This window comes from Microcaecilia unicolor, chromosome 12, assembly GCF_901765095.1.
Source record: "Microcaecilia unicolor chromosome 12, aMicUni1.1, whole genome shotgun sequence".
Lineage (NCBI taxonomy): Eukaryota > Metazoa > Chordata > Amphibia > Gymnophiona > Siphonopidae > Microcaecilia > Microcaecilia unicolor.
Window position 1 is genome coordinate 15,072,164 of NC_044042.1, and position 250,763 is coordinate 15,322,926.

Here is a 250,763-nt window from a genome sequence, read left to right on the forward strand (position 1 = left end):
AATATAGCACCAGCAGCTACAAAGAAATGAAAGAGAATAAGATTCTTTGTTTAGTCAAGTGCATGCCTTTTATTGCAAAAGAAAAAAATTGTAAAAAGCACCAAAAAAAAAAAAAAAAACCCAAGAAGAGCAAGAGTAAGAAACTGTCTTTCTACGTTCTCCTTATACGCGCGCTAGACATGTTCCAAAGGTTGTAGTTACACAGCCGAACAAAGATCTTTTGCCACAACAGTAGTGAACATCTTACTCATGGCATTTGCACAAGTAAAATAAAGTCAATTTTTCAATGTTTTTAATTTTTTCTAAATTTAATAGAAATAACCAAAAACAAAAGTGGTTTCTAAACAATGCTTTTTAACATCTCTGGGCAAGTCACTTAACCCTCCATTGCCCCATGTAAGCCTCATTGAGCCTGCCATGAGTGGGAAAGCGCAGGGTACAAATGTAACAAAAATAAAATAGATACTATTGGAGATTCTACATGGAATGTTGCTACTATTGGAGATTCTACATGGAATGTTGCTATTCCACTAGCAACATTCCATGTAGAAGGCTGCGCAGGCTTCTGTTTCTGTGAGTCTGACGTCCTGCACGTATGTGCAGGACGTCAGACTCACAGAAGCAGAAGCCTGCGCGGCCACATTGGTGATCTGCAAGGGCCGACTTCTACATGGAATGCTGCTAGTGGAATAGGTACAAATGTAACAAAAATAAAATAGATACTATTGGAGATTCTACATGGAATGCTTATATCCACTAGCAACATTCCATGTAGAAGGCTGCACAGGCTTCTGTTTCTGTGAGTATAACATACGTGCAGGACGTCAGACTCACAGAAGCAGAAGCCTGCGCGGCCACATTGGTGATCTGCAAGGGCCGACTTCTACATGGAATGTTCCTAGTGGAATAGCAACATTCCATGTAGAATCTCACATAGTAGCAACAGTGGAGGAGTGGCCTAGTGGTTAGGGTGGTGGACTTTGGTCCTGAGGAACTGAGTTTGATTCCCACTTCAGGCACAGGCAGCTCCTTGTGACTCTGGACAAGTCACTTAACCCTCCATTGCCCCATGTAAGCTGCATTGAGCCTGCCATGAGTGGGAAAGTGCGGGTTACAAAAAAAAAAAAAAAACATGTTCCACAGCATTTTAACAAGAATTATTTACAGACAGCCAATGTATTAAATAACCATAAAGGGGGGGGGGACGCCCAAAACAAAAGACCTTGCCTCATTACACATCAGAAAAACAAAACAAGCCACACAGGAGCAGAACCACCACACAAGGGAACCTTGCTTTGAAAAAAAAAAGATGGAATTACAAACAGTGTCACACAACAGAAAGAGCACCTTTGTTTTCAAAGAATTATACTGAAGGATGAGATATGGATAAGAAATCTGCCAGCTCAGATCACTGGAAGTGAAATCAACCTTTAAGTATTTCTACATTGGTGCTGACGTTACAGGCTTTTTACCTGCACACATTTTTATATAGACTTTTTACGTACTTGCCGTAGCTTTGAATTTACAAATGGCTACACTTTTAGGCAATCAGAATATGCAGGTTTTCCTTACAGCTGCTAAGCTATAACATAAGCTACAGATTGCGGCAATATGGCCTACTCCATTATGAATCTTTCTACATACAAATGCCTACTACAAAAAAATAAGTAGAACTCTATCCTGTTTATGTGGAAACTCATTTTCAAAGCACACAGATTTACAAAGTTATATAGATTCATATATAACTTTTATTTAGATTTTGCTCACACCTTTTTCAGTAGTAGCTCAAGGTCAGTTACATTCAGGTACTCTGGATATTTCTCTGTCCCAGGAGGGCTCACAATCTAAGTTTGTACCTGAGGCAATGGAGGGTTAAGTGATTTGCCCAAGATCACAAGGAGCAGCAGTGGGATTTGAACCGGCCACCTCTAGATTGCAAGACCGGTGCTCTAACCACTAGGCCACTCCTCCACTAGCAACATCCCATCTAGAATCTCAAATAGTAGCAACATTCCGGAATCTCAAAAAGTGGCAACATTCCATGTAGAATCTTCAATAGTAGCAACATTCCATATATTTATTTAGATTTTGCTCACACCTTTTTCAGTAGTAGCTCAAGGTGAGTTACATTTAGGCACACAGGGTATTTCCCTGTCCCAGGAGTGCTCACAATTTAAGTTTGTACCTGAGGCAATGGAGGGTTAAGTGACTTGCCCAAGATCACAAGGAGCAGCAGTGGGATTTGAACGAGCCACCTCTGGATTGCAAGACCGGTGCTCTAACCAATAGGCCACTCCTCCACAATAGAAACATTCCAAGTAGAATCTCAAATAGTAGCAACAAAATTTCAAATAGTAGCAACATTCCATATATTTATTTAGATTTTGCTCACACCTTTTTCAGTAGTAGCTCAAGGTGAGTTACATTTAGGCACACAGGGTATTTCCCTGTCCCAGGAGTGCTCACAATCTAAGTTTGTATCTGAGGCAATGGAGGGTTAAGTGACTTGCCCAAGATCACAAGGAGCAGCAGTGGGATTTGAACCGGCCACCTCTAGATTGCAAGACTGGTGCTCTAACCACTAGGCCATTCCTCCTCCACCTTTGTAAATTTATGTGCTTTGAATATCAGAACCTTAATTATTAAATTCAAAATAACACAAAGTAATGACCATGGCCATGCGATGGGGAGCCCTTACTGCCACTCACTGAGGTGGTGATAAGGGCTCCTGCGCTAACCCAGCAGTAACCGGGCAGCGCTTGGTGATGCCTGATTACTGTTGGGTTACCACCGCACAAGCCATTTCCAGGAGTTTTCTTTTTCTCCTGGAAATGGCACATGGTAGAGGCGGGACTACCAATTGCGGAAGAGCGAGCAGTAAGCCCGCGTTGGGCTTACCGCCGCTTTGTAAAAGGATTCCTCAATCCTGTAAATGGGTGCTAAAACAAGCGTGCTACGCGCTAGTCTATAAACAGCCCTCCAGATTCGGTGCAGTTTATAGAACAGCGTTTAGTGCCAGGATTCGCACCCAATTCTGGTCACGAGGATCTACACCAAGTGGACCCTGGTGTAAATCCCCGCACCACCATTAGGCGCGGATCCTCTGAGTTCTATAACTCTGTGCACAAACCCTAGAAATGCTCGACCCACCCATGCTTGTCCCATGACCTACACAGAAAACTTTTCAGATCTGCACAGAAAAATTTATGCACATATCTTTATGCAATAGCAACTATAAAGATGCTTGTGTAAATTTCAATTACAGTACGACTCCGATTATTCGGACTATGTGCTGCAGGGGGTGGTCTGGATAATCGTAAATCCGGATGATTGGACATGCCTACTTTTTAAAAAGAGAACACAATCAGAGCATTGTGTGTTGACCATTAGTTTTATTTTCAACAATAAGAGTGAAAAAATTACAAACTACAGTACAGTACTGTATTTGTAGTACATACAATACTGTATTTCTATTTAAAAAGAGAAATACACTGTAATACGTTGAAACCTTCTGCTCAGTGTGCTGAGGCAGCTAAGCAAGCAAATAGAATGTTAGGTATTATTAGGAAAGGAATGTAAAACAAAAACGAGGACGTTATAATGCCTTTGTATCGGTCCATGGTGCGACCGCACCTCAAATATTGTGTTCAATTTTGGTCACCATATCTCAAGAAAGATTTAGTGGAATTAGAAAACGTGCAGAGAAGGGCTACGAAAATGATAAAGGGGATGGGACGACTTCCCTATGAGGAAAGGCTAAAGTGGCTAGGGCTCTTCAGCTTGGAGAAAAGGCGGCTGAGGGGAGATAAGATAGAGGTCTATAAAATAATGAGTGGAGTTGAACGGGTAGATGTGAAGCATCTGTTCACGCTTTCCAAAAATACTAGGAGTAGGGGGCATGCGATGAAGCTACAAAGTAGTAAATTTAAAATGAATCGGAGAAAATGTTTCTTCACTCAACGTGTAATTAAACTCTGGAATTTGTTGCCAGAGAATGTGATAAAGGCGGTTAGCTTATCAGAGTTTAAAAAGGCTTGGATGGTTTCCTAAAGGAAAAGTCCATAGACCATTATTAAATTGGACCTGGGGATAAGCAGCATAAAATGTTTTGTACTTTTTTGGGATCTTGCCAGGTATTTGTGACCTGGATTGGCCACTGTTGGAAACAGGGTGCTGGGCTTGATGGTCCTTTGGTCTGTCCTAGTATGGCAATACTTATGTACTTATTTTTAAACAGTGCAGTATTTCTTGTATATACTGATCATCATCAGTTTCTGATTCTTCGTGTTCCTTGACCTGTGTTGATTCCACGATTTCATCATCTGTCATGATCTAACACCTTGGATCATGTGCATCACTGTATATCCATCTGCTGACATTCTCAACATCACAAATCAGAGCAACCAGGAACCTACAGAAGATCTTTGGCAATGTTTTTAAGGACATTATCATCTTCTTCTCCCTCTCCATGTCTGATTTGTTTAGAATTATGTTCCATGTATTTTTCAGGGTTTGGTTTTTATCCTGATTCCAAGCATCAGCAACCATGTAGGAACAATCTTTTATGTTCAATTCTTTTATGAATTGGATCGTGCCACATTTGTTTTCTATGTCAGCCAAAATAAGTTTTTGTAGCACTTGTTTCTTGTAAAGTTGTTTCAATGAAACGATAACTCTTTGATCTATTGACTGCATTACAGAGTTAGTGGCAAAAAAGGCACTTTGAATCCCTCTGCTCTAGGCTTTCTGCTGTAGAATGTGAAGGCATATTGTCTAACAATAAAATGACATTTCCATCTTTTCCTCTACGAAGCAAAATCTTTTCACCTCCGATGTGATGCAAGTGTCGTACCAGTCAAGAAAAACCTTGCAACTTATCCAGGCTTTTTTGTTTGGCTTCTGTAAACTGCAGAAGGTTATGTTTTTGAAGGCACAAGGATTTTTAGATTTACCAATCAACAATAACTCCAACTTATGACTACCAGTTCCATTTCCCCCAACCAACGTGTGACACGTTCTTTAGATGACTTGAATCCAGGAACAGATTGCTCCTTGCGACTAACCAGCGATTTAGTGGGGAGCAATTTCCAATTCAAACCCATTTCATCTGCGTTACAATCAGGGTCATAGTTCTTGATAAGGTCATACAATTGAACAAGAAAGTCATTAGCTGCTGGTAAATTCGCAGAAAGGTTTTCACTGTGAATTTCAAATTGACTTATTCCATGGTGGTGCTTGAAATTTCAAATCCATCCAGCGCTGGCTTTGAACTCTGAATCCCCCCCTTAAGCTGCTCATTGAAAAACATCGCCTTTTCAGCTAATAGTAGCCCAGAAACTGGATGACCCAATGATCTTTTTTGCAGGAACAAAGATATAGAGCTTTATCTACCTGTTCAATAGGTGACTTTTTCATGCTTTTTCTCGAACTCCCTTCTTTTTTTTTTTTTTTTTCAAGAACTATAACATAGTTTACAATTTCATTGCTTTGTCTTTTTATGTCAGATATTGTTGATGTACTTACACCATATTCTTCTGCCAAATTTTTCCGACAATCCCTTTCTTAATTTCTCCACGATGTCAATTTTGTCTTATGACAAAACGTGCCTTTTTTGCTTTGACGCCATTTATAACACTTCTGTGTCCCCGTTGTGTGAATCTGAAAGGGCAAGGCTTTTCTCTGTCGCATCCCTGCAAGCTGAAATGGCAAGGCTTTTCTCTGCCATGTCCCTGCAAGCTGAAATGGCAAGGCTTTTCTCTGCTGTGTGTGTCAGGAGGACAAGGAAAGGGCAGGGCTTTTCTCTGCTGCATCCCTGCTCCCGTTTACATCATTTCCTGAAGCAATACTGTGCAAACTGCAAGGATGATTGGCTGGGAAGGAACTGTACTGTTCTACATGGTAGATTTACACGGCAGGTGGATAATGGGCTATAGGCGAGGGAAATGAGACAGGGGGTGATGCAGGTGGACATGTTCCCACTCTGGCCGAATGGGTCAGGATAATTGGATATCCAGATAATACTGTATCACCAATTAACACTAATGATTGTTAGCGTCCAATTATCGTCGCATTAAGTAATTGAATTGTGTGCACAAATTGGGCATGTCCCAAATTTGTGCATGCAATTTTGAGCACTATATATAGAATTAGTGGGGAAATTGTTAAATCTGGAGATCAGAAAGATGTTTTTATGGTGCCTTGCTGAACTATTTATAAAGCACTTCATGCAACTGGCAAATGCCACAACAAAATCTTACATTAATTGCTAATCTTTGAAGACATTTTATAGGTAATTCAACTAATCTATTTACAAGTTGATAAGCAAAGACTTTCTGATAACAATTTTTGCAGTACTTTTGGACAGTATTCAAATTATTTCCAAATGAAAAGCAAGACTCGTTTAATCTTAGGACATTTTGAGTAAGGCTTGAATGTATTCAGCAGGTAAAAGTAGCACCAACCACATAGCAGACTATTCTGCTTCCCCCACCAACAGATTTTACATTTTTAGCTTCTATTTAAAAAAATTAAAAAAAAAGACATCGACAATAAATTAAATCATATGTCTTGATTACCTATTACAAATACCAGGACCATCATAATAAAGGAAATTGGAGTGCATTAAAAAATGCTATTTAAAAGCCAGAAATGCTAAATACCAATATAACCTGTAGATTGTTTCAGGATATTGCCAAAATATGCAGATATGCTATTGACTAAACTACACAGCAACCTAGAATGAGCTCTCCGATTCAACTTGCTCTGGATTTGATATCCTATTCTAACAAAACCAACTCTTAATTACCTACATGTTGGGCTGTACCACATGCTATGGGGGGAGATCTGCATTTGATTCCAAAACCTAGTTTTAGATCCAAGACCAGCTGAGGCAGAACAGGAATGCTAGTTATCACAATTGTGACAGTTAGTGACCAGACTCCAGATGCAAATACACCGGGATCCAGAAGGAACCAACGTCTATGACCCCATGGCCTAAGATGGTCGCTGTAATGATTGGACAAGAGGTGAGGGAAGATAGTTCTGAACAAAATTTTAGCATTACATTCCCTTATAAGCCTGTTCCAACAGAGCTGGAACTCCCAACATTTGGGATATGAAAGGAAAAAAGGGGGGAGGGGAACTCTACATGTTTCTATCATACATGCTCATAGACTATCCTATGTTATTTTAAACTAGACTTAATGGTACAACATCTGTCATATTTCTACTATACTTCTACAATTTAAAAAGATAGTCTTAGTAAAATGAACTTATAACTTTCACAAAGACATAAAAAAATTACAAAAAGAATAAAAATAGTAATTTATTCTTATAAGTATCTTAGGAACTTATATGATCTTAAACCCAAACACACTAATACTGCAAAACATTAATAGGAAAAAGATACCAAATATGGTCTGAAAAGTAGCATGTGTGGTAGAGATCTTCAGTCTTTCTTGGGAACAGATGACAATCACTTGACCCACTTACGTGACAGCAGTGATGGTTTGTCTTAAAAGAAATTAACACACCCCTGAAACAATACAATGCATGCTGAACAATAATTCTATATACCTTCACTTCTGGAGACATTCAGGTTATTAAAATGGAAAATATATACACACCAGTATAATTACTAGAGCCTTTGCCACCATCAAATAGTTTGCGAAATAAGCTTTCTGAAACTGATCATAGTACTGTGAAAAGCAGAGGTGCTTACCTGTTAAGTGGGGTTATCCATGGACAGCAGAGGAATGCAGCCATAGCTTGTCTGTCCGTCACTGGATGACTCCTGCTCTAAGACATACCTTCCCTAGATCAGACAAAGCCTCTAGGCTTCCCTAAGCCCATGTGAGATTTTCCTCCAGAGAATACCCCCTTTTCCCTTCTCCCCATTATGAATATGCATTTCTGCTTTCTTCATGATCAAGCTCAGTATGCAGGCGCACTGAGTGATTTCGAAGCTGTGGGCTGTCCAGATATCCATATCTATAATCTTAATATGTTCATTATTTGACAACCTGAGAACAAGATGCAAGATGGAAGCACTGAAGAAAATCAAGATTTACACAGCTTATTATCTTTAGTATACATAAACATAATTGCTATTGGGATGATTACAACGTGTAGGAGTTAAATGAAGTTGCAACAGATGCACAATGGATGAGCTCAGGCAAAAAGGTTGTGCAGCACCACCTACCTGAAGGCATAGATGATTTGCTGAGATCAAACAGCAATGCTTAAGTTTTGGATGCCAGACCATGTAGTGGATCTGTAGATGTCCATCAATGTTTGCGATGGTACCACCAATTCCTTGAAGTTTGTGTGCTTCTGTGAAGCCTTTATTTGCCACTCAATAGCATAGAACAATGCAGATACCCAGGTACAATTTGTGACTGGTGTACCTGGGTTAAAAGGTGATAATTGTAATCCTTAGTTGTTGATGTTGCTGCTGCTACTGGTAGCCTGAAGTAATATAGGAGGGCTTGCCTACAGTCTAGTATATGAGGCATTTCCTCCACTTTATTCATATGTAGTTTACAGATGAAAACAGGGAGGATGACGGTTTCAAATGAAATTCTGAATCTATTTTTATTCTACCTCTAGATCGAATTTGGAATGTGTTTGTAGAACCATTCTTTAGAAGAGCTGTAGGTATAGAGGATAGCAAACCAGGACCTGTAGAGCTCAACAATTCTTCTTGTAGACATTATGCGACTAGGAAACATGTCTTTCAGGGGAGGAACTTGAGGGACATCTGACTTAATGGTTCGAAAGGAAGGTGAGAATTCAGGTGAGGGCAACATTAATGTTCTACAGAACGGTCAGGTCTCAGATAGGGGGCTTTCTGTTCAGCAAGCCATTGATGAACCTGGAGACTAATGGATGGAGACAGAAATTTACATTCCAGATTTTGACAAATTTGGCAGATAAAAGCATTGAGATGATGTACTGGTGAGGGTTCTGTCACCTTGGCATACACCATAGCTTGAGTAGAGTACATTTAAGACTTTGTAGTAAGATGTTTTCTAAAAGCCATGAGAATGTCTTTAACCCCTTCTGAGACTTGCAAGTTTATTGACTACTTGCCTCAATATCCATACTGATGGTGTCAACCTTCCTCTTAGAGGAGCCCCAAGAAGTGTGGTTGATTTTCTGCTGGCAAAAGAGACAAAGAGGAACCAAATCTGACATGGCCACCAGCCACTACTAAGACCAGATATGTTTTACCTCAAATTACCTCATGCATTTTGGGTTATTCTGCTTGACAAAGGTCTTCTGAAGCAGAAGAGGTTAATATTTGCCTGGGTATCTGCATTGTTCTATGCAAATAACCCCATGTTGAGAAGACTCCAATGGCTGTATAATGAGAAGGCTATCTGGTTCTTTAGGGATCATTTGTGAGTGTCTAGACAGTGACTATTTGCTGACATCTGTTTATTTGACTCCTGGAAGGAATGTTCCCCATGGACATTACTAGGCTCTGTATTCTGTGCTAAGAATCAGAGATTGCAATCTGCTCCCAGAATATTTGAATACTGCAGTAACAGCATGAAGCTTCTTGATAGATGAGGATTAATTACATAGTTGAGCAGAAGGATCCCTCTGGACTATGGCCACAATGTGGCCCAGCACTTTGAGGAATGTGTATACCATTATGGATTTGGTGGTTGGTAGATGGAGGCACAGTTCTAATTTTATGTTTAGTCTGCCTTCTGGGAGAAAAGCTCTATCCCAGTGAATGTCTATTCCGGAGTCTATGAACTGTATGCACGAAGTGGGAGTCAAAGTGGATTTGCTCCTGATGATGATGAGAAATCCTAGGGTCTGCAGTACAAAAATGGTGGTTTGAAGAGCAGTCTGGGCCTTGTGATTTCTACAGTGCAACACTAGCCAATCAACTAAAGAAAGACAAAAACTGTTCCTGCAAAAATTAGTAGCAGACTGCCAGACGTGAATACTCTGAACTTAGCTTTTCTCCTTCAACAGTGGCAGGATGGTGTTTAACAAGTTCATCTTGAATTTTTCTGTTTATGTAAAGGTTGAGCGCTCACAAGTTCAGAATGGATCAAAGGCCTCTCAGGTTTTCTTGGAGGAGTGGCATAAAAGAACCTGGAAAACTCCCAGTCCTCTTCCTAGGTGGGAATGGCTCTCAGCTTCAAGGGCATATTGTTGTTCCAAGTATCCTGAGTGCTTTCTAGGCTTCTGGTGATAGTGACAGGGCAAAATTGATTTTGTATCCCTGATTTATTACATTTGAATACCCACTGGTTCATCATTGCTTGCTATGCCTGTGTGAAGACATGGAGGGGATTTTTTGTTTGTGGTATTAGAATATATAGCCAAAGATATAGTTGTTAGCAGTACGGAGTTTGGTACTGCTTTTTGTAAGAAGTGCTGGCTTTTCCCCTTGGCAGAACATTGGTCAGTTGGTAAAATGGACAACTCACACAGGATTATTTTTACATTATAATTAATGGATGTCAGTATTTTGAGATGGACTCATTATATATATTCTTTTATAGTAGAATTCTGTTTAGTATATCTGATAATTATAAACTGCTTTGACACTGATAAATTCTGGTACACTAAATCAATCAATCCAATCCTTTTACCAAAAAGGTGGTCTCTCACACACAGTACATCTGCAAGGCATGGTGGTCTCTGCAGTAGCCTTAAGAGTAATAGACATCTTAACAGGCACGGTGTATGCCTCATGCTTCAGAGACTGTGGAGCAGAGGTGGGTCCTGACTGTGGGGAAATCATTTGACAGGCTTGGACAACATAAAGGAGCAGTAGTAATACAGCACACAGTTGATATGTTGCATTACATGAGCTCAGCATGGCTCAGGTGGAGGACTAGTCAAAGGGCCTGAAAACTAGGGGAACGGGATTCAATTTAATTAATCAGTGATACAAATTTAATTTCCCCTGAGACTTGGGCAACTAAAGTAACCCTTCACTGCCTCAAGTATGAATTAAGTACCTGTATGTAATATGTAAACTGTTTTTATTGTAACCACAGAAAGGTGGGTTTATTAAATCTCATCCCATTGCAAACCATTTTTCTATTAGCAGAGATATTCTGGTTATTGCTTGGAAGGCCATTGGTGTGGGCTTTAGCACACAGGGGTTCTCTTCAGGGAAGCTTCCGTCACCACCTGGTGCCTATGTTACAAACTGTATGAACTTCACTGCTCTGAATTGGTTTCAGAGAGGAGATCAACAACATCTTGTGCTAAACATCATACTCTGTTCTATAGTGAATTTATGGATAAAAATATGAACCATGCTAGCTTTGAGATGTCCTCATGCACCCAAAATTTAAAAAAAAAACACCCCACTTAAGAAACTTCCACCTCCCACCACCAAAACATGATCAAAAATGTCAGATAATTCTGGATCTGGTATTATGATTATCATAGGCGAGTGGAGATGGCTTTGAGATCCTGCTGAAGACTCTCATTCATTATTTTATTTATTTATTGCATTTATCCCACATTTTCCCACCTTTTTGCGGGTTCAGTGTGGCTTACAATATGAGTTAAATGTTGGAAATACAATTTGTTACAGATTGGTTATGGATTACATTGTGCAGAGTTATGCGAAACAATTGAGGTGTCGTTAGGGAATGGAACATAAACATTGAGACTTTGGAAGGAAACACTGGGAGCTTGGAGGGCGATAAAAGGCATGAGGACATATGGTATATATCTTTCTGTGAGTAAAGGTATGAGAGATGTGATATTACGGGAATGAGAATTCAGAGGTGAATGTATGATGCATTAGTGAACATTAAGTGTGGCCTTTATGTGTTTTGTTTCTTTCCGTAAATTTTTTCGAAAAGATGGGTCTTCAATAATCTGCGGAAGGAAGCTTGCTCGTTGATTGTTCTTAAGTTGCGCAGCAGTGTATTCCAAAACTGCGTGCTCATGTGAGAAAAGGTTGACGTGTGTAGCGCTTTGTATTTCACGCCCTTGCAGTTGGGGAAGTGGAGGTTAAGGAAGGTTCGGGATGATCTTTTGGCATTTCTGGGTGGTAAGTCTATCAACTCGTACATGTAGGCTGGGGCTTCGCCGTGAATGATTTTGTGGACTAATGTGCATATTTTAAAAGTGACGTGTTCCTTGAGTGGGAGCCAGTGCAGTTTCTCTCGTAATGGTTTTGCACTTTCATATTTTGGCTTTCCAAAGATGAGTCTGGCTGCTGTATTCTGGGCTGTTTGAAGTTTCCTCAGTATTTGTTCTTTGCAACCTGCGTATAGTGAGTTGCAGTAATCCAAATGGCTGAGCACAAGGGCTTGCACTAGGCTGCGAAAGACGGATCTTGGGAAGTATGGTCTTATCCTTTTCAGTTTCCACATGCTGTAAAACATCTTTTTTGTTGTGTTGTTAGCGTGAGTTTCAAACGTTAGGTGGTGGTCAATAGTGATTCCAAGGATTTTTAGCATTTCTGAGAGTTGAAGGTTCAGGTTTGGTGTGTTTATGGCTGTGAATTCTTTTGTGTTGTATTGGGAGGTGAGAATCAGGCATTGAGTTTTTTCTACATTTAATTTCAGACAAAATGCATCCGCCCATGTGTTCATGATGTGTAGGCTTTGATTGATTTCGATGAAGATTTCATTAATGTCTTGTTTGAAGGGGATGTATATTATCAGGCTGGGAAAGGCTGTTGATGTACAGACGGCTTTCATGTGCATGCAGGGCATGCTGTAGGAGTTATAGCTACACACCCAGCAGAAGAGCCTTGCAGTTGGCAGTCACAAACAATAGACTGGGGAACCACAGAGCACAGGACAGGTATTAAACCCTGCCCTGCTGATGCTGCACTATGTGACTGATGGTAAGGTTTGCATGAAATTGGGTGGGAGAGGATTCCTGCTGTGGACCTTGCCTATGCAACACTGACAATTGTATTACCTAGGTGGAGCAGCTATAAAGCAGGTGCTGGATTTCCATGTATCATTTTACTGCCCAAGGTCACCCTGGCCTCTAGCTGCCTTCTGAGCAAGAATAGGCATTTTGGTTCAGTTTTCTATTATCAGAAGAGGTAACAGAGTGCAATGGTAATGAGAGGCATTAATCCTATGCTGTAAAATAAATAAAGTTAGGCACTTAATCACATTCAATGTTATAACTTTCCCCCTTTCATTTTCTGCAATCCAGACATTACTGTCACCATGTGCTGTTATGCTACCACAGAACCCTCTCCCATCAATACCAAGACCAGCAATAACACTCTTTCAAGGGGTCTGTGCTTATTACCTAGAACTAAATGAGCATATAAGGCAAGGTTGGATAATTCAAAGCATACACGCATAGGTCCAAGCTTGTCCACATCAAATTGATACTTGCTAGATTATGATGAACAGTTTGGTACAGGCTAGATGGCATTGAATAAAGAATTAAGACACAAGCAAGGTCTAAATAAGAACACTGACTACAAGGCAAAAATTTAAATTTCTTGTTAAAAGTAGAAAGGAAGAATTTATTTACACTGCTGCAAGGAATTCTTTCTGACACTAACAGGAAAGGTACTATCAATACAAACCCCCCCCCCCCCCCCCCCCATTTAAACTCACTTAACACATGGAAAGGAATAAGCACAAACACTTATACGCCAAGAACAACATTAAAAAAAAAAAGTCTGCAAGCCCTGGTGTCTGAGGAAACTTTGGATAGTATTGCTATTACAGAGACATGTTCAATAATTCCCATGCATCCAACCATACCATGCTATAATCTGTTTAGGAGGGATAGAGAGGGCCAAAGAGGTGGAATGGCAGCGGTATATGTGAAAACTAATATCAGAGCAGCTCAAATACAGGGAAGCTGGGGAAATGAAGACGCCATGTGGATCATCCTGGAAAGATAAGATAGAACCTATATCGCTACACCAGTGTTATTTACAGACCTCCAGCAAAAAATGGAGAAGCCAGACAAGGACCTAATCCAAGATACACACAAGCTTCACAGGAAAGGGAAGGTAGTGTTGATGGGAGATTTCAACCTGCCTAGCGTGGATGAGAACATCCCATCAGCAGAATCAAAAAGAAGCAGAGAAACTGTACATGCCTATCAAAGTGAAAGAACCAATAAGGTAAGAGGCAACCGTTAAGCTTTTTTTTTTTTTACCTCATACTTAGGAAATACCCCCCGATTCTGTATAGAGGAACTTAAAAAGCGCACACAAATTTGGCTGTATTCTGGATTTAAGCATGCAATTTAGTTAAAAGAGAATCAGCGCTGATAACTGTCATTTAACAATTATTGTCATTAATTGGCATCAATTAGAATTTACACATACAACTGTCTAAGCACATTCTATAACACGATGCGCCTAAATTCCAAGGGCCCCTTTTACATGGGTACTTCCCAGCCCCAGCGCACCAGGGTAGTGGTAATCGAGCAGCTACCTGGTTCGAAAGGGAGCCCTTACCACTACCTCAATGGGTGGCATAAGGCCCCCTCCCCCAATGGTCACAGGGCTTGCTCTACTTACCACACATCAATTTCTTGCAGAAAAGAAAAACTACCCTTGTACCAGCTGTGGTAAAAGGGGGCCTCGGCACACATCAAAAACATACACCAATGCCAGCACAGGCCCCCCTTTTGCCACAGTTTGGTAAAAGAGGGCCCCAAGTCACAGTTGAAAATGGGGAATGGGCATGGGATTTTCTAAAATCTATGCAGTTATAGAATGCACCTGATACGCACACTTTAAGCAAACTGGCCGCATATGGGCACATTCTATAAACCACACAGAACTTTAGGCATACAGTTGTGTTTTTTGCACAGAATTTTCAGGTGCCATATATAGAATCTAAGCTATAGTACATAAAAATAGTCATATCTATCTAGCCCAATATCCTGTTTCCAACAGTGGCTAATCCAGATCACAAGTACTTGGCAGAACCCAAATAGTAGCAACATTCCATGCTACCAATCCCAGGGTAAGCAGTGGCTTCCCATGTCTGTCTCAATAGCAGACTATGGACCTTTCCTCCAGGAACTTGTCCAAACCTTTTCTTCTAACCCAGATATTGATACCACATCCTCCAGCAACAAGTTCCAGAGCTTAACTATTCACTGAATGAAAAAAATATTTCCTCCTGGATTAAGAGTCTTTCTATGCAACCTCACTGAGTGTCCCCTAGTCCTTGTACATTTTGAAAGAGTAGATGCAGGCCTGCCAAATTCTCAGGTAAAACACATGCAGACATGACAAAATGCAGCTATTAGAAGGTTGGGGGTACACCTAAATATTCATTCACAACTCCCCTGTTTCTAAAGTATCACTGGTTACCCTTTTTTTTAAAGAATTCTTTTTCAAAACTCTAGGTCCAGCACACAGATCATTGTTGGAATAACCCATCTTTGTATTTGAGTAGGTGAACAATATTGTGTACACCAGTTAGGTGTCTTAGATCTTTCCAAGATTAAAGAACACTATTACCATATTTTTCAAGGACAAACTGGGCAGCTACAAGGGCAAGGGTTTTCATTTTGACTCACACCCACTTTAGAGAATGATTTACTCAAACAAAATTCAAGCAGAGGCCAATTATAAGAGACTTATGGTTTTATTAAAATCCCACTTCTTTAAACAAGCTTTCAATGTTCAGCTTACAGTATGAGGGAGATTGCAGGGTCCTCCAGCATCTTAGAACTGTTAATGTAATGCTATGGGATATGTGTTAGGTCTGTCCTTTTGGTTTTATGGCGTTCTTTACTTTGTTATAACAGACTTTACATCATAAACTGCTTTGGTCTGGAAAAGATAAGCAGTATATCAAGTTTTTAAATAAACATCTACTGCTCACATATGGAGCAAGTGTTTCCAATGTCTGGGCAGGTACCCACCTAAGCAACAGTGATCATCACATGATACGGTTTGATATAAACACAAAAGCAGCGTGTAGACGCACAAAACTCAAAGTACTAGATTTCAGACATGCTGATTTTGGTAAAATGGGGGAATACCTGAAGGAGATGACAGAATGAGTAGGCGTAGGAGAGATGAAAGGGCAGTAGGGCAAGTTGTAAGCTGTAAGTTGTAAACAGATCTTTACACAAGGAAAGTAAACCAACAAGAGTAACAGGAAGTCTTATATGGGTCTCCAAACAAGTGGCCAAAAAATAAAGGGCAAAAGAGGCTGTGTTCAAGAAATACAGTAAAATGCAACAAGAGGATCACAGAAAAGATTACCAGATTAACTCAAATAAGCGAAGAGGGAAATACAGCTAGAGAACGCACAAGCAGAATTTTAAAACTGGCTAAAGACATAAACAGAGGGAACAAGACCTTTTTCCAATAGATTAGGGAAAGGAGAAAAGCTAGGAATAGAATTGTAAGACTGAAGATGCTGACAACAGCTAAGTGGAGAGTGAAGAGGATAAAAGCAAACGTGCTAAACAAAACACTTCTCTTCAGTGTTCAATAAAGACGATCCTGAACAACTACCACGGTCAGCTGCCAAGGGTATAATCTGGGAAGGGAGTAGATATTGCACCGATCACGTAAGAACATATAAATAACTTGAAAATCTGAAAGTAGACAAAGCTATAGGCCGTATGGGATACATCCTAGGATACCGAGTGAACTCAAGAGAAATCCTGGCAGGACCTCTTAAGGATTTAATAGATCTTTAGAGACTCCAAGGAACTGGAGACAAGCTGATGTGGTCCCCTTTCACAAAAGCAGGAACACAGAAGTGGGAAACAGGCCGTTAAGCTTCACCACTGTAGTAGGAAAAATAACTATCTTTTCTTTCAGCAGTGATGCATTAACTTTCTAGAAGCCAACAGGCTGCAGGATCCAAGGCAACGTGGCTTTACCAAAAGAATATCCTGCCAAATGAGTCAGATTGATTTCTTTGACTATGTGACCAAAACCCTGAATAAAGGATACACACTAGACATAATCTACTTGATTTCAACAAAGCCTTGGATACAGTTCCTCACAGAAAACTAATGAATAAGCTGTGAGGGTTGAACTTAGGATCCACAGTAGCGAACTGGATTGGAAACTGGTTGATCGACAGGTGAGAGAGGGTAATGGCAAATGGAATTTGTTTGCAGGAAAGGAAGGCGAGTGGTGGAGTGTCTCAAAGGTCAGTATTGGGAAAGAGTCTTTTAAATATATTTGTGAGAGACATTGCTGAAGGGTTAGACGGAAAAGTCTGCCTCTTTGCAGATGACACAGAGACAGTCAATAGGGTGGGAGTAGAAACCATGAGAAGGTATCTCTAAAAATTAGAATGGTCAAAGCTCTGGCACTTAAGATTTAATGCAGACACGCAGCGCTATGCAATTGGGGTGCAGAAATCCAAAGGAGATGTACAATATAGATTGATAAGCACAGCTCAGGAGAGGGACCTTGGTGTGATGGTGTCTGAGGATCTCAAGGTGACAAAACAATGTGAAAAAGAAATGGCCAGAAACACAAGGCTGCTAGGCTGTATAGAGCAGTGTATAACCACAGAAGAAAGAAGGTGTTGATGCTTCTTTACAAATCATTGGTGAGGTCCCGCTTGGAGCATTGTGCTCAGTTTTGGAGGTCTTATCTTGCTAAGGACATAAAGAGAGTTGAGGCTGTTCATAGCCGCTCATAGAAAAGTGACAAAAATGGTACGGCGTTCGGACCACAAGATAAATGAGGAAAGACTGGACCTGAAGATGTACACCCTGAAGGACATGACACACAAGGGTGATATGATACAGACATTCAAATATTTGAAAGGTGTTAATATACAAACCTTCTTAAGAGACAGGAAGGTGGTAGAACTAGAGGACATGAATTTAAATTGCAGGGGGCCGATTCAGGAATAACATCAGAAGTACTTTTTCCACAGAGAGGGAGGTAGATGCCTAGAATGTCCCTCCCACAGGTGGTGGTGAAAATGGTAATGGAATTCATAAATGCATGGGATAAACACAAAGAAATCCTGTATGGAAGGCATGGAACCAAACAAGCTTAGCGGTGATTACATGGCAACACCAGCAATTGAGAAGCAAAGCGAGTGCTGGGCAGACATCTACTGTCTATGCCCCGATCATGGCTGGACAGATTTGGATGGGCTGTAGTGGGGCTTCAATGATAGCTTCAGTAGTTGGAGGACAAGGCCAGTGCTAGGCATACATCTGTGCCCTGAAAATGGCAAAGACAAATCAAGGTTATACAAAAAAAAAAAAAAAAAGAAAAAAAACGCAGGGGGGCTTAGACTACTTTTTTTTCTAAATTATTAAATTAAAAATGTGGATAATAAAAATGTGCCAATAGTGTTGAGAACTGTACAGTGAAACCATGCCATTGGGACTCCTGAAAATATTCAATCATTGCACCTATGGGGTTATCACATCAGAATTCCAAAGTATTGGAATTGGCACATTTTTATTAGAAAAATAATTTGTAATTTAGAACAAAAGTAGCATAAGCCTTTTTTTTTAATATACCATTGAATTGAAATCAAGATATCCCCACTTAATTTAAGGACAAATCAAGATCAAGTATGTATATAGTATCACATCATATCTTAATGCTATGAGTTTATCTTGCTGGACAGATTGGATGGACCATATGGGTCTTTATCTGTATATGCTACGGTACTGCTTTTCCAGTGATCAAAATGGCTATAGTGTGGTAAGCAGTGGCCTCACTTTCAACCCTACTTATTTTTGAATTAGGAGCGTTGGTGCCTCTTCATAAACATGAGCATAAAAGATGTATTTTAAGATAAAAGCTTACTGTGGCTGTACAGACTGAAAAAGCAGTATAGGAACGAGATCACATCTGTACCCTGGCTATCGATCATACAGAATTCACCCAGGGAAAGGGTTACTTCTGGCACCCCCCTTCATGGTTCCCAATGCTTGCAGATTGCATAGCGTCAGGTGCAAACTTTGGGGCCCTTTTACTAAGGGTGGTAGGGCTACCGCCACTTGGGCGCATGGCAAATCTGGCCTACCACAGGAGCCCAGCCTCTGCCATGCACCAACTCCAGCACTAGAACACATCTATTTTCTAGTGCCGGAGGCTTACCCAGCTGTAACTGTAAACAGTTCACTTACCACAGGGGCCATTTCCCTTTAAGAGTCTTTTACCCACTGCAGTAAAGGGGGGGGGGGGGGGGGGCTAAGCGGGCCCGTGGAAAATCCACACGCCAATACTTTTACTGCAGCTTGGTAAAAGGGGCCCTTAGACTGTAAGCCCTCTCAGACCAGGGAAATACACAGCATACCTGAATGTAATACACCTTGAGCTACTCCTGAAAAAAATGTGAATAAAAATAAATGCTCACAAATTGACTCAAGAAAAAGCAGAGGCCCCTCCCCTTGGGTTTGACACCCTCAGCGGATGCCTTGTACACACCCCCATTTGTTATGGCCTGTCTGAACCAAATAATCAGTGCAACAGAAACTGCCAAAAGGTAGTGAAAAGAGCTCTCCACAAAGGGAATTACATACACATTCACCTATGATATGACACGAGTGCAACTTACCAAAATATTATAAGACATGCTTTTGTAAATCAAATACACACTGATCTACAGTAAAACTTCAGTAAGCTGGGAGGCGGGCAATGTTGGCTTTTACAATCAGCCACAAACCACCAGAATGAGACCCCAAAAAAAAAAAACCCAACCCTGTAAAAATCAGCTTAGTTACTACATTTGGGGTAACTAAGGAATATTACCTGCAGTGCACATTGAAAGATGGCCTGCCTGATGGGCTTTATATATACCAAAACATTTGGATAAACTTGTTTTAATCTGGCTGTATAAGGTAATCCCATTTCATTACAATTTGTAAAAAGGTTTGATTACATTAAAGCTGGAATATTTCCGAGCATGTTTCTGAACTCATCCTCAGTTTGTTAACGGTCACCGTCTCCTCTTTAGTTGTTAACATTGTTTTTGGAAGAAATGTTTCTTACAGCTACATATCCACACTTCTTTAAAACAAATCCCTTGGTAATAACATTCTTCAGTTCTTTTTGCTGTCTTCTGGACCTTGGTTCTGTCACAGTTATGTACATCACAGGTTCCTCAAAAGCAAAAGGTCATCTTAATTTAAAGAACTGCGCAATGCCACAATGAGTAGCCCCTTCAAAACACTTACGTAAGAATTCACCTTAAATCATGCAGAGCAGGAAAAAAGAAAGTTGGCCTGATGCTTTGTTTTTCCTGAGTATTGAATTACTTGAGAACTCAATTATATGTATATGAAATAGGTCTGCAGAAATGCTGCTTTAGGGAAACAATTCTCAAATACACAAAGTGCTTATCTAAAGAAAACAAGTCACATTAAATGATTTAATTTGAAATTCCTAGCCTCTAACAGAAGACAGAAAATTCACAACATCATGTCCCTTCTCATCCCAAAAAGGGCTTTTCAAATGTACAGTACATACAGATTACATTGGTCCAATAGTAAACCAAGGGAGATTTTAGTAAGTAGCAAAAAAATAAAATAAAATAAAATAAAAATGTAAAACAAAGTTCAAGTTCTTTCTTAGGTAATTTCTAAACCAGACTCCTGAATTGCTACTGAATGCCTTTGTGAATAATTATAAGCCATACTGAAATCTCAAGTACTCAACAGGGTCATTCACTCACTTAATCCCATCCAAACCCTCTTCTTTCTGATTGGCCGAGCCGGGAGGGGAGGGGTAGGGGATGGATGTATAAACACCACCATGAAGATTATGGGATCAGCATTTGACCTCTTGGCTTCTATGTAATCTTTAAGGTAATATATGCCAAATAATTAACAGCCACTGGTTACAACCACATTCAAATTAGTTACACAAGTACATACATTTTCTCTTGGTGCACACAAAATAGTCTAAAATAGCATTAAGATAACTCCAGAATCTAATTGTCTAGCACTAAAATGAATCAACACAATGTGTGAAAAAGTATCCACGTCTGTCATTTTGTGATTTCCCCTTTCTTTTGATGTTTATGTATTTTTATTTTGTGTTCTGAACTGCTGATGCTGAAAGAGAGACAGAAGGCAAGAAACCAGCCACCAACCTGTGGTGTTCATGAGATACAAAATGGCAAAGCTCATACGCTTTGGTCACCTTTGTTCATGCTAATATGGCCACCCAACTGGACAGTCCTCCGTTTCATGGGCTAGCACATACTTTGGGTCCTATACAGGTTACTAGCAAGTCTAGACAATTCACTCATAGGACGCTTCAGAAGAAACTTGAGTCACTTCTATTAAAATAAAACCTCAAAAATATTGAATGCAATGCTAGAAACAGACAAGATGGTATTACAAATCAATCCAACAAAACATTAGTAAGATTACATATTAGCTTAAAAGCAGTCCAGCAAATGTTGCCACTCTGCAGAGGAGCTTGCTATTTACAAATAAGACACAGTGAATATAGTAAATCTTACACATTTGGTAATAGATTGTTTGCCAATAGTGGTCTATCAAAAAAGGATCTTATCAGGGAAGACTGCATTGGAACCAGCTCATCTTCAATTTCAGCAAGTACAAAAGACTAAACAATAAAACAAATATTCTCCCTCCTCTTTCTTAGGGAGGCCAATGAAAAAGCCCACACATCACTGGTAAATTCCTTATGTATTTTGCCCCTCAACCCAGTATGGGTCAGAGGTTGTTTTCCATGGGCATCAGAGAAGAGAAAAACCTGATAAATCAGTTTGTGTATGATGCCAACACCATGCATGAATGGAGATCTGTTCATTAGAAATTTCTGATGTATACAAGACACTGTCTGTAGTTAAAGAATTTACAATGCCTACACTCACTAGAACCAAACATGTCCTTTCAGTGGTTACATGACAAATTCCCTATACAAGGCATTAAATGAAGAAAAAGGCTCAGAACCTGAACAGTGTAACCAACACTAGGGGAAAAAAAACCCCACACCATCCCCATTAGCTGTCAACAAGAAAACAAATAGAATTCAAAACGTTACAATAAATCAGTACATAAAGTCATGCCCGAACAAATTTCCAGCAGTATCCTTTTCTTGCAGATGAAACACACTGCAGTCCACTGTAACAAGATAGTAGACTGCATGCGCTGGTCCAGTCTTGTATGGAAAAAAAAATATATAGAAATTAATGAGCAAGTGGCACATATACCAACGAAGTCCATGCCTTTCATGTGTACTACACAACAGTATCCAATACCCAACCAAAAGCTTTCTTCTTCTAATCAACATTCACACATCTAAACCATGGAGGACGGGGAAAACAGGGAGGGTCAAGGAGGCGAAGAAGCAGACAATGAATCAAGCAAAAGGAACAAAGAACAAAAAATTTCTTTCAAAAAAACAAAATTACAATAAAACTGTCTTCAGAGAATGTGGTTTTCTGTACAATTTTTTTTTTGAAGTTTAATACTGTCTAAAAGCTAATCAGCTTCTTCCAGCAGGTGACCACCAGAGGCATGATAATATTCCAGAAACACTTAAATAAGTCTTTGCTTTTCTTTCTGGCTTTTTTTTTTTTGTTAGTTTTAATTGGTTTAGGTCCATCTTTGTCAGATTACTTTATATGAACCGGTCTTTCATCAGATTTTAGTCGTTTCCTGCGTGGCTGTACAAAATCTTCATCAGAGTCCTCTGTTATTTCCCCATCGTCCTCTTCCTGTTCAAACTCTGGTAAAGGCTGGAAGATCTTGTCTGGGTAGATCTCGGGAAGTTTATCCTCAAAGTACAAAGCCACTGCCTTCCCTGCTTGCGCTACCTCTGAGTCAGCCTGCAAACAAAGCACAGGTATATATTCACCTGCCGGTAATGCACATCCCTTCACCAAGTTTGCATGGACCGAAAAGCTTACCTTCAAATTAATCTCTTGTGTTTCTGCATAAACTTGAACAACTTTCATCATCTAAAAAGGATACCAGAGTCAAAATAGTGAAATAATAATTTTTCTGAAGCCAGGAGATTGCATAGGGTTGTATGACAAGACTCGGCCATAACAGGTAAACAAGTTATGACCAGAGTATTCTTGTTCCAGCTGTAATGAGTTCATTATTCCACTCCTGCAGGTTATATGGCTTTTTGACTCAATTCAGCATATGCACTGATCTTGTTATCCCACCTCTGTCACATATGGAAAATATTTTTGATGTTACAATATAAAGGTGCATTAAAGCACCAGTATTTTTTCCCTTTGTTTGCAAAGCTTCCTGGTTGACACTTCTAAGTGTCATCATAAAAAACATAACTGTGCAACTCCCTGTTAAAGGGGTTCAGAATATCAATCTTATCATAGTGTTAAGTATGTGCCATTGACTAAAGGGTGGTGAGTTATTTAAGATCAGGTCTCGCTATACCCCTTCTCTTTTCAACTTCATGATAGAAACCGCTTTACTTTAATAGAATGGCTGATCAGCCCTAGTGACTGCTATTTAGGAGGATACTCTTCTTGCATGGTAAACAAAATTTACCAAAATTTAAGAAATACATAATCAAATTACAAATTCTTCATTTTATCCTCCCCACCAAGTAGCCTTGGCCTCAATCTTATTGGGAGCCAAGAAATTTGGGAAATTCCATGATGGTGGAAGCCAAACTAAAATAGTTTGTCTTCAAAAAGAACCTGGTAGAAGCCCAAATTTTAGAAAGATTTCAAACTCTTACCTGGACAAGAGATATAGTAGAATCTGTGGTCTATTCAACAAATTAAACAGGTTCCTGATATTAAGGGAACGGTTCTGATTCTGAGCACCACTTACAAATGGTTATGGAACTATAATGCATATGTACAACTATATATACAAACTAATGCTCTGATATTAGGTCTCACTACTACAGACGGACAATGTAGCATAATAAAAGCCATATTTCATAAATGGACAAATCCATAATAGAATGTGCATATTTAAGTATCAAAGTATCACTCAGATCTGTTTTACTTGTGAATTGTATTAAGAAACGAACACATGATCCACAAACTTTAGGAGATGCTATCAAACCTGCATGTTATATATTAGCAGCTGCTAAGAATCCATCCCCCCCCCCCCCCCCCCCCACCCCCAAAAAGAAAAAAATCCACAAATCAATCACAATTTGGTAATTAATACTTTTAATCCAACAAATCACTATATGGTATTATATATCTCAATTTTTGATACAAAAAGTTCTGTTACAACCAATATAAAGAATTTATTGGATTAAAATACTTGCATAAACTAAAATATCCCACAAATTCTAAGTTCTTCCAAATGAAGTTTCTATATTTCACACACAGAAATGGGATATCCCCCACCCCCCAAACACACACCTTTGGTAGTATTAAATCTATTTAACACTGGCTTCAGAAATACACTTTACTTATAGAACTCCTTAATGTTCTCAAGGTGGTGTTTAACCCATCAGGTGCATGGCCTAATTGGATGCACCATGTCTTATACAATTAATGCACGCATATCCATAATATGACTATTACCTGGAATCGAGACACATCCAGAAACAAAATCAATGTTAATTCCAGGTTTATGCAATACCTAGCTGGTAACTAGTCTTTCCATTTACAATAAAGCCAGTCAGTCTTAACCAACTGTAACTACTTGCAATGCACTGGTTGCATGGGCACGATCAAAAGAATCAGGCAATTTTATGGCATTTTGAAGACAAAACTGCTCAGACATTCTTTTAGATATAAAGAGGCATTTTAACCTGACTCAGATCTGGCTCAGATTAAGTCCTACATGACAGCATGCTACCTTAAAAAGGAGCAAGAATTTAACAGTGAATCATAGATCGAGAATCGTCAACATATCCTGGCATAGGAATAAGGTCCATTTCTGTCACAGTATATGAAAATGAACCCATTTGGAGACAATACTATAAGAGAAATCAGGTCACATGACAAGGTTCAGCAAATATAAGAAAAAGATTCTTGTTTTCTGTCATTATGCTCATATTAGCCCTCTCCTCAAGTCACTTCACTGGCTCCCTATCTGTTTCCGCATACAGTTCAAACTCCTCTTATTGACTTATAAGTGCATTCACTCTGCAGCTCTTCAGTACCTCTCCACTCTCATCTCTCCCTACATTCCTCCCCGGGAACTCCGTTCACTGGGTAAATCTCTCTTATCTGCACCCTTCTCCTCCACTGCTAACTCCAGACTCCGTTCCTTTTATCTTGCTGCACCATATGCCTGGAATAGACTTCCTGAGCCAGTAGGTCAAGCTCCATCTCTGGCCGTCTTCAAATCTAAGCTAAAAACCCACCTTTTTGATGCTGCTTTTAACTGCTAACCCTTATTTTATCATCCTCATTTTAATATTCCCTTATCTCTTGTTTGTCCGTCCTAATTAGATTGTAAGCTCTTTCGAGCAGGGACTGTCTCTTCATGTTCAAGTGTACAGCGCTGTGTACGTCTAGTAGCGCTATAGAAATGATAAGTAGTAGTAGTAGAATAGCCCAAGGCCCTGTGAAGCTCTATCGCATCAACTGCAAGAATGGGCAGCCAAATTTAGAACACTTGGCCACAAAACCCAAAGTAAAGCATAAGTTATTTATAAATATCTTTGAATCATTTTTCAATGATACACATTCTTGGGTTGTATTTTAATCTAGTCGAGATTTTCCAAGTACCTTAGGTTGAAATGCCTCTTTAATGAACACAAGAGAATTTGCATATTTTCCGCCTCTCCCCCACAGCTATTTCCTTGAGCAAAGGAAAGAAATGGGGGCAGACCTTGGGTGGAAAAGATCAAACACAGTACTAGAGAATAAACAAAGTAAAGACATACTTCATTGAACCTTTCACAGTTCTTAAAAATAAGTCTGACATCAGCGACAAAGTCCTCTGGAGTTTGATAGTGTTGTGAATGTTTCTTCTGGAGCTTTTCTTCACAGTTGAGAGATCCATTGGCTTCTTTATGATTTTGTAGTAATTTGGTATCTGGAAGGGGATTTAAAAGAAAACACTACTTGTCATTATAAAACTGATATGAAACAGCATTCAGGGGGTTATTTTGATAGCTTTAGAGAACTTAAACATAAAAAGTGCCTACCACAACACCTGATACCTGCAAGGAAAAATGAACAAATGAAAGCAGATATAAGACTGAAACCCCCAAATGATGTGCCTGTAGAGAATTTTCTGCATCTGGTTGGAATGTATTACAGTATCTTGTGCTTTGAAGTTTTTAAATGACAAGATGAGAGTGATCCAGCAAACAATTGTTTTTGAGGGTCTAAGAATGAAGTGATTGGAGGAAAACCACTGACCAGCTTTGTCAAAACAAAGCTGGATCTGAGATACGAGACGTTCTGTAGTCTACAGGTGCAAGCAAAAGAGTATAATCATCGTAAAAGCAAGCAGAGGTTCTCTGGTCTTGTATGACGACGGCAAGAGAGCTTAGGAAAACATTGAAAAGGAGAGGTACGAGGATGGAACACTGGAGTGTGTTGCACTGGAGACAAGCGGGGGAAGAGACAATGGGTTGTGACTGAGAAAGCTTGACCATGAAGGAAGGAAACAAACCATTTTAGCAAAGTCCAAAGTTGACATCTTTGAATGAGATGGTGAAGAGATCAAAAGCAGAAGATAGGTTGAATGAAATCACCAGAACAATCCTACCTTTATCAAGGTTTCCATGCTATGAATGAGACAAAAGTTGGATTGAGGTGGGCAAATGACAGATTACTCAGCATGATGGAGAAGTTGAGAGAAGAGAACGGAAAAATCTGAAATAGGTTAGTTGAAATTATGGGATCAAGGGGTTTTGTTTTTCAGGACTGAGCAGAGAAAAGTGTACTCCAAATAGAAAGCTTGAAGACTGAGGTTTGGAATAGAGGTCAGACTCGAAAAAAGTCCAAGTGAAGGGGTTCTGACCCAAATGGAAGAAGGTAAAGAGGGCAAGTACTGTGTTTGGAAGCAGCCAAAGTGTCCTCCTAGAATAGGTGCTGAAGGCAGGACAGCATCAAGTCCTGTCATGGAAATGATAGGGAGCTGTGAGAAAATTGTATGGGACGAAGAGAGTATTGAGGTGTAAGTGAGAGGAAAGACTTGGTGAATAATGGATTCGAACAGATCTGCGATTTTGATGGTGAAAAAAAGATGCAAGAGAGCCAGTAGAAAGAAGAACAGAGGGAACGGAGGCCTTCAGAGCCCAAGCTGTAAGGTCAAAAATGACAGTTTTAAGGTTGGCTGGCAAGCTGTAAGGATCTTTCTGGAACACTAAGTTCAAGCATCTTGCAGTTTTATTGTAAAGTACTGAGTTGTTTTACAGATAAGCAAGTTATCCTTGGTTTTGTTTCATCTCCATTGCTATGAACGTTTTCACTCTTTGGTCCACTTATGCTCTTTCTGCATGTGGAAAGTATTTGGATGGAAATTTTTAAATCTAGGTTATTTAACACATATGATTTGTCAGGCTTAAATGCTCTATGGATAATATCACTTATGTACATATGTGCTTAGCAATATGTTGCATATCGACTTTGGTGATATTTTTAAAACTATCTGCTTTTCCCTGAAGAGGGTATAGCATCCGCTTCCGCCCCCTACCCAACTTTTGTCTGTAAAATCAGACCTGCCCCAACGCAAAACGCCAGCGTGATAATGGACGCTCTCGACTGCTCACATCACTGTGTACTACCACATGATTCGCTGTGTTATGATAAGTACGGCTGCTCAGTAACATCTTTCCATTTGCGAAGGATGTAAAAAGAATCGAAGCGGTGCAAAGAAAAGCTACGAGAATGGTAAGGGATTTGTGTTACAAGACGTAGGAGGAGAGACTTGATGACCTGAACATGTATACTCTGGAAGAAAGGAGAAACAGGGGTGATATCATACAGACGTTCAAATATTTGAAAAGTATTAATCCGCAAACGAACCTTTTCTGGAGGTGCGAAGGCGGTAGAACGAGAGGACATGAAATGAGATTGAAGGGGGGCAGACTCAAGAAAAATGTCAGGAAGTATTTTTTCACGGAGAGAGTAGTGGATGCTTGGAATGCCCTCCCGCGGGAGATGGTGGAAATGAAAACGGTAACGGAATTCAAACACGCGTGGGATAAACATAAAGGAATCCTGTTCAGAAGGAATGGATCCTAAGGAGCTTAGCCGAGATTGGGTGGCAGAGCCGGTGGCGGGAGGCGGGGATAGTGCGGGGCAGACTTATACGGTCTGTGCCAGAGCCGGTGGTGGGAGGCGGGGCTGGTGGTTAGAAGGCGGGGATAGTGCTGGGCAGACTTATACGGTCTGTGCCCTGAAGAGGACAGGTACAAATCAAAGTAGGGTATACACAAAAAGTAGCACATATGAGTTTATCTTGTTGGGCAGACTGGATGGACATGCAGGTCTTTTTCTGCCATCATTTACTATGTTTACTATGTTTCTATGTTATTTGTGATAGGGCTGACATCGATCTGTGGCTATACTTAATTTTTAGGATTGTCACCTCTATTTTGTAATTTATAGTTCTAATGCTCTGAAGTGTGTGTGTGTGGGGGGGGAACAGACACCCCCGGGAAAAAAAGAAAAAAACAGAAAGGGGGGGGGGGGGGGGGGGGGGGGGGGGAACTTACCGTGGCTGGGACTGGTTCCTGAAACTCAATGCTTAGCTCATGGCAGTAGAGGTAAAGCAGAAGGCGCTCACATTTCTTTAAAGAGAAGAAAGTCAGTCTATGAATAAGTTTAACACATGCATGTCTTTCTACAAACGCTTACTCAAATTAGGTTTTATAGTATTGCCACAAACAAACGGTGTAATAAAATAAAAACATTCTCGACTATCATAGCAGCATAGTAAATGGCAACAGATAAACCAATTGACACACGCAACCTGCCCAGATTGAGACTTTCTTCCTAGTTCTCTAGGTGTGGATGTGCACATAACCCTGCCACTGGCTACAAACCATCTCCCTCCTCTTATGTTCTTCACCCAACAGTAATGGCATCAACTGAACGGCAGGTGTCCCATAGCTAAATGAGCAAATTAAGTTTCAATACAGTTAAATAGCTTTTGATCTTTGTAGAATACAATACAGTCAACCAACGTATCTAGATGTTCAAGAGGACTAAACATAGCAACTACACTGTCTTGTTCTGCTCTGGAATAAAATAAGTAAAATAAGTTGCCATTTTCGGGGGTAAAGGGGTAGGAAGCATTACAATAACCATAATGCCACAACTTAGTTTTGGCTTTTGACCGTCTTTAAAGGAGACAGAAGCACAAGAAAAATGCTTTTAAATCACAAGATCAAACAGCCCTATATAACTAACAAAATTGATCAGTAATACTTTACACACACCCTTTGGTCCACAGGGCTTAAGCCTTGCACAGTTTTCCCTTTCTTGCTGTGCTGGGAGTTATCACAATCATATTCCACTTCAGGCTTGCTTAGATCTCTGCAGAATGTACAGATCCAGTCGCCACTAAACATGAAAAGATACTTTCAGAGCATATTCAGCAAAAAAGCAGCAGAGTTTCTAATCTAGTATTTCTGGTTTTCTCTCTGCTATTCAGAATCATCAAGTTTTCCTCCTTAAGAGGGAGAAAGAAACTTCACGGGCTTTATATCTGAAATAGAGACCTTTTCCTTGAGTGTGAAAGGTTACTCCACAATGATATACATAGAAGTAAGACAAATATACTGAATAAAACTGCTTTAATTTTTTAATGAAAGCTTTTTTACAAAATAGCTGAAGGATCTCAAGAAATTGTCTTATCTTGGATCATTTTCTTGCTTATGGTAACCACCTTTTGCTTCTATTGTAAACCAGTCAGTTGAGTTTTACTACTCTTTTTCACGGAGAGGGTGGTGGATGCTTGGAATGCCCTCCCGCGGGAGGTGGTGGAGATGAAAACGGTAACGGAATTCAAACATGCGTGGGATATGCATAATGGAATCCTGTGCAGTAGGAATGGATCCTCAGAAGCTTAGCCAAAATTGGGTGGCAGAGCAGGTGGGGGAAGAGAGGTTGGTAGTTGGGAGGCGAGGATAGTGGAGGGCAGACTTATACGGTCTGTGCCAGAGCTGGAGATGGGAGGCGGGACTGGTGATTGGGAGGCGGGAAATACTGCTGGGCAGACTTGTACGGTCTGTGCCTGAAAAAGGCAGGTACAAATCAAGGTAAGGTTTACACATATGAGTTTATCTTGTTGGGCAGACTGGTTGGACCGTGCAGGTCTTTTTCTGCCGTCATCTACTATGTTACACTGCACATCGCTTAGTTATTTCACATTGTGCAGTGTATCAAACTAAAGAATGAATGCTCAAAATGAAAACGTAATGCAACTTGTAGACATTGTTTTTCATCAGATCTACACTGCAAAGCACAGTCCTTAGAATACCAAAATGAGAGAAGTGCTTAGTTACAACTGCTCTTACTCACATTTCACATTTAATATACTGCGAATAGAAATCACCTAAGCAGTTTACAGTAATAAAATGGGGAAGAAATATATATGGGGGAGTAGACAGAAGAGGAGACCTAAGTACTTTTTCAAAAATGTGCAGACTTCAGTGGTATGTCAATTTTAAATACCACCTAAGAATCCGCTTTTCAGAACCAATGTCCCTAAACAGTTCTGCATGCCTGTATGCTAAAACTCTGTGCACCAGACCAAAAAAAAAAAAAAAAAAAACAGATCAGTAATAAAAACCCATTTCACCTTGAGTACAAACATTTTTTTTTTTGGTTACATTTGTACCCCACGCTTTCCCACTCATGGCAGGCTCAATGCGGCTGACATGGGGCAATGGAGGGTTAAGTGACTTGCCCAGAGTCACAAGGAGCTGCCTGTGCCTGAAGTGGGAATTAAACTCAGTTCCCCAGGACCAAAGTCCACCACCCTAACCGTTAACCACTAGGCCACTCCTCCACTGTTGCTACTATTTGAGATTCTACATGGAATGCTGCTATTCCACTAGCAACATTCCATGTAGAAGTCGGCCCTTGCAGATCACCAAAGTAGCCGCGCAGGCTTCTGCTTCTGTGAGTCTGACGTCCTGCACGCAGACTCACAGAAACAGAAGCCTGCGCAGCCTTCTACATGGAATGTTGCTAGTGGAATAGCAACATTCCATGTAGAATCTCCAATAGTATCTATTTTATTTTTGTTACATTTGTACCCCGCGCTTTCCCACTCATGGCAGGCTCAATGCGGCTTACATGGGGCAATGGAGGGTTAAGTGACTTGCCCAGAGTCACAAGGAGCTGCCTGTGCCTGAAGTGGGAATCGAACTCAGTTCCTCAGTTCCCAAAGACCAAAGTCCACCACCCTAACCACTAGGCCACTCCTCCACTCTCTTTAAGTTACCAAAATCCTGCTTTGATGTGACGGAATAGTTGTGTAAGGCAGAATACAACATTTTTTTAAAAAATGGTATATGATTTGACATGACGCGTATGGCATTAACATATCATCTGTACTATCTGTTACTGCCCCTAACAGAGATCCATGAAGTACTTGCAGGGTACTTAGTGCTGACTTGCAGTATTGCTGTGGGTGAAGTTTTTGAAAATTCTGCAGTCTATTTTACCTAAATTAAACCAGACAAGTGATTTAGCCTTAACCACATTTGATTTTATAGTACCTTGGAAAGCTGAGAAGGGTGGGTACGTGACAGGTGAGATGAAAGACTTTTGGGCACTTTTCACAACATAGAAGATCCCCTCCATTTTGGCACACGGCACACCAGTCTTCATTAGGGTCATCCTCTTTATTATTGCCTTCCCCTCCAACTCGAGGTGACCGATGCATGGAGGTACGGATGGGGGATTTGCCGTTTACAAGATTGCTGTGGCCAGACTGTTTGCAACTTCCACTTGCATCCACCGGCTCCTTTTTCACATAGTTTTCAAGATTTCCAAAGGTATCTAGCTCCCCTTCCAAGTGTAAGTTTGTGACAAGAGGCGGTGTTAAGCTACTCTCAGGACTGCTCAGCTAAAACAAAGAACACAAACAAACTCACTATACCAACAGTTTTGTTTTGTCCCATTTTCTTCACAAGACAAATCCAAACCAGCATCAACTATATAAACAGAGCACTGGTATTAAAGATTATCTTCATCAATTTGCTACAACAGTCAGAAGGGTTTGTAGGGTTTGTAGTTTACTTCAAGTAACACTTCAGACTGTGGGATATGTTACACAGACATCAGTGAAAAAAAGTTTCCAAAGAGCACATGAACCTCAAGGAATGATACTTATTTCTGTGGCTTAAGTCCCCATTCAGCTCAAAGGTCCTGCCTTCATGGGAAATAGATATAGAGAGAATGAAAACAGCTTCAAACGGTATGAGAAAAATTTGTTCATGTAATGCCATTTGTGGTGACCAAATCAGTGTGGACCAGATGGTAACTTGCAAAACAACAACTTCTCTCAAATGGTCAGGGGAGAGTTGCCTAAAGAATATCAGGAATTCTCAAGTTTGAGTCGGTTTAAAGTGTGTATTACTGTTTATCATGAAAGGCTGTGGTGTGGGGGCACTTCTTTCCAGGACTCTGAACCAGTTTGCTCAGTATAACTGATTTAGAGTCCTGGAAGGACGTGACCCCACACCACAACCTTTTGTCTTCTAAAACAGTAATGGTAAATTAGTTCTTCCTGCTAAATTCTCATTCCTCGAGTCCCTCCAGACCAGTCCAGATACTTGGGTTTGTGCTATCCTTCCAGCAGGTAGAAACTGAGAACTATTGAGCTATGATGTCATTAATTAAAAACCCTGTGCAACCTCCTGGCCAGTCAGTATTTATCATAACAAAACAGAAGAGCAAAGGCAATTAAACAGAAAAAAAATTCCCTTTGAACTAGTGAACCACTCAATTGAGAACCACTAATGAAAGAAAGCCCTCTAGACTAAAGATCCAACAGGTGTAACTAGCTAGCCAAAATCAAAATCCTTATGCTTCAGGAGCTAGAAAACAAACTGAAGCTAATAACCATGTGTGGTTTCTGGACTAGTCTCATGAAAAGAAAATTAGCGAGAATTAATTTATTCTCTCATTGTCCCACCAGACCAGATGACACTTGGGATGTACCAAAGCAGTACATACTGAGGGAGGGACACAAATCCCTGCCACGAACACTTTTGGACTCAAGGTCTTATCACTAAGGTCAAACATCCAATCTATAGTGATGAATAAAAGAAACAGGATTTCCAAATTGCTGCTTTGCAAAATTTCATGAGGAGGAACTAAGGAGCTCTTTGCCCAAGAAAAAGATGGACCTCTTATAAAATTAGCTTTTAAAACTTCTGGAACTAGATAAACTAGATGACCACGGAGAATATACACAGAAGCAATGGCCTCTAAACCATCAAGCAACTGTCACTTTTAATGCTACTTCCCCTTTAAGGGCTCCACAGAAAAGAAGAGAGCTCATCTGTTTTCTCTGTTGCCCCCCCCTACTCTTCAGGTACTTCAACAAACATCTCCCGCATCCAATTTGTGCAAGTCAACAAGTGACCCTCATTTTTAATATCCTGAAGATGGAAGGATGGAACTGGTCCAAGAAACTTTTCCTTGCTAAATCTGTCTTAAGTGTGACATATTTTAAGGGTTAAACTAAGGTAGACAAGATCACATTTAAATCCCAGGGCAGAATCAGACAATGTGGCAGATTGTAAGTTTAACCCTGGGGGGGAAAATGTACCACCTCCAGATGCTAAGCCTAGCTCTTTCCCATCACCAGACCTTTAAATTAGGCTAAAGCAGCTAGCTGTACCTTCAGTGAGGTGAATGTCAGCCCCTTGTTCAAACAATCTTTCAAAAAATCGTAAATATCTAAAACACACACTTATTTTGACATCAATTCTTAAAAACCATCCAAACCCTTATGCCAATGAGGAAGATCTTTTTCTAGAATGTAACATGGTAGCTATCACCTTACTCTAACAGCCTTTCTTCTATAACTTTGCCTTCTCAAGAGCCAAGCTGGAAGACATACAAACATCAGGTATACTGAGTGGGCCTTGAACCAACAGACACTCCCTGCCCACCAGAGAGAGGGGGTCCTCCTTCAGACACTACGTGAAACAAACACTACTAAACCCGATGCTTCTCTATGAGTGGCTACAGCAGAAACACATATAAAAGACCCAGTCCACATCCACCGTTGAATTACGGGATCTATTCCTTTTGACGTCTAATCCTTTTTCTGACTGAAAAAGTCAGGCACATTGCACCACTTACAAAAAAGCATTCACTGCTACATTCTCCTGCATCCATGAAATTCCTGCTGAAGTATTTCATCCAGATATTTCAGGTCCAGGCCACATGTGCCATTGAGAAGTTTTCAAGAGTCTTCTATACTCAATTCATCAACATCGGCACCTTTTCTGCCACTTGCAGACTTCTTATTCCTCCTTGTTTATTGGCATAGGCTACTGCCATCACGCTGTCTGGGAGAATCCTTACTGCTTTGTTTTGAAGTAGTGATGAAACTTCAGGAAAGTTAAGTGGATTGCCTGTGCCTCCACATGGTTGATCAACCACTGAGAGCCACAGACCTTGTGCCCCCCAACCTGTAGAAATTTATGTCTATCGTCATAAGGTTCTAATTTGAGTTTTCAAACTCTTTCTTTTGGATAGATTGTTGCTGCATAGCCACCACTCAAGATTGTACTACCATTAACACCAGAGGTCAGACAAAGTGGAATTTTGACTCTCTGGAGACCATCGAGAGAGAAAAGAGAGTCATTGTAAAGGCCTCATTTGCATTCTGATCCATGGGACTAACCCTAAGGTTGCAACTATCAATCCCAACACTTGAAGATAGTGCCAAACCATTTGTTTCTGATCTGAGATTTTCCTCTCTCACCAAAGGAAGAAAAACGACACTGGAGTGTGTCAAATTTTGTCCCCAAATATTCCAACAGTTGGGATGGGATAAATTTGCTCTGAGAAATTTACAACTCATCCCAGCTCAAGTGCACTACTCGCTATGTAACTTTCGCTTTCTTGGAATGACTTCACTCTTATTAGTCAGTCATCATTAAAAGGTGGACCAAAATTCCTTCTTTGCATAAGGTGGCTGCCACCAGAACTTTTGTAAATGTACAAGGTGCCATGACCAGTCTGAAAAGGTAGGGCACAAAACTGGAAATACTGTCCCAAGACCACAAACCTTAGGTAACATTAATGAGACTTCCTTATGGAGATGTGTAAGCGTCTGTTAAATCTAAAATAAAAAAAATCTCCTTGCTCCACCACCAGAATCACCAATCTTAAAGCTTCCATTCGAAAACTTGGAACCTTAAAAAAAATTTGATCACAGGACGACGAAAGGTACCTTTTTTCTTTGGAACCACAAAATAAACTGATTATCATCTAGTTCTCTCTCCCGGAGGAAGAACTAGCACCACTGCTTCTAACTGAAGTAACCTAAATGAAATCCGTCAAGACTGCTGCTTTTCAGCGAGAATGACAGGGTGATTCCAGAAATGCCTCAGGAAAAGGCTGAGCAAACTCCAGAGCATAACCCCCTAAAATAACTTCTAGTACTCAAAGATCTGTGGTTATCTGGGCCCACCTCTGGTAAATGACTTGCAGTATTACCCAAAGGCACCAGAAAGCAGGTTTGGGGCAATCTTCCAGAAGTCTAAGAACCTTAGACCATTTGTTTCTAAATCCTCACTGAAAAGCAAACCTCTTTTAAACGTTAATTTACTGAGATATTTTAGAAGTTAACATCTGCAGACCAATTCCTGAGCCACAGAAAAACGCTGAGCACCTAACAAGGAGAGCCATATTTTTTGCCAAAAATCTGATTATATTTTTAAAAATCTGCCAAATAAGCCATGCCCAAATCTTCAGAGGTGGAACATGGATCATCCCCGATTGACAACTGCATAGCTTTTGCCACCAATTGTTCTGACCATCTAACATATGCCCCAACTATATAGCTTCCATGGCCACCTGCAAGCCATAGACTTACTTCAAAAAAAGACCTCATCCTATAGAGCCCTAAGGACCTTTGAACACTACATCCCCCTCAACTGGGATAGTCTGTCACAGCCAAAACCACTGCATCCACCTTAGGCAGCTTGAATCTTTCAGACTGCTGAATCACTACTGGGTAAAGCCTAGCCATACACCACTGGCATCTGGAACCTCTCCTTCTGAAGAAATCACCTGAAGGATAGCAAATATGCCTTACCAACAAAAATAGGGCCCTGGAAATCAGAACTAGAACTGTGCTTATCTACCAAAATCTCTGCCCCTACAAAAAGACCAGCGGAGGATGCACAGGAAGCTCATTACCTGCTGAAGACTAAAATACTGGCTGGCCAGGAGGTTGCACAGAGCTCAGTAGTTCAAGTCTCCATCTGCTGACAGGACAGCACAAATTGAAGTGCCTGGAGTCATCTGGTGGGACAAGGAATATGTACTTGATATCAACTCAAATTTTGACAATTCATGAAATTCTTAGGCAGCTCTCCCTTGACCATCTGAGAAAAGTCATGCTTTGCAAGAGCCATAAGTCATCACAGGGTCCAAACCAACTTGGTAATTATCAATGGCATTACAAGAACAAACTGGCTCCCATACCATTTGAGGCTATTTGAAGCACTGTTATGTAATGTCATTTAAGAATGGAACTTCCGTAAATTTCTTAATCTCAAATATACTGATTAGTGTTTTAATGGAAGGCAACTCCTGGATCCTTTTGAACATTTTTAAAGTGAATAGAAGGTACACTTTTCTTTACAGCTCAAAGCAGCATCCCCCATGGATCTAAAGCGTGGCTATTGTAGTGTTTATTTATTTTATTTATTACATTTGTACCCTGCACTTTCCCACTCATAACAGGTTCAATGAAGCTTACACAGTAATAGGATTACAAGCAAAGTATAGAGAAAAACAGCCACCACCCAATGACATCTAGCAACTAGACGCCAGATGCATGCTTAGAAGATCGTCAATGTTCTGGCTAAACAACATTGTCAGCTGCCTGTGAAGGCTGACAACACCACAGTCCCAAAGAGGTCAGTTATGATTTAGATAAAAACCCAATGCAAAGAAAAAGGCCAGGTAAAAATTAGGTGGCAGACAGCAGGGCTTCCCAAATATGTGCTGGCAACACCAGTCTCAATAAAATATCTACAATAAATATGCTTGAAATTAGTCTACACACACTGGATTTTCAGGATATCCATGATGAATATGCAGGACATCAAGCTGCACAGACCTAGTATCCAATTGATTGCGAGGTCCCAAGACTAAGTCCAAATGTGTAACCAAATCCGGCCCCACATTTGCTTATTTATTATTCATACTTGTATCCCTCAATTATCCAAAAACGAGTTTTGGTTCAACGTGCCTTACATTTAACAGTTGTTAGAGATTACATTGATTCAATTACATTTCCAAGGTTGTATAATGCTGTGCTTTTCAGTGGTTGGCAAGATAACTTTTAGTGAGTATGGCATAGTCATTGGGTTTCTTGAAAAGATATGTCTTAGTTCATTTCTTAAACGAAAAAATGCGTTACAGTTAGAGGTTGTGTTGTGTACTGTTGTTCCAGAATGATTAGTGCATATTAATACGTTATATATAGTATAACTAATATATTAAAAAAATAGAAATCAAAGATTAAGTTACAAATTTAAGCAAAAACCCAAAGCTCCTAATGCAATAATAAAGCTTTACCATGCATGCACTTCGTCTGCCATCCTCTGTTTTTTCATGTTTCACAGGTCCAGAGAAGCTACACACATCATCTTCAGTCCCTGGCTCCTGCTTAACCCTCACTTGGTCAGACCTGAAGCTCACATTCCTCTCGGCGGCTCTGCCACTGGAACCACAGCTGAAGATAAAGGTTAGAGTTAAAATGCAATTAAAATCAATTTACTACACCAGTACTGTTATACAGTACTACACTGTATAACAGTACATTTCAATTTACAGGCTGATTTTCTAATTTTAGGCCAAGATTAAAAACTAATGAAAATTTTGTGTTTCTCATTATTTGGCAGAAAAATAGACATCTACCCCCATTTACTAAGCAGCGCTAGTGCTGGTGTTAGCACAGCATAGTAAATGGTGGGGGGGGGGAGTTACTGTTTCAGGGGTATTTAAAAAATATATTCTTTGATAGCACTCAATCATTACTTTGGCATGGCAAATGTAAGTGCAAAGAGCAATTCAGTCTGCAAATCTTACAGCTGCATACACAAAAAGCATACTGCTTGAACATTCCTCTGATTAATCACATCATACAAGATGCAAAAGATTTCTGCTTCAAAATATTTTATATTCAACCAAAAATACAAGAGACTGAGAAATATACAAGCAAGATTAGGCACACTTAAGAATTCATCTCACCACTAACACCTCTATCGGCAATAATATAAGAACTTGAGAGAAGTCAAAACAGCATAACCCTTGTAAATGATTTTGGAATGAACTGTTGCTCACATTGAGGACAACTTTCAGAAAATTTTTACCCGGGAAAAATTGGTGGCTAAAAAGTGCACCCCATCCCCCATAGCTGTGCTGTTTCACATAGCAATCACTGAAGTACACAAGCAAGGCTAGGGGAAGCAAAGCCTACAGATAACTGCAGGGACTAGATTTTGAAATTCCTGGAGACCATTTACAGCAGTGGTTAAGCTCCATATTTCCAAAGCAGATCCACCGAGAGAGAAAGCCAGGCCTGGGGCAAACAATGTGCCCCCCCCCCCCCCCCCAACTCCCCTCACCCAGTTCAATATCTCTCTGGTCTTTCCCTCCTCCCATCAGTGTTCCTGCAGGCTGCCCGCAGCATAAAAAAAGCACTTAAATCTGGCTGGCCTCAGAAGTGTTTCCTCTGCTGTGTCCTGCCTGTGCAGACACAGGAAGTTGTGTCTGAGAAGGCAGGACAAAGCAGAGAAACAATTATGAGGCCAGCTGGAGGCAGGTTGCTTTCTTTTTTTGATGCTGGAGTCTGGAGAAACACTGCCAAAGGGAGGGAGGGGAGAAAATTTAATGGTTTGCATTTGTGCCACCCCATATCAATGCTTATGGCCGGGCCCCTCCTTGGAGGCTGGGCCCAAGGGAATCTCTCCTCCCCCCCCCCCCCCCCCCCCCCCCGGCAGCCCTGTTCCAAAGGGAAACACTGCAGGGAATTTCAGGTTTAAAATTTGCTTCTTTCAAAAATTCCCCCTCAGGGACGAAGACTAGAAAATCTTGGATAGATCCAAGACTGGTCTCTTAAGTATTTCTGTACAGCACTGCACACATCTAGTAACACTAAAAAATAAGCAGTAATAGGTCCCCCACTGGGAAGTGTAAATTAAGCACAGAGGAGGAATAACCCTGTAGTTACAGTAGCAGGCTGAAAACTGGGGAAGCCAGGGTTCAGTCCCCCGGCCACTCCTTGTGACCTTGGGCAAGCCACTTAATCCTTCACTGCTTCAGGTACAGATTGTAAGCCCTCTAAGAACAAGGAAATACCTACTGCATTTGAATGTTCTCACCTTCAGCTACTACTGAAATCCAAAGTAAATGAACACAAATTTGTTACTGCTATTAAAATGCATCATCTTGCCTTAACACCAAAACACTCACCTGCCTCTGCTACCTGTGCTGGACGTACTTGGTGGTCTCACTGGTGTGTGGGAGTTGGACAAACCTGAAATATATGCATCAGTCAACACTTAAAGGGGTATTCTGTGGGTACAAATTTTAAAAAGACACAAATCATGTCATGCATTATTAAAAGGAATTAGGTGTTTTGTATTTAGTTTAGATTTATTTTCCTTTTTTGAAAATAACCCTTACAAGCATAGATTGAACAAGAAATGTTCTGTAGTAAAAAAAAAAAAAAAACCAGCAGATTCAAGAGCTGAAAAAGGCTTAGGAAAAGCAAAAATGCAGCACATAATCTATTTCTACACCAAAAGTCTATTGCATCATAGACCTCTAGGCTTCCTTAACAGCATCAAATCCAAGTGTTGAAATATGAACATAAACATCCAGAATCTCTATCATTAAACTTGGATAGACATCAAGTAGAAGAAATTGTTCACAAAATCATCCACGCAGACACCCCAACCTATATGCTAAACCTCGTGGACTTGCCTCCCAGAAATGCCAAAAGATCATCACGCAAATTCCTGAATCCACACTTCCCCAGCTGCAAAGGACTAAAATACAAGCAGATGCATGCAACCACCTTCTCTTGACCCATGATTGGGTTCTGGAAAAATCTCTGGTATGTGGTACCTGACTGAGCACTAATCAACTGCAAAGGTTGGTTTAGGAGAGTCAGGTGGTAATATAAAACGGAGGGAAGAATCCCTCTGGCAGTTGTGAATGAAAGTTCATGGCACTGGATCTAAAGCCCTGACTAAGCTAAAACACTAAAGGAGGTGGAGGAAACTACCAAACTCCTCCCTCACCCCACAAAAAATTTTGAATCCATGATTACGAGAACTACAATTCAGAAATGCTGCATATGCAAAGCAAGTAAGAGAGATACAGCAACACAAAGCCAAAATTCAAAAGAACAAATGAAGATCACAGACAGAATAAAATGGAGCCAATCATGAGAGGAAGCAAAGTTTACTGAAGGACCAAACAATCTGTGTTTTGGTGAATGCCTGCGTCAGGGGTCTTTCGTATACTATCACAGCAAATGTATCTCCTCATGAAAACCTTCACTCAATAAACAAAGAGACAAGAAATTCCTGTTCCTGTGGCAAAAAGACACTACTTCCTCAACTGTGAAGGAAACATTGTGAGGAACAGTTGAGACGCATAGTCTTTGCCACAAGAACTTCTTGTATCTTCAATTATTTATTAATACAGAGTGAATATTTTCATGAGACACCCCTTTGGCCTTCTTCAGCGTTCTTTTGCACAGAAGTGGAGCAGCTTACAACATCACAATAATAACTTTCCAATTTTAAGAAAATGTGCTTTTATAAATGTATTAGCTTCATACTGCTACAAAATTTAGAGTTACAATGCATTAAACTTGGAACCAGCACAAATCTTGTAAACAAGTGTTGCAAAAGCTGAAAATCAACCTATTAAAAATAAATCTTAAGGTCTATATATCCATCTATGTGAACAGAGGTACCAAAGGGTCATATGTACAGAAGGGTTTCTCCCATTTTGTATAAATGCATATTGTTAAAAATATAGACACCTAACAGCTATCAAAAACTAAATGCTCTTAATGGCCTCACAGGACATTAGCTATTTGGCAAGTTGCACATTTATTTATTTATTGCATTTGTATCCCACATTTTCCCACCTATTTGCAGGTCAATGTGGCTTACATAGTTTGTTATGGTATAGTCATTTCATGATAACAAAAACACTTAGTATTGTACAGAGATTAAGTAAAGGAAGAAAGACGGAAGGTGTTATTCGGATGGTATGGAAGGTGGACTTTAATAATTGGGAATATTGGTGAGGTAATGTTGTAATAATTGGGAATATTGGTGAGGTAATGTTGTGAGGCTGTGGGTTCTCTTAGTAGGCCTTGTTGAAGAGATGAGTCTTCAAAGATTTGCGGAAGCTAGTTATTTCGTCAATTGCTTTCAGGGCTGTAGGCAATGCATTCCACAGCTGCGTACTCATGTAAGAGAAGGTGGTGGCGTGTATCAGCTTGTATTTTAGTCCTTTACAGCTGGGGAAGTGCAGGTTGCGAAATTTGCGGGATGATCTTATGGCGTTCCTGGGAGGCAGGTCCACAAGGTTTAGCATGTAGATTGGGGCGTCTGCGTGAATGATTTTGTGTACAATCGTGCAGATTTTGAACGCAATGCGTTCCTTGAGTGGGAGCCAATGAAGTTTCTCTCTTAAGGGTTTTGCACTTTCGTATTTGGTTTTTCCAAATATGAATCTGGCGGCGGTATTCTGAGCTGTTTGGAGTTTTTAAATATTTTGTTCTTTGCAGCCAGCGTACAGTGCATTGCAGTAGTCCAGATGACTTATTACCATTGACTGTACTAAGGTACGGAATATGTATCTCGGGAAGTAAGGTTTTACTCTTTGAGTTTCCACATGGAGTGGAACATCTTTTTCGTTGTGTTCTTCACGTGGGCATTGAGTGTGAGGTTTCGGTCAATGGTAACGCCGAGAATTTTTAGGTTTTGTGCAATGGGGAGGGAGCAGTATGGTGTGGTTATGGTGGAGTAGTTTTTGTTGTGTTGTGAGGTGAGTACAAGATATTGTGTTTTTTCCGCGTTGAGTTTTAACTGGAATGCATCCGCCCAGGACTGCATGGTTTGTAGGCTTTGGTTGATCTCGTTGGTGATTTCATTTAGATCGTGTTTGAACGAGATGTAAATCGTGACATCGTCTGCGTATATGTAGGGATTAAGGTTCTGGTTGGCCAGTAGTTTAGCTAAAGGTATCATCATTAGGTTGAAGAGAGTTGGTGATAAGGGGGAACCTTGAGGAACTCCACATTCAGGTAGCCATGGGGTTGATATGTCCGCGTTCGTTGTTACTTGGTACGATCTTGTAGTCAGGAATCCTTTGAACCATTTGAGAACTGTACCTCCTACTCCGAAGTATTCTAGTATGTGTAGTAGTATTTCATGGTTAACCATGTCGAAGGCACTGGGCATGTCGAATTGTAGGAGGAGTATGCTATTACCAGTTGCAATTGCTTGTTTGAATGAGTTCATCGCGAAAACTAGTACAGTTTCGGTGCTGTGATTTGACCGAAATCCTGATTGAGATTCATGTAGAATTGAGTGTTTATTTAGGTATTCAGAGAGTTGTTTCGTCACTATGCCCTCCATTAGTTTGGTTATGAGCGGTATAGATGCTACTGGGCGATAATTGGTTAGGTCCATTGTACTTTTCTTAGCATCTTTTCGTATCGGAGTAAGTAAGATGTTTCCTTTCTCCGTGTGAAAGAGACCATTTTGAAGCCTGTGGTTTACATGATTCGTGAGGTCTTTTTTAAATTGTTTGGGGGCGGATCTTATTAGGCTAATGGGGCAAATATCTAATTTGCATTGTGACTTGGCGTATTTTCCAAGCCATCTTGAGAGTTCATCTGGCGTTATCATGTCAAAGTTGGTCCATGATCGATCTGCTGGACTTTCTTCTGGTTTTGGATCTAGACATTCAAGGATACTTGTGCACTCAATTGTGTTGGTGGGTATCATGAGTCGGAGCTTTATAATTTTTTCATTGAAGTAATTCGCAAGATTGGTTGCAGATGGAGTGTCTATATTGTTAGAGGTAACCTGTGTAGTGTTTAGAAGTTTGTTTACGAGTGAGAAGAGTTTGTGTGTGTCCTTGTAGTCCTATTTTGGTTTTGTAGTATGTTCTTTTAGTTTGTCTGATAGTGTATTTGTATTTTCTTTGTTGCTGTTTCCAGTCTTTGAGTGTGTGTTCGTCTTTTTTCTTGTTCCAAGCTCGTTCTAGTCTTCTGTATCGCTCCATGGTGCGACCGCACCTTGAGTATTGTGTTCAATTCTGGTCGCCGCATCTCAAGAAAGATATAGTAGAATTGGAAAAGGTGCAGCGAAGGGCGACTAAAATGATAGCGGGGATGGGACGACTTCCCTATGAAGAAAGACTAAGGAGGCTAGGGCTATACAGCTTGGAGAAGAGACGGCTGAGGGGAGACATGATAGAGGTATATAAAATAATGAGTGGAGTGGAACAGGTGGATGTGAAGCTTCTGTTCACGCTTTCCAAAAATACTAGGACTAGGGGGCATGCAATGAAACTACAGTGTAGTAAATTTAAAACAAATCGGAGAAAATATTTCTTCACCCAACGTGTAATTAAACTCTGGAATTCGTTGCCGGAGAAAGTGGTGAAGGCGGTTAGCTTAGCAGAGTTTAAAAAGGGGTTGGACGGTTTCCTAAAGGACAAGTCCATAAACCGCTACTAAACGGACTTGGAAAGATCCAAGATTCCAGGAATAACATGTGTGGAATGTTTGTACGTTTGGGAAGCTTGCCAGGTGCCCTTGGCCTGGATTGGCCGCTGTCGTGGACAGGATGCTGGGCTCGATGGACCCTTGGTCTTTTCCCAGTGTGGCATTACTTATGTATGACCTGCATTTTTAGTTCTTTCAGTTCTTCATTGAACCATGGTATTGAGTTTTTTCTGTGTGAGGTTCTGGTTTGAAGTGGTGCTATGTTGTCAAGTACATCTTGCATCTGTTGTCCCATTCTTGGAGAAACTGAGGTGAGTCTGTAGGTGTTATCCATTCGTCAGTATAGAATTGCTGCCAGAATGTTGGTAGGTCTATTTTGCCTCTCATAGTATAGGTTTGTTTCTCTTGTTTTTGTTGTGTCTTTTTTGTTCTCCAGCGGAGGGAGAGGTTTGCTTTGTAGTGATCAGACCATGGCGTGGCTGTCCACTTTGTGTTTATAAGTGTAAGATTAGGTTCTGTTGAGAATTTGTGGGTGATATCATGGTACAGCCCTAGGCACATGTACAATCTACTGGTGTTGAAATCCAAAACTGCCTTTCCATACCAGGCACACTTCCTGAAACCACTAGGTTTCCTTTGTTTCTGAGACATTGGAAGAAGGATGACTAATCAAATGGCTCAATGGTAAAATATCAACCACAGAACCAATTGTCTGTGCAAACCTCAGCATGGCAAAAATAAATAAATAAATTAGAAAACAAATTTAAAACTAACTAGGAGTTTCCAGGAGGACAGAAGAACAGAATCAGAGGAAATTCAGCTTGACTGACAGAATTAGAAAAAAAACAAGCAATTGTAACCATGAGAAACAAATATATCTGATGACCTCCATGGACATGAAACTGAGGTGGCCCTGCTCAACGACATTGATGTGGGAACTCTGCACATGCTCAGCAGCAGGTTCAATCAGATGAAATCATCCATGGTTCATGTCTGAAATCCTGTATGTCCTTGGAGAAACCCCAAAAACTAGAAGGGAGGGAAACTCGGATGAATGTAAACTAAATACCCAATGTACCTGAATGTAACTCACCATGAGCTACTACTGAAAAAAGGTGTGAGCAAAATCCAAATAAAGAAATATGTGAGGAAAAAAAAAAAAAGCTACCTGGCTCTGTAATGGTAAACAAAGAACCAGGTGTTTAAATACATCACATTTTTTAGTTTGTTCTCTGTAGTAACATCTTATATTTTTTGCCCAGGACAATCAAAACCTGTAGACAGTAAAGCAATACATTTACCTGTTGATCCTGGAGACATGGAGGAGGGTCCAGGTGACGGATTCATTGTGCTTGAAGGCTGAGGAAGTGGAGGGCCAATGGAAATAAATCTACTTAACAGATTATCTAAGGTGCTTGACCCAGCATCTTCCAACTGGAAAATGAAAAAGGCACGGAGGTTATATATTAGCACTGCAGTAGTTGTATGCTTTCAGTCTGATCGGGAGGATTCCAGTTCAACTTTGAAAGGTTTTAATTGATTTTGTGTTTTTCCCTGCATAGATCTACTTAGCACTGCCCTTGGTAGCTGCAAAAATCACTTTTTAAACACACATTAATATCAGTTTGAAAGTAAAAAAAATAAATATTTAAAAAGGAAGGGAAGACAATCCGTAGCCATGGACTCTTATCCTGTTCCAGCAACACAGCAGTCTGACTTTCACAGGGCATATACAGAGCAAATGTTTTCTACAACAGCAATTTTAAACACTAATAAAAAAAATTTTAATTCCCACTCAAATGACTGGACAAAGGCTAAACTACACTTGTAACATTATCTATTGCTCCCCAGGTTAAAACAGGCAGACTCTTGGGACTCTACAATGGACCTCTATGATAACACTTGCTCAGTGTCTACAATGAAACAAAATTTCACTTGTGTGTATTCTAATTCTAACAGAACACTTATAGACCGTTTTATCCCCCATCAAGGATCCAGAGCGGTTTTCAATTAAATTGTCAAAACACTGCAAGACAACATTAGTATTTAGTTAGAAACTTTTGAACCAAAACATTTACAAAAAAACCCAAAAAAAACAGAATAAGTGGACAATTTATCGGCAATTGAAGGTTATTCTAGATCTGAACTGCTTTATAAAAGATAGTTCTATCATCATCTTGTAACCAACGAATTTGAACAATGGGAAGATCAACAGGTAATCTCCTGACCAGCAAGAATTCCTACCTGAAGGGAAGCCACTAACTGAGATAAATTTACAGGAGCCATGTCATTTAAATGTTTAACAAAGGGCTTCATACAAAGCTTTCAAAATAATACATACAATCTGAAGTATAGTTACAAAATGCTACCAGACCCCTACCCAATCCCCCCACTGCTAAACCCAAACCCCTTTCCCCTTCCTCCCCCCAAGTAATCCCTCAAATCTAAGAATTGCTGTAACACCTCCCCCCCCCCAATGTTGCTCAAAAGGATTCTATTATGTACCATAGCTGTAAGTTTCTGCATTAACAAAATGTGCTTGAATTTGTCACCATCGAACCAGGGAAAGTGGAGTAGATACCACCCACTCCGCTGCAATTACAGATCTAACTGCATAGATACCACATGAAACACCCTTCCAGGTTGGGTGGGCCAGATGATCAGGCCTCATATTTAAAAGACATCAGTCGTAGAGCACAAAGGAACCCCAAACACTGCTGATAAAGTACTATGTATGTCTTGGCAAAAATGTTCTATGATTGAGCACTGTCACCTTAAGTTCAACAAGGTCCCAATAGTTCCACACCCCTTCCAGCAAAATGGGGTGCCATGAGGGAGAAGCTTAGCCAACTGAATGGGAGTAAAATACCATCTCATAAGCAGTTTCACACTGTTTTCTTTCAATTGAGCTGAAATGGAAAACTTATTGGCAGCTTATACGAATTGTCTCCCACTGAGCATCAGTAAAAGAAGTACCCAAATCCTTTTCCCACTGGAGCATATAAAGTAACAAATGAATACTGACTAATAATTTTATATAACTGAGTAATAAGCCCTTTAGCTAAGGACTTCACAATCTATAACTCTTCAGTAGGATGAACCTTAGTTTGTACTAATTTATGATAAACCTCTCCATTTAAACAATGTTTCTATGTTTTACCCAAATTATATTCCCTCTGTAAATCAGAAAAGGATTTTAGTGGCATCCCTTCATAAACCTGATACACTGAACTTAATCCCCCCTTGCCCAAGGATCAAACCTCATGTCAACAGAGGAGTGTTGCTCCCCCTACAACAAAGGTACACCAGCCAAGGGAATATTTTGCAAAGACTGTTCAATCCCAACACATGGTTTAGAAGCCTCACTCCTGTCCCAATCAATCCCATATATGCCTAATCTAAGCAGCTAGATAACAGGCAAAAATATATCAGACAACCCTAGCCCAAAGATCTTAGGTTTAGAGAGGACAGTGTGCTATCCTAGAACGCCGCCCTCGCCAAGTAAACTGATTAACCAATCTCTGCCACTGGACTAGCATTTTCTTGGGGATCAAAATGGGGAGAGCATGAAGAAAAAAAAAAAAAAAGTAACTGAGACAAAATATTCATGTCATTAATGGATATACACCCCTAAGCCACTCCCGCAGATCTCTCTGTAGTTGCATAATCAAGGGAACATAATTTGCCGTTTACAAGTCTATATAACTAGAAGTGATCTTAACACCAAGATATCTAATCTAATTCTTCACACATTTAAAGGGAAAAGATGTTTTGATAGTATCCCATTCTCCTTGATCTAAGGTCAAACTGAGGCCCCCTGTTTTATCAATATTAGCTTTAAAGCCGGAGACCCTCCCCGTATGCCTTCATCTCTTGTAGTACTACTGGGAGCGATGTGCTGGGGTGAGTTAAGGAGAAAGTATCAGCAAATATAGAAATTTTATGAATCACATCTCCTACTAGAATTCCTTGAACATCTGGATTGTCTCAAATTCTCTGGGTGAAGGGCTCCATCACTACTGTGAACAGGAGTGATGAAAGGGGGCACCCTTGCCTCGTACCTCTACCCAACTTAAAGGAGTCTGTATAACTCCCATTAACCTTAATGCAGGCCATTGGAGACCTATACAATGATGCTAACCAAGACGTAAATGCTGCCCCTATCCCAAAATTATCTAAGACAGCAAACATGATCTCTAATTTTCAGAATTTCAGTTTGGGATTTGTCTCTTTTGCAACTTTCAGGCTAATCATTTGTCTGCCTTAACGCCAAACTCAGTACATCATTTTGATGTTGACATAGTATTGCAAATAAAAGCGAAAAAAAGTCAAAGATACTTTCAACGTGTTATGCACATTAAGTTGAACACTGCACTTTTGTAACTAAAACATAGGCGGTTGGGGGATTTTGTCTGTGATTATACAAGTCACGAACGCAAATGCTTGTCCAGATTGAGAGTACCAATTGTGGACATAAGTAGCCTAAGTGACATTATGAGACTTTTCGCCTTACACCCAATGTGCAGTTTACAGTGAACCATGCAACTGTTTGTACATTTGTTTGGTGAAGTTTATCACTTATTTGGTGTTTGAAAGCCAATTCTTTCTTTGAACTGAATAATGTTGGCACATTTAGGCTGACTATGGAGAAAGCTCTTCCCTCATTCTATACCTCTCTGTGAAATAGTAGTAATAAAATAAATAAAATAAATAAACACACAAACAAGTGCATATTTATAATAAGAAAAAAAAGGAGCAAGTTCCCACATACCATCTTTTTCTTTTGATGTACGCACAGGCAAAAGATGTTAAATGCTCCCAGGTTTCAATCTAATTAATGTTTAAAAAAAGCTTTGTACTTATAAACAGTAACTGATTGTTGAGCACCTGATTTCATAACATCTCTGTTTTGATGGCCCTTTACTAGGTGAAAACATCTCTGCATGAATACAGGGAATCCCTATAACCAGCCCCTCCAAATGACGATTATAATTTAGAACTAATTACTAACTGTTGAAACCGATACTTCCTCTGAGGACATCTGTATGCTGCACACGCCAGCATGTTTCAAAATATAAGTGAAATCAAATAAAAATGCTACCAACAATAAAGACAGACGTGGATGCAGTAGCTCATAGGTTTGTTTGTTTTGGGTGAATGGGGATGATGGCTACAAGGGAGGGGGGAAAGGGGGACCAACCTCATTGGCTTCAGCATTTTAACATCATGCTGTCTCCTGTCTCAATCTAACCTCCTTGTATGAAACATAAGAATACCACTTTATTTCTCCTATTGATGCTTCTAAGTAACAAGAGAAATATGTTTCAATATGAGGAACCTTAACATTTTAAAGCCCTTGTTCAATGCCTCACAATAAATTTAAAATAGATTTATACTGTGAAATAGTTTGAAAAGCCTGTCCCTAACAGTATACCAATATTCTCATATAAATCTGCATCTGCTCTGAAGACGTACATGTGCATTCTAAGAGCCTAATTTTATAAGATGTCCCCATGTATCTATAAGCACACATTTATACCTTCTGCCCATAAACTATCTTAATGGGTAGACCGACTAGGACATTTTGGCCTTTATCTGTCTACATCTACTACACTACTTTGTAGAACATACACATACATCACTGTGTTCAAACTATGTCCTTTTGTGTAGTCTATATACTTAGTAAGCAATCTTAAAGTCACACACAATTCCAGAACCTGTGGGATAGTTGTGTTCATCAACTAGCAAGTGGAGATAGAGAGCTGAAAACTGAACTGAGACATCTCTTGGCATCCAGTCCATCTCCTCGGTACTTATGTAGACTCAGAATAAAAACAACCACCTTAAACAACTCACTAACCTGACACTAACCATACAAGCAAACACGTGAACCTCTCATTTCTGGAAAGCTTGTAGAGAACGAGAGATGTGCAGGAAAAGCCATTCAAGGTTACAGTCACTATTTGACCCATTACTTTGCATCGATTAAAAAACCTTGGGCAAGCCTCTGGAATAGTGGGAAGAACTAATCGAAAGAAAAATAGTCAACACTAGAGCGGGTGGGATTCTGGCACTGCCCAAATACTGACTCCCAAGCTTGCCACAACCTTCACCCTGTAGTGTTTGGCAAAGGTGTGCTACGTCAACCATGTCACCGCTTTACACATATCCTCCGGAGACAGTAAGGTAGTCTCTACCTAGTATGTCACTGTATGCCTCATAGAATGAGCCCGCAATCAAATAAGGTGACACAATAGTCTCCTTCAGTCATCTAGCAATTGTAGGCTTGGAAGCCATGTCAGCCCTCTGTTTATCAAAAAGTACAAGCAGTGTCTGATTTGCGAAACTCACTTGTGACTTACAGATATCTACTGAGGACTACACACATCGAGAAGGTTCAAGAACGAATACCGAGACTCTTCATCCTCTCTGTGAATGGATGAAAGCTTCACAGATTGGTTGAGATGAAATGCTGATATCACTTCCGGAAGAAAGGAAGGAACCGTGCGCAGGGAGACCCCTGCTTCTGAAAAGCAAAGTAATTCACCAAGACAAGAAAGAATATGAAGCTCCGAATTCTCACGTGCTGATGTAACCACCTCCAAGAATGCTATCTTTAGTCTAAGATCTTTCAAGGAGATCTTCCAGAGTGGCTCAAAAGGCGGCTTCTGAAGAGCAATACTAAATAAAAGCTACAGCATAAATTATTAGTGTTATGTTGGTATAACAGAGAAAGCCCTCAGAAACCGCTGGCAAAAAATGTCTGCGGTTTAGTGCAAGGTTATATGATACAATTCATAACTCATGCAGCGTTTCTATCATTGGGCAAAAAACTCTGTCACCACTGGGCTATACATTTACAAGCCTCAATTGAAATTGTGCTGTAGCTTTTATTTAGTATAGGGTATGATACATACCTGTAGCAGTTGTTCTCCGAGGACAGCAGGCTGATTGTTCTCACGACTGGGTGACATCCGCGGCAGCCCCCACCAACCGGAAAGAAGCTTCGCGGGACGGTCGGCACGCAGGGCACGCCCACCGCGCATGCGCGGCCGTCTTCCCGCCCGTGCGCGACCGCTCCCGCCAGTTGAATGACTAGCAAAAGATGAAACACACAACTCCAAAGGGGAGGAGGGAGGGTAGGTGAGAACAATCAGCCTGCTGTCCTCGGAGAACAACTGCTACAGGTATGTATCATACCCTTTCTCCGAGGACAAGCAGGCTGCTTGTTCTCACGACTGGGGTATCCCTAGCTCTCAGGCTCACTCAAAACAAGAACCCAGGTCAATTGAACCTCGCAACGGCGAGGGTATAACAGAAAATTGACCTACGAAGAACAACTAACTGAGAGTGCAGCCTGACCAGAATAAATTCGGGTCCTGGAGGGTGGAGTTGGATTTACACCCCAAACAGATTCTGCAGCACCGACTGCCCGAACCGACTGTCGCGTCGGGTATCCTGCTGGAGGCAGTAATGTGATGTGAATGTGTGGACAGATGACCACGTCGCAGCCTTGCAAATCTCTTCAATAGTGGCTGACTTCAAGTGGGCCACTGACGCTGCCATGGCTCTAACACTATGAGCCGTGACATGACCCTCAAGAGTCAGCCCAGCCTGGGCGTAAGTGAAGGAAATGCAATCTGCTAGCCAATTAGAAATGGTGCGTTTCCCGACAGCGACCCCTAGCCTGTTAGGGTCGAAAGAAATAAACAATTGGGCGGACTGTCTGGTGGGCTGTGTCCGCTCCAAGTAGAAGGCCAATGCTCTCTTGCAGTCCAATGTGTGCAACTGACGTTCAGCAGGGCGGGTATGCGGCCTGGGGAAGAATGTTGGCAAGACAATTGACTGGTTAAGATGGAACTCCGACACCACCTTCGGCAGGAACTTTGGGTGGGTGCGGAGCACTACTCTGTTGTGATGAAATTTGGTATATGGAGCATGAGCTACTAGGGCTTGAAGCTCACTGACCCTACGAGCTGAAGTAACTGCCACCAAGAAAATGACCTTCCAGGTCAAGTACTTCAGATGGCAGGTATTCAGTGGCTCAAAAGGAGGTTTCATCAGCTGGGTGAGGACGACGTTGAGATCCCATGACACAGTAGGAGGCTTGGTAGGGGGCTTTGACAAAAGCAAGCCTCTCATGAATCGAACGACTAAAGGCTCTCCAGAGATGGCTTTACCTTCCACACGATAATGGTAAGCACTAATAGCACTAAGGTGATTCCTTACTGAGTTGGTCTTGAGGCCAGACTCTGATAAGTGCAGAAGGTATTCAAGCAGGTTCTGTGCAGGGCAAGAACGAGGTTCTAGGGCCTTGCTCTCACACCAAACGACAAACCTCCTCCACTTGAAAAAGTAACTCTTTTTAGTGGAATCCTTCCTAGAGGCAAGCAAGACCCGGGAGACACCCTCAGACAGACCCAACGCAGCGAAGTCTACGCCCTCAACATCCAGGCCGTGAGAGCCAGGGATTGAAGGTTGGGGTGCAGCAACGCTCCGTCGTTCTGCGAAATGAGAGTCGGAAAACACTCCAATCTCCACGGTTCTTCTGAGGACAACTCCAGAAGAAGAGGGAACCAGATCTGACGGGGCCAAAAGGGCGCTATCAGAATCATGGTGCCGCGGTCTTGCCTGAGCTTCAGTAAGGTCTTCCCCACCAAAGGTATGGGAGGATAAGCATACAGGAGGCCGGTCCCCCAATGAAGGAGAAAGGCGTCCGACGCTAGCCTGCCGTGTGCCTGAAGTCTGGAACAGAACAGAGGCAGCTTGTGGTTGGCCTGAGAGGCGAAAAGGTCCACCGAGGGGGTGCCCCACGCTCGGAAGATCTTGCGTACCACTCTGGCATGGAGCGACCACTCGTGCGGTTGCAATACTCTGCTCAGTCTGTCGGCCAGACTGTTGTTTACGCCTGCCAGGTACGTGGCTTGGAGGAGCATGCCGAACCGACACGCCCAACGCCACATCCCGACGGCCTCCTGGCACAGGGGGCGAGATCCGGTGCCCCCCTGCTTGTTGACGTAATACATTGCAACCTGATTGTCTGTCCGAATTTGGATAATTTGGTAGGACAGCCGATCTCTGAAAGCCTTCAGTGCGTTCCAGATCGCTCGGAGCTCCAGGAGGTTGATCTGCAGATCCTTTTCCTGGAGGGACCACAGACCCTGGGTGTGAAGCCCATCGACATGAGCTCCCCACCCCAGGCGAGATGCATCCGTCAGCACTTTCGTGGGCTGCGGAATTTGGAATGGACGTCCCAGGGTCAAATTGGTCCGGATGGTCCACCAGAGCAGTGAAGTGCGGCAACTGGTGGAGAGGCGGATGACATCTTCTAGATTCCCGGTGGCCTGAAACCACTGGGAAGCTAGGGTCCATTGAGCAGATCTCATGTGAAGACGAGCCATGGGAGTCACATGAACCGTGGAGGCCATATGACCCAGAAGTCTCAACATCTGCCGAGCTGTGATCTGCTGGGACGCTCTGGTCTGCGAAGCCAGGGCCAAGAGGTTGGTGGCCCTCGCTTCGGGAAGGTAGGCCTGAGCCGTCTGGGAATTCAGCAGCGCTCCTATGAATTCCAGAGACTGAGTTGGCTGGAGATGGGACTTTGGGTAATTTATCACAAACCCCAGCAGCTCCAGAAGTTGAATAGTGCACTGCATGGACCGGAGGGCTCCTGCCTCCGAGGTGTTCTTGACCAGCCAATCGTCGAGATATGGGAACACGTGCACTCCCAGCTTGCGTAGGTAGGCCGCTACCACCACGAGGCACTTGGTAAACACTCGTGGGGCAGAGGCGAGCCCAAAGGGCAGCACACAATACTGAAAGTGCCGTGCGCCCAGGCGGAATCTGAGATACTGTCTGTGAGCTGGCAGTATCGGTATGTGAGTATATGCGTCCTTTAAATCCAGGGAACATAGCCAGTCGTTTTTCTGAATCATTGGCAGAAGGGTGCCCAAGGAAAGCATCCTGAACTTTTCTTTGACCAGGAATTTGTTCAGGCCTCTCAGGTCTAGGATGGGACGCATCCCCCCTGTTTTCTTTTCCACAAGGAAGTACCTGGAATAGAATCCCTGCCCTTCCTGCCCGGGTGGTACGGGCTCGACCGCATTGGCGCTGAGAAGGGCGGAGAGTTCCTCTGCAAGTACCTGCTTGTGATGGGAGCTGAAAGACTGAGCTCCCGGAGGACAATTTGGAGGCAGGGAGGCCAAATTCAGGGCGTATCCGCACCGCACTATTTGGAGAACCCACTGGTCGGAGGTTATGAGAGGCCACCTTTGGTGAAAAAATTTTAACCTCCCTCCGACCGGCAGATCGTCCGGTACGGACACTTGTAGGGCGGCTATGTTCCCGTGGATCCAGTCAAAAGCCCGTCCCCGGCTTTTGCTGTGGAGGCGCAGGGGGCTGCTTAGGCGCACGCTGTTGACGAGAACGAGCGCGCTGGGGCTGTCCCTGTGCCTGACGAGGCCTTCGGGCCGGCTGGTTGTACCTACGCTTCGCAAAAGAATAGGGTGCAGCCTGCCGGGCCCGGGAAAAACGTCCACCTGTAGAGGTGGATGCTGAAGGCGCCCGGTGGGAGAGCTTGTCGAGAGCGGTTTCCCGCTGATGCAGTTGGTCCACCATCTGCTCGACCTTCTCACCAAAAATGTTATCCCCCCGGCAAGGGACGTCAGCCAGTCTCTGCTGGGTGCGGTTGTCCAGGTCAGAGGCACGCAGCCATGAGAGCCTGCGCATCACTATACCTTGGGCCGCAGCACGAGATGCCACGTCACAGGTGTCAAAAATACCCCTGGACAGGAACTTTCTGCACGCCTTCAGCTGCCTGACCACCTCCTGATAAGGCCTGGACTGCTCCGGCGGGAGCTTCTCGACCAGGTCCGCCAGCTGTTGCACATAGGTCCGCATGTGGATGCTCATATAGAGCAGGTATGACTGGATGCAGGTCACGAGCATGGAGGATTGGTAGGCCTTCCTCCCAAACGAGTCCAGAGTGCGAGACTCCCGCCCCGGGGGCGCCGAGGCGGTATCCCTCGAACTCCGTGCCCTCTTGAGAGCAGAATCCACGACCGCTGAGTCATGGGGCAATTGGGGCCGCATGAGCTCTGGGTCAGAGTGGATCCTGTACTGGGACTCTGCTTTCTTGGGAATGGTGGGGTTAGTTAATGGTCGCACCCAGTTCCGGAGCAGCGTCTCCTTCAGGACATTGTGCAGCGGCACCGTGGAGGACTCTCTAGGTGGTGATGGATAGTCGAGGACCTCGAGCATCTCGGCCCTCGGCTCTTCCACAGAGACCACGGGGAAGGGAATGCTGATAGACATATCCCGCACAAAGGAGGCAAAGGAGAGACTCTCAGGTGGTGAGAGCTTCCTCTCCGGTGAAGGCGTGGGGTCCGAGGGAAGGCCCGTAGACTCCTCTGAGGAGAAATATCTAGGGTCCTCCTCTTCCCCCCCCCCCGAGTCCTCATCCTCGGTATCGGACATTAGCTCATGTAGCTGAGTCCTGTACCGGGCCCGGCTCAACGTCGAGGCACCGAGGTCTCGGTGGCGTCGAGCGGTGGACTCCCGCGCCGGCGGGGACGGAGCTCCCTCCATCGACGTCGACGGGGACTCCACCTGCGTGGCGGTCGAGACCGGCACCGCAAGCGGCGGCGGTGTCGACAGCCCCGGCGCCGGGCTAGAGCTCGCCGGCGCCACAGTCATGCTGGGGGCCAGGAGACGGCACCGAGGTGCCGGAACCCCGACGCGTCGGTACCTCCACAACCGACGGGGACCTCTCCTCACGACGATGACGCTTCGGCGTCGTCTCCTCTCCGACATCGGGATGCACCGAGGGCGACCGGTGACGACGCTTCTTGTCTTTCTTCCGATGCACGTCACCGGCGCCGGAGGGCATGGAGGAGGAGGAGGTCGATCCCCCTCGGTCTCGAGGCACCGGGTCAGACAGGGTTCGGTCCCGTGGGCCATGGGCTGAGGGAGTGACCGGGGCCGACTGCCCACGCGGCCTCTCACCTCTACCCTCACCGGAGGACCGGCGGGCCGACGGGACCTGTTCTCCTGGGGTCGCTGCCATCGGTGCCGAAGTCTCGGGCATCGATACCGGTACCGAAGGGCCGGGCGTCGATACCGATGCCTTCGAGGTCGACGTCGAGGGGCCGGCGCAAGTTCCAAAAAGACGGTCCCGCAGAACTTGCCTCGCAACCTGAGTCCGTTTCCGGAGACCGAGACACAAAGAACACGACTTGAGATTGTGCTCCGGCCCGAGGCACTGGAGGCACCAAGCGTGGGTGTCTGTCTGCGAGATCGGCCGGCCGCAGCGACCACACTTTTTAAATCCACTCGGGACCTTCGAGGACATCGACGGAAAAATCGCGTCGGCGAAGTCAAAGTCGTCAATGGTGGCTAAAATCACACCACGAAAAACAAACGACCGAGCGGCCACTAGGCCGCAACGTGACGTCCCCGCTGGAAGCGAGGGAAAAAAGGGAGCGCGTGCCCCACACGCGCAGGGTTTCTTTTTTTTTTTTTTTTTTTTTTTTTTAAAGAAAACCGGGCGGTAACTAAAACCGAAAAACAAAAGAGAAAAAAGCACGATCAGCGTAAACGCGATCGAACGATCCGGCGGCTGAACAGAGAGAGCGCAAAACACGACTCTCTCCAGGCGCGGAAAAAAAGGAACTGGCGGGAGCGGTCGCGCACGGGCGGGAAGACGGCCGCGCATGCGCGGTGGGCGTGCCCTGCGTGCCGACCGTCCCGCGAAGCTTCTTTCCGGTTGGTGGGGGCTGCCGCGGACGTCACCCAGTCGTGAGAACAAGCAGCCTGCTTGTCCTCGGAGAACACGACTCTCTCCAGGCGCGGAAAAAAAGGAACTGGCGGGAGCGGTCGCGCACGGGCGGGAAGACGGCCGCGCATGCGCGGTGGGCGTGCCCTGCGTGCCGACCGTCCCGCGAAGCTTCTTTCCGGTTGGTGGGGGCTGCCGCGGACGTCACCCAGTTGTGAGAACAAGCAGCCTGCTTGTCCTCGGAGAATGTTTTATACGTTTTTGCTACAGCACACTGCATTTTGTTCTGGCTATTACTTGGCTTCTGAAGAGCCCAAAGGACTAAATTAAGGTTCCACTCTGGACACAGCATACAAAAATGAGGCCGAAAGTGGTCTGCTCCCCACAAGAATCAAACGATATCCAGGTGAGACGCAAGAAATTTCATCTGTAGACGGCCCCTGAAACAGGCTAAAGCCACAACTTGAACTTTTAGAGAACCCACTGCCAATCATTTCTGAAGACCTGCTTGGAGAAACGCTAGGGATGGGCGAGATCTGAGCAGAGAAGGGAGATAGTCTGCACGCAACACCAGCCCTCAAATATCCTCCACATCCTCACGTATACCATGGATGTAGAGCACTTGAGCCTGAAGCAAGGTAGCTATGACCAAATCAGAATAACTTTTGTCTCAATGGCCAAGCCTTAAGGCCAAAGGGCATGGAACCTTGCTTCAATAGGCCATGTACCTACAGAAGAAAAAGAGGACCCCTGTCCAGCAGTTGAACCAGGTCCGCGTATCATGGCCTCTATGGCTACAAGAATTATTTGACCTCAGTGCAATGTGATCCTTTTAAACACGCAGCATTCCATGGGCCAAGGAGGGAAGACATACAGTAGATGTGTCTCCAGCCAGGCCTGCAGTAGGGCATCAATCCCCACTGAGCCTAGTTCTTTCCAACAGCTGAAGAACTTGGCGATAAAAAGGAATGCCAAAGTGCCACTGCTGATACCCCTGGATTGATAGTTCCCATTCTCCTGGGTCCAAGGAGTGCCTGCTGAGAAAGTCTGCCTTCATATTCAAGGACCTTGAATATGAGCTGCCAACAAGCAGAGATTTTCTCCAACCAACTCATATGGGAGGTCGCATTCACCACCATCGGATGACTGGGTCTCGCCTTCCCTAATAAGCCACCACCGTCGCATTGTCGGAGAAAACGTGGACCAGGGCCCCTGCCAGAAAGAGCAAAGATGTGTAAGGCATTCCACACTGCACTGAGCACCAAATGATTTATTGATCACCAAAACTCCTGTTCCATCCAGGTGCCCTGTGACGGATGGAACTTGTAGAGTTCCCAACACCACTTACTAGCATCCGTTGTCACCACCTCCACTGTATCGGAAAGGAGCTCTGATGGTTAAATTCCTTGGCGACCACTACCACTCCATCTGGCAACCAGAATCCAAGGAAGATGAAGGTTGTACTTCTATGACACCGGAGATCAGCGGCTGAGAAGAGAGATTCCTATAATGGCAGCATATGAGCCTTTGCCCATGGCACCACTTCCATCGCCACTATTATTGACTGCAGAACCTGGACCAAGTCCTAGACCCTGGGCCTGCCCTGACTGAGAAGGCAAATTTGTTGAACCAGGATCAACCTCCTGGGCTCTATGACAAAGATCCTCTCCCGTGCTGTTGGATAGAAAACCCAAATAATCCAGAGTCTGCAATAGAGTTAGTCTGCTCGTCTCAAAATTGATCGCCCAACCCAACAATTGCAGAAGACGGATTTTCTTTGCCACAGTGCTGTCCTATTAAGGATTACGCATGGATTACGCATAAATCAGCCAGTCGAGATAAGGGGAAACTGACTCCCTGGTGCTGAAGGAAGGAAGCCATCACCACCATAACCTTGGTAAACGTTCTTGGAGCTGTGGCAAGACTAAAGGGCAAAGCCCTGAACTGGAAGCAACAGCCCATCATCGCAAATCATTGAAACCTCTGATGCAGCAGTAATATGCAAGTAAGCCTCCTTGAGATCGAGGATGGTGAGAAATTCTCCCCTGATTGGCCTGATTAACTGAACAATAGACCAAAGTGCCAGCAAGGAATGTATCATGGCCTGAACCTTGCCCATCTTGGTTCTCTTTCAACAAGAAGACTACAAGAAGAGCAATTGGGTCGAAGAACTGCAACTTGTAACCTTGTAACTATATCCAGAACACACTGGTCTGAAACAATTTTGGCCCACTCCTCCCAAAACTCCAAAAGACATCCTCCCACCAGAGGAAGAGAAGATTGGAATAGCATTGCATCACTGCGAAGCTCTGGAGGCACTGGGCACACTAGCTGACAGAGAACTCCCTTGTCCACACGAAAGGAAGACTGGCATATCCTGAAAGTGGGTCTTCTGACCATATTGCGGACGACCAGACCGGTACTGTCTGCTGTGTTGAAAACGAGAGCCCCCTGAAGATGGACAACCAGAGACTTTTGGCAACCGCTGTGGCTTAGTTTCTTCTAGTTCAAAGTTATCGAGATCTTCTCCAAATAGCCACTTGCCTCGAAAGGGCAGTTTAACTAGACATGACTGACACTGCATCCTCTTGCCCAATGCCGCAACCAGAATTACCGACATACCATGATAGCCAAAGACATACTGGGGAACCTAACTTGTAACAAATCATAAATAGCATACGCAGGCTGTTATGGCACCCGTCTTCTATTGCTGACTGCTGATACCACTTCAGGCATCCCTGTTGGCATCCTGTTGCCATGAACAAGCTACATACTGTCACATGAAAGCCCAAAGGGACCACTTCAAAGGCTTGTTTCAGTGAGCTTTCTAGATTCCTATCCTGTATGTCTTAAAGCAATATCCCCTTCTACCTGCAAGATGGTCTTCTTAGTCACCGCCATAATCAGGGAGTCCATCCTGGGAAGCTGCAATTTATCTTTCTCCACCATAACTAATGGGTAGAGGCGAGCCATGGCTTTTCGCATACTCAGCCCCACGTCTGGTGACACCCATTCTGCTGTAATCAGGTCATGAATGTCTGAATGCATTGGGAAGGCTTTAGGAGGACCTCTAAGCCCCCCCCCCCCCCCATGGTCAACAAAGATAGAACTGTTGCCACAGCAGAAGGCTCCTCAATGGAAAGCACTACTAGTACCTCAGAAATAAGAGTACCAAGCTCTTCTTTATGAAACAACCTCAGTACTTTCGGATTATCTCCTCCTAATGGCTCCTTCAATTATGATTCCTCTGATTAGACTGAGGTCATATCAGATAGGTAAGGAGGGAGAAGCAGAGAGCTCCATCAACTTCCTACTGGAGGTCTAAATGAGATCTCTTAGGAGCCAGAGGGGTGAGAAACTGAAGCACCCTGCAGCAATTCTACAGTGTCCATGCTTCGGACAAAAGGCCTGGTTTACCAGCAATATAAATCCGGAGAAAACAAAGATCCTGATGCAGACCTGAGGCTGTAAAATGGTGGCTGTGCCCCACATGTGATCAGACAGGCTGCTGTTCACTGCCAATCGGTCTTGACAAAAAGGCACCCGTTCCTGTGCTCTCCTGCATCAAACTGCGTACCGGCCCTGCCAGAGAACCCGAAGACCCCTGCATATTCTGATGCTGCACCAAATCCAAAGATGTGCTGCTGACCATTTCATCTGTGTCCCGCAGGATTCCCAGTTTGCATGCACTGCAATGCTACAATACCAGCCGGCAGGTCCCACAATGGAACACCACTAAATGTCAAAAGCGCTGCACAATGTGTCCCAAGCAGTGAGTCAGAATCCCTCCCCTGCACTAAGTAGAACCTGCAGCTCTGCAAGCAGTTCTGAGTCAAACTTTAGTCGGACTTACCAATGCTGGCTGCTTCCCTCGAGCTCAGTCTCCACAAGTCTTACCACATATGAGAAAGGAAGCAGGCTGCTGGAGAGCGTAGAACTGAGTATCAGTCCTGAGCCTTTTTTTTTTTTTTTTTAAGGTTGCTGTACTGGAAAAGGAGAGCTCCACAAGAAGCAGGGGAGAGGTGAAGGGAGGGAACAAGTAAATACATGGAGCACCACAGACAGGGATCTAAAGACCTCCACATATGATTGCAGAATCAAGCCACCCACAAACCTCAACTGGGGACCAATTGACAAACCAGACAAGGAGCAAAGCATTGAGAACCAAAGGCTCAAAAGTGTGTCCATCCACCTGCTGGAGATAGAAAATACTGAGGAGCTGGACTAGATACCAAGGGAATGTCTCAGGTCATTTTTCAACTATCTCCACCTGCTGGTTGACAGACACAATTATGCCACAGATTATGGGAATGGTGGGAAGCTACATAATGGAAAACTACTTTTTTTTTTTATATTCCATATTTACCTAAACCTCTCCAATGTACTCTGATGATGTATGCCTAAGACTTATATTTTAAGTCCCTTGGGAACTATCTACTGTACCTAAATGTGACCTGCCTTGACCCACTGAAACAGTGCGAGCTAAATCCACATTAATTACCCTGACAACTATTTAACACAAAAAGCCTTGCAATATCAATTTTAAAACTGCTTCCTATTATGTGATAAAATATTAATGTATTTGCACATAAGAGGAAATATGCCTGCTTGATGTGTATGGTTTGGAAAGAAATGCCAAGTTACAGCAGCTCCTGCATATGTTTCAGAATGAATCTATAGCCAACAGAAGAGAAGGGCTAGTTATAAGGGATACCTATTCCAAGTAGTACAAATTTCCAGAGACAGGTGAACAAAAATTAATACTAAACTCCAACGCCATAATGATAGGGTTTTCACGTTTACCTACAAAAGAATTATTTTTAACTATGTAAAATTAGCTCAGTAGGGACCAGATGCACTAATGGATTTTCCCACCATGTACTATAAGGGAAAAGTTGTTAGTATATTTGGCCCTTTGTGACCAGACTGAGAACCTTTTTTTGATTACAAGTTATAGGGGAAGAAATGCAGAAAGCCTAAATTAAATCAGTAGTCTCTGTACAACAGAATTTGTATTCAATTTAGGGAAAATCTTAATGGATGTAAACCTTGCTAATAAGCAGTGCTGCTATACATACCTTCTGTTCCCCAGCCCAGATCGCATATGCAGAATTAAGTACCTCACAGTTTCAGATCTCCTGAAGGAAGCCGCCTCTATAGCCACGCAGTGCAACTGGTTAAATCCAAGTCTTCTGTGGCAAACACTATGGTTGAGCTCCAGAACTACACTTTCAGTTTTTAATAGCGTCAGTATTAGGATTAGTAAAATAGATTTTTTTCTATTCATCATCTCAACATTCCAGGCTACTGACCTGTATAGGAGGTATATCCGGCAAGGAAGGTAAGTTCTCTGGGTTTGTTACTGATGGAATAAGTTCTATAGATGTAACAGATGGGCTGGTTGGACCACGGTTTGCATTTGCCATGCTTGCTGTTGTAGGGCTAGTTGGATTGACTGTGTTGTTGTGAACTGAAACAACTGGAAAAGGGCCCGCATGTCCTGGGTTAGAATGCTGTTGAAAGAGAAACAAGCCATGAGTATTACAGACTAGGAACGCGTACAGAAGCAAGCTATTCCCTTTTCTTCATAAGTCCGCAAACCCTTCCTATTCTATTGGAATTTTTCTTCTGATTATGAAATATTCTAGGTTAACAAAATGGTTATCTTGGGATCTACAAGTATTCTTACAGTGAAAAACTAATATATTTTAGTACATTTAAGAGTAAATTTTAAATCTTGAAACAGAAAAGCAGCAATTTTAGAAAGGAAAAGGTATAAATATACTTTTCCTTATAAAATCCCTGACATTTGTATATTTGTGCTTGAATGAACATGTGTATGGTTGCTGATTTATACCTATTTTTATTTTTCAGTCAGGCATTTGGACCAGATGAGCAATGACCTTGCCTTTTGATAAGTTTATAAACCAGATGCAATGTTGCATTTTAACGTATTGAATTATCCCAAGCATATGGACAGCTTAATTACTGTAAATGTTTTTATATGATGTTCATATTTGGGGTTTTTGCACTCTATATTTATTAAGTAATCTGTTTAGACTTTTTAAGATAATGCAGAATATAAATAAATGTATTAATATAAATTTGTGTGCGTAGTATTTTGTAAACTATACAAGCGAACACCAAATACTTCCCATAGGAACACCTACTTTATACAGGGATATAGCGAACTTACTTATCTGTACCAGGTGTTCTCTGCGACTAGCAGTAAAGTATCCTTATATCAGGGTGACATCATCCCAACGGAGCCCGGTGTGGATGCTGCCCAGCGCTCTATTACTTTACTTTTGGTAGCGGTCCCAGAACGCATACACAAGTGCATTCCCACCCAATAAGACCCTCATAAATTAGCTAGAAAATTCAACTCTATGGGGAGGTGAGGGGATTGTAAGGATACTTGTCCTGTTGTCCTCAGAGATCGCCTGCTACAGGTAAGCAATTTTGCTTTCTCTGAGGACAAGGACAGCTGTATCCTCTTATCTGGGAATTCCCAGCCACCCAGCTCACCACAAACAGTGGTAGAACAAGTCTTGCAATGGCAAGACTATGTTAAACCAATTAAACTGAAATTATATACAAAACTGGTTGTAAAGGTGCAGCCTGGAACTGAATAAAAATGGGCCTAAAAGGGTAGAGTTGGATTCTAGACACCGAGCAAAATCTGCAGGAGTGTCTGGCCAACAGACTAACGTTGGATATTCTGCTTCAGGCATAACTTCCTAAGCATATTCTGTAATGAGATAGGTGTGTGTGTGAACTGAAGACCACATCGCAGCCTTGCATATCTCCACAACAATGGAAGCTGACTTCAAGTGGGCTACTGATGTAGCCATGGCTCTGACATTGTGAGTTGCGACATGACCCTCAAAGAGTCAGCCCAGACTTGGCGTAAGTAAAGGAGATGCAATCTGCTAAAGTGCACTTACCAATGGCTGTCCCCATCCTGCTGGGATCAAAACAAATAAAAAGCTGGGTGGACTGTCTATGGGCTTTAGTCCGCTCCAGATAGAAGGCTAAGGCTTGCTTGCAGTCCAAGTGAAGTAATGCCCTTTCGCCAGGATAAGCATGAGGTTTTGGGAAGAATGATGGCAGAACGATAGACTGGATAAGACAGAACTGCAACACTACCTTAGGAAGGAACTTAGGATGTGTGTGGAAAACTAACCTGTTGAAATCTAGTGTAAGGTGGATTGCTAATAGTTCACTAACTCTGCGAGCTGAAGTGACCGTCACCAAAACAAGACCTTTCAGGTCAGGTACTTCAGATGACAGGAGTCTAGTGGCTCAAAAGCAGCTTTCATCAGCCGGGTGATAACGTTGAGATCCCAAGACACAATGGGAGATTTGAGAGGAGGCTTTGTCAACATCAAACTTTGAATGCAGCAAACAATTAAGAGGCTGTATAGAGATGGGCTTGCCCTCCACCCAATGGCGATAAGCACTAATTGCAGAGAGGTGAACCATTACAGAGTTGGTCTTTAAATCAGACTCGGAAAGGTGGAAGAGGTACTCAAGCAGTTTTTGTGTAGTACAGGTTAGCGGATCTAGAGCCTTGCCTTCACACCAGACATAAAACCTCCTGTATTTGAAAGTGAAACACCTCTTAGTGGAATCTTTCCCGGAAGTCAGCCAAATCCTGGACACACACTCAGGCAGTTGCAAGGAGACAAACCCTATGCCTTCAACATTTTGGCCACAAGTCCAGAGAACATAGCTATATATAGAAGGATGTCCAGGGAAACCATTCTGAACTTTTCCTTGACCAAATAGCTGCTAAGAACATAAGAATAGCCATACTGGGTCAGACCAATGGTCCATCTAACCAAGTACTCTGCTTCCAACAGTGGCCAATCCAGATCACAAGTACCTGGCAGAAACTCAATTAGTACCCTTAGGTCTAAGATTGGGCAGAATCCTGTTTTCTTGGTAATGAAAAATACCTGGAATAGAATCCCTGCCCACTCAATTAGTAGTCCTTAGGTCTAGGATTGGGCAGAACCCCCCTGTTTTCTATTTCATTAAAAATACCTGGAACAGAATCACTGCTCACACTGCCCTGGTGGGATGGGCTTGACTGCATGGGCCTGGAGAAGGGCAGAGTTCCTCTGCCAGTACCTGCTCGTGTTGAGCGCTGAGAAGAGATGCTCATGGTGGACAATTTAGAGGTACTAACTGCTCATTTGAGAGCATATCCTGCTCGGACTATTTGGAGAACCTACTGGTCGGAGACTGTAAGAGGCCATCCGTCTTAGAAAAAATGTAGCCTCCTTTCTAACAGCAAGTCATCCAGAACAAATACTTTGACGGTAGCTATTCTCTCTTAGAGTTAGTCAAAAGCTCAACCTGCTTTTGCCTGAGGAGCAAGTTGTGACTTCTGTGGACATTGCTGGTGGGCCCAAGGATGCTGGGTCTTGGGCTACTGCTGGGAAGAAGTAAACCCATGCCTTTGAGAATAGTAAGAACTTCATAGCCCAAGTTCAAAGCAGTTTACATATTAATTAAACCCTAAATTAAACAGTTTAAATAATTATAAACAAAATGCTTAGTGTCTACTGTGCTGTCATACTACTTTCTTCTCACAGCAGTTACATTTTAGTCATAACAGATACTCATCACCAGTGCCAGACTTTAATAGGCAGGGAACTATACAAATGTTGTGAACTCCGACTTGTAATGCAACAAAATCAAGTGATATTGCAATGACTTCTCCCATTTAGGAGCTCTTCACCTGTATCAGATTTACTCAATCTAATGCAGACCTTGACAACTTTTCACTGAATCTAGGAACCAGCAACTGAAACCTCTTTTGTTTCCCATACCTAAATTTGTTCACAATGAAACTGAAGTGTATTGGGGGGGAGTCGAATCCCCTCTATGATCAGCAGCGGCTCCTTTACAAACTGATTTCACGTATATCCCACGTTATCCCAATAGATCAGGTTCAATTTGGCTAAGAATGTATTATAATTAACAGTACAAAAAGTGATGCAGGATAGTATACATTAAGTAGTAATAAAGTAAATAAGGATTGAGTATTACAATATTACAATTACTAATAGACTAAGGCTCTTTTCCTATTCTATGACTGAAAATTTAGTAAATCAGGGGCCCTTTTACTAAGCCGCATAGGCACCTATGAACACCAATTTGGCACTACTGCCCAGCTTCCACTTGGCCCAGGCAGTAATTTCATTTTGTATGTGCGTCCACCAAGCGCGCCACAAAATATATTTTATTCTCCAGCACGCTGCGCTGACCGGGCGGTAATCGGCATTGTATGCGAGCTGACAATTACCGCCCGGTTAACGCACAAGACCCTACCGCTAAGTGAATAGGTGGCGGTAAGGTCTCAGGCCCAAAATGGACATGCACCAATTTTCATTTTGCTGCATGTCCATTTTCAGCCAAAAAACAAAAGTTTTTCTTGCAGGTGCGCTGAAAAATGGACCTGCGCGTGTCCAATACACGCGTCTACAACAGCGCAGGCCATTTTTTGGCCCACCTTGGTAAAAGGACTCCTCAGTCCCTTAAGGTACCACTGTACATCACAGCCAAATGCCAAGGTTTCCCTTCTGGAAGCATGTTGTCAGCTCTGTGCATTATCCACCTGATGAAGTAATGCCCTCTGTTTCACATATGTCATGGGTCCTGACCTCTCATGTAACTTATCCCCTTCCAGCCTGCATGCAGTCTTTCTCATAACTCGCTCCGCCCTCAGCCTTCATGCAGTCTTTCTTGCATCTTGCCACTGAGCAGCTTGCTACTTACCCACAGCAGTTCAGCTCACTTTTGTAAGCTTGAGCCTTGCAGAAAATTCAGGTACTCACAGTTTCAAGCTTTGAGGAACTTGAAACCATGAGAATACCCAAACGTCCTGCAACACACAACTCAAGCTAACAATAGTGAGCTGGAACGCTGCGGGCAGGTAGGAAATATTTTTGTGTTGCCTCAGAAACAAAAAAGTAATAAAATTTGGGGGCAAGAGATGTCAGGTGCCAGGGTGCAAATTCTAGGCGCCATGGTGACCTGGCACCTGGGATTTGTCAAGCATTCATCTAATGGATTCAGTAACACTAACAATGATTTGCAACATGCAGTAGTAATGGAGCCAATTTAATCAATGCTTACTTGTCGTTGAAGGTGTGGCTGGATCATGGAGTACTGAGGTCCATTGTGACGTGGGATGCCTGGTAGACGAGTTGCATTCTGGGCAATTCTCATCTGATGGGCCTGAAAAGCTCCACAGTTTATATTTCCTCTCTGCATTGTCTGCATACTGATCAGTCTAGGAGGCTGCAACAGGTTTTTGAATTGAAGATTTATTCTGAGGACACAACTATGCCACAGTAACTTAATGCATTCATGCTTTTATACTGCCAACTATTCCTAGCACATAACAAAATAAAATGCTATTAAAAAAGAAATCACAGAATAAACTTCAGAAATAAAGATGTTCCTTCTAAGGAACTAAGTAAACAGTATCAACAACTTGTGCAGAAGCCCATTCCAAATGAGCACAATAACTGAAAGCAATTTTGATAACTTTTTAGGGAGGTACATTTGCCAAAGGCTTTCCCCCTTGAGTGCACAAAGCCTTTTTTTTTTGGGGGGGGGGGGGGGGGGGGGGAGGGGGCATTATGAAATTTAGTGAATATTTAAGTCACCAATAGCAGCAGTCACAGGACAGGTTCTTGGCTGGTTCAAGGATTTTCAGAAGAATAACGATAAGTACGGCATGACCACTAGTCTTCCTTTTGGCATATATACTGTGATGTGCCACAATGATCAACACTTTCACCCATACCATTTAATGTCTATCTTTGCTCGCCAAGTCAAATATTTAGGACGTATGAAATTTCAGACTATTCTTATACTTACACAGTGTTTTTTCACTTTAAGTACACACTGGAATTTACTCATTAGATTATAGACAAGATCTTTGGCCGTATCCTCTTATGGATGAATTATAAAGATCTGAAGTAAAACTTGGAAAAAAGGCTGTGGATAGGGGGACAAAGCACAATGTACCAGTCTTTCCCATTCTTGCAGGTATGAATTTTGCTTTATGCAAAGATATTAAGTTGTTGAGAGTTTATCTGGATTCTCATCCAACTATGAACACTCATTTAACTTTTTAGAGAATCTATGGCAGACATATGTTAAAATTATGCCTTACCTGCTGATAATTTTATTTCCTTCAGTTGCACCAGATGAATCCAGGCAATGGTGGGTTGTGCCTATCTGCCAACAGGTGAAGAGAAACTGAAGGCAGTGATATCAGACAGTCAGCTTCTATCTCATTCAGTATATGTCTCCTCACAAAGCAGGATCACATAGGAAACAAATCACCGAAGTTTTCCTCACCTATCTGACGAAAGGCATTGTCTAACTTTTGCTCTGATGTTCTACTTCTGGTTTTCTTTTTTTTATAAAACAAAGAAATCACACAGAAAAAAAAAAAAACCACGCGGCGAACAGGAGGGATCCTGGAGTCATCTGCTGCAACTAAAGGAAAGAAAATCATCAGCAGGTAAGGCATAATTTTACCTTCCTTAGCCTCTGCAGCAGATGAATCCAGGAACTAGTGAGATGTACCAAAGCAAGAGGATGGGGAGCCACAGCTCCGAGACAGCACTGCCACACCAAAGGAAGCATCCAACCAGGCATCCACATCCACTCTATAATGCTTCGAAAAAGTATGCAGAGGCCCATGTAGCCGCCCAACAGAATCCGTCAAGGTACAGTACTCCCTTCTCCGCCCACGAAGTCGCTTGTGGCCTCATGGAATGAGCCCTCAATGCCTTCAGCAGAACGCGACTTTCCAACATATACTCAGAAGCAATTGCTTCGTTAATCCATAGATACTGCATCCCCCCGCCGGACCCCAGCCAGAAGCACAAAAAGATGATACAAAAGACAGAATTCAGACATCTGCAAATAACTGCGAAGAACCCATAGAACATCCAGGAGCCACAGAGCTACAAAAATCTGAGAACTCCTCCGAGAACGAGACCAGCAACGGAGTGGCCGAGGCGGGCCCAAACAACCCCACCTCAGAAAGGTGCCCAGACGCCGCCTTTTTAGGGCCAAAACCTCAACGGGAGCCTGGACCGCCAAGCCCAAGTCTGGCGAAGCAGCCCCCTAGACAGTTCTCCTCCCAAAAGGAAGAGGCCGATTGAGATGAAAAGCTGAAACCACCTTGGGCAAAAACGAGGAAACCGTGCGCAAGGTGACCCCAGACTCCGAAAATTGCAGGAAAGGATCACAGAATGAAAGGGCCTGAAGTTCCGAGATCCTACACGCCAACAAAACAGCCACCAAAAAGATCCCCTGGATACCTGAGAAAGGCTGCTGGAGCAAGGCTCTCTTTAGCAGATAAGCCGGATGCTAAAGTAAAACGAAGTCTGGAGAAAAACAATTCCCTGGACCAGCAGCGTCAGAAACCCCAGGGGAAGCCCCAAGTGAAGAACAGCCCCCCCCCCCCCGCCCCCCGCCGCCGATGCACCCAAAAACATCGCAGGCCAAGAAATCTCGGGAGCCATCACCAGCTGAGAAAGGAAGACCACATCAGCAGGCACCTGCAAAATGGTGCACACTCCTATCGCATCAGCACGGGAAACAGGTAAATCAGTAAGGAGACAAGCTCCGCTTCCCGCCACAGTTTCCAAACATGCAGCAACAGCTTCCCACTGCACAGCGTCTGCTACCGCATTGGAAACATCTCAACTGCTTCTGCCACCATAACTTCGTGGTACTCACATGCTAAAGGAAAGAAGAAGAAGAAGGAAGCATTCACCGAACAGACGGTGCCTGCTGCTCGAAAGGAAAATAGGCTGAGAATCACCACGACCTGAACATGCACACTTTGGAGGAAAGGAGAAACAGGGATGACATGATACCGACGTTCAAATATTTGAAAGGTATTAATCCACAAACCAACCTTTTCCAGAGACGGGAAGGTGGCAGAGCTAGAGGACATCAATTGAGGTTGAAGGGGGGCAGACTCAGGAGTAATGTCAAGAAGTATTTTTTCACAGAGAGGGTGGTGGATATGTGGAATGCCCTCCCGTGGGAGGTGGAGATGAAAACGGTAATGGCATTTAAACATGCGTGGGATAAACACAAAAGAATCCTGTTTAGAAGAAAGGATCCACGGAATCTTAGCTGAGATTGGGTGGTAACGCCAGTAATTGGGAAGCAAAACTGGTGCTGGGCAGACTTCTACGGTCTACGCCCTGACAATGACTGAATAGATACTGATGGGCTGGAATGTAAATTTTAAGGGGCTTCGACGTTAGCTTCAGAACTTTTAGTACAAGAAGAGTGCTGGGCAGACTTCTACGTTCTGTGCCCTGAGAAAGGCAGGGACAAATCAAACTCGGGAATACATATAAAGTATCACATACCATGTAAAATGAGTTTGTCTTGTTGGGCAGACTGGATGGTCCGTTCAGTTCTTTATCTGTCATCATTTACTATGTAGTCTTCTCAACAATCTCTCCCCGTTGTCTTTATTTTTTTTTTCAATGCTGAGCTAAAGGCAAAGGAGCTCTTGCTCACTCTCTCTCTCTTTTTTTTTGTATGGTGAGGAAGGCTAGAGATCTAAGACACCGGGAGGAAAGGGGCACAGGGTGAAAGAGGGACCCATGGCACCACCAGCCAGACACCCGCACACTCAAATGGCCCACAGGACCCAGGAATAGCCCCAACAAAAGGATCCACAAGCTGTTGAAGAGTGGTAAGCTGCTGGAGAGGTATACTGGATGAAGAAGGAGCTCACACTGCCTGGTATCACTGCCTTCAGTTCATTATCTCTATCTCCACCTGCTGGTAGAAGGACACAACCAGTTCCTAGATTCATCTGCTGCAGAGGCTAAGGAATACTATGCATGTTATGTTACTTGCAAATAGTAGTACAGGTGTAATCCTATCTACTATGGATTATTGCAATAGCATTTTGATAGGACTACCTGACTTTTCAATTTTCTAGACTGCAAGTTCTACAAAATGATGCAGCCAAAATGATTTTTGCAGGTTCCAGATGGAACATATCGACTCCATGTTTACTTATGCTACACTGGTTACCTATTAAGACAAGTAAAATTTAAGCTTTTGTTGTTTGTTTTTAAGATCCTGCATGGGTTAAGCTCCACCTTATCCTGGTATGTTCCCAAAGTTTACATTCTGAGGATCAGTGGAAAGTCACCTGCCCTCCCTCCAGTTAATTTAAGCTCGGGGGGGGGGGGGGGGGGGGAGTATTGACGGTATAGAATTCCATAACCTTTATATTTATGTTCACAACAGATGTATGAAAAAATTGAGATATCAAAGCATGGTGGTTTAATATTATAGATTGCAATAAAACATTATGGTCCTATATAGGCTTGTTAATATAACTTTATTCAGATAATTAGAATGATTTACTCTGTAAGGCAAGGATAATCCTATGTTACTAATATTTTTTAATTGTAACCTTTCAAATATTGTGCCCAGCCTTGAGCTATAATAATGGTTGAAGTGGGTTATAAGTGTGCAATTAAACATCAAAAATTAAATATATATTTAAAATTTTATACATGTCAACCACTACAGATTCTTGCAACCCACCCACAAGACCTTAACCTTTTTTTCAAAATTTTATAGAGAATTTTGGAATTCTAACAACAGAACATTCAAAACAATAAACATTAACAGAGAGCATCCACCATGAAGAATGAAAAATAAGCTGAAAACGTGTGAAGTAATCAGTAAAAAAGCGCAAATGACAAAGTAATCTAAGAACTTAATCTGTTTTCTTAATAGCAAAAGATTTTGTTCCTGCTTAAAAAGGCTGCAACAATGCATTCCACAAACTGGAATTATAAACTGAAAAGTCCTATGCCCTGACTGTACCAGTTTCACCACTAAAGGAGGGTGACCTCTCAACTACTGATAACAGAAGTCCTGGCTGATAGCCTTGAATCAAACCTTCCAAATAAGAAGTATTCTCATGCACATGATCTTAAATTGCATCCTGCTCTCAACTGGTACCCAGTATAATGACATTAGGTGGGGGGAGGGGTAATATGATCAAATGACCACAACCATGAGTTAACTGAGCAGAATCTGAACCACATATTGTGCCCTGGACCTCGACCAGATTTAGGGCCCTGTTTACTAAGCTGCGTTATAGGAGCGTTAGCATTTTCAACATGCGTTAACAATGTATGCACCTACAATATCCCTATAGGCACTTACACGCTTAGCGTGTGCTGATTGTAGACACATTAAAAATACTAAACAGGGCCCTTAGTTTGAAATATCAAAAGCAATATTTTAAAATGTACTCTATGATTAGTAGCTAGTGTAACTCATGGTCAAGAATTTGAGTTGAACAGAGAAAATGGCAGTCTAGAGAATACCTGCTAGTAGTGCATAAGTAACTAAGTATTGCCATACTGAGACAGACCAAAGGTCCATCAGTGGCCAATCCAAGCTCCAGCCCCAGCAATTAAATCCACCTGATATATGAAATACTTCAACTGGGAAAGTGTTTGAATAAATCAGTGCTATTTTCAAAATATGATCACAGAAGCATAGCTTACAACCCAACCATACCCCTAGATCTGGTGTCACATATTTCAAGGGGAGAGAGATAACAGAAGTGGCCCAATCCGGCAGGCTCTAAATCTCTCTCTTTCCCTATTTACAAAAGATCAGTTCGAGATACACCTGAAGCTTATTTACACCAATCCAATACCAACTAAATTGCTAATGGAAGTTTATTTATTTATTTAATTGGCACAAGAAAAGATCACAACACCCAGCAGGATAAGCAACTTAACGTTAAACAAAAAACGCACTCCTGCTGCCTCCATAACGGAATAGGAAACCCAAAAGATATTAAATATGAGACACCACTGGGACCTAGTTGGCCACCCCTTCAAGAAAAATCTTTACCTAGAATTATCAAAGAAACAATATCCTCCAAAAGAAAACCATTTCACTATTCTGCAGAGCTTGTAACAAAAGGTTACATCAACTGAATCAAAATCAGATGGCGCATACAAAAACACACCATAACCACCTCATGTCTTATCCAGCTCTCTCAAATCTAGGACTGAAACCAGTAATATTTTAGTTCTATGATACTATTGGTAGGCAAACTGACTCATTTTCTGTCAAAAAAAAAAAAATTACAGTTGAGATGCCAGAATGTTTTCCACTGGTTTGTCTACAAAAGGAAGACTTGAAATTGGTCTAAAACATCTTTTCAATATTGGCTTGGTAATCATCTTCTCCATCACAAATTCTTTCAGCCAATCTCGCAAGTGGCCTTCAATCCTCTAATTTGGTATAACCAAGAAAAAAAAAAAAAAGGAATATGGCATTTCTACTGAAATACCCTGACTGAGGCAATTAATCTCAGCCTGGGAGTTTCTGCGTACACTACAGGCATAAGAGACCAGACCAAATCAAACCAATGGTTTTGGTTCTGTTCAAAACCAAAGCAGCAGCCAAAATTCAATGCTTGGTTTTGTCCGGAACTGAAGCCGAAAACAACTTGTCCTCTCTGCCCACACCCTTACCGGCAGAAAATATGCACTGCCGCACCCCTACTCCCACCCTGCAGGAAACGATTCACACCACCCTCCTCCCCCTGGGATTGCATGACCACCCTGTAGGCCTTCCTACCTTAACCCTGGTGGTCTCTTCAGGGCAGGAACAGATAAACTTGTGCCTGCCCACTGTCACTGCCGAATCACAATGGCTGCCGGCACCTCCCGTAGCAGTTTCACAAAGCTGCCAAAGGAAGTCTCAGCAGCCACTGTGATTCAGCAGCGGACGGGAATGAGTGGGCTCTGTTCCTGCCTCCAAAGAGGCCACTAGACCACCAGGGTTTGTTAAGACAGGCCTGGCATTTTTGACAGAAACCCAAAACTGGATTTCAGAATGGTTTTTGGTGCCACATCCGAAACCAAACTCCTGTTGGCCTCTAACGGACATACCATTATCTCATAAAGAAAAAAACATCCAAATCTATACAACAGTCTGACAATATAAGGCAGGTAATCCTCTCCTCAAATAGTCAGCAAAAATCTACAGTCAAAACTTCAATTACACAGTTCCACAGTGACCTTCAGCTCCGAAACCAAGAGACTAATGTTTACGTGATTTCAAGACAACTTATAGGACTGCTAAAATGAAAATGTAAAAATTCAGGGAGTAACAGGGTTGTTTTTTTTTTTTTTTTCAATAAAGATTCACATACGTCGTCTGTCTCTTTGAGGGTTTATAAAGCATTTTTATGACTTACTAAAAACATAACTAAGGCTACAGTGCAATATACTATAATGGCTGATGCAGCAACAAGGTATGTAAAGTGATGCAGTGGCACTGGCTCATACTTCTGATCCAGTTCCTTTTATTCAACAGCTGTACCACAATTGTAAACACGTAGCAGGTATTCTCCTCTCATGCCATCAGTTGTGAGGTTAGCCCATTGCAGGCCTAAAGAAAGTGTGTCGAGTATATGAGGGAAGTCCACTGTAAGAAAAAAGTGAACTTAAAACCATAAGCAGTTGCTTACTCTGGCAATAATTAGCACCCTTTAATTGTATCTTTGTTCTCCAGTAAAATGGATTCATGCAGCAAGATGGTGATCTTTAATGCAGCATTTTAATTACGTTGGTTAGGCTTAGAGTATTACTGGGCTGCACATTTCTCAAAGAATATAATTTTTCAAATAAAATTGGCTTTCCTCTGGCATCCCTCTTTTGCTCCTAGTTTGCTTACATGCCCAAGGAAGGCAAATTTATTGATAAAGACCAGGATTAGATTGTAAGTGTTCAAGTGTACAGCGCTGTGTACATCTAGTAGCGCTATAGAAATACTTAGTAGTAGTAGAAAGACACCGCCAATGTGAACTAATAGCAAGTAAAAACAATTTTGTAAGCAATTTTCTCCTTGAAAACCATAATCAAATATACCCAACAAAACAGTTCAACACAGCCAAATCTGCTACTATGGAAAGTGGAAACGCCTTCCCACTGACAATTTGTCCGAGTCTACCATTAACAAAACTGTAAGTTGACATCTGGGCTGGAGGAGGAAGATGAATGCTTTTCCCACTTTTGTTGAAGCTGCCTTCAGATTTTACACTTTGTGACCGAATCAGAGACTTGCCTGCTGCTGCAGCATTTGGGGAACAGCTGGCCTTGGAGGCTGTCCAGCTGGTTGAGCCATCCTCATCTGTTGCAGCTGCTGGTGCTTTTGTGCATACACCTGCTGCTGCATATGCTGGAGCCGAAGTTGTGCAAGATTAATTTGTCCTGGAGTTTTGCTGACATGGTTAGTTCCTGGAGGAACCTGTCCTACCACCACATTAGGCGTGTAACCAGGAGCTGGTTTATTTTCAATAACAAGGTTACCTAAGGGATAAAAAGAAAATAAAACCAAGCTGGTGAATTACAATGGGTCCTCACTGTGCTTGCTTCTTTATTTAACCACACATTTAAGCACAGATCTGAAAGAAAAACAAAACACATTTACTTATCATATTCATTCATGCAGAATACTTCAGCCACAAGCCAAGGACCATAAATCTATCTCACATAATACAGACAGTATTCATACTGAATATTCACTTGCGGAGGTCATTCCTGCACCCTCCCCCCCAAAAAAAATCTGTAAACCCCCAACTCACTCAATCCAGCTGGCTAGTTCAAACTTTACACTGATGTGCATTAAACTTGGTCAAAAAATTATCACGTCGACATTAAGTGAAAATCCTCAAAACACCAACTACCCATCTAGTTTTCTCAGTTATTCCTGTTCATATGGCAAGGATATATCCCAGCTGTCACCCCTAGAAGCTTGACTGCTCCCTAGGACAGCAATCCATATCACTAGCTTTCTACCATCCTGGATAAATGAGCATTAATATTCCTAGTGGTTAGTGCAATGGACTTTGATCCTGGCCACCTGGGTTCAATTCCCACTGTAGCTCCTTGTGACCTTGGGCAAGTCACTTAACACTCCATTGCCCCAGGTACAAAAACAGATTATGAGTCCTCTAGGGACAGAGAAAGTACCTACACACAAAGTGTACATAATTGTGTACATCTAGTAGCGCTACAGAAATGATTAGTAGTAGTACCTTCAATATAATTTCAATTTAATATCAGCTATAGCTGAAACACAAGCTGTAATTATACTGTCCTAGGATAATAACTCACTGGACAGAGGGGAAGTGCAAAAGAAAGAGGACTGGAGGTCAAGCAGGGTCTACATAATACACAGAGCAAAGGGGAAGTCAGTCATTAAGTAGGCACATCCAAAGCCGCTCTGTGATTTAATATTACAAGTGAAAAAACACTTTTACAATTTAGCTTCTGTTGCATTTATAACATATTAGTGTCAGGTGCATTTAAAAATAATGCTTCCTGCTCCATGGTAGGGATTTTACTTGTTGAGATTTTGCTCAGCCTTCATAGTAACCACTGACAATTCCATTTCTGTACTCTGACATTTAAAGAGTCTCAAAATAATCCTGTGGAAAAGCAGCTTTTTAAACGCTTAAAGCACAACCCTCTGCCAGTGCAACATTTTGTTCAGCTGCTGTCCTGTATTTATACACATGATGTACACACACACACAAATTCAAGCCAAGGAAAACTGAAGAGCTCATTTATCAAATTAAATATGTGAAAAAAAATTAGTTTGGAAGTTTCTCTAAGAAAAAGAGATGAAATCAAGGATGCAGAGTGTCAGTTATTTTCCAGAAGTCTCAGCTCAGATTCTCACAGGCTGGGGTAGACAACTCCAATATATTGTAGATTTCTGGAAAATATTTTGTAGTAAACTAGGGGAATATCTGACCTCGGTTTCTCTTATTTTTGATTTTGAAAAGCAGAGGTCTGTGGTACAAACCCTATAGGGAAGGTTCAATCCAGTCCCAGAAGTTGGCTAGGCTGAAATATTCACAGGCCTACCAGGAAATTGCAACAGCAGCACACAGCTGCAGTGAATTAAATGACACATTTTCAGTTGCTAGAGGGACATGCTCGTGATTATAAACGAATAGCATTATTTGATTAATCACATTTATGTCATATAGAGAGGAAAAGCATGGCACCTCTAGCACCTTAAGGGTGCAATTATTTCAGGTCAACCAAATCCTCCAGTGAATTCCTAATGCACCTATTAAAAAAAAAAAAAAAAAAGTTTAGAGAGAAAAAGGCGTGTGTGTGTCTGATAAAGAATGAGAAACTCTCTAGAGTCGATGATGGATTTGGGTGCATATAAATATTTTAAATAAATGCCAAGTGACAAGGTAGCTAAGAAAGTCACAGATCAATTCTTTGGTGTTGGAGTATGCCCTCTTCCAATGTACCTCCAATTTTCTAATGTATCGTACCTTTACATTAATTCACTTAAGTAGTGGCATTGCTAAATGTAGTATACTAGCAATTCAACTCTTCAGCAAAACTTATTTGTTGTTTGATATCTACTCTTGTATTATGTATTCTGTTTATATTTGTATGCTATAAGCAGCAGTCACTTTTGGAAAAGGGCAACGTATAAATTTAAAAACAAAAAAACACCACACACTAATTGTGATGTCATACCTTCCCCTCCAACTTACTGTTTTCCAATTCTAGAAGCTTAAATCCTAACAGCTTTCCAGGGGCTCCAAAACTACATAAGCACATATAAGTACATAAGTATTGCCATACTGGGAAAGACCAACGGTCCATCAAGCCCAGCATCCTGTTTCCAACAGTGGCCAATCCAGGTCACAAGTACCTGGCAAGATCCCAAAAAGTACAAAACATTTTATACTGCTTATCCCAGAAATAGTGGATTTTCCCCAAGTCCATTTAATAATGGTCTATGGACTTTTCCTTTAGGAAGCTGTCCAAACCTTTTTTTAAACTCCGCTAAGCTAACCGCCTTTACCACATTCTCTGGCAACGAATTCCAGAGTTTAATTACACGTTGAGTGAAGAAACATTTTCTCCAATTCGTTTTAAATTTACTACATTGTAGCTTCATCATATGCCCCCTCCTAGTTCTAGTATTTTTGGAAAGCGTAAACAGACGCTTCACATCTACCTGTTCAACTCCACTCATTATTTTATAGACCTCTATATAGGAGTTTTCCCAAACCAAATATTAGGAGGAATCCCTTTGAAAAATGAGACCTCATCTCTGCTCCTAATACTTGTGCACAGCACACCAGCCACACAAACTTTACCCCTACTGCTTTAAACAATTCTGTAGTTGATTTCCAGGCTTCACCATTTTTGTGGTCTTAGTACTATTTATTTTAAAGCATTTGATGTACCACCAATCGCAAAGTAAAAACTGCAGATAAGCTGTGTACAAGAAAAAAGGTCAGGTGTAAGATGTGTTTATGGGGCGAAGGTTTTAGATCTATAGGTTTACTGGAAAAGCTTAGTGTAGGAGGTTTCAAGCCTGAAGGAATGGGTAGACTTTTCCACAGTTGGAAGCCAATGTAACCGAAGGCACAGTCCCAAGATATGTCAAGTCAAAGGTGAAAGGGCAGAGGAGAGGAAAAGCAAGGAGGGTCTGTTGGAATGCAATGCGCGGGATGGGAAATACAGTATCGGGTGGTTCTTGCCAGGAGTGTGTGAATCAAGACCCATGTGGATTAAGGTGAGAAGTTTAAATTTAACACAGAAGAAGATAAACAAAGTGGAGATATGATCAAAGAATGGCTTCCTATCAGTAAATGGTGTATTTTTAAGATGTTAGTGTTAGCTTTTGATGTTTTTCATGATATGGTACCAATTTTTGTCTAAGAAATCACCAATTTATACACCGAACCAATAGTTATGCTCTCAGAGTGAGATGTTTTCTTCTGCCCCCTGCAAGGTTTTTTTTCCAGCTGGAATGTGATCGTTTAAAAGCTCTCACCTGTTCATTAGTTTAGTTATGGAATAGGCTGCCTCTAGCTGCAAGATCTACTAATGATCTAAGTTTCAGTAAGGCTGTAAAAACCTATTTGTTTTAATGGGAATTGATTGACTTATTTGTTCAGTTGGCAGATTGATTTAATTGATCCTATGTATCTGCATATTGTGTTTTTATTATGAATGTAAATTATATAACCCGTTCTGAGCGTAGTCAATAGGACAGGCTATAAAACTGAATGAATAAATAAGCTGTAGATTGAACAAGCTAAAGACACTTTAAAGTGAACAGAGGTGAACCAGCATAAAAGCCATAAAAATAACACATTACTAATGACCAGGGACAGAATGAAAACATAAGGTGCAGACAAATGGCTTAACAGCTCGAATCTTACGTAAAGCAAAGGAGGCGGCGCAAACAGATTCAACTTGTTGCTTAAATGTTAATTTCAAAGTCAACATAAAACCCAGGATCTTAATACTGTATTGAAAGGGAAATGCATGTCCCTCAACAATGTTTAGGGGGGGGTAAAGGTTAGAAAAATTAATGATTTCACATTTCTCTGGGTTATGGAAAAGCAAATAGCCAATTAGAGATCAACAGTAGACAATCATTAAGACCAGTAAGGGAGAAGTGGCAGAGGACAAAGAATATAAGACTGGATGTTGTCGATGCAGAAGACTGGGCTATAGCACAGAGACTGAGGGGAAGGAGGAGCGAGAAAAATATTGGAGGGGGAAGGGCAAAGATACATCCCTGAGGAACTCCACAAGTGAGTGTGTAGGTTGAGGACAATGGTTTTAAGAAATTTAAAAAGAATGGTTGGAAAGAAAGGAAGGATCAACACCATGATAGAACTGAATCCGTAAGACCAAGATCATGAAGATACTGCAACAAAACACTGATCCACTGGATCAAAAGCAGACGCGAGATTCAAGGAGATGACTACAACTGAAGGATTTTGATCAAGTGAAATCCGAATTTCATTGTAAAAAGGTGGTTAGAATAGTTTTGGTGCTATTACCCTTCCTAAACCCAGAATGATGGGGCGTGGAGAGCTTCTCAAGCAGTTTAGACAAAAATGGAGTATTAGAAATTATAAAGAAGCTAGCTGGATCTCAGGTCTAGGTTTGGCTTCAAGATAGGGACAGCAGACACATTTCCAGGCAGAGGGCCTCAAAAGAGGCAGGAGTAAAGGAATCAATGAAAAAGAAAAGTAACAAGATGCCCAGGCCAAGATCAAAAACACAAAGGCCAAAGATCAAAACATGAATAGGTGAGGTTCAAAGAGGCAAGACCCTCAGAAGGAACTCTAGGGTCAACGATTAAAGGCAAGTCACTTGCTTCAATCTGCCCATGGACATTAAAAAACAATCTTCTCAAAATACCTCAAAATCAAAATATGTGCCAGCTCTTTGGAAGCTTGAAAATCCCATTTACAGACCTGCCTCAGATATCACTCTTTCAATCTCTTCTCAGCTGCCACAAATCCAGGAGATTAAAGAGGGACATGGGAGGGTATATTTGAAATTGAGGTTCCATGAGCTGACACTGCACAGTATTATTCTCTCAATGTAATTCTGAGACTTCAGTGTTCTAATAATCAGCTTGTATCAAATGTCAACATTACCTTTTGTAGTGAAATAAAAAAAAACAAAACATACCCTGGTATGTACATTTCCTTGAAAATACAGGCAATAGTTGTATAAATGAAATAAAACAAATATAAAAAGCATATTGAAAACATTTCTTCCCATCCCCATCTCTTCCAGTGGTCCTGGTGGTAAGTACCTTATCTGTTTTTCACAGACAATTGGCAATCATGGCTCACTATGTGACCATGACATTCTTGGCATAATATTGCAATTGTGTGCTGCTGCCTTCTGCAGCCCACACCATCTGGTCTTCCCCAGTGGTTTCTCATTCTGGTTCTTGTTAGGCCCAATCCTGCTTAGCTTCTGAGATTTGACAGGTCAGGTTCACTCAGTCCCTTCCAGTACATTTTTTTGTGACAGCTGCAAGCAGCAACCTTAAGAGAACACACAACAGCTCACCTAAATTAACTACATTCTTTGCCCAGAATGTTGGATCACAATGAAAGCGAATGGCACCATTAGCAGCTGGGACTGGGTCACATCTTGCTTTTAAAATGTGCCGTAACTGGAACGTAATCTAAAAGGGAACAAAATGCAAACGAAAATGTGGAACAAACATTAACTGCTTTAACGAACACAAAATCCTCAAGGTAAATGAAGCTTTAGCTGAAGCGTATTTAAGGAATGGCTGAAATAGGAAGACATCGACTGATGTAATGATCTAGTAATTGAATTTATTCTTGTGGCACCTTTCGTGTATCCTCACACAGAAACAGACTGGTGAAGGATCATAGGGTGGCATTCATACTTCTCAATCAATTAAACATCAATATACTTATCTACAGTTCTGCAAATCCTTGAAATCACATCTCTCTAAAAAAAAAAAGTGTCAACAGAAAGCTAACTTTTCTGCTTAATTTCTATAGGTCACTAACGTCTGTGTCCAACTTAATCGATTACTTCCTGTGCTAATCTTTCAATTCCTTCCTTGCACTAATTATAATTGTATAGTGCTCATAACAATTTTACTGCACCTTTACTACTATAACCCTTCTCATCGTTATGACTGTTCTTTGCTGTAATTGTAGTCATTTTCATCTACATCCTTGCTATAATTCTCCCAATTTTTCAACTTATAATAACTTACAACAGGTACTATGATCCTTTCCACTGCTGTATTGATTATTTTGCTGTAAGCCACATTATCCCAAGGAATCTTGAATTCAATGTGGGATATAAATGTCACAAATAAGCAGACCACCACCACCAACAAAAAACAACCACTCATTGGTTCGTGCAAATACATACCAAATTGGTAACCAAATGCAACTACACAATCTGCATGCATTACTGTATGTTCACCATGCTCTTGTCATAAGGTGAGCAAAAATTATCTATACAGATATGGAGGTCCAAATGTGTATATGAACTATTGATGACATTACACATTTATCTAAATCAGAAACTTGAAATTGGGATATTTGCTCCAATTATTAGATCATTGTTATACACTGGAAGCATTAACGACATCTGATTATTTGTAATATTTGACTTTTTGACTTCTTATTGTATTGAACCAGCTTTAGAGTGTCAGCGGTTCTTTTTAGACTTTGTTTATACACTTGATTAAAAAAAAAAAATTTAATTAACCCTACTGACCTTTTACTGCAGACTTTTCTCTCAGTGAAACTATAATTTTGAGAGTTTTCCTCTGTAGTGTTTTGGCCGGTGGTGGAGCCAATGATGAAGCCATTACAGTTGGGTGTCCTAAATTTTAAAAAGGTACCCTGGGCTAATGAGGCTAATTGATAAAAATTAGATGTCATTAATGCTTCAAGTGTATAACAATGATCTAATAATTGAAGCAAATATCCCAATTTCAAGTTTCTGACTTTGATTTGCTCTTTGCAGTTAAAAAGTTTTTTGGAACATTTATCTAAATACCATTTTGTTCAATGTTAACATGCCCGTGTGACATTTTCCATATAATGAACAGCTTGAGGATAAGCACATATTGCTGAAGTGTTTAATGACGTAATGGCAAAAGGTACTCAAGAGTGGCCAGAAGAGCTGGAATGATCATTTTAAAGGCAAGTTTTGCAACTACTTAATGCTCATAACCAATGCAATTAGATGTTAATTCTTACCAAGCGCTTGCTGTACAGTAATGCCGTGCTGCTGCCACTTGCAATAGCCCAGTTTGTGAAATTCATCACATGCTTCACTTGTCGTGACAGACCAGTGATGTCATTCTGCTGCTGCACCAACTTTGTCTGTCTTTCTTTTGTGACACTCTAAACAAAGAACAGCTCAGATGAATTAAAATTCCACTCCCTTCCACAACCGTACAGAAACAAATTCAAGTCAGATGGGCACCAGAGACTCCAGGATGCCAGCAGTAAGTTCTCACAAATTTTAACTTTAATCCTTCGCAAACAACACCTGTCTTAGCAGAGGCCTTGAGCTACAGAAGTCTGAATAATGCAAAAGTAAAAGGATGTGCATAAGGATTGTTTCATAAAATGTATTACATGGAGTAGAAAAGGATGGAGGGACTGTCAACTTTTTGGCCCTATAGAATAAATAATTTGTCTTCAAATACATCAATGAATAATGACTGTCATGGAAGACCACTTAACTACAGTCATCATCATGCCTTTTGTAACATTATTGCATGACCTTAAATGGAATTCAACTAGCCCACTAGAGCAGGTGTAGGCAATGCCAAGTCCTTGAGAGCCCCAGGCAGGTCAGGTTTTCAGGATACCCACAATGAATATGCAAGAGATCATTTGTATACCAAGGAGGCAGTGATTGCAAATCTCCTTAAAAGCAGACCTGCCTGATTGCCTACATCTGCACTAAAATGAGGACTGAAATTAGCAAAAGCTTTACAAAGCATCCTATACATTGCTAAGCCCTTGGGTAATAAACCCAGTGAATCTATATCTGACAATCCATATCCTATGGATTGTTTCTGAGGGTTTCTGGTGATATTTTAAGTCACAAGACCAAATCTAGGTACAAAATAAGTTACAACATGAGACTAGCCAAAAAAACACACAATAATATAATGGAAGGATTTGACATTCTACATATAGCAATATTAACTGTACTTTATCATATACATGATTCATAAACATAATGGCAATTTATCCAAAATCAATCAGTATTTGAGTGCTATACATAAGAAAAGCATTAGCAAGAAAACTAACAAATCTTGATTTTATCCAAGGAAGTGTTCAGAGGAAGCAATACATGACAGATAGCCTAGCCCTAACAGTATTTACTCCTGGGGGAATTCCAATTCCCCGGCCCAGCAGAATTCTGCTCAGTACCAGCACTGATCTCTCTTCCCCTCCCCTGAAGATCTCGCGCAAAGAGGAGAAAGTGAACCACTGCACACTGGGTCCCTTCCTCCTCTGTCAGCTTAGACCAGACTGTATGTGAACTGCAGGGATGCCATAGTTTACATAAGCAGTCTGGTCTAAGCTGGCAGAGGAGGAAGGGACCCAATGTGCAGCAGTTCACTTCCTTCTCCTCCAGCCATGCAATCACTGCAGGGGAGGGGGAAGAAAGCTCTAGGAGTACAATGAAGGGGGTGGAGGGTAAAGAAATGTGAATGTGCCATGGGGGAGGCTGGAGTTTGAAGGGGAAATAGGAGGAAATTTCAGGCATTAGGATGGGGACATTCTGTGCAAAAACACTACAAACAGCACAGAATTCTGCAGAATTTTCCACAAAGCATAGATTAGGATGGACTGGGGAAAATCCACTGCTTATTTCTGGGATAAGCAGCATAAAATCTGTTTTACTGTTCTGGGAGATCTTGCCAGGTACTTGTAACCTGGATTGGCCACTGTTGGAAACAGGATACTGGGCTTGATGGACCTTTGGTCTATCACAGTATGGCAACATTATGTTCTTATGTACAAATTTTGCAGAGTTCCCCCAAGAGTAAACCTTTCCTTCCTACAGTCACCACAAACTCAAGGCCCTACCTAAGAAAAAGGGAATCATTTCCAACTCCCAGGCTCTCTTATACATCCAGAACACAATGTTTTTTAAATAATGCTAGTATTCTAATTAAATGGCAATTTATAAAAGTGTATTAAGACTGCTGAAATGCATTAGCCGATTACACTTTTAGATGAAGTTTTAAATATGCACTTCCTTCCAATAATTAAATTATTTCAGCAACAGCCCACTGTCCTCAACCTCTGCTAAGCAAAAGTTCTTAAGGATTGGTCTCTAGTACTAGTTTCTATAATGAAAGCCCTGACTGCTCCTCGCAAAAGTTGCCAAGGACTTACAAAAGGGTTGATGTTCCCACGCAGTCATGTGCAAAAAGATATCTGAATCCTCAGAAAATGCCCAGAAAGACACTGATATGAGAAGAAAGGAAGCAGCCACTAAGATGACTCTCTGGATTACTGCAATGCACTATACAATGGTCTGACTACAAAGGGCCTGCACCAGCTCCAGTTGATTCAGAATGCAGCAGCAAGACTCATAGAAGGTTGCAAGTGACGTGACCACATCACACCATTTTTGCAAAACTTCAATGGCTACCAGTACAATACAGGGCTAAATTTAAAACTCTATGGCTGATCTTCAAGGCCCTGAAAGGAAATGGCCCAGAGTATCTAAGTATAGGATGATCCTCCACACACCGCCAACGACACTAAGGTCCTCCCAAGGACTTTCACTAACTACAACCTCTCCAAAAGACATTACACGATGTGATACCCGCAAGCGAGCCTTCTCCGGAGTAGCCCCCACACTCTGGAATGCATTGTCTGAAAGGCTCTGCTTAACACAAGACTACCTCTACTTCAGGAAGCAGGTAAAAGCTTGGCTCTTCAACCAAGCCTTTAATGGAAGAAGTAACTAACTTGTTAGTCTCACTCACACAAGGATTGAATCAGGCTGCACATACCGCAGCGGGACATGTTTATCCACTCCTACCTAGCTGAGATAATATTTAACCATCTCTCTGACCTCATATGCAACTTTCTTCAAATCAATCACCTTACTTTCTAATTCTTCCTATTTTCTTACTCATCTATATGTTACAACTTTGCCTTACCCCTCACTACCAATTATAATGTTCTAGTACATATTGTGTTGTCATTGCAAGTAGTATACCATGCCATACTTTGTATTGTTGTTTGAATATTTTTACTGCTGTAATTGCCAACTGCTCATGTCTGATCTATTCTTACTGTACACCGCCTTGAGTGAATTCCTTCAAAAAGGCGGTAAATAAATCCTAATAAATAAAATAAATAAACTGATTGAAATGTGAGAGAACCCTGGTGCCGGCACTGTGGGACATCCTAGAAAGCTCAGGTTCTGCTTACTGTGTCTGATCAAGTACTATTCTCTCTTCTTCCCCTACCCCACTAATATTAAAACTACCCAACTTATATGAAGCACAGACCTGTAGTCTAAAATTTCAGGCCTCACATTTTGTCTAATATTTCAAAACCTAGTTCCAAAATAATAACTGAAGGGCCCTGCTGCATTGTCCATGTGCAAAGATGACCACAGGACATCAATCTATGTCCTATGGGACTTCTTCCTTCGTCAGCAGCACAAGTGGCCTAATCAATACTTAAGGCTATTGTGGTAACATGCTTCTGCCCAACCTAGAAGCAACATGATATAGGAACTGCACCTGCAAGAGATCAGCGAGAAAATGGTGTGGGAAGGTCTTCAGTAGGAAGCTAGTGCTACTAGCTCTCTTACCTGCCTGTATGTTCTCTCTTTACTTACCCCATGCTGTCCATAAAGATGTTTTAAGGTGTGTTGTGTTGACAATGGAAATAGCATACTATGCCATAGTATGTATTTGAATGTATTTTACTGCTGCAATCACTGCCTCTGTCCAGGTTAGTCTTGCTATATATCACACCTTGGGTAAATGTCTTCAAAATGGCAGTAAATAAATTCTAATAAAACACAGCAGAAGCTACAAGCTAGTATGAAGTTACTGCTTTCAGTTACTCTACCCAAGCAATAAGTATTGCCAGGTTATAACTGCTGGGTGTGTAACAAATCTGGTTACTGCTGGCATATAATGGTATCTAGTATTTTAAGGGGCAAAAAAAAAAAAGGTGGTAAGGGTGCTTTTAGTCCAGTGCTGTAAAAACAAACCTGCCATGTCTAAGAATGGCTTAATTATTGTGTACTAAGGATACATTTTTCAAATCTGAATAAAAAATATTTGCTAATTTGTGCTTGTAATTCATCTGCATACACTGACCTTATTCGGATGAAAATCTGTATGCCATAAATTGGTATGAAGTCTAAATGTTCAAACTCCTGACTGCTGGGAGATAACTAAAGCAGGAAGTTCTAAAACAAAGCTTTCCAACAACTTCCACAAACTTAAGAACTGAAGTCCATGTCAAACGTGCACATATTTCTGATCCATAAAAACCTAAATATTAATACAATTTTTAAAAATTCAAGTATTTCTGAAAAAGCCACGTCTTCAAAAATCTGAAATGCCATATAATCTTTTCTGCTTCTGCTATTTGGGACATCCCTCCAATCACTAGGAAAGCTCTAAAGCTGAAAAAAGTTTTATCACATGTGCCACTGAGTGGAACATGTCAGGTGGAAGGATCACAAATCCTGAACAAGTAGAACTTCCAACATTTTAAGTCATATCTGCTCTGCCAAAATGTAAGCAGCAAAGATTAGAAACTTAAAAAACTATCCTAGCTGTAACAGGTCACCCATGAAAGCATATTATAACCAATCTTTAAAAAAAAAAAAAAAAAAAAAAAACCACCACCACTTACAAGCTTGCAAATTAGTTCTATTTAGGACTGCAGCCGTAAGTGCCCCTCCTTCCACATGCGCCCTGGCAGGGTGCTGCTCTACTGAAATGAGCAAGTACAGAAGTTACATAAAATGAAAAAAAAAAAAGTACAAAAATTAAAACCAAGTTACTTACAGCAATTACTGTATGTGATGTTGTTTAGTAAGGAGGAGGAGAATTCTGATGACCTGTGTTTACACTACATCACTACTACAGCAAAACATATAGTAACATAGTAACATAGTAGATGACGGCAGAAAAAGACCTGCACAGTCCATCCAGTCTGCCTAACAAGATAAACTCATATGTGCTACTTTTTGTGTATACCCTACCTTGATTTGTACCTGTCCTCTTCAGGGCACAGACCATATAAGTCTGGCCAGCACTATCCCCGCCTCCCAACTACCAGTCCCGCCTCCCACCACCAGCTCTGGCACAGACCATATAAGTCTGCCCAGCACTATCTCCGCCTCCCAACCACCGGCTCTGGCACCTAAACTCAGCTAAGCTCCCAAGGATACATTCCTTCTGAACAGGATTCCTTTATGTTTATCCCACGCATGTTTGAATTCTGTTACCATTTTCATCTCCACCACCTCCCGCGGGAGGGCATTCCAAGTATCCACCACTCTCTTCGTGAAAAAGTACTTCCTGACATTTTTCCTGAGTCTGCCCCCCTTCAATCTAATTTCATGTCCTCTCGTTCTACCGCCTTCGCATCTCCGGAAAAGATTTGTTTGCAGATTAATACCTTTCAAATATTTGAACGTCTGTATCATATCACCCCTGTTTCTCCTTTCCTCCAGAGTATACATGTTCAGGTCCACAAGTCTCCCCTCATACGTCATCTCTGAAAGCAGATTTGAGACATGGGACCAATGTGCTCAGCATAAAGAATTTGAAACCCCTGAGCTCATAGCACACAGATGAAGACTGACCGCAACTGATTTTTAAATTATGCAGCCACTTTCAATATCAATGCCAGAAATGCCTTCGGAAAGAACTTAAGCATACAAGTTTAGCAAACTTACTCATCTGTAGCAGATGTTCTCCAAGGACAGCAGGCCAAGTATTCTCACACCTGGGTGACATCCAATGAAACCCGGTGCAGACACTGGCTAACAAGATAAATGTAGAAATTTCTACCAGCATCCCACTGCGCATGAATTGGTGCCTGATGCACAAGCACGAGTCCCTCAGTCATGTAAAATAGCTAAAGAATACAACTTCAAGGGAGGTGGAAGAGTACGTGAGAGTACTTGGCCTGCTGTTCTTGGAGAACACCTGCTACAGGTGAGTAACTGACTTCTCCAAGATCAAGTAGGTCAGTTGTATTATTACATTGGGAATACCTAGCTAACAGGCTCACTGAAAACAATGCTAGGACAACAGGGACTCGAAACTTTGAGACCTTCAAATCAATCAACCTTAAACTATATACAATATAACAATATAGTTGTGAAGATGCAGCCTGGAATGGGCCGGGGGAGTGGGGGGGTTGTAGTTGGATTCTACAAACCGAACAAATTCTGAAGGACTGCCTACAGGTATTGTGCTCAAGCCAGTAATGAGATGAGAATGTGTGGAGAGAAGACCATGTTGCAGCTTTGGAAATCTCCTCTACGGAGGCTGACCTCAAGAGGACTATCAACATAGACATGGCTCTCATATCACGAGCCTTGACATGACCCTCAAGACTCAGCCCAGCCATAAGTGAAGGAGGTGCAATCTGTTAGCTAATTAGAAATTGTGTGTTTCCTGATAGCTACGTACATCCAGTTTGGGTCAGAAGAAACAAAAAGATGGGTAGACTGTCCATGGGCTTTAGTCTGCTCCTTAAAGAAGGCTAAGGGTCACTTGCAATCGTATGCAGTACACTTTTTCCAGGATGGGTGTGTGGTTTGGGGAAAATATGTTGGCAGAACAATTGTATGACTTAGATGGAACTCCAACACTACCTTTGGAAGGAACTTATGGTGCGTGCAAAAAACTATTCTATTGTGCTGAAACAGTGTACGGTGGATCAGCTACTACCTATGGTCCTGTCTACGACTTGCTGTACTCCAACACTACCTTAGGAAGGAACTTATGGTGTGTGCAGAAAACTATTCTATTGTGGTGAAACTTAGTATACAGTGGTTCAGCTACTACCTATGTCCTGTCTGTGACTTGCTTAGTGTTGTATCACAGGTTTCTGCTGTCACTTGTGGAAGAAAAGCCTTAGCCTGCAATGTATCAAACAGGATTCCTATGTACTCCAATCACTGAACTGGTGAGAAGGTGGGGCTTAGGCTTCGTGATAAACTACCCCATTAACTCTAACACCAAATAGTTAGGCGCACTGTCGCTCCCTCCTGCGATGTGCTCTTGACCAGCCAATTGACCAGATAAAAATACATTCTCCCAACTACCGCTAGATAGTTGGTGAATACCCTGGGAGTTGACGCAAGGCCAAAAGGCAGAACATGATACTGGTAGTGGTGTTTTCCTATTTGAAATCTGAAATACTTCCTGTAACTAGGAAGTATCAAAATGTGGGTATAGGCTTCCTTAAGTCAAGAGAGCATAGCCAATCTTTTTCCTGAATCATGGGAGAAGGGTGCCCATGGAAATCATCCTGAACTTTTCTTTGACCAGGAATTTGTTCAGGGCTCTTAGGTCTAGGGTGGGATGAAATCCTCCTGTTTTCTTGGGTACAAGGAAGTACCTAGAATAGAATCCTCTCTCTTCTTTCCCTGGTGGCATGGGTTTGGCCACATTGGCCTGGAGAAGGGAGGAGATTTCTTCTACAAGTACCTGCTTGTGCCGAGAGCTGATGAACGATGTTCTTGGTGGGCAATTTGGTGGTCAGGGCATAACCAAAACAGACTATTTTAAAAAAACCCACCAATTGGAGGTTACAAGGGGCCATCCGTGGTGGGAAAAAAAATTCAACCTCCCTCCTACCGGTAGGCTGTCCAGGACAGTTACATGGAGGACGACTATACTCGCCTGGAGCCAGTCAAAAGCTTGTCACTTGCTTTAACTGGGGAGCCGGATGGGACTTTTGTGGTTGAGACTGGTAAAGCAGAACACGTTAAGCGTGGGTGTCCTAGGCAGAGTGAAAAGGCAATGGAAACCTATTCCTTTCAGAATAGTAGGGTTGCTGCCTAGGCCCACTCGTAAACCTCCTAGAAGAGGCTGCAGCTGGAGGCTGCCGAGACAGGGACAGGATGGTATTAGTATGTTTCTTTGAGGTCAGAGACCTCCTCCACCTTGTCCACATAAAGATAATCTCCTCAGTAAGGTACATCACCCAACCTGTCCTGAACCGCTGATTCTAGGTCAGACACGCAGCCATGAAAGTCTGCGCCATTCCCACACCCATAAAAGATAGTCTGGACCCAATATCAAAAGAATTTTACGTGCCCCTGGCCAGATACTTTCTGCACTCCAGCTGCTTATTGGCCAACTGGCAAAGCTCTGTGGCCTGCTCCTAAGGGAGACAATCTGTAAGACTAAAGTTTACTGCGTAGCAAAGATTTCAAGTAAAGGTTTGTGTAGAGCTGGTAGGACTGGATGTGGGCAATAAGCATCTAGGCCTGAAAAGCCTTCCTCCCAAGCGAGTCATCTCCAAGCCTTTTCTACCTGGGGGAGTAGAAGCATGAGTACTACTACTATTACTACTTAACATTTCTAGAGCGCTACTAGGGTTACGCAGCGCTGTACAATTTAACAAAGAGAGACAGTCCCTGCTCAAAGAGCTTACAATCTAATAGACAAGTGAACGGTCGGTCCGATAGGGGCAGTCAAATTGGGGCAGTCTGGATTCACCGAACGGTAAGGGTTAGGTGCCGAACGCAGCATTGAAGAGGTGGGCTTTAAGCAAAGACTTGAAGACGGGCAGGGAGGGGGCTTGGCGTAAGGGTTCAGGAAGGTTGTTCCAAGCATAGGGTGAGGCGAGGCAGAATGAGCGGAGCCTGGAGTTGGCGGTGGTGGAGAAGGGTACTGAGAGGAGGGATTTATCCTGTGAACGGAGGTTACGGGCGGGAACGTAAGGGGAGATGAGGGTAGAAAGATAGTGAGGGGCAGCAGACTGAGTGCATTTGTAGGTAAGAAGGAGAAGCTTGAATTGAATGCGGTATCTGATCAGAAGCCAGTGAAGTGACCTGAGGAGAGGGGTGATATGAGTATATCGGTTCTGGCGGAATATGAGACTGGAACTCCTAACCTCGTGAGGGCAGATTCGACAACCAGAGTGGTGAGGCACTCTCTTGAATCCAGGAGCCTTCTGGATATGATACTGCATATCCGCCTTCTTAGGTGTGACCTGCACTAAGGGAGGGGGGGATTCTCAGTTCTTCATCAGTGCATCTTTAGGGATAGGGTACAATGGTACTGTGACCCCTTCCTTAGGAGGAGACAGAGTCCAGAACAGATTAACATCTCTGCCCTGGGCTACTCCTCCGTGTCCAACTTAAATGGGATGGCCAAAGCATCTCCTTAACGAAACCAGTAAAAGACCCTCAGGTGGAGATTTACGGCTCTTAAGTTGGGGAGAAATCAGAAGAGTACCACATAAGACTCCTCCCTCAGAGAAGTAATGAGGATCCTCTGAGTGAATGTGCCTGCCCCAGCTCAGTGGAACCAGTCCATGCTCTAAAGAGCTCTGGGGAAGCTTCTTCCCCCGAACTCAAGCGCAGTACTGCATGGGTTGATGTTGACACCCTTTGAGGCGCCGACGAGGATATCTCCACAGGCATGGATGGAGCCTCAGAAAGAATCTGGGCCCGATTCACAGTTGGCACACAAGCACCCTCAATGCCTGAGCAGACTGCAACTGCAGTATCTGCACCAGCTCCTCCCTCAGAATGGCTTGGTACCAAGGCATCGGCAAAGGCAGGGGAGCTGGAATGGAGGCAGCCTGAGATGTTGGTGCTGAACCTGAAGCGGGAACCTGGCTGCTTGAAGACTTTCGCACCGGCACCTCTACCAAAGAAGGGGAGCACTCCTCCCAGTGCCAGCACTGCTCAGGTAATGGAAATGCTGATACCTCAGAGCTCCTGGCACCGAACATCAAAGAGTATCTATTCTTATGCTTCTTGGGCTTCCCCGACACTCAGCATCATGGTCCTTCAGTGTCAACAAGGACAACGTTGAACCCGTACACACCCTCAGTATTGGGTACGATGCTGACTGGTTCCAGGGCCTACTTTAAGTGCCCGATGTCAAGAAAGGTAGAGACCTCCTTGATGCCGCTGCACTCCCAGTGGTAGGCAAAGTTTTAGCAGCCACTGCGGTTGATGCTTCTGGTGCCAATGTCTATGGATTGGCATTTGAGGAACCAAAAAGCCTCTCCTGCTGGACCTGCCGCACCTTCTGTGTCCTCAACTGCCTTTCCAAATAGAAAGAACAAGAGTTGGGCTCATGGTCAAGGCCAAGGCACTCAATGCACCAAGAGCGCAGAGTACGTCACAGAAGTCACCCAATTACATTGGGCGCATCTTTTGAAGCCCCTGGGGGTCGTCTTGGACATCAAGAAAAGAATCATGGCCAAATTAAACTCCTCAATTTTGAACCATAAAAAGGGACAGCATTCAAATTAAGGCCGGTGCTCCAGACTAAGCGGGCCTAGCAACTCATGAAAATAAAGGAAACTTTAAAAGCCAAAAAAAAAAAATTTAAAGAAAAGGTAACAAAATACAATAAAAAGGAAGGATAAAAATAAGGGAAAAAGGACAAAAACCTGCACAGGAAGACACTGGTACAGTAGAGAAAAAAAACACACTGAAAGAACATGACGACGCGTCCTCCTTGCTCTGTGGAAAAACAGAGAGACCTGCGCTCGTGTGTCGGGTGGGAAAGCATCAGAGAGCATGCAAGGTGAGAAGCTACAAGAAATTTCTATATTCATCGCGCAAGTCAGTGTCTGCACTGTGCTCATCGGATGATGTCACCCAGATGTGAGAATACAACTGGCCTGCTTATCCTCGGAGAAGTATAAATACATTATTCACTAATAAGAGGCCTTCAGAAAAGCACTAAATGCATCTGTAAGACTGGAAATGGCAGACTATTTCAGTATGCCACCCTCCTCTCAACATCCTTCAGATTCTAAGACACCAAGTGCCACTGGGTACAGAAGAAAAATAGTAATTAGAGCAACAGATTAAACTGTACCTCTAGTTGATGTAAGAGAGATTTGCCTTTCTTATTGATTTCATTGATAAGGGTAAAAATAGCCACTTTAATTTCCTGTTCTACTCGCTTGTTGGTTTCAGTTACTTCTTTAATCCTGCAGAATAGAAAAAAGGATAAGTTAAATATTAATTTTGTATAGTACTCAAGTTCTGTTACACAGTATCAATCACAAAATTGAGATTTTGAAGGGGAGCAAGAGGAAATAATTACAGTAGCAATCAAATTTATTTTAATTAACAAGATTCTTGTTAACCACTATATTCCTTAAAGGTAGGTCTAAGAAGGTTTACAAATTAATAGCAACACAAACATATATAAAAATAGAATCCTAAAATATTTCTTTTTAAAAATCACAATCTACCAAAAAGGAAAGTTTTTTTAATGTTTTGCTAAATACAATAGTTTGTCTCAGTACTAATATAGGAGGAAAAGAATTCCATAAATGTATTACTAAGGATGTGAACATAGTATTAGCCATCTTGAAAAACATAACTGAAGCTCAATTCAGTCTAGCTCTTATCTCCAAAACTTGGCTACACGCAAGAGATGATCCAGCAAGCCTAGACATATGTCCACCTGGATACTCCATTCTTCATTTCCCCAGAGCCAAAAAGAGAGGAGGTGACTTAGCTATCATTCCTCCAGGTAAAACCTATTACTTAATTTCAATCCTGTAACCTAGAAATTGTTGCCTGCTCTATAAAAGATGATTCCCTATCCAAATCTATCTGCCTCCTATTACTATATCGTCTTCCCAACAGCTGGAACCTGGCCAAGGCCAAACTTACTGAATTTATATCCAACATGTGTGTCAATAATGACTATCATTATAACTAGAAATATCTACTTACATCTTGAAAATGCTAATAATCTGCATACTAAACAATTCCTTGTTTTCCATAATGTCTGGCGATTCTCACTCTTCAATGGAATGCCCTCCTACAAAGGACATCAGCTAGATTTATTAGCAGCCAAATTAACTTTCACATACCTGAACCACAATGGTCCCAGATACCTTGGTCAGATCATAGCAGTCTTTCTTTCAAGCTAAACTGGAAAGAATCCACCCATTCATCTAAGCCTACTAACACATCACGTATCTTCAAAACCAGAGGTAAAATTGACCCCTCAGAATTTTGGTAACTTACTTTCCCTCTAATCCATCTACTAATTTCATCCAACAATGGAACGACACTTGCAAAACTGTTCTAGATGAACTTGCGCCAATTACAAAACAAATCCCGAACAAAAAAAAGAAGTTATCTCCATGGTTTAACGAGGACCTCCTACTAATGAAGGGTAAATGTACTAGAAAAGAAAGAATTTGGATCAAAAATAAATCCAATGAACTGGAAAAAAAACTCCTAAAATCATACAAGAGCATGATTACCAAAGCAAAAACCACTTACTATTCAAAACTTACAGGCAAAAAAAAGTTAACCCACAAAAACTTTACACACTAGTAAATAAGCTACTGAATATTCCAACTACTACAAATGAATCCACTCCAACAGCTGATCAGTTAGTGTCATAGTCTGAGTAACATACATAGTACCATAGTAGATGACGGCAGAAAAAGACCTGCATGGTCCATCCAGTCTGCCCAACAAGATAACTCATATGTGGTAATTTTGTGTATACCCTACTTTGATTTGTACCTATGTTCTTCAGGGCACAGACCGTATAAGTCTGCCCAACACTATCCCCGCCTCCCAACCACCAGCCCTGGCACAGACCGTATAAGTCCGCCCAGCACTATCCCTGCCTCCCACCACCGGCTCTGGCACAGACCGTATAAGTCTGCCCAGCACTATCCCCGCACCCCAACCACCAGCCCCGCCTCCTGATCTTGACTAAGCTCCTGAGGATCCATTCCTTCTGCATAGGATTCCTTTATGCTTATCCCATGCGTGTTTGAATTCCGTTACCGTTTTCATTTCCACCACCTCCCGCGGGAGGGCATTCCAAGCATCCACTACTCTCTCTGTGAAAAAATACTTCCTGACATTTTTCTTGAGTCTGCCCCCCCTTCAATCTCATTTCATGTCCTACCGCCTTCCCATCTCCGGAAAAGGTTCGTTTGCGGATTAATAACTTTCAAATATTTGAACGTCTGAATCATATCACCCCTGTTTCTCCTTTCCTCCAGAGTATACATGTTTAGTTCAGCAAGTAGAAAATAACTAAAATCAGACAAGAATTAAATAACTCCCTATCATCAATAGATCATTTTCTTAATCTATATGATCCTTCACCACTATGCTCCCAAGCAGACAGAACCTGGTCGGCCTTTCACCCACTTACAACTCATCCAGTCAAAAGTACTCTTCACAAATCTACTAAATCACAATATCTACTTGATAACTGCCCTAGTTAGTTTCTCAAATCAGCCTCTAATTTACTTATAAGTTATTTGCACTCAAACATAACTTTAATGCTACCTCAGGGCCTATTCGCCTCTCAAAATAGCAACATTATTTAGACTCCCATACCGAAGAATACCCAAACCAGCCTAAGTGTAGTCTACAGACCAGTGGCTTCAATCCCATTATTGGTAAAGGTAACAGAGTGGTTAGTCACGCTACAACTAATGGACTATGTCCAACTTCACTCCATTTTACATAGCTCACAATCCAGTTTTAGACCCTCTCATAGTACTAAAACGTTTCTCACCACCCTCCTAGCTAAATTTAGACCAGAACGTAATTTTGGTAACAAAATATTAATACTCAAATTTGATATGTCCAGTGCCTTTGACACTGTTGAAACGATGATTATTTTGTTATTCCAAAGTCTATTGAAAACTCACTTCTTTGGTCTAAGGAAATAAGCACCCTTCTCAAATAAACTCATGGCACTAATTTTTACCTCATCACACCTCCTACTACTCCTGTATCCTATTTCATTATCTTTTCCCTCTATATTTCAATTATTTAGCTTAAATTACAGAGGAGTTCATTTACAGAATGCCAGAAAGCCCAACGTAGGCTTACCAATCACTCTTTCAGGACTACCACCGGCAGTAGTCCTGCCCCAAGAGCGCGCCATTTCCGGGGAAACAGAAAACCCACAGAAATGGCTTGCACTGCAGTAACTCAGCAGTAATCAGGCATCGCCATGCGCTGCCCAGATACTGCCGGGTTAGCACGGGAAATTACAAACCGGTAAGCCTGACATTGGTGTGACAGGGAGCCCTTACCGCCACCTATTGAGGTGGTGATAAGGGTTCCCTGTCACACCAGACTGGCTAGTGGTCCCCCAGGACAGGTTGAGAACCGATGCTCAATAATAGAGAACCCCCTGAAAGACACAGCAAAACACAAACCAGAGCCTTTCAATAGGGGGAAAAAAAATCATTTGGAGAGGTGAGCAAAACAAAAATCTGACTTTTAATAGGAAGAGATTCAAACTTCTAAACTATTTTTGATGTAGCTGGCTGTTAGCTAATTAATAAATGGCACCATATGGAAGGCTGTGCATACTGGAAAGAGGGGGGAGATTATACACCGTACAAGCTGCAGCAGCCATTGCTGCTTAATGTTCTGCACTTCCCTAACACAGTCTCAGAAAGATATCAAACGCAAGAGCATGCTTAAAAATTTCTTTTTTTTTTTTTAATTAAAAAAAAATGTTCGTTCTTACCTATTTTGGACCTGAGTAGCAGCAAAATGAACATAATTTTTCTTTTCAAGAAGTTTGGCTAGCAAATTTTCAATAGCGCCCTTTTGATTCTGAAAAGCTTCTTCCAAAAACTGATACCTTTAAACACACAGGATAAACATTAAGTTTTATATTAAAACAAATGTGATTATAAAAATACAATCAAATTAACTTGTTAGCTCTACAGTAGACAATTATTAAATCAAACCTGTTTGTGAGACTAAATAGCCCATGAGGAACACAGGTCAATCATTTTACAGTGCAATCTTTTCACTCCAGTTCTTATTTTCCATGTAAAATAAACCTTCAAAAAGCTCCCTACTTGTATAACACTAAAAACATGCAACATTACCCAAGTATAAAGATGCACGAGTGAAAACATGACAAATTCTCTGCCTCCCCAGGCATCGAATAAAGTACATAAAGCAGATCAGACAATTTTTCACAATTAAGATTTTTATGACCTGAAAACTGACTCAAGGTCAGACAAACCAACTGGTAATTACAAAATAGTTGTATAAACAATATCAAATGATCTGCTGCCTTTTTATGGAGTGGAGGAGTAGCCTAGTGGTTACTGCAGCAGACTTTGTTCCTGGGGAACTGGGTTCGATTCCCACTGCAGCTCCTTGTGACTCTGGACAAGTCACTTAACCCTCCATTGCCCCTGGTACAAAATAAGTACCTGAATATATGTAAACCGCTTTGAATGTAGTTGCAAAAACCACAGAAAGGTGGTATATCAAGTCCCATTTCCCTTCCCCTTTATATATTTAGGTAGACAAGAAAATGGTACCAAAATTAATGGTTAGATTTTAATTTTTCCTCAACTAAAAATGACAAATCAAGTCTTACATTAACCACTCGTACAGCGTGCTCAAAATGACTTGCAGGAACTGTCTTAACGTTAAAGTAGCAGTGCCACACACATTCAACGTGAGGGACATATTTCTTTTTGGTACCTTTCCAGTAAAAAAGAAAAAAAAAATTAAAGCCTTTTTAAAACATTTTTTTTTACACCTTGGGCACAACTAGAGATAATTTTTCCCCGATTTGTAGCTTTAGATCTTACTGCATTGTGGATGAAACAGCAGAGAAGAGGATACAGTATGAAAGGATACGGCAGATGCACCAGGCAGAAAACAAAGATTTTGGCACAGGCAATATGGGTATATGTCCAGAGCACTCAAGCACAAGTGCCTGGAATCCAGCTCTCCAATCTCTGCCTGTAGAAGCCAGAATCTTTTATATCTGATCCCAAGCAAAATTCAAAGCCATGACAACCCTAGACTCATGCTGGAACAGGAAAATCAAAATTAAAAAGAAAAAAAAAAAAAAGACACACCCACACACACTTCTTGGTGGCAAGACATTTTCACCATCAGTTTTAAACAGAAACCAAGTACAATGACCAACAGAGCACAAGGTTCATCTCATCTGCCCATTTTCCACAAATAACCCACATCTGATCTCCAGTTGTATCCTCACCTTTTCACTAACTAGTTTCTGTGCTTGTCCAGAGTTGCTAGGAATATAGGGCTGGAGTCAATATTCTAGCACTGAAGCAAAACAGTCATCTGAAGTACAGCACAACAAAGACCCTTATTGGCAAAGATCCTGAGAAATCCCTGGTGGCCTAAATGAACCCTGAGCACCCTCCGCCCTCCCCATATCCATTTTGGTCGAGAGGCAGAAGCGATGCCTACTTTTTCCCACCTCCTGCACTGTCATCTTGCAAAATGGCAGTGCCGGACTCCCAGCAATATGTTTTTAGCATACTGCTAAACAAGGGAACTGCTTCCAGGGTCCTCTTGGGCCACCAGGGATTCTTCTAGTTGGTTGGCATAATGAACAGTGAATGGGGACTGCCTCAAGCAGCACTGATATGGAGGGAGAAAAATAAAGCCTAATGCAGGAAAACAGTAGATTACTGTCAATGCAACATTCCTTTTTATAACACTGTGGTAAGTTTGCATGCCATCCATTTACTGCATTGGGTGTAAAGGTTTTGTTCAGTGCACACTTCTAGGATCCCTGTTAGGTGTTTACTTGGAAGTCCTCAGTCATAACTTTAAAAAGACCATCAGCCAAAATAATTGCCCAACAGTGACATCAAGTACTGTGAAAACTAAATTTAGCTGGCAGGTTTAAAAAAAAAAAAGTGTAAGATCCTCTTTTTGATTCAGACATTTAATTCTTAATGAACAATATTAAAAAATGTATTTATTTATTTATTTTCATTTGTATCCCACATTTTCCCACCTATTTGCGGGCTCAGTGTGGCTTACAATACATTGTAAATGATGGAAGTGCAATTGGTTGCAGTACAATTATGGGTTACATTGTGAAGAGTTGTATAAGACAGAGTAAATGCAGGATATTATTAGGGGATGGAACAGTGGAATATAACAGTGGTGAGTTGAGAGGGGGACAGAGCAGTATCGAGGGAACAGGGAGGTCTGAATTTTATCTGTGGGTAGGGTTTAGGAGTGGTGAGAGCGCGGGAGAAGAGATTTCAGAGAGTGTATTGGCGCGTGTCTATGAGATTGTATGGGCTTCATGTGCTTTTTTTTGTGTGTGTGATGTTTTAAGAGAGCAATCACACAAGACAGGAAGTCCTTTCTGAGCCCCAAACTGAAGAGAGTAATGAAAGTGGTTTGTACTCTATAACCAACTTATCTTATATTATCCAAATATTAAGGAGACATTAGTACATTAGTCAAAGAGCACCCCATTAAGAGGATGCAACCGGGCTTGGCCCACATATGGTTGATGCAGGAACGTTTATATTTCTCACTGTATTTGTGCATTTGCCATTTTTTTTTAGTCAAAACTTACATTTTTCCAAACAATAATACTTTGAGAGTGCAAACATTATAGAAATAATGGAAGCCTTCAGTGTATTGTGTCCACTCTAACAGAATGAATGGAAACACAATTTAGCATTACTACTACCGGTCTAAAAATCTGGTATTCATGCTCAATTTGTTGCCAGAGAATGTCGTAAAGGCGGTTAGCTTAGCACAGTTTAAAAAAGGTTTGGACGGCTTCCTAAAGGAAAAGTCCATAGACCATTATTAAATGGACTTGGGGAAAATCCACTATTTCTGGGATAAGCAGTATAAAATGTTTTGTACTTTTTGGGGATCTTGACAGGTATTTGTGACCTGGATTGGCCACTGTTGTAAACAGGATGCTGGGCTTGATGGACCTTTGGTCTTTTCCAGTATGGCAATACTTACGTATTTATGTATACAACATAGAGACATCCAAGCGTGTAATAAATCATGCAATAGATACATACAGTGTAGAAAACATTCAAAATACTACCTACAAATACTGAGCAACAATCTAAAAGTTTGAAACACTGCTAGAGTATGAATGATTACATTGAATGGAACATTTTATAGTTTGCATTTTAGTGTCATTATTTCCTCTTGCTGTTAAATCTTGGCGTGTCCCTTCAGTCAGCAACATCTTGAAATTTTTCACATATGAAGAGTGAACCACTCTGGACATCACGGGAATTTGAAGAAGTTGAGGTTCCTGATGAAGGGACTGGTTTCCTGAAACAGGACTCTGTTGACCCAAACATTGGCTAAACTGGCTGGAATTGTAGACGGGTCATGAATTTATGATCCATCTAATGAGAATCCTTTCTATTGCACACATTAGAAAAATATCTGCATTTTTGGCTTCTCATAGCTGCTTCCATCATTACTGAAGAGTGTGATAACAGGACACTATTAAATCCTGAAGATGTTGAAGATGTACTTAATATCCAACCTTCTAGAAAGAGACTGAATGGAAAGTGGATTCTGCCACAAATGCAATTGTGGCATCTTTTCACTTAATATTGTTGAACCGAATGGTTTGAATATGGCTGTGTAGTGGCAAGCTTTCTATTGAACATTACTACCTTAAGAACCGTCTTGTCTTGTGATTGGCTATTCCTGTATTTGGTATAAAAGCTGGTGGCAATTTAGGACAATCTTTAAGCTCTGGTTCCACCTCCTGAAGCAGTGGGTTTGTAGGTTTTGGACAGCTGGAATTTGTTCATGTTCAGTAGCACTTGAAGAGTTCCTTGATGCACTGGAATAGTAGCAAGAGAAATATCCAGTGTACCTGAATGTAACTCACCTTGAGCTACTACTGAAAAAGGTGTGAGCAAAATCTAAATAAACAAACATATGGAATGTTGCTACTACTGAAGTTTCTACATGGAATGTTGCCACTTTTTGAGATTCTGGAATGTTGCTACTATTTGAGATTCTAGATGGAATGTTGCTAGTGGAGGAGTGGCCTAGTGGTTAGAGCACCGGTCTTGTAATCTTAAGGTGGCTGGTTCAAATCCCACTGCTGCTCCTTGTGATCTTGGGCAAGTCACTTAACCCTCCATTGCCTCAGGTACAAACTTAGATTGTGAGCCCTCCTGGGACAGAGAAATATCCAGAGTACCTGAATGTAACTCACCTTGAGCTACTACTGAAAAAGGTGTGAGCAAAATCTAAATAAATAATAATAATAATTTGAGGAGCTATTTGGAAAAGATCTCTTCAGTCAAGCTAAGTATTTGTGGGACTGTATTTTGATACGAGTTATGAACTATTAGTAGTGTGTGCTGGAACTTTGGGGACTTGGATATTTTTGTTTTTTTTGATGACTAAAACAAATTATGTGGTTTTTCTCTGGTTTTTTACTTAGCAACTTTTTCTCCATTTCTGGAGTTTTTTTTCCTGTGGATACAAAATTTAGCAGGGCCAATGATAATATCTAGGAATCCTTTTGGGGACAGGCTGACATGTTTGGTCAGACCATTGCTCTGAGTTTTGAGGCCTCGTTTGTTTAAATTGTGAGATTTTTCATAGCTCCCCACAGTCTGGTTTAGCCATCCTGTTAGCAAACTGCATGTTTCATGCTCTTTTTGGGATATTTTGAAAGTTTGCTACCCCTTATGAATTTTTTTCTGGTTCTTCCATGTACAGGCCCAGCTACTGTTGTCTTCGGGGTTTCTATAATATTTCAAAAGGCCAAAGACAACAATTTCCTGCTCAAGAGAAGAACTTCTGTAGCCATGTTACTGACAAAGTTTGAATGCAAAACATCATCTTATGGAACATCATTCCTCAGTGCTGAAGAAGGGTCAGATGTAATTTCATTAGATCCCTCTTCCTCACATGTAGCTGAACATATAAAGAATTTAGGAGACATTCCACAATAGGTTGAAAAGGCCATGGAAGAAAAGAATGAGCAGCTAAACCTAAAGACCGGGGGGGGGGGGGGGGGGGGGGGGGGGGGGGGGGGGGAGAGAGAACAGGATCCAAGCACAGTGCGACTTAGCCATCTCACTCCTCTGGTTTGACTAACACAGAGCAATGGGGAAAGAACCTCAGATGGATTTTTATAACATTGGACCCATGCACAGTCAACTCTTTGTTCATTTATCTCATTGGGTACACTGAACGGACAAGTACAGGTGCTTATCTGCCGTCTTCTATATTACTACTAGCCGTTGAGCCCGTCCAAGCGGGCTAGTTTTGGAATGGGGGGGGGGGGGTTCCGAGCCCCCCACCCACGGGTCGCCGCCGCCGCCCCTCCACCCAGCCTGAGCACTGTCTTTATTGAACTTACCAGTAGAGACTTCCCGCTCTGTCCCGCCCCCGTCATCACGTATTGATGCGGGGGCGAGGCAGAGAGGGAAGTCTCTACTGCGCTTTTGCGAGTGAGTACGCCACTCGCCTTTTATATGTTTGATGTTATATTCATTTCAAAAAAGTTAACACACAAGTTAAAAAAGGGAAATTGGATAGGAAGACCTAGAGAACTATATCAGCTTAAATTATGGTAAACAATGACAACAAAAGAGAAAAAAAAAAGTGGTGATGTTGCAGTGTAATTTTTTTAATCAACTGATTCACCCATATTTGTATAATTGAAGAAAATGGATCATAATCAGACTTGAAAGCATTCTGCACAATTTCTTACATATTTCCATGTTGCTCTTCTATTGCTTAATTATGGAGAAGTTAGATCTTACCTCTTTCCATTAGTCCTTCCCACTATTCCACAACCTGAGGGAAAGTTGTGTTCATCAACTAGCAGGTGGAGATAAAGAAATGAAAACTGAACTGAAACATCTCCTGGCATCTAGTCAAGCTCCTCAGTATTTATGTAGGCAAGCAGTAAGGAGACACTCAGAACAAACACAACAATCTTAACTCCTCACTAACCTAACACTAACCAGATGACGTTAACATGTGTTGGCGTATCTCTGAACAACTTGTAGAGAACAAGAGATATGCAGGAAGCACAATGCCAAGGTGACAGTCATTATTTGACTCATTATTTCACACCAACCAAACATCTCAGAAACTTAGTCTCTGGAGTAGAGGGAAGGACTAATGGTAAGAAAATAATCAGGTAAGACCTAATTTCTCCTTCTAATACACAAGCTTCCCACTATTCAAGAACCTGTGGGATGTTCAAAATCAATCCTTAGAGGGTGGTATCCTGGTGCCGCTGCCCTGTGAACCAAAGCCCCAAAACTGGCTTCTGCCCGTGCCACAATGTCCACCCTAGTGCTTGGCAAAAGCATGCAGCACTGACCACATCGCTACTTGCAAATATCCGGACACAGTAGGGTAGTCTCTCTACCTAAGATGTCCCTGTATGCCTTGTAGAATGAGTTGGCAAGGCCTAAGAGCCTGCATCCCTGCAAGCAAATAAGGTGACGTGATAGTCGCCTTCAGCCATCTAGTAATCGTGGGCTTGGAAGCCATGAGGCCAAGCCTCTGCTTACTAAAAAGCACAGTCTGTACGATGTGTGAAACTCATCCGTTTCTTATATCTAATGAGGATTCTATGCACATCCGTGACTTCGATATCTAATGAGGCCTCTAAGCACATCGAGTCCCTTCAAGATTACTGATACTTTTCATTCTCTCTGGAAAAAGGACAAAAGCTCCACAGATTGGTTGAGATGAAATGCTGATACCACTTTCAGAAGAAAGGACGGAACCATGCACAAGGATTCCGAGAGAAACTGAAGTTCCAAAACCCTACGTGCCGACTCAACAGCCACCAAGAATGCTGTCTTTAGCCTAACATCTTTCAGGGAGGCCTTCCAGAGTGGCTCAAAAGGAGGCTTCTGAAGAGCCCACTCCCCACAAGTACTGAATATCTGAGTGAACTACAAGAGATGTCTTCTGTAGTTGGCCCCTGAAACAGGGCAAAGCAGCAACCTAAACTTTTAGAGAACCCAACGCCAATCCTTTCTGAAGGCCTGCCTGGAGAAATGCTAGGATGTGCATGATCTGAGCAGAGAAGGAAGAAAGTCCACCCTCAGATCAGCCCTTTAACATTCTCCATACCCTCAAGTTTCTAAGCCTGAAGCATGGTAGCAATGACAGAATGAGAATAACCATTTTATCTCAACCAAGTCGTTAGACCAAAGGGGTACGGATCCCCTATGAGCACCAGACCTTGCTTCAGTAGGCCATGTACCTGTGGAAGACGGAGAGAACCCCATCCAACAGTTGAATCAGGTCTGCATACCATGGCATCCGGGGCTGCAAGAATTATTCTATTCCGGTGCAATACAATGCTTTTCAACACGGCCTACCATGGGCCAAGGAGGGGAGACATACAGTAGATGTGTCTCTGGCCAGGGTTGCAGTAGGGCATCGATGCCTATTTAGCCCGGTTCTTTCTGCCGGCTGAAGGACTTGAGCACTTTGGCATTCTTTTTCATCAACATCAAGTCCAAAAATGCAGAACCCCATCTGTCTACTATCAGCTGAAACCCCTGGCCGGATAGTTCCCATTCTCCTGGGTCCAAGGAACACCCATCTTGTGTTGCTGACTGCTGATGCCACCTACGAGCTGTATAATCGCTTGAAGACCCAAAGAGGCCGCTTCAAAGACTTATTTGAGCAAGCCTTCTAACTTCCTATCCTGTAGGACTTTTAGGGCAATGCCCCCTTCGAAACCAGAAGTCCACACTGGGAAACTGCAATTTATCTTTCTCCTCCGGAACTAACAAGTAGAGACAAGCCATGGCTCTTCCCACTCTCAGCCTCACATCCAGTGAGACCCAATTCTGCTGTAATCAGGTCCTGAATGTCTGGATGCATCAGGAAGGCCCTTAGATGGAACTCAGCCTCCTCATGATCAATGAAGAAAGAACTCCTGGCGTCAAAGCAGAAGGCTCCTCAATAGAACACACCACCAGTGCCTCAGAAATAAGAGTACTGAGCTCCTCTTTATGAAACAACCTCAGTACTTTCAGATCATCACCCTCCTCAGAAGGAAGTTCTCCCTCCTCCAATGGCTCCTCTGAATAGTCTGAGGCCACATCAGATAAGGAGGGAGAAGCAGAGGGCCTCATCTGTCCACTATTGGAGGTCTAAATGAGATTTGTTAGGAGCTGGAGGAGGCAGAGGGCAAGAAACTGAAGCACCTTGCAGAAACTATTGATTGTCCCTGCTTCAGTAAATAGGCAGAGAAAACAAAGATCCTGATGCAGCTGAATGCTCTGTTGGGCCCTGAAACTGTAAAATGGCAGCCATGTTCCGCACATGATCAGACAGAAGTTGCTCCTTATTGACAACCAGCCCCGATGAAATGGTGCCCATTCCTCGCTCTCCTGCATCAACCTGCACACCGGCCCTGTCCAAAGACCCCATCATATTCAGATACTGCACCAAACCAGAAGATGTGCTGCTGCCAAATATTTCCTCCGCGTTATGCAGGATTCCCAGCTTGCATGAACTGCAATACCCTGACATCAGCCAGCAGATACCACAGCAACTATCTCCACGGAATCATCATTCACTTCGACTGTCACAAGTGCACATGTGTCCCAAGTGGTGAATCAGGATCCGTAGCCAAGTAGAGCTTGCAAGCCTCCAAACAGTTGAGTCAAACTTTAGTCGGACTTGCCACTGACAGCTGCTTCCACCGAAGCTCACAGTCTCCACAAGTCTTAGCACAGATGAGACAGGCTCAGGACTGATACTCTGTCCCATGCTCTCCAGTAAACCTATTTCTCGTGTGTGTGTGTGTGTGTGTGTGCACGTGTGTTTTTAAAGGCTGTTGTGCTGGAAAAGGAGAGCTCCACAGGAACAAAGGAAATGGGAGAGGTGATGGAAGTAAATTCATAGGGCACCAGAGACAGGGATCTGAAGACCTACAGATATGACTCTGCAGACTCAAGCCACCCGCAAAACTCAACTATAAATCAGTTGATCAACTGGACCAGAAGCAAAGCACTCAGAACCGGAGGCTGAAAAGCGTGTCCACCCACCCTGCTTGAGACAGAAAATACTGAGGGGGAAGGACAGGATGCCGAGAGATGTCTCAGCTCAGTTTTCAGTTCTCCACCTGCTGGTTGGACATAACTATCCCACAGGTTCTAGAATAGTGGGAAGCTACATAATGGAAAATTATGTTGGCAGGAGACAGTATGAGGCAATTTATAGAAAATGATTAAAAATATAGCTTTTTGTCTGCTTTGGATATTTTTGACTTCTTTTGAAGGTAAAGGCTTCCTTGTTTCTTTGGGAGACACTGAGTCCCACTGCCATCTTCAAAATGATGAAATGGGCATGCCTAAGTCTAGCACAGATTGAAGGAAAGTCAGCTGTATACTCAATCAAGAACTGACCTGAAAGTACAAAGAAAATGTATAAATTAAAGCTATTAAAGCTTATGGTTTACCTCTTGCAGTTAGGTGGTGTATAATGTTCTAAATTTTATAACTTTAAATCTCTGTTGAGGAAAAAAGGACAGAGTTCTTTGATTAACTGTTACAAGAGCAGAAATTTGCCAGCAGACTAAACACAAGTCCACTAAATCTGTGAAAGCATGCTTTCTCCTTTTGGACAGTACTAGTTTAGTCAGCCTGAGAAAAGAAAACATGAGTAAACCAGTTCAGTGCTGCTAATATATTTGCATAACAGTTAACTGGAACCAAAGCACAAATGTTTTACAAATCGGAACTTGACACACCAAAAACCAATGTACATATTAAAAGATAGCTATCAAGCCCCACTCATCTACTAAGCTTTCTATTTTTAAATATGGACATCTGGAAAGGTCTCTAAACAGTTACCTGTTAGCAATAAAAACAGAAACAAGACCTAAAAATAAAATTACAGGTTTTGTTCATATAAATTTTAGACAGACATCACAAACTCATAACTTGTTGCTATTCTGGATGAAGAAATTCAAATAGTTAATTTGCATAAAGAGAGCATCTGAAAAAGAAAACTATAAAATTCTAGTTCCGAAGGGCACTGAAGCATTATGGAACAGGCAGAATATACAATATAGAAATAATTTGAATATTAAAAGGTTGACCAGAGTAACTAAAGGGACTCAATAAGAAGGGTCAGGAAAAAAAAAAGGCAGTCCTCAGAAGTATTTCCTCTCATATTTAGGGGAAAATAACCTTTTTCATGACTTTGTTTGTATAAATAGGCTGTTAGTCTATAGAAGTCCAGGGACTGCCAAAAATTCTTCATTTCAGACTCCTATAGGTAGGTTAACACACACTTATCGGCAGTAGCAGGAGAAAGAAATCAAAAGCTGAAATTATGGACTAGCTTCTCCAGGAGGTTAATATTCTTAGCACCCCCCCCCCCCCCCCCATTGTCCTTAACCTTCCTAGTGATATGAACCACTGTTAAGCTGAAATTTACAACCTACTGCAAAAGCTACAGTGAAATGAAGTGATTATTTTTATGAAATATTGCCCCATTCATAATTTCTCAGGGCCAAGGTGAATATTTTTTTTTTAAACTAAAAATTGAAATTCATCAGAATGTCTCCCTACCGGAAGATGAAATTCCTAAATTAATGTTTTTATTCAAAGAATGTATATATTTAATCAAGAGATGTTGCGAATTTTTGTTTCCACTATTGTCAAATGAATATTCAAGGAAAATGAACTTTTCAATGAGCCTTCATTTTGTCAGCATTACTCGTTTTCAAACTGTTTTAAAACCTGTGTGACACTATCCTCAGGCCAAATGAAAATCTGCAATTCTATGGTTCCCCTTAAATACAATACAATAAATTCTCTCACTCCTTAAAATAAGTGCCTAATTCACATTAAAAACAAATGAAAATATAAACAGTAAAATAAGCTTTTATATAGAGAAATTGCAATTGCAGTGGAGGAGTGGCCTAGTGGTTAGGGTGGTGGACTTTGGTCCTGGGGAACTGAGTTCGATTCCCACTTCAGGCACAGGCAGCTCCTTGTGACTCTGGGCAAGTCACTTAACCCTCCATTGCCCCATGTAAGCCGCATTGAGCCTGCCATGAATGGGAAAGCGCGGGGTACAAATGTAACAAAACAAACAAACAAACAAAAAACTAATGGAAAGTGAACACACACTGCCTTATTTGTAAGCTTACTGGCAATTGTTCTAATGGAAAACATGTTACACAAATATTGCTTTTAAATATTACTCCTACCTGTGCTCCTTGTGTTCGAGTAACTGACAATCTCGGCACGTCAGCCTATCACATGTTTCACAGAAAAGTTTTAACTGTTCCTGTTTGTGGACTGGACAGAAGACTGGACGCTGGCCTGATGTTCCCACAGATTCTTCTACAATACAAATCATGTTCATAATGTCAGAAATACTTTCTAATTGCATAATATGCTACTGCATATCATTCTTTGCAAACCACATGTATTTTTCCTGTGACAACTATGTTAACAGAAAGTGGCAAACACCATACATCCCCCCCCCCCCCCCCCCCCCCAAAAAAAAAAAAACAGCTGGTCTCGTCTGTCCAGTTATTCCTGTCCGCCCTGCCAAGGAAACACCCCACCTGCCAGCCACAGAGCACAAGTGCTTATACTATTCCCTGTCCAGGACATTTTGCTGTCTTCCGCCTTCCTCCATTTTCAGATAGGCATAACAAGGAACCTTATTTAGTACATGCCCAGACTTCCTGCCCTCTCCCCAATCTGATCATAAAGCTGTGTAATGTATTTAGCTATGACTATTAGAACGGTTCTAGCTTCTTAAATACCTGTGGCTTTTCTGGACCGTACTCTGCCATCCAACTCAGTCAACATGTGGAACAAAGAGCCAGAGACCCGATTACACGAGTGCCTGTATTTCTACAATGTCTTCTAATTATTTGCAATTAATGATTCTGTGTTAAACACATAAGCATCAGCGTACTGGGTCCATCAAGCTCAACATTCTGTTTCCAACAGTGGCCACAAGTACCTGGCAGGATCCCAAAAAAGTAAAACAGATTTCATGCTGCTTATCCCAGGAACAAGCAGTGGATTTAAGTCTACCTTAACAATGGTTGAGAGACTTTTTTATGAATTTGTCCAAACCTTTTCTAAACCCTGCTTTGCTGCTTTTACCACATTCTCCAACAATGAATTCCAAAGCTTACACATTGAACGAAGGAATACGTTTTCCAATTTGTTCTACATATGCTTATAGGGCACACACTTTTGGGAAAAAAGGTCTATAAAATCATGAGTGGAGAGTGGATGTGAATCGCTAATTTCCTCTCTCACCTAGGCCGTTTCTTCTCCAAGCTGAAAAGTCCTAGCCTCTTTAACCCTTTCCTCATGCGGATGTCATTCCGTCCCCTTTTATCTTTTTGGTTGTCCTTTTCTGTACTTTTTCTAATTCTGCTATATCTGAGATGCAGCAACCTGAACTGCACAAAGTATTCGAGGTGTGGTCGCACCATGGAGCTATACAAAATCATCAAAATATCAGTTTTTTCTCCATTCTTTTCCTAATTCCTAATGTTCTATTTGTTTTCTTGGCCACCACTGAATACTACAAGGAGAATTTCAACTTAAGTACATAAGTAATGCCATACTGGGAAAAGACCAAGAGTCCATCGAGCCCAGCATCCTGTCCACGACAGCGGCCAATCCAGGCCAAGGGCACCTGGCAAGCTTCCTAAACCTACAAACATTCTATACAATCAAGCCATTGTGACATCACTAATGAGGTTGGCTCTTATTGGCGGAATGAGCCACTATGACATCACAATAGGTTAAATCACTGCTCTATGTAATAAAAGTGAGCCAAGTAGAGGACATAAGTACATAAGTAATGCCACACTGGGAAAAGACCAAGGGTCCATCGAGCCCAGCATCCTGTCCACGACAGCGGCCAATCCAGGCCAAGGGCACCTGGCGAGCTTCCCAAACGTACAACATTGACAACACCCAGATCCTTTTCCCAGGTGGTGACTCCTAATGTAGAAGCCTGCATCATGTAGCTATAGTATGGGCTGCTCTTCCCTATGTGCATCACCTTACATAGTAACATAGTAGATGACGGCAGAAAAAGACCTGCACGGTCCATCCAGTCTGCCCAAGATAAACTCATGTGTATACCTTACCTTGATTTGTACCTGTCTTTCTCAGGGCACAGACCTTATGTCTGCCCAGCAGTTTTTCCTGCCTCCCAACCACCTGTCCCGCCTTCCATCACCGGCTCCGGCACAGACCGTATAAAAGTCTGCCCTCCCCTATCCTCGCCTCCCAACCACCACCCCTCTTCCCCCCACGTGCTCTGCCACCCAATTGTAGCTAAGCTTCTGAGGATCCATTCCTTCTGCATAGGATTCCTTTATGCACATCCCATGCATGTTTGAATTCCGTTACCGTTTTCATCGCCACCACCTCCCGCGGGAGAGCATTCCAAGCATCCACCACCCTCTCTGTGAAAAAATACTTCCCGACATCTTTTCTGAGTCTGCCCCCCTTCAATCTCATTTCATGTCCTCTCGTTCTACCGCCTTCCCATCTCGTACCTTGCACTTGCTCACATTAAATTTCACTTGCCATTTGGATGCCCAGTCTCCCAGCCCCATAAGATCCACTTACGATTTAACAACTTTGAACAGCTATCAACAAATTTGACCACTTCACTTGTTATTCCTATTTCCAGCTCATTAAGCAGTAATCCCAGCACAAACCCTGGGAACTCCACTATTTATCCTTCTCCACTGAGAATAATGCTCATTTGACCCTACTGTGTTTTCTTTCTTCTAACCAGTTCAGCACCACAACTCCTAACCTAGGACTTTTAATTTAATTTTCACAAGAGTCATGCACGAAGTACTTTGTCAAATGCTTTCTGAAAATCCAGACACACATCTGCCAGCTCACCTTTATCCCCATGTTTAGGTTTAGTCACGCCTTCTGAAGTCTGCTGTTTTAGCTGCTATCTCCACCAGGAGGGCACGCCATATATACAACACACGTAAGAAAATAATTCCTTGCTCGTTCCCTTGGAGCCTCATATCATCCCTCAAAAATGTTTTCTTGAGTATTAAAGAAATGTAATACCTGAAAGATATCTCCCCATCTCTCCTAGGATATACAAATTCAAATCCTAAGGCATTAATCATAAGATTATTGGTACATATTCTGTCCTATTTTGGCAACTCTTCTCTAGACTGCTTCCCCTTTTGTCTGTTTCCTTCAAGAAGTATGGCCTCCAGGACAGTGGGCAATGTTCTAAGTGAGATCTCGCTAGAAGTTTCCAGTGACATCACAGGAGTAAAACAAATAAGATTTATTGGGATTTATTAACCGCCTTTATGAAGAGATTCCCTCAAGGTGGTGAGCTTGGCATAAAACGTACAATTTTGTTATAAGAGAGAAATCATTTATTTGTAACATTTGTATCCCACATTTTCCCACATATTAGCACGCTCAATGTGGCTTACAAAATACCGTAATGGTGAACGCCAAGTACGGTAGGTATTAAACAAAGCATTAAAACATAAGCATAATCATAATCAATTAGGTAAACTTGAAGATGGCAAACTGAATCCTAGAAACAGGAATATGATACAGTATCAGGAATATACACTACTAAACAGTACATTGAGAATATTTAAAAATAAAACCACTTCTGTCCTGCAAGGCTAAGTCTTTAAGAAAGTACAGTCGCTTATAACAAATTACCATGGAAGGATTCAGAGCATGTGGTACATGACATTTGCTTTCACAAGGTGGGCAAGCATACTCTGTTCAAGCTTTAAATAGTATAAGACAGGATACTGGCCTAGATGGACCACTGGTCTGACCCAGTACAGATACTCTTATATTCTTATGCAACTGGGCATCCAAATGGCAAATGACGTTTAATGTGAGGAAGTGCAAAGTGTTGCATGTGGGAAAGAGGAACCAAACTACATCATGTGATGCAAGGTTCCACATTAGGAGTCACCGCCCAGGAAAGACATCTAGGTGACATTGTTGATATGTGAACCTCTCTGCTCAGTGTACAGCGGTGGCTAAAAAAAACAGAATGTTAGGAATTATCAGAAAAGGAATGGAAAACAAAAATGAGATAATGTCTCTATCGCTACATGGTGCGACCACACTCAAATACCGTGTGCGATTCTGGTCACCGCATCTCAAAAAATATATAGCGGAATTAGAAAATGTATTGAAAGGTCAACAAAAATGATAAAGGGGATGGGACTTCCCTATGAGGAAAGGCTAAAGCGGCTAAGGCTCTTCAGCTTGGAGAAGAGACAGCTGAGGAGAGATATGATAGAGGTCTATAAAAAACTGAGTGGCGTGGAATGAGTAGTGAGTAGATGTGAATCACTCGTTTACTCTTTCCAAAAATACTAGGACTAGAGGGCACACAAAGAAGCTACTAAGTAGTAAATTTAACACAAACCGGAGAAAATATTTTTCACTCAACGTGTGATTAAACTCTGGAATTTGTTGCCAGAGAATGTGGTAAAAACAGTTAGCTTAGCAGGATTTTTAAAAAGTTTGGATAATTTCTTAAGTCCCTAAGCCACTACTAAGGTAGACTTGGATCCACTGCTTATTCCTGGGATAAGTAGCATAAAATCTGTTGTTTTTTTAATTATTTGGATTTTTTATACCGCCTTTGCTAGCTAGCAGTTCAAAGTAGTGCACAATAATCATAAAACAATAAGCAAAAGGAAGGAAAGGAACTACAATGGTGAATAGGAAAGCGCAATAAGGCCATACATATCACCAATACAGAAGGACAAAACAGAGAAAGGGGAGGGAAGAGGAGAGGTGGGGGAGGGCAAGGATATGGCTAATCAAACACAAAAAACCTACTGCACTTACTCTGAAGAAGGGAAAGCTTGTTGGAAGTTATAAGTTTTAAGAGACAGTTCAGACCGAATAGTGAGAGGTAAGGAATTCCACAGGGGTGGGGGCAGCGAAAAAATGATCAGTGCCTGGTGGACTCATATTTTGGACTGGGAAGAACGAGCCTTGGTCATTCAGGGAACGGAGGGTCCTGCTGTGTGAAGAGGGAATTGTGAGGGAAGATAGAATGGAAGGCCGATCCTGAAAGCCTTGAAAGTGAGAATAAGTACTTAAAAATAAATGTGCTGTTCGACTGGAAGCCAATGATGCGACTTGAATAATGGAGAAATATGGTTGGAACGGCAAGCATGGCAAAGGAGTCTTAGGGTGGTATTCTAAAGGGACTGACCATTACAAAAAAAAAAAAAGAAGTTGTTTACTGTTTTGGGATCTTGTCAGGAACTTGTGACCTGGATTGGGCAGTGTTGGAAACAGGATACTGGGCTTGCTGGACCTTCAGTCTATCCCAGAAAGGCAATGCTTATGTTCTTATATTAGAAGCCCTATAATTATGTACTGAACAAATCAATAAGGTCAAACTTACAGCTGTCTGCTATGCAATATATTTATTGCGCCAAGATCTACAACTAATCTGGTCATCCCCCATTAGGTACCTTTTCTATCACAGGTGAAATATACTCTAATCACTTTTGACTGATAATATAAATAAAACTCACGCCAGTCACCTGGGATGAAAAGTCAGGAGTAAAGTACAAAAATGAAAGATATCTTACCTGACGAGACATCCTCTTTCTTTCGGATCATGTGATCTTTAGTAAATTTTACTCGCTGGTGTGCCTCTATGCAAGTTTTACAAAGCCATTCCCCACATTCTACACAGAAGCCAACTGCACTGGCATTATCTTCACAACTAGTACACACCTAAAAAGAAACAAAGAGACGGACTGTGTGGATCTTATGGGGCTGACAACTTATTTACTTAAAACGCTTAAAGGCCAGCTTCCAAGAGTTAGAAAAATACAAGCCACACATACATAAGAGCACACACAGGCATCCAACAAACAGAAAGAACAACCAAATACCAAAAAACATACAACACAGTCTGTCAAAACCTCATCCAAAAACACAGTGTTGCCTCAATAAAAAATAAAAGTGGCTTAAAAAAATCTTTTGCCCAACAGCACCAAACCATGCATTTTATATATTTACTGATCCTATGGATTATTGTAATTCATTTTTTTTGTATTGTACTATAGCTTTGTGAATACTGAGAAGGCGACAGAGAACACCTAAAAGTGACCAACTTTACCCACTCCCACAGTCAAATTAAATCCTGACCATGGGTCAAGAGAAATTCTCTCCAGTAATTCAAGGAACTACTACTACTACTATTTAGCATTTCTATAGCGCTACAAGGCATCCACAGCGCTGCACAAACATAGAAGAAAGACAGTCCCTGCTCAAAGAGCTTACAATCTAAGGAACACAGCAGTAAAGGCATATCAAACAGATCCAGTGTACAAAAAGAGGAACTTGCAGGGCCATGGCAGCAAAAGAAAAGCAACTGTCCATTAAGTGCAAAGCATCATCATGTGATCCATATTCAAAAGTGGAGTGGAGGAGTGGCCTAGTGGTTAGGGTGGTGGACTTTGGTCCTGAGGAACTGAGTTCGATTCCCGGCCCAGGCAGCTCCTTGTGACTTTGGGCAAGTCACTTAACCCTCCATTGCCCCATGTAAGCCGCATTGAGCCTGCCATGAGTGGGAAAGCGCAGGGTACAAATGTAACAAAAATAAAATAGATACTATTGGAGATTCTACATGGAATGTTGCTACTATTGGAGATTCTACATGGAATGTTGCTATTCCACTAGCAACATTCCATGTAGAAGGCTGCGCAGGCTTCTGTTTCTGTGAGTCTGACGTCCTGCACGCGCGGCCACATTGGTGATCTGCAAGGGCCGACTTCTACATGGAATGTTGCTAGTGGAATAGCAACATTCCATGTAGAATCTCATATAGTAGCAACAGTGGAGGAGTGGCCTAGTGGTTAGGGTGGTGGACTTTGGTCCTGGGGAACTGAGGAACTGAGTTTGATTCCCGACCCAGGCAGCTCCTTGTGACTTTGGGCAAGTCATTTAACCCTCCATTGCCTGCCGCATTGAGCCTGCCATGAGTGGGAAAAAGTGCGGGGTACAAATTAAAAAAAAAAAAAGTATGATGTACTGCTGGTCTTCAAAGAAAATTATGAGGGTAATATTCAGCTACAACTTGAAGCTGAATATACGTTCTATTAACTTCTGTTAAATATACAGGAGGTCACACCATTATTTCAATGAAAATGAGGACAAGAGCCGGTGGGGGGAGGCGGGGCTGGTGGTTGGGAGGTAGGCCTTGTTCTGGGCAGACTTCTACGGTCTGTGCCCTGAAAATGGCAGAAACAAATCAAGGTCAGGTGTACACATAAAGTAGCACATATGAGTTTAAATTGTTGGGCAGACTAGTGCAGGTCTTTTTCTGCCGTCATCTACTATGTTACTATGTTACTTCAAATGTCCAAACTGTGGCAGCAAGTAAATATATCTTTGTGCCTACATTTATCCGACTCCTTTTTTTTTTTTCTGTCTCAAAACACTTCTTTTTAATATTATACACTCTATTTCACACTCCAACGTTTGATGCAATACTTCATATTGACATAAAGAGACTAATGTTGAGGATCGCAATCTGAATTCCATGAATTGTGGAGAATGTAATAAGCACTTAGCTTTAAATATTGCTCCCTAATTGGGCTCTCTGTTTCACTTCCTTACAAGCTTCATCAGAGGACTAAGTGCTGGAAATCCCATACTGACCAGAATTAAACCTATAAAACATCAAAGCCTACGTTAATGCCAAAAATTCAATCAATAAAAAAAAAAAATCAGAAACTGTTGAAAACACTCACATTTTCAACAACGTCAACTTCTAACAAGGCGGCCTATGCATTCACAACACTAACATTCTCCCTAACCAGAAGCAGAACTCCACTCTTTAAATAACTATTATTCCACTATTCTAATTCGGGAAACCAAATTGGAAATGGTCATTTAAAGACTGTCAAAAAAACTTTTTCAAAGCAATTTGATCAAAAGAATGCTGTCTACTATGAGCATTTAAACCCTTCGGTTCTAAAAAGTCTGTGGTGTGGATCCAACACTGTTCATGTCTTATCAATATCTGGTCCCAATTTCATCGAATATTTGGCGGAACATAAATCACAACATACTTAAAAAGTGTCACAGATTCTTTAGGTATACAGTGTGCAACAAGAGGTGCGATGTTTAGTAATCCTTTTATGTAAACTAACTCATAGTAGTCTTCCCTACATAAAACTTATGGCACATACACTAATGCATAAACCACATAAGATTATTGGTATATGGTTTTGTGCCTAATTCTAAAATGTTTGTCATCTATTGGATTAATAAATCTCCAATGTAAAAGAACACATCTTGCAATGACCACACTGAAAGTGACCACATTGGTTAACCACCAAGTTCTTGTTTAGACAAATCCGCAGGGCTCAGTATCTCCTTAAAATTGTGTGATCTTGAAAACGCAACTCGTACTTGATCTTGAAAAACCTCATGGGCTCGCTTTATAGCCCAATTTCTGTTAATAATGCTAGCCACCACTTTCCCACCCATTGAAAACTTCACAACAAAAGAATTAGTCTTCTCCATCAAATCTTCCTGCTGGGTTCTCTCAATAACATTTCTCTATTGTTATATTTTGCCCATTTATATTCAGACTTGGCCACTTTAGCTGGATAAAGTGAAGATACTTAACCTCTAGCAGATGTTCTCCGAGGACAGCAGGCTATATATTCTCACATATGGTAATGCGATCCACGTTGCCCGGTCCGGAGCTTGTATCAAGCTTTTACAGAGTTCTTTGGAGCACGATTCATGCTCCACTGCACATGCATGAGTGCCTTCCCCCCCGCCGCACAAGCATGGAACCCACAGTACAATACTATAGCTTAGGAGAAAAGGGAGACAAATCCAAGGTATCTGTGCTTTCTCCAAGGACAGCAGACTAATATTTTCTCATGTGGGGAATCCCTAGCTACCAGGCTCACTGAAAAAAAAAAAAAAAAAAAAACAACAACCAATGACGAAGTGCACCTCGCAACGGTGAGGTCAGAATATATAGATAAACCTGAAACCACATGCAAATTGGCGACAGTGTAGCCTGGGACAGAATAAAAATGGGTCTAGGTGGGTGGAATTCTAGAAACCAAACTAATGCTGCATTACTATCTATCCAAATCTACTGTTATGTATGGCATGCTGCTTAAAGCATGCTATCTAAAACAGGAACAAAATGTGAATGTGTGGAATGAAGACCACACAGCTGCCTAGCAAATTTCTCCAGTGTAGGCTAACACCACAGCCATGGCTCTGACACTGCGAGTCTGAAGAGGATCCTCCTGGGCAGTCCAGACTGAGCGTAAAGAAAATAATCAGGTAGCCAATTAGATATTGTGCATTCCTCGATGGCGACACATCCTGTTGGGATGAAAGGAAATAAAAAAGTTGAGGAAAATGCCTGTGGTACAAGGAGTGCAATGCACACCCACCAGGGGTATAAGAACTGCAAAAGAACGTAGGCAAGACAATTAACTGATGTAGCTAGAACACAGAAACAAGCTGAGGCAGGAACCTAGGGTGCGTGCAGAGAACCACTACTGCGATGAAATATTGGAACCTCCACCAGGGCTGGAGTCCATTGACCCTGTGATCGGAACAGCCATCAAAAACAGGTGAAGCATGTCAAACGATAGAAAAATAAGCAGCTCAAAAGGAGCACTTATCAAGTGGGGAGATCAACTTTGAGGTCCCCTAACATACAGATATGTGACTGGGGTCTGTGACAAAAGCAAACTTCGTACAAAAACTAGAGGTTGCAAAGATGAGACGCACTAAGTAAACTGAAGTGAACCCCACCGAGTTGGGTGTCAGACCAAACCAGAAAAATATAGGTAAAGGAAGTAGAATACCCCAGTCGAAAACAAAAAGACTTCCCCGTGCATAGCACCCCTCAAATGCAGAGAACAGAGCCAATCATTGCCCTGAACCACAGGGAGTAGGAAGTTCAGGGAAACCATCCTGAACTATTCTGTGTTCAGAAAGTTGTAAAGGACCCTTAGATCCAGGATGGTTACAATTTATGCGAAACAGTGAGAGTTTGTAGTAGATCAAAGCAGTAGAATTTGTCAAGACCAACAAGATTAACATGTGTTTTGATAATGGCAGGTTAATGGGTTTTTAGTTTAGTTTCAAGTGTTTGAGGTAAGCTGAGCAAAGGAACTTGTGTCTTTTCTGTCCACTGTCATATTTAATAGTGATGTAATTCAGTAGACTGGATGGTTACGTTGGTTCAGTGGGGATCCACTTCTGTTCACGCTGACGAAGTATTTTTCGAACATCTCCTCTTCTTTCTGTAATCCTTATTTGTTCTAACACAGTACATTGCAAATCTGAAAAAAACATGTTTCTCTTAAAAAAACAAAAGTGCAAGTAGAGGTTCATGTAACTTATGTGCTTGAATGCAAATGTCTATGCTCTATTAATCACGTTTTTAAGGATCGAGAAGTTTATCTTATACAATACAATTTACAGAGACACTAATAAATATATTATGTTCTCAGAAGAGCATGTGGTTTCTGCATAAAGTGGGTTCACCTTGCCAGTATGTGATCAATAAACTGAGCAGGACCCACATACCTTATGATGACCACTTCCTCCTATTATGTCCCTACTACAATTCCATATTTCTGCTGTACACAATATGTCATTCAAGTTACTAATTCTCTGATATGCAAACAAAATTCTCATTTGATGAAAACAAGGATACACATTGAGCATTGAAATATGTCTTTTGACAGCTTTCACTAAACTATTAGTATGGACATTGTATTTCATTACAAATGTTAAAACATCTTTTCTTGTCTGATCTGTTCTAGAAGATTACTCTATTATATAATGCTCTTTTATTATTTATTAATGTGTCCGTGTAAATTGTATTATATAGGGTGTCATTTCTCTTAATGGAGAAGGGTGAATAGTGGAGTGCCACAGGGATCAGTATTGGTACTGGTGCTATTTAACATTTATAAATGATCTGGACATTGGGATGAGTGAGAATTAAATTTGCAGATGACTAAATTTCAAAGTTGTTAAAACACTTGTATATTGTGAAAAAACCTTAGCAAATTGGAAGACTAGAATATCAATGGCAGATGAAATTTAATGTGCACAAATGCACATTGGCAAAAGTAAAATGAATCATAGTTAACTGATACTAGTGTCCACCTTGGTGGTCAGAACCCAAGAAAAAGATTTAGGTGTTTTCGTAAATATGCTGAATTCTACTCAGTGTAAAGCAGTGGCCAAAAAAAGCAAACAGGATGCTAGGAATTATTAGAAAAGGGATGGTAAATAAGACCAAAAATACTATAATGCCTCTACTGCTCCATGGTACAACCGAACCTCGAGTATTGCGTTCAGTTCTGGTCGCCGTATCTCAAAAAGTTCAAAGAAGAGCAACCAAATGATATAGGGATGAACTCCTTCTCAAATGAGGAAAGGTTAAAGAGATTACAGCTCTTCAGATTGGAAGAGAGACAGATGAGGTGAGATATGATTTCGGTCTACAAAATCCAGAATGGTGAAGAACAAGTGGAAGTGAATCGATTTTTTACTACTTCCAAAAGTACAAAGACTAGGAGTCACTCAAGAAAGTTACATGGAAATACTTTTAAAACAAATAGGAGAAAATATTTTTTCACTCAACGAATAGTTAAGCTCTGGAACTCTTTTTCCGGAGGATGTAGTAACAGCAGTTAACATATCTGGGTTTTAAAAAAGGTTTGGACAAATTCCTGGAGGAAAAGTCCATAGTCTGCAATTTAGACAGACATGGGGGAAGCTACTGCTTGCCCTGGTATCGGTAGCATGGAATGTGGCCACTATTTTGGGTTTCTGAAAAGTACTTGTGAGCTGGCTTGGCCACTGTTGGAAACAGGATACTGGGCTAGACAGATCATTGGTCTGATCCAGTATGGCTTTTCTTATGTTCTTATGGAAAGGCTTGCAGATGGAGACAACCTCCATTCCTGTGGAGGGGAGGTCAGATTGTATTTCATAGAACTCCTCTGAGAAGTAACGGGGATGTTCATCTGACTTCCATGCACCCTTCATCGGTGTCATCCAGGAACTCCTCATGGGAGTGCTGAGCCCAAGTCTGCTTCAACAGAGAGGAACTGACTTGAAAAAAAGAGGCATTGAAGAGTGGGTTTCACGTCAGAGGCCTCAGCACAGGACAATGACCATATAGGGCCGATTCAAGAGAAAAAGCAGGCGCAAGCACCTTTGGTGTCAATGTCCTCTAAACAAAGCCAACCAGGAGCTCAGGGAGCAATGCTTGGATGTCCCCATAGAGGGGCAACATCGGTAAAGGCTGGGGTATCGGTGTAGAAACAAGCTGCTGAAGCAGTGTAGCCGCACTGCAGGCTGAGGGCCATGCTGGGCTGAGTGGAGCCAATGCACTCCGAAGAAAGCCAGCAGCTAAGGGAACAAGGTATCTAGTCTTGATGCTCAGACTCGCACAGCGGCATCATATGGAAGTCTTTCTGGCGTTTACACTCCTCGGTTGGTCCTGGGGGTCAAATAGCAGCCGATGGCAAGGCAGGTGCCGATGCTCCCGAAGTCAACGTCAACACTGCAGATATCGATGCCGACACCAAGGTTTCAGACTTAGCTCCATAAAGAAGTCCCTGTGAGCCACTCTGGCTAACTGGGTTCTGGCTTGAATCTCAAGGCACAAAACACAGACGGGAAATGCTCAGACCCCAAACACGAAAAAATTTTTAAAAATTAAAAAAAAAAAAAAAAAAAGAGTGGCCGTGCAAGAAGTGGTCCGATTCCAATAGAAACTGGGGGAGTTTCCGAAGGAAAATGGAAACACTGGATGGTGCCATAGATGAAACATCAGAGAAAAAAATAAGGGAAAGACCCGACTGGGGCTGAGCACAGTAAAGGAAAAAAAAATAAGAAAAATCAAACGGGAAGAAATTTAACCCAAACGAGGAACAGAACTAAAGAAAAACAAAAGGCACAAAAGAAGCGCTCAAAGAACCAAACCAGTAGCTGTGAGACAGAAAAATGCATCCTCCACTCTCCATTTGGGGGGGGTGGGGGAGGACTGTTGATCCTGTGCTCCAAAAGCCTCTGTAAAAGCTTGATGTAAGCTCCAGACCACGCAACACAGATCGTGCTACCCACATGTGAGAATATTAGCCTGTTTATCCTCTCAGAACTTATTTATCTCATTTGTACCCCACAGTTTCCCAACAGTGTTAGGCTCAATGTGGCTTACAACAGACCACAGAGGCAGACGCCAATGCAGTAAAATGAAGCTAATACAGCAGAAAAACCTACAAGAGATATTGGGGAAGAGTAGGAATGGATGGAAGGATTAGGGAAACCTGGAGGGAAGAGGGAAGGGGAAAGTGTCCAAAATGTCTCTAAATCGATACAGATCTCTAGAACTGTTTAGCTTGATTAAAATTACATTTCTTCATACAGATCCTCCAAAATCTTAAAAACTGTGATAAAAAGCAAGCTGTTCCTCAATTTTACAGGAAGCCAGCTCTGATAGTGCAAGAACGTATTTCAATCTGTGGATTTCCGGAATACCTTGGTAAACTTGTCCCTCAATTGTCACTTCAATACCCAAAAATTGTACCATCATTCTAGAAGAAAGTACTAGTACATTTTATATTGGTGTGACAAGAAGTCAACCATATACCAAATTAATTCAGTTCTTCATCACCTTCACAAAGCAAAAAAATGTCATCAATAAACCGCCTCCAAACGGCTAATGTGTTACCAAATGGTGAATTCTCAATCCATTTTTCCTCAATTTGACATGAACAAATTGGCAATTGATGGAGCAAAAGTGGCTCCCATTGCAATCCCTGATATCTGTAAATATTGTTCATCTTGAAACAAGAAGTGATTCGAAACAAGAAGTGATTCTCCATTAATGCAAGTCTAGTCAATTCAAGCAATCAAGCAAACATTCTGAGGGTATCCTACATGGTCTTGACCTCAATTCTAACACATCTGATACTACCTCCAAAGTCTCCAATTGTGGAATGGAGGTGTATAATGATGTAATTCATAACATGACAAGGATAGGGTTAGTTTTGGCTAGATATCCTACTTCATCTAATTAATTCAAAAAAAATATGTTCTGTCCCTTATATAGGAAGAGCTCATACAAATGGAAGGTTTCAAAAACATATCCACAAAAGATGATATTGCCTCTGGGACAGAACCTCTAGATAAAATAATAGAAGGGGGCAACTATAATTGCTTGTGAATTTTAAGCAGGGCATAGAACACAGGAATTATAGGATGTTTCAAATATAAATATTTACATTCTCTGTTAAAAATCGAATCCAGTCCACATTGTATAATCTTCAAATTTTTTGATTGAAGCCATGATGTTGGATCCTCATCAAACACTATAAAGACGTGGATACATCTTCCAACTGTCTTTCAACCTCTGCTACATAGGAAGCAGAATCTTGCACAACTACAGCTCCCCCTTTACCTGCCCTTTATCACTATATCTGTCATATCTTTTAAACATCTCAATATTTAAAGCTAAGTGCTTATTACATGCTCCAGAATTAATGGAATTCAGATTGACATAAAGAGAAATTAATGTTGAGGATTGCAATGTAAAGCATTGCATCAAAAGTTGAGCGTGAAAGGTAATATTCAGCTGCCAGCGTTCTGCGTCAGTGCCAGCTCCTATCCAGGTACTGGCACCAAACATCTGGGAAGTCAGCGGACTGCAAAGTTATGAAGGTACCACCAATATTAAACAGCAGTATATAGATAGCTAGCTTGTTAATTTAGGACAGCCTTGTGGTCCTAAGGTAGCTGAATACCATGGCTGAATATCAGCAATGCCTGTATAACTTCTGGTTCTGCCCTGACTTTGTCCCCGAAATGCGCTGGCTCTAACCAGTTAATAAAATTATAGGAGCTGAATGTTAAATTAATCATAGCAAGTAGAATACAGTCAGATAAGCAAAAACACCCACCAGGAAGCAAGAATAAAAAATTGGAGAAAAGACCTCAATGAACCTTGAAAGTAAAGCTTTTACAACTGCCACAAAATAGCAATTAGCTTACTCAAGGGAAACATCATTGGTCACAAAAACTTCACCACCCTCCATACAAACACTCACAGTCTATATTATAAATTTATTTATCCAAATAACTTCCCAACACTTTCAAATTGAAACAAAAAGTACTTAGCTTTCTAAAGAAACAGTGCACATGGTGTCCCAAATGTACCCGGAACTTCCATCACCTTCCAGGCAATAAATGTACAGAGGACATTGGCAAAGCTATCCCCTACCTTCTCCTCTTTATCGCTTCAAAAACTCTACGAATAACCACACAAACTATAGATGCCCTCTCCTCACTGCACAACACTATTGTAACTCCACCAAAATGTAAACTGTAAGACAGTTTGAACCGAATTTTGTATTTGGATAATGGTGGGATACAAGAATCCATAAATAAAATAATTTGCTGTGTCTACACACTGCTCTAGAAAAACCATTAGATGAGGCCCCATTTCGCTCATGCTGCTTCAGGGGAACCAACTTCTCAGAACCAAATGTTGCTATTGACAACTTTCCAAAAGGAGAGCAAATAATTTGGCATGTCTATATACTGCTCCAGAAAAATACATTAGACAAAGGCCCTGTTTCGCTCATGCTGCTTCAGGGGAACCAACTTCTCAGAACCAAATGTTGCTATTGACAACTTTCCAAAAGGAGAGCAAATAATTTGGCATGTCTATATACTGCTCCAGAAAAATACATTAGACAAAGGCCCTGTTTCACTCATGCTGCTTCAAGGGAACAATTTCTCAGAACCAAATGCTGACGCAGCACTAGCAAAACGGGGGCTCCCTGTCGGGTTGAAGAGCGGAGACCACTGGAATGAGTGGAACACTACAGCATTTGGTGGAAGCTAAGTGATTTTTTGCGGTGTCCCCGGCTTTATCACATATAAATACTTTGGAAAACTGTATTAGGAGTGCATAAGAAACTGACTTACATGTTTGCAGAGACACACACAAATACCAGTTAGAGAGTGGTTAATCATTTTGATGGAGTTTTTTTTAAGCTATATGATGGCACGCTGAACCTACGCCTTATAGCCTGTGTTGGGCTGGCTGGGTGGCAAAACTGAAGCTTTTTTCTCCATCTAGAAGATTGACTATAAGTTACACAGAGTGGGGTGTCCTACATGACATTTACATAGCCAGTGTGAGGCTGTGTTAGGATTTTTGATTAAATTTTAACTGCCAGACCCTCGACCATTCTTCTAACGTTCGGAGATCCCTTCTCACTGTTTCTACTCCCTCCAGGCTATTTTCGTGTCATCCACAAAAAGGCACACCTTTCCTTCCAGCCCTTCAGCAATATCTCCCACAAATATATTAAACAGAATAGGCCCCAGCACCGACCCCTGAGGAACTCCACTGCTCACCTTCCTTTCCTCCCAGCGGATTCCATTTACCACTACCCTCTGCCATCTGTCAGTCAATCAGTTTCTTATCCAGTTCACCACTTTCGGTCCTAAGTTCAACCCTTTCAGCTTATTCATGAGTCTTCTGTGGGGGACTGTATCAAAGGCTTTGCTGAAGTCCAAGTAGATTACATCTAGCGCACGTCCCTCATCCAGTTCTTTGGTCACCCAGTCAAAAAAGTCAATAAGATGTGTTTGGCAGGATTTTCCTTTGGTAAAGCCATGTTGCCTCGGGTCCTGTAACCCGTCAGTTTCTAGAAAGTTAACTATCCTTTCTTTCAGCAGCGATGCCATTATTTTTCCTACCACCGACGTGAGACTTACTGGTCTGTAGTTTCTCACTTCTTCCCTGTCTCCATTTTTGTGAAGAGGGACCACATCCGTTCATCTCCAATCTCGCGGAACCTCTCCTGTCTCTAAAGATCTATTAAATCTTTAAGAGGTCCTGCCAGGACCTCTGAGCTCCTTCAGTATCTTGGGATGCATCCCATCCGGCCCCATAGCTTTGTTCACCTTCAGATTCTCCAGCTGTTTATAAACTCTTTCTTCCGTAAACGGCGCAGTATCCACTCCATTCCCAGACTTTCCCTCGGCAGCCAACTGCAGTCCTTCTCCAGGATTTTCCTCTGTGAACACCGAAGAGAAATAATTGTTTAGCAAGTTCACTTTATCTTCATCACTCTCCACATAGCCACTCATTATCTTTCAGTCTCGCAATTCCATTCCTATCGCTTCTCCTTTCTCCAATATATCTGAAACTTCTTGTCACCTCTCTTTCTTTAGCCATTTTTCTTCCGCTTGCGCTAGCCGTATTTCCCTCTTCGCTTCTTTCAGTTTAATCCGATAATCTTTTCCGTGATCCTCTCGTTGCGTTCTTTTGTATTTCTTGAACAAAGCCTCTTTTCCTCTTATTCTTTCAGCTACTCATTTGGAAAATCATGCTTCTCTTGTTTTTGTTTACTTTCCTCACAAAAAGATCAGTCGCCATAGTTATAGCAGCCTTTAGCTTGGACCACTGTTTTTCCACTTCTCCTACGCCTTCCCAGGCCAACAGCTCCTTCTTCAGGTATTCCCCCATTTTAACAAAATCAGTACATCTGAAATCCAGTACTTTTGAGTTTTGTGCGTCTGTACTCCGCCTTTGCCCTTATATCAAACCATACGATGTGATGATCACTATTACACAGGTGGGCACCCACCCGGATATCGGAAACACTACCTCCATTAGTGAACACTAGATCCAGCATCGACCCTTCCCTCGTGGGTTCCGTCACCATTTGTCTGAGCAAGGCACTTTGACAGGCATCCACAACCTCCCTACTTCTTTTTGATTCCGCAGACGGCAGGAGGTCTGTAGATAACTCTCGTGTGGATACAGGTTCCGTCTTCTCTTTCCAGGATTATTTATTTTAGATCATTTATACCTCGCCTTTTGCCACATGTTTGCAACCCCAAAGCGGCTTACAATGAGCTAATAAAATAAATACAATTACAGGTATATTACATTAGTGAGGGGCGGGAAGACAGGGTGAGAAGGGAGAGGGAATGGGAAGAGAGACAAAGATGGACGGCAGGAGGCCAAAGGAAAGATGGAGATCCAGGCAGAGGTGACTGACACAAACAGGGCCAGCAAGGCGATCCTCACACGGGAGCTGCAACAGTGCCCTGCTGGAACACATGAAGCACAGAAGAAACAGCAACAGTATGCAGGCATCCACAGCAACGGAGTAAGCTGTGCAGGAATCAAAATGGTGGAACGGTCGTCCTCTGTGGCTCCAACTGTCAGGCTCTCCAGACCAAGGACCTCCTCCACTGTCCCTCCATCAGGCTGAAAGAAGAGGAAGAGCCGGCGATGTCAGCAGCGTCGTCAACTCCAACACGACGGGAGGAAGAGCGAGAAGGCAGCAGACTCCCAACGAAAAAGATGAAGAACGAGGGACAGGCAACAGTGCAGCAACCAGCGGTCAACGGTCGGCAGGCCGTACGACAGGAGGCTCGGGCAGAGCACGCCGAGGACGGTCCTGTAGAGCGATGGAGACCGGCGGCACGGACGAACCGAAGAAAGCCCGTGCCAGGAAACACCGGCCCGAGCGAGCACCCCCTACTGACCTGGCACCCGCTACCGCACCGACAGAGCAAAACAGGCCACCCGCTGGCACCAAAACACCGACGGCAGCCAGCCGCTCCCCGAATCAACTTGCTCCAAATCACATGGCAAAAGGAGCCACAGATCACCAAGGACCCCGAAGATCATAATTGGGCCAGATCCCTGGCAACCAGCGGGCCACTCCGAGATGGTGACAGGAGCTGATGGATCATCAGCCCGTTAAGCAGCGGCCATCCTGAATATATGATCCATAAAGCTTTTTTTCCCCAGGTTCCCCGCATTTATGCTGGAAGATGCCATGTATTAACACTATATAAAACTTTGTTATACAGTGGCATGTAGTGCTACACACAGTGCCTTTTGCTCCTACAATCCTCCCCTTTCAAGGGGTTAAGCTCTAAACGGAGCTGATCTGTTTGAAACACTAGCTAATAATAGGGTGCATTTACTCCTGAACAAATGTCCATAACAAGGTATCATATATTGATAAAACAAAGCTAAGAATGACACCACCACTTATGTATCTAGGCTTAATAAGTGAGTACCAGATAATGTGATCAAGCTTCAAATGACACATAAACAAAGAAAATATATGTCAAAAGTCAATACAGGGTGCAACAGAATCAATGATTCTGAATTTTAAAAAAAGGACTGTATGAGCCATGGAGGCGATTTTCAATACTATGTAAGCGTAGGAAAAACCTATGAAGTTTACTTGCACTAGAAGGGAAAGTTAGGTTCTTACCTTGGTAATTTTCTTTCCTTTAGTCATAGCAGATGAATCCATTACGAGTGGGTTGTGTCCATCAACCAGCAGGGGGAGATAGAGAGCACTGAAAAACCATAGTGCCTCATGGCCAGCTAGCTCCATCTGCCTCTTCAGTATTTGAAGCTTCCAAAGCAGTGTTACACCGCAAAGCATAACAACATGAACTCTCCTCATAGCGGATGAACGCCCCAAACTGGAGCTATAAGAAAGGAGGGAATGGACTCATCCTCCTGGAGGGAATGAACTCATCCTCCTGTAACTGAACAGAAATCCTGAAGACGGTTTTCCAACTTCTCCCAATGAGGGAACATATCTACAGGAAAAACTGAACATAAAATTAACATAGTAACATAGTAGATGACGGCAGAAAAAGACCTGCACGGTCCATCCAGTCTGCCCAAGAAATGTGCCACTTGTTTGTGTATACCTTACCTTGATTTGTACCTGTCTTTTTCAGGGCACAGACATAATGAACCACAGAGGGAGGGCTCATGGATTCATCTGCTATGACTAAAGGAAAGAAAATTACCAAGGTAAGAACCTAATTTTCCCTTCCTTGTTATCAAGCAGATGAATCCATTACAAGCGGGATGTATCAAAGCAATCCCTAGATAGGGTGGGAACAAGCCACACCACGCGCCAGCACTTCTGCTCCAAAATGCGCGTCTCTCCTGGCAGCCACATCCAGCCTGTAATGTTGGGCAAACGAGAGCTTAGAAGCCCAAGTAGCTGCACTACATATCTCTTGAAGAGAGAGTGCTCCAGTTTCAGCCCAAGAAGAGGAAATCGCTCTTGTGGAATGTGCCTTAAAGGCTTCAGGCGGAGGCCAGCCAGATAGCAGATATGCTGAAAAGATAGCTTCTTTGAGCCAACGGGCTATAGTGGCCTTAGATGCTGCAGACCCTCTGCGCGGACCTGACAAAAGAACAAAAAGATAGAGGTCCTGAAGGCTTTTGACATGTGCAGATATTGCAACAGAGCCCTTCGCACATCTAGAAGGTGCAACTGCCCATAGGCTTCTGGAAACTCCTCTTTAGAAAAGGAGGGCAGGAAAATAGGCTGGTTTAGGTGAAACGCTGAAACCACCTTAGGCATGAAGGAAGGCACCGTACATACCATTACTCCGGACTCTGAGAACTGCAGAAATGGGTCTCGACAGGACAGCACCAGGAGCTCAGATACCCGTCTCGCCGATGTCACGGCCACCAAAAAGACCGTCTTTAAGGTCACACCCTTCTCCGAAGCTCACCTAAGCGGCTCGAAGGGCGAACACTGAAGGGCCTTTAAAACTAACCCCAGATTCCAGGCCGGGCACGGAGCCCGCACGGGATGACGGAGCCGAAGCACCCCTCTAAGAAACCGTGTCACATCCAGGCAAGCAGCCAGAGAGAGGCCAGAGACCTTCTCTCGAAAACATGCTAAGGCTGCCACTTGAACACGCAGGGAATTATAGGCCAAGCCTTTTTGTAAAGCATCCTGCAAAAAGTCAAGTATCGGCGAGACAGAAGCCCGCATGGGTGTGATCGCTTTAGAAGCACACCAAGCCTCAAATTGGTGCCAAATCCTGGCATAAGCTGGAATATCCCTTGTCTCTCAATTGTGCCCTCTCAATAGCCATGCCGTAAGACCAAAGAGGCAGGCGTCCTCCATGGTCACCGGGCCCTGTGACAACAAGTTCGGTACCAGAGGTAACGGCAGGGGATCCTCTACCACCATCTGCCGGAGGTCTGCATATCACGGCCTCCTGGGCGATGAGAACCACCTCTCCTTGGTGGAGCCAAATCCGCAAGAGTACTCGCCCTATCAAGGGCCACGGAGGGAACACATACAGGAGGCCCTGAGGCCAGGGTTGAGCCAATGCATCCAACCCTGCCGAGCGAGGATCTCTCCCGTCTGCTGTAGAAGCACGGGACTTTGGCATTTGTGCTTGACGCCATAAGATCCATTACGGGCTTTCCCCATTTGGCAGATATCTGCAGGAATACTTCGTCTGCAAGTTCCCATTCCGCTGGGTAGATTCGATTCCTACTCAGATAATCGGTTTGCACGTTGCTCTGACCTGCAATATGAGCTGCTGACAGAAACTGCACATGGAGCTCGGCCCAGTGGCAAATCTGCGTGGCCAGCACTGCTAGTGCAATGCACTGAGTGCCTCCTTGGCGATTTATGTAGGCCACTGCTGTCGTGTTGTCCGACAGAACTCTGACAGCCAAACCTTTTAGGGTCAATTGAAAGGCCAGAAGCGCCTGGAAAATCGCTTTCAACTCCAAGCAATTGATGGACCACTCCAACTCCTCGGGTGTCCAAAGACCCTGGGCATGCCTTCTCTGGTAATGTGCACCCCAGCCCTGCAGGTTGGCATCTGTTACCACCAGGTACCAATCGGGGAGCGCTAGCGGCATTCCTCACCGCAGCATGCTGTCTGAGAGCCACCACTCCATACTGAGCCGGGCCGCAGGGAGCCACGTGAGTCTACATTGATAATCCTGAGATATTGGAGACCACCACTGAAGTAGGGAGCACTGCAGAGGTCTCAGGTATGCTCTCGCGCAAGGCACCACTTCCAAAGTGGCCGTCATCGACCCCAACAGTTGGACTATGTCCCAAGCTCGCGGGTGAGGCATCCTCAGGAGCAGACGGACCTGGTTCTGAAGCTTGCACCACCTTTGCTCAGGTAGGAAGACCATCCCCGAGGCTGTGTCGAACCAGACCCCCAAATATTCCAGAGAGTGAGAGGGGGGTCAGGAGACTTGACTATATTGACGACCCAGCCCAGAGATTGCAGTACAGAGACCACTCTGGCTGTAACCTGATGACTCTCTTCTGCAGAGCCTGCTCTGATGAGCCAGTCGTCTAGGTACGGGTGAACCCGGATACCCTCTCGCCTGAGAAAAGCAGCTACCACCACCAATACCTTGGAAAAGGTTCGGGGAGCTGTGGCGAGGCCAAAAGGCAAGGCCCGAAACTGGAAATGTTTTCCCATCACCGCAAAACGCAGAAACCTCTGGTGCGGGGGCCAAATTGGTATGTGCAAGTAAGCTTCTTTCAGGTCCAGAGACGTGAGAAACTCTCCTGGCTGTACCGCCCTCTACGACAGAGCGCAGGGCTTCCTTGTGAAAATGCCGCACGTTCAGAGACTTGATGACTTATTTTAAGTCTAGGATAGGCCGAAAAGACCCTCCTTTTCGCGGCACCACAAAGTAAATAGAGTACGGCCAAAGCCGCATTCGGCAGGAGGCACGGGGGAAACCGCCCCTATATGAATCAAGCCTTGCAAGGTCTCCTCTACCGCCGCCCATTTGGCGGCAGAACCGCATCAGGACTCCACAAACACGTCTATTATCGGGGCATTGAATTCTATTCTGTAGCCTTCTCTGATCAGGTCCAAGACCCACTGATCTGAGGTAATCTTGGCCCACTCCTCGAGAAAGAGGGAAAGTCGACCTATCACAGGAATCCAGGAGGGGGCCGGCACACCATCATTGAGAGGGTCGCCCTTGAACTCCAGGTCTTGAGCCTGCTGCTGCGAAACGTTTGTCCGAGCAAAAGGAGTTCCTCTGCTGAAAACGGGCACGCGAAGTGAACCCAGCAGAATGCCCCGGGTGGTACCTTCTAGCTTCACGGAAGCGAGGTCTGTAAGAGGAGGGAACCGCCAGACCCTTGGAAGAAGGCCTATCCTCGGGTAAGCGCTGGGGTTTGGCATCCCCCAGGCCTTTCACAATTTTCTCCAACTCTTCACCAAACAGGAGAAGGCCTTGAAAGGGCAACTTCACCAACCTCTGCTTAGAGGCCATGTCAGCTGCCCAATGCCATAGCCACAGAAGACGGCGAGCCGCCAATACTACAGCCATCTGTTTAGCCGAAGCTCTGACCAGATCATAAAGGGCGTCAGCCAAAAATGACAAGGCCGACGCCATCCGCGGTGCCACCTCCGTAAGGGGCTCCGCTCCATCTCCGGGCTGTTTCACTGCCTGTTGTAACCAAGCGAGGCAGGCTCGGGCAGCGTAGCAGCTGCATGCAGACGCCCATAAGGATAGGCCTGAAGTTTCAAAGGACTGTTTCATCGCTGCCTCCAGGCGACGGTCCTGCATGTCCTTCAGGGCAACGCCTCCTTCCACTGGGAGGGTAGTTTTCTTTGTCACAGCCGTGACTGGGGCATCCACTTTAGGCACTGCTAGGCGCGCCAAATGCTCCTCACTTAAGAGGGTATAACTGCCCCATAGCCATGGCGACTTTCGAAGGCCACTCGGGGTCAGCCCATTGAGCCGTGATAAGCTCTTGGATGGAGTCATGCAAAGGAAAGGCTCGAGCAGGCTTCTTAGTACTTGCCATCCTCGGATTACCGAAGGAGGTCTCCGTACTCCCAGGGTCTTCTATAGAGAGGACCTGCAAGGCATCAGTAATAAGCGCTGGCAGCTCATCGAGGTGGAAAATCCTCACTGCGGAAGGATCATCTGGATCCGGTGGCAATCCTGCACCTTCTTCTGGCTCTCCATACCACGAAGGCCTGCCAGACCCCTCAGAGTCCTCACATCCCGACCATGGAGGGGGGGGGGGGGGGGGGGACGCCACTCTCTGAAGGGGAATCCATCCTTCTGCGCTTGTCTTGCGACCATCTGTCAGGGGAAAACGTGTCTGATGGTAATCCAAGGCCAGACTCCACTGGAGGGGATACAGAAAGCAGGGCTGCAGAGGGCCCCTGCGGAAGAGCTCTTTTTAACATGTATGCATTATCTTCTTATATAATAAAACTCACCCTCAACGTTCTGAAGACACTGACGTCACTTCTGTCACTTCCTTCAAGACGGGTTTGAAGGGTTCGTGGTGGTGAAGCCACCAAAATCGTCAAGTCTCGGGGGCCCCGCCCTCGCGTCAAACGTGATGACATCGAGGGCGGAGCAATGGCGTACGGTGCGTACAGGAGGTGCGGAGCAATGGCATCAGAACGACGAAGGGGTCGGTAGGTAGATAGGGAGGGAGGGAGAAGGGGGGGGGTGTTGGGGAGGAAAACCTTGCTAGTGCCCGTTTCATTTGCTCCAGAAACGGGCCTCTTTTACTAGTGCAGCAATAAAACAAATTCAGGGGAAAATGACTCACCCTGGCCTCCCGGTTCCAGTCCAGGGGAAACAGCTCTTTTATTAGCCTCTACACGAGGCACCCCTCCATGCTCAAACCCCTCCGCCTCAGTGGGGGTCGCATCATGCTGTTCCAAAATGGCACCCACTGCCAGCTCCACGGAGCGGGAAGTAACATCGCTCGCCATGCTTGGGCCGGCTCTACCGTCTGAAAAGCACACCTTACAGAGCCCCACTGCAGATTTGTGCTTGCCACAAACGGAACAGTGCTTAACTTTCTCAGCAGCCATCACCGAAAATGGAAGAATTCAAAATGGCGGATTCGTGCCAAAATCGTCCCGAGCGCGGGCCCTCCCCGGAGGAGCTACAAAATGCTCTTACCTCACTAGAGAGTCTCCGAGCTCCGGTCACACTGCACAATCAGAAGAAAACCTCTTTTCTGGGATCGCAGCACCAAAGCACAACGCAACTTTTTTTCTTTTTAAACGCTGTGAGGAAAGTTTGAGGCAACAGCGAAAGAGGCAAATTTCCAACTCCGGAGGATCAGTAGCGTGGTAAAGGCAGGGAAAGGGCGAACCTATGTTCCTGCATCCACAGCGTGGGCAAAGACAGGGACAGGGCTTGCCTATTTGTCTACTTCATCGGGGGCCTGGTAAGGCAGGGAAAGGGCTAACCTATTTGCCTTTAAAGTGGGCACCATCAGCCACAACACCCCTGCTACAACTGGCAAAAGCATAGGAGCCACCCCAGGCAGATTTTCTGAAGGAGCTTGAACAAGCTGCAACCACCCTGCTCGAGAGATAAATACTGCAGATGGAGCTAGCTGGCCATGAAGAACTATGGTTTTTCAGTGCTCTCTATCTCCCCCTGCTGGTTGATGGACATAACCCACTCGTAATGGATTCATCTACTTGATGACAAGGAATGTCATACTCAGAGCCTCGTTTACTCTTCGTAAGTCGAGGATCGGCCTGAAAGGCCCGCCTTTTCGAGACACGACAAAATTAATGGAATAGCAGCCACAGCCTCGTTCGGCGGGAGGCACCGGGGATCACCGCTCCAAGGTGCAGCAAGACTTGTAAGGTCTCCTCTACCGCTGCCCGTTTTACGGCAGTGCCGCATCGGGACTCCACAAACACGTCTCTCACCGGGGCACCGAATTCCAGTCAGTAACCTTCTCTGATCAGGTCCAGGACCCACTGATCTGAGGTAATCTTGGTCCACTCCTCTAGAAAGAGGGAAAGACGTCCTCCTATTGCAGGCAAGGAGGAGTGGACCGGCGTCCCATCATTGTGAAGGACACCCCTGAACTCCTGGCCTTGAAGCGGCCCCTGCGGAACGTTTGTCCGAGCGAAAGGAGTTCCTCTGCTGAAAACGGGCACGTTGAGAAAACCCAGCACAGCGCCCCAGGCGATACCTTCGAGCTTCACGGAAGCAAGGTCTGGAAGAGGAGGGAAACACAGAACCCTTGGAAGAAAGCCTCGGCCTATCCTCAGGTAACCTCTGGGTTTAGATTCCCCCAGGTGTTCACAATCTTCTCCAATTCCTCTCCAAATAACAGGAGGCCCCGAAAGGGTAGCCTCACCAGTCTTTGCTTAGAAGCCATGTCAGCCACCCAATGCCGAAGCCAAAGAAGGCGGTGGGCGGACACCGCCACAGACATCTGTTTAGCCGAAGCTCTGACCAGATCATACAGGGCGACAGCCAAAAATGACAGGGCTGACTCCATCCGCGGGGCAACCTCAGAAAGGGGGCCCGCATCGGCGGGCTGTTCCACCGCCTGCTGTAGCCAGGAAAGACAAGCCCGGGCTGCATAGGAACTGCAAATACACACCCTCAAGGCAAGGCCCGCAATTTCAAAGGACCGCTTCAGCGCGGACTCAAGCCGCCGCTCCTGCATGTCTTTCAATGCGGCGACTCCCTCTACTGGTCATTTTTGTCACCGCCATGACCAATGCATCCACTTTAGGCACCCCCAAAGGGGCCAAGTGCTCCTCACGCAGAGGGTAAAGCTGACCCATAGCCCTGGCCACTTTCAAAGGCCCATCGGGGTCAGACCATTGAGCAGCAATAAGCTCTTGGATGGAGTCATGCACAGGAAAGGCCCGAGTAGGCTTCTTAGTACTCACCATCCTAAGATTAAGAGGAGGAGTCACCTTCAGCAGGATCATCAATTGAGAGGGCCTGCAAGGACGTCAGTAATGAGAGCTGGCAGCTTGACGTGGTGGAAAATCCGGACCGCACTGGGATCATCCAAATCCAGTGGCAAACAGGCACCCTCCTCTAGATCATCCGTCCCTGAGGGTCTGCCAGATCCCTCAGACTGTCCACAGCCTGACCACGGGGTGGAAAAAGGACATGCGCCACTTTCAGACAGTGAATTTACCGGTCTATGTTTAGTGTGTTTCCAACACTCGAGGGAAGAAATAACCTCTGAAGTCATCCCTAGGGCATCAACACCCGGAGGGAAGCCAAGAGGCAACGAAGTGTCAGACACCTGTGGCAGAGCTCTTTTCAGCATAAAAGCCTTATGCATTAAAAGCACAAATTCAGGGGAGAAAAACTCAACCTGACCCTCCGCCTCCAAATTAGAAGAAACAGATGTAGGAGCTCCTCTGGCAGCCTCTAAACGAGGCGTCCCCCTGCACTCCTCCGCAACCGCGAGGGTCGAGGCATGTGGCGCTTCCAAAATGGCGCCCGCTGCCAGCTCCATCGAGCGGGAAGAAACATTGCTTGGCATGCTCAAACTAGATTGAGCATCTAAGGAGCACGTTTTACACAGCCTCGCTGCTGATCTGCGTTTACCACAACGGAAGCAGCGCTTAACTCCAGCAGCCATCGTCCGTTTTTTTCACAGGATAGGAATAGAGCAATAAAATGGCGGCTTCTCGCCAAAACTTACCCCGATCGGAACGGCGTCCGCGGGACCTCCCTGGAGGAGCTGGGCACCACTCTCACCTCAGAAGACCGACTCAACGAGCTCCGGTCAAGCTGCACAGAACCAGGATCATCACTGGAAAAAGCCCCAGAACAGCCAAGCAGTAAAAGCGCGCTTTTTTTTTTTTTTTTTTTAAACGCTGTGAGGAAAGTTGAAGGCAGGCAGCAACAGAGGGACTCCGGGAGGCGGGGGAAATGGGTAAAGCATGGAAAGGGCGAACCTATATGCCTTTAAAGTGGCCACCACCAGCCACAACACCCCTGCTCAACTGGCAAAGCACAGGAGCCACCCCAGGCAGTCTGAAATCCAGGAGCTGATCAAGCTACATCCACACCTGCTGGGAGATAGAGAAATACTGAAGGCAGTTGGAGCTAGTCGTCCTAGAGGCACTATGGTCTTTCAGTGTTCTCTATCTCCACCTGCTGGTAAGCGGATACAACCCATCAGTTAATGGATTCGTCTGCTGCTGACGACAAGGAATGTCTCTGGAGGTTGATGGCCTAGGGCAAGGTGAACAAGATTGTCTCCTCCTTTTTGAATGAGATTTATTTGTTACATTTGTATCCCACATTTTCCCACCTAATTGCAAGCTCAATGTGGCTTACATACTACCGTAAAGACAATCGCCAGTTGCGGTATGAACAAATACAAAATGATGTAGAGGTAGAATAAAGTTCACGTGTAACAGACATATTAGGGAATCGTGGGGGGGAAGAGTTAATTTAGGTCATTATGTTTATCTTTGAACGAATGAGGAGAGGTGCTGCTGCTAATGCTGCCCTAGTGGCAGTGGCACCAGCCAGGTGAATGAGAAGATAGTGTTGGCGGGAGAAATTTGACAAATGTGGCGGGAGTCAGAACGAGGACATGTTTTCAGAGCATTGGTGACACGTAAAAAAACCAGGTTTGGATGATTTTTTTTTTGTCATGCTTTGTCACGGTGGAAATAGGAGCACAGGATCTTGTAGCTGTGAGCGGATAACAGACTGGCGGGCAGGCAAGCTGACATCTAGGTAGCCAGCCACTACGTGAAGAAAGCTGCACTTTCCCAGAAAGGATTCTAGATCATTCTGGGCTCTCCAGGAGCAAGTCTAAACAGGTACCATCAGAATGATGTCACTGTGTGGCTGGCTGCCTTATCCGGCTTATCCAGAGAGAAACAATTATAAAAGTGGGCCTGTAAGAGATTAGTCTTCATTTTGACTGTATTAAAGAAACTTAAGTTTTGAGTTTTATTCTGATATTTTTTTATAATCCCTTTCAGCATACATGAATACTTATTTCCAATGAAAAGAAAAAAATTAACACGTGAAAATATAAAGACATGCCATACCTGTTCTGACTTTTCATCAGAGCTGCTTGGTACTTCAGACGTGTCTTTCACAAAGTAATTGTCTACCAAATCTATCTGTCGGCATTCCTGACGGCATATTGGACATCTGATCACACCAACTGGACAAAAAAACAAAAAGGAGAAAGCCACTTTAAATTGAGAGCTGTGAAGAACAACTGGCAGCTTGCTGCTTGACTGTCACCAAAGGGGGACATCAAGCTTTATTTCTTTTAGGAGGGGGAGGAACAGAGATGGAATTTTACCCCTGTCCGTAAGTGTGAGATATCTGCACAGATTCATCCCCATTGTCATTTTATGGAATTATTAATGTAGCTGCTAGAAGATTTGTATAAAATTTAAACTTAATGTTTGTAAAACTGCATGTAATCAAGCTTAAGTTGGGCCAGGTTCTGTATATACAAGCTGAGCACCTGACAAGGCAAACTAGTGACATTACTTGTTCTTAGATTTTCTGACCTTTTCACATAAATCCCCATGAATGAAATGTCTTGTAGCATTATAATATTCTTGATTTTATTCTCTACTAGTGACGAAGGCCCATTTCAAATCGCAATGCAACGTGCGCTAGCAAGGCTCCCCTCCGTCCCTTTGTGTCTCCGTGTGTCGCCGATGTGTGTGTTGCCAGTGCACCCCCTTCCACCCCCACTGATGTCGTCGCTGCTGGCGCTCCCCCCTCTCCGAAGGCCCCCCACCCCACTGACCTGCCGAAGTAACGTGTGCTCCGCCCTGGACGTCATCGCGTTTGACGAGAGGGCGGAGCAGAGCTACAGTGCAGTACAACGTTGGAGCTGAGAATGTGCTCCGCCCTCAACGTCATAACGTTTGACGCGAGGGCGGGGCCCACAGACTGATTTTGTGTGGCTTCAGAGCTTCGAACTTACGGACCTGGCTTCAGTGACGTCAGTGCAAATAGAACGTTGAGAGTGAGTTTTATATATATAGATTCCTTTCCTATTAACACCTTACATTCAGTTTGCTTTTTTGGCTGTTACGAAACAGTAGAAGATTAACATTGTCCACAATGACACCTCTCTTTTCCTTAGGAGTCACCACCCATGAAAAACAAACACCTAGTTTCACTGTGGAAAATATATTGAAATATTCTGCAAGGTATGTGGGGTGGCAGTAGCCAAAAACAAAATGTAAGAAGTTAATAGGAAAAGAATAGAGAATAAAAATATATCACAATGTATCACTCCATGGTGTCCCTGCACCTTGAGAACTGTGTGCAATTCTGGTTGCCATAAAAAGACATAGTGCAATAAAGAAAGGTACAAAGAAGGGTGAACAGAATTATTAAGGGGATGGAAAAGCTAGAGAGGTTACGTCTCTTCAACTTGAATGTAAACGGACGAAAGGAAATATGTTTACCATTTAAAAAGGTACAAAGACGCCATGAAGTTAAATAGTATTTTTAAAACAAATATAAGAAAAGGCTCACTCAATGGAATGGAACCGGTAGACGTGAATCGTTTGTTTACGCTTTCCAAAAGTACTAGGACTAGGGGGCATGCAATGAAGCTACTAAGTAGTATATCTAAAACAAACCAGAGAAAATATATTTCTTCACTCAACGTATAATTAAACTCAAAATTGCTGCCAGAAAATGTAGTAAAAACAGTTAGCTTAGCAGGGTTTAAAAAAGGTTTGGATACTTTCCTAAAAGAAAAGTCCATAAGCCATTATTAAGATGTGTTTGTTTCTAGGATAAGCAGCATAAAACCTGTTTTACTCTTGAAATCTTGCCAGGTACTTGTGACCTGGATTGGCCATTGTTGGAAACAGGATACTGGGCTTGATGGACCTTTGGACTGTCCCAGTACAGTAATGCTTATGTTCTTATATTGAGCGATAAGGTAGACCCATGGAAAGCCACTGCTCACCTTTGAGGGTAGGCAGTACAGAAATCTTGCTACTTTTTAGGATTCTGCCAGGTACTTGTGACCTGGATTGGCCATTGTTGGAAACAGTATACTGGGCTAGATGGGCTAGATGGACCTTTGGTATGATCCAGTATAGCAATTATGTTCTTACGGTGGCTAGTATTAAATCATTAAGCACGCACCCATAAAAGAACTAAAGGCCCAGTTTACTAAGCCGTGGTATAGGTGTACCAACTTTTTAGCACGTGCTAAAAATTAGCACACACTAATGTTAGGAGACACGCATAAGAACATATAGGTGTCTCTAGCTTTAGAACAAGTTAAAGTGGCTCACAAATTTGAAAGCTAGTCATAAAATGGTATTTAAAATAAAACATTTAAAAGCAATTCAAAAATTTATTACGTTTGTCCAATAAAGCGAAGATACATACCTGTAGCAGGTATTCTCCGAGGGCAGCAGGCTGATTTATCTCACATGTGGGTTGGCGTCCACGGCGGCCCAGGAACGGCAAATACTCGCACAGCAAAATTAAAAGAAAAGTTTTGCCAGAGCCTTCTTGTGCGCGAATCGCGCATGCGCAAACTTCCTGCCCGTTGTGTGAGCATTCCCGCTCAGTTTAATCAAAAAGCAAATAATAAACAAACAATTCCAAAGGGGAGGTGGGCAGGTTTGTGAGAACAATCAGCCTGCTGTCCTCGGAGAATACCTGCTACAGGTATGTATCTTTGCATTCTCCGAGAACAAGCAGGCTGCTTGTTCTCACATGTGGGGTATCCCTAGCAACCAGGCTCACTCAAAACAATGAACATTGGTCAATTGGGCCTCGCAACGGCAAGGACATAACATACATTGACCAGAAACCATAAACAACTAAGAGTGCAGCCTGGAACAGAACAAAAATGGGTCTAGGGGGTGGAGTTGGATTCTAAACCCCAAACAGATTCTGCAGCACAGACTGCCCAAACCGACTGTCGCGTCGGGTATCCTGCTGGAGGCAGTAGTGAGATGTGAATGTGTGGACTGATGACCACGTTGCAGCCTTGCAAATCTTCTCAATGGAGGCTGACCAAGTGAGCCACTGACGCAGCCATGGCTCTAACATTGTGAGCCGTGACATGGCCCTCCAGAGTCAGTCCAGCTTGGGCGTAAGTGAAGGATATACAATCTGCTAGCCAATTGGAGATTGTGCGTTTTCCGATGATGACTCCCCTCCTGTTGGGATCAAAAGAAACAAACAACTGGGCGGACTGTCTAAAGGGCTTTATCAGCTCCACTTAAAAGACCAATGCTCTCTTGCAATCCAAGGTGTGCAAACTGCTTTCACCAGGGAAGGTATGAGGATGGGGAAAGAATGTTGGCAAGACCACTGATTGGTTCAGATGGAACTCCAACACCACCTTTGGCAGGAACTTTGGGTGCTTGCGGAGGACTACTCTGTTGTGATGGAACTTGATATAAGGTGCATGTACTACCAAGGCCTGAAGCTCACTGACTCTACGAGCTGAAGTAACAGCCACCAAGAAAACGAACTTCCAGGTCAAGTACTTCAGATGGCAGGAATTCAGTGGCTCAAAAGTAGCTTTCATCAGCTGGGTGAGAATGACGTTGAGATCCCATGACACTGGTGGAGGTCTGACTGGGGGCTTTGACAAAAGCAAACCTCTCATGAAGAGAACAACTAAAGGCTGTTCAGAGATAGGCTTACCCTCTACACAGCGATAATATGCACTAATCGCACTAAGGTGAACTCTTACGGAGTTGGTCTTGAGACCAGACTGACAAATGTAGAAGGTATTCAAGCAGGGTCTGTGTAGGACAAGAAAGAGGATCTAGGGCCTTGCTGTCACACCAGACGGCAAACCTCCTCCATTTGAAAAAGTAACACTTCTTCATGGAATCTTTTCTGGAAGCAAGCAAGCAAAACCCAAGGAGGTGAATTTTAAGCTCTCAACATCCAGGCTGTGAGAGCCAGAGACTGGAGGTTGGGCTGTAGAAGCGACCCCTCGTTCTGAGTGATGAGGGCTGGAAAACAGTCCAAACTCCACGGTACTTTGGAGGACAACTCTATAAAAAGAGGGAACCAGATCTGATGCGGCCAGAAGGGTGCATCAGGATCACTGTTCCACGGTCTTGCTTGAGTTTCAGCAAAGTCTTCCCTACTAGAGGTATGGGAGGATATGCATACAGAAGGCATGTCCCCAATGTAGGAGAAAGGCATCTGATGCTAATCTGTCATGGGCCTTAAGCCTGGAACAGAACTGAGGGACCTTGTGATTGATCTGAGTGGCAAAAAGATCCACTGAGGGGGTGCCCCACACTCGGAAGATCTTGCAGACTACGCCCATGTTCAATGACCACTCATGAGGTTGCATAATCCTGCTCAACCTGTCGTCCAGACTGTTGTTTACGCCTGTCAGATAAGTAGCTTGGAGAAACATGGCGTGATGGCGAGCCCAAAGCCACATCTGGATGGCTTCCTGACACAGAAGGCGAGATCCGGTGTCCCCCTGCTTGTTGGTGTAGTACATGGCAACCTGATTGTATGTCTGAAGATTACTTGGTTAGACAGCCGAACTCTGAAAGCCTTGAGAGCGTTCCAGATTGCTCTTAATTCCAGGAGGTTGATCTGCAGACCTTTTTCCTGAAAGGACCAGGCCCCCTGAGTGTGCAGCCCATCTACATGAGCTCCCCACCCCAGAAGAGATGCATCCGTCATCAGCACTTTCTCTGGCTGAGGAACTTGGAATGGTCACTCCATGGTCAAATTGGATCAAATCGTCCACCACTGACGAGAATTCCGAAAGCTGGTGGACAGTTGGACTACATCTTCTAGGTCCCCCGCAACTTGAAACCACTGAGAAGCTAGGGTCCACTGAGCTGATCTCATATGTAGACGTACCATGGGCGTTACATGACCTGTGGAGGCCATATGCCCCAGAAGTCTCAACATCTTCTGAGCCGCTCGAACCATGGACACCAGGGACAGAAGGTTGTCCGCCCTTGTCTCTAGAAGATAAGCTTGAGCTGTCTGAGTGTTCAACAGGGCTCCAATGAATTCCAATTTTTGGACTGGGGTGAGATGGGACTTGGGATAATTTATGACGAAGCCCATTAGCTCTAGCACCCGAATAGTCATTCGCATGGACTCCAGAGCACCCTCCTTCGAGGTGCTCTTCACCAGCCAATCGTCGAGATAAGGGAACACATGCACTCCCAGTCTGCGTAGCGACGCTGCGACTACCGCTAGACATTTGGTAAACACTCTGGGCGCAGACGCCAGGCCAAAAGGCAGTACACGGTACTGAAAGTGCTGTGCTCCTAGTCAAAATCTAAGACACTTCCTGTGAGCTGGAAGTATCGAGATGTGGGTGTAAGCATTTTTTAAGTCCAGAGAGCATAGCCAATCGTTTTCCTGAATCATGGGAAGAAGGGTGCCCAGGGAAACCATCCTGAACTTTTCTCTGACTAGAAATTTGTTCAGGGCCCTTAGGTCTAGGATGGGACACATCCCCCCTATTTTCTTTTGCACAAGAAAGTACCTGGAACAGAATTCCAGCCCTTCTTCCCCTGGTGGAACGGGTTCGACCGCTTGGGCCTGTAGAAGGGCAGAAAGTTCCTCTGCAAGTACCTGCCTGTGCTGGGAGCTGTAGGACTGAGCTCCCGGTGGGCAATTTGGAGGCTTGGATTCCAGATTGAGGATGTATCCTAACCGGACAATTTGAAGAACCCACCGGTCGGAGGTTATAAGAGGCCACCTTTGGTGAAAAAACATTAACCTCCCCCACAACCAGCAAGTCGTCCAGTACGGACATGTTTACTGAGGCTATGCTGAACTGGAGCCAGTCAAAAGCCTGTCCCTTGCTTTTGCTGGGGAGCCGCAGTGGCCTTAGGCGCACGCTGTTGATGAGAACGAGCGCGCTGGGACTGAACCTGGGCAGGCTGCCAAGAAACAGGAGTGTACCTACGCCTAGCATAGGAATAGGGAGCACTCCTCTTCCCTCCAAAAAACCTCCTAGATGAGGAGGCAGTAGCAGGAGACGCCCAGTGGAAGAAAGAATCCATAGCATCATTGTGCTTCTTGAGCTCGTCAACTAGATCCTCTACTTTCTCACCAAAAAGGTTATCCCCTCGGCAAGGAACATCCACCATCCGCTGCTGGACCGAATGATCTAAGTCAGAGACACGCAAGCCATGAGAGTCTGCGCATCACTATACCTTGGGCAGCGATCCTGGATGCTACATCAAAAGTGTCGAACGTAACCCTGGCCAGGAATTTTCGACACGCCTTCTGCTGCCTGACCACCTGGCGAAAAGGCTCAGCCTGCTCCAGAGGGAGTGCATCAACCAAGCTAGACAGTTGCCTCACCGAGTTCCGCAAGTGGATGCTCGTGAAGAGCTGGTATGTTTGGATTTTGGCAGTGAGCATAGTGGCCTGATACGCCTTCCTCCCAAAAGAGTCCAAGGTTCTAGATTCTCTGCCTGGGGGCGCCGAGGCATAGTCCCTAGTACTCTTGGCTCTTGAGAGCCATGTCCACCACCATGGAATTGTGAGGTAGAAGAGACCTCATCAATTCAGGCTCCCCGTGGATCCAAAATTGGGATTCAGCCTTTTTCGGGATCACGGGATTAGACAGAGGGAACGACCAATATCGCATAAGGACTTCCTTCAGTACATTATGCAAAGGAGCTACTGCAGCCTCTCTAGGCTGAGAAGGATAATCCAGTACCTTAAGTATCTCAGCCCTGGGCTCATCCTCAACCTCCATAGGGAAGGGAACAGCCGCAGCCATTTCCCGGACAAAGGAGGTGAAAGACACTCCGGTGGAGAAAGCCTCCTTTCTAGTGGAGGGGAAGGTTCAGAAGGAATCCCATAGGACTCGTCAGAAGAAAAAGTACCTGGGATCCTCCTCTTCCTCCCACGAATGCTCATCTTCAGTATCGGACAAGACATCTCTCAAAGCAGTCCGAAACTGAGCCTGTCTCGTCACCGAGGAACGATGCCCTTGATGGGGGTGCCGAGAAGTTGATGCCCGCCTGGACTCCGGTGATGCTTCCTCCACCGACATCGAAAGGGAGTCGACCTGGGTGGCAGCTGACACCGATGCTGCAGGTGGCACCGAGGTCGGGGATCTCACCACAGGCGAAGGGCCAGATACCGCTGCAGCAGACAGTACGGAAGGCACAAGCACTCACGACACTGAAGCAGACTGACGCAGCAACCCAGAAGCTCTGTAAGCAGGGCCCTGATGCGCTCGTCGAGAGCCGCCGTCAGACAAGGCTGCGGGGTCAGTAAAGGAGCCAGTGGCAGAATCTGTCGAGGCTCGGGAGCAGGTACCGGGCTGCTAGATTGATGCATCGGCACCTCCTGAATAGAGGGAGAGCGATCCACTCGGAGCCGAAGCTTCTCAGGTGCCGAATCCCTCGACGCCCCAGGGCTCCCGGCACCGTGTGTCGAAGGAGAACGATGACGGTGCTTCTTCGCCTTCGCTCGACACCCATCATCGAGACTCCTCAGTACCAGTGAGGAAGACGTGGAATCCCCAAGTCTCCTCGGGGCCGGTTCCGATGAAGGTCGGTCCCGGGGTCTTGTATAACAGGAGGCCTCTAGACAGGTGGAGACCCACTCGATGCTTCACTGCTCCCAGCACGAGTTGGTCGTTCCGCAGCCAATACCTTCGCTCCCGACGTCGATGCGTTCCTTGATGTCGATGCCGCCGACCTCAGTACCGATGTCGAAGGACTGGACCGAGCCCCAAAAAGCTTCTCTCGTTGGGCCTCTCGAGACGCTTGAGTCCATTTCTTCATGTGAAGACAGACTACAAGCGGCTGGGCTATGGTCAGGACCAAGGCACTGGATACACCAAGTGTGGGTATCGGTACCCGAGATGGTCCGGTTGGACTGAGTACAACGTTTGAAGCCGCTGGGTGTCTTCGATAACATGGAAGGAAAAACGGCTTCAGCGAAATTAAGCGACGCGAGCGTGCCAAAAAAGTAAAGGCACAAAAAGGGGAAAAACCCGACCGCGCGGCCGTCGAAAAGAAAGAAAACTTAGAAAGTGGCCAAAACTAAGACCAAATACCGGGGTTTTTTTTTTTTTAAAAGAAAAACAGCGAATAATAATAAAAGTATGAGAAAAAAAAAACAAATCGTCAAAAGACTCTCTTTCCTCGGCCAGCGAAGCGAACAGGGAAAAACCTCTTCACCTCACCCTGGACAAGAAAAAACTGAGCGGGAACGCTCACGCGACGAGCAGGAAGTTGTCTGCGCATGTGTGATTCGCGCACCAGAAGGCTCTGGCAAAACTTTTCTTTTAATTGTGCTGTGTAAGAATTTGTCGTTCCTGGGCCGCCGACCCACTTGTGAGAACAAGCAGCCTGCTTGTCCTCGGAGAAAAAGGTATTTTCCTTTTTTTTTTCCTATTACCTGTAAATAAAAATCCATACCAAAAGTAGCCCCAACCCCTGAGGAAAAGGAAGCTGCACCCACACCAGGAGGTTTTCCAGATTGTCTGGTTGGTATGTCAATCCAGAGCCCTGAGAAATACCAGAAAGGAATAACTTGTTATCCTATGCAGTATTCACCAATTAGCAGCCAAGGAGGGGAAAACAAATCCCACAAGCTGGACTGTCCCAAAGCCATGGCTGAAATCAGTGCGTTGATGGCCTAGATGTATAACTCTCCAATTGAATCATCAAAAAGCCACTTGACCCTTGCAATATGTCCCCCAAGCCTACGAGACTGGCACTGGTCATGACCACTACACATGCGGGAGTTTCCAGGTATGCACCCTCAAGGTATTGAGGAAGCCAACACCAAGAGAGTACTTCCAATGTCTGACTTTAGGAGAGGGGGGCAAGTGTACTCCTGCCACCAGAGGGACCACCTGCTCAGCAGGGCCTGCTGGAGGGATCTCACATGGGCTCTTGCTCAAAGGACCAACTCCAGAGTCTCTGCCATAGATCCACTGAAGTCGAAGATAATCCCAAGCTCTCAGAGCCATCTTACAGAAATGTCTCAGAGCTATTCTAAAAGCCTATCAGGTATTGTTGCTGATTGGTATTATCAAAGTTCAGTTAGTCTAATTAACTCATTCCAACCAATCAATATGACATTCATTCAATGCAATAACTATGGCACCTTAGTTCTAAGACAACCCATGTGGAGACTTAGGGCTTGCCCATCTGTTTATAATTCTCTGCTACGCAAAAGGAATTCAAACAAGAATTGGCTGCAATTAAAGCAGCTTCCAGGACTATTTATTTAGATTTTGCTCACACCCTTTTCAGTAGTGGCTCAAGGTGAGTTACATTCAGGTACTCTGGATATTTCTCTGTCCTAGGAGGGCTCACAATCTAAGTTTGTACCTGAGGCAATGGAGAGTTAAGTGACTTGCCCAAGATCACTATGCAGCATCCAACCAATTCAACCCCTACTGCCATAGAGAATAAAACCAACCTAGAAATAGATCCACTGCAGTAGGCTCCGACATAAGACCTGTAATACAAAGGTATCTACCCTCCCACTTGTTGCCCTTACAAATTTTTGTAAAAAAAACTTTTTATGCAGCTTTCAAAAGTTATTTTACAAGTATAGCACTTGAAAAGAAACAAGAGCAGACTTTCAAATCAAATTTCAAAGGAAACATCCAAAACATAAAAAGATTACAGCAGAAATTAAATCCACAGATATGGGAATGAAGCCTCATCTAAGGAGATAAACAAGCAAAAAAAGTACACACTAAGTGTAACGTAAAATTATCATACCGATACTACTGCCCAGCTATACTATTAGAAGACATTACACTGGTGGAGATAGAGAATACAGAACTGAGTACCACTACATAGCTCCCTGCTAGCAGCTCAGCTCCTCAGTATCCATCCTCAAGCAAGGAAGAAAACACACCCAATCAGTCGCATGGTCAGCAATCAACATATCCAGCCCCAAGAACCATTCCAAGATAAGGCCCCTGGAAAACAGGATACAAAGACAGTACATAGAGCCACCAACTAATGCGTCGCACCACGGGATGGCTCCTGGAATAGTGTGAAGAACTAATGGAAAAAAAATCATCAGGTAAGACCTAATTTCTCCTGCCATTACGTTCATTCCCACTATTTCAGGACATGTGGGATGTTCAAAGCAATCCCTACGAGGGTGGAAAGCTGAATCTGCAATACGCAGAACCGACACCCCAAATGTAGTGCTGCCTGAACTGCACCAGCCATTCTACCATACTTACTGAAGATATGCAGCGAAGCGTATGCCGCTGACCTACAGAGCCATCAGAGAAGACAATGAAGCCTCCGCCCAAGACGTAGCCACAAGTACAGGAGAGAGAGCCTTCAACCTGAGAAGCGCCTCCCACGATACAGGCTGAGACCACGGTCACCTTCACCCACTGGGCAAAGAAAGCCTTGGGCAACATGAGACCCCCCCCTGCTGTTTACCAAACAGCCCAATAGGACCAAACGAATGGCGAAAAACATCAGGAGCCGTGAAATGCAAGAACGCCTTGCTAAGACCAGAAGCTTCCAAAAAACAGACCGCTGACTACGGAAAAAGGCCAACAAACACTAAGGCAAGAAACATGGTACTGCCCAAGTGAGACCCCTGCCTCAAAAAAAAAAAAAACAGATAAAGGGACCTTCCAAGAGAAAGAGAGAGAGACTGAAGTTGCGAGAAGCAACAGGTTGACAGAAACACCTCAAAGAACACCGTGGACAAAGAGAACTAGACAGGTGCTTTAGCCAACTAAGCCATGGTGCCATAGAATGAGGGCCACTTATCAACAGGCTCAAACAGGGAGTGCTAAAACACCCGAAGGACCAGAAAAAGAACTTCCAGAAGGAGCAGCTAACAAAGACTCCTGCAAGCAGCCCTGAAAGCAAGCCAGGACACCCACTGGACCTACAGCACTAGCCCCATGAATTTCCCTCCTGCCAAAAACCCAGAAAGTGGCCCAGAGAGGACGCAACGGCAACCCAAAACCTCACAGCACACCAGACTTAGAAACACACTCTGGCAGACACTGATAAGGAAGAGTGCTTCCCAGCCCGAAGCAGGGAAGCCAACACTGAAAGCAAATAACCTTTCTTCCTCAGTCGAGCCCTCTCCAGGGCCAGCCGCAGGACCAAAGGAAAGGGGGGAGGGAACCTCCATGGCCACTAGGCCCCAACAGAAAGACCTCGATACTGAGGGAATCACAATGGCTCCCCAACCAGGAGCCTCACGAGATCTGCATACCATGGAAGCCATGGCCAGGCTGGAAACTCTCAAGCTCATCAGGAATAAAAGTTGGCGCATTGGCGCCAGCCTGTTCCTGTTGAAATTAAACACCCAAACCAGACAAAAAACTGGGGGTGAACCAGCGCTGAAGGGGTCTCTACTCAGGCTAGACAAGAAGAGGCCCGGAGTCATCCAGGTACAGAACACAAAAATCTGTGTCTGTGCAGAAAGACTGCCACTATGAGCATGACCTCAAAAAGGGTCCGACGGAACCAACTGGCAGGATCCAGAACAGGAATGAACTGCCAAGACAGCCCGTAGTGGAAAAGAGAAGTATGCCTCCCTGAGCTCGAGAGCGGAGAGAAACTTTCTCTCCCAAATGGAGGCGATCAGAGACCTCAGGGCCGCCATCCGAAAATGGATACCTGTGGATCCCTTGAGATCCAGAATGGGTTGCACTGTTCCCGTCTTCCTGGGAACCCCAAAAAGGATGGAGTACCGACCCAAACAGCGCTCGGCAGGAAGGACAGGAACAATGGCCCAAAAGGATAGCAGCACCTCCACTGCTCTTCTGCACTGAGCAGACAGAGGGCCCCCTCTGACAAGGAGACTGCAAGAAGAGGGGCTACCAGAGGGGAGAACGCCAGCAAGACGCCAGCACCCCGAAAATCCAGTACCTAAGCTGAGGAGAAGGTAGTCCACACATCCCAAAATGCCAGAAAGCAGCTCCATGTAAGCCCAGATGGGCCAGCCAGCCAGCCAGGCCACCCAAGGATGGCTGGGAGACAGCAGCCACTCACCCCCCAAGGATGGCTGGGAGACAGCAGCCACTCACCCCGAGTGCCCTGCTGGTTCCTGATTCCCCATCCCCCGGAAGGGAGAATGCCAGGCTCGCCAAGCTCTCTGGCCAAAATTCTGAGGACCAGGCCTAGCATTAGTGCTGACACAAAAGCGGGCAGTTGCCGAGCCCACAAGACGGTCCAAGAATGAGGACTGTCCCCTGGCAAATGCTGGAGCCCGACTCACCAAGCTCCTGAACCAAATTGCTGAGGGTGTACCCAAAGAGAAAGGTGCCCCAAAGTGGAAACTTGACCACGCAGGCCTTGGAAGTGGCAACCGCAAGCAGAACTGACAGCTTGTGGTGAATGCCAAAGACATACCCTAGGCCGAAGCCCGAAGAATGTCATACACAGCATCCACCACAATCAACCCGGGGACTGCCCCGGGAAACAGACTGCTGCTGCCACTGTAAACAGGCCCATGCCGCAGCCCTCGACCCAAGACAGCCCGCAGCGGGAAAGACAAAGGGCTACTAATAGAAGCCTGCTGCTCCTAATGCAAACACCTCCAAGACGGGCTACACGGTCTGATTCAGCTTCCCATATAGCAGATTCCGCGAGGCAATGCCACCAGCAACCAGGAAGGGAAAATTCAAGGTGACTGCAGACACTGAGTCCAATGTAGGGAATGGAGCTTCTCCTTCTCCCTGCACTAAAGAAAAGAAGTGGGCCATGGTTCTCCCAACCTGCAGGCCTGAGTCAAGTGCACTGTACATTGTGGTAAACAGGCCCTGAATGACCATTACATGGGGAATACCTTGGACAAGCCTGAGGCCCTATGCAAGGCTAGCCGCCTGACTCTCCTCCAGAGAACCCCAAGAGTTTCGCTATGGGAAGCGCTGCTAGCGCCACCGAAAACAGGAAGCCAAGTCCCCCCGCTGAAACAGACCGAGCACCCAAGGGTCATCTCCGTCCCCCAGAAGGAGCTCACCCTCCACCAAGGGCTCTGACAGAGGAGACCCCGTCCCCTGTCCCTCAGGAGATGCTAGGGCCGCTGGAGAAGGGACTACTTGCACCAACCCAAAGTCTGGCAGAGCAAGAGAACAAGCCCAGAAGGGTAGGCTCTGACTCAGGGCCTCCTCCCCCCCCCCCCCCCCCCCCCCCCCGAAGAGATCCCCACTGCTACAGCTGTCTGCACAGGCCCTCGCGCCATCAGAGAACAAAATGACTGCCATTTCCACCTCCCTCTGAGGCGAAGCGCCGAGACGCTGCACTGGGGACCAGAGCTGCAAGAAACGCATTGCTGCAACTGAGGGCGCTTTGTGTGCGTGAGCCCCGACTCAACCCCTCCACTCGGGAACCGGACTGCACACCATGCAGCAGCTCGAGGAACCCCGCCCGCTGCAAGACGAGCAGCTCCTCGCACTCCCAGTAGAGGCTGCCATGAACAAAGATTGTCACAGCGCGGGAAAGCATGTGGCGCACCATGCTACACCTTCGCTTGTCTTCATGCATTTTTTTTTAAACCGGAACGCAGCCCAACTCAACCATAAAGCTCCTTTTTTTTTTTGTGAGCACAGACACAAATCGCTCCCAAGGATATCCTGAGGCCCAAAGCACAGCAGAGAACACACTACCCCGGGTCCATGCTCCCAGGGGGCACAGCCAACCCCCTATCACGGCAGGACACAGCACCACTGGCACGTCAAACGCACTGCACTGCCTGCACCGATCCTTATCTTCTGAAGCAGACTGGTTGCTGAGCAGGCTCCCATAAGAACACGGAACATTCCAGGGGGGAAAGCACGAAAGACCCAGCACCACCAGGTACGTCTGCCCACTATGCTCAACCGGGAATCAGGAGCAAGGCCTCAGAACCAGAGACAGAGGAAGTCTGTCCATTCACCTGCTGGAGATAGAAGATACTGAAGAGCTGAGCTGCTAGCAGGGAGCTATGTAGTGGTGCTCAGTTCTGTATTCTCTATCTCCACCTGCTGGTCGATGGACATAAATACCCACCTGTCCTGGAATACAGGGAATGAACATAATGGAAGGACGAATTTTGGTGATATTATAGAGAAAGAAGAGACAGGTTTTTAGCAGACTGTTGGATATGTACAGAGAAAGAGAGAGGAGTCAAAGATAACCCCAAGGTTACGAGCTGATAAGACAGGGAGGATGAGAGTGTTATTCACAGAGATAGAGAATGGGGGAAGAGGAGAGGTGGGTTTAGGGGGAAAAGACAAGAAGCTCAGCCTTGGTCATGTTTAGTTTCAGATGCCGGTAAGACATCCAGGCAGCAATGTCAGACAGGCAGACTGATACTTGGGCCTGGATTCCTGCTGAGATTTCTGGTGCGAAGAGGTAGATCTGGGAGTCATCAGCATAAAGGCAATACTGAAAACCATGGGATGCGAACAGAGCACCAAGGGAAGTATAGCTGGAGAAAAGAAGAGATCTGAAAAAAAAAAAAAAAAGAGCCCCCGAAGTACACCAATTGACAGTGGGATAGAATTGGAGGAGGATCAGCCAGAGTATACACTAAAAGTGCCATGGGAGAGAAGAAGAAAACCAGGAAAGAACAGAGCCCTGAAATCCAAGCGAGGACAGCGTATCAAGGAGTAGGCAGTGATCAACAGTGTCAAAAGCAGAAGATCACAAAGGATGAGGATAGAATAGAGACCTCTGGATCTGGCCAAGAATAGGTCATTGGAGACTTTAGCATGGGAAGTTTCAGTTGAGTGAAGAGGGCGAAAGCCAGACTGAAGTAGATCAAGAATAGCTCAAGATGAAAGAAAGTCAACAATGGCAGTGAAGAGCACGTTCCAGTATCTTGGATAGGAAAGTGAGAAGGGAGATGGGGAAATAATTAGGGCAGGTTGGGTCCAATGAAGGTTTCTTGAGGAGTGGTGTAACTACGGCATGTTTGAAGGCATCAGGAACAGTTGCAATGGAAAGTGAAAGATTGAGGATATGACAGATAGAAGGGATGGCAGTAGGAGAGATAGTGCTAAGTAGATGGGTAGGAATAGGTTCAGAGGAACAGTTAGTCAATTTGAAAGAGTAAAGAAAATTTCAGTGATTTCAGAAAAGGAAGAAAAGGAGATAGGAGTTGAATGGGGGGTTGAGAAAATAGACAGAGAAGGAGAGGTGGAGGTGACTTGGTTGAGAATTCAAGGTTAATCTTGTGAACCTTATTATGAAAGTACTCAGTCAAGCGTCTGGGGAGAAAGTGAAGGAGACGGAGATTAAGGCACTTTGAGGACAGTGTGGCAAAGAGACATCAAGGTTTGAGCCAAGAGTTTGTCAACTGGATGAAGTAGTCCTGTTTAGCAAGTGAAAGAGCAGATGGAAGGAGGTCAGCAAGAATTTGAAATGTATGAAGTCAGCATGGGCACGGGATTTCAGCCAAAGACGTTCGGCAGAGGCACAGGAATGTAGGTAACTGGATTCTAGAGGTCGGTTTGGTACGCCTTACAGAACTGGGAACTGGAAGAAAGAGTATCCAGAGGAGAGAATAGTATTGTAAGAAGAGACAGCCTCATTGCCAGACTTGGATAACCGTGGTTGACAAGAAGTTTGAAACACTGGAGGACACAGTAGAAGAGTCAATAGCCTGAAGATTCCTAAATGTATTGGTGGAGATTGGACGGGACTGGGGGGGGGGAGGGTATTTAAGTGTGAAAGTTATCAGATGATGGTCAGAGAGGGGAAGAACTGAGGTGTATAAACTGGAGATTGTGCAGTTGAAGAAGATAAGATCAAGACAGTGGCCATTCTGGTGAGTAGGGTTAGAACAAGAATCAAAAGGTGGCAGAAAATTTAGTTCAATGGCAAACACAACAGATTGATTTTAGCAGCTGAGATATTCTATACTGGGGAAAATCCATCTCACTTAGGGAAACTCAGTCTCACACATTTTTACTTCTTGAGATATTTTCCAAAGCTTTCAGTATTCTACAAATTGCAGCAATTTCTAACTTTAAAAATCTGGACCCCAAACTAGCCAGTGCTCCACCCTAGATCTCCAAGGTAGATTCACTCCTAGATTGGTAACTTGAACATTTGCTATCCTATATAATAAAACCCACCTCCAACGTTCTGAAGCTGACTGCGTGGACACAAGCCTTGAAGCATTCGTGCTTCTGTTGACGCCTCCCACTTCCGGGTGCGTCAGCAGCGAAAGTGCCCAATCAAAACACAGCAGCATTCGGAACGTTGGAGGTGCAGTTTCAGCCCTTCGCCCCCCCCCCCCCCCCCCAAGGTCACCGCAGCCACTGCTCCACCCTCCACCCCCCCCCCCCCCCCCCCCAGGTTGCTGCCACTCCCCCCCTCCGTCCAACATCAGCTCAGCTGCCATTTCCGGTCACTGCTGCTTCTCCTGTTGAGCAGCAGCGGCCGGTACAAAAACAAACAAAAAAAACCAACTTAAACCTGCAAAAATGCTTTAAAAAAGGAAGCTGGGCACTGCAGGCAGCCATCGGCTGTCAGCTCTGCATTCGTTCCTCCTCTCACCTCTCATGTCGCTGCTCCTGGAGGATCGCAGTGACGTGAGAGGAGGAGCAGATGCAGAGCTGACAGCCGATGGCTACCTGCGGTGCCCTGCTTCCTTTTTAAAAGCATTTTTGCAGGTTCAATTTGTTTTTGTACCGGCCGCACACACATTCACTCTCACACACACTCTGAGGAAAACCTTGCTAACGCCCGTTTCATTTGTGTCAGAAACGGGCCTTTTTTACTAGTATTACACTATTCTGCTAGCACTCTCCCCATATTCCAAAATTATTACCCCCCACATTCCAAAGTTATTACCACTGGTTTCCAAAACTTAATAAAGATAAGTCATAACAGTCAGAAGAGAGAAGATCCTTCCACTATATGTTACAATCCTGAGGCTAAAGAAAGACCACCACTGCTAGCAGCTGTGAATACACAGAATCTCACTGCTCCCCAGAAAGGTGACCACACATGCTCCCAGCTCCTACAACACCAAACCTCCAGTTCTGCTCCAACAGGGCAGGGGGGTTGTCACCACTCCTTGGGGCTGAAGTTCAATCCAGAGCCAAGGGAGTCACCACCGCTCCAACTGTGGTCTGATCACCCAAGCAGATGCCCTTAAAGTCGGAGCCCCATCTACACCGAACAAACTCATCCAAGGGTCCCACTGTAGGCGAGTCAGTCAATTGAACTGTTTGAATTCAGGGTCAGCCTTTAAGCTTACTTATAGCAAAAGAGGCAAACAAAGCGCAAAGCTCAGCATTTTAACACAGCAGCTATCTGGCGCCACCATCCCACCATTTTTTTTTTGGGGGGGGGGGGCATCGTAATGTTGAAAAAAAAAATTAGAACTGAGAAGCAGCAAAAAAAAAAAAAAAAAATGCAAGTCACTCAATGCAAAACAAATCCCCAAAGAACTGACAAAACAGCTCAAAACAATGGTCTTGCTGCTTGGGGACTATCAGTGGCAATAAACTGGGAACACTGTCTGTGGGTCCCAGCAAACTTAATGAACCTGGAAGGCATTTAACTAATAGGAATCAGAGAAGAGAGTAGGGATGTTAAAGTTAATGTTACAATCAACCTGAGGACAAAGACCAGGTCAACAATAGCACACTTGAAGGATAAAGCTTTCCAGAAGCTGGGGACGGGCTAAAGTCTTTTGGTATGGGCTGTAGCTTTTTCTGAAGTACTATCTGCCTGAGGAAGAGGAAAGATTACATATTAGAGAACTTCAATAGGTGGCTCAAAGCCTGGAGTCAACAATGTTTTAGATACAATGGAGGATGGGGCAATATATGGAAAAACAAAGGGCTATATTGTAAAGATAGGCTACATCTTTCTGTAGCAGGAAAGGATCCTCAATATTTTATCCAAGCGTATTTCATTATATTCTAAGCTCAGTCTTTATAATTTTTTATCTTAATCATATTTAACAATGCGGAACATTTCAATAGGTATGTGTGTTATTTTATTCTTTTATTCTACTGTATTATATTGTTTGAGCATAGAGTTCAGACCTCTTGATTGTATATTAACAGAGCCCCAGTTTTCTATTCGTACATTCATCAAGCAGCACCAGCCCTCCTTAATCCAAAAAGCAAGTAATCCTGGCAACACAACTGATATGACTGTTAACTGCCACGGCTGTCGCAGATATCCATTTTCTAAACCCAAGCCAATTGAACCCCATTCAAGAACGCCAACTCCAGTGAAGTTACTTTCCATTCAGACTGATTGCAAAATTCCAATGCCATATTAGTAAATGTTAGGTCAGTGGGTAACAAATTTGACTTAGCAGGGATTCTGACTTTGGATTAGCTCTTTTCACTGAAACCTGAATGTCTACTACTGAAGGACCAAGACTGCATTCCCTCTACCCTCCAGGCTAGAAGCTTCCCTATTGCTCCCATAAGACTCAAAGGAGGCCGTTTTTTGGCCCCCTACACAAATTGGCTGTCCATTACCATAGCAGAAAGTTTCAGGAAACAGACTTGCATCCCTTTATTATGCCCTCCGTTTTCTTCTAAAAATGTCCACCTATTGGGATTTTGATATATCATGTCCCCAATTCTTCTAAAACATCTAAAGACACCTTTAGGAAGCAAATTGCTCACTGTACACATTTTGAACACCACGTATTCCTAAGGGACTTCATTTGGAAAAAAATCATGACCCACTTGAGTCTTAGGATTTTATGTTTTCTCTTGGTTTGGATTGGATTTTTACAACTCATGTTGCTGGTCACACTGTAGATGGTGCATTTGTCTCTAAATTATCCAGTGCTGAACAGTTAGTAGATAACGTGTCTTTTCCACTAATTTGGACTGATTATAAATTGAATTTTATCCTGCGTATTAAACCATATGTCAGACTTCCGATTTAGACAGCACAAAAAGAGAGGGAAACCAAAGCACGCACTATGAAACAAATAGGGAAAACACGTAACTAGGGGGTTCCAGAACTGGGACAGTAGATAAATCTTTATTATGAGACCTGACATGGGCCGTGTTTTGACATCTACAAAGATCACTTGTTAAAAAGCTATAAAAAAAAAAAAAAAGTCCAAAGAATCACTGCTGGAGCTCTAATACTCAAAATTCAGGACCGCATCTAGAAGCTGATCAATTACATTGGTGTGGCAACTAACTTCTCAGTTTGATCTGCTTATAGCTAAATTAAAAAAACAAGATGATTTTATTACTCAAGCAAGTTTACTTTTTAAGAACCTATTAACAACTACAATGGATGTTGATCTCATGATAAATGATTGGAATGAACAGCTTACTATTCTTACGATTCTATTGCATCTTACAGAAAAAAATTACATCTAAAATGGTAGTCTCACCATGGTGTATACAGGTGCACCGGCTTTCCAAAAACTCCTCAGGCCTTGAAAGTGACAAGTTAAAATGGCATGAATATAAAAAAGTAATATTAGAATATTTAAAAAAGTAATATTAACTTAGCTAAGAAAGCTTATTACTCTAGGAAGATACTTAAGGGTACAAATGAACTTTGGAATGTTTCATATTGTGCATTATTTGGTGATCCAACTAAAAGTCTCAACCAACCTTCTACTGGCCTAGAACTTTCTATTTTGAAGAAAACAAATAATTATAATTAGATCTCATTTAACTTCTCACTCTCAGTCTCAACCAGGGCTGTATAGTCAGAGTCATGGAGTCAGAATCTGAGTCGGTAAAAAAGTCAGACAAAAAAAATAGGAAAAAAAAAAAAAAAAGAGTTCAAGGTTTTGCTATACCAACTTCACAGCCATGGTCTCAACCAGTGATGTAGCCAGCAGAGGATGAGGGTCTTGGCCCCCCTCCACAAATGGAACAGATTTTGAATGGGTAGTGATGCCCAATCCCCACCAGTGGACAAGATCCACTGCCCAAGCAGGAAGAAGTCAGTGACCTCCTTTCTAGCCACCGATGTCTGCACTCTTCGTGGTCCCAGGTCCACTTCTGAGGGGCAGTGGGGGGAGGGGGTAGCACAATAATACAACAGACAGGTGTGGCTTAGAAAAGCGTATTTTATATATAAACTAGTAAAAATGGCCCGTTTCTGGCGGCAATGAAACGGGCGCTAGCGGGCAGGGGACTCCCTTCCCCTCCCCTTACGCGTGTCTCCCTGGTGGTCTAGAGGTACCTGTTCGGTGGGGGCAGGAAAGAAAGAGCCCCCTCTTTCCTGCCCGTAGCGGTGGTGGTAGCATCCTTGCTACATCGTGTGGGAGTCCGGCTCTCGGCGTTTCAAAATGGCCACCGAGAGTTGAAGTCTCGCGATGCAGCTTGAACTCTCGGCGGCCATTTTGAAGCCGAGAGCAGGACTCCCACACAATGTAGCAAGGATGCTACCACCACCGCTACGGGCAGGAAAGAGGGGGCTCTTTCTTTCCTGCCCCCACCGAACAGGTACCTCTAGACCACCAAGGAGACAGGCGGAAGGGAAGGGGAGGGGAGGTAACAGGGGGGAAGGGACGTTGTTGAGGGTGAGTGTGGTACTGTGGGCGGGGCGGTAACTTCAAAGGGGCGGGGCTATGTGGGGAAAGGGGCCGGGTCGATGTGGACGTCCTGGGCGGCTGGGATTTTTTGGAAGGGGAGGAGTAGGGAAACACGCTCTGCGTGTTTCTCTACTGCTCCCCGTGCGTTAATAAGCCTTGTTTTCATGTTGCGCCCTCGACGTCATCACGTGTGACGCGAGGGCGGGGCATGAAGATGTTGTGTGGCTTCACCATCATGAAACCACGAACCGGTGTGTGAGTGACTTCAGTGACGTCAGTGTCCTCAGAACGTTGAGGCTGCGTTTTATTATAGTAGATAGGATTACAGCACTTAGGGCAGCAAGGTATTACAGCGATGCTTCTGTGTCAGTGCATGTGTGTGTATGTGTGCGTGTCCTTCTCTCAGGGCTGAGGAGGGGAATGAAAGTCTGTAGGTATGAAGGGGTATGGGTGTATCTCCGAATGTATGTGTATGTCTGGTGTGTGAATGTTTGTCTCCTGTCCGTCTTAAGGCTCAAGAAAGTGATCTCAAATCAGATCTTTCCCACCTGCCAGATCTGATACCTTCCAGAGCTGTGGAGTCGGAAGCAATTTTGGGTCAAGTTGGAATTGGTAAAAATGTACTGACTCCAGCTATGCCACCAACACAAATTAGCATTGAGAGCTCTCTGCATCGAGCACACACATATAACCTCTCACCAACTGCAAAACAATCGTACATGTGACACTCAATGCAAAAGACTGGATAGAACCTCTCTCTGCTGGACTGCATCTTAGTATTATAGATTTGTTTAATTAAAACTTAAGATACTAGGGATAAAATGTGTAATTTATTTAGTGCTTGCTTCTCAGAAACTAATTAAATGTAATTAAAACTGTAATGAAAACTCTGCTCTTGTTATTCTAATTAGAATTGAATGTAAAAAGATGTGCTAGGGGTGGGTGGGAGTGAAGATTGAAGTAGGCCCTGCTGTGCCTTCTAGAGGCTATTAATGCTGTGTGGCAGAAAATTCAAGTTCTAAAACTATGGGGGGAAAGGGTATGGAAACTAGTTAATAAAGTTCACTTTTTTTTTTTTAAATTCCATCTATCAATAACCTACAATTCTGGTTTTAAACCCCAATCTCAAGTTACCAAAGCACAGAGCAAAATAATGTTCACTCACCCAGAGAAATACTTTGCACAGTTTACAGGGACATGCACCACTGTTCCTATTTCTCTAACCTTGCATTAGCTTTTTGGGGGTTGTTTAATTTGTTTCTACATTTTCTATTTCTAATTTGTAATTTCTTATTCTATATATAAAGGTCTGGGTTCACATGAGAAAAATGTCAGCATTGATGTCTATGTACAACTGATCTATAATAATCCAGCTTATTTAGTTTTCCATTAGGTGTACTGATGTTCTACTGCCCACGGCAACGTTTGAAGTGCTGCCTTCTCCTAGGTAGGCCCTTATGTGACTCCTGGAAGTTAGTGCTATTATGGTATGATACAGTTCCATTAGAGGCCCTGAGTAACTCTTGTAGGGTTTTGAAATTACTACACAATATGTCTGCTCCTGTTTTAGACTTAGCTTATGCCTTTCAGTTATAACACAGAGAGACATTTTTCAAAGCAGGCTTACAAAGTTACACAGAAGCTATAGAACTTTGTAAGTCTAAGTGCTTTGAAAGAGAGACCCAATGTGAGTTACATTCAGGTATAAGTTGGTATTTCCCTGCCTTGGAGGGCTTGTGTTTGTACTTAAAGGTTTAAATGACTTGTTCAATATTTCAAGAAGCGGTAGTGGGGATTTCAATCCTGGCTTCTCTGGTTCTCAGCCTACTACTCTAAGCATTAAGTACAGCTATACAGATAGAACATATTCCAAACATGTTTGGAAACAAACTAAATGCCAACATATCTGAAGCTTGGTGACCATTTGACAAGCTACCGGAAAAAAAAAAAACCTGACAGGCAAATGGTTACATAGAAACAGAAAAAAATGGAAACAAAGACCATATGGCCTATCCAGTCTGCCCAGCAATGCCATCTATCCCTTTCTGTCCCCTAGAGATCTTATGTACCTGTCCCAAGCTTTTTTTTTAATTCAGTTACAGTTTTTATTTCCACCACCTCCACTGGGAGGCTGTTCTATGAATTCACCAACCTTTCCATGAAGAAGCATTTTCTCAGGTTATTTCCGAGTCTATCCCCTTCCACCTTCATCCTATGTCCCCTCATTCCAGAGCTTCCTTTCACCTGAAAGACTCGCATCTTATAATACAGATGCTTAAATACCTCCAAGGCATAAATACACATCTCCCCTTTCCCGCCTTTCTTCCAAAGTATACATATTGAGATCATTAAGTCTGTCCCCCCATATGTTTTATGACGAAAACCACTGACCATTTCAGCAGCTGCCATCCGGACTGACTCCATCCTGTTTATATCTTTTTGAAGGTGTGATCTCCAGAACCCTACACAGTATTCTAAATGAGGTCTTAGAGTGTTATACAGAGGCATCATCGCCTCCTCTTTCCTACTGGTCATTCCTCTCACTATGCACCCAAGCGTCCTTCTAGCTTTCACCATCTCTTTTGCTACCCGTTTAACCACTTAAGATCATCACATATGATCACACCCAAGTCCTGCTCAGGGTAAACACGTGAATACATTGTCATAAAACCTTAAAATAATCAATATGTAATTAAAACATAATGGCCAATAACAGTAAAAAATGGAAGCATACATAGGTGATTATCATAACTAAGTATGAATGAGGACTTACAGGACAAACATTTTAAAGAGCTGAAAGTACCCATATTTTTCCATCATAAATATTTACAAAGTCTGACTCCACCTTTTCATTATGATAGAGTAATGTGGTTATGGAGTGAAGACTTACAATGGGAAGTGCAGGGGGACCTCGTGCCTATCCAAGGCAAATACACTTGATATCACATACTGGGAAATTCAATATAAGTTTCTGATAAAAAAATATTTCAACTTCTCAGGCGTACAAGGCCACCGCGAGGTAGTCTGATGATTGCTTGAAATTTCAGACTGGGGTAACACTGGGTCATATGCCTTGGTCTTGCCCACTGGTATCTCGTCTGGCAAATATTGTGTCAGCATCATCAATGTAGGTTTTTAAAACATACAAATCACCCCAGGACATTTACTTGACCATTTTCCTGTCCCCTGGGCATTACCATTGGGAGCTAGGAGTTTTCTGAAACTTGTAAACCAAAAATATGACATTTCATTAAATTGGTTTTGTCTAGATGCTCTTTTACTGGCACAATGGAGATCCCAGATCTTGCTTTAAGCATGGAGCAAATGGGAGTAGACTCTTTAGACTCTTGTAAAGGTTATGGGAACCCTTTTGTAATTCTTTGATACAAAGCCTGTAGAAGGATTTTGAACATGTAACTCAAATATAACATAGAGCTGTACAGTGTGACCCAAAGGAGTTTGATTTGGGAGGAGAGGGATGCAGAATAGAGAGTGGCATGGGAACAAAATTTTCATCCAACCCCACCCATCCCCAATGGAATTTAACCCATGCCCACTCCATCCCCACAAGTTGATGCTATTATGTAGTTGCTCACAGCCCTCTGTTTCCTCCCAACCCCAACAGCCTCCTGTGGTTTTTTTTTGGATGGTATTCAATATTCAACCAATGAATGTTGCAAGCCTCAATCTGGTGCTCCGGCTGCCTCTCCGGGCATTTCAAGCTTCATTCTGGACTCAACAGAAATTTTGACTCACGCCCATGGGAATCCCCTGGCAATTTCTCCCATGCACGCATAGCTCTCTACTACAGAATGACATTCTACATGTGAGGAACAGCCACTAATTCTGAATGTCGATGTACAATTGGCTGTATAAACAGTTTCAGTTGCACTGATCTATGGAATACCATTAAAGCACATTACAGAACATGTTATTTTTCTCTGCTCTTTACTGAATAAAAAAAAGAATTAGTCTGCACAGCAAAAAAAAAAATTGGGGGGCAACTAGCGAATATAAGTGTTGCCATACTGGGACAGAACCTCACAAAGAAAGAACTCAATATCATGGTTCAATGAAGAACTGAAAAAAATTAAAACACAAGTTAAAAGGTTAGAACATGCGTGGAATAAAAAGAAAGACGACCCCACACTTAACTCCTGGAAGCAACTTCAAAGAAAATATAAATATACCATAAGACAAACTAAAAGATTATATTACAAAACTGAAATTGGACCAAACTACAAGGACACACAAACTCTTCCAACTTGTGAATAAACTACTAGATATCACACCAGTCACAACCAAAAGCAAAGATACACCAGAAGCAGACAAACTCGCGAGATAATTCAATGAGAAAATCGTACAACTGCGACTTAAAATACCTGTCAGTACCATCGACTACGCCTTACTCCTTGACTGTCTAGATCCAGACCCTGGTGTATACCCAGCAGACAGAACCTGGACCAACTTCGAGATATTATCGGAGGATCTCATCTCCCATACGCTTAAAAGATTCGCCAAATCTCATTGCAAATTAGACATATGCCCAAACAACCTTATGACATCTGCCCCTCAAACAGACCTAACGAATCATTTGAACTATATGTTACAAAATGGACTCTTCCCGAAGGAGAAAGGAAACATTCTACTCACCCCCATACCCAAAGACACAAAGAAAAGTGCTAGTGAACTAACCAATTACAGGCCAGTAGCATCCATTCCCTTAATAACCAAACTAACGGAAGGGATGGTGACCCAACAACTCACACACTATTTAAACAAATTCTCAATACTACACGACTCCCAGTCAGGATTTCGATCTAACCACAGTACTGAAACAGTACTAGTTACTCTCATGACTAAATTCAAACAATTGATTGCAACTGGCAAGAACATAGTACTTCTACAATTTGACATGTCTAGCGCCTTCGACATGGTTGATCATGGAATACTCCTACATATCCTCAAGTACTTCAGAATTGGAGGCAACGTTCTCAAATGGTTCAAGGGGTTCCTAACCACACGATCATACCAAGTGACATCTAATTCAATTACATCAGCCACATGGATACCTGAACGCGGAGTTCCACAGGGATCCCCCCTCTCGCCGACCTTATTCAACTTAATGATGATACCCTTGGCCAAACTACTATCAAACCAAAATCTCAACCCATACATATACGCAGACAACGTAATGATCTACATCCCATTTAAACAAGATCTAAAGGAAATTTCCAATGACATCAACCAAAGTCTACATATCATGCATTCATGGGTGGATGCATTTCAGCTGAAACTCAATGCAGAAAAAACCCAATGCCTAATACTACTACTACTACTATTTAACATTTCTAGAGCGCTACAAAGTGTACGCAGCGCTGTACAAACACAGAAGAAAGACAGTCCCTGCTCATAGAGCTTACAATCTAATAGACAAAAAGTAAAGCATTTAAATTTAAAATACTCACCTCTCAACATAACACGAACAAATTCACCACCATTAACACACCAAAACTGAATCTTCCAATTTCGGACAACCTAACAATTCTTGATCGGCACCTAACACTTGAGAGTCACGCAAAAAACACAACCAAGAAGATGTTCCACTCAATGTGGAAATTAAAAAGAGTAAGACCTTTCTTCCCAAAGACCGTATTCCGTAACCTGGTACAATCAATGGTACTCAGCCATCTAGACTACTGCAACGCACTCTAAGCTGGCCGCTGGCTGCAAAGAGCAAATAATCAAGAAACTTCAGACAGCCCAGAACACTGCAGCTAGTCTCATATTTGGTAAAACAAAATATGAAAGTGCTAAACCCCTACAAGAAAAGCTACACTGGCTCCCACTTAAAGAATACATCACGTTCAAAATATGTACCCTAGTTCACAAAATCATTCACGGAGATGCCCCAGCCTACATGTCAGACCTGATAGACTTACCACCCAGGAATGCTAAACAATCATCCCGCACATTCCTTAATCTTCACTTCCCCAACTGTAAAGGTCTAAAATACAAATTAATGCATGCGTCAACCTCTTCCTACTTGAGCACACAATTCTGGAACGCGCTGCCGCGCAACTTAAAAATGATCTATGAACTAACTTCCGCAAACTACTGAAGACCCATCTCTTTAACAAGGCATACCACAAAGATCAACAAATGTGAACTCTTCCACATATATCTACAATTGCCTTACAATAGTCACTTGTTATACTACTATCATGCTCTATCAGTACCATGTTACCCAAGTTCCTTCTGTAATACTAAATGTCTATTTTCTTATATATTTCCACTATTCTTGATGTATTGTAAGCCACATTGAGCCTGCAAATAGGTGGGAAAATGTGGGATAGAAATGCAACAAATAAATAAAAATAAAAATCAAGACCAGTATCCTGTCTCCAACAGTGGCCAATCCAGGTCACAAGTACCTGGAAAGATACCAGAACAGTATGCTGCTTATTCTAGAATATGCAGTGGATTTTCCCAAGTCCATCTTAATAATGGCTTATGGACTTTTCTTTTAGGAAGTTATCCAAACTTTTTCTAAACCCTGCTAAGCTAAATGCTTATTCTCTGGCAACAAATTTCAGAATTTAATTACACGCCGAGGGAAGAAATACTTTCTCCGAGTAGTTTTAAATTGACTATTTATTAGCTTCATTGCGAGCCCCCTTGTCCTAGTATTTTTGGAAAAAGTAAACAAGCAATTCATGTCCACCCATTCTATGCCACTCATTTAATAGACCTCTCTCATATCTTCCCTCAGCCATCTGTTCTCCAAGCTGAAAAGCACTAGCCTCTTTATCCTTTCCTCATAGAGAAGTCGTCCCATCTCGTTTATCAATTTTGTCACTCTTCTCTGTACCTTTTCTAATTCCACTATATCTTTTTTGAGATGCGGCAACCAGAATTGAACACAATATTCAAGGTGTGGTCGCACCATGGAGCAATGCAAAGGCATTATAACATTCTCATTTTTGCTTTCCATTCCTTTCCTAATAATACCTAACATTTTATTTGCTTTCTTAGCCACCACTGCACACTGAGCAGAAGGTTTCAAAGTATTAAACAATGATACCTAGATCCTTTTCCTGGTCGATGACTCCTAATGTGGTACCTTGCATCATGTAGCTATAGTTTGGGTTCCTCTTTCCCACATGCATCACTTTGTACTTGCTCACATTTAATGTCATCTGCCATTTGAATGCCCAGTTTGTAAGGTCCTCTTGAATCCTCGTCAGATTTAACAACTTTGAAAACTGTCATCAGCAAATTTAATTACCTCGTTAGTCCCATCTCTAGATCATTTATAAATATGTTAAAAAGCAACAGCCCCAACACAGACCCCAGGGGAACCCCATTATCTATCCTTCTCCATTGAGAATACTGACCATTTAACCCGACTCCGTTTTCTATATTTTAACCAATTTTTAATCCACAATAGAATATTACTTCCTATCCCATGTTTCTCCGATTTCCTCAGGAGGTTTTCCATAGAATACTCTGTCAAATGCCTATTGAAAATCCAGATACACAATATCGACCAGCTCACCTTTATCCATGTTTGTTCACCCTTTCAAAGAAATGTAGTACACTGAGGCAAGATTTCCCTGCACTAAATCCATGTTGGTTTTGTCTTATTAATCCATGCTTATGTATATGCTGTGCAACTTTGTTCTTTATAATATAGTCTCTACCATTTTACCCGGCACAGACGTCAGGCTCACCTGTCTAATTTCCCCAATCACCTCTGGAACCCTTTTTAAGAATTGGTGTTACGAAGGGTTTGCAACGGACAGCGAGCCAATGTTTGGCACGCTGCTCAATGATCATTGGGGAGGAATATGTTTAGCATGCATTTGCATGCTACTTGTGTTAAGAGCACTGTTTAGCATGCATTTGCATGCTAGTTCCATTCAGAGCCCGCAAGCGCGTTGTTTCACGCGCTTGGGGGCTCTGATCATGGGGCGGTAGCAAACACAGGCACTAGTATGGTGTTAATAGCCTCTAGTGCCTGCGTTTGCTTCTGATCAACAGCCTCTGAATTCAGCTAACCTGCAGCAGACTTAAAATCTCAGTCCATCAATCTATTAAATCAGTCCATTGATCTATTAAATGCATATGTCCACACCAACAAAGGCCAGCAAATATAAATGAGAAAAAAGCAGTTCACATTGTGTTTGATGAATTTTCAGCATGTGGTTAAAACGTTTTGGTTGATTATATATAATGTGCTATGATGGTTCCAAATCCAGGTTTCACTTTTTTCATATTATAGGTGATTACACTGGTGAACCGAGCACATTGCACTTAATAATTTTATCATTTATGTTATTTATATAATTTGATATATTTTATTTAAATGTTGATATATGTAGGTACTTTTTTTGTATGTGCGTAAACTGTTTACAATATCTGTATATAGAGCTTTCCCTATTAAATCTCCACATTGAACCACCTAAGCTGCTTTAACTATTTTGAACATTTAATAATCTAAAATAACACGCTATTACAGTAAGAAGGAGACCTACATGCGCTACTCTCCCACAGACTATGATGTAATTTTTGATACCACCTTGGGTAAGATCTTACATATTTATAAATTACCTCGAGATGGGAGTAACTAGTGAGGTAATTAAATTCGCAGATGACACAAAATTATCCAGGGTCGTCTCGTCGCGGGAGGAGTGTGAAAAATTACAAGAAGACCTCGTGAGACTGGGGGATTGGGCGTCCAAATGGCATATGAAGTTCAACGTTGATAAGTGCAAAGTGATGCATGTGGGAAGGAGGAACCCGAATTACAGCTATGTTATGCAAGGTTCCGCGTTAGGAGTTACGGACCGAGAAAGGGATCTGGGAGTCATCGTGGATAGGACGTTGAAATCTTCAGCTCAATGTGCTGCGGCGGCTAAGAAGGCGAACAGAATGTTGAGTATTATTAGAAAAGGGATGGAAAACAAGCATGAGGATGTTATAATACAGTTATATCGCTCCATGGTGCATAAGTACATAAGTACATAAGTAATGCCATACTGGGAAAAGACCAAGGGTCCATCGAGCCCAGCATCCTGTCCACGACAGCGGCCAATCCAGGCCAAGGGCACCTGGCAAGCTTCCCAAACGTACAAACATTCTATACATGTTATTCCTGGAATTTTGGATTTTTCCAAGTCCGTTTAGTAGCGGTTTATGGACTTGTCCTTTAGGAATCCGTCCAACCCCTTTTTAAACTCTGCTAAGCTAACCGCTTCCACCACTTTCTCCGGCAACGAATTCCAGAGTTTAATTACACGTTGGGTGAAGAAAAATTTTCTCCGATTTGTTTTAAATTTACTATACTGTAGTTTCATCGCATGCCCTCTAGTCCTAGTATTTTTGGAAAGCGTGAACAGACGCTTCACATCCACCTGTTCCACTCCACTCATTATTTTATATACCTCTATCATGTCTCCCCTCAGCCGTCTCTTCTCCAAGCTGTATAGCCCTAGCCTCCTTAGTCTTTCTTCATAGGGAAGTCGTCCCATCCCTGCTATCATTTGTCGCCCTTCGCTGCACCTTTTCCAATTCTACTATATCTTTCTTGAGATGCGGCGACCAGAATTGAACACAATACTCAAGGTGTGGTCGCACCATGGAGCGATACAACGGCATTATAACATCCTCACACCTGTTTTCCATACCTTTCCTAATAATACCCAACATTCTAGTCGCTTTCTTAGCCGCAGCAGCACACTGAGCAGAAGGTTTCAGTGTGTTATCGACGACGACACCCAGATCCCTTTCTTGGTCTGTAACTCCTAACGTGGAACCTTGCATGACGTAGCTATAATTCGGGTTCTTTTTTCCCACATGCATCACCTTGCACTTGCTCACATTAAACATCATCTGCCATTTAGCCGCCCAGACCGCACCTGGAGTATTGTCTTCAGTTCTGGTCGCCTTAGCTCAAAAAAAGATATAAAGGAATTGGAGAAGGTGCAGAGAAGGGCGACAAAAATTATAAAAGGGATGGGACGACTACCCTATGAGGGAGGTTAAGACGGCTAGGACTCTTTAGCCTGGAGAGAAGGCGGCTGAGAGGTGATATGATAGAGGTTTACGAAATAATGAGCGGGATAGAGCGGACAGATGTGAAGCGTTTGTTTACGCTTTCTAACAGAACCAGGGGGCACAAGATGAAATTAGAATGTGGTAGGTTTAAAACAAATCGGAGAAAGTTTTTCTTTACTCAGTTAATAGTTAAGACTCTGGAACTCATTGCTGGAGAAGGTAGTGACGGCGCTGTACACTTGAACATGAAGAGACAGTCCCAGTTATCCCTGGTTCTCAGCCCACTATGCTAACATCAGGCTACTCCTCCACTCCACTTATTTTTGGATGGTTCATGGAAAAATAAAAATGAAATATTACCAATACAATGGGAAAGTGTTTTTGTCAAGTTAACGTCAATGATTTGAGGAAACAATCCAACAAAAGGATAAAAACAAAATTGTTCACACACACTTTATAATTAATAAAATAACTCAAGTTGAACAGAATACATAACTAATTATACACAGAAAAACTATTTTTGGAGAAAAAGTACAAATTTTGTCTTTGCAATTATGTCTTGCCTGCAGCTTTTAAGGAATCAAGCAGTTCCAAGGTCAGCTGACCCTGACACCCCCCCCCCCCCCCCCCCCAGGGTTTTAAAATATTTGTATGCAAACTGAGCCAACATTTCTTCTGTAATCATCATGGATAAGTTAAAAACCATCACTGGCTGAAAATATCAGAGGACTGATTTGCAGGCCACAGCAGTAAACAAGAAAGGTGTAAAGACTGACCAAACCAATTATCTGCTCAACTGACTTTCGTAAAACATACCACCCATCATGTTGGTTTCACTTGACACTAACACATCATCGCGTACAAGATTAAAGGAAACAAAACACCTTTTTTCAGGCATACAAACCAAAACGCTGGATAATCTTTGTTGCCTTTCCTATTCCTTCTCGTAACAGATACGCCTGTTACAAACATGTTCCCCAGAAAAAGAACAAAAAGTACAAAAAAAGTAACACATACGGGGTCACTCTAATGACAGGCAAAGCTGAGTTCGTTTCAGTGTTACTGCAGAAAACCTTTAAAATGATACCAGCCGATGTAGCCACCACAACTGCACAATCGCCTCCTCCCTGACAAAAACAGCTACAATTCATTCATTCTTACACTATATATTTTTTTGCTAACCTGGTCCATTGTGCAATGCCATCGATGCTTCAAAAGCTTCAATTCCAAAGTTCTATTAAGAGATGTTTCCGTTGCAGAGTTTTAAACCCAGATGCAAAAAATTGTGCCACCTATTTTAAACCCTTTAGATGCATCACCGAGGACTCGTATACAAGGATCATGTGCACATATCCCTAAACACAGATACAATCAGGTGTTTGCAAATCCCTAGAAAGGAAGAGACTGGGGGGGGGGGGGGGGAGAGAAGGACAGAGGAAGAAGAAAAGGGGAGGAGGAGGCGTCCGAGAGCCACATACATTCATTAATGTATCTCCAACGGGAGCTGTGGCCATTCGCCTCCTCCCTGACAAAAACTGATACAATTCATTCATTCTTACACTAAGGGGCTCATTTTCAAAGCACTTAGCCTCCCAAAGTGCTTTGAAAATATGCCTCTATATATTTTGCTAACCTGCTCGTCCGTTAAGTGCAATGCCATCGATGCTTCAAAAGCGATTTGAAGCTTCCATTCCAAAGTTCTATGAAGAGATGTTTCCGTTGCAGAGTTTTAAACCCAGATGCAAAAATTGTGCCACCTATTTTAAACCCTTTAGATGCATCACCGAGGACTCGTATACAAGGATCATGTGCACATATCCCTAAACACAGATACAATCAGGTGTTTGCAAATCCCTAGAAGGGAAGAGACTGGGGGGGGGGGGGGGGGGAGAAGGACAGAGGAAGAAGAAAAGGGGAGGAGGAGGCGTCCGAGAGCCACATACATTCATTAATGTATCTCCAACGGGAGCTGTGGCCATTCGCCTCCCCCTTTCTCTGCGCGGACGCGGCCGGGCTCGTCCTCACCTTGCTGAATGTCGCCGTTGCTGCCGCCGGGCATGGGCACGTTGAGCTGGCGCTCGGGCTCGGGCAGACACCGGCGGCAGAAGGAGTGGAGGCAGGGCAACAGCTTGGGCTCCGAGTCGCGGCTCTGCAGGCTCTGCTTGCACACGGCGCACGTATCCAGCAGGTTGACCGACGAGGCCACCGTGGTGGAGGTGGAGGAGGCCCCGGCGGGCGGCTGGCTCTCTTCGGCCGCCTTGTCGCCGCTCTCCGCCTCCTCGGCCGCCGGTGGTGCCGCTTCCGGGGCCCCGCCCGCCGGGGTGCTGCTGCCCGCCGAGCCCTCGCCCTCCCCGCCGCCGCCGCCTTTGTTTTCCGCCATCTTTCTCCTCCTTTGAACCCCGAACTGACCGTTTCACGCCACCACCGCCGCCGAGAGCCGCGCGCGTACGTCGCCAGGAGAAAAGCCAGCCGCCGGCGCGCTGATGTCAGAGAGAGACGCCGCGCTAGGACGTGCGCGCCGCCGCTGGCGAGGAGGAGCGCACGTGCGCCGGCCGGGGATCGGAGGAACTGTGCTGAGGGGGGGCGGAGTAGTGTGGCGGTGGCCTCGCGACGCGCAGGCGCATGCGCTCCTTTGTGGGGCCCAGAGCTGCTACAGGGCAGAACCTAGAAGTTCGCCGATTCTCAAAGGAAATGGGGTTGTTGTTTTTTGCGCTGGAAAAGCGAAAGCAAGGGGGGTGGGGGTGGGGGTGAGGGAGGCGGCGTGCTTGGCGCATGCCCAGAAGACTGTGTTATGGTAAGCTCAGCGTTTATGTGCGTGAACCGGGCCGACCACATTAGTGCCTGTTTTCTGCACCTTTTAAATATAAGTGTCTAGTTGCTTTTTGTTTTTTAACTTGGAAGGCTTATATTTAAATGCAGGAAACGGACACCAATGTGTGTTTTCACTTTTGGGTTTGCTCTGACCAAACTGTATAAAAACCAGCAGATTTTCGAGAAAGAATAATGGGAAATTCTCTCTTCAAACCCCCTAAAGGCTGCTCCAAGCAGGTATTAGGATTTCAGTGCTAAGGGCAACTCTGTTTTGTGGGCATTGGGAGGGAATAGGATATGACCTCATTGCTTTGCTTTACTTTATTGGATTTACATTCTTCCTCGATCCGCTTCAATCTGGCATTCGCCCATTACACTCAACAGAAACGGCATTATCCAAAGTCTGCAATGACCTGCTCCTTGCCAAATCCAAAGGTCATTACTCCATCCTCATTCTCCTCGACCTATCCGCCGCTTTTGACACTGTCAATCACAACTTACTTCTCGACACACTGTCCTCTTTTGGGTTCCAGGGCTCTGTCCTCTCTTGGTTCTTCTCTTATCTCTCCCATCGTACCTTCAGAGTACACTCTCATGGTTCTTCTTCCACCCCTATCCCGCTCTCTGTTGGTGTCCCTCAGGGTTCTGTCCTTGGACCTCTTCTTTTCTCAATCTACACCTCTTCCCTGGGCTCCCTGATCTCGTCTCATGGCTTCCACTATCATCTTTATGCTGACGACACCCAGCTTTATCTCTCCACACCAGACATCACTGCGGAAACCCAGGCCAAAATATCGGCCTGCTTATCCAACATTGCTGCCTGGATGTCCACCACCTGAAACTGAACATGGCCAAGACTGAACTTATTGTCTTCCCACCCAAACCCACTTCTCCTCTACCTCCACTCTCTATCTCGGTTGATAACACCCTCATCGTCCCCGTCTCATCTGCCCGCAACCTCGGTGTCATCTTCGACTCCTTCTCTGCGCATATCCAGCAGATAGCCAAGACCTGTCGCTTCTTCCTCTATAACATTAGCAAAATTCGCCCTTTCCTCTCTGAGCACACCACCCAAACTCTCATCCACTCTCTCATTACCTCTCGCCTTGACTACTGTAACCTACTCCTCACTGGTCTCCCACATAGCCACCTATCCCACCTTCAGTCCGTTCAGAACTCTGCTGCACATCTTATCTTCCGCCTGAACCGATACACTCATATCACCCCTCTCCTCAAGTCACTTCATTGGCTTCCGATCAGGTACCGCATACAGTTCAAGCTTCTCCTTCTTACCTACAAATGCACTCAATCTGCAGCCCCTCCTTACCTCTCAACCCTCATCTCCCCTTACGTTCCTACCCGTAATCTCCGCTCTCAAGACAAATCCCTCCTTTCAGTACCCTTCTCCACCACCGCCAACTCCAGGCTCCGCCCTTTCTGCCTCGCCTCACCCCATGCGTGGAACAAACTCCCAGAGCCCATACGCCAGGCCCCCTCCCTGCCCATCTTCAAATCACTGCTTAAAGCCCACCTCTTCAATGTCGCCTTCGGCACCTAACCACTACACCTCTACTCGGGAAATCCAGACTGCCCCAACTTGACATTTCGTTCTTTAGATTGTAAGCTCCTTTGAGCAGGGACCGCCCTTCTTTGTTAATTTGTACAGTGGTAGTAGTAGTAGTAGTATGTGTCTAAGTTCTATGTGGCTTGTTAAGTTTGGTCAGATATACAAATCAGATACACCGATAACATCAGGGCTGCATGAAGAGGAAGAATAGAGATAGATGGACAAGTTAACATATCTTGGGAGGTAATGCAGTATCATGATCTTGGTATATTTATACATACATAGTAGATGACGGCAGATAAAGACCTATACAATCCATCCAGTCTGCCCTACAAGATAATTCATTGTATGTGATACTTTATACCTCTCCTTGATTTGGCCTTGCCATTTTCAGGGCACAGGACCATAGAAGTCTGCCCAGATTTTGCTTCCCAATTACCAGTGTTGCCACTCAATCTCCACTAAGCTTCTGTGGATCCATTCTTTCTAAACAGGATTCCTTTGTGTTTATCCCACGCGTTTTTTAATTCTGTTACTGTTGTCTTCACCACCATCCTCCGCAGGAGAGCATTCCATTCTATACGGAACCATCAAGTGAGTGAGGCAAAAGAAATTTCACCCCTGCTGTCTGTCATTTGATGCTAGATTGCATCGATCATCAGGAATTTTTTGCAAAAACTTTCGTAAGTGATGTTGTCTCATGTGTCCTTTGGCAATGCATTCCACTATATGGCTGTGTTAAATGGGAAGTTTGTGGTATCTGTAGCTGAATATAACATCCCACGTGATCTTATTTGTTGGGATGGGGGTTAGGATGATTCCTCCTTTTTCCTTTGGGAATTGGCTCTGATTAAGCACGGAAGTGATGTGTTTCACTAGTGTATAAATCGGGAGCATTCTTTAGCAGGAAATGTGTACCAATGTCTAGAGGGCATTGTGATTTGGTGTATTCTTTTCACAAGATTTTTGACCGTGTTGGTGGAGGGAGGTGTGAAGATTATCCATGTTCTATCTGCTGGTGTGGGGTCTTCCATTTTACTTGTCATGTCTAGGTATTCTCCTAAGTTGTTCATGGGGGTGGGGAGACCTCTTTTGATGTTGGAGATTTACTATTCAAAGTAGTTGACCAGCTCTCAGGACGTTGGGTGTTGTCTGTAGTCTGCTGTTAGATCCTGTGTATCCAGCAGACCATTTACCAACCTGAAAAGTTTTTTTTTTTTTTTTAATATTTAGTTGATTACCCCTTACTTTATCTTCTTTATCTTACTTTGTCTTCATAATACTTAACTTTGGCTTTTTATTTCAGATTTGTATTTTTTGATAATTTTGGGTCATTTTGCTCTGCTTTCATCAGATTTGTTGCAAATCCATTTCCTTTCAAGTCTCTTGCATGCTTTTTAAATCTTTGATAGTTCCTTTTTGAACCATGGGTGGATTGTTCTCCTATGGTGATTTTTCAGCTTTTCCTGTGCTATTTTGTCCAATGTTGTAGGATTCTCCATCCTCGGCCCATTGATTCAGGAAGGTAGTTGTGTCATACTGGTGTAACACACGGCTTTGATTTATGTTGTGCCAGAATTGGCATCAATTTTTTCCTCTTGTCGTCTCAGAGTTGGGTTGGGCATTGTGGGTTCTCTGTTAATCCTGTTCTGGCCACTCCAGGATGAATGTTAGCTTGTGATGATCTGACCATGAGGTTGTTGACCATGGTACATCTCTGATTTTCATCTCGTGATGGTTTTCCAGTCTGTAGGCTAGCATGTCTAGCTGGTGTCCTTTGTTGTGGATGATGTTGGTTGTTGTATGTTGGGTAGTTCCATGTGTCCAGGAAATCCATTAGGTCTTGGGTGTTCCTATCATTCTGACAGTCCAAGTGTAAGATAGTGTCGCCCAATATAACCACGCTGTCATTGTGAGTGCAGGTGTTTGAGATAAACTCCATGAAATCATCCTGTGCATTTGTCCACTTTCCAGGTGGGCGATAGAATAGGGTAAAGCAGATAGTTCCCTGGAGTGTGTGGTCGTTCAGTTTACAAGTCACGATTTCCAGATAAGGGGTTATGAGGTAAGATTTGAGTTCGAGGTTGAAAAAGGGTTTCTAGATAATGGCGATACCACCCCCTCTCTTAGTGGCCCGAGTTTGGTGTGTGATTTTATTTCCTGGTGGGCATATGTCTCTGATAACCGGGTCATCGAGGGATCTTATCCATATTTCAATTATGAAAAGTGGGCCCAGTTGTTCCTCATCTAGCCAGTCTCTGATGGGTTCTGTTTTGTTTACTATGGACCTTGCATTGATGTATCCAATGGTTCTTGGCAGTGTGGAACCGGTATGCTGTTTCACGCATTCTGACATTTGGTCCCATTATTATCATTGTCTAATGAGCTTTTTTGGTTGGTAGTGGTTGTTCTATGTCAGGTGTTAGCAAGGAGGCCTAATGCTGTTGTTTTTCGTGGGCAAGCTCTTTGTGTTATCAGAACTGGTTTATTTTGTCCGCTGCTGAAGGCATCTGTCTGATGATAAATTATCCAGGTTGTTATCAGGTAAGTAGGTCAGCCATAGTGTGTAACCCATTTCCTTGATTTGGTGAGTGGAGTGGTGTAGAGAAGTGGATCTGTTTGTGGTTGATGATGATTTGGTTGGTGCTTCTCGAGCGTAGGAGTTTGTGGATAGCGCGTGGATGAATGTTCCATCTGTTGGAATACATTTGCCTGATATTTGCGCTAATCTTTGGCACGCACATTGCCTTTCGTGCTAACGCCCTCTGTGGTCACACCAGCGCTAGTCCAGCACTAATTGCTTCTGTCACCGGTGTTAACGTTTTCAGCATTGGCCCTTCTTTGCGCCAAGCTTTTGGTTCATAGCACGTGACGTCACGTTGACTTGGATTGGGTTCATGCGGTTCTGTCTTGACGGGGGAGGTGGGGGGGCATCGGTTCTCTTTTTTTTTTTTTCGGCTACGATTCAAGCACTGTATCTGAACCCTTAGAGCCTGACTGCAGAACTGCCCAAGTTGCCCAATTCCAGGAGGGAGACTTTCTTATGGACAGTCTTGTTTTCCAACTTACACCCCAAAAAAGTTGTGTTTATAGTCCTTGGGTTTACCTATCCAAAAGCAGTACTACAGGTTCCATAATGCACCATGATAGGGTTAAATCTGAGCTAAAATCTCCCTCTTGGAACTGGGTGACTTGGCAGTGAGCAGCAGATGGCATTTTGGTAGGGATTGGGAACCTGCCTAGTTTGGGGGAAGGGGAGATCTCCTGTCACATAGCCCCACTAAGTACATAATAATGTAACAATCATTGCCAAAGTTGAAGGATTAACCTTTCTTCTGAAAAAAAAAAGCCCTCCTTTCCTGGACCAGTGGCTCAGGTGTCACTGAGATAAGCAAACCTACCAGTCCATATAGTCTGTACTACAAACTGAGTTTTAATTTGAAACCAAAATAGTGGAGGTCTAGTGGTTAGTGTGGTGGACTTTGGTCCTGGGGAACTGGGTTCGATTCCCACTGCAGGCACAGGCAGCTCCTTGTGACTCTGGGCAAGTCACTTAACCCTCCATTGCCCCAGGTACAAATAAGTACCTGTATATAATATGTAAGCCGCATTGAACCTGCTATGAGTGGGAAAGCGCGGGGTACAAATGTAACAAAAAAAATAGATCATCTTAATAATGTGGAGATATCTGCTGAGCACTTTGCAAAGATGTAAACTTAGAAGTTATATTGAAATGGTGCCCAGCTGAGAAAGAGCAGCCAATCCTTAAAACAAGAGCTGAATGATAGCTGAGCATTAGAGAAGACAGTAACTGCAATCAGATTAACATTTCCATTAATCAAGATGTAATGTACACAGTGATCCATTTATTGCAGCAGTGTTTCATAGCTAATGTGCATCACCCCCATTACACACACACACACAAAGGTTACCGATTTTCAAAAGCAAAACCAGCTACTTACCCCTCCCAGCTATGTCCAACACCTTCCCCACCCTCATATCCCTTCTTCTAGGGACCTTTCCTGCCCGAGCTGAGGCTGCTACAAGGATCAGTGGTATTTGTAGTTGCAGATAGCGCATTGTAATTTAGTTTCATTTATACCCAGCTTCTGACCTTTTGGGGGTTCAAGGCAACTTACAACCAAAAAATTAAGAAAGTTTACCTAAATCACACAGGTGCCCTTTAACAAAGCCACGTCAGCCTCAACGCATGCCAAAATGGAGTTACCGCACCGGCTACTGTGTGGCTCTTGCGGTAATTTCATTTTTGGCGCGCAGCCAAAAAAGTTTTATTATCGGACGTGTGCCAAGTGGCATTTGACACGCGTAGGTCATTACCGCCCGGTTACCGCATCAGACTTTACTGCTAGGTTAATGGCTGGCGGTAAGGTCGCAAACCCAAAACGGACCTGCGGCAATTTTGATTTTGCCGCACGTCCATTTTCGGCAAAAAATCTTTAAAAGGGTCTTTTTTTACAGGCATGCTGAAAAATGGATCGGCGCGCGCCCAAAACCCGCACCTACATTACCGCAAGCCATTTTTCAGCGTACCTTAGTAAAACATAAAACATCATAACTAATCTTGTCTGATTTTTACAGCAGCATAAAACAGCACAATGTCCCAATACCATTTTGTCCAAAAATGTCCTTATCAGGTCGTTTATAAATCAACTGATTCTAGCCAAACAGCCACATTTTAATTTTTTTTTCCCAAATTGATAATGATTAATCTAGGGTTACCATATTTGGTCCCCCTAAAAAGAGGACACATGCCCTGCCCAACCCCACCCCCGCTCCACCCATCATACCCCGCCCCCTGTCACGTATCACCCCGCCCCCACACACCCCTAAGGGTGTCCTATCCCCTCCCCTTACCTTACTCTACTACTACTACTACTACTATTTAACATTTCTAGAGCGCTACAAAGTGTACGCAGCGCTGTACAAACACAGAAGAAAGACAGTCCCTGCTCAAAGAGCTTACAATCTAATAGACAAAAAGTAAAGCATTTAAATTTAAAATATTTAAGCAGTCAAGCACAAGAGAACAGTCACAGAAGGACAGAAGATGTTGAAGGGTGGTCAGTGTGATTAGGTGTAACTCTGGTTGGAGTAGTGGGAGAAGGTGATAGAAGAATAGAAATGGGTGAGGTAAAGTAATGAGTGGGTTGATAGGGAGGTTATATAAGACATGTCACTCTAGGGGTGGGTGGGTAGAGGGGTAGGGTGGGTGGAAGCAGGAGAAGGTATTCTCTGCAGCCTATCTGTGAGATGGAAAATGCTCTCTGAAGCTGCTGCTATAAGTTGTTAGTTTTCTCTCCCTGAAAGAGATCCAAGCCACACCCACGAAGTTCAAACTGTCAGTGGGGAGGGTGAGGGGAGGAAATGGCAGTGCTTGATGAAAAAGAGAGCTCAGTTTGATAGGAGATATACTATAGGATGTCATTCTGAGGCCAGGCTAAGTCTAAAGCAGGAGAAGGTATTCTCTGCAGCCTATCTGTGAGATGGAAAATGCTCTCTGAAGCTGCTGCTATAAGTTGTTAGTTTTCTCTCCCTGAAAGAGATCCAAGCCACTCTACTGCCCTGGTGGTCTAGTGACCTCTTCGGGGCAGGAAAGAGCCCCCTCTTTCCTGCCCGGAGCGCTGCCCTGCATGCTCTCTCTTCCCCTTGCAATGCTGACGGTCCCGGGCAGGAAAGAGGGGGCTCTTTCCTTCCCCCGAAGAGGTCACTAGACCACCAGGGCAGTGAAGGTAAGGGGAGGGGCTAGGACACCATTAGGCTCGCCCACCAGCCTGCCCGGTTGCCCGGCCTTGTCCTTAAAAAGAGGACTTGTCCGGGTAAAACCGGACATATGGTAACCCTAGATTAATCTCCAGTCGCAATATTTCCAGGAGTACATTCCAAAATAGAGGTCCTACATCCCTCAAAGTATGATTTCTATTGCCATATGATGCTCTTTAGTGGAAGGGATTTGTATTAAAATGCCTCTCAGATCTAAATACTCTTAAACAACTTGCTGCCGCTACCTATTTCCATTGTGCTTCTAGACATATGCAACAGCTTTCAAACAGGTAAGAGACAGTCCCTTGCTCAACAGAGTTTACATCAATTCAAGAAAGACATACAGGACAAATAAGGGATTGGGAGGTTTCATTTGTTATTGGAATGATTAAAACAACATGGGTATTAAACAGGCAAATAGGGGGGGGTTAAGATTTAAAAGCAGTGTCAAAAAGGTAGATTTTTCGCCTGGATTTGAGTAAGGCCAGAGACATACCGACTTAGGCATTCAGCATAGTAAGATGGAAGGAATGGAGCCTGGGGCTTGTAGTGGAGGTGTATATTCACTTTTATACATTAGCTCCTTGTGACTCTGGGCAAGTCACTTAACCCTCCATTGCCCCAGGTACAAATAAGTACCTGTATACGTAAGCCGCATTGAGCCTGCCATGAGTGGGAAAGCGCGGGGTACAAATGTAACTGAAATAAATTATTCCTAGGTTTCTTGCTCCATGTGATCTCATGTATAGTTGTCAACAATTTATATCTTTCTGAATATGTAATAACTAACCAGTGTAATTCCCACCGTAAAGGGGATGCTTGGTACTGTCTGTGATTTTCACCAAGGTGTTCTGAATCAGCTGTGGTCTGGACAAAGCTTTAGTAATCCCCATCCCCAAATAGGTCAAGTTAAAAAAAAACTCGAGGTGCGAGATTACCGCCGCTTGTAAAAACGGGCCGGGTCAGGGGCTGAAACAGTACTGCGCTTCTCCCAAACCCCATTTCCCATATGGCGAGGGAAGCAGGGGATACACGGACTCTGTCCCCCCCAGCCTTCACACTTTTAACAATGTGCCAGAGCTACCACCACCATCTCTAGCTATGTTCCAACTGCTGCTTTGGCAAGAAAGGGTCTACAGAGCAGGGGACTAAAACCAAACTGTAGGCTGATGATTGGTGGAAAACCAGCATTTACGTTGGGGTTTAACCAGCCAAATAATAGCTGGATACATTCCTCTTCTTATCTTTTACTGATTCTTTCTTGCTTCCCTTGTCTTCATCTCTTTCTGCTTTGCACGTTGCTTACCTGTTTCTCTGATTTTTTTTTTTTTTTTATTACATTTGTACCCCGCGCTTTCCCACTCATGGCAGCCTCAATGCAGCTGACATGGGGCAATGGAGGGTTAAGTGACTTGCCCAGAGTCACAAGGAGCTGCCTGTGCCTGAAGTGGGAATCGAACTCAGTTCCTCAGGACCAAAGTCCACCACCCTAACCACTAGGCCACTCCTCCACTGTTGCTACTATTTGAGATTCCACTAGCAACATTCCATGTAGAAGTCGGCCCTTGCAGATCACCAATGTGGCCGCACAGGTTTCTGCTTCTGTGAGTCTGACATCCTGCACGTACATGCAGGACGTCAGACTCACAGAAACAGAAGCCTGCGCAGCCTTCTACATGGAATGTTGCTAGTGGAATAGCAACATTCCATGTAGAATCTCCAATAGTAGCAACATTCCATGTAGAATCTCCAATAGTATCTATTTTATTTTTGTTACATTTGTACCCTGTGCTTTCCCACTCATGGCAGACTCAATGCGGCTTACATGGGGCAATGGAGGGTTAAGTGACTTGCCCAGAGTCACAAGGAGCTGCTTGTGCCTGAAGTGGGAATCAAACTCAGTTCCCCAGGACCAAAGTCCACCACCCTAACCACTAGGCCACTCCTCCACAATGCCCTCCTGCTACTCCTTTCTTTTCTTGGGATAGACACAAAAGGACCTGAGTGGTAGAGAGAAGGGAAGAAGAAGGCAACAGATCTGGTAAGACCCATAAGCAGTCACAAAAGGACAGATTGAGTGCGCTGAGCAGTCCTTGTTTGCCAACATTAGCGGCTAGGGGGACCAAGAGAATTTAATTTTCAGCATCAAAACTGGCCTGAAATCCATAGTCAGTTTACAGCTGAAACTGAAAACTTGTGCTGTGTCCAGTAGCTGCTTTTTTTTTTTTTTTTTATTAGTGCTTTTACAATACTTTTACAAGTCATACATAAACTTGCATTGGTAATGCGGACCTGAATATATAAAGAATATTGGTACATTAACCAGAAGAAATTATAACGTTTTGTCCTCTTTAGACCACATGAAGGAAATACAACAGGAGAAGTTTAAAGCAAAAACAAAATCAAATTATATAGCTTAGCTTAGCACACATCTATCCATCTAGATATCATCAAACTAAATTTACCCAGTAGCCAATTTTTTTATTTTAACAAATTCACTAAGATGTTCTGGTTGAAAAAAACACATATTTTATCCCTAGGAACAGTGGCGTTCCTAAGGGGGCAGACACCCAGGGCGGCGCCCCCCCCCCCCCCCCCCCCCGTTGCAGCGCGGAACCCCCCCCCCCCCCGGGTGCACGCCGCGGGGGGGGGGGTGCCGCAGCGCGCGCCTGCCAGTGCTCAGAGTTCCCTGACTTTGCGCGTTCGCTGGAGCTCCCTCTGACCCGGAACAGGAAGTAACCTGTTCCAGGGCAGGGGGAGCTGCAGCGAACACGCATAGTCAGCGAACTCAGAGCAGGCGCGTGCCGCGGCACCCCCCAGCGGCGTGCACCCGGGGCGGACCACCGCCCCCCCCCCCCCTTGGTACGCCACTGCCTAGGAATTTAACCACACATTTGCAGGAGTAATTAAGATAGAAAGATGTACCCAGAGCTGTGGTTTCAGCCCTAAGAGACAGAAAAGCTTTCCTTCTCTCCTGGGTTAATTTAGTTACGTCTGGGAACATCCATATTTTTTTTCCCTAAGAAAAGTGAATTTGCATTTCTAAAGTAAAGGCGTTTAAGTGCCTCCAGATCTTGTTCATATACAAAGTTCACTAATAGTCTTTCAGAGTCTTCAGACATAGAAGTTTCTAGAAAATCAGTTAGATTCATAATATCCTTGTTTTTTTGGCCGTTCGGAAGCCCCTGGATCTGGCTGTACTTCAGATACTTTCTTTGGTTGCATATAATAAATCTTATTTATTGGTGGAAACCAGTGGCGTTCCTAGGGGGGCGGACACCCGGTGCGGCGCGAACCCCCCCCCCCCCCGATGCAGCGCGGAACCCCCCCCCCCCCCCGGGTGCACGCCGTTGGGGGGGGGTGCCGCAGTGCGTGCCTGCTCAGAGTTCCCTGACTTCGCGTGTTCGCTGGAGCTCCCTCTGACCCGGCAGAGGGAGCTGCAGCGAAGTCATCGAACTCAGAGCAGGCGCACGCCGCGGCACCCCCCAGCGGCGTGCACCCGGGGCGGACCGCCCCCCCTCCCTTGGTACGCCACTGGTGGAAACATTTCCGGTAGCTCCTTATCACTTCCCCTAAATAGGAGCAGCCCCCTCCTAGAATACCCCCTAGAGGCATATTTTCAAAGCACTTTGGGAGGCTAAGTTCCATAGGTTTCTATGGAACTTTGGGAGGCTAAGTGCTTTGAAAATGAGCTTGACAGTCTATCCCAACCCACCCATAGCCCCCCCCCCCCCTTACCCTGGCGGTGGTCTAGAGGTGTAATCAGGGCAAGAGCAATCCCGAGTCACTCCTGCCCATGTTGGCTCCACTGTCAAAATCGCTCTACCGCGATCTCCAGCAACTGGAGATTGTTCTTACCCCGACTACACCACTAGACTGAGAGCAAAGTAGGCCTTGGGGTGGGGGGGAGCTGCTGCAGGTGGCTGAGGAAGAGGCATGGGGGGGGGGGTGGAGATTTGGTTTCAGCTGAAACTGAAAAAAGCTGTTTCGGTCCCCCTCTAACAGTAGCATAGTAGATTACAGCAGATAAGACCCTGCTCAGTGTGTTACAGCAGCTAAAAGAAAGCAAACAGAATGTTGGGAATTAATAGGAAAAGAATAGAGACTAGGCCTCTGTTTCGCTGCATGTTCAGTATTGTGTGCAGTTCTGCTGACTGCATCTCAAAAAAAACAAAAAAAGGTAGAGTGGAATTAGAAAAGGTGCAAGTAAGGGGGATCAAAAAAGGAGTGGCCTAGTGGTTAGAGTGGTGGACTTTGGTCCTGGGGAACTGGGTTTGATTCCCACTTCAGGCACAGGCAGCTCCTTGTGACTCTGGGCAAGTCACTTAACCCTCCATTGCCCCATGTAAGCCACATTGAGCCTGCCATGAGTGGGAAAGCGCAGGGTACAAATGTAACAAAAATAAAATAGATACTATTGGAGATTCTACATGGAATGTTGCTACTATTGGAGATTCTACATGGAATGTTGCTATTCCACTAGCAACATTCCATGTAGAAGGCTGCGCAGGCTTCTGTTTCTGTGAGTCTGACAGAAGCAGAAGCCTGCGCGGTGACATTGGTGATCTGCAAGGGCCGACTTCTACATGGAATGTTGCTAGTGGAATAGCAACATTCCATGTAGAATCTCAAATAGTAGCAACAGTAGAGGAGTGGCCTAGTGGTTAGGGTGGTGGACTTTGGTCCTGGGGAGCTGGGTTCGATTCCCACTGCAGGCACAGGCAGCTCCTTGTAACTCTGGGCAAGTCACTTAACCTTCCATTGCCCCTGGTACAAATAAGTACCTAAGCCGTATTGAGCCTGCCATGAGTGGGAAAGCGCGGGGTACAAATAAAAAAATATATATATTAATTCTTGAGTTATTCTTTTATAAAAGGAAAATATACATCTTATAAAAACATACAAATTGTCACAAATGTACACCTTCTCCAAATGCATGCATGTACTTAAATGCATGTATATGTATGTTTTATAAAATACACACACACACACACACACATCACAATTCCATACCCACTGTGCCCAAACCATACCCCTGAAAATCCTCAGATGCAGATCACATAACAGTAGTCACCATCTTTTTATCGGTCTACTCTACTCATCTCATGTTTATACCTCTGTGCAAATATATGAGAGCCATTTTTCCATGTGTAAAACATGCCTTACACATAGACAATGCTTTATGAAATGATTCCCGAAAAGCATACTGTCACACATTATAAAAAGAAGAATGCCTCTGTTTCCTTCCTGTGGGCTGCTTTTACTAAACGGCAGTAAGCCCAATTCAGGCTTACCGCTCGCTATACAGGAAGTACCACCGGGCTATCACAGCAGCCTGGCAGTACTTCCCACCCCTAGCGGGCAGTCATTTCTGGCGCTACAAAAATGTATTTATTTTTGTAGCGCCAGAGTGTACCTGGCGGTAATCGGGCAGTGCCGCATGCTGCCCGGTTACCGCCGGGTTAATGCGGGAGCCCTTGCCGCCACCTGTTCAATTCTGGTCGCCACATCTCAAGAAAGATGTAGTAGAATTGGAAAAGGTGCAGCGAAGGGCGACTAAAATGATAGCGGGGATGGGACGACTTCCCTATGAAGAAAGATTAAGGAGGCTAGGGCTATTCAGCTTGGAGAAGAGACGGCTGAGGGGAGAGATGATAGAGGTATATAAAATAATGAGTGGAGTGGAACAGGTGGATGTGAAGCGTCTGTTCACGCTTTCCAAAAATACTAGGACTAGGGGGCATGCGATGAAACTACAGTGTAGTAAATTTAAAACAAATAGGAGAAAATGTTTCTTCACCCAACGCGTAATTAAACTCTGGAATTCATTGCCGGAGAACGTAGTGAAGGCTGTTAACTTGGCAGAGTTTAAAAAGTGGGTTGGATGGTTTCCTAAAGGACAAGTCCATAGACTGCTACTAAATGGACAGGAAAATCCACAATTTCAGGAATAACATGTATAGAATGTTTGTACGTCTGGGTAGCTTGCCAGGTGCCCTTGACCTGGATTGGCTGCTGTCGGGGACAGGGATGCTGGGCTCTATGGACCTTTGGTCTTTTCCCAGTATGGCATTACTTATGTACCTCAGTGAGTGGCGGTAAGGGCTCCCCCACCCCACCCCCCAAAATGACTGCGGAACAAGTGCTTTACTTGCCGCCCGGCCATTTCCTGTCAGAAAGCGAGACTCTCCTTTTACCAGCTATGGTAAAAGGGGGCCTCGGCGTACGTGTAAAACATGTGCCAACGCCAGTGCCGGCCCCCTTTTGCCGTAGCTTGGTAACAACATGCTCATTCTTCCTGACTCATCTGCTCGTAACCTTGGGGTCATCTTTGACTCTTCCCTCTCCTTCTCTGCACATATTCAACAGATTGCTAAAACCTGTCATTTCTTCCTCTATAATATCGCCAAAATTCGCCCTCTCCTTTCTGAGCACACTACCAGAACCCTCATCCATATTCTCATCACCTCTCGCTTGGACTACTGCAACTTGCTTCTCACAGGTCTTCCACTCAGCCATCTCTCTCCTCTTCAATCTGTTCAAAATTCTGCTGCACGATTAATATTTCGCCAAAGTCGCTATGCCCATATCAGCCCTCCCTATCCGTTTCCGTATACAATTCAAGCTCCTCTTATTTCTAACATTTGTACCCCACGCTTTCCCACTCACGGCAGGCTCAATGTGGCTTATTAACCTATAAGTGCATTCACTCTGCTACCCCTCACTACCTCTCCACCCTCATCTCTCCCTGCACTCCTTCCCAGGAACTCCGTTCACTAGGCAAATCTCTCCTAATTGCACCCTTCTCCTCCATCGTTAACTCCAGACTCCGTTCCTTTTATCTCGCCGCACCTTATGCCTGGAACGGGCTTCCTGAGCCATTACGTCAAGCTCCACCCCTGGCCATCTTCAAATCCGGGCTAAAGGCCTACCTGTTTGATGCTGCTTTTAATTCCTAACTTGTCACCTGCTCGTAACCTTTACCTTGTCTTCCTCTCTTCAATAGTCCCTTGTCCCTATGTGTCCTTCTGTCTGTCTGTCCTTCCCTTATCCCTTATTTGTCCTGTCTGTCTGTCCTGATTTAGATTGTAAGCTCTTTTGAGCAGGGACTGTCTTTTCTTCTTGTTCAATTGTGAAGCGCTGTGTACGACTGGTAGCGCTATAGAAATGATTTGTAGTAAATGAAAGGTACACCTCACAAACTCAGTATATATTTTATTCAAGCTTAGTACTCTCCAGAAGCAAAAAAAAAAGTCTGCTGAAGTCTGACGGTTGTGTTTTTTCCTGGCTGCAAGCAGCTGTATTCCTTCTTCACATTAACAAAGAACTTAGCCACAAGATCTTAAAACAGATTAAAAATTGAGAGAGGGAGTGGCTGGGAACCGCAGTACATGAGATGACATCCTGCTTCACTGTGCTGTCAGGGGTACCCCCTTTGGTTACAAAGTCCCCGGGGGTAAGCGTTTATTATATCTGTATGGTTGGATGGTGCCTTGGTTTAAAAATACTACAGCAGTGTCTACAGCATAAGTACTTTAGAACAGCTGTGGAGGGGCGTTTTTGATGCGACGTTTAAGTCCGACTTTGGACATTGTGCTCAAAACGTCCAGAATCCAGGTGGTGAATATAGCGATTTTCGAAACAACAAGGTTTTTCAGAAATGGCAACTTTGTTTTGGGCTCTGTGTATATATATATTGTTGGTCCATTTTGACAACAACAACAAAAAAAAAGTCCTAAGGGAAAAACACACAAAATCAAGCCATTGGGATGTAGGAGGAGCCAGCATTCTTAGCAGACTTGCCACACAGACGTCCCAGCAGAGCAGTGGGGCACCCTAGGGGGTGCTGCAGCGGACTTCACATAAAACTCCAGGAACACATCTCACCGTTACCCCTTGTGGTGAGCCCTCCAAAACCCATCAAAGACTTACTGTACACCACAATAGTCTTTATGTCTGCAGGTCTCACCTAGATGTGGGTGCAGTAGGTTTTTTTGGTAGGTTTGTGGGGGGTGGGGGGCTGACAAACAAACAAAAAAAAAGCAACACTGGACCTTCAAGGCTGGGACAACAGGAGTATTTTATTGAAAAATGACCCGACACGGGCCTTGTTTCGGCGTTAAGTAACGCCTGCCTCGGGTCAGAGTTTAGTTGTAAATTATACAAGATGTATAAATGTCTAGTGCCTCTGAGAATAAAATTAAAAAACTTCCGAGCCAAGCTGTCCTGTCGAGAAGGACAGCCACAGTCAACTCTTGTGTTAGCCGTTCCTTTGATAAAAACAGTTTGCAAAATCGGTGGGATAGCCTGCTGCTGACCTTTTATAAGAAAAAAGGCGCCAAAGACGAAACCAGGAATAGCGTCACGGCAGATGTCACAGCGTGGTGACGTGTTACAATCACTACTACTACTACTACTTAACATTTCTAGAGCGCTACTAGGGTTACGCAGCGCTGTACAGTTTAACAATAAGGACAGTCCCTGCTCAAAGGAGCTTACAATCTAAAGGATGAAATGTCAAGTTGGGGCAGTCAAGATTTCCTGAATAGAGGTGTAGTGGTTAGGTGCCGAAGGCGACATTGAAGAGGTGGGCTTTGAGCAAGGATTTGAAGATGGGCAGGGAGGGGGCCTGGCGTATGGGCTCAGCCGGAGTAGTGGGGGGGGGGGGGGCTGACACATTCCAACACAAGTGTAACAGAATGGGCTATGGGCCTGGGTCCCGTTCTCCAGCATGCACTGCACTGATTACTAGGCTACTCCAGGGACCTGTTTGCTGCTCTAATAGGACTGGCCATAATATCTGAAACTGTCATAGAGGCTGGTATGTACTGTTTCTTTCACATCTTTGGGGGGTGGGGGGGGGGGGTCATTCCTTTATTCCTTCAGTGGTTATCTGGTGATTTAGGGCACTTTTTCATGGCTTAGTCGTTATTAAAATAGGTCTATCTCAAAACGTCTTCGTTTTAGCCCTGGACATTTTTTTGTCCCATTATTGCAGAAAAATGTCCAAGTGTGACTGGGAGGTCTGGTTCTGTTGTGGGGTTTGCAGTAGGCTGTTTACTATTTTAGGGGTCCTTTTACAAAGGCACGCTGAAAAATGGCTTGCGGTAGTGTAGGCGCAGGTTTTGGGTGCGCACCAATCCATTTTTTAGTGCGCCTGTAAAAGCCTTTTTTGTAAATTTTTGCCGAAAATGGACATGCGTCAAAATGAAAATTGCCGTGTGTCCATTTTGAGTCTGAGACCTAGCGGTAAAGACTCATGCGGTAACAGGGTGGTAATGACCTATGCGCGCCAAATTACATGCACCTGAAAGTTAAAAGTATTTTTCAGACATGTATCGGATGTGCACCAAAAATTAAATTACCACAAGAGCCACATGGTAGTCGGGGGGGGGGGGGGGGGGGGGGGGGGGGGGGGGGGGGGGGGACTCCATTTTGGAATGCGTTGGGCGCGTGTAGACGCTTACACGGCTTAGTAAAAGGGCCCCTTAAATAGCTGTTTGGCTGAATTTGCAACTTCTTCTGTGTGTTGAGAAAAATACTGTTTTTTGCTTGTTATGGCCTGGTGGTATTGAGCCCAGGGGCATAGCTGCTATGGGGCCATGGGGGCCTGGGCGTCAGACTGAGAAACCAAACGAATGAAGAAGACTTCGGCTGGCGGGGGTTGGGGTCCCCCGCCAGCAAAGGTAGGCGACGGCGGTCGGGCGGTCGAGAGGGTCGTCGGCAGGGGGGGGTCAAAGTTGTTGGGGGGGGGGGCGGTGGCGGCAGGGAGGGGGCTAAAATGTGCCCCCTCACCTCAGCTCTGGACCCCCCCTACCCCTGAAGTCTGGCTACGCCCCTGGTTGAGCCTGTCTTCATCTAGATTAGATTGTCTCCATTTTCTTTAAAGTTGACATCCTTGACGCTTAAGGATCTGTAGTTCTATCTTATCTAGCTTCAAAATAAACTGTGAATCCATTGCTAGTTAGAATTACAGTCATTTTAAGAGCTGTTTACCAGAATAGAATCTACCGTTTCTCAGGCAGCAAGAACATGAACCAAACATGATTACATACCAATGACTCTGAAAGAATATTTAAGTGTCTTAGGAATATTTATCCTTTATCCTTTATTCATTAACTATACTGCTTCATTCGATATTGAAACGAAGCGGCTTATAGAGATAAAATGATACACAAGAAAAGAAATAGGAAGGAACTCCATTGATTGGCAGGAAAGGGAAGGGACTTGATAAACCGCCTTTCTGAGGTTTTTGCAACTACATTCAAAGCGATTTACATATATTCAGGTACTTATTTTGTACCAGGGGCAATGGAGGGTTAAGTGACTTGCCCAGAGTCACTTCTGCTGCACGACTAATATTCCGCCAGTGTCGTTATGCTCATATTAGCCCTCTCCTCAAGTCACTTCACTGGCTTCCTATCCGTTTCCGCATACAGTTCAAACTCCTCTTATTGACCTCTAAGTGCATTCACTCTGCAGCTCCTCAGTACCTCTCCACTCTCATCTCTCCCTACATTCCTCCGAGGGAACTCCGTTCACTGGGTAAATCTCTCTTATCTGCACCCTTCTCCTCCACTGCTAACTCCAGGCTCCATTCCTTTTTTGTTGCTGCACCATATGCCCGGAATAGACTTCCTGAGCAGTACGTCAAGCCTCATCTCTGGCCGTCTTCAAAGCCCACCTTTTTGATGCTGCTTTTGACTCCTAACCCTTATTCACTTGTTCAGAACCCTTATTTTATCATCCTCAGTTTAATATTCCCTTATCTCTTGTTTGTCCTGTTTGTCCTAATTAGATTGCAAGCTCTGTCGAGCAGGGACTGTCTCTTCATGTTCAAGTGTACAGCGCTGCGTACGTCTAGCAGCGCTATAGAAATGATAAGTAGTAGTAGAGTCACAAGGAGCTGCAGTGGGAATCGAACTCAGTTCCCCAGGATCAAAGTCCACTAGTGCTACTCTTCCACAACTATGTAGTTAAAAAGAATTTTAATAAAGTAAAACATTCCCAGATTGAACCCAACTTAGCTGTTCACACGAATTAAGCTAAGTGCTAGTTTTGATCGCTTTGTACATAAACAATTTTTTTTTTCAGTAGATTGTTTGATTGAAGTTTCTATATAAGTAGCTGTATGAGAAGAATAAATGATTGAAGAAGTGGTGACTTGGGGCTGAGGCCTGAAATAGTATGGCCCATAAGTGGAGGAGTAGCCTAGTGGGTAGTGCAGTGGAACATGGAATGTTGCTACTAGTTGAGATTCTAGATAGAATGTTGCTACTACATGGAATGTTGCTATTTTGCTACAATTTGAGTTTCTACATGGACTGTTGCTAGTGGAGGAGTAGACTAGTGGTTAGTGCAGTGGAACATGGAATTACTACTACTACTACTATTTAGCATTTCTATGGTGCTACAAGGCATACGCAGCGCTGCACAAACATAGAAGAAAGACAGTCCCTGCTCAAAGAGCTTACAATCTAATAGACAAGAAATAAAGTAAGCAAATCAAATCAATTATTGTGTACAGGAAGGAGGAGGGTAGGTGGAGGCGAGTGGTTATGAGTCAAAAGCAATGTTAAAGAGGTGGGCTTTCAGTCTAGATTTAAAGGTGGCCAAGGAAGGGGCAAGACGTAGGGGTTCAGGAAGTTTATTCCAGGCGTAGGGTGCAGCGAGACAGAAGTCGCGAAGTCTGGAGTTGGCAGTAGTGGAGAAGGGAACAGATAAGAAGGATTGATCCATGGAGCGGAGTGCACGGGAAGGGGTGTAGGGAAGGACGAGTGTGGAGAGATACTGGGGAGCAGCAGAGTGAGTACATTTATAGGTTAGTAGAAGAAGTTTGAACAGGTTGCGAAAACGGATAGGGAGCCAGTGAAGCGACTTGAGAGGGGTAGTATGAGTAAAGCGACCCTGGCGGAAGACGAGACGGGCAGCAGAGTTGCTGCTATTTGAGTTTCTACATGGAATGTTGCTGCTATTTGAGTTTCTACATGGAATGTTGCTAGTGGAGGAGTAGCCTAATGGTTAGTGCAGTGGACTTTGATCCTGGCGAACTGAGTTCAATTCCCACTGCAGCTCCTTGTGACTCTGGACAAGTCACTTAACCCTCCATTACCCCAGGTACAAATAAGTACCTGTATATTTATTTATTTATTTATTTATTTATTTATTACATGTGTATCCCACGTTTTCCCGCATAGCAGTAGGCTCAATGTGGCTTACAGGTTCCGGAGAGGAGAGAACCAACTCCGGGAATATACACAGAGTTGAATATAGAGTAAAAGTAGGTGCAAGGAAGCTGATAGGGTTCCAGAAAAGAGAATACAACTCTGGGACGAATAGATAGTAGCATATAGAGAGAAGTAATCCCAATGAGGCTGGTAAGTCTCTGGGGATGGGACTACAGCTTCTAGTGACCAATACAGAGTAGGATAAGGGTAGAAGTACACTTAATTATAACTGGAGTGGTAAGATTCGTGCAGTTTGAAGTAACAGAAGTATGTGGAAAGGAGTGAGTATTGTTCATTTCTTAGTTTGATAGATGTGATGTATTATTCATGAATTAGTTCGGGTCTGCTGGGTAGGCTTTCCAGAAGAGTTGAGTCTTGAGGTCTTTTCAGAATTTTAGATGGGTGTTCACAGTTCTAATGTTTCAATGTTTCAAGGTAATGCGTTCCAGAGCTGGGTGCAAATGTAGGAAAAACTGGATGCATATGTTGATTTGTATTTTAGTCCTTTACAGTTTGGGTAGTGCAGGTTTAGAAACGTTCTCGTTGATTCGATGGTGTTTCTAGTTGGTAAGTCGATAAGTTCGGTCATGTAGGTTGGGGCCAGGCCACGGATTATTTTGTGGACCAGAGTGCAAATTTTGAAGGTTATTTGTTCCTTGATTGGTAGCCATTTCCATACTTCGCGTACGGGTTTAGCGCTTTCGAATCTTGTCTTTCCGAAAATAAGCTTAGCTGCCGTGTTCTGCGCGGTCTGGAGTTTCCTTAAGATCTGTTCTTTGCATCCCACATATACGGCGTTGCAGTAGTCAACATGTGATAGAACCATTGTAAACCACTTTGAATATAGTTGCAAAAACCACAGGAAGACAGTATATCAAGTCCCATTCCCAAGAGACCTAAAGCTTAGAAGTCCTTTTACTAAACCTCAGTAGGGCTAACACATGGGTAGCCCACGCTAAATCGACACTACTGCCAGAGTAGCTTGGGCGCCCTGCTGTAGTTTCAAAGTTAGCATGCGCTGTTTCCCACTATACAAAATAAATTTTTTTTTCTACCACAAGGGGCGTTCCCGGCAGTAATCGGCAGCTCGACCACATTGCCGCACGCTGTCTAATCAAAATAGCCATGCGCTACTTTTAATAACAGCACGCGGCCACTTACCACCTCATTAAAAAAAGACCTTTTTGTACCTGCCACAGTAAAAAAGAAAACGGCCTAGCACATGCTAATTTCACACGTCCAAACTACAGCAGGCCACATTTTACCACAGCTTAGTGAAAGAGCCCCTTAGTGATTCTGATATTCTTCTCAGTTGAACATTACCTGTTGGCGATATAATTAAGCGTACGCTTTTTTATTGAGAAAAGTTGGGAATACTTCGACGTTAGCTTCAGAACTTAGTAGAGGAACAGTGCTGGGTAGACTTCTATGGTCTGTGCCCTGAGAATGGCAAGGACAAATCAAACTCGGGTATACATATAAAGTATCTTGTTGGGCAGACTGGATGGACCGTACAGGTCTTTATGTGCCATCATTTACTATACAGTTTCTGTTTTCCACAATTTAGTTCTACTTTGGCCAAAAGTTAGGTGCCAGGAAAAATTCACTCTCAGTTCTGGTCTATAAAAGTTGCTCAGGACACTTAGGGTTGATGCACAAAATTTACTGGGGCAGACAGTGTGCAATTTTCACCTTTGTAGCATGCAAGGTAGTCAGTGAGTAATGCACAAAGGGCTTCTATTTATTTAGTTGGATTTTGCTACACCTTTTTCAGTAGTAGCTCAAGGTGAGTTACATTCAGGTACACTGGGTAATTCTCTGTCCTTGGAAAGCTCACAATTTCATTTTGTACCTGAGGCAATGGAGGATTAAGTGACTTGCCCAAGTTCACAAAGAGCAGCAGTGGGATTTGAACTGACCACCTCTGGGTGTCTGTCATGGTCTCAGGCTTTCGGACACTGGAACAATGTGAGCCCTTGGGCTGCTGTCAAGGAGCGGAAGCAGCAGACAAAATCCCCCAACCAGGACTGGACAAACGAGCAAGGATGGAGCTGGAATCTGGAACGGACTTGGCTTGGCTGGACCCAAATATTGGAACGGACTAGACTGGAATAACAGGACTGGAGCAACCGGACTTCACCTGCGCTGACCACCGTTCCCCAGAGGTTCAGCCCCTAGGTGCGGGCGACCTGCAGAACTTACAGGACGGAGCTGGTAGACAAGAAATGCTGGACCAGACTGACTGGAACAACAGGATTCTCACACCGGACACTGGATACTAAACAAGCTTGACTAAAACAGGACTCAGGATTCTCACACAGGGTATAGGATACTGAAACAAGCTTGACTGAACAGGGACTGGAGGTCAGAGGGAAAAGAACAAACAAGGCAGGCTAGGCAGGATACAAAGCTAGGCCACACAGACAATAAAGCAATGGCTGAAGGCTGACAGGCAGCCACAAAGAAGGATACACAGACAAGCAAAAGAGCAATGGTTGAAGGCTGACAGACAGCCACAAAAAAGGATACACAGACAAGCAAAAGAGCAATGGCTGACGGCTGACAGGCAGCCACAGAAAAGGATACACAGACAAGCAAAAGAGCAATGGCTGAAGGCTGACAGCCAGCCACAAAAAAGGATACACAGACAAGCAAAAGAGCAATGGCTGAAGGCTGACAAGCAGCCACAAAGAAAGATAAAAGCAGTAGTGCTTAAGAGCTTAACTGCATACAGACTAGACAAGAATAAGGCAAGGCATACAGGCAAGAAACAAAGCAAGGCAGAAGTGCTACACAGCACACCAACTAACCTAGAGACCTTTGGCGTTGCAAAGGCAAACTAGAAAGTTCCCAGCTAGTTAATAAAGGCAATCTCACAGCTGAGATCACCAGTAAAGGGTGAGGCAAAAATTCCCAAGCAAGTCTGGAAGGCTGGAATATCCGGACCGGACTGGAATGACTTCTGGAACATGCTTGAGAAACAGGAACAAGACAGTCCATAGCAACCACAGGGTCCGGCCACCAGGGGGCAAAGTGAGCAAGTCTGGAAGGCTCCATTGCCCCATGTAAGCTGCATTGAGCCTGCCATGAGTGGGAAAGCGCGGGGTACAAATGTAACAAAATAAATAAATAAAAAAAATTATGGCTTTCCTGTGTTTCTTTTCCATTAACTTATCCCATATTTCCCCATATGCAGTCTAGATCTTCTCAAGGACATCTCTGGGTTATTCCATTGTTTCACCAATTTCTATTTTTGGATGTCTATCAAAACTCAATGTTTAACATCATGGGTCTGACTTTATGGAATGACCTTATGCATTATTTGTGTCAGGAACAGTCCTCTCGGACGTTTGAGGGTCTCTTTACTAAGCAGTGGTAAACCCACCGCAGGCTTGCCGCATGCCATTTGAAGCATAAACCAATGGTTTAATTCATTCAAATGACAACCATTGGTTTTTGTTTCAGCGTCGAGACACAACCCCTGAAGAAGCCGTTAGAGTTAAATGGGTCTGGCTGCCGTCAGGTGTCAGTTAAGTGCTCAACTTTTCTTGTTGCAATTTATAAACCAGTAAAAGAGGCCCGTTTCTGAGCAAATGAAACGGGCGCTAGCAAGGTTTTCGTTGCCAACACCCCCCCCCCTCCCTGCCTGCCAACCCCTTCGTTGTTCTGGCATTGCTCCGCCCTCAACGTCATGACGTTTGACGCAAGGGTGGGGCCCGGAGCGATTTCCCCCCCCCCCCCCCCCGCCTCCCTGCCTCCCTCCCTGCCAACCCCTTCGTTGTTCTGCCATTGCTTTTGCCTCGAGGGCGGGGCCCGGAGCGATTTTGGTGGCTTCACCACCACGAACCTTCGAACCTTTTTGAAGGAAGTCAGGGCTTGGCTTCACTGACGTCAGTGTCCTCAGAACGTTGAGGGTGAGTTTTATATATATATATATATATATATATATATATATATATATATATATATATATATATAGAAGATAAGGAACAAGAATGAAGTTCAACTATTGCTACCTTGAGAAATGTGTGTAGTATTTGAACAGATAATTGAAATAATTAAATAAAAAAATTTCTAGGAAAAGATTAATAACCAATATAGTTATAAATAAAATTAAAATACCACGAGGTGTTTCAGACCGATGATGAATAACACAACCCCAGTGAAAGACGCTGAAATTGTAGTAAGCGTTTGGGTGTTTTGAGGTCTTTTCCTCGTGTTTTATTATATCACTGAGACCATATATTATTGAAGTATTTGCTGGGTTCTTCATTATATTGTTAGTGGCCATTTTTTTAATCCCCAAAATGGACCGCCTTTTCCCCGCTGTGGTAAAAGGGGGCCTCGGTGCGCATCAAAAACACGCGCTGACGCTTACGCAGGCCCCCTTTTACCGCAGCTTAGTAAAAGGGACCCCTAAGACTCTTTCAGAAACCTACCTCTTTCAACGGGTATTTGAATAAAGACCCCCCTTTCTGGTCATTGATCACATCTGACAAGAGTGCGAGAAGGGTAGCTCTGGGTAGGAAACGCATTGATACTGCAGTCTTTCTTACGTTTGTTAAAATTTGTTTGACTTCTGCTTTTCCTTTTTTTATTGGTCAGTTTTTGTTACTTTCATGCTCTACTGATTTTATTTTATTTTTTTTCTATTGTACCCCACATTGAGCGTCAGGAAAAGATGCTGTAGATCGAAAATAAATAAGATAATGATTATAAAACTTCATCAAGACAGGACATAGATTAGCCTTCAGCTACTTCTCTGTACTTTTCATGGCTCATAAGAACATTGTGTTTTTAACCTCCAGGGTATGTGCATATATGGTTTATCCAATTAAAAACAGCTCGTAGCACTGCATCGCAACAGCCTATATCCAGGTGAAAACTCCAGGTGGCCTGCTGGTTGTAGACTTTTCCCTTAGGCCTTGTTATAGGTTTGCATCAGTGTCGAATGGTTTTGCAGGTCTCAGGATGATAAGTTTCAGTGAAACAGACCCTCCTTTATGTCCTAGAAAACGCTTCCAGTGCACTGTTGAATTTCTTTTGCTGTTTGTGGATGTTTTTAATTTCCTGTTTTGTTATCTGTGCTTTGTGATGCTGTACGTTATGTTTAATAGTTTAGATCAATTTTATATACCACCCTATTTGCAATCAAGTCAGAGTGGTTTATATTAAATAAAATTCAGACAGAAAAGAACACCAGTAGTAGAAGTAAAGCAATTCGTTCCGAGTATTAGCAACTGCCAGCCAAAGATACAACCCTTATCCTCTACAGGTCGTCTTCCCTAAGGGGCCCTTTTACTAGGGTTACCATATGTCCGGATTTACCCAGACATGTCCTCTTTTTGAGGGCATGTCCGGGCAACCGGGCGGGTTTTGCCAATCTGACCGTTTGTCTGGATTTCTGGACAAACGGGCAGGCTGGTGGGCGGGCTGTCCCCTCCCCTTACTTACTACTGCCCTGGTAGTCTAGTGACCTCTTCCGCCTTCGGGGCAGGAAAGAGCCCCCTCTTTCCTGCCCGGAGCGCTGCCCTGCATGCATCCTTCCTGTTGCTGATCTTGGCGCAGATTCAAAATGGCCACCGAGAGTTGAAGTGGCCTCGCGAGACTTCAACTCTCGGCGGCCATTTTGAATCGGCGCCAAGATCAGCAACGGGAAGGATGCATGCAGGGCAGCACTCCGGGCAGGACAGAGGGGGGCTCTTTCCTGCCCGAAGAGGTCACTAGACCACCAGAGCAGTAGTAAGGGGAGGGGGGAGGGAGAGTGACGGGGTGTGTGACAGGGGGGAGGGGAAAATGTGACAGGGGGCGGAGCGAGGGTGTCAAAGGGGGCGGGGTGGGGCATGAAAGGGGCGGAGCATGTGTCCTTTTTGGGGAACAAAATATGGTAACCCTTCCTTTTACTAAAGGGATGCCGCGCAGCAATGGGCTTGCTGTGCGGCAACCCAGAACTACCGCCGGCCCAACGCGGGTGCCAGCGGTAGTTCCGCCCCCACCGTGTTCCATTTCCAGCACTACAGAAAATTGTTCCATATTTTTTACTACTGGGTTATCGCAGGAGACCTTGCCGACACCTCAGTGGGTGATAGTAAGTCCTCTCCCTGAAATGGCTGTGTGGCAAGTGCGAACTTACTGCATGACCATTTTTTTCTCACCTTTTTCCCCGCTGTGGTAAAAGGGGACTCTGCATGCGGCAAAAACACGCACTGACGCTAGCGCAGGGCCCCTTTTACCGCAGCTTAGTAAAAGGGCTCTTGAGAGACAGCCAACTCAACCACCCAAAAATTTCCCTAAAAAAATAGGATTTCAGCCTAGTTTTGTATAATTCCCAATAACTGATTCTAAAAATGGAGGGCATACCTTCCCTAGTGGAGGTAAGGCGAGCCGAGGAATGAGGGGAAAGTGTCAATAATGCTCTGGTCTGCAATCTCAATGCCCTAGAAGGATCATAATGTTGTAACAAATCCGCCAGGTACCCTTCCAGAAAACAATACTCAATGCACCATCGTTAATATTTTGTACATAGGACGATATTCCATAGGAAGCCAATAATATTTTGCATAAAGAAGGGTAACATGATCCCACAAAGTCAATCTTCCTAATAACCTATCCCAGCATTCTGGGATTTGAGACAGGCCCAGATAAACAATATTACCATATTTTAATCCACCTAGGTTTGTAAGTGAAATAAATAAATTTCCATCATGTTAAGTGTAATTTTAGAAAAAATCAATGCAACATGGTAATATACTTTTATATAAAGGAAAATGACAAAGAGCTAAAAAATACAAATTAATGCAGCGAAGCTCATAACTGTAGCCATAAAACATGTACAGATTTTATAAAGAGATGAGAAAACCCTGATGTAGATTCTACCCTTACAGCTTTCCATAGCATCAGTGGAAGCTTCTGGAAAATTATTTCCCATGCGAATAATTTTTGAAGCTGTAACAAAAAATGGCATACAACCGAAATAAAATGACCCACACCGGAAGCCCACACCCTGATCCCCATAGCTCATGTGAGGCAGGAGTCATGCCCATTTGCCATCACCTTCAAAATGGCAGCACTCCGTCCCACGCGTTGATATAATGGAGAAACTCTTCTCTTATCCTTCTCATTTGAGCTCAATTTTGCAACAAAAGGTGATAAGAAAATAGATCCGTGGCATCTAAACCACTGATATGTCCACCATTCTCAGGCACTCATTTCTGTAACTAGCTCATTAATTCTTTGAAGCTCACACACCCACTTTCCTCGTTCCAGCCAACAGAAGAAGAGATTAATTGCACGTAGAATACCTGCAGCCCAGTAATTATCTCCAAGCCACTTGCTTTCCAGATGCTCAGTATGAATCATTTGCTACCAGTGATCAATTAGTTTGGAGGAAGGACACTGAGATATTTCTTATTTTCTTTACTGGCCCAGCAGTTTCCTCCTGTTCCTTTGGATTAACCAGCTCAGTTTTAATTATCTTTTGGGCTGTGGCATCCTGAGTCTTCATACACAACTAGCCGAGGGTTTTCCCTGTAGCCTAATCATCACAGTGACATCCCTTGGCCATTGGTCACACTCCCTTCAGAACCTGGTAATCATGGACACTGTCTCTGCCAAAAGTGATCAGGGCTCGGCAGCATTCCCAACCCCAACTGATCGGCACAGCAGAAACTGGGGGTCAGGAATTGAATATAGATTTTTCTCATAACAATGCAAAGCACTGCCTCGGAGCCATCAGGCTAACTCCAGAAATACTTCTTAATAAAACAAGCTAAGGGGACAACTGAATGAGTCAGTGGACCGGCACAGCGAAATGGAGCCTTCTGCTAGCCTGAAAGATTACGTGGATTGGTATTTAGGATATGGAGTAGAGCAGTGGTCAGTGGGTAGCAAACAGAGCAATGGCCCTGGGCCCCAGTACTACAGGGAGCCCCCCCCCCCCCTCCAAACCTGCCTCATGCTGAAGAACACATAGGATGAAGAGCAGCTTTGAGGCCCCCTCCAAAGCTTCTGCCCCGGGCCCCGGAATGTCTTAACACCAGCCCTGGAAGGAAGTTCTGGATATACAGCTTTTGGGTGTTTATTGTTTATAATTTATTGATGATTTGGTATACTGCCTGTTTCGTACTTGAGTCGAGGCAGTTAGTCATAGGGAACTGTGGAGGTTTTCTCTTTTCATTAAACAAGAAAACCAAGATTCTTGTATATAGATGTTATTGTACTTGAGTTTTGGGGGTTCACAGGTCTGTTTGTTGGTTGTCTACACAGCAATAGAGGAGGAATGGAAGATATCGCAGGCAATGTTGGAACATTTCCATGCTGTTTGCACATGTTAAAAGTGTAGTTATACGTGCAAATCAGGGCATGTTCTAGGCACAGGTTGGAAGCTCTTTCAATGTATACATGTATTCTGCATTTTAGAACAGCAACACACGTATACCTCAGATTTATTTATTTATTGCATTTGTGTCCCACATTTTCCCACCTATTTGCAGGCGCAATGTGGCTTACATAATACCGTGATGGCGATCGCCAATTCCGGTATGAGAAATACAGAGTGGGTGGTGCTGTTTCACTATCACATTTTCAACGGTGAGGGACAGGACTCCAGGGAACCTGCCTGTCCCTAGCAATTGAAAACACAATATTGAAGCACCACCCCCTACTGGCAGCAATGTGGTTGGAGGAGTCTCGCTCAGCCTAGAGGGAACAGTGCATGTAAGTACACAGAGGAACAAGCGCTCCCGGGGACATTGTTTGGACAGAGTACGGCGGAGTTGCAGAATACACAAGTACGTACATGCACATCAGCATGTGCACCCCATCCCCCCCCCCCCCCCCCCCCCCCCCCATTCTGTAATCTGTTGTGCAAAGTTGCACACTGATTTGACGCACATTTAGCACAGTGGATACAGTTGTGTGCCGCATGGCAGCTTAATTGGCAGTTACACACCTGCACAGGTACAGTTTTGTAAGGTAGCACCTAACTGATGTACACATAGGCCAGGCCCATGCTGCTCCTTCTCCACCTTCCTTCCCTGCGTTATTTGCTAAACTCTTTTTTCCCCCACACTCACCACCCGCCTTACCCCATCTGAAGTTTGTTTTTAAAAGTTGAATCATGGTTTATCAAGCTAGTTTACACCACAAGCTACGTCCAAAGACACAGCGTCTGTTCCCTATCCATTTCCACATACAGTTCAAACTCCTCTTATTGACTTACAAGTGCATTCACTCTGCAGCTCCTCAGTACCTCTCCACTCTTATCTCTCCCGACACTTCTCCCCCTTATCTCTCCCGACACTCCTCCCCCTTATCTCTCCCGACACTCCTCCCCGGGAATTCCATTCATGGGGTAAATCTCTCTTACCTGTACCCTTCTCCACCACTAACTCCAGACTCTGTTCCTTATATCTTGCTGCACCATATGCCTGGAATAGACTTCCTGAGTCAGTAGTCAAGCTCCATCTCTGGCCGTCTTCAACCCTAGGCTAAAAGCCCACCTTTTTGATGCTGTTTTTAACTCATAACCCTATCTTTTTGTTCTTTTGTCAGGTCCGCGCAGAGGGTCTGCAGCATCTAAGGCCACTATAGCCCGTTGGCTCAAAGAAGCTATCTTTTCAGCATATCTGCTATCTGGCTGACCTTCGCCTGAAGCCTTTAAGGCACATTCCACAAGAGCGATTTCCTCTTCTTGGGCTGAAACTGGAGATATGTGGTGCAGCTACTTGGGCTTCTAAGCTCTTGTTTGCCCAACATTACAGGCTGGATGTGGCTGCCAGGAGAGACGCGCATTTTGGAGCAGAAGTGCTGGCGCGTGGTGTGGCTTGTTCCCACCCTATCTAGGGATTGCTTTGATACATCCCACTTGTAATGGATTCATCTGCTTGATGACAAGGAAAGGAAAATTAGGTTCTTACCTTGGTAATTTTCTTTCCTTTAGTCATAGCAGATGAATCCATGAGCCCTCCCTTTGTGGTTCATTATGTCTGTGGCTTGAAAAAGACAGGTACAAATCAAGGTAAGGTATACACAAACAAGTGGCACATTTCTTGGGCAGACAGGATGGACTGTGCAGGTCTTTTTCTGCCGTCATCTACTATGTTACTTGTTCAGTACCCATGTTTATCATTCCCACCTTATTAATTCCCTTATTTCTTATTTGTCCTGTTTGTCTGCCCTAATTAGATTGTAAGCTCTGTCAAGCAGGGACTCTCTCTTCATGTTCAAGTGTACAGCGCCTGTGTATGTCTAGTAGCGCTATAGAAATGATAAGTAGTAGTAGTCTTTGGGATTCCAGAATCTTTCTACTCTTTGGGATTCCGGAATCTTGCTACTCTTTGTCCTTATCCCTTATTTGTTCTGTTTGTCTGTCCTAATTAGATTGTAAGCTCTGTCGAGCAGGGACTGTCTCTTCATGTTCAAGTGTGCAGCGCTGCGTACGTCTAGTAGCGCCATAGAAATGATAAGTAGTAGTAGTAGTCTTGGGATTCCGGAATCTTGCTACTCTTTGTCCTTATCCCTTATTTGTTCTGTTTGTCTGTCCTAATTAGATTGTAAGCTCTGTCAAGCAGGGACTCTCTCTTCATGTTCAAGTGTACAGCGCCTGTGTATGTCTAGTAGCGCTATAGAAATGATAAATAGTAGTAGTACTACCATTTCTGCTTTTTAAAAATTTGATCTTGATGTACTGTTTTGTAATGATACGTGGATAATTCCTAAGCTTCTGGGTGAAGCTCAAATTCTCCAGTGATACCAGACAAATCTCTGTCTGCGTTATAATCATCATCATAATAAAAGGAGCTATAAAAGAAGAGACTAAAAAGCAGTGCCGTAGCGAGGGCTAATGGCACCCGGGGCGGGTCGCCGCTGCGCACCCCCCCCCCCCCGGGTGCAGCATGGCGCGACCCCCCCTCTGCGGCGCCCCCCCCCCCCGGACCGCATTCTTACCTGCGGGAGGGCCGATCCGCCCCGAGTGCACGTCACTCGGAGCTGCGTCGGCCCCGCTGGTTCCCTGCTCTCTCTGCCCCGGAACAGGAAGTAACCTGTTCCGGGGCAGAGAGAGCAGGGAACCAGCGGGGCCGGCACCCCCCGAGTGCGTGCACCCGGGGCGGACCGCCCCTCCCGCCCCCCCCCCCCTTCCTACGCCACTGCTAAAAAGATTCAGTAACTATCCTCCACCATCCTCACCCATAGACCATTAAAAAAAAATAGATTTTTAGTCCCTGTTACTTCTGAGGTGGGGAGGAGAGGGAGGGAATTCCACAGTGGCAGAACCTAATTTAGGGGAAAAAAAGAAAAAACAGTGTCCCGGGTGGGCTCAAAATGAGTAGGTAGAGGGGAGGGACTACAAAGTAGATTGCCACTTTGATAAAGGAAAACACAAGTTGAAACATGAGGTATCAAAAAATGAGAGAGGTGTTCTGGGTCCCTAGTGCAAAAGACGTTATGAACGTTATGCAAATTATGAACGGTAATCACACGTCACTGTATGAAATAGGACATTTTATGTAATGAAGGTATTTGTATGTTCATATTGACTTATACATAGTAATATATTCCTGATATACTGCCCAATTCTCGTTGTAGGATTTTTCTTTTTAAAGTGACATCTGTTGAGGTGTGCTTTTCTACTGAGCAATTGTGAACTCAACAAATATGTAATTTACACTATTATGTTTTAGTTACTACTACCAACTGAAACGAATTAATTTATTAATTATTTAAAAATTTTTATTGAATTTTTTTTAAATCATTTTTAATTATATTGATTTAATATAAAAGATGGAAGAAGTTACATTTTTGAATCACATTGGTTGAAAAAAGATAGATATATAATTTTTTAATTGATTAAGATTTAAATACTTGTTTGTTTTGAGTTTTTGATTTTTTTTATTTGTTTATTTAGTTATTTTGTAATTAAGTACACCTTTTTTCAATTTTTACTTATTTTATTTTTTAGATATTTAAGTGGAAATTATATGATCATACAGAGAGATATATATTAGGTTTGTGTCAATTTTATTTTAAATAGAAGTACAATTAGAGTTTATGGGTCGTTTTGCAGCATATATTTTAGTAATCAATATTTTAATAATCAGTGTTTACTGTTATCTATTAACAAGTGACATTTTATATGTTGTATTTTATATGCAAATTTGATAATTTATGTCTTTATTATACATATTTGGTTTGATTTTGGAAAGTATGTTATTAACTATATTTGTATATTTAATTTACACATTTATGGTAATTTGTTATGTCATTTTTGATATTTTATTTTTATTTATTTATATACTACATTTTATTATCATAGTGTTTTTGATTATCAGCCGAGTATTCGATCATGGTTATAGAATTCAACTATTAGTTTATTTTTAACTGTTAATATTTGTCCTAATTGTTATATTATTATTTGTTTTGTAGCCCCTGATGCAGCCCAGTTGGGCGAAACACGGCCTGTGTCGGGCTTGTTAATTTCGTTTTGATTTTAATTCATTCAATATTGTTTTTCATATACGTATCTGTTTTGTCTGTTTTCCATACAGAAGAGATGATACGTGGTCACATTTCTTTACATTATAAAGCAATTTACTTGCAGAATTCTGTGCTATGTGAACTCAATTAATAGTAGACAAATTCAGTTCATTATACTGTAGAGGAAGTTACGTTCATCAAGATGGGATGCAACTAAAGCCTGTATGAAAATGTTGCCTCATCTCTGCTATTCCTTGACTCAGTCCTTCTTTCTCAGCAGCCTAGTTTTCTACTTTTATTCTCTATCGTATCACTCTGGTCTCATTTCCCTTCCCAGTCACTCGACCTCTCAGCTGATTCTCTCATGGCTTCCTTTGCTCACACAACAGATGCCACTAGAGTAACACTGCACTCAGAGCAGCATCCAACACACAGCTGCACTATCTCCGGTGCTGGATAGTAACGAAAGTACTGGAAAACATTAAATACTTTCACTTGTTTAATCATTCAGTAGTACTTTCATTTTGTTACATCACGATCTTTGCACAGAAGTTACAAGTAAAATTATGCAGGTTCAAATAACGCAGTGGGATGCCCTTTTACTAAGACACATGACGCATGGGTGTCTCTAGCATTTAGTGCGTGCTAAAAACGCTATTGCGCCATTGTAAAAGGACCCCTCTGTTTCTTAAGACTTGCAGTCCTTGCTGAGGAAGACCTGAGAACCTACAGGCTGTGTTTGGGACATTGCTCGGCCTGTTTGCCAGAACCCTACTCGAGACTGTTACTAAATAAGAGAGACTGTTGCATCTGAGGTTCCTGGCCTGTGAGGTAACAGGTCCCAGGGCTGAGGTGAATAAACTTTCACCTTTATATACCTTGTCTGACTGAGTTATTTCCAGGGCCACCCCATAACCCTCGCCCGGGGTCTCCATTGTTCTGCCATTTGTACTGGCTTCCTGTAAAATATCGAACCTCTTTCAAGATTCTTGTCCTCGCCCACAAAGCCTACTTCACTAACGAACCTGCTTATCTCTCATCCTTAGTTAGTCCTTATACCCCTTCACATTGCCTCCGCTCTTCAGATGTCAACCGTCTTATAGTTCCACCCCCCAAGCAGAACCATTATGAGTCAACGCGCCATTCTACATTCTTCTACTTAGCTCGTGTACTTTGGAATCATCTGTCAAGGACCAGTCGTAGGGAAGAGTCATTTATTAAATTCAAGACCCTGCTGAAAACCTATTTCATCCACAAGGCATTTGGTTGAGGAGTGTGTGTTGTCCTGAAGTCAGCCTCCTGAACTTGTGTAAATATTGTATGGTAGGGTTCTCTTGTACGGATGTATGTCCTCTCTTCTATATACCATTGGCGTTCCTCTTCTGTGTTTTATGTGTTTAGCATTCATTGTACATCGCCTAGAACAGTGGTTCCCAACCTGATTCTGGAGGCACCCCAGCCAGTCAGGTTTTTAGGATATCCACGATGAATATTCATGAAAGAGATTTGCATTCAGTGCAGGCAATGCATGCAGATCTCTCTCATGAACATTCATTGTGGATATGGGGTGCCTCCAGGACCAGGTTTGGGAACCACTGGACTAGACCCTTGTTCCCCTTGGAATATGCGATATAGCAAGTTCTAATAAACATACAGAAGTGCCCTCCACATATGCAATGGAAAGTGGCATAACCACAAAACATGACACACACAGCAAAAATTTGAAACAAAATGTCTTTCAAAAACACCCAGTCTGAGAGACCACATGAGAGGAAAATACAAGGCCTAGGCCCTATGGAGGAAACACCTGTTTCAGCTACTCCTGCTTAAGGAAGCAACCTGTTCCCTCAAAGCACGATACCTCTTTTTCATCAGCTTCTATGTGAACTCTGAGGTGATACTTTTCAACCTGGTGCCATATCCAGGAGTTAGTATATGCAAATCTATCTCATCTGTATTAACTGAGGATATCCTGAACACCTGACTGGCCATGGGACACTCCTGGACTTGGATAAGAACCACTGTTGACTTCCAATCTGGTTCTTGTAAACTTTGATAGAGGAGAACAGAGTCTCAACTGACTGCGAGATTTTTTAATTAACATAACATTTATTTGAACATGATAATGGTGTACAGGGATCTTCAATGTGTCCTTGAAAGCTAACATACTGCAACAGGAGTGGGGAACTGCCAGTCTTCAAAGGCTACATACTGACTGGGTTTTCAGAACAATCCTAATTAGTATGCATGCTATAGGTTTGCTTACAGTGGAAGCAATTTGCATGCATATCTCTGTTCTGCTACTGGGTTTTAGAAAATTAGCAAAAATAAAAAAAAAATTTGTCACCCAGGTGGCTTTTAATTCATGGACACTATTTGTGATATCAAATCCTCGACAGCTCTGTATGTTGGTAATGTTTGTTAGCTCTCTCCTATTTCTGCATAACATTAAATTGGTTATTTAATTAATCTCACCATTTGTTTTATGCTGGACTTTTGTAGTTGATGTTTTTAATTGTGACTCAGAATACTTGCTTGTGTGTGTGTGTGAGACAATAAATGAAATATGGAGCATAACCCCCCCCCCCCCCAATTTCCCTGGGGGGCTGCTGCTAGAAACGGACTCACTGTGCAGCTGTCATACAAGCCTGCCACAAGTCTGATGCATTGCTAAAAATACCCAGACAAACTGAGGGAAAGCACGGGTGGAGTTTACATCATGACCCAGAGCCCAGTAATAGTATTTTGTTCTTTCATATTATATATGGCATGTGTGGGTTTTTTATTATTTTTTATTTAGATTTTGCTCACACCATTTTCAGTAGTAGCTCAAGGTGAGTTACATTCAGGTACACTGGATATTTCTCTGTCCCTGGAGGGCTCACAATCTAAGGCGCTGATGATCAGAAGCAAACGTGGATGCTAGAGGCCAATAGCGATGAACTAGCGCCCGTGTTTCCTACCGCCCCATGATCAGAGCCCCCCCCCCCCCCCCGAGTGTGTGAAACAATGTGCTCGTGGGCTCTGACCGCAAATAGAATGCAAATGCGTGCTAAACTTATTCCTCCCCAATGCTCAGTGGGCAGCGTACCAAACATTGGAGCACTGCCCACGGCAATCCCTACGCCAGCTTGGAGCTGGCGTTAGGGTTTCCAGAGCATCGGGGAGGAATGGGGAGGCCTGTCCAGCATGTATTTGCATGCTAGCAAGGCCCCCATCATCCCCCCCCCCCCCCCCACAGTATCCCTGACACCCCCACCCCAAGCCAGCGACATTGGGGGCGGGAGGACCGGCAGATTTCCAGTCCCCCCCCCCCCAAAAAAAAAAAACTCTCCCCATCCAATCCCCCCCCAACCTGGTGGTCTAGCGGCCCCATTCGCCTCCCTATACCTTAGCGGTGAAGGAGGAAGCAGCACACTCTCTCCTCTCTTCAGCACCACTTTGAAAATGGCAGCACCCAGCTCTGCCCAGTGCATCCTGGGATGTACTGGGTGGGGCTTCACTACCATATAAGGGAGAAACCCCTCCTCGCACTCAGTAAAAAAATATATGTGTAAACTGCTTTGTTTTGCCTTCAACAAAGATAGTATATCAAATACAATAAATATAAGATGATAATTTGATTTCCCCACAGAATTCATCTTTATGTAAATCACTCTGTACATATAGTACTGAGAGAGCACTGAATAAACAAATACTGTTTACAGCTCATGAAATACTGTGTACAATTCTGGTCACTACATCTCAAAAATGATATAGCAGAATTAGAAGAGGTACAGAGAAGCGTGACGAAAATGATCAAGGGGATGGGATGACTTCCCTATGAGGAAAGACTAAAACGGCTGAGGGGAGATATGATCGAGGTCTATAAAATGATGAGTGGAGTGGGACAGGTAGACGTGAATCGCTTGTTTACCCTTTCCAAAAATACTAGGACTAGGGAGCATGCAAAGAAGATACTAAGTAGTACATTTAAAACACATTGTCCATACTTGACATACTGCCTTTCTGTAGATACAAAGTGGTTTTACATATACTATTTTTGCAGATACTTTCTGTCCCTAATGGGCTGACAATCTAAGGTTATTTCTACCTGGGGCAATGGAGGGTTAGGTGCACTGGACAGGGCTCACTGCCACCATTTTCAAGGCTGCAATAAAGAGAGGAGGGAGTGTGCTACTTCCTCCACCGCTAAGGTACAGGGGGGACTGGGGCCACTAGACCACCAGGTGGAGGAGGATTGCGATTGTGGCTCACTGGCCACCAGGGCTTTTTTGTATTGGGTGCGAGGGGGGTTAGGGATGCTGGAGATCCACTGGATCTTCAGCCCCCCGTGTGCTTGTGTCAGGGGGGTACATCGGGGGGGGGGGGGGAGACTGGCGGTCCCATTGCATGCAGGGACTTGTAGTTGTGATTTCCCCATTGTGTCCCCTAAGAACAGCAAAACTACAAGTCCCTGCATGCAATGGAGTAAATCCAGGACTGGATCAACACTGTCAGGCAAATCTGGATCCAGTTGGCAACCTTATGAGCGGCCATTTCCCAGAGGAGCCCTTACTGCCACCCATTGAGGAGATGGTAAGGGCTCCCGTGCTACCCCGGCGGTAGAAAAATGCATTTTCTAGTGCTGAAGTTGATGTGAAGCACAGGCCAGGAGTACCGCCAGGCTTCTGCAGTAGCCTCGATTTGCCACAAGCCAACGCAGCAGTAGCCCTACCCCACCCCTAAGTGCTTTGAAAATGAGCTTCGTAGTGCACAGTCTTTTGTTGTCATGTTTAAGAAAAGGATCTCTGGAGTTCTCAAAATTCGTACTTTCACTAAGAGCCCCTTTTCAATCTATGCTAGCAGTTCCCGCACAGTAATGCCAACAAAGCCCATTCAAAGTGAATCGGCTTAGTCTGCATTGCCGCACCGGGAACCGCTAGCGCAGCTTGAAGAGGCCCTAAGTTTGATGTTAATCTTATCACAACTTGCAAGAATTTCTGGACCAGTGTTGGAGGCCATGAGCTTTCTGTTCAAATGACCTCCACTGTTCTCAGTGCAAATCCTAGCACGGTTACATGCATGAGGAATTTATCAGCACCAGGACCAGATCAGGAATGTCGCTGGCTAAGAGAGCATGTAACTCTCATATTTGCAAGAGAATTACCTAAAACAGGCAGGGTTTTCAGGATATCCCTAATTAATATGTATGTCTCTCATAATGGCAGCAGCAGGATGGTCCTCTAAAACAGGAATGACTGGAGAACAAATTGACTACCTTTTAGGGCAACACAGATGGTCCATTTGTTGAATGGACAGACATTCAAAAAATAAATAAATATTTGATAAGAACTGAATATCATGCAAGAACACTGGTTGAATACTGCCATGTGAAGCGCATACCCAGAGGGCTGCGGTTGATTAAAGAACCCAGGCTCTTGGATTATAGTGAGTACGTAGCACAGTGGGATGAACTCGTAGCACAGTGTTCCCTTGACCTTATGTTGCAGTGGCGTAGGAAGGGGGGAGGCGGTCCGCCCCGGGTGCACGCCGCTGGGGGGTGTCGGCTCCGCGCTGGTGCACTGCCCTCTCTGCCCCGGAACAGGTTACTTCCTGTTCCGGGACAGAGAGAGCAGTGAACCAGCGCGGAGCCGACACACCCCAGCAACGTGCAGTCGGGGCGGATCGGCCCTCCCACCCGTCCCTCGCTGCAGGTATGCACTCCGGGGGGGGGTGCGCTCCAGCGGGAGGAGGGTGCGCCGTGCTGCACCTGGGGGGGTGCGCAGCGGCGACCCGCCCCGGGTGTCAGCTCCCCTCGCTACGGCTCTGTTATGTTGATAACGATTCAGAAACTGAATACAATTATTCAGGCAACACAGGAAGAATTAGATTTAAAATTACAGGAAGTGAAAAATAGGAGTTCTGAAATGGAGTTTGGGAAAAAAATGGGAAGAGCATCAACAACTTCTGAATAAATATGTAATGGAAGTTAGAAAACAAAAAATATCAAAATTTAAGCGCGATGAACAAGATTACACGCGCGGGTTCGTCATTCCATGGATGGATCGAAATGGTAATAAATCCAGGAGAAATCGACGTCAGAAAAAAGTTGTGTTCATAAATTCGTCAAGTGACTCCTCTGAGGAAGAAAGAACTAGCAGTAGAACTGAGGTAGGGCTTACAGATGCACAACTCAAGGTTTTTTAGAGGTAGCCCCGGTACCTATAGAAATAGCAGACAATCCACAAACGGGGGACTGGACACAAAAGACATCAGAGGAAACAACACTGAATGTAATTAACGTTTCTTTCAAAATACTAACGGAGCAGCAGCAATTAGTACTTTCTAAAGGGTTATCTTTTGTACCAACGTCAGCACATTACTCTTTTCAGATTCATGTGGCGCTTCAAAGATTTTTTAGAAAATTGTGACTGCGCAAGTATTTTGGGGGACATTCATGTGATAGTGTGACAGAGGGGGAGATGATTACATTCTCTCAAAAATATGTTCCTTCCGTTTGGATGCCTCCGGGGCCTATAGACCCTATAATTAACACTTTTCAACAGTGGGCATTGAGGGATGTAGAGCAGTTTGAAAAAAACATCACGAAAAGTTATGGTAACATGTCTAGAGAGATGTGGGGCGCCTTGAAACAACTCCAGCAAGATGAAACTCTGGTTATCGCCCGGGCAGATAAAGGAGGGGCGGTTATAGTCCCAAGATAGTGAACAATATAAGGCGGAGGCTGAGCACCAGTTAGGTGACAGCGCATTTTATCAGGAATTACAGCAGGATCCCACAATAGAGCTTCAACTTGAGGTAGAGGAAATGTTAAAACAGGCTAACCAGGCTGGAACGATTTCGAGCAGGGAATTTAAATATATTAAACAAACAACATCCCACAGTTCCCCATATTTATTTCATTCCCAAAATCCATAAAAATTTGGAGAAACCACCAGGTCGACTGATCGTTAATGGAAAGGGTTCGTTATTGGAACCCAATATCTAGACTTTTACTTAGGAGTAGAAGTTCTGAAGATTCCGTCTTATGTAAAGGATTCCACTGCCTTGCTCACACAGTTATGTGAATTTTGTCTATCTGAAGATCTTCCCATAACGTTACTTACTTTAGATGTGAATGCATTATACACTGACATTCCCCAGGAGGATGCATTGCATATAATACACGACAGACTAAACGCTATGGACTTGTCAGCTGCTCAAGTATCTTTATTGGATCATATGGCTAAATTGGTTATCCAGAAAAACTACTTTAAATATCATCATAGATCATCTTTTCTGTAGGTTAAAGGAGTAACCATGGGGGCGAATGTTGCCCCAATGGTGGCATGTCTTTATATGGCCTCTTTTGAACAATGTGGAAAAAACCAAGGAGGATGGCAAAAAACTTTATTAGGATTAAAAGCGACCTGGCACGGCCGTGTTTCGGCCCTAAGGCCTGCCTCAGGGGTCTTGATCAATCTGGGTGTAGCAGTGTAATTTAATACACCGGTGAGAATTGATGCCCAATTATTGGATAATGTAAATCTTCCTCCAATCTTTTCTCCTTGAAAAAATGGCGTGTAAATCAGTCTTTTTACCTCCTTTTTTTTGCTGATTTTTTTCTCTTTTGAACAATTACATGTAATCAATAGTCATTACAGTTCTTCCATCGTGTCATGGTGGAGATATATAGACGGTGTCCTATTGATCTGGAAAGGAGATCAGGCATTGCTGCAGGAATTTATTACATACTTGAATCAGGCTGACAGGAACATCTCATTGTCCAGGAACATAGGGGGTAAAGAGGCTAGTTTCTTGGACATTCACATCAGTTACATCAATGGGAGGTTTGAAAACAGGGCTTATAGGAAACCTACAGACCGTAACACCCTCCTTCATTAGGAAAGTTATCATCCGCGTACATTTAAAAAACAGTATACCGGTGGGGCAATTTTTGAGACTCCGCAGACTATGTTCCAATAAACATGATTTCATAAATCAGGCAACAGAAATGCAGAGACGATTTTTGCAAAGGGGTTACCCTAGAAAGGTTGTCCACAGAGCTTTTAAGAGAGCATTTAATGCAGAACGAACATGGTTGACTCAGATAATAAGGAGAAGAAAAATCATCGTATGACTTGTGTTCTACCTAATGGTCCAGGGAGTTTTAAGATAAGGGACATCATAAATATAAGCTGGTCCATGCTGGGTATCTTGGATGGGTTCGAAATGAAACCGAGGTATGCATACTCTAGGGGTCAAAACATAGGAGAAGGCCTAGGGGGTAAAGAGATCAAGCAAATACAGATGGGGGGGGGGGGCATGCTAGGTGTAAGGGGTGTGTCTACTGTCAATATGCATGGGAGACTGACTACGTAAGAATTCCCAATCAAGCTAGTAAGAAGTTTTATCCGGAGGGTTGACTAAACCACCGACTGTTACACTTGATTTATTATGGGAAGCAATTCAAGGCTTGAACACCAATTTGCAGCAAATTTCAGGTATATTGAGGGGAGAGGTGACTGAACTAAAGCAAGCTCAAACAGTAGTAAAATCTGAAATTGCAGAACAGAAGACCAAAATGGAGACTTTTGATAAAGATTTAGTAGCAGTGAACTCTTCAACTTTAACGTTGATAAAAAATAGTAACCTCCAGCAGCGAAAAATAGAATACCTAGAAAATCAGATAAGAGGCAACAATTTACGATTTCTTAATTTTCCTAAAGCCCCTCTTACTCCGGCCTTAGACATGCTTAAAAAATATTTTTCAGAGGTATTAGGTATTCCCCTTGAGGGATTACCGCCTATTACCAGGACACAATATATTTCCGGAGCTGGTCTGAGTAAGTTGCCTATAAAGCCCCAGTCTGATGTTAATTTGACAGAATTTTTAGAGCAATCTCTGGAGGTAGTGACTGAAAGAACTACACTGCTGGTTACATTCGCTTTACAACTGGATCGGGACAATATATTTAAACTTTATTTCAGACACATGAACTCTCCTTTTCTTGGATCAAAAATACAGATATTTCCGGATTTTTGTAGAGAGACTCAAAGAAGAAGAAAGCAGTTTTTGATGTTAAAAGAGAGGGTTCTCCGAATAGGAGGATCCTTTATATTAAAGTTTCCTTGCAAATGTTATATTTCTTTGAATGCTGTTAATTAAATTTTTTTTGAACCAGGGAAGTTAATTGAGTTTATTTCAACTAAAGAATAACTGCTGTGAATTCCTTGATTGCTAGCGCTTATCCTGGCTGTGATACTGAAGGTCCTATCTACTCTTTAATTTTTTTTTTTCTTTTTTACCTTTTATTTTAATTTCCTAGATCTTGGATCAATATTTGTGGACTAAATAAGAGGATGTTTTTGCCTTTTTGAGATATCTAGTTAATACTTTAATGTCTGAAGTGTGTATCTATGTATTATTGCATAAATGTAAATTCAATAACTTATAAATTAAAAAAAAGAAGTTTTATCTGAGCAAAACTGATTGTGATTCTGATATGGTCATTTATGCAATTATATACCCATGTGGATTGTGGTATATTGGACAGACCATCAAATAAGTAAAGCTTCGCTTAGCCCAACATCTCAGTAACATTCGGTTATCCAAAATGGACACTCCATTAGTAGAGCATTGGTTGAGCAAGAGACATGCTTCAACTGAGCTCAGATTTGTAGTCTTGATGCAATTCGAAGCGGGCCAAGGGGGCAATGTCTCACACAAAATGGTGTTTAAAGAACAAAAATTGATTTATGAATGGGGTACGGTAATGCCAAATGGGCTCAACAAAGAGGTGGAGTGGGCGGGGTTAAGAGTTCTTTCAACAGATTGGCAGATTCAAGGTGTCTCCCAGTTAATAATCAGCGCATGCGCTGGCGTTTTCCAGCAGCAGCGCCATTTCTCCAGGACTCCTGAGGGAGACCCTTCCTGTGCGTGCAGTCGTAAAGAAGCGTAAAGGTATTGTTTTAATTGGTTAAATAATAAACAAGTAAGTTTAAACAAAGAATAGGTTATAGGATGCATTTATGGTTTTGTATGCATTCATTTGTAGTTAAACCCCTGAAGACGCCATTGTGTGAAACGCATCGATTGCGTTGGGTTTGACAGTGTGAGGTGCTGGATCTTTCTATTTCTGTTATCAACGGAAAGGAAATAGACAATTGAAGTTGAGTTGGCCAGTATTGGTCTGTATTGATTCACTGAGGGTGAAGTGGAGGACTGGGATGGAAGAACTCCAATCTACTATTTAAGACGACGAGGGAATGTCACAAACATTAAGATCTATTGATCACATCAGATAAACGTTACAGAGACATTTGAGGCATATAGTCTGTGGGTCTTTGACCCTTATTAGAGATAATGAAGATCTATGTGTAAAGTTTGTTGTAACTACATGGAATGTCATTATTATTATAGTTAGGTATGACCTTGAGTGGTCAATTGATTGGAATCATCCTAGTAATACACGGTACCCGAAGAATTAATGTATTGAGTGTATGAGGTAGTGAATGGGAGTACGGGAATGAATGGTAGCATCTGAGCCATAAGTGTGGCAGAAGAATTATGATAATGCTAGTAGAGTGATATATATCATAATAAAAAGTATAAATGAGTAATTGGTCACTAGTGTGTTATTTAATTAACTAGTAAAAAAGCCCCGTTTCTGATGCAAATGAAACGGGGGCTAGCAATGTTTTCTTCTGTGTGCATGTGGGAGTGTGTGTGTCCCTGCCCTCTCTCCCCTCCCCCCTCTGGGGCTAGCAATGTTTTCTTCTGTGTGCATGTGGGAGTGTGTGTGTCCATGCCCTCTCTCCCCTCCCCCCTCTGGGGCTAGCAATGTTTTCTTCTGTGTGCATGTGGGCGTGTGTGTGTCCCTGCCCTCTCCCCCCTCCCAGTCCTTCAGTAAAAAAGCCCTGTTTCTGATGCAAATGAAACGGGGGCTAGCAAGGTTTTCTTCTGTGTGCATGTGGGAGCATGTGTGTCCCTGCCCTCTCTCCCCTCCCCCCTCTGGGGCTAGCAATGTTTTCTTCTGTGTGCATGTGGGAGTGTGTGTGTCCCTGCCCTCTGGCCTCTCTCCCCTCCCCCCTCTGAGTCCTTCACTGTTACAGAGCCAGCGATTTGATTTCGTGCTCTGCTGTTTTCCTTCACTGACTGTGTTAGAGAGGGCGGGGCAGAGACTCATAGGGAAACCGGATATCTCGCCCCCTTCACACTTCCGGCTGGAGGCTTCATAGAACGTTGGTGTTGCCTTTTATATAGAGAGATATGTACGAGAAAGCTTTGCATGCTGACTACATGTTTATATCCATTGTATGCAGATCTCACTCATGCATATTCTACTACTACTAATCATTACGGATATCCTGAAAACTTGGTCCGTTTGCAACCCTTGAGGACTGAACAAATCTGTTCTAGAACTTCCTATGCCAGTGGTTCCCAAACCTGGTCCTGGAGGCACCTCAGCCAGTCAGGTTTTCATTATATCCACATTGAATATTCATGAGAGAGATTTGCATGCAGTGGAAACAGTGCGTGCAAAGCTCTCTCACGAATATTCATTGTGGATATCCTGAAACCCTGACTAGCTGGGGTGCCCCCAGGACCAGTTTTGGGAACCATTGCACTAAGGACTTGGCTGACTGGGCATGGATGATAGGATACACCGTCAACATTTCATCACATGAAATACCATGGAGGTACATGAAGCCATTCCCTAATCATCTCTGGAAAGTTGGTGCTAAATCTCTTCGGACCCTAGTTACCATGATAACCCAATATTTTCTGAGCCAATACTTCTGGTAAGCTAAAGCAGCTTTGCTTCACCAGCCATGGGTACCAGGGTTGTTGCTTCAAATCTATGTAGTACATGGTATATTTCATAACACTAACTTTATCCAGGCATGGAGGAAAGAAGAAACAGGGGTGATATGATACAGACGTTCAAATATTTGAAAGGTATTAATCCACAAACAAACCTTTTCCGGAGATGGGAAAGCGGTAGAACAAGAGGGCATCAAATGAGATTGAAGGGGGGCAGACTCAAGAAGAATGTCAGGAAGTATTTTTTCACGGAGAGGGTGGTGGATGCTTGGAATGCTCTCCCGCGGGAAGTGGTGGAGAGGAAAACGGTAACGGAATTCAAACATGCGTGGGTTAAACATAAAGGAATCCTGTGCAGAAGGAAGGGATCCTCAGGAGCTTAGCCTAGAATGGGTGGCAGAGCTGGTGGTTGGGAGGCGGGGCTAGTGCTGGGCAGACTTATACGGTCTGTGCTGGGGCTGGTGGTTGGGAGGCGGGACTAGTGCTGGGCAGACTTATACGGTCTGTGCCAGAGCTGGTGGTGGGAGGCGGGACTGGTAGTTAGGAGGCGGGGATAGTGCTGGGCAGACTTATAGGGTCTGTGCCAGAGCTGGTGGTTGGGAGGCGGGGATAGGGCTGGGCAGACTTATACGGTCTGTGCACTGAAGAGGACAGTACAAATAAAAAAGTAGCACATATGAATTTATCTTCTTGAGCAGACTGGATGGACCGTGCAGGTCTTTTTCTGCCGTCATCTACTATGTTTACTATGTTTATCCAGGCATGATAAACACAGACAAGAAAGCTGCCTGCTAAATAAACCAGTTTCTGGATGAAAATCTTTTGCCAGAGCTTTCTAAAGCTGCCTCGATGCTCCCTCTCTCAGCCACTGGGTTTTCAGGATATCCTCAATGGCTATGCAAGAGATAATGTCACATACTTAACATGCAAATTTACCGTATGCGTATTTACCTTGGGTATCCTGAAAACCCAACTGGCTGTAAGGTCACTAGGGCAGTGAGCAACCTTTATACCAAGCCAGGTTTTCAGATATTTCCCTTCATCAATAACTACAAAACACTGTAAGTGACTGGAACAGACAGTGAAAAAGTAGAGGCCAGGCCAAGATCTCTCATAAGAACATAAGATAAACCATGCTGACTCACATCAAGGTCTATTGAACCTAAGCCAGATGTAAGATAGAAGAATAGGAGGCAATTTTCAAACTCTCTCTAATGCTGCAAAGTCCCCAAACACCTTCTTACCTGCAGTCTTTGCTCTAAAAGTCTGCAGGTACTTTCAATTTAAAATTTGCTTAAGGAAAAGCACCCACCAAAATTATGTATTTTTGAGTTTGAAATGATGCACATTATGGAACAAAGCACGTAATTTTACTGGCATATAGAGTGAACAGAAATGCCAAGTTACACAGTGGTCACTTTGCCATAATCCTCTTGCATATGCAGTGAGAATACAGCCCGAGCTGAACAATCCATTACAGTTACGCAGTAACCAGGTGGATAAAAAATGATGTCAGAATGAAAATAAAGTGCATGTAATCAAGGCACCAGAACATCTTGTGCTCACAAAGTAATTATTAGCATTGAGATAAACAGACAGAAAAACCTTTCAATGAAGCCGAGGTACGCCATCTGCATCCTGTAAAAAAAAAAAATCTCCATTATTTATTCAGATTTTGCTCACACCTTTTTCAGTAGTAGCTCAAAATGAGCTACAGTCAGGTACACTGGATATTTCTCTGTCCCAGGAAGGCTCACAATCTAAGCTTGTACCTGGGGCAATGGAGGGTTAAGTGACTTGCCCAAGATCACAAGGAACAGCAGTGGGATTTGAACTGGCCACCTCAGGATTGCAAGACTGGTGCTCTAACCACTAGGGCCACTCCTCCACTAGCAACATTCCATCTAGAATCTCAAATAGTAGCAACATTCTGTGTAGACCAACATTCCATATAGAATCTCAGATATCAACATTCCATATAGAATCTCAAATAGTAGCAACATTCCAGAATCTCAAAAAGTGGCAACATTCCATGTAGAATCTTCAATATTAGCAACATTCCATATATTTATTTAGATTTTGCTCACACCATTTTCAGTAGTAGCTCAAGGTGAGTTACATTCAGGTACTCTGGATATTTCTCTGTCCAAGGAGAGCTCACAATCTAAGTTTGTACCTGAGGCAATGGAGGGTTAAGTGACTTGCCCAAGATCACAAGGCGCAGCAGCGGGATTTGAACTGGCCACCTCTGGATTATAAGACTGGTGCTCTAACCACTAGGCCACTCCTCCACTAGCAACATTCCATCTAGAATCTCAAATAGTAGCAACATTCCAGAATCTCAAAAAGTGGCAACATTCCATGTAGAATCTTCAATAGTAGCAACATTCCATATATTTATTTAGATTTTGCTCCCACCATTTTCAGTAGTAGCTCAAGGTGAGTTACATTCAGGTACTCTGGCTATTTCTCTGTCCAAGGAGGGCTTACAGTCTAAGTTTGTACCTGAGGCAATGGAGGGTTAAGTGACTTGCCCAAGATCACAGGGAGTAGCGGTGGGAGTTGAACTGGCCACCTCTGGATTGCAGGACCAGTGTTCTAACCACTAGGCCACTCCTCCACTACTTTGCCAACCACTGGTAAGCCACAGGAGGTGCTGCTAAAGGAAAAGACTGCGCTTCCTGGAAGCCAAAAGATCACAAGATCTGAGGAAAATCATGTCAAACAAATCTGATTTTTGACCTGGTGACCAAAGAATTAGAGGGCACAACCTAGATGGGTTTAAGCAAATCCTTTGACATGGTTCCTCATAGGAGGCTCATGAATAAACTTAGTGGGCTGAAATTAAGACTAGAGTAGTGAACTGGATTAGAAACTGGTTGACTGACATGACAGAGGGTGGTGGTAAATGGAATTTGCTCAGAGGAAAGAAAGGGGACTAATGGAGTGTATTTAAGGATCAGTTTGGGGGTTGATTGTATTCAATATATTTGGGAGAGACTTTGCCAAAGAGTTAGAAGGAAAGATTTCCTTTTTGCAGATGGCATGAAGATTTGCAATAGAGTGGACACCGGCCAGAGGTGGTGGATGATGTGAAAAGTGATTTACAAAGATCTTAACATGACAGGTAAAACTTTAAATGCAAAGAAGTGCAAAGTGATACAGTTGAGGAGCGGAAATCCCAAGGAGCTGTATGTGCATAGACCAGGAGAGGGACCTTGGGGGTGATAAGTATCTGAGAACCCCAAAGTGGCAAAACAATGTGACAAGGAGGTTGCCATAGCCAAAAGGATGCCAGACTGCATATAGAGAGGCATAATGAACAGAAGAAAGGAGGTGTTGATGCCCCTGTACAAGTCTTTGGTGAGGTCCCACTTGGAGTATTATGTTCAGTTTTAGAGGCTGCATCTTGATAAGGACATTAAAAGACTTGAAGCAGTTTAGAGGAAAGTGAGAAAAATGGTACAGGGTCTGCACCAGAAGACATATGAGAAGAGACTTGAAGACCTGAATATGTTATACCGCAGTGGCGTAGCCAGACAGCCAATTTTGGGTGGGCCTGAGCACAATGTGGGTGGGCACAAAATGTTCTCTCTCCCCCCCCTCCCAGCCAAGCATCTGTTCCCTCTTTCTACCCTCCTCACCCTCATAGCCTATTTCCCTATACCTTTTACCTCCCACCACCAGCATCTTCCTGTTCCATCTCTCTCCCCTCCCCCATTGTCCAGCATTTTCCCTTTCTCTCCCCTACCATCCATTGTCTATCTTCTCTCCCTGGATCCAAGAAGGCGGGGCCAGCGCAGAGGAAGCAGTCGCAGCAGCATACAGCCCTGGCAGCGTGCGGATCCGCTGCAGATAAGCAGCAGAAGAACTCTGTGCCAGAAAGATGATGACAACGGAGCGGAGGGCAGCAGCGTAGCGGCAGGACGACCTGGTGCCGTGCAGCTTTCCTGTACAGGTAGACTGCGGCGCTGCCCGAAGGGGAGGGAGGGCCCGAGGGAAAGAAGGCCTGCAGCATGCACCGTTGCTGGGTGGGCCTGAGGCCAAAGTGGGTGGGCCCCGGCCCACCCAGGCCCACCCGTGGCTACGCCCCTGTTATACCGTAGAGGAAAGGAGAGATAGGGGAGATAAGATACAGGAATGTAGATACTTGAAAAGTATTAGAATACAAATATCTTCAGAGACAGGGAGGCAGTAGAACTAGAAGACATGAATTGAGATTGGAGGGTGGTAGACTTAGGAGTAACTTTTACGGAGAGGGTGGTGGATGCCTGGAATGCCCTCCCGATTGAGGTGGTAGAGACAAAAACACTGATAGAATGCAAAAATGTGAGAGAGAATACAGAGGATCACAAAATAAATGTAATATATTTATTTTGTGATCCTCTGTATTATCTCTCACATTGATATCCACATTACATTCAAAGTCTGCACCCTGGTTCATAAAATCATTTACAGAGAGGCCCCCAGTCTACATGTCAGACCTCATAGACTTACCACCCAGGAACACTAAAAGATCGGCACACACATTCCTGAATCGCCATTTCCAACACATGCATCCAGTTTTTCCTACATAAGCACGCAGCTATGGAATGCACTGCCACTTGACGTGAAAAAAATGCGTGACTTAACCAACTTTCGGAAATCACTGAAGACCTACCTCTTCAACAAGGCATACCACAACGACCCATCATATGATCTTTAATGCAATACTACTTTCTCTTATCCCGAATTGAGATCTGTTTATACTTGTTTGATTAATCTACTATGTCACTGATGATCTTTATGTAATACCACTTGTATCTCTCACTCTGGAATGGCGATCGCCATGACGGAACAATGTAAGCCACATTGAACCTGCAAATAGGTGGGAAAATGTGGGATACAAATGCAGCAAATAAATAAAATAGAATAAGGATGGAATAAAAACAAAACATAAATGACCTCGTGGCTGTTACCACATTATGATAGGTAGGAGAGGTGCTTAGATGGTAACTACAGTTGTTGGGAATTAAGGCCAGTGCTGCGCAGACTTCTACCCTCTGTCTGCCAAAAATGGCAAAATGACAGGATTAGGATCCCGTAGGTGTGTTTTATATCACATTTCCGTATCATTTGCTATGAGTGCGGCTGCTATGGGGGAGGGGAGGGGTAGAGATCTTAAAGTTGAAATTAATGAGTAAAATGTTAGTTAACAATATTGTTAGATTGTTGGTTTAAATCATATATTGATAGTGAATATGACTATGCTTCAGCCATAATAATAAAGCCACTCGTTGGACTACTGGGGATGCTGTTCTGGTATTGGGTTCCAAGACTGCATGGTGGCAAAGTGTCAACTGCCCTGTTTTGGGATACTAGTGTTTAATCGTGAAGGAGTGTAACCTGCACGGAGTGGCTGCCTTGTTGGGCCGACTGGATGGACCTTGCAGGTTTTTATCTGCTCTCATTTACTATGTTACTATATTCATGAGCCAAGTCCTATCATTCTGAAAAGGCTCACTTCCCCCCTTCCCAGCCTGTTCCTGTACCCTAATTCTATTTTATCGGATAACCCACGACCTGTTCCTCTCTCAAACTACCTGTTTCCCATTCCACATTCTTTCAAGTTTCACTTCATGTTTTCAGAGTCTTGCTACCTCTTACTTGTTTTTATTTCCCCCTCCCCCCTCTTTTCATTTTTGGTAAAACAGTTGTTCCAAGTTCTCATTGCAAGATCTGAGGCTGCCTTGAAGACGTCTGTTTTCTAGTGGCTCCTGACGTCCTCCTATGGGGACACATTGGGGTCTACAGTACAGGAGAGCGCGGAGCTTTGAGTGAGGGAAGGTTGGATATCTGAAGGGACTGGCACTGGGTTCAACAGTCCTTCACCTCCAGGTCACTGGCGCAGGTCCTTTTTGAAGTTGGGGCTCTAATGACCATCCATTGCTCTGGTTAAGTTAAAATCATTAGAACTCAATAGACTCACGCCAACGATATTCACTCTGTAAGACTCTACAAAAAAAATAAGAAAACTTGACCATTTGAGGGAGGAGCAAAGGATGTTTTTGACCAATGATATGACAATAGTCCACGATGACCTGGCATTAAGCTTGTAAGCTTGCCACCTAGCAAAGGACATTTGAGATCTTTTTCCCCCCAGCAATGTCATTATTTAATTGATAAAGGGTTATATTGTCAATTCTGGTTTCTTCAACTTTATAAGGTTATCAATAGAAATCAAACAAAATAAAACATGGACAAGAAAATAAGATGATACCTTTTTTATTGGACATAACTTAATACATCAAGAAATGTATTATGTCCAATAAAAAAGGTATCATCTTATTTTCTTTTCCATGTTTTATTTTGTTTGATTTCTATTGATAACCTTAAGAGTGGACTAACACGGCTACCACACTCCTCTACTTAAGATTCTACATGGAATGTTGCTATTCCACTAGCAACATTCCATATTTAGATTGTGAGCTCTTTGAGCAGGGACTGTCTTTTGCGTATGGTGTACAGCGCTGCGTATGCCTTGTAGCGCTATAGAAGTGATAAGTAGTAGTAGTAGTAATGTAGAAGCCTGCCCTTGCAGATCAGCAACGCGGCCGCGCAGGCTTCTGTTTCTGTGAGTCTGACGTCCTGCACGTACTCACAGAAACAGAAGCCTGCGCGGCCGCGTTGCTGATCTGCAAGGGCAGGCTTCTACATGGAATGTTGATAGTGGAGGAGTAGCCTAGTGGTTAGTGCAGTGGAACATGGAATGTTGTTACTATTTGAGATTCTGGAATGTTGCTATTACTTGAAATTCTACATGGAATGTTGCTACTATTGGAGATTCTGTTGCTACTATTTGAGATTCTACATGTTATCAATAGAAATCAAACAAAATGAAACATGGAAAAGAAAATAAGATGATACCTTTTTTATTGGACATAATACATTTCTTGATGTATTAAGTTATGTCCAATAAAAAAGGTATCATCTTATTTTCTTTTCCATGTTTTATTTTGTTTGATTTCTATTGATAACCTTAAGAGCGGACTAACACGGCTACCACACTCTTCAACTTTTATATAGAGTCTTAAAGACCACTGGTATGATTTTAACTTAACAGTGTGAATGGTCTTTTTCTGAAATGATTCACTTGACCATCTCAGCAAGGATGATGTATGCACTAAGCCCCAAGCTGAAGCATTTATCTCTTGCTATGAAACACGCAGCAGTAGATGAGTGGTTGTGAGCAGTGTTTTCAATGTACCAGCTCGTATCGGTTTAAACCAGCTTATATCTCCGTACCTGAAGTCACTGCCTATCTGTGAAGACCAGCTGGTAGAGACATAACTTGGCCTTTTACTACATCTGGAGCTGTGGTCTGGCCCTGTTAAGCTTTGGCCTTCCCTCCCACCATCAGACACGTATTTTACCGACCCTCACTCCTCTTTTACTCCTCACTATCTAGGTGGCCCAGCTGTTTTTTTTGTTACATTTGTACCCTACGCTTTCCCACTCATGGCAGGCTCAATGCGGCTTACATGGGGCAATGGAGGGTTAAGTGACTTGCCCAGAGTCACAAGGAACTGCCTGTGCCTGAAGTCGGAATCAAACTCAGTTCCTCAGTTCCCCAGGACCAAAGTCCACCACCCTAACCACTAGGCCACTCCTCCACTGTTGCTACTATTTGAGATTCTACATGGAATGTTGCTATTCCACTAGCAACATTCCATGTTGAAGTCGGCCCTTGCAGATCACCAATGTGGCCGCGCAGGCTTCTGCTTCTGTGAGTCTGACGTCCTGCACGTACGTGCAGGACGTCAGACTCACAGAAACAGAAGCCTGCGCAGCCTTCTACATGGAATGTTGCTAGTGAAATAGCAACATTCCATGTAGAATCTCCAATAGTAGCAACATTCCATGTAGAATCTCCAATAGTATCTATTTTATTTTTGTTACATTTGTACCCTGCGCTTTCCCACTCATAGTAGGCTCAATGCGGCTTACATGGGGCAATGGAGGGTTAAGTGACTTGCCCAGAGGACACAAGGAGCTGCCTGTGCCTGAAGTGGGAATCAAACTCAGTTCCTCAGTTCCCCAGGACCAAAGTCCACCACCCTAACCACTAGGCCACTCCTCCACTAGCAACATTCCATGTAGAAGTCAGCCCTTGCAGATCACCAATGTGGCCGCGCAGGCTTCTGTGTCTGTGAGCCTGACATCCTGCACGTACATGCAGGATGTCAGACTCACAGAAACAGAAGCCTGCACGGCTGTGTTGCTGATCTGCAAGGGCTGACTTCTACATGGAATGTTGCTAGTGGAATAGCAACATTCCATGTAGAATCTCCAATAGTAGCAACATTCCATGTAGAATCTCCAATAGTATCTATTTTATTTTTATTACATTTGTACCCTGCGCTTTCCCACTCATGGCAGGCTCAATGCGGCTTACATGGGGCAATGGAGGGTTAAGTGACTTGCCCAGAGGACACAAGGAGCTGCCTGTGCCTGAAGTGGGAATCAAACTCAGTTCCTCAGTTCCCCAGGACCAAAGTCCACCACCCTAACCAGTAGGCCACTGTGCAAAGAGAGATGTTCTGGTTTCAAAGAGGCCTGGATCAGGAAACAGACATATCAGTCACTCCTAGGTTAGATAGGCAAAGCAATCCAGTTGTACAGTGTTGGGAGGGGGCAGCACAATGTTCTGGTCCCAGTAATTGACTTTACTTCTTATCTACATAAATTAGATTTTAGTTATGCAATGAGAGGACCATGTACTTTAACTGTAAAGGTGAACATTTGGTATTTTATTAAGTTTATGATTTCTTTCTCTGTACATAGAGGCGTTATCTCAGGTTCCTTAGTAGCAGAGTGAGAGAGCTCTGAACCCAGGTCAAACAAGGATGTGTGTTTTTTATTTTCCCTAGCGCCAGCTCTAACTGCGTTCTTCCTCACAATGCCAAAGTTTTTTAGCCCATGAACACAGAGACGAGAGCTGCAGCAAATCCAACATCTATCTTCAGTAACAGCTAAAACCATAATATTTGGTTAACTCCAGCATAAGGTAGCACATCCTGCCTTTTGTAAGCATTTGGCAGCATCGGAATGCAACGTAAAGTACTGAAAAAGAATTAAGAGTATTTTCATCATTTCCAGACACTCCAATATTAGAAAATGTTTATTACAGTGAGAAGAAATATTCAGAGACAACCAAGAAGCTGCTCTAAATTCACAACAGTTTAAAAGAGCCAAGTTTACTTAAACTGACCCTCCCTACACTCTCGCTCTCCCCAAGCAGACTTCTCTATGTACAGAAGAGATGATTATTATCCTCACGCCCATAACTCAGTAAAGTCTCAGCTTCATTTCCTCCTGGAGAGTCTCCTGTTTCAACTGTTCCTTTGAAGAAGGTTTCCAAGAGCCTATCCAATACTCGAGAATTTGATTCCCGTAAGTCAGAAATCACACTGAATGTTCTCTTGTTTTCCTCTCCATGTTGTTGCTTTATCTGCTTGATTTCATTCTCCAGTTGTACAATGGCACGTTCTATCTCAAAGTTTTTACTGACCAGCGACACCCACCTGGAACAATAAAAGCACACACACCAAGTGTCATGCTATATTAATGTTTCCAAAGCAGTAAAGAGAAAAATAGAGTTAGATTTACTGGGTCTTTAAAGAAGTTATTTGCTTGCTTCAGACCATGCCGTCCCTGGAGCCATCATGACACCTTTTGGCCACTAGGAAGAATGCAGCGCTTATATTTCCTATGGATTTTTATATGTTCCTTCTGAATCTACTTCAACTGTAAGATAACCACTAACAAACCAAAGGTCAGTTGAGCTCTTAGAGTACTAGGCTAACAAACTCTTACGTTTCAACATTTTATTAGTGACATTGCCAAACATAATTCACTTTACATTTTCTTAATACATATCAGTTCGATCATGAATCATTTAACTATGACAATTATCAATCTTTTCTTGTTGTTTAAACCCCCCCTCCCCCCCATTACAATGTTTCAACAGTTGCGCCTCAACAACAAACAACTTCAACCAATCCTTAACACAGTAACTTCTGCAATTACTTCCTTACACTTCCTCCATCCCTATATTCCTTTTCCCCCTTCCTCCCCCTTTCCCCGTGTTCCAATATTGCTATCTCTATGTGTTCGTCTGTCCGCTAAAACAATTGAGCACCAAGCTCTTCGCCCTCTACGACAGTGTATCTATGTAAACACCCCAGATTTTAAGGAATTTTGTTTTTCTTTTTAGGCGATCTATTAACTTCCTTTGCCTCCCACATCATCAGCTGATGCACAAGGTTTCGCCAGTGCCAAAATTCCGGCCCCGTATCAGCCGTCCAATATTTCAATATACATTTCCTTGTTAGTACATTAAGTTTACAAATCAGCATGGTTTTAGGCTAACAAACTCTTAAATGTAGTGAAAAGAAAACATTTTTTTTTTAATTTGCTAATTTGTGTCAGCGCTGCATGACACTCAGTAATCCTCCAAAATTGAAACTGAAAAGATAAATGTTTCCTTAGTCAGTGCTATCCATCCACAAGAAGGTATTTCTACGTTTTGAGATGGTTAGGGTGAAGAACACCATAAAAACAAAATTACATATTTTAAAACCTACAACCCATTACTAAAGAAAAATAAAAAAAGGACTGAGCCCTTCCAGTTATGGGTATTTTAGAAGTGCAGTCCCCCCCCCCCCCCCCCCCCACACACAATCCTATGCCAGCCTTCCTTCTCCAGCCCTGCCAATCAAAGCTCACCCCCATAAGGCAAACCCTGCCTCCCTTGATCCTACCATACACCCCCCATCCCTCTCCAGGGTCACTGAAAGACTCCCTGGTGAGGCTAAGCAGCTGCGGTTTTCTCTTCTGCTGCTTCCCAATCAGCACCATTGATCAAAATAGCACCTCTGCCCCCTGGTGGTAGTCTCATGAGATTACCACTAAGGGGTATTTATTTTATTTGTTACATTTGTATCCCACATTTTCCCACCTATTTGTAGGCTCAATGTGGCTTACACAGTGCCAGAGAGCTGTTTGTAGACTCCAGAGTAAACAAATACAAGGTGGTGATGTGGTAGGATAAGGTTCATGTGGTAGGACCACAAAAAAGGAATCGTACAACAGGAGGGTTGTGTGATGACCATTATGAACTTCATGTAGTTGTGTCAGAGATCAAGCATTTACGTTGGATCTGTAGGGTAAGACTTTTCAAAGAGGTGGGTCTTAAGTGTCTTTCTTAAGTGTAAGTGGTCATATGTGCTTTTCAAGTCTTTTGGTAGTGCGTTCCACAGTTGTGCGCTGATGTAGGAAAAACTGGATGCATAGCTTGATCCTTTCCATGGGAATTTTTCTCCCTTTACAAAAAGGATAAGTATCCCCTAGTGGTGATGTCACGAGACTACCACTAGGGGGTAGAGATGCCATTTTAAGGGGGAAGTGCCAAACTGGGCAGCAGCAGATGGGACTGTAGCAACCCAGCCTCACCTTTCAGCAACCTCCAAGTGAATCCTGGGAAAAAGGGGGGGGGGGAAGAGTCATGATTGATGAGACAGGGTTTGCCTTACAGGAGCAGGCTGAAGAGATCAGAGGTGGAGGGTTTGATTGTTCAAGTGGCAGGCCTGGAGGGGGGGTGGTGGGAATCTCCCACTGGGGATTGGTGATCAAGACAGACTGGCTACAGTGAAGGATGTCAGGGATGTGAACCACCACAGGGATAGCTGGCTGTCTGCCTTTATTAATTTTACTTCATCGGCCAGCTCCACCTTAGTGTGTGCTAATGCCAGTCAGGTAGAACTACAGTACTTGCTGTCTCCTCTTGAGGTGCCAATAATTGTGGCCTGCCCTATCACCAGTCATGTCAGCCAGCACATGGTAATAAGCTGTGCACTGGCTGTCAGGAGAGACCACTCCCCACTCCGCTCCGGATACACCCATTGCCACGTCAGGAAGTTAGTAATATATGTCATACCACAGGTTGGCACCAACATTGCTGCACTGTAAAACCCATACTAACTGCTAAAGGCAGCTTTGTAAGAGCTCCTTAATTCTCAAAGCATTAGAAGCACTAACATATAGGAAATAAAGAAAGAATAAAAATTCTAATGCAACACCAGTCAGTAAATGGACAGGAAACGGGTCTGGAGCGGCACAGATTTTGCAACAGAACATTAAAAGGGAATTTTTTTTCCTTAACTTGGTGCTTTGTTTCTGCTCTTTTGGACTTCCAGCTCAAACAGAACCACAACTTGGATCTGATACTATAAGCCTTCATTTCCAATTACCTAGAAATTATCCCCCTATTTTAGCTCACTCCCCCCACCGTACTTAGTATACAGAGTTTCGACCATGAGCCATGCACCAGGGTTCCTTGTGCGATTGAAACTCCGCAATCATGGGCACTACCTCCTCAGCAGCCTCAGTCCAGCAAATTCACACAGAAGACCAGCCTGGTCGGCATTTCCACTGGTCTTTAAGCTCAGGCTACTAAGAATATATCCCCAGTTAGCCCGAGGAGGGACAGACTGAACTGGGAATAGCGTCTTTTTGTAGCTCCTGTATCAGTCGCATCAGTTCATTTTTCAGGACCATACTTACTGTGATTTTCCTACTCATTTATCTTGCTACCTTATCCAATTAAAATGTCAACAACTGATTAATGGTCAGGTTAGCATAAACAAACAAGTGCATTGGTAATGAAAATGTAGAACTGTGACAAATAGAAGGGGCCCCATTTCCCCAACCTTTTCTCCCATTCAATTTCCAGTGTGGTAAAGAAACACCGAACATGCAGAGACTGAAATGCAGGTGATACTAACGTGGACTCCATTTCCCGTAGCTTCCCTCCTGCCGTCAGTTGTATGTTTTTCCGCTGCCAGTTTAGGTCCTGGATTTGTTTCCTGCAAAAAAAACAATGTGACATCAGCAGTTTGTGTGTATGTGTGTGTTTTTTTTTCCTGACCTGGCACGGTCCTCCTCCTTGGGACTTCCAGCTCAGTAAGAACCTGGGCTGGGGTCCGACAGCATGGGCCTTTAGTTGCAACTCTCTGGAGATTTTTCCCATCTTATATCAAACTCAATATACATAACTCTTTTATCACTCCAGTTATAATTTAAGTGTACTTCTACCCTTATTCTACTCTGTCTTGCTCACTAGAAGCTGTAGTCCCATCCCCAGAGACTTATCAGCCTCATTGGGATTACTTTTCTCTATATATTCGTCCCAGAGTTGTATTCTCTAATCCGGAACCTTATCAGTTTCCTTCCACCTACTGTTACTCTATTTTCCACTCTGTATATATTCCCGGAGTTGATACTCTCCTCTCCGGAACCTGTAAGCCACATTGAGCCTACTGCTATACGGGAAAATGTGGGATACAAATGTAATAAATAAATAACCTAGTAGATGCAGTGACAGGGCTCCTTCCTAAATCCTATAAGCACAGACCTTTAACTCCTCCAGCCACTAGGTGGTGTCAGTCCTAAGCAATGACCACAACTCCTTCCAACCCACCACTCTCTAGGGAGCTGTGAACCCTTCCTCCACAGCACGGTTGCCAGATGGGCGGTTTTCCGCAACCTGCTGCAGGAAACTTTTGCCTGCGGCGGGTTGCGGTTTTTTGGGCTCGTTTTGTTTTTTCTGTGCGGGTTTTGGGGCAGTTTTTTCGGCCGGCGGGGGTGGGGCTAATGGCGTCAGAGGCGGGGTTTGTGATGTTTTGGGCGGGGTTTGCTGACGTATTGGGCGGGGCGATGACGGTGGGGGCAGGGCTGATGACGGCGGGGGCGGGGTTGATGACGGAAGGGGCGGGGTGTGTGTGGTTTTTGGGCGGGTTTTTGACAGTTTTGTGTGGGAATTTTTTTTTTTTATTTGGCAACCCTGCTCCACAGCATTCCCAGTCCCAGAAAGCAGGAGACCAGATTGAAATGTCAAGTTCACAGTACTGCCACTGAGCCAGTCCAGTTTGAATGTTTTAACTCAAAGCTCAGAACCTGGGTGCATGGGCGTAGTTTAGAGGGGGGTGGGGGTGAGGGGGCATGGCCCCCCCCCCCAAACACATAAAACAGAAGACACTGGGACCAAAGCGAATAGAAAAACTAAATGCTGACAACAAAAGGTAGAAAAAAGTATTTTATTCAGAATTTATTAATTGGAATGTGTCAGCTTTTGGAAATGTGCATCTGTGATATTTTGCATGTAAGTTTCAATTTCTCTAGTATTGCTGCATGCCAAATCTGACTTGTTGAGGTAACTTTCCAGTTCAGTATTTTGCCTTCATATTTTACTTTCATATCTGTTGTGTCATGTGTTTTTCATGTGTGATCAAGGTGCAGTATTCTGCTAGCGTGTAGTATTTGCAGCCCTTTTTTTCTTTTCACTAGGATGTGTACTGGTGTTTTAGAGCCCGGTGTAATTACAGTGCTGCCTTTCCACGCAAGGTTGTTGCTCGTCCTGTCCTTGGAATTAGTGCTGTTATGGTTTGGTAAGGTTATGAGTGTGTTTTTGCACAAGTTTGTGTATAGTGTTTTGCAGTGGAGATTGTGTGTTGGCCTTACTGAGGTGGCACCAAAACATCAGAAAGGGTTTTAGAGCCTAAATCAAGACACACTACCTCTTGAAGGATCTACATATAGAGCCTATGCACTTCTAAGGTCAACACTGGCATGGTATAGGAAAGAGGGTGGGGAAATACTACTGGAGAGGAAGAGGGAGTACTGGGTAAGGAGGCAGGAAGGGAGAAAGAGCTGGCTTTTCCTCCCTTCCTTCATATTAGCATATTATATATATATATATATATACACACACACATACATACAAATGAATATGCTAATATGCCCCACCCCATCCTTTGCCCCCCCCCCCCCAAATGAAACAAACTACGCTCATGAGTGGGTGCACTGGCATGATTTTTGCTGTAATTACAGCAGTGCTTTTAATACTGCTTCTTGTGTATCCCTACAAGGCTCCCCTACTGATGCCTGCTCATATTGCTCCTCCCACTTGATTTTCCTTGTGCAATTGCAACCCTTCCTGGTTCAAGGTACTAAAACCTCCACCAATAGTGGGTTCCAACACAGTTTTGAAGGGGCTGGTCTGATGTTTTCATGGCAGTGTTCATTTGTCACCACAAAGGAAACCCAAGTTTGATCCCTGAGCCAAGTTTTTACTGCTCGGTCAGCTATGGCTGTGGATCCTGCTAAGGAACCCTTCACAGGCCCCTAGGAAAAGGGATCCCCAGTTGCAATCTCATTGTATAGCCATACCTACTGACTAGTCTGAGGGTGAACCTACAACAGTTCCTCAGAGGTCAGCTGTGGTATATGATCCTTGGCCAAATGAGTGGGCTAAATGTGAGGGGCATAAAAGACACCTCAGGTGAACTCTTTATTCCTTTAACCCAGAGATAGTTATAAAGGCCGACTTGTGACTTCATAGAACAGTTCCCATAGAATAGGAAGACAAAAAGAACAAGAGAAACTGCTGGGATAAAAACAGTTAAAAAACAAAACAAAACCCCTTTTAATAAAAAATATTTATACAAAAAAAAAAAAAAAAAAAAAAAAACCACCCCACAACCCCCCCCACCCCCAGAAATGCTAAACAGAAAAGAAATTAATGGCAATGCCCTGCACCCTCTCCTTCCCATCAATCTCCAACAGATTTCCAATCAGAGAAGAGATCAAAAACTGGGGTGGACCTCCTATGACTGACTATATTATTTATTTATAACATTTGTATCCCACATATTCCCACCTATTCGCAGGCTCAATATAATAAGGACAAATTAGATCTTACCTGCTAATTTTCTTTCCTTTAGTCCCTCCTGACCGGCCAAGAAATGACTGATGGGTTGTGCACGCCTATCAGCAGATGGAGGCTGAGAATGCCGATCCTTGCGTGAGCCAATAATACACTTGCCGAGCCTCGGACTGAATCAGTATCTCCATATCAAAAGCAAGAGTGGACGAAAGAGAAGAGAACCTGCATCTGTGCTCACCAGCCTCTTAACAGCCACTCACAAAATGAGCAATATTGCTGGCGCATACATATAAAACGGTTTTATTTTTAATTGTATACTAACAGTAGAACTAGAACTCACAGAAGCCAGAACTAGCTCTCTCTCTGCAAAGCCAACAAACATTGACAAAAAAAAGGATTACCTAGGAAAAACAAAAAGGGAGGGATCTGGGAAGGTCCGGAGGGACTAAAAGGAAAGAAAATTAGCTGGTAAAGATCTAAATTGTCTTCCTTAGCACCCCTCTGGACTGGCCCAGAAACTACCAATGTGAAGTACCAAAGCAGTGCATTTAAGAGTGGGACCCAGAAAGCCAACATTAAGAACAAGTTCCCCAAAAATAGTACCCTGACACGCTTGAACATCCACCCTATAGTGATGAACAAAAGTATGGAGAGAACACCAGGTCACCAACTTACAGAGGTCTACAGAGTGAATGACAGACCGCTCAGCCCAAGAAGAGGTCACACCTCTCGTGGAATGAACCCGAAAGCCCTCTGGAACCACTCTGCCCATAAGAAGATAAGCAGAACCTTAATCCAAAGGGCAATAGTAGACTTAGAAGTGGCCAAACCTTTGCAACCACCAACAAACAGAACGAAAAGACAGTCTGATTGCCGAAAGTCCTCTGTCCTTCGCACATACTCCTGCAAAACTCTCCGCACATCCAGCTTACACAGACACTGCTGCTCATCCGAGCTGGAAGAGCCACCCAGAGTGGGCAATACCACAGCCTGGTTCAAATGAAAGGACAAGACCTTAGGAAGAAAAGAAGGGAACGTGCTGCAGAATTACTCTTGCCTTCGAAAACTCCAAGAAGGGCAACCTTCATGAAAGGGCCTGCAATTCCAACATGCAGCAAGCTGAAGACATGGCAACCAAGAAAACAGACTTGAGAGAGAAGACAACAGTGGCTCAAAAGGAGGCCGAATCAATGCAGAGAAGACCAACTTCAGTTCACCAGAAGGAAAAGGATCTTGCCTTGGTGGCCAAAGGTTACTGACACCTCGGAGAAACTGGACCGCATCTGAATGACTCACCAAGGGCTTGCCCTTCTCCCAGCCCCTAAAACAAGCCAAGGCCACAATTTGAACCTTTAAAGATGCAAGGGCTAAACCCTTATCAAACCTGCCCTGCAAAAAATCCAGAATATGTGCAACTGATGCATGCAAAGCCTCCAAAGCTCTGATCTGCACACCAGGCCTCGAAAACTCTCCAAACTCATACATAAGTGAGAGACATAGAGGTACGACAAGACTGTAGCATGAATATCCTCTCTTTCTTAAGCGCAGCTTTTCAAGAGCCAAGCTGTAAGATAAAACCGAGCTGGATTTGACATAACTATTGGTCCCTGCATCAGCAAATTCAAAGAGTCTAGCAGCTTCAGCGTTGATCCTACCACAAGACGTATCAGATCAGCATACCATGGTCTTCTTGGCCAAACTGGAACCAACAGAACCACCTGCCCTTTATGACTTTCGATTCGCTGAATGACACGACCCAACAGAGGCCACGGAGAGAACACACAAAGCAAACCTACTGACCAGGGCAGAATCAGGGCATTGATGCCCTCCGAACGACAATTCTTTCTCCGACTGAAGAACCGCGCTGTCTTGGCACTGACCGGCATCACTATCAGATCAATTATCAGAACGCTGCACTGATGGACTACAGTGTTGTGTCATAGGCCTCAGAACTCAAAGCCCATTCCCCTGGGTTCAGAGTCTGACTGAGGAAGTTGGCCTGAATGTTCTGCGTCCCGGCCACGTGAGATACAGACAGATCCAAGAGATGACATTTGGCCCAACTCATGAGAAGGAAAGTCTCCTCTGCTAGCTGACGACTCTTTGTACCGCCCTGATGACTGACGTACGCCACCTCCGTAGCATTGTCAAAGAGAACTTGCACCGCCTTGCCCTGAATCAGACTGCGAAATGCAAAAGCGCCAAATGAATCGGTCTGGTCTCCAACAGGTTGGTAAGCCCAAACGTTTCCTCCCGGGACCAGAGTCCCTGCACCAACTGCCCCTGAAAACGGCCTCCCCAGCCCTTGAGGCTGGCATCGGTTGTTACCATCATCCCTTGGAAAGACCGGGAGTAAGGAGCCACCAACTGAGAGTTGTGCATGCCTCTGCTCAGAGCGGCAAATGATCCTCCAAAGAGCCCAACTGAGAGCACCACAGGGAGAGAAGAGACCACTGCAGAGGTTGCATATAAGCTTTGGCCTACGGAATCACATCTATGGCCGCTGCTATGGAACCGAGAACCTGAAAATCCCTGGTCCAGGGAACCAGTCAGTGAAGGAGGTTGCGAATCCAGGATGGAGAAAGAAACACACAGCCCTGTAAAGTGTTGAACGAGACCTCGAGGTAGTCCAGTGCCCAAGGCAGTTCAAAACGACTTTGTGGAAGAATCATCACCCATCCGAGGGATTCTAGAAAGGGAACGACCCTGTCCGTGACCTGACAGCTCTCCTGATAAGACTTTGCTCTGATCTCTAGGAGCAAAACCAGCACTATGAACCACTATATATGTGTGTTCCTATGTAACAGATATATGGGAATATAATACATGGCACTATCTAGTATCAACAATCTGACTTTCATATGCAGACCCAGACTTTCCATCTTTCCTCAACCTTGAATACAGCACAAGGACTGCTGATAAGGTTCTCAGAGTACTAGAATAACAAAGTTGTTATTCTAAGTTAACTTCATGGCCAGAACAGTCAATGACTTTTGGAATTACCTTTGCAACTGGACAGACCTGTGGCTGGCAACTCTGCACATTGTTTATGAAACCCTGCCTTCTTGTCAAGGTGACTCCCTCAATGTGGTGCAGGTGAGACAATCATGTCACCCCTGAAGTCACAACAATGGGAATAATAATGTTATGTGAATGTCACTGACAAGGCCAGAACATGCATCATCAGTACAGATGCAGTCGTATAAATTTCTCCATAAATAGGGGCTCTTATTAGAGAGCCGATTTCTTTGACACTCTGAATAACCAAACACTCTCTAACAGCGTGGCTGTCTCCCCGCGGCACTCAAAAAACACCGTTTCCTCAAAAGGGCTGAGACCCATAGTCCAAGGTTCAAGTCAGAGAGGTCCCCCACGGGACTTCAAGGGACTACCGGGGGTGTAAGGAGGGGGAGGTACTCCGCTGCCTGAGTTTAGCACCCCCAAGGCTCCAGAGAACCTTCACGGACCTCAACCTCTGCCAGCAAACAGGGACCTGACACAGTACAGAAGGCAGGTAGAAGAAGGATAATCCAATTTCTTTCTTTTTTTTTTTCAGGCAAGAAAGAATAAAAGATAAAATAGAAAATCAATACAGACTGAAGGCCACCGAATCTCAAAAAAGATAGAGTGGAATTAGAAAAGGTGCAGAGAAGAGCGACAAAAATGGTAAAGGGGATGGGACGATTTCCCTATGAGGCTCTTCAGCTTGAAGAAAAGATGGCTGAGGGGAGATATGATAGAAGTCTATAAAATAATGAATGTAGAGGAACAGGTAGATGTGAATCGCTTGTTTACTCTTTCCAAAAATACTAGGACTAGAGGGCATGCAATGAAGCTCCAAAGTAGTACATATAAAATGAATTGGAGAAAATATTTATTTTTTTTTATTTTTATTTGTTTGAAGTCATTATTAACAAATGATACATTTTTCCAACAAGGCAAACAAAAATCTGGTGACAATGCAGAGCAATACATGGATGGAGAAAATATTTCTTCATTCAACGTGTACTTACTCTGGAATTCATTGCCACAGAATGTAGTAAAAACAGTAAGCTTAGTGGGTTTTAAAAAAAGTTCGGATATCTTCCTAAAAGAAAAGTCCATAAGCCATTATTAAAATGCACTTGGGGAAAATCCACTGCTTATTTCTGGGATAAGCAGCATAAAATGTTTTGTACTTTTTGGGGATCTTGTCAGGTATTTGTGACCTGGATTGGCCACTGTTGGAAACAGGATGCTGGGCTTGATGGACCTTCGGTCTGTCCCAGTATGTACTTAAGGGCTCACCACATTTACCACCTGCTGGGCAAGGGTAGTATTGGCTCACGCAAGAATCAGAGTTCTGTCTCCACCTGCTGGTAGGCGTGCACAACCCATCAGTCTTTTCTGAGTCGGTCCACAGGGGTGCTAAGGAAATGTAAACCACTTTGAGGCGTATTTTCAAAGCACTTAGCCTTCCAAAGTTCCATAGGTTTCTATGGAACTTTGGAAGGCTAAGTGCTTTGAAAATATGCCTATTTGTGACCCCTCCCCCCTTTTAATCTTAGTATCATCTAATGGTGTCTGCTTCTTTCATGAACAGGAGAGTGCCAGTATGCACATAACTGGACAGTGTGTGGGGTGCTAGATTAACTCAGTTCACGCCTGCCTCTCACCCAGATGTATGGATTCAATGTTTTATATCCTCTGCAAATTTTGGCTCTTCCCTGTGAGCAATTTTAAAGGTTTGTATCTGGAAAGCTTAGAAGAATAAAAGACAGCGTAATGGTAGATCAACGCACTCACCTCAGCTTCTGGAGTTCTTTTTGTGATTGCTCTATTAGGTGCAGCAGATTTCTAGGAGAAAAGAACACGGGAAACATCGATATTTCACTGCAGAAAATGTAGAATGAATCCACCTTAGATCAACATGCTAGCAGGGCTTGGCTGATGCAACAAGGATAGACAGGGGGCCAATTATAAATACCATATTTTTATGTATATAGGACTAGATTGATTCTATATATTGTGCCTAAAAGAAAATCGGCGCTGGAACAAAATATGCCTGGGCGTATTCTATAAAGTACGCCTATAGAATAAGCCTAAATTTACACACAGTTTACAGAATACACCGAGCGCCCGTCCACGTGACTAAATTTACTCACAAGCAGTTATGCCAAGTAAAACTTGGTGTAAATGAAGACGCCTAAATTACTTGCAGGCCAGATGTATTCTATAACCATGCACACAGATTTTAGAACGAACTGCCCATTCCGCGTCCATGGTCATGCTCCATTTTCAACTATGCGACTTAGAATTTACACACATCACGTTATAGAATACGCTTACAGTTCTGCACGTAAATTCTAATGCCAATTAGTGTCAATAATTAAGTGGCAATTATGGGCACTGATTGGCTTAACTAATTAAGTTGTGCGCTATCCAGGGGATAACACACGCGTTATGTATTTTTATTATCTGCATGACGCCCCTGCACACTATATGTGACAGCGCGCTATACCAGTTTCTTTTTCCCTTTTTTTGCATTTTGCCTCAAATCCACTCTCTCTCTTTAATTCTGCTTCCCCCCCCCCCCATGAGTCATGCATCTCTGTACTTCTTTGCCATCTCCAGGAACAGCAGCGATCCAGACAGGCAGCCTTTCGCTGTATGGGCAGGGCTTGAAGTGGATGGTTGGATTGTTTTTGTTTGCTTTTTTAAAATTTGTCTTGATATTTTCAACATATATTCTTCTGTTCTTTTTCACATCTATTTGTTGTGACTGTATTATTGAAAATGTTGATAAGTAAATAAATCAGAGGGGGAACAGCAAGCGACTCACTCATTATACACTTTCCAAGCATTGCAGCCATGTTGAGACATGAGCTCGAGGTTCTCAATGCGCACGGCCTGATGTTCCAGCTGTGCCATAGAATTGTTGACGCATTCCTGCCATGCAGTGATATCATTCTTCTGTCCTGAGGAGGGGGCAGGCAGTTCATACCTGTAACAAAGAAAAAAAAAAACCCCACAAGAGTTTAGCATAACTGAGGTGAATATTTATGTCCCGCTCAACCTTTTCTTTAATCAGAGAAAGCAGAACGTTTAACAAAATGTAAAAAAGAAAAATATTTTGTTACACTATGAATAAAATTATGTAAAATCATCTCTCAGTTTCACAAAGTAACATTCACTATCTTCTTCAGCCAACATTGCACCTAAACTCTTGGGGGAAGGGTGGGGGGGGGGGGGGGGGAACAGCTACACATCAGACCAGAAGGAATGGCAGTTCCTAAGAAGACAGGACAAGGTACCCTGTGATCAGAGGGCCTGAGAAGGGGCCAATGCTCCGAGCACATAGCCAGATCACCAATTATAAGAAAAATAAAAAGGGGGATTAAAGCTCGCTAAAAATCAGATACAAACACTAGCTGCAAAAGGCAGACTTCCAACAAAGGGCTCTCCCAATTCATCCTAGACATCTGATGACTCTTCAGCTAATGCTCTGTGAGTCTGGTATATTTTACACCCTGCTTCCTGTCATCTGGCAGAGAGTGTAAAGCTACACTTCAGAACAACAGATTTGAAAATCTAAACCTGCAGGACTTACCTTTTCATGCTCAGAAGTTCCAACGGCTGCCGTGCTCCTAGTCGCTCAAACTCATTTCTCATTATTTCAGTCTGTAAATGCACAAAACCAAGACTGGTTAACCAGTCATGTACTAACTGGCTCTTATCCAACAGCACTAACAGCACATCTCCACAACTGCATTTGACAAATCGAGGAATCAGTGGAACGAACCAAAGCTGAGATTTAAACAAAGAAAATTGTGGATTTCCATCACAGATGTGACAAACTTTTGGCTCTCTGCATCTCAGATTGCACAAAGAGCGGTAGTTTAGAAAGGACATACAGATCAGGAATTGAGACGTCTCACATTCCGCTAGTCATTTACGGAATGAAATAGCCAACAGAAGATGTTTATGTTAGCTGTTTTACAAACAAATGCTTATTTCTCCCCAAAGTTGTTAAGAGCCCAGTGTCCATTGCCAGTATCACTTTCAGGTTGGGGGGAGGTGACATAACTGCTACGAGATTGATGAAAGGAGGGCAGCCAACCAACCTCCCCTAATCCCTCCAGTGGAGCCAGGGCTGGTTTAAGGCATGAACTAGGCAACGCTCAGGGTGCCTTAAAACCTCAACACACACAGCAGCGACAGTGTGTTTTGCTCTCACTGCTGTGCTCAGCTCCCTAGCAGATCCTAGCATCAGATAACTATGATTTGCATTATTCTTCCCAATGTGCATCACTTTGCATTTGTCTACATTAAATTTCAGCTGCCACTTGGATGTCCAGTCTTCTAGTTTCATAAGGTCTTCAGGCAATTTTTCACAATCCAAATGCGTTTTCACAACTTTGAATAGTTTTGTGTGATCTGCAAGTTTAGTCACCTCACTTGTTCCGATTTCCAGATCATTCATAAATATGTTAAATAGCACCAGTCCCAGTACAGATCCCTGCAGCATTGCACTATTCACCCTCCTTCATTGAGAAAAATGGCCATTTAACCCTACACTCTGTTTTCTGTCCAATAACCAATTCTTAGTCCACCAAAGGACATAGCCTCCTACCCCATGAGACTCCTTAATTCTCTCAGGAGTCTCTCATGAGGAACTTTGTCAAAAACTTTCTGAAAATCTAGCTACCCCACATGAAGTGGCTCACCTTTATCAACATGTTTATTCACATCTTCAAAGAAATGAAGCAAATTGGTGAGGCAAGATCTCCCTTGGCTGAATCCATGCTGACTCTGTCCTATTAAACCATGTTTGTCTACATGTTCTGTAATTTTATTCTGTATAATAGTTTCCACTATTTTGCCCAGCACTGAAGTCAGGCTTACTGGTCTGTAATTTCCTGGATCACCCCTGGAACCCTTTTTAAATATCGGCATCACATTGGCCACCCTCCAGTCTTCAGGTACTACGGATGATTTTAACGACAGGTTACAGATCACTAGCAGCAAATCAGCAATTTCATATTTGAGTTCTTTCAATACCCTGAACCGGGGAAGTTCTGTCAAGCAGCGGTTGGCTTTTCACAACCCCCTTGCATTTCATGTGGGGCATAGCTGAAAATAGCAGGGAAAAAAACCCCACCAGTAGACACCAGACCCAGCAAGCAGACCACAGTTAAGCCGCCATCTTGCCACGCATCCCCCTACCCACAGCCATTATCAAAGTGAAAGCCTTCATATATTTTCATTTGGAGAAATGGTACAAAAACCACTGGGAAAATAGTGCTACAGACTGGGAATCACAATGGGGTGTTTAAAAATTTTCCCTTAAAATGACACTAAGTAACATTTTGATGGCTGGGTATAACCACAAAGCACTATGGGATAGAAAGCAAATATTACAAGCTCACTTCAAAAGCAGTGTAGTCAGGGGTCACTAAATAACTCAGGTAGTTCTTGGTAGGTCTGTATCTCCTTGTTTCTTCTTCCACCAAAGCAGCAGCCTAAGAAGATACATGAGAGTTACAATGAGATATTAGCGGTATAGACAAAGCGGAGAACTGTGAAGCCCTGAGAGCTCAGTTTCTGTCCTATCCCAAGTAGAAGAGTGTGGTAGCCGTGTTAGTCCACTCTTAAGGTTATCAATAGAAATCAAACAAAATAAAACATGGAAAAGAAAATAAGAAGATACCTTTTTTATTGGACATAACTTAATACATTTCTTGATTAGCTTTCGAAGGTTGCCCTTCTTCGTCAGATTGGAAATAAGCAAATGTGGTAGCTGATAGTATATATAAGTGAAACATCCAAGCATTTCATTGACAGTCTAGCAGGGTGGGGGTAGGTAGGAGGTATGCATGGGGACATCAAAGCATTTCATTGATAGTCTAACAGGATGGGTGTGGGTAGGTGAGGGGAGGGTGATCAACAGAGACATACAGCTTTATGGTTTATAATGGGCTAGGAACCCATATATACCTCATCTTCCAATGTGGTATATATCATTCAGTGTAAAAAAATGTAACGAAGGATGCTATATTGGAGAAACAGGCCAGATGCTTAAGACAAGATTCAATTTACATAGACATCATATGAACAATACTGGTGCCAGCAGGGTTCCCACGCCTGTTGGTCAACATTTTACAGGACCAGGACACTGTACCAGTGACTTCAGAGTGAGAATCCTGAAAGGTAACTTTAAAACCATACAAGAACGTAAGACCTTTGAAGTCAGAATGATTGAATATTTTAACACCCAACAGAAAGGACTTAACAAGGATCTGGGGTTCCTAGCCCATTATAAACCATAAAGCTGTATGTCTCTGTTGATCACCCTCCCCTCACCTACCCACACCCATCCTGTTAGACTATCAATGAAATGCTTTGATGTCCCCATGCATACCTCCTACCTACCCCCACCCTGCTAGACTATCAATGAAATGCTTGGATGTTTCACTTATATATACTATCAGCTATCACATTTGCTTATTTCCAATCTGACGAAGAAGGGCAACCTTCGAAAGCTAATCAAGAAATGTATTAAGTTATGTCCAATAAAAAAGGTATCATCTTATTTTCTTTTTCATGTTTTATTTTGTTTGATTTCTATTGATAACATGTAGAATCTCAAATAGTAGCAACAGAATCTCCAATAGTAGCAACATTCCATGTAGAATCTCAAGTAATAGCAACATTCCAGAATCTCAAATAGTAACAACATTCCATGTGCCACTACACTAACCACTAGGCTACTCCTCCACTACCAACATTCCATGTAGAAGCCTGCCCTTGCAGATCAGCAACGCGGCCACGTAGGCTTCTGTTTCTGGAATCTAACGTCCTGCACATACGTGCAGGACGTCAGACTCACAGAAACAGAAGCCTGCGCGGCCGCGTTGCTGATCTGCAAGGGCAGGCTTCTACATTACTACTACTACTTATCACTTCTATAGTGCTACAAGGCATACGCAGCGCTGTACACCATACACAAAAGACAGTCCCTGCTCAAAGAGCTTACAATCTAAATATGGAATGTTGCTAGTGGAATAGCAACATTCCATGTAGAATCTTAAGTAGAGGAGTGTGGTAGCCGTGTTAGTCCACTATTAAGGTTATCAATAGAAATCAAACAAAATAAAACATGGAAAAGAAAATAAGATGATACCTTTTTTATTGGACATAACTTAATACATTTCTTGATTAGCTTTCGAAGGTTGCCCTTCTTCCTCAGATCGGAAATAAGCAAATGTGCTAGCTGACAGTGTATATAAGTGAAAACCTTCAAGCATTACTATGACAGTCTGACAGGGTGGGAGGATGGGGGTGGGTAGGAGGTATGCATGGGGACATCAAAGCATTTCATTGATAGTCTAACAGGATGGGTGTGGGTAGGTGAGGGGAGGGTGATCAACAGAGACATACAGCTTTATGGTTTATAATGGGCTAGGAACCCATATATACCTCATCTTCCAATGTGGTATATATCATTCAGTGTAAAAAAATGTAACGAAGGATGCTATATTGGAGAAACAGGCCAGATGCTTAAGACAAGATTCAATTTACATAGACATCATATGAACAATACTGGTGCCAGCAGGGTTCCCACGCCTGTTGGTCAACATTTTACAGGACCAGGACACTGTACCAGTGACTTCACAGTGAGAATCCTGAAAGGTAACTTTAAAACCATACAAGAACGTAAGACCTTTGAAGTCAGAATGATTGAATATTTTAACACCCAACAGAAAGGACTTAACAAGGATCTGGGGTTCCTAGCCCATTATAAACCATAAAGCTGTATGTCTCTGTTGATCACCCTCCCCTCACCTACCCACACCCATCCTGTTAGACTATCAATGAAATGCTTTGATGTCCCCATGCATACCTCCTACCTACCCCCACCCTGCTAGACTGTCAATGAAATGCTTGGATGTTTCACTTATATATACTGTCAGCTAGCACATTTGCTTATTTCCGATCTGAGGAAGAAGGGCAACCTTCGAAAGCTAATCAAGAAATGTATTAAGTTATGTCCAATAAAAAAGGTACCATCTTATTTTCTTTTCCATGTTTTATTTTGTTTGATTTCTATTGATGTCCTATCCCATACATTAGTTGGCCAAGCTGTCAACATTTATTTTTCTATTAAATTTAGTTAGTGCTATCAAAAGTATAATCAGGATTTTCCTCCCCACCCAGACGGTCTTGATCAAGGAGGTTAAATGAATCCCCTGCAGTGTTGCCAGGTGGGCGGTTTTACCGCCCAATTGGGCAGTTTTCCGCGACCCGCCGCGGGAAATTTTTGCCCGCGGCGGGTTGCGGTTTTTTGGGCTCCTTTTTGGCTTCGGGGCGGTTTTTTTCGCCGGCTTTTTTCGGCCGCGGTTAATGACGTTTCTGGGCGGGGTTAGTGACGTGGGAGGCGGGGTTAGTGACGGGGAGGCGGGGCCGATGACGGGGGAGGCGGGGCCGATGACGGCAGGGGCGGGGTTGATGACGGCGGGGGTGATGACGCGGGGGCGGGGGGTGTCAGGGGCGGGGTTTGAGTTTGGGCGGGTTTTGGGCTGGATTTTGGGCTCCTTTAGGCTGGAAAAAAATTTTCCACCTGGCAACCCTGATCCCCTGCCTTCTTCTCTTCTCTCCCCACAGCAGGAGCCCTCCACCCCACCCCAACCCAACCCAACCATGTAGTAAGGGGAAACATACACAAGGTAGCATGTGAAAGTATAGACAGGAGCCTCCCCCCAACCAGGCAATGAGGGAGAGGTGGAGAAAGAGCCACCCCACCCCCAAGGTAGTAGGAAGCAATCAGGAATCCCCCCCCCCCCCCCCCCCCCCCCCCCCCGACAATAGAAGAAGAGAAAATGAAGTTAGAAGTCCCCGCTGTGGCCTGGCCTTCACCCTCCAGCTATCACCAGAGTCCTCACCGCCTCCCGCACACCAGCCGCATCGTATCCCTGATCAAAATAAGGCAGCGCGTCTACCACCACGTCTCCAGCCACTAGCCCCGTCCCCGCCATCTTTACTGTGGGCAGAAAGCAAAGCAACGCATGCGCACTGCAGCAGCTTCCAGCCGGCGGCTACTAAGCGCGTCATCTGACGTCGCTTTCTCAGCTCATTGGATGAGGGCGAGGCCTGCCAGGGTGACGTAACGGGTGAAAGAGAGATTTCGGAAGCGGTGCCTGAACTAATCAAGTGCCGGAGGCGGGGTCGGACTTTCTCCTCCTCGATTATCTTGTGGTGAACCCGGTGGATCCATTCCATGCGCCCAGTGAGCAAAACTGCGTGGAGAGGGAGCTCTTCATGTTGTACTAACAGCTAACTTGCATTGCAGAAAAGGGTGACTAAAATGATGACGGGCGTGAGGAATGCATCCCATGTATATCTTGTATGCACTAAAAACAAACAAACGTGGAGTCTCGGAGGTATAGATTTTGGATCCGGTAACACTACAGTTCGGCACAGGTTGATAGTAGATCAGCATTGCGCTTTTTTAACGTAACTCCTCCTAGTGACCGAGTAAGAAATTACACTTTAAGAGGCAGATGCAGCAACCAAACGTAAAAAAATCTAAATCGTTAAAGTCCCTAACGATTTTAAAATAACGAAAAATGCACCAAAAAAAAAAAGTCACACATGCTGAGATCGGTATTGAAACGTACAATGTATCAAAGAATCACAATACACATCGTTAATCGGCCCCCAAATCATGCGCAGAGCAGCCAAGCGTTATATTAGCTGCTCTGCGCATGCCACAAACAGTCAAAACACAGTCAAATCACAAGCACATGGCTCCCAAATCAAAACAAAAATTAAAAAAAAAAGGGTCGGGAGGGGGCAAGGGCGCTCATCAGGAGCGTCCTGTATGGACGGCCTTGCCCCCCCCCCCCCCCCCCCGCTGCTCACCACTTTCCGCCGCTCCCCCCCCGAAAAAGCAAAATTCTAGCAGCCCCTGCCCCCCTCCCTTCCTCACTACTCTGTCTCACCTCAGCTCCGCCTCCCGACATCCTCCGCCCTGTACCCCGCCCCCTTTTGGGGTCGTCGCCGCCATTCCCCTCCTCCATCAGGCCCCCTCCCTCTTACCGGGCCCGTGCAGCACCTCTGTCCTCTGTCCTCTGTCCGAAGGCGCTGCACGGGCAAGAAGAAAGCTGATGCCTGCCTTCGCCCAGCTTCTGTCGCGCGTCTCTCTCCTCCTGGGCCCGCCCCTGTCTGACGTCGGTAACCTACGTAGGTTACCGACGTCAGACAGGGGCGGGCGCAGCAGGAGAGAGACGCGCGACCAAAGCCGGGCGAAGGCAGGCATCAGCTTTCTTCTTGCCCGTGCAGCGCCTTCGGACAGAGGCGCTGCACGGGCCCGGTAAGAGGGAGGGGGGCCCGATGGAGGAGGGGAATGGCAGCGATGACCCCAAGAGGGGGCGGGGCACAGGGCGGAGGATGTCGGGAGGCGGAGCTGAGGTGAGAGTAGTGAGGAAGGGAGGGGGCAGGGGCTGCTAGAATTTTGCTTTTTCGGGGTGGGGGAGCGGCAGAAAGTGGGGAGCAGCGGGGGGGGGGGGGGGCAAGGCCGTCCGTACAGGACGCTCCTGATGAGCGCCCTTGCCCCCTCCCGATCCTTTTTTTATTTTTATTTTTTTATGTGTTTTCTGACGTCCTTTGGACCAATCACAGCGCTTTTAGCTCTGCTAATGCGCTGGGATTGGCTCAAAGTTTGTTTATTTTTTCACTTAATGATTTTTCCTGGCACAGAGCTGTCCTAACGAGAGGTCCAGACCTCTCGTTAGATTTACTGCCTTTTTCCTGCGTAAAGGCAATCGGAAAAGGTTAGTGCATGTCGTTTCAATGGGGTTTTCACACTAATTGCTCATCTCCATTCCGTTTTTGTTAGCTGCTGGCTTCCTCGGTAAAAGCCCTTTGATGCATGCAACGGATCAAATTTTCCTCGTTGGAGAGTCATTAAAGGCTCATTTAGCTTTAGTGCATCTGCCTCTAAGTACAAGAACAGTGCTGGGCAGAATTCTACGGTCTGTGCCCTGAGGGTGGCAAGGACAGTAGATGACGGCAGAAAAAGACCTCCACGGTCCATTCAGTCTGCCCAACAAGATAACTCATATGTGCTACTTTTTGTGTATACCCTACTTTGATTTGTACCTGTCCTCTTCAGGGCACAGACCGTATAAGTCTGCCCAGCACTATCCCCGCCTCCCAACCACCAGCCCCGCCTCCCAACCACCGGCTCTGGCACAGACCGTATAAGTCTGCCCAGCACTATCCCCGCTTCCCAACCACCAGCCCCGCCTCCCACCACTGGCTGTGCCACCCAATCTCGGCTAAGCTCCTGAGGATCCATTCCTTCTGAACAGGATTCCTTTATGCTTATCCCACGCATGTTTGAATTCCGTTACCGTTTTCATTTCCACCACCTCCCGCGGGAGGGCATTCCAACACGGGGAAAGGGGGGAGGAAGGAAGGAAGGGGGAAAAGGAATATAGGGATTGGGGAAGTGTAAGGAAGTAATTGCAGAAGTTACCGTGTTAAGGAGTGGTATATACAGTGCTTTTTTTGTGCCGGTACGCAACGGTACGGCGTACCGGCACCTTTTTTTTTTTGCTCCCCCCGCCCCGTAACGGACGCAGTGCCAGCCCCCATTTCCGGCCGCTGCTGCTTCTCCTGTTGAGCAGCAGCGGCCGCTACACAAAGAAAAAGATTTAAAAAAAACTTCAAACCTGGCTGAAAGTTAACGCCTCACCCCAGCACTGTAGACAGCCATTAGGCATTGGCTGTTGCCCCGCAGCCGCTCCTCCTCTTGCCTCTACGTCACTGCGCTCCTCCGGGGTCTTCCTCCAGGGGCAGTGACGCAGAGGCAAGAGGAGGAGCGGCTGTGGGGCAACAGCCAATGCCTAATGGCTGTCTACAGTGCCGGGGTGCCGCGTTTTTTCAGCCAGGTTTCAATTTTTTAAAACTTTTTCTTTGTGTAGCGGCCGCTGCTGCTCAACAGGAGAAGCAGCAGCGGCCGGAAATAGGGGCCGGCTGGTGCTGCGTGCGTCGCGACTTCGCGTCGTTCGCGGGAAACTTGGCAGGGAGAGGGAAACCAACAGAGGGAAGGATTGGGGAGAGAGGAGAAAAACAGATGGAAGGATTGGGGAGAGAGGGGAAAACAGATGGAAGGATGGGGAGAGAGAGAAAGAGGGAAAACAACAGAGGGAAGGATTGGGGAGAGAGAAGAGGGAAAACAACAGAGGGAAGGATTGGGGAGAGAGAGAAAGAGGGAAAACAACAGAGGGAGGGATTGGGGAGAGAGGAGGAAAAACAGATGGAAGGATTGGGGAGAGAGGGGAAAACAGATGGAAGGATGGGGAGAGAGAGAAAGGGAAAACAACAGAGGGAAGGATTGGGGAGAGAGAGAAAGAGGGAAAACAACAGAGGGAAGGATTGGGGAGAGAGAAAGAGGGAAACCAACAGAGGGAAGGATTGGGGAGAGAGAGAAAGAGGGAAGGATTGGGGAGAGAGAGAAAGAGGGAAAACAACAGAGGGAAGGATTGGGGAGAGAGAGAAAGAGGGAAGGATTGGGGAGAGAGAGAAAGAGGGAAAACAACAGAGGGAAGGATTGGGGAAAGAGGGAAAACAACAGAGGGAAGGATTGGGGAGAGAGAGGGAAAAACAGATGGAAGGATGGGGAGAGAGAGGGAAAACAGATGGAAGGATTGGGGAGAGAGGGGAAAACAGATGGAAGGATGGGGAGAGAGAGGGAAAAACACAGATGGAAGGATTGGGGAGAGAGGGAAAAACAGATGGAAGGATGGGGAAAGAGAGAGGGAAAACAGATGGAAGGATGGGGAGAGAGGGGGAAAAACAGATGGAAGGATGGGGAGAGAGAGAAAACGGAAAGATGGGGAGAGAAAGAGGGAAGACGCTGGATGGAAGAATGCAGAAAGAAATAGGGGAGAGAAAGCAGAGCTGCTGGATGGAAAAGGGGAATAGAGAAAGACTGGAGAATAAGAGGAAGGGCATGGGGAGAACAAGGGTGAGGAAAAGATGAAAAGCCACAGGTAGATGAAGGAAATTAAAGAATGGATAGTAAGAATGAATTAAATCTGGACAGAGAAAGCCTGAAAAATATTGAAGAAAGCAAAGAAAAAGGAGACAAAAATGACAAATGGCACAGAAGAGTTAAGCGAAAACAAAGGAAAGCAGAATCACAGACTGGGACCAATATGGAAAGAAAAACAGTCACCAGACAACAAAGGTAGAAAAAAAATCATTTTATTTTCATTTTAGTGTTTGTAATATGTCCAATTTGAGAATTTACATTGGCTGTCTTATTTTGCACTGGGTATACTGGAGCTGTAAGAGCTTACATTGATTATTTATAATGAAAAAAAATCACGATATTTTTTTTCTCCTATAGTACTGTAATATTTTCAATGATGTCTGTTTATATGCGCCATGGCTGGTGTAGGGGGTGTGGTTAATGTGGGTGTGGCTATCATAGGGGTGGAGCCATATGTGGTGACCCCGCCCATAATGAGTACCGGCACCTTTTTTTCTACAAAAAAAGCACTGGGTATATATATAAAGTATCGCATACCATGTAAAACGAGTTTATCTTGGGCAGACTGGATGGACCATTCAAGTCTTTATCTGCCATCATTTACTATGTTACTATATATCTTATAAAATAGACCAAGTATTAATATTTTGTGTCACTTTCACTTTGTTCGTATTGCCTTAATGTATATTAAGTGAAGTTACTATATTCCAATGATATTTACTGACATTCTGGTGCAAATAAACTCTGTAGGTTTTTTCTGTGAATAGGTTTTTCCAACACTTACATAGTTTTGTTAATAGCGCTGCTTGTAATACTTATATACTACTGATATTTATATTTATACCCCACTGACCCAACATAAAAAAATACCTGGACACCTGCAACACAATATAACCAAAGACCGTAACGTGACTGTTCTTTCCCCTCTAAGTTCCCCCCAATTTTACCTACCATACATGTACCTTATCTACCATAATATCACCTTCATTCATACCTTGTATTTGTTCAGACCGGAACCGGCTAACGCCGATAACGGTAATATGTAAGCCACATTGAGCCTGCAAAACGGTGGGGAAATGTGGGATACAAATGTAACAAATAATATTTTATTGCACCTGTCCTGATAATATATGGTACTATCCAGCATTAACAACCTGACTTTGAAATATAGACTCTGACTTACTTCACCTTTCACTGCTAAAGCCTGTTGTTTAATGAGCCTTGGTCTTACATACAGACAAAAGAATGCTGCCAAGAGTGCCAATGTACCAGAATAACAACGTTATCAGCACCAACGTCATGGCCAGACCAGCCAAGGACTCTTGGAATGTCCCTTGCAGCCGGAGAGGCGCTGTGGTTGGCAAAACTGCACATTGTTTATGAAACCCTGGCTCATTGTCAAGATGACCCCTTCACCATGGTGCCAGTGAGACAATCTTGTGGCCCTTGAAGTCACCACATTGGGGATAAACAAAGTTACCACTAAGAAATATAGATAGTAATAGCACATTAGAACCAATCATAAATCCCTCCTACCCTAAAAGCTTCTTTATTTGATGAAAAGACGACACAACTGTTGTGTTTCGGCCTACCAAACGTGATTTCACGTTCAATGCTGTGCTCCTAGTGACCCGCTACGGACAAGCTCACCACGAAAGGTCTTTTTCAAGACCACTTTTGCATACAGCCAATCAAATCACATTTGGTTCGTCACACGGACCAAATCGAGTTTCAGGCACTTCAGATTCATACCTGTTACGACATAGCGGTAGACTCCTGATGCAGGCCTGTAGGCCAAAACACAACAGTTGTGTCGAGTCTTTTCATCAAATAAAGAAGCTTTTAGAGTCTTTTCATCAATAAAGAAGTTTTTAAGATATTGTCTCCAGGTTTTATATTTCCGTGGTCAAACATCCCACTTTTTACCTGCATTTGTGTTTTCCCGTGGGGCGTTCGAGTTCTCCGCTTGATTGCGGATTTTTCTGTCTGACTTGGACAAACACAAACCAAAGAGTAGAGAGAGTTGGCTTTTCCAACAAAAACACAAGGGAGACAAGATGATTCTTATGTGTGATATTTATTGATAATACACCCAAAGACTTGATATGGCAGCCATGGTTTGGTGCGTGAGTGCTTGCCTCAGGAGTCTAGCATTGTCAGATGGTTTTATCTTGTGATACTCTCCAAGATTTGAAGCAAATCTTGCCAGAACAGCATTTCATTTACATCAATATACACCATATTTACCAGATTCCTGAGACAGGCGCTCACATGCCAAAACACAGCTGCCATGTCAAGTCTTTGGGTGTATTATCAATAAATATCATGCATAAGAATAATCTTGTCTCCCTGGTGTTTTTTGGAAGAGATAACCCTCCCTACTCTTCGGTTTGTGTTTGCTACATTTGTAGGGATCGAGAGTTCCTCCACATCTGGTGGTTCTCTTCATTTGTACTGACTTGGAAATCCATATTCGGTGTTGGATGTCCTTTCTAAAAGGCTGCTGAATACGTTTGAGCTAGGTTTTTTGTAAAACATTTAATGAGGATTTTGGAATGCTTAGAAATTGCTGCTTTTATATGCCTTGCAAGAGCTGAGTACTATACAGTATATTGTGATACATTGTTGAAGTTGAAAAACCCATTTCTCAGCTTATGCTGCTTTTGAAATTTTGTTTGTCTCCATTTTTCAGTGGAAAGGAAGTGCCATAAATTGGCAGGCTTAAGATTAATGCAAGGAAATTTCCTTCCAGAAGGGATGATGGATGAATGCAGTAGCTCATTATGGGCCTCATTTTGAAAGCACTTAGTAACCTATGGAAGTCTAAGTGCTTTGAAAATACGCCTCGGTGTGTGTGGTAGAGGCCAGACCAGTACCACAATTCAAGAAAGGATAGATGCATGTTCTGTTTTTATTAGTTCAGGATTAAACCTCCATGTGGGCATTTGACATAGCCTGTTTTTTTTCAAATGGAGCTGTTTGGTCACTCTAACCACCACCATCACCAGTCGTATTTGCAAAGTGCATACGAAGGTTAAGTGAAGAAATTAGTAGGGAAGTACTAGCTTAATTTATTTAATTTAACAAATGTGAAAAACAGCAATACATAATATAAAACAGAGATAGGGTTACATATTAGAGTTAGTGTAAGAACTCCCTTTGTACAGTAGGACTGATCAAACCTCAAAACAAAGCCAAGAGTTTTACTTTAACAAGTTACTTGTGAATCATTTTGACAAAACAGCAAGAATTTTTTTTTTTATGTAGCTCACACCTTTCTCATAAGTTAAAGATGAGATACATTTGGGTACAACAGGTATTTCCATGTACCCATGGGATTGGCTCAAAAAATAATCTGGTTTCTTGCTTGTTTTTTGCTGTTTGGACTTCAGGTGTAGAAAAACATTTCCGATTTTTCTCTGATTGAGCTATCAGTTCAAAATCTTCTTTAAGCAGCACTTTATTTCATTTCAATGACCTCAGAAGAAGTTACACATTATTAGAAAGCATTATACAATAAAGAGAGAGTTATCAACGTGGACTACTATTAAAACATGTTATTTTACTGTTACCCTGGGTTATTTGTAACTAGGTTTCTACATAAAATGGGACCTATGCTGAAATAGCATGAGCTAGTGGTAAAATAACACATCTTAACAATAGCCCACATTGATAACTTCCTCCCCGCTAAGTCATCTAAAGATACAGAAAATAAGTACAAAGACAGACAAAGGAAATACTATTTAACAAAATCAAACTCAATATGAGCAAAGAAACCTGATAACTCAGGTGAACAATTAACACTTCATTCAAAAGTGTTATTTCTTGCACCTGCTCACCCCTATGGTATTGGGGATAAGCATTTCCTTAGGCTTACATCAGAGGCTAAGTGTATTTTTCAGTGACCAAAGCTTATATTTCCAACCTGGTTTAAGCTTCTGTAACAGATTTTTTTTTCCAGATTTCACGGTTCTTTTTGCAGAGCTATGAAATCCTGAATTGGATTACCACTTTAGTGCCTAGCAGCCTATAAGGTGTTGTGTTGCCAGTGAGATCTTTATTCAGTTTTAGGATCTGTCTCTCTAAAGACAAGGTCTCCTACATCTCCCGCAAGCATCTGGCACTTTAACAGTAGTGCCCAAAAGTCCTGCTTCAAATAAAAAGATCTTTATTTGATATCGGCATGTTTACACATGTAAGAATTTTTATAAAATTCTAGGATTGGAAGGATGAGCATAACATTTACCCCTTACTCTGTAATCTCACTAGCAATACAGCTAGTCTCTGCTCATTATTATTAGAAGTGTTTGTGTAGGTCTCCTGTTTCCTTTTTTATTACATGCTATAGTGCATACCAGCTATGTAGCTGTATATGTTTTTGGCTAGTTTAGACAAACTTGTTCTCTGATCCTGAAAGGGCAATACTGGTGAATGGGACAGCAGAGTGCAGTGAAGAACATCACATAAAAAAAGAAAAAACAGCTGAAATCAATGTTTTCTATAAGTAGTAAAACAAAAATGTATGTTAGTATCATGCTAATTAGCAGTTTGACATCTTGATTTGCTGAATGCCTTGGAAAAGAAAAAAATTGCTCCAGTGCAGGTGTGTGTTATGTTAAAGGCCAAACTTGCGATGAGACTAAAAGCTCAGTAGTATAAAGTAATGGTTGAAGTGCAGAACAGCAACTTAAAACACTGGTTCAAGTTTTTGGGTAATAAGGAAAAATGAAAGCTGCTAATGTTAGCAAGAGGTAAAGAAAAGCTACTATGTTTTATTTTTGGACTTAAGTCTGAATTTTATATGAAAATGGATAAAGGTAATTGATTTTTAGCAAGTATACGAAGGTTTAGTGATTCAGTGGGTTAGGTTGTCTTTTGGAACACCTCTAGACATCTTTTGAATGCTTTTGTGACAAATGGCTCACAACTAGAAAATCTACACTAACACAGGCCTATTGCTTTCTTTGATACAGTTCTCACACAAGAGATGCAAAATATTGGTCCTTATGTCTTGCACTAGAGTAGTTTCAAGA

General features: G+C 43.6%; 2 protein-coding genes across 2 annotated transcripts; both read right to left on the bottom strand.

Annotated features, from left to right (window-relative positions):
- Window positions 1–20,301: 20,301 nt before the first annotated feature.
- On the bottom strand, window positions 20,302–169,720 carry TRIM33 (tripartite motif containing 33). Its single transcript, XM_030220415.1, is given in 21 exon segments — window positions 20,302–22,748; window positions 22,830–22,880; window positions 25,757–25,854; window positions 25,857–25,908; window positions 28,544–28,618; window positions 29,270–29,393; window positions 31,559–31,908; window positions 37,617–37,773; window positions 39,516–39,579; window positions 45,108–45,240; window positions 61,891–62,091; window positions 66,728–66,892; window positions 74,765–75,009; window positions 80,572–80,689; window positions 82,260–82,406; window positions 93,104–93,218; window positions 96,767–96,883; window positions 108,263–108,398; window positions 113,672–113,819; window positions 136,788–136,906; window positions 169,285–169,720. Coding segments are annotated over 21 exon segments (3,183 nt in total). The 5' UTR covers window positions 169,640–169,720; the 3' UTR covers window positions 20,302–22,535.
- A 53,100-nt stretch (window positions 169,721–222,820) lies between these two features.
- BCAS2 (BCAS2 pre-mRNA processing factor) lies at window positions 222,821–241,737 on the bottom strand. Its single transcript, XM_030221639.1, has 7 exons — window positions 241,613–241,737; window positions 238,100–238,192; window positions 236,281–236,351; window positions 235,513–235,674; window positions 234,477–234,527; window positions 226,753–226,833; window positions 222,821–223,491 (listed from the first exon to the last, which is right to left on the bottom strand). The coding sequence occupies exons 1-7, from the start codon at window positions 241,703–241,705 to the stop codon at window positions 223,215–223,217; spliced, it is 828 nt and encodes a 275-aa protein (XP_030077499.1). The 5' UTR covers window positions 241,706–241,737; the 3' UTR covers window positions 222,821–223,214.
- Between the last annotated feature and the right edge of the window lie 9,026 nt (window positions 241,738–250,763).

Excerpts from the sequence above, each read along its gene's own strand:
- BCAS2 (XM_030221639.1), bottom strand. The coding sequence starts at position 241,705 with ATGGCGGGGACGGGGCTAGTGGCTGGAGACGTGGTGGTAGACGCGCTG. Across the intron at positions 236,352-238,099 it reads CTGACTACACTGCTTTTGAA|ACTGAAATAATGAGAAATGA; the intron begins GTGAGCTTGTAA and ends GTGCATTTACAG. Across the intron at positions 226,834-234,476 it reads AAAGAACTCCAGAAGCTGAG|GAAACAAATCCAGGACCTAA; the intron begins GTGAGTGCGTTG and ends TTTTTTTTGCAG.